Here is a 243,793-nt window from a genome sequence, read left to right as displayed (position 1 = left end):
TACCACACAAAGCTTCCTCGCTGTGAAATAAGAGAGGCAAGCAGCTCCTTATGGAATACTGGAAGATAAATTATGACATAAGTGTTCACTCTGTTATTAGTGTCATATGTTTTCCTGAACATGATAAGATTTCTTTTCTGGATTTCATGGTAAATATTTGACAGTTACAAGTCTTTAGGAGATTCCACTATACTTACTTGTCTTGGCACACCATTATATTTGTGTTTCTATGTATTAGCAAAAATACGATATCTGCCAAACTATAATTGCAAACACCTTGAGTCAAAACAGTGCTTCCACATTAATTAAAATATAAATCAATATACATCAACCAACATACATTTACTGAATATACTCTGTAGAGAAGGTACAGTCCTGAGCATAATAAAGTATAGAAATGAATATAAGACACCATTCCTGTCCTCACAGTTCTCAGAAATTATCATTTTATTACTTTTAGCATTAGATATGTTTACTATAAAGAATTACGTTAATGGAGCCTAGGAGTTCCAATTGCTAGTTAAGAATCACATTAAGAAAAATAGAAATTTGTAGAAATTATTAAATTTAAAAAATCTAAGCCTTATAGTCTTTTCAAAATAGAGATTTAAGTATGCTACCTTCACAGTGAATTTAATGTGATAAGATTTTCATTCAAATGACATTATATCTATTTAATGTTTTAATACAGTTATGCATGAAATCAGATTCCAACTTCTTTAAAAATGTGGGGTTTTTTTTGGATCATTTGATCATTTCCTCTAAACCATGTATTCCGGTCTCTATATTACTGAGAGCGATGTTAGATTCTTGGTCTACTGTTGAAGATACCAAAGACATGCGCCATTTGAATGTGTTCTTGAACTAAGTCCCAAAACAAAGTGAAGCAGTGTTTTTTTGTAGAGCTCAGGTCTAGGTGCTGCCAGGTGGGGTGGTGCCACTCCCGCAGAAGGCCCTGGCCCTTGTGAGGCCCAACAGATGTCATATTCTTTGTTTATATTCAATTCGGCATTGCCCTTCTGGCTGGGGGACACCCACCAAATGGAGAGAACTCTAAAAACAGAAATGCAGAAGAAATAGAAATTAAGAGACATAAGACCACATTTTCAGACCTAAGGTTTATTCCATTGTAATCTTCTCTAAAATGTACACAGTTTAGGTTTTTCAAGTTGGGAAATGTTTGCATCAATGAACTTCACAATGTCCAGCATCAACTTTAGCCTTCCATTCAGGCAGAAGAAAAAGAATACAATTCCTTATTCTAATAACAATCTCTTTAGTTTTACACACCTGAAGGCTATGGGCCTGCCACCCTTCGCTTTATCTGGCTAAAGAGGTTACCACAAATAAGGCTCTTTCTACAATTCTGGCTCAAAAACTGACACTTCATTTAGAATTGCTGGGTGAGATCTCCATACTGCAGGCTATAGGTGTTTAAAGAATGATGCGGAGTTGGTGATATGAAACACTTACAGTGTATTCATGATCATGACTTTCCAGAAAGATATATATATTTTTTGAGATGGAGTCTTGTTCTGTAGCCTCCATAAAGATACTTTGTAGATGCCAAATGTTCTTTTTCTGCTCGAGTTAGAAATAAGATATGAAACTGTGTAGGGTCAAGCGGAGGTCAGTGTATCGTAAATAATACAAAGAGATTTTTGAGGTTTTGGGGATTAAAAAAGAAAAGGAACTTTTTCTGTCAACTATGAGGGCTGAGGGGAGATGAGGAGTGAGGAAAGATGAGGTGGATCTAATTTAGAATCAGTCTATTTATAAGTTTGAATGAAATAGGGCACAAAATGGGCTCTTTAGCAAGGAGATTCTTCAGAGAGTTGATAGAATAAGTCACAGGGGTCCATGAACCCACTGAAATTGCATGCACAACTTTGTGTGTATGAAGAAGTATACGCTTTTCTACAAAGGGGATCCATGTGTTTTGTGAGATTTCCTAAGGCTCTATGAACCCAAAAAGTAAAATGAAAAAAACAACCAACCAACCAACCATACAAAGAAATAAAAACCCACTATGTTAGCAAAAATGTGCTTGCTTTTTCAAGAGAATTAAAGTTGACTCTTCCTTAATGCTCAAAATGGAACAGCCCCCACAGCCAGCATCAGGACACTGCTGCCTGATCACAGATCCTTAAACTTTGTAGTATTTCCTTTTTGTTTGGTTCATAGTGGAAAGGAATTAACATTACATTACTTAAGGCCCTTTGAGGTAAAATGAAACATTGGGCTGTTGCAAAATTAAAATTAGAGATTCTAGCATTTGATTTTTTTTACTATGTTAAGTAAATTCCTTCAAGGGAGTTGGTTTCCAAGTCCACTGATTTCCCTGCACCAGACAATAGACTGTTCAGGACATGCTTTGACAACACATCCCTGCCTTCTCCGAGAAGAGCCTGGTGATTTGAAGGCCGTTTCCTGCACTTTCTGATCACCTGATTTTACAATTTATTGAAACAAGTTCAATAGTTAAATAATGTTAATTGATGTTTCTCATTCAAGAATAAGAATTTTGAAATAAAATGCTCTTTGAGATCATGGGAATTCACTCAGACTTGTACTTTTTATAACGTGAGAGATCATTTCTTTAAAAAATGTTCTCAGTGGTGTCAAAACATAAATAGGACATATACAAAATAGTATAAGAAATTAAATCCAGATAATAGAATTCTTAGGAAGAAAATGCTAGGAAAAATCCTGCCTAAGGAATTAGTCAAAATTACTAATCTCCATGGTTTTCACAAATGCCATCCTTCTCATCTGAAAAGGCATTCTGGTGTCCTCTTGCTGGTGGGAAAATCTTTGTATGTTGAGTTTAATCCTGAGCAAAATTGTGACATTCAACTCAGTGGACCGGGAACTACTATTTGATGTACATAAAGCCTGACCCTGATGTTCATTTTGTCAACAACATAGCAGGTAGCTGACAACCTTTGTGAAAGTTGTTTTGAGTTCCCTTTCATTATAAGATTCCGAGAGCTCTTCGTCACTGATAAGTTACTTGTTCTCAAAATAGAAGTGCAAAAGAAATCAAGTGAAATGCTGAAATGTGCATATTTGTGAGTAATAAAATATTTTCTGTGTCACTTATGCACTTACATAATTCCTATTTAAATGTCACCCAAGAGTTTTATTTATCTCTCCATACATTAGCCTTATCATATCAAGAGTAAATCAAAGCACAAAATGCTATGTGAATAGCTCTGAGATTGCAATGCTTAATTTCTGAGCTTCAGCCCCAGTTTAAATAGCACCCTATACCCAAGGTTTTCACATGATTTCCAAACATTTGGATTTAAATTGAACTTCCTTTTATTTCTTACAACAGAGGTCCTCAAAGTGTGGCACCCAGACAAGCAGCAGCGGCGGCAACATCACCTGGAACTTGTTAGAAATGTAAATTCTGGACTGGGCGCTGTGGCTAACGCCTATAATCCCAGCACTTTGGGAGACCAGCAGATGGCCAACATGGTGAAACGATGTCTCTACTAAAAATACAAAAAGTTAGCCAGGCATGGTGGTGCGCACCTGCAGGCCCAGCTACCAGGGAGGCTGAGGCATGAGAACCACTTGAACCCGGGAGGTGGAGGCTGCAGTGAGCTGAGATTGTGCCACTGCACTCCTTGGAGACTCTGTCTCAAAAACAAATGAACAAAAAACAAAACCAAAAAAAGAAAAAGAAAAGAAAGAAAGACATGCAGTTCTGTAGCCCCTCCCTGGTTCCTATTGGATCAGAAATTCTAGCGATAAATAGCACCTTTATCCAGTCTGTTCTAACAAGCCCTACTAGTGATGCTGATGCTCACACCAATTCAAGAGCCACTGATCTATGAGAATAGACCTACAGAAAACTTAAACGCCTGGAATATTCAATAGTTTGAGGTAGGCATAAAGTCATGACCTTTTCATTTCTGTTCAGTTTTTACTGCTAGGTTAGTTTTTTACCATGCCGTTGGTTTTCAGATGCACCAAGTGCTATGACTTGCATTGAAAACAATAGTTCACCTTTGGATCACAGACATTCTTTTCTGGAAAAATAAGGGCAAAGTGGCTGGGCACAGTGGCTCACACCTGTAATCCCAGTACTTTGGGATCACGAGGTCAGTAGACCGAGACCATCCTGGCTACCACGGTGAAACCCCGTCTCTACTAAAAATACAAAAAAAAAAAAAAAAAACTAAGCTGAGCGTGGTGGCGGGTGCCTGTAGTCCCAGCTACTCAGGAGCCTGAGGCAGGAGAATGGTGTGAACCCTGGAGGCGGAGCTTGCAGTGAGCTGAGATGGCGCTACTGTACTCCAGCCTGGGCAACAGAGCGAGACTCCATCTCAAAAAAAAAAAAAGAAAAAGAAAAAAAAGGGCAAAGTTGGGGCCATGTTTATTTAACTCAGGGAAAAGTGTTCAAATTGGTAAGTGCATTGAAGAGCTCCTAACACTGGAAGTGGTGGAAAGACTGCTATTAAGGCCCAGCCAGGTAGTAATTGGGTACATAGATTAGATTCTGAATTAAGGAGACCGAGTATCTTCTCAGTCTGGTTCAATCCAAGGCACCTGTTAAGATCAGGCCTAAGTGAGGAAATGTCAGCTCCTCTCTAGTAATTAAAATTGGGGGAGGTGGGGGTGGTTATGTCATATTTATAATTAGTCATGATACTCAAAATTCTGAAAACATTTACCTGTTTGGGTAATGGGTCCAGAAGACTACAGTCATATTTATAAAGTATTAAAATAACACACATCTGAACCTCTAACAGAGCAAACCACCTGAAAGAAAAGAATACAATTGTTATTTGATTGAGAAAGATGTATAAATATCTGCCAACAGAGAATATCTAGAAAGTATACATATTTCAAAGTAAATATGCTCTTCTTTACAATATACTCTTTTCCTATTTAAAGGATAGAGTAAGAACTGAACTCTTTACTTTCTTAATATCACCTACTCCATAGGGTAGTGGGATGATTAAATTGCTTTAAAATGTATATAAAGTGCTGAGCCAGTGGGAGCTCTCAATAAATGACAGTCCCAAGTCTCTCTCTTTAGGACTGTGCTTTCCAGTATCATAGCCATTAGCTACAAGTGGCTATTTCAATAATTAAATACATTTAATAAAATTAAATAATTAAATACATTTAATAAATAAATTTAAGATTAAGCGAAATGGAAAATTTCAGTTCCTCGGTTGCACTGGCCATATTTCAAGTGCTCAAAAGTTGTATGTGGTTATGGGCTACTATACTGGACAGTGTATATTTAAGACATTTCCATGATCACAGAAGGCTCTGCTGGACAGTCCTACCTAAGTCTAGACCCTGTTGCCTACTGGAAATTACTGCCTGAATGTTCTACAGGAACATCAAATTCCCTAGGACCTCCAAATCCACTTTTCCTTTTGCATTCCTTGTCTCAAGAGTGCCCAAGCATTTTGATCACACACTCTTGATAATAAAATATTTCAGCATGCCCTACAATATATTGATACTCAATTTATTTTAAATTACGCACATATACTACACTGTTTAGTGTCTATTTTCTAAGACACACACAAATAGAAACTAAAAACCTGAAAAAAGTATAAATAGAATTCTGTTATTTTTCCTTGTGTCCCATTGGGTTGTTTTGAACTCTCTGCAGGATTGGGAAACCCATTTAGGAAACATAGCCCTTAATGATACAATTAGTCCAACGAGACAGAACATTGTCATAAACTCAATCCTCTCCATCACTCTCCATATCCAATTAGGCACCAAGTCCTTTTTTTATTGTTCTCCTAAATAGCTCTTAATTCCCCTCCTTAACCCCTTATCTCTGGTCCCTCCATGACTCCCTCAGTGTAGATCTTCATCATTTATTTCCTGGATTACTGAATCAAGTTAGCTTCCACATTGCTTCCAGTTTCACTTCCCTCTACTCTGTCCTTTATCCTACCACTGGAGTAAACTTTCTAAAACACAGATCTTCAAACACCACAGCAGAAAACAGCCAGCCCTTGAAGATCCGCCCCTTACCTATCTCTGCAGTCTCCTCTCCCCCAGAGCTCCCACTTGATACCACGTGGCTCTAGCCACATTATATTGCCTGACATTCTCTGAATGATGATGCTCTGGGCCACAAGCCTTTCCCTTTCTGAGGCTCAATCTCCTCTGGAAGCATTCCTGATAACTGTCCCCCGGGCTGTCCACTCCACCACATGGTTCCCTGGTCACATCTTAGCCACAGCTGCTACTGCACCACATTGTGATTGCTTGTTAGCTATGGCTCTCCCTGAGGAGGATTTGTATTATGAGGCCTTAGCACAGTGCACAGCACACTATTAGTACTTAATAATGTTAATTGAGTAAACTAATAGTGATGGAAAGTGATGCCTTCCATAGAGCAGATTCAATTTCCTGCCCTTTCCACTGGTCTCTGTATTTCTGTGGCACTTTACATATCCCTTAACTAATGTCTTTAGCCTACAATCCTACTATATCTTATATATTACAGCTAGTAATTTGCATGTCTGTCTTCCTTTATAGACTACAGTCTTCACAAAAAACAGGAACTATGTCTTATCTTTAAATCCTCAATGTTTATTGATTGAATGAGTGAAGGTATACATATTGATGATCTCATATTCATATCAAATAGTTAGATTTTTCCCCACTGCTGTTCTTGAAACATCCTGACTGTATTTTATTTCAAATGAAATCTGGAGCACTCCAGGTGTTGCTATAAGCCATCTGAATATCACATCAATTATTCAGTACTATTTATGATGCAAATGTAAACCTACTTACTTGCAAATGCTAAAGATAATTTATTCTAAAAGAGTATCAGTGTCTATGAAATAGGACATGCCTAATATTTACTGATTTGGATCAAAGTCAGCAATGTTTCTAAGAAAAAACAATTTTGCTAACTTGTATGAAGGTTCAGAGTTTCTCACAACTAAGGTTTTGTCAAACTTTTAACAAATTGGAACTTCCATTCCTGGCCATGATAAAGTGACAAAAGTTGGTGTTATCTTCCTGCCTTAACTCAAAAATGGGGCAAAATCCAGTGTAGGACAAAGATCTCCAGAGGAAGTAAAGAATGAGACGAACCCCTTGATTGCTTCAGTTTCCTGCTTCTGGCAGGTTCCAGGCTACAGCGCAAGGACAGAAATACCCACACAGGTCTGAGAGTATTATTAAGTTCAGCCAAGCTAAGGAGACTAAAATTTGTAGAGAAGAATATCAGAAAAGAAGAAGTTTCACATAGAGAGAGCAAGGGTATTCCAGGGATCTAGACAGCGGTCTACTTGAGTATTTGGCAGAGTTCTGATCTCTGCATGTGTGAGAGGAAACTATTGAGGCTGAAAAAGAACAACGAAAGGAAAATCAAAGCGCAAGATCCTGAATAAGGCCAAGAGCTCACACAAGGCATGGAGGCTGTGTTCACACAAGAAAAAGTCCAACCATCATATAGCACATGGACCATTAGCTAGAGCTCTTAAATGAGTATTGCCTTAGTAGTGGTATTATATTATTTTACATTAAATGATGCTCTGGATTTACCTTACTGAAGCTTAAAAACAAGTTTTGAAAAGTTGTTTTTCTAAGCAACTAACTAGATGTCATAATAAAGTCTAAACTAAAAGAATACGACACAACCCAGTATCCATGGCACTTAACATTTATGTCTTGCCATGTATTCAAAGTTAACAGGCTTAGAAAAAACAAAACAAACCAAAGAGAAGGCCCCCAAACCAAGAGAAAGTCCACTGAAAAAAAATAGGCCCAGAAATGACAGATATTAAAAATAGTTAATATACTCCACAGGTTTATAAAGATAGAAAAAAAACAGCATGATGAGGGGAGAAAGATAAGATATTTAAAAAACAATTGTACTTCTAGCAATGAAAAATTCAATATCTTAAATGAAAACTAAACTGGATGGGATTAACAGACGGTAAATGCTGCCAAAGAAAAGATAATGGAACTTACTTAACATAACAAAGAAAAATATCTAAAATGAAGTACATAGAATAAAAGGAAAAATAAATAGATTAACTTATAAAATAAAGAAGTCTAACATACATGTTATTAGACATATAGATGAGCAAGGGGGGAAAATATTTTGGAAAGTAATAGCTGAAACATTTTCAATTTCTTTTGAAAACTATAATTTACAGATAATGACCCCAAGCAGAAGAAATATAAAGAAAATCATGCCGGCCAGGCACAGTGGTTCACACCTGTAATCCCAGCACTTTGGAAGGCCAAGGCCGGTGGATCACCTGAGGCCAGGAGCTCGAGACCAGCTTGGCCAACATAGCGAAACTTCATCTCTACTAAAAATACAAAAACATTAGCTGGGCATGGTGGTGTGTACCTGTAATCCCAGCTACTCGGGAGGCTGAGGAAAGAGAATCGCTTGAACCCGGAAGGCGGAGGTTGCTGTGAGCCGAGATCGCACCACTACACTCCAGGCTGGGCAACAGAGCAGGACTCTGTCTCAAAAAAAAAAACAAAAAAACAAAAAAACAAACAAAAAAAACCAAGCACAGTGGCTCATGCCTGTAATCCCAGTACTTTGGGAGACCGAGGCGGGTGGATCATGAGGTCAGGAGCTCAAGACCAGCCTGGCGAAGATGGTGAAACACCGTCTCTACTAAAAATACAAAACTTGGCCGGGCGTGGTGGCGGGCGCCTGTAGTCCCAGCTACTCGGGAGGCTGAGGGAGGAGAATGGCGTGAACCCGGGAGGCGGAGCTTGCAGTGAGCTGAGATCCCAGCACTGCACTCCAGCCTGGGTGACAGAGCAAGACTCTGTCTCAAAACAAAAAAAAGAAAAAAGAAAAGAAAGAAAAAAGAAATCATGTTAAGGCAAATCATAAACTGCAATAAATAAATAAACAAACCCAGGGATTAAAAATAAATTTAAGTAGCCAGAAAAGAAAAACACCATAAATAAAGAACAACAAACATTAAAAGTTAACATAGACTTTTTGTTGGAAACTATGCAAGCCAGAGGACTTACAATGTGTTTAAAGAATAGAAAGAAAAATAATAAGCAGACAAGGTATAAAAAAAGGGAGCTAATACTGTTTGCATTCATCTGTTCTCACACTGTGAAAAGAACTATCTAAGACTGGGTAATTTATGAAAAAAAAGAGGTTTAATTGACTCACAGTTCTGGAGGCTTAACAGGAAGTATGACTGGGAAGCCTCAGGAGACTTACCATCATGGCAGAAAGTGAAGGGGAAGCAACACCTTCTTCACATGGTGGTCGGAGAGAGAAAGCGAGCAAAGGCGAAGTGCCACACACTTTTACACCATTATATCTCGTGAGAACTCATTCACTATCATGAACATCAAGGGGGAAGTTCACCCCCATGATTTAATCACCTCCCACCAGGCCCCTCCTCCTCCTAATGTGGAGATTCTAGTTCAACATGAGATTTGGGTGGAGACACAGAGGCAAACTATATCACTGTTCCTTACAATAATGCACTAACTTTACAATGAGAGAGACCAGCCTAAATAATCTGGGGGTAAATATTTAGTTTCCTCTGTAAGGATTTAGATTATAGCATGCATTAGGAAAAAAGATGATTGTCTTTGGGAAATGTGTAAAAGAGAGAAAGAGACTGATGTTGAAATGACAATCAACCATTCAGTAGAAAATTTAAACAAGTAATATTTGGGCAGGTCTTAAGGACATAGTGTGCCTGTGCCCACCATGGACAGTTCTGAGGACCTCAAGTCCCAAGAACAACCATGGACGGTCCTGCTAAAGCCCCTCATATTACTCTATACTCAGACTGAGAAATGACCTATGGAGGGAGGGTGGTGTATCTTGGAGTAAAATCAGCTTCTCAGAGGAGGGATGAGACTAAAAGGAGCTGCTCTGTGACTATTTTGCAAAGAGACAAACACATTGCCATACAAAGGCATATAAGGTTAGGAAAAAGGAACCTTCTGTGAAGTGCTCAGTTTAAGTGCTTTTCTCTGGGACTATAGGAAAAGAAACATTTTATGTACAATTTTAATATTTCCCTACCTATGCTGTAATTTGTTTACCCTAAAAATTCCTTAAGAACTGATACATTCACACTATCTTGTGTCATAGTACAGTGGAAAGTAAAGAGGTGATATAATGGCAGGAAGCATGAGTAGCCTCACTTTCATCCCTCTGCTGGAGATGATCTGAAAAAAGCAGCATCTCATCTTCAGTGTTGTGGGTGGTAGCATGTGGAGGAGCAGGGAGCTCAGCAAAGATTGCAGAACACTAAGGGTCAAGTTTGAATGGATAACTAGGGTGTGAATGTAACACACCTGTCTTTTCTCTCTTCTCCTTTGAAAAAAAGTGATTTCTGTGGGAACAGTAAAGCGACACTTAGATTATATACTAAGAGTTCTAACAATAAAATAAGACCCTCATTCTTTCATTCATTCATTCATTCATTCATTCGATGTTTATTGTGTCTTTATGTGCTTTATATACTTCTAAGCACTGAAGTCACCCTAGGAAACAAAAACAATATTCATGTTCTCATGAAGCTTAAATTCTAGTAGAATACATATTAGAATAATAAATAAGAACAGGAAAGGAAGTTGATGGAGGTGTGGGCTAAAATATTTTAGAGAAAGAAGGCCTCTCTGATGAGATGACATTTTATCAGACCCTAGAATAAAATAAGAGAGTGAGCCATAAAAGGTGCAAAAACCCAGAGTTAGAAGAATGAGTAATGATGAGAAGGCTAATGTTGAAATGGGAAGCTACTAGACCATTTTGAGAAGTATGACAAGCTCTGAAAGGATCCTTCAGTTGCTACACTGAGAATAAAATATAGGGTGAGATGGATGGAAATGATAAGAGTGATAAGAAAGCCACTACAATTTTCCAGACAATAGAAAGTGGTAACTTAGACCAGGATGGTAGAAATAGTTGTGAGCCACAGTTAGAGTCTGGATATATTCTGCAGGATGGACTGATGGTTTACATTATGCATGTGAAGAATATAAAGGAATCAAGGATGACTCCAAAGTTTTTGACTTGAGGAAATGCAAGGATACAGCTGTTATTTACCTCAGAAATGGGGAAGATTGAAGGAAGAGGAGGTTGAGGGAATTCTAATCTGGAGCTCAGTTTTGGACTTCTTAAGTACAGCTCTCTATAGACCAGTACCTTTTAGATATCCAAGGGAGGTGTTGAATGGAAGCTAAGTAATGAGCCCCATGATTAGGAAGGATTCATTCAGGGTCAGAGATAGAAGATTTATAAATATAAGAGTCATCATTATTTAGACAATTATTTAAAGCCATGGGGCAGTATGAGATCACTTAGAGAGTGAGTTAAATAGACTTGATTTAAAAAAAATCTATGGAAGGAGCCCTGGGATAATCCAAAAGTTGGAAGTCAGGAAATTGAGGAAGATGAGTGAAGGAGATGAAGAAGTAGGCCAAAGGGCTGAATAATAAAGGAAGGTGGTGTGTCTGCAACCCCATAAAGAAAGTATTTCATGGAAGGTGTGAGCCAGCCTATCAAATGGAAAGAAGGCAAAAAGCACCAATATGTGAAATTAGACATCAAGCTCCCACTTGCATAAAGTAACCACTTCTTTTCAGTACTTAGCTCCCTTCCTACAAGTAAATTAAATGAGCTCACTTTTTCAAATAACTAAGTTGGCATTTCAAATAACTAAGTAGTGACTTCCTAGCATTCAATGTTTACTTGGCAGCACTAGAAAAATGCTGGCTGATTTTGTATTTGTGAATTATAGAACAGTTTTGTAGGTTCCTTGCTTTATTCAAATAAATCCTATCTTATTATCATTGGTTTAAGCCCTTCTCTAATATTAGCTTGCTATTGACCAATGCAGTGATTTCCAGCTTCTCTGAGTTCAGCATCCTGGGATAAAAGGCCCCTGCCACTCTTCCTCTCAAGTCCCTAGAGGCACTGCAACAAGTGATAAAGACAGTCAACAGTTTGGAGGTGCAGTGTGGGAGCTGTGCAAGTGAAGAAGGTACACTTGGCAGAGAGAAAATCCGTTCCAAGGGACAGACTTAGAAGAAAAATAGTATCTAGGGACCTGCAAGTTGTTGACTCCCTGCAGAAGGTGAGGTGACGAGAGACGAAGGTGGACAGTGCAGCAGGAGCTGGTTCATAGAGGGTTTGAACGTGCCATGTGACAGTGTTGGGACTTTAATGAAAGTGCCCCTCAATAGATTGCACTGATAGAACAATTATACCTAGGTGTGGAAACGGGGTTTCTCGAAGTATTATTTCAACATATCGGAGGTCTTCCATAAATACGTCCTAGATCACTAAAATAATTTGCTAAGCAAATGAGAAATGCAAACAAGATCAACATTCATAAGCTAAGAGCACAATATTAAACATTTTAGAAATATCGTGTATATTTTGACTAGAAATAATTAGAAATAGTGGTTACCAAAGGCTGGGGTTAGGGGAGTTGGGGAGATGTCATTCAAAGGACACATTTCAGTTAGGAGGAGTAAGTTCAATATACCGATTGTATATCATGGTGGCTACAGTTAATGACAATATGAAAGTTGCTAAAACAGTAGTTTTTTTGCTTGTTTGTTTGTTTTGAGTCTCACTCTGTTGCCCAAGCTGTAGTGCAGTGGTGTGATCTTGGCTCACTGCAACCTCCGCCTCCTGGGTTCAAGTGATTCTCCTGCCTCAGCCTCCTGAGTAGCTAGGATTACAGGCGCCCACCACTACACCTAGTTAATTTTTGTATTTTTAGTAGAAATGGGGTTTCGCCATGTTGGCCAGGCTGGTTTCTAACTCCTGACCTCAGGTGATCCACCCACCTTGGCCTCCCAAAGTGCTGGGATTACAGGCATGAGCCACTGTGTTCAGACCAAGAGTAGATTTTAAGTGTTCTCACCTCAAAAAAAAAAGTATGTGACATAATGTCTATCTTAAATAGTTTGACTTAGCCATTTTATAACATGTACATATTCAAAACATCATATTGTACATCATAAATATATACAATTTTTACTTGTCATTTAAAATAAATACATTTTAAAGGTCAGCAAAGACCAGTCATGGTGGCTCATGCCTATAATCCCGGTACTTTGGGAGGCTGAAGCAGGTGGATCACTTGAACTCAGGAGTTTGAGACCAGTCTGGGCAACATGGTGAAACACTGTCTCCATTAAAAAATAAATAAAATAAACAAATAAATAAATACATAAATTTTTAAAAGTTTGAAGCAGAAAAACATGTTAGAAAAAATCTGCAGAGAAAGTAGAATGAGGAACAGAAGGAATAATAAAAAATTTCAAAAAAAGATTAGAAATATTTACCAATGTATTAAAATAATTTTCTACTATAATCTATAAGGCAGAATTTCCTTAATTAATTTTAGTCTATGTGATGTTTTTAAAAATGATAAAACTACATTTCCCTTAAAGATAAATGATCGCTCAGGCTTTTGGCCAATTCATACTGTACATTTTGAATTTGTGTAGCTTAATATTTTTCTTTTCTATTTTTTAGTGTTGTTAGTTTAGTCATTAAATTAATAACTAGCTATTAAGACAGTACTGATATTTATATTACATTAAGATTTTGGTATCTTAAAGGAACAGTTGAATTTTCTTCAAATCCAAATATTTGGATATTCTAATAGAATTACCTCAATTAGCCACTAAAGTTTTTTTCTTTACAGTGAAAAAAAAATACTGTTTTTTAAAGCCTTTACTATGTTACTGAATTTTGTTCAATGTGTAAAATAACAGAAACTGACATATACATACCTAGGACATGGAAAAGTTTTTATGTCAAAGAAAATGGGCCTTGTAAATTCGTATTTTTACAGAAGCTCTTCAGAAGCAAGCTAAGCTATGTTCATGTAGGTAATGTTTTCTTAATACTTCTAATGTCAAAACAGTGAAAATAATGAGGCACATTGTTTATAACAGATTTATCTTTTACACTTACAAGAACAACATTACACATCTACAAATAAAGCTCATTAAACTATAAACATGTTGAAAATTCTTTAAATAATTGGCACTTGCATGTTTTCTGCATTTGTATTTAAATACCTCATTAAGGAATGCTACACAGGCATTGAGAACACCAAGACCTACACAACACAATGCTAGCAATGCACGTGGAGAGACGGAAGAGGTCACAATATTATAACAGATGAAGGTAGAAACAAGGGAAACAAAATTTGGAGTCTGGAGAGAACCCTATAACCTGGCATGATTAACATTGACTTTATATGGAGGTGAAACTTGAGCTAGACCATGATGGCAGAAGAGGCATTAAATAAGTAGATTTGTTGAGTAAGAACATTCCAGAGCCAGCAGAAAACACGGGCAAGGGGAGGAGTGGGTGCTCTGTAGTAAGGAACAGCAAGTAGACGCTCTGGGGAGGACATTCTCAGATGTTTAGAAAGGTAAGGCTGGTGTCAGATTATGGAGGGCCCGGAGTTCTAGGCTAATGAGTTTGGCCAGCAGGTAGTGGCACCAGAATCTTAACGAGAGAGTGACAATCAGAGATTATTATTTAAGGGAAACTTATCTGTATGTAGTGAGTAAGACAGATTGAAATAAGAGATAATACAGTCAGTGAGAAGGGTTAGGCAATGATAATAGTCATCTGATGCTGAGGTGATGGAGACCTAGTTTGTTTTTTACTTTATTTGTTTGTTTATTTATTTATTTAGAGACAGAGTCTCGCTCTGTTGCCCAGGCTGAAGTGCAGTGGTGCGATCTCGGCTCACTGTAATCTCTGCCTCCGGGGTTCAAGCTATTTTCTCCTGCCTCAGCCTCCCAAGTAGCCGGGATTCAGCCTCCCAAGTAGCTGGGATTACAGGCACCTGCCACTACACCCAGGTAACTTTTTCGTATTTTTAGTAGAGACAGGGTTTCACCATGTTGGTCAGGCTGCTCTCAAACACCTAACCTCAAGTGATCCACCCATCTCGGCCTCCCAAAACGCTGGGATTACAGGTGTGAGCCATGGCACCTGGCTGAGAAGACCTAGTTTTAAAGGAGTGGAAAATGTGCACAGAAGGCCAGAAGGAAGGAGGAGTAAAGGATAACTCCAAAAACCCAGGTGTCTAAGACAGCAGTGATAGGAAGAGAGAGAGTACTGAAGGAATGCTAATATTGGGGAAAATTGATGATTTTAATTTTAGATGTCTTGATTTTGAGACTGAATACCTCTGTCACTTTTAAAGAGAACATCTCTCTCTTTTTTCCTCCTAGAAGTCATTGCAGGTAATGCCAGCATATGCTGGAAAGCTGTCACTGTTGCCAGGAGCAAGAGGTCTGAAGTATATTCCTCGTTGCCACCAGCTGCAGCTTATGAAAACGGAATGATCTTGCCCTGGAATTCAGAGAAGGCAGCCTACAGAAGGCATCATTCATTGAAGCACAGCTATCAAGTTAAAGCAGAAGTACTTTTTCGGCAACCTCATTCCCCTGAGAAATCTCTTAGGAAAATAAAATCAATATGGTAGCAGGAGATAAAATAATCTAGCACCTGTGATTCTCAAATTTTAGTGCATCAGAATCACCTGGAGGGATTGTTAAACCAGATTGCTGGGCCCCACTCCCAAAGTTTCTGAGTCACGAGATCTGGGACAGGGCCCAGGAACTTGCATTTATTACAAGTTTCCTGGTAATGTGAATACGGGTGGTCTGGGGACCACATTTTGAGAATACTGATCTAGAGGAACTTGTTAAGGAAAATGAGGAAAAAAAGTATTTTAGAAGATGTAGTTTGCCAAACCTTTTAATTTTAGCACACAACATTAAAATTATAAAGAATATATCCATTATACATGCAACATTATGTCTGGGGTACCAAATTTTTGATTGGGAATGCCGGTGAAAGCATAATCTGGTAGAGTTGGAAGGTAGATGCTTTATATTAAATATAGAAAAAAATAGAATAAAATGGGAAGAGAAGAAAGGGATAAGGGTAAGTTGAATGAGAAGGAAACGAAGAAAACATAAAAAAAAAAAAAGAAGAAAATGGGAAATATATAAAATAAAAAAAGGAGATGAGAAAGTGTAACCACGTCAAACCAATCTGGTGTAGACGTTTATGTAACAATGTTGTGAGTTGCTTTTCAGTTGCCATGGACCCCCAGGTTGAAGGTCATGTAACCAGGGCATGCCCAGATAACTAACTGTGCAACCACAGAGGGAACATAAGTGCTTGGACCAAGGAGCAGGGACTGAATTAAGCAGCATACACCACATTGCAGGATACAGGATCCAATCAGAGCACTGTCATCACCCATGGCAGGATCCAGTCAGATCATGCTTCCCAACGTCACCTCATTGTTAAGATCCAATCAGATCACACATCATTACCCTATGCTTATGAAAACTACCCCAGCCTCCAGCTTGGGGAGATAGATTTGAGCATTTCCTCCTGTCTCCTTGCCAGTTGACTTGAAATAAAGGTTTACTTTTCTCAAAAGCCAGTGCCATGGTATTGGCCTCTGCACATCTGACAGCAAACTCATTGATGCTCAGTCACCAGAGCAGATGGGACAGCAAGAAGGAAGAACTGGAGAACCTCAGCCCTTCTTGATTTGAGATACTGTTTTCCATTTCACTAGGAAGATTATACGTGGCTCTTACTAGGAATGCATGCTCTGGAGCTATTGTTTTCCTGACTGCAGCCAGCATTGTTCTAATGGTGATCCTATGGTTACTTCTCCTAGAAATAAAACTTCCATATAAATGAGCTATGAGCTAATAATTTGGGTATCTCTCTGTAAACATTCTGTATTAGTCCATTTTTATACTGCTGCAAAGGACTGCCCAAGACTGGACAATCTATAAAGGAAAGAGACTCAATTGACTCACAGTTCAGCATGACTGGGGAAACCTCAGGACACTTAAATCATGGTAGAAGGTGAAGGGGAAGGAAGGCACCTTCTTCACCAGGCGGCAGGAAGAAGTGTGAGTGAAGGGGGAATAGTCCTTTATAAAACCATCAGATCTCGTGAGAACTCACTCACTGTCACTAGAACAGCATGGGGGAAACCACTCCTGTGATTCAATTATCTCCACCTGGCCTCTCCCTTGACACATGGGGATTATGGGGATTATAGGGATTACAATTCACAATGAGATTTGGGTGGGGACACAAAGCCTAACTACATTAGCTTCTTATTGAGGAAAAGGGGCAAAGGAATAGTACTGACTTAATTAAGTTTAAGTACTTGCAAAATAGAAATGATCTTATGGTTTATTTTATTTATAGCTTATTCAGGTAAGATTGACAAGAATTATATGTATTTAAAGTGCACAATGAGATGATTATGTGTGTATATATATACACACACACACATATATACATGTACCCATATATACACATACACACACATTGTGAAATGATTACCACAGTCAACCTAATGAACATATCCATCATCTCATGTGTGTTTGGGGGAAGTGGGGGTGAGAAAACTTAAGATCTGTTCTCTTAGAAAATGTCAATTGTACAATACATTATTATTAATTATAGTGACCATGCTGTACACTGGATCTCCAGAACTTATAGTAACTGAAAGCTTGTACTCTCTGCCTGATTATCTCCAATCCCCCCAACCCCTGGTAACCACCATTCTACTCTCTGTTTCAATGAGTTCAACATTTTTAGATTACACATATAAATGATTTTATGTAGGATTTGTCTTTCTGTGTGTGGCTTATTTCACTTAGTATAATGTCTTCCAGGTTGACTCATGTTGTTGCAAATGGCAGGATTTCCTTTTATAAGGCTGAAAAATATTCCATCTCTCTCTCTATATATGTATATGTGTAGAATATATATATTACATATGGAAAACATATATTGTATATATGGAGAATATATATTATATATGGAGAATATATATAATATATGGAGAATATATATATTATATATGGAGAATATATATGGAATATATATATATATCACTTTTTTAATCCATTCATCAATCAGCACTTAGGTTGCTTTAATATTTTGGCTATTGTGTTTAATGCTGCAACGAGCTTAGGAGGGCAAATATTTCTTTGAGATACTGATTTTGTTTCCTTTGGATATATATCCAGAAGTGGAATTGCTGGATCATACGGCAATTTTAAAATGCCTGAATAACTGCCATACTGTTTTCCACAGCAGCCGTTCCATTTTACATTCCCACCAATAATGCACAGATTCCAATTTCTCCACATCCTCACCAACACTTGTTAATTTATTTGTTTACAGTAGTCATTCTAATGGATGTGCCAACTCAAAATTATATACAGATGAATCTCTAAGCAAGAGGTTTTGTTTGGAATATATAAGGAATAGAATTGCAATTCAGGGCACACACACAGACTGTGGCCTCTGTTATGCCCACAGAAAAAAGAAATGGTTAGGGTTTACTAGAGCAAGGGAAAGTTATGCAAATTGTTTTGAGAGAAAGTTCACTGGTGCTGGCAGCACCTTACAAGAGCTAGTGAGCTCTGATAGGTGAGTTTCAGCAGTTGTCAGGTGGGTCCTATCGTCTTCAAATTACGGTTAGGTCCATGCAGATCTGGATTGAGCTTATAAGACTTAAAACAAACAAACAAACAAACAAACAAACAAAAAACAGGTGTATGTAACCTTAGTGTTTTTCTCATGGCTTCTTGACTCATTTTAGTCGGGTATGACATAAATGACTTCATTTTGTATAATCAACTTTCACAGGTGTAAGGTGGTATCTCAATGGAGTTTTGATTTGCATTTCCCTAATGATTAATGATGTTGAGCATCTTTTCATGTGCTTACTGTCCCTTTGTGTATGTTCTCTGGAGAAATGACTATTTAAGTTCTTTGCTTATTTCTGAATTGGGTTATTTTGTTGTTGTTGAATTTTAGAAGTTCTCTATGCATAATGGATACTAATACCCTTATCAGATACGTAATTTGCAAATATTGTATCCCATTCTGTGTGTTGCCTTTTTGTTCTGTTGATACTGTCTTTTGATGCGCAAAATTTTAAAATTTTCATAAAGTCCAATTTTGTCTATTTTCATTTGCTGTTTGTGCCTCTGGTGTCATATCCAAAAATTAATGCCAAATCCAATGTCATAAAGCTTGTGCTCTGTTTTTCCTCCTAAGATTTTTATAGTTTTAAGTCTTTATTTTATTTTGAGTTAATTTTGGTGTATGGTATTAGGTAAGGGTCCAACTTCATTCTTTTGCATGTAGATATTTAGTTTTCCCAGCGCCATCCATTGAAAAGACTGATCTTTCCCCATTGAATGGTCTTAGCATCTTTGTCAAAAATCATTTGACCATATATGCCAGGGTTTACTTTGGGGCTCTCTATTCTATTGTATTGGTCTACATGTCTATCTTTATGTCAGTAGCACACTGTTTTAATTACTGTAGCTTTGTAGTAAGTTTTGAAATCAGAAAATAAGAGTCCTCCATTTTGTTCTTCTTTCAAGATTGTTTTGGCTACTTGGGGCCCTCGAAATTTTATATAAATTTTAGAATAGGCTTTTCTATTTCTGCCAAAAAAATAACATCATTGGGATTACACTGAATCTGTAGACTGCTTTGGGTAGCACTGGCATCTATAATAACATTATTAAGTCTTCCAATGCACAAACATGGGATACATATCTATTCATCTATGTCTTTAATTTCTATCAGCAATGTTATATAGTTTTCAATGTATAAGTCTTTCATCTTCTTGGTTTAGCTAATTCCTAATTATTTTATTCATTTTTATGCTATTATTAATGGGATTGCTTTCATAGCTTCCTTGTCAGATTGTTCAGTTAGTATATAAAAATGCAATGGATTTTTTGTGTGTTCATACTGTACCCTGCTACTTTGTTGAGTACATTTATTAGTTCTAACAGTGTTTTGGGGGCAGTGGATTCTACATATTAGATCATATCATCTGTGAACAGTCATAATTTTACTTTCTCCTTTCTAATTTGGATTCCTTTTATTTCTTTTTTTGCCTAATGGCTCTGGCTACAACTTCCAGTACTATGTCAAATACAAGTAGCAGGAGTGGCATCCTTGTCTTGTTCCTGGTCATAGAGAGAAGTTTCTAATCTGTAACCATTAAGTATGATGTTAGCTGTGGGCTTGTCATATATGGCCTTTATTATGTTGAGGTACTTTCCTTCTATACTCGATTTGTTGACAGTTTTTTATCATGAAAAGACGTTAAGTTTTGTCAAATGTTTTTTCTGCATCCATTGATAAAATCATATAATTTTTGCTTTTCATTTTGTTAATGTGGTATATGACATTCTTCTCTTGCATAAGTTGGACCACCCTTGCATCCAAGGGATAAATACTACTTGATCATGGTGTATGATCCTTTTAATTTGCTGTTGAATACAAGTGTTAGTATTTTTTTTTTTTTTTTTTGGTAGAAGCTTTGCATTTATGTTCATCAAGAATATGGACCTGTAGTTTTCTTTTCTTGTAGTGTCCTTGTCTGACTTTTGTGTCAGGGTAATACTTTGTAAAATGAGTTTGGAAGTGTTCTCTCTTCAATTTTTTCGAAGAGTTGGAAAATAGTTTGTACTAATTCTTTAAATGTTCAGTAAAATTCAGAAGGGAAACAGTTCATGGGCTTTTCTTTGATGGGAGACTTTTAATTTGTGATTCAATCTCCTTACTTGTTGTTGATCTGTTAAGATTTTCTATTTCTTTATAATTCAGTCTTGGTAGGTTTTATGTTTCTGGAAATTAATCTAGTTTTTCTAGGTTATCTAACTTGTTTTATTTAAATGCTCATAGTAATCTCTTATGATCCTATGTGTTATCTGTTGTCCTCTTTCACTTCTGATTTATTTGTCTTCTCTCTCTTTTCATCAGTCTACCAAAAGATATATCATTTTTCAAGGCTTAATTTTTTAACTGAAAAACCTTTTTGTTGACTTTTTAAATTGTTTTTCTAGTCTCTATTTCATTTATTTCTGCTTTGAGCTTTATTTCCATATGTCTGCTAACTTTGTGCTTCATTTGTTCTTCTTTATCTAGTTCCTTGAGGTGTAAATTTAGATTGTTTGAGGTCTTTCTTTATCCCTAATGTAGGTGTTTATCACTATATACTTCCCTCTTAGAACTGTGTTTGACGCATTCTGTAAGTTTTGGTATGTTGTTGTGTTAGTCCATTTGTGTTGCTATGAAGGAATGCTATGAAGAGACTAGGGAATTTATGAAGAAAAGAGGCTTATTTGGCTCATGGTTCTGCAGGCTGTACATGAAGCATAGTGCCAGCATCTGCTTCTGGTGAGGGCCTCAGGAGGCTTATAATCATGGAAGAAGGTGAAGGGGAGCCAGCATGCAACATGGTGAGAGAGAATGCAAGAGAGAAATGGGAGAGGTCCCAAACTCTTTTTACAGATCTTGCAGTAGTTCATTGCCACACAACAGCCCCAAGCTATTCATGGGGGATTTCCTCTCATTATCCAAACACCTCCCAATAGGGTCACCTCCAATACTGAAGATCACATTTCAGCATGAGATTTTGAGGGGACACACATCCGTACCATATCAGATGTGTTTCCATTTTTACTTGTCTCAAAATTTAAACAAAGTGTTATGTCTTTTTTGGCCCATTGTTATTCAGTAGTATGTTAATTTCCATATAGTTGTGAATTTTCCAGTTTTCCTCCTGTTATTGATTTCTAGTTTCATACCATTGTGGTAAGAAAGGGCACTTGATATGCCTTCAACTTCCTTAAATTTTTTTGTGGTCTACTATATGACCTATCTTGGAGAATGTCATATACTAGACATAGGTGCTTGAGAAGAATGTGTATGCTGCTGCTATTGGATGAAATGTTCTGTATATGTCTGTTAGGTCCATTTGGTCTAAAATGTAGTTCAAGTCCAATGTTTCCTTATTGATTTTCTTCCTGGATGATCTCTCTATTGTTGAAAGTGGGGTATTTAAGTCCTCTACTATTATTGCATTGATATTTATTTATCCCTTTAGATCTGTTAATATTTGCTTTGCATATTTAGATGCTGTGATGTTGGGTACACATATATTTACAATTGTTATACGCTCTTGATGAATTTATCCCTTTATCATTATATAATGACCTTCTTTGTCTTATTTTACTGTTTCTGAATTAATGTCTATTTTGTCTAATCAGAGCTAACCCTGCTGTCTTTTGGTTTACATTTACGTGGAGTACCTTTTTCCATCCCCTTCACTTTCAGCCTGTATGTGTCCTCAAGGGAGCATTTTATAGGCAGTATATAGTTGGGTATTGTTTCTGTTTGTTTGCTTTGTTTTGTTTTGTTTTTTTACCAATTCCGTTATTATGTGACTTTTGACTACATAATTTAATCCATTTACATGTAAAGTAATTAATTATAGGTAAGAACTTACTATTGCCATTTTGTAAAAATTTTCTGTTTTGTAGTTCCTTAGTTCCCTTGTTCCTCTCTTGCTATCTTCCTTTCTGATATGGTTAGTTTCTACAGTGGTATGCTTTAATTCATTTCTCTTTATCTCTTGTATATCTACTGTAGCTGTTAGCTTTGTGGTCACTATGAGTCTTACAGAAAGCATGTTTATAGCAATATATTTTAACCTAATAATTAGGTTATTAGGTTAAAAGAAAAAACCAGTACTACACTATACCTCATTCCTATCCAAGGGTGCACTCAATTTAACTTCACTTGCCTACAGAAATTCTACATTTTACTTGTCTCCCACCCCCACATGCATTATATGTTTTTGATGTCACAATTTACTGCTTTTTATATTATGTATCTCTTAACAAAATATTGTAGCTATAGTTATGTTTAATACTTTTGTGTTTAATCTTTTTCTGTAGTTAAAACACATTTATATAACACCATTATTGGATCATAATATTCTGATTTTGACTATATATTTACCATGACCAATGGCCTTTATACTTTCATGAATTTTTATGTTATTAATTTGTGTCCTTTCATTTAAGCTTGAAGAAGTGCCTTTAGCATCTCTTATAAGGCAGGTATAGTAGTGATGAATTCCTTCAGCTTTGTTTGTCTGGAAATATCTTTATCTCACCTTCATTTTGGAAGGATAGCTTTGCCAGATATGGTATTATTGGTTTTCAGAGTGTTTTTTCTTTTAGTAGTTTGAATATATCATCCCATTATTTTCTGGCCTATGAAGTTTCTCCTGAAAAGTACAATATAGTTATATAAAGGTTCTCTTGTATGTGACAAGTCACTTTTCTCTTGCTGCTTTTAAATTTCTTTGTCTTTGACTTTTGGCAATTTGATTATAAGGTGTCATGGTGAAGTTCTCTTTGGGTTGAACATGTTTGGAGACATTTGAGTTTCACAGGTGTAAATGTCCATATCTCTCTCAGGGTTTGGGAAAATTTGAGCCATAACTTCTTTAAATAAGATTTCTTCCCCTTTCTCAATCCTCCTCTGAGACTTCTATGATGCATACATTGGTTTCATGATTAGTGTCCGTTAAGTCCCACAGGTTTACTTTACTCTTTTCAACTTTTTCTCCTTAGTCTGGATAATTTCCAAAGACCTATCTTCAGTCTCAGAGATTTTTTTCTTCTGTTTGGTTGAGTCTGTTGTTGAAGTTCCCTATTGCATTTTTTCAGTTGATTCACTGTATTTTTCAGCCCCAGGATTTATGTTTGCTTTCTTTTTATCTTTCTCTCTTTGCTTCACTTCTAGTTTTATTCATGTATTATTGTTCTGATTGATATTATTGAGTTCTCTTGTATCTTGATGAGTTTCTCTAAAATAATTATTTTGAATTCCTTTTTAGGAAGCTTATAGATCTCTAGTTCTTTAGGGTTTCTTACTGGAAAATTATAGAGGTCTTTTGGTGATGTCATTTTTCCTTTGTGTAGGTGTTTATGACCTTGCACTGATATCTGTGCATTTGAGGGAGCAGTCATCTCTTCAAGATTGATGGACTGGATTTGTGGGCAAATATTTTCATTTGTAGGTGAGTGCTATGCTAAGTGAATAGGATGTGGTGGCATAGTCTGTGCAGTTCCATCAGCTGTAATCAATATTTGGCAGGACTGTGGGGGTCCTCAGTGGCCAAGGTTGTAGATGTATTTGAAGGCAGCAGTAGTGATGAAAGTTTTAGAGGGCCTTAGTGTCAAAGGTTGCTGTGGTCTTCCTGCTATTCTTTTTTCTGGGGCCTCCTAGGACACTGGGGGAAGTCCTAGCCAAAGGGATCCTCTTGGTGCTGGGTCTGTCACAAGGGCATGCTGGTAACCACAGTAGCACCGGTTCTAGGGCACAGGCATTTTTTGTGGCAGTGGTGGTCCCAGTATTCAGGGCACAGGTGCTCAGAGCAACATCAGAGTCAAGAGTCCTGGGCTCAGGAGTGTATGGAACATCTATGGCACCTGGAGAACAGGGCCATAATTCTATAGCAGTGGGTGTCATCAGTGTCTGAGACAGGCATTTGACAGTCTTGACTGATACAACCAAAGTAAATGAAGCTCAGGCCTCTAAGAAAGCACAGGTTATTTAGAAAGCAATTATATGATTAGTAAGTGCTAATACAAGATTTCATGGAGTTCAATAATTCTTGAAAGAAAACTCTTGCTTTTAAGGGAATTATATTACTGAGGATACTTTTGGTTGCAAAGAACAGAAAAGACACTTCATACTTATTTATATATTGAAGGAAATGCATTGCTTTATGTATGTGAAAAACCTGTGGCTCATGCTGGCTTCAGGAATAGATCATTCCAGCAGCTCAGTGATGTTGCCATGGAGTCAGGTTCCTTCTACTGCTCTGTTTTATATTATCAACTTCAGCATAATATTGTCTGCTTTTCTAGTCTCAAAATAGCTGCATCAGTTTCTGGGGTCAAATATGTCTTTATGAAGATCCTGAAGGAATGATTATTTTGGACCCAGAAGTCTCAACAGAAACCCTAGCAGTTAATTTTCCTGCTTAAAACATCTGCCAATACCTAAACCAATCACTATTGTAAAGGAGAGAGGGGGCAAGGACGTTATGTGCTGGTTGTCTTAGGGAAGTGTTCCATCTCTACAGAGCTGGGAGTGGAATCAGTGCTTCAGAATCCCCATGGATATCCAAATGAAAATTAAAACTGTTAGAAAGGGAGGAGAAGGATTAGGTGATGAGGAGATAATAACCTATGGACAATGTTGTAACATAGCACAGTTTAAATTCTAGTCCCCTTTTCTTAGGAATGAAATTTCTTTTGAACATTGGAGATATCTAACTTATTAAAGAGTAGTCATTCAGTTAAGATGAGATGAGAAAGCCCATGGGAGAAAAAAAAAGGATATCCAACCTTAAGTGGCCTTTCTTTCTCTCCATAGATACATATCCTGCCCAGGTATTCTGTGCACAGGACAGGGGCTGGAGATCTACTTTGTAAATAAAGGAAAAGGGTGTCATCCTGAAATTTTTACTCAGAAATAAACATAGTTTGTTTTAGAATCACTTTGGTCTAAGTATCAAAAATCACTGTTAATTTTTTTAGGGAGCCAAGATGGCCAACTAGATACAGCCAGGAAGAAACTCTCCCACTGAAAGAGACCAGATTATCAAGGAGACCAGCATACTCTGAACAGGTCTTTGGAAAGAAGGTATTGAGAGTGGACAGAAAAAGTACACAGACCACAGGCTGAAAGTAGAGAAAGTTGGGAACACTGCAGGGGGTTGCAAAGCACCAGGACTCATTTCTGGGCCCAAGAGCCTTCTAGGGAAAGGGTGAGTGAAATAGGCATGGAGTGGCTCACCTTCACCATGGACTTCTGGGATCCTAGCTATGGGAGATCTCACAACTCCCATGGACATTTGAGCTGCCAGTGATAATTGCCTGGAGAGTTCGCAGAAACAGAATTCCAGCCTGGAAGGAGCCCAGAGGGTTTGACATGGGAATGTCTATAGTGGAGCATGGCCATGGACACTCATCCCACAAAGCTCACCATACTCCTTTAGGTGACTTTAGCCTTTGTTAGCTGCTGGACCTGGAGAAAGTGGGGCTGTCTTGTCCATGGGACAGGGCCAGTCTGGTTTGAGCACACCCCAGTCTGCTGGCCTCTCTCAGGGTCCCTGCCTGGCTGCAAACACATGCAGCCCAGCCTCAGTTGCCCAGCCAAAGTGTTTGTCAGTGGCCACAACAGTTCTTTCACTGGCAGATGCTGCATACCCACTGGAGCACTTTTGCACCTTGCCAGCATGCACCCACCTGCAGCCTTCCCACATTGATGTATACTCACCCATAGCATCTCCCTGTCCCCACCTCACTGGAATACATGCACACAGGGGCCCACCACTGCCCTGCCAGAGCACTTTTGCCAGAAGCTCCAGTCAAGTATTATTGCCAACAGACTGGAAACACCTCAAATGCTCCAGCATAGCCCATGCTTTAACTTCAAGGGGCCCCAGAACAAAGCTGTGGGCCTGCTCCCAGCCCTCCTGGGTTAGAGCACCCAGTCCAGGAGTGCTGAGCTGAGCCTTGGGTCTCTGAAAACATCCAGACTGAAGCCAGTCAACTAAATCCAACTTATACCACAACCAAATCCTCAAGGGCATTGTATTAGTCCATTCTCACAATGCTATAAAGAAATACCTGAGACTGTAATTTATGAAGAAAAAAGGATTAATTGGCTCATGGTTCAGCTGGCTGTACAGGAAACATAGTGGCTTCTACTTCTGGTGGGGTGGGTAGAGGCCGAACTTCAGGAAACTTCCAATCACGATGGAAGGCAGAGGGGGAGCAAGCTTCTTACATGGCAGGAACAGGAGCAAGAAAGAGATGGGGGAAGTGCTACACACTTTTAAATAACCAGATCTCACAAGAACTCAGTCAGTATTATGAGGACAGAGCCAAGAGGGATGCTGCTAAATCATTCATGGAAAACATCTCCATTATCCAATCACCTTCCACCAGGACCCACCTCCAAAACTGAGGATTCCAATTCAATATGAGATTTGGGTGGGGACGTAGATCCAAACCATATCAGGTATCAAAGAATATAAGAAGCATAAAGTCCCATCCAAAAGACTGCCACTTTGAAGATTAAAAGAACATCAGCTCACACAGATGAGAAGAAACCAGTGCAAGAATTCTGGCAACTCTGAAAGCCAGAGCATTTTTTAACCTCCAAACTATCACATTAGCTCTCCAGCAATAGTTCTCAACCAGCCTGAAATAGCTGAAATGACAGATATAGAATTCGGAATCTGGATGGCAAGGAAGCTCATCAAGATATAGGAGAAGGCTGAAACCCAATCCAAGGAAAACACTGAAACGGTCCAAGAGTTGAAAGATGTGACAGCCATTTTAACAAAGAACCAAACTGAGTTTCTAGAAATGAGAAATTCACCACAGGAATTTCAGAATGCAATTGGAAGCATTGATAACAGAGTAAACCAAGTTGAGGAAAGAATCTCAGGGCTTGAAGACAGCTCCTTCAAATCAATGCAGGCAGACAACAATAAAGAAAAAATAATTTATAAAAATGAACAAAATATTTTAGAAATATGAGATTATGTTAAGAGACCAAACCTACAACTTGTTGGCATTCCTGAAAAAGATGGAGAGAGAACAAGCAACTTGGAAAACATATTTCAGGATATTGTCCACAAAAATTTCCTCAACTTCACTAGAGAGGTTGACATGCTCGTAAGATTCTCCAAAGTCAATGCAAAAGAAAATATCTTAGAGGCAGCAACAGAGAAGGGGCAGATCATGTACAAAGGAATTGCCATCAGGCTAACAGTGAAACTTTCAGCAGAAACTTTACATGCCATGAGAGATTGGGGTGTATATTTAGCATCCTTAAAGCAGAGAAATTCCAACCAAGGATTTCATAGCCAAAAAAACTAAGATTCATGAGCAAAGGAGAAATAAAATCCTTTTCAGACAAGCAAATGTAAACAGAATTCATTACCACTAGATCTGCCTTACAAGAGGTCCTTAAGGGACACTAAACATAGAAAGAAAAGATCATTATCTGCCACCACAAAAACACACTTAAGTACATAGCCCACTGACACTATAAAGCAACTACATAATCAAGTCTACTTAAGAACCAGTGAACAACACAGTGACAAGATTGTATCTTCACATACTGATATTAACCTTGAATATAAACAGGCTAAGAACCCCATTTAAAAGGCACAGGGTGGCAAGCTGGATAAAGAAACAAGACCCAACTGTATTCTGTCTTCAAGAGGCCAATTTCACATGCAATGACACCAAAGGCTCAAGGTAAGGGGATAGAGAAAGATCTATCAAGCAAACAGAAAATAAAAAAAGAGTAGGGGTTGTTATTCTTATTTCAAACAAAAGAGACTTGAAACCAACAATGCTCAAAAAGGACAAAGAAGGTTGTTACATAACGATAAAGTGTTAAATTCAACAAGAAGACTTAACTTTCCTAAATATACATGAATCGAACACTGGAGCACCCAGATTCATAAAAAATTCTTAGAGGCTTATATTGAGATTTAGATACCACACAATAATAGTGGGAGACTTTAACAACACACTGACAGTGTCAGAAAAGCCATCAAAGCAGAAAATCTAACAAATATATTCAGAACCTAAATTCAACACTTGGCCAAATGGACTAAACAGACATCTACAGAATACTCCACCCAACAACAGAATAGACGTTATTCTCATATGCACATGGCACATACTCTAAGATTGACCACATGCTGGGTCATAAAAGCAATACTCAACAAATTCAAAAAACCAAAACCATACCAACCACACTCTCGGACCACAGTGCAACAAAAATAGAAATTAATACCAAGAACATCTCTCAAAACCATATAATTAGATAGAAATTAAATACTCTGCTCCTGAATGACTTTAAAGAATGAAATTAATGCAGAAGTAAAAACAAATACTTGGAAATGAATGAAAACAAAGATACAACATACCAGAATCTCTGAGACACAGCTAAAGCAGTGTTAAAAGGAAAGTTTACAGTGCCAAATGCCTACATCAAGAAGTTAGAAAGATCTCAACTTAACAATCTAATATCACCTATGGGAACTAGAAAACCAAGGACAAACCAACCCCAAAGCTAACAGAATAAAATAAATGACCAAAATTGGAGTTGAACCAAAATTGAGATGCAAAAATCGAGACACAAAAATCCATATAAAAGATTTATAAGAAAACCGAAACTTTGTTTTTTTAAAGAATAAGATTCATACACCACCAGCTAGACAGATTAATAAAAAAAAAAAGATAAAAGATCCAAATAAACACAATCAGAAATGACAAAAGGGACATTACAACCAACCCCACAGAAATAATTTAAAAAATCCTCAGAGAGTATTATGAACACATCTATGCACACAAACTTGAAAACCTAGAATAAATGAATGAGTTCCTGGAAACGTGCAGCTTTCCAAGATTTTACTAGGAAGAAATTGAAATCCTGAACAGATCAATAATGAGTTCTGAAATGGAATGAAAACTCATTATTATATTATAATCTAACAACCAAAAAAAGCCCTGGACCAGATGGATTCACAGCTGAATTCTACCAGACACATAAAGAAGAGCTGGTACCAATCTTGAAATAATTGGTACTGAAATTGTTCAAAAAGGTCAAGGAGGAGGGACTCCTCCCTAACTCGTTCTGTGAGGACAGCATCATTCTGACACCAAAATCTGGCAGAGACAATGAAAAGAGAAAACTTCAGGTCAATATTGCTGAATAACATACATGCAACAACTCTCAACAAAATACTAGCAAATTGATTTCAGCCATATACCAAAAAGCTAATCCATCATGCTTTGTATACCAGGAATAAAGTCTACTTTAAAGTAAATAAAGCTTACTTTGTTTACTTTATTCACCTAGGATACAAGATTGGTTCAATACACACAAATCAATCAATGTGATTCATCTCATAAACTAAAAACAAAAAATACATGATCATCTCAATAGATGCAGAAAAGGCCTTCGATAAAATTCCACATTCCTTCATGTTAAAAACCCTCAACAAACTAGGCATAGGAGGAACATACCTCAAAATAATGCGAACCATCTATAATAAACTCATAACTGACATCATGCTGAATGGGCAAAAATTGGAACCCTTCCCCTTGAAAACTGAAAGAAGACAAGAATGCCCAACTCTCATACTCCAATTCAACCTAGTACTAGAAGTCCAAGCCAGAGCAATCAGGCAAGAGAAAGAAATAAAAGGCATCCAAACAGGAAGAGAAGAAATCAAACTCTCTCTCTTCACAAATGATATGATTCTATACCTAGAAAACCCCAGTCTGTCCCAAATCTCCTAAAGCTGATAAATAACTTCAGTAAAGTTTCAGAATACAAAATCAATGTGCAAAAATCAGTGGTATTTCTATACACCAACAACGCCCAAGCTGAGAGCCAAATCAAGAATGCACTCCCATTCACAACAGCCACACACATAAAATACCTAGGAACACAGCTAACCAGGGAGGTAAAATATATTTAAATTCAGAATTTAAAAACACTGAGGAAAGAAATCAGAGATGACACAAACAAACGGGGAAAGCGTTCCATGCTCATGGAAAGGAAGAAGCAATATTGTTAAAATGGTCATACTGCCCAGAGCAATTTAAATATTCAATGCTATTCCTATCAAACTACCAATGTCATTTTTCACAGAATTAGAAAAAAACGATTCTAAAATCCAAATGGAACCAAAAAAAGAGCCCAAATTGCCAGAGTAATCCTAAGCAAAAAGAACAAAGCCAGGCACATCACATTACCTGACTTCAAACCATACTACAAGGCTACAGTAACCCAAACAGCATGATACTGGTACAAAAACAGACATATAGACCAATGGAACAGGTTAGAAAATCCAGGAATAAAGCTGCACACCTAAAAACATCAGATCAAATAAGTAAGCAATAAAAATAAGCAACGGGGAAAGGACTCCCTGTTCAATAAATGGTGCTGGGATAAACCAGCTAGCCATATGTAGAAGGTTGAAACTGGACTCCTTCTTTCACTGCATACAAAAATCAACTCAGGATGAATAAAGACTTAAATGTAAGACCTGAAACTATAATGACTCTAAAAGAAAATCTAGGAAATACCATTCTGGAGATAGGCCTTGGCAAGGATTTCATGATAAAGTCTCCAAAAGCCATTGCAACAAAAACGAAAATAGACAAGTGGGACCTAATTAAACTGAAAAGCTTCTGCACAGTAAGAGAAACTATCAACAGAGTAAAGAGACAATCTACAGAATGGGAGAAAATATTTGGCATATGCATCTGACAAAGGTCTAATATCCAGAATCTATAAGGAACTTAAATCAACAAGCAAAATACAAACAACCCCATTTAACGAATGGGCAAAGAATATGAACAGACATTTCTCAAAAGAAGAAATACACGTGGAAAATAAGCATATAAAAAACTGTGCAACATCACCAATCATTAAAGGAATGCAAATCAAAACCACAATGAGATAACGTCTCACATCAGCCAGAATGGTTATTATCAAAAAGTCAAAAAATGACAGATGCTGGTGAGGTTAAGGAGAAAAGGCAATGCTTATACATTGCTGATGGGAATGTAAGACAGTTCAGCCACTATAAAAAGCAGTTTGGAGATTTCTCAAAGAACTTAGAACTACCATTCGACTCAGCAATCCCATTACACCCAAAGGAATATAAATGATTATACCAAAAATACACATGAACTCATACATTCATTGCAACACTATTCACAATAGCAAAGATATGAAATCAACCTAGATGCCCGTTAACAGTGGACTAGATTTAAAATTATGGGGGCCCGGTGCAGTCGCTTATGCCTGTAATCCCAGCACTTTAGGAAGCCAAGGTGGGAGGATCACTTGAGCTCAGGAGTTCAAGATCAGCCCAGGAAATAGAGTGAGAACTTGTCTCTACTAAATTTGTTTTAAAAATTAGCTGGCCACTATGGCATATGCCTGTAGGGCCAGTGACTCAGGAGGCTGAGGTGAGAGGATGCTTGAGCACAGGAGGTTGAAGCTACAGTGAGCTATGATCATGGCAGTGCACTTCAGCCTGGGCAACAGGGCCTGTCTCAAAAAAAAAAAAAAGGGGGTGGGGGAAGAGAGAGAGAGAGAAAAGAAAAGAAAAAGAAAGTATGGTACATAATAACACCATGAAATACTATGCAGCTATAAAATAGAATGAAATCCTGCCCTTTGCAGCAACATGGATGCAGTTGAAGACCATTATCCTAAATGAATTAATACAGGAACAGAAAACCAAATACAGTATGTTCTCATTTATAAGTGGGAACTAAACGTGGAATATACATGGACACAAAGAGAGCCTCGTTGAGGGTGGAGCATGGGAAGAGGGTGAGGTTCAAAAAACTACGTATTGGGCACTGTGCTTACTACCTGGGTGACAAATCATTTGTACATCAAACTACAGAGACACTCAATCTAGTCATGTAACAAACCTGCACATGCACCCCTTGAACCCAAAATAAAAGTTGAAAAAGAAAAAAAGATCACTCTTGAATTGCTGCTTCTGTTCTTGACATACTTATATCTTAGCTTCATAATGAAGTATCAAAATGAAATGGCCAGGAAAATAATGACAGCAATTTTGCCAATGGTTTCTATGCTCCTTTGAGTGACTTGTTGCTCCTTTGCAAAAAGGTGGGAAGACAGAAGCATGGCTAAAAATCAATAAGGATTCTGATAACCTGGCTCAGAGTCTTAGAATTAGCCACATTCACCTTTCCTACCCTCCTTCCTAACCCTCTTTTATATACTCTCCAGGATCTGTGCACACTCTTGTGAAAACATTAGGAAACAATTATACAAGTAAATACAGTTCCTTTAATTATATTTAACAACTAGAGTTGAGGGAATGCATTTGTTTATGGAACAAATTCCTCAGAATAGATTGGATTTTTAAATTGTCATTAAATCCATGGGGATTTAAATTTGCTCATTCCTTAAAAGCAATCAGCTATTTCTAAGTATAAAAGGCAGAAAGCTACTAATAACACTTCTCAAATACAAGAGTGTGCAGATACTTACTATATAAGGCACAGCTTTTAAAATGGCATTATCTTTAACATAAATATATAGAAAAAAAAAGTGCTCAGAGCATCAAAAGTCCCAAATATATGATTGCCTTGCTATCACTAACATATGGGTACATTATATTCCTATGAGCACTTAATTTGTTTTCTTGCCTTGAAATTTGATACTGCTGAATCTTAGGAAGCTGAGCTTTCTTTTATGTTGTTTACTGACTATTCTCATCTAGTCCAAAAGCCTTTTCTAATCGTCCTTCCTCCAAATTCTTATGGCAGTTGTTACATATCTGAGTCTTCTGGCATTTGTCATGTGCCATCTTAAGCTGTTAAGTAGGGCTTGTTTTTCATATTGCTGTCTCATTTCCCCAACCACATTATAACCAATTCAGAAATGTTATGAGTCTTTGACTCTTCCCAGTTTTTAATAAAGTGACTTGGGTAAGAATATAACATCCTCAAGGAAAGGGGCTCCATCTGATTTTTTTTCCATGATAACTGCTAGAACCCTATCCTGATACATAGCACACACTCAGTAAATAGTTATCGAATAAAAGAATAATTGTATTAATACTAGATGCTTCAGAGATGTTTGGTTAAAAACAGTACTACTAAATTACTATTAGATGGTCCTCTGATTTTAATTAATTTTCCAATAGATGTGTGATTTTTCATTAGGAATTCAAGACAAGTCCATGACTTTGTGGCCTAGGACTCCCCAGAATACATGAAAGACCCAAACACACACAAATAGTAAAAATCACACTTTCTATTCCTGAGGAATCCATGCTTCATTTTCACTTCTCAAGTATTGCAGCCTTCCTCTTATTACACCCTCTTCTTATCCAAGCATGCCTTTATAAGCAGATTAATCTTTCCAAAGATCAGGGCTGTTGTTTTATACCGGAGTTTAAGCCTATCAATTTGCACAATGACATAGCCAACCAGGCAGTCTCTTGCGGGAATCAGAACCAAGGAAAATCAAGCTTGTTGGTTTTGGTGTGTGTTCCAGGGGACAGGTATAGCAAGCATATCCCTAAGATCATCAACTCTCAGAGATGCTCACTCAAAGAAGTTGTCCTCTACACTGAAAGTCCTCCGTCTTATTCCTCCATTTAAATAGTATAGTTTAATGTGACACTGTCCACTATAATGAGACTCTTCACTTTACAAGCTACAATTTCTGAACAAGTCTGGTGGTTCATGCTGCTCTTTCCTGTTTGTTTTTCCAAAACAAAACAAAACAAAAACAAATCACCAGACTTCTCCAGTAGTAGAATTACTAGAAAGATTTTCTTCCATGTGCTACAAGGAAGTGCCTAGCAGTGGGATCCTGCTCCAAACCTACTTTCAGAACCCCCACGAATAGGAACAGGAGCCACAGTTCTTCCATACTGATTTTTAGTTGTTATCCCATGGCAGCACCGAGTACTTATTGAGTTAAATCAGCACAACCTTCTGTGTTTACTTGTGAGAGGGGTTCTTATACCACCTCAGCGGTTTGAACTCCAACAAGTGACAGCTGCAAGGCCGTAAGAGTGTGTGTTCATGACAAACTTTGATCATCAGCCATATTATGGGCAACTTTCTCTGACTCACTGAGTATTTGGTGCATGAGAAAATAAATTGGCTCCTGGAACACAAATCAAGAATGAGTGCAATTTTCTGGGGATTACAACTAAGGATTTGTGCGATTAAATTTCTAGTGCAAAAAAAATCTATCTTGGTATACATTGTACAAATGAAGTCACTTGCTTTCCTGGGCAATTTTCTATTTTATTTCTCTTTAGAAACAAAACATTTCATGAATTCGCTGTTTAAAATAATTAATAAATGAAAAGAAAAAATTAATGACATTTTAAAACAGAAACAGTAGAAAACTAAACTTAATGAGGTTTCTTAAATAGGTCACATGTATTCAACATTTATATTTAACTGGTAGATTTTGGTTAAGTGATATATATTTTGACATACTCGACTTTCAAAGGAAAACTTAAGATCTTGCTCCCAGACTCTCTCTTGTTTCTGATTTCTCTATTTCTACCACCTCTACTAGACACCTGGATTTAAAGCCACAGTCCACCTCAAAGCCTTCTTCTCACCTGACCCACACTTCTAATCATCTTCCAAATCTGGTAGATTCTACTACTCCGTGTCTCACACATAGAATATTAGCATAACCATATAACCTAAGTCACGCTTCACACAAATCCATTCTGCCCAAAACCTTTTAGTTTTTTATTAGTGCCATGTGAGCTGCAAATAAACTCATACATCAGGTATTACGGGGCCTTTTCAACTGGGCCAGTGTACCTTTTCAGTCTTACTTCTCACCACTGCAATCTGGTCCCAGTAACAGTAAAACCATAAGGCCTTAAGCCACACGCCTCTGTGCTTAGTAACCATTTGCTCATTCTGTTGTCTCAAGCTAAAAGATCTTCCGCCACTTTCCCCAGGAAATCTTCTGAGATCATCTTATCCAGACGTATCTTTCTCTTGAAGCTCAGTGTGATGCTTTGGCATCTCTCAACCAGAAATCCTAGCAGTTATTTATTAATTCAATGTCCACTTTGCCCCTACTAAGTTGTTTCTCATGTGGGTTGAGAACATGTCTTACTCATGCCCAAAGCCCCTGTGGTACCCAGAACACTGCCTTGCACAGAGTAAGAGCTCAGCGCACTCTAAAAATATGTAGTTTATGTCTAAAGAAGATACTATTGATTGAGTTGCGGCGTCATGGTTCCCTTTACTATACCAATTACTTTCCAACTCAATGTCTGTTAGCTTCAAAAGCCATCATAGAAGGTAGTAAAAGCCCGTCTTGGAAACAGTAGTCAGTAGGTAATCCTTGATAGTTGGCCCATACTATATACTCCATTGCAAGAGATTTCAGTCGTTGGTTTAAAATACTGCTAGCTCCAGGTCAAGGATGATTATAATAAATTCTTTAGTTGCTATTGGTATATATATACACACACCTATATATAGGTATATATAAATAAAATACAAATAAAGCAAATTAATACCAATATATAGGTGTGTGTGTATGTGTGTATATATATATAGTGATATAAAGACACCTGAAGAAAAGTAGCATCTATTGTTTTTAGAAGAGCTATTCTTAGGATGTTGACACTTGGTATGTGACAAAAACAAGAAATTTGTTATTGGCTTAAGAACTGCTTCTCTAAAGTGAAAATAATACAAGAGGCAGGATGAGTATGATGGGTTTTTGTTGCTAACATTGTTGTGTGTTATATGATGTCCCTAAAGTAACTGACACTCAATTACAATGTTCAACTTTGGAGTTTTATGGTTGGCATCTCAGTATATAGTGGGTGTTCAGCTCTAAACAATGGAACCCTCAACTAAAACTGACTTGAAAAGTAAGGACACTTATTATCTAACATAACAGAAAGTAGACAAGTTCCTCAAAACTGATGAATTCAGCAACAAAATAATATTACCGAGATTTCAGGGATTCAGGCTTCTAATATATTTCTGCTCTGCCATCTACAGACTGCACCATCATATAGCTTATTCCTCTTGAACTTGCTGCTAGTAACATCTGAGGCTGCATGCTTCCTTGTTCATATCCAGTGGGACAGGATGAACGGGGCCTCATCCTGAAGAAGTCTCTCCTTTCACTCTGATTGGCCAGTTTAGCTCAACTCCTACCTCAGGACAAGCAGCTCAGCAAAACGCCAGGTACCCATTTGCTTAGGCTTAGGTTTCTAGAATAATGTCTAAAATGAGGATAGAATTTCCATGATTGGCTAAGACTAATTAATACTATTTTAGGTCAAGCGTAAATTACTACAATCATACTGATACACTAAATACATGAAAAACAGAAGGATGGAATGGATACTGTGGAGCAAGTAATGACTGCAAATATGGGCTCGCATTACTGTTCAAATAGTGAAGATGACTGACTTCAAGAAACTACAATTTTTCAACTATAAAAATTTAATGGATTTTTACATTCATTGAGTGAGATTTTGTCATAAACAGGTACTGACGTTTCCCCTATAGAATCATCCCCAATGAAGAAATGGGATATATTTAATGTAGATTGTAAATTCTATTAAGTCAGGGACCATGTTGGTCTTCCTCAGTGCTCCCTGAAGCTTAGCAGAGGGCCTGGCACAGATGAGATGTTCAAAAGCCTTTTCTTCTTGAACAGATAAAGATAATAATAACTTTCATTAAACAATGGACACTTGCATTAGAACAGGGTATCACACTGTGGAGGAGCACTGAGTGCCAGATTAATTTAACTACATAAGGTATCAAAAGAAAGTTTCACAAACCAACACCATAGACCAAAACCATCTAGTAATCTCCTGCTATGCTCCAAGTCAAAGATGTTCTGTAACCCTAGCAAATATCCATGACAATGTTGTAGTACAAGAAACATAATTCTATCTTTGTTTTTAAAGAAGGTAGTACTCAAATCACTTCCAATTATGTTTGTACGAAAGCTGACAATTTGAACCATAAATGCTGCTTTGATGCGCCATCTGGCAAGTATAAACATCTCTTCTCATGAGATCCTCTATTAGAAGCCACTTTAGATATTCCCACAGAGACACTGCACAGGACCACAGGTCAACCAGACAAATGTGTTCTTCTGGATTTCCCTATAGTTTAAATACACACACACACACACACACACACACACACACACACACACACACAAGTTTTCTCCCTCTGAGCCATCATCTTTCTGCAGACTTTCTGGATAAATGTGGCCCAGCTGTCTCACTGACCTTCCAGGACACTGGAACTTCCCGCTTCCAAATGCCACGAAGCAGTCCAAGAAAGAGTGCTTCTCTAAATTTGCCTTTTTCCAACGTTCCTGTGGGAAGAAAACATTTTTTTTTTCCAAATCAGCCTTATATAAATAAGCTTAACTTTATTTCTCTAGGCTAAAAATGACCTTGTACAGCTAATCCTTGCATATAAAGTTGCAGGGTTGTTGGTAATTTTTTCCACCCTGTTATTAATATTAGACACAATTGTGTTTTTGGAACATGAACTTATAAATAAAAAGGTTTTAAAAAAATTCTGTTAAGTGGTAAATGTAAATGATAAGGTAAATCAACCACAGAATTGACCTAAGAAAAGGAAGAATATTTATAATAAGGTCTCAGGCTCCGTCATAAAATTGCTGTTGGTAATAAATTTAGTAATAAGACACTGACATCCCTGCCTGTTGGAAAAAGCTTGGGATGCAGAATGAATGCATCTAGATGCCATTTTTGACAGTTTTACCTAAAGGCAGAGAACAGACTAAATGACCTCTTAACATTCCGTTCAGTCCTGTAACTTTCCAATTCTAAGAAACAGCAGATCACAGTTTTATTTTGCTTTATTTGTATTTTTTGTACTCCTTGGAAACCAATGACAGAGGCAATTGCCTAAAGAACATGAAATAAGTCTTCTATCAAAAATAGGCTTATTTACTTGAACATGCCCTTCTGGTTTGATGTAAAATTTATTTTAAAGTTAGAGAAGTTTATTACAAAAACTTTTCTAACTGATTTGTAAATGTCGCATTGTCTATATTGCAAATCTGTTCTATACTTTGTAGTCAACTTTGTTCTTAGTTACAAGAGAAATATGGGTGCTTAATTACATAGTCCTAATTTATGAATTTACACTCCTGAAATAAAAAGAAATTAAAATTAAATAATAATATATACTGAAAGAGATAACTTACAGGTTTGAACAATTCAGGCTCAGGAAAATACTTTGGATTTCTATGTAGCCAAAACGGAGACAACATCAACAAGTCACCAGAAGGAATGATGTAATTCTATAACAGAAAAATCAGCTCCAAATCATTTTTTGGAAATATGCTTTAAAGAGAGTTTTGGCCACTAAAATTAATGCTACAATTATATTATGGTGAAGATATACATTTTATAATTGACTGTGAGAAAATTTATTTTTAATATCTATATAATTATATAATATCTAACACTAAATATAAAATCTAATAATATAGTATCTATATAATTCTGATTTCCATATACATATATTTGGTTACACAGAGGGAATTATATAATTCTGATTTACATGTACATATATTCAGTTACATAAAAGGAAATACTAGCTAAATGTCAAAAGTTTTGAAACTAGTATAAGTCCATTCTAATGTAGCTTTTGATGTTTGATATTAGGGTTTGTGGCCAGAGTTCTCAAAGACAGAAACTATGGTGGAGCCTCAGGTTATGGAACAGAAAAATCGGACTGTGAGACAGGGACAATGGCCACGCTAGCACTGAGAAGAGGGGCCAAGGATGTCCTGTTCTTGTGGATACTGATGACAGTGTTAGAGCAGGGCAGTGAACTCTTCTTTTGTCAGTCCAGCATCAGTTATTAGGACAGAAAAAAATGAAAAACAACTGGTTAGGAAGACACAGGAGAAGGCAAGTGTTATATATTTTTTGGTCGGGTTTGTGTTTGGGGTCACAGTGCTTGTGGGAATGAGGATAAACAACGTGTTTCCTCAGGCAGTCTACATTATCCTTCCTGATTTATATGACAACAGGTTTTCATGATCTATAAACTGTACAAAGAACTAAAACCCATTTCACAAAATCTCCCTATCATCACCACGTTCAGGAACCACAGGACAAAGAGATCTCCCAAGTTTTATAATTGCTAGATAGCTACCAACTTTACTAAGGTGAAGAGATTTTATTAGGTAATTCCCACTGCCCATCATCATAAGCCACACCTATTTAACCTTGTATAATTTTGAAATGTCCTCAAGATATTTGCAAAACACTTACTTTAGGTTTACTTCTCCGAGGCATAAACACCTTACAATTAAAAATACGTCTTCTGCTGGGTCTGGTGGCTCATGCCTGTAATCCTAGCACTTTGGGAGGCCTAGGTGGGAGGATCCTTTGAGCTCAGGAGTTTGAGACCAGCCTAGGCAACATAGGAAGGCCTCGTCTCTACAAAAATAACCCTAAAAATATTAGCTGGGAATGATGGTACACCTATAGTCTCAGCTACCTGGGTGGGTGAGACAGGAGGACTGCTTGAGCCCAGGAGGTTGAGGGCACAGCGAGCTATGATTGTGTCACTATACTCCAGCCTGGGAGACAGAGTGAGATGCTGTCTCAAAGAAAAATAAAAATATGTCTTTTACTTGTAGCTGTGAGTGGAATATGGGGTAGGGATGTCATCATTTTTTTAACCCAGGAGAACCCCTGTTGGCTCTAGTGGGAGCTGAGTATTGCTTGAGATTTGGCCATTTCAGAACCAGGAGAGCTGGAAAGACTCAAATCCAAGACTGGAAAGAGAGTGAAGCTTTTGCAGGCACCCTCTTATCATTTTAAAATAGAGAAACTTGTGAGATCCCAATCCTGTCTGTTTGTTTTACTTCTGTTGGAACTGAGGCTAGAGAGGTCATGACTGACTCTGGAATCAACCACAGAGGGCCGTGATGTGTATCTGAGAGCAGGGTTGGGGGCAGCACAGGGACAGACCTTCAGTCAGGACAACCACAGCCCTTCTCCTTCCCACCGCAAAGTCCTCTTCAGTTGCTGTTGACCCGTGCTCATGACTTGGAGGCTGCTGACTGTTGCAGCCTACAAAGCAGGTTAGCAAAGGGAGGAGAACTTCATACAGGTCCTCAGTAGCAGAATTACCACTAGCAACAGGGAGGAGACAAGAAAGAGGTTCCTGTTGCAGCAGCAGCAACTGTCAGACTGATAAATAGCATGAAGGAATGCTGGAGCTGGTTCGATCAAGAAACCCTCTGAGCAAGCAGACATCATCACACCCAGCCTAAACAGTCCCTATCTTTACTTACATGACAGATGAAGCGAAAGATCTAGAGGGAGACAAGACAGTCGCAGAAGGAGAACACAGATCACTAGCAAAGGGAAGCTACAACTTCTGTGTGTGGCAAGAACTGCATCTCTCAGGTAGACGGAATTGAGCCTGGCCACCGCACCTCACCTGGATGGTGTGAGGCCAAAACAAGCTTCATCTGCTAATCTAGAAGTGGGGTTTTCTTTAAAAAAGGAAGAGAAGGTAGGACTCTGTGTTGTAATTCAAGAAAGGTGCTCAGAGCTAAGTGGGTGCCACCAGGAATGTATAATCTTAAAAAGAAAGGAAGAGTCCAGAGGCAACATATCTATAGCAGGAGGTCTGAAGCACACAGCCTTTTCTCCTAGCTTTTAATCAGAGACTTGGCTGGTGTTTGTGCCAAAAAAATAAAATTAAATTAAATAAACAAAATAAGTATTTTTTAAATTAAAGAGTATATTCTTTCGTATGATAAAAACTGACATCTACAAAAAGTTTGGAAAATTCTGAAAAGTAGAAAAACTAAAAAGGAAAATCCAGAGTTCTGACACCTCAAGACAGTAATTAATTAGTTAGACTTCTTTCCAGTATGCTTACTTAGTAGTAATAGGAGATTTTTTGTTGTTGTTAAACATAGTTTTGATCCTCCTGAATAACCAATTTAATCTTTCTTAACTCACTTAACTTCATAACATGTTTTCCCTTTTTATTGTATATTCATGGTGAATATTTCTTCCTCCAATGACTGTTTAATCTTCCATTGGGTAGATTAAACAATAATTAATGTAATCATTGCCTACTTTTTTTTCTATGGTAAATAGTGCCACCATAAGCACTTTCTTCCACACAGCATTTTTTCACACAGATTCTGTTAACACAGATGTTCACATGACACAGGACATGATATTTTAAGGCTATAAATGCATGTTATTCAACTGTTTCCTCAAATTTTGTAGCAATACATATTTCTTTTTTTTTTTTTTTTTTGAGACGGAATCTCTCTCTGCCGCCCAGGCTGGAGTGCAGTGGCCGGATCTCGGCTTACTGCAAGCTCCGCCTCCCGGGATCACGCCATTCTCCTGCCTCAGCATCCCGAGTAGCTGGGACTATAGGCGCCCGCCACCACGCCTGGCTAGTTTTTTGTGTTTTTAGTAGAGATGGAGTTTCACCGTGTTAGCCGGGATGGTCTCGATCTCCTGACCTCGTGATCCGCCCACTTCGGCCTCCCAAAGTGCTGGGATTACAGGCGTGAGCCACCGCGCCCGGCCGGAATACATATTTCTAACTATAATTTATGAGAATGTAAGTTTCAGTACCCTTTTATCTGTAATCTGACATTTTTAATGGTTGTTTTAGGTTTACATTTTTATGTTTTTACATTTACATTTTTATGTTTATGTTGAGATTTTTTCCATTTATTTTATCCTATAAATTCTTATGTTCTGTCCTGATTAACCTATGTGGCACTCACTTACTGACTTTTGTCAGTTCTTTAAATATTAAAATTATTTATAGTTGTGTTGTATATTGATGTTTGCATTATATTCACATTTGAGTTACAATTTTAAAAAATGAGACATTAAATTTTGATATGGTACATTCGAATCTGTTTATCCTCTTTGTGGTTTCATTGATTAATCTTAAAATCAGGCAGCCTTCTTCTTTTTATAAAATAAATACAGTTAATGTTTTAGAAAACCATGCTATTATGTTAGCATGTAAGAGGTTTTTGTTATTTTTAAATGAATCACCAAATTAATATTTTAACAACTTCTCAGTTTAAATTTGAAATATAGCTAATATTGACAGATTTAAAATAGACATAGACAAAAATTCTTTGGGATCTTCAATAATTCTGAAGAGTGTGATGGGATCGTGAAACCAAAAAGTTTGAGAACTTCTACTTTAGAAGTTTAAAAAAAAAACACTTTTAGTCAGTCATCCCAAACCACATATTAACTTCTTCTCTTTACACTGATTTATAAAAAGAGTCACTTATCCTATATTAAATTCTTACGTATAAGGGAGCTAATTTCTTTGTTATCTTTCCAGTTTTTTCTATTGATCTGAACATCTGGTCTGACACCACGATCGTAACATTTTAATTCTTTTAGCTTTATAACAGGTTTTAATACCTGTAAAGGATAATTAATATTTCTCAATTACTCATCTTTTCCAATACGTTTTTAAATTACTCTTTTCTGGATATTCTTGAAGATAAACTTTTCTACCAAACATATAAAACCTTGAAAAGAGAATACAGGTAGAAGTTTCAGAGTTTTAGAAAGGTAGCATAATAAAGAGAAAGAAAGAATGCAGTAAATCCAAGAAAGTAGACAGTGTTTGTCCATTTCAATTCATTCCATTTCCAGGAAAGGGCACACAGGCAAAAATAAACAAAGAGCCTGTTCAAACTACCTTAGGGAAGGGTAGTGGGAGAATACTTCTAGTATGCATAGAAAGGAACTTTGACCAGTTGCCCAATAGAGGAGGAAATATGAGCCTCTGTCATTACTCAACATAGATAAGCCCGTGTGAAATGTGTTTTAAAATACAAATTTCTGCGAACATTATCATTAAACTTCAGTTCAGCAAAAACATTCCGCCTGTTTTCGAAAACATATGAATCTTGAAAGAACCACATTGTATGAATTTATAATAAGGAAATAATTAGTAATTATACAACGATTTAGCTAAAAGAATGTTCATCTTCACACTGTTTATAGAGGTGAAAAATTGGAAGCCACATACATATTCAAGAACAGGGACTGGTTTAAAAATGTATACTATATCCATATATTAGATGACTTTGCTACCAATTCAAAATTGTGTAGATGTGTTTTATTAATACAGAAAACTTTTCAGCTGGGCGTGTTGGCTTATGCCTGTAATCCCAGTACTTTGGGAGGCCACGGTGGGCAGATCACCTGAGGTCAGGAGTTCAAGACTAGCCTGACCAACATGGGGAAATCCTGGCTTTATTAAAAATACAAAAATCAACTGGGCATGATGGCACACTCCTGTAATCTCACTACTTGGGAGGTTGAGGTAGGAGAATTGCTTGAACCTGGGAGGCGGTGGTTGCAGTGAGCCAAGATCATGTCCCTGCACTCCAGCATGGGCAACAGAGTGAGACTCCATCTCAAAAAAAAAAAAAAAAAAAAAGAAAGAACACCTCTCATAATCTGTTATTTAATAAAATAAAAGCAGGTTACAAAACAATTAGCATAGTACAATTCCAGTTGAATTTCTTTAAATGCATACACCACATGAAAAACATCTGAAATTATAATACCAATATGAACACAGCAATTATCTCTGGCTTAAGGGATTTAAGCAATTTTTAATTTATTCATTTAACTTCTTTTTATGGTCCTGTCCCCTTCTGCTACGTTTTCTTGTTATGGTCTCCTTTTTCCCCACGGTACAAATACCATGTTTTACCTATTTAATAAGAAGAAAAAGTTGTGCCAGTTATTATTTCTAAAGATAAAAGTCTCAACTTTGCAGGGAGAACTTTATAGTGATTAGGTTAGGCCTTCTTAGAGGAAAAACTGTGTGTTTATTTATAGAAGAAACAGTAAGTAGAAGAAAAATTTCACCTTTTACAAATACTAAAAAAATGCTGTGAAAAATAATGAAAGAAAGTCCTAGAACATGCCCAGAAGATGGCAGCCTGTGCATGTTTCTGGGGTTGCCCTCCCATTGAGATAGTCATGACCAGCTGCTAAGGCTTGTAAAAAGCCTGGATATATTTAAGCCTCATGTTCTCTAAAAGAAAGCATGGATGTAAAGAGGTAGAGGTAATAGATTATTAATTTTTAAGTAATTTCTTGAATTGTTTTAGATATCTATCCTTTTTTTATTAAAAATAATATATATTGTGAAATTCCAAGTTGTTGGTGCTATAAAATAGTTCAGACTTGTAACAGGATTATATGCAGTGAATCATAAGTGTGTTTATGCCTTGTGGCTAGTAATCTACTACTATAATTCAATGTTAATTATTTAAAATGAATGTATATGTACAAAGACATAAACAATTACCACATTAACATAACCACAAAGTAAAACAATCTAAATTCTGAAGAGTCAAAAATCAATAAATATTTATGCTATCAAGAAAATGGACTATTATGTGACCACTGAAATAAATGTGAAAACTCTCAGATGCATAAAAAGTGAAGAATTAGTGTTAAAAAATTTTAATGACAGATTTACACTGTGCTGAAACTTTGGTTTCTATATTAATGTCATACAAACAGAATATTAGATAGTTGCGGTAGTACATTTAAGAGGTTGTGCGGATGGGGGACTGTGCATGCAAGAGTATACATCTGTGTGCATGTGTTTGAGCACGGGTATCTCTTGTGGCAAAGCTGTCAAAATAAGTAAAATTACTTTTGAAAAACTATAGGAGGTTAATTGCCCCAACAAAAGTTACAACTCCCTTTATAACATAATCCCGACAAAGATAGGAGGTTAAAAGACCGTAGAAGAGCTACTTGTAGGTTGCAGTGAGCTGAGATTGTGCCACTGCACCCATGCCTGGGTGACAGAGTGAGACCCTGTCTCAAAAAAAATTAAAATAAAATAAAAATATATAAAAATATGAACTGTTGAAATCCCACAAAAACTAAATACTCTAATTTACATAAGATCAATTAGATAAATCATGCCTCCTTTGGAAGCAAAAGTTTCAACTTTTACAAAATGTGGATTTTTATCTGTGTTCTATCACAAAATTTCCTTGGTTTGAGTCCAAGCACTCTCAAGCTGCATATAAAAAAGCAAACAATAGCAGAGGACTGACTAAATGTGATCCATCTGGATAATGCAGGCCCTAAGTCAAATCATTTCAAAAAAAATAATTTGTTATGCCATATTAATTCACAAATATTTAACTGATAAGTCTGCCATGTGCACATACCCTTTCATGGTGCACTTGAGAATTTCCTCCTACTTTGTCCATAGAAAATCCTCTCACCTTCATTCAGCTGCTGGCTCCTAATATAAATTGAGATTATCCAATATATTCCTGTTATCTGTTCCCATATCTGTAATCTGTGGCCTGAAATTGTCTTCCAGCTATGCAAAATAACTTTCTTCGCATACTGAATTCCTTAGCTCATTGGTGCTAAGAAATTCTTGTTGGTTGAATCAGTAGACAAGAGACCATTCAATTCACCTGCCTGATTTAAATAGGATTATATTGATTCTGATACAGAATCAGATGGCCAGAATGATTATTAAAGGGTTATTATGTTTTACATAAAGTACTTGCCATAAGATGAATTTCTATATTAATGTAACATTGCTATACAACTCTTATTAATAACCTGTTCTAGGGTCATTCTGTGCTCAATGGAATTCAAGAAATTACATATTATATGCTATAAAAATTCTAATGACATTTTTACAGAAATAAAAAAAACATATGAAACTACAAAAGACCCTTGAACAAAGAATAAACCTGAATCATCATACTAGTTGACTTCAAAATATACTATAAAGCTACAGTAATCAAAACAGCATGGTACTGCCATAAAACCAGGCACATAGATCAACAGAACAGAATAGAGAGCCCCAGAATAAGTACACACATTATAGTCAATTGAATTTCAACAAAGTTTCCAAGGACATACAATGGAAAATGGACAGTCTTTTCAATAAATGATATTGGGAAAACTGGACATCCACATTTATAAGCATGAAATTAGATCTGTATTTCACTCCATATACAAAAATCAACTGGAATAGATTAAAGACTTGAAAGTAAGATCTGAAACTGTAAACTACCAGAAGAAAACATATGGAAAAAGCCCCCATGACACTGATCTGGACAACAATTTTTTGAGAATATGAACCCAAAAGCACAGGTAACCAAAGCAAAAATAGAAAAATAGGATTACATTAAACTAAAAAGCTTGTGTATAGCCAAAGAAACAATCAACAGAATGAAGATACAACCTAATGGGGGAAAATTTTTGCAAGCCATACATCTGAGAAGAGGTTAATATCCAAAATATACAAGAAATTTAAACAACTCAATAGTAAAAAACAAAAACAAAACAAAAACTGATTTTTAAAAATGGGCAAGGAATCTTAATAGACATTTCTCAAAAGAAGGCATACAAATGACCAACAGGTATAAAAACATGCTCAACATTACTAATCATCAAGAAAATATAAATTAAAAACACAAGGATATATCACCTTGCACCTGTAGAATGGCTGTATCAAAAAGATGAAAGATAATTGTGGAAGAGGATGTAGAGAAAAGGGAACACTTGCACACTATTGGTGGGAATGTAAATTAGTACAGCCATATGGTAAACAGTATGAAGGTGCCTCAAAAAAATTAAAAATAGAACTACCATATGATCTAGCAACCCCGCTACTGGGTACATATCCAAAGGAAATGAAATCAGTATGTTGAAGATATATCAGCACTCCCATGTTTATTGCAGCACTATTCACAATAGTCAAGATACGGACTCAACCTAAGTATCCATCAATGAATGAATGTATAAATAAAATGTATACATATATAATAGAATACTATTTAACCTTTAAAAAGAAGGAAATGCTCTTATTTGTGACAACATGAATGAAACTGGAAAACATTTTGTTAAGTGAAACAAGCCAGGAAGAATGACAAACCACAAGTAAGTGTATTTTCACTTATATGTCGAATCTAAAAAAAGTGAGCTCAGAAATAGAGTAGAATGGTAGTTACCAGGGATTGAAGAGTAAAGAAGGGGTGTGGAGGAGGACCTGGGGAGATATGCGTCAAAGGATACAAAACTTCAGTTAGACAGGAGGAGTAAGTTCAAGAGGTCTATTGTATAACATGGTGACTATTCTTAGTAACAACATATTGTTTTCCTGAAAATTGCCAAGAGAATAGATTTTTAGTCTTCTTACACAGAAAACTGATAAGCAAGTGAGGTAATGCATATATTATTTAGTTTGATTTAACCATTCCACAATGTATACATATTTCAAAACCACATGTTGTACAAGACAAATATATAAAATATTTATTTGTCAAGTAAAAATAAATCAAGATATGTCAACCTGAAAAATATATGTGGGCAAAATGTGTACATTTTTTTTGTAGAAGGTTGACTAATTTAAAACCAAACCAAAGCTTACCAAAATTTCAACAGGCTTCACCACTTTTCTAGTAATGACACCAGGAGCTTTTAAACGAATGGTTTCCAAAACACACCATTTAATTAGAAGGAGTTTCTCCAGGTCATCTTCAGACACTTTAATCTTATCTTTGCCTGTAGAAAAAAAATTTTAATGAGAAATAAATAGATAGATTATAGAGGCCAGAAAGTGATTTCATGTAAGCTCATCAACAGAGGTTAGATGTTGCCTCTGACAGCACGTAAAGTGTTCCTATTACTATTACCTATTACAAGTTTAGTTAGTTGCCTATTTTTCTTTATCACTTTCCTCTTGACAAGGTAAAATGAATGGCATAAAAAACTAAGCCAATGTTGATTACTGTAATGTGATGGATTAGTATCCAACTTAGGTTCCCACAGTCTTAAAGCTATCAAGTAGCTAAGATAGTCCCTGTCAGAAAGGTTTTACTCATCTTATTCTTGTCTAAATTCTCATTCCACTTATGTAAAAAGCAATAAAAGACTGACATCAAAAGCAAAGAAAAAGATACGAGAAGGCACCTGGCCTTTTTCTTCTGCCTTTACCCTTTTGAATTGCTTTTTCTTTTTCTTTTCCTGAATCATTCATTTCAAAAAACAATTGGAAAAGGGGCAATGGGGCACAAGTATCTGAGCTGGAAGAATGAAGACGCCCTCTAAACACAGGTGCATCAAACTTTCCTAATGGGATGTGCATACTTTATTTGATCCTTAGACTGAAAGCACCTGAAAAAGGAGAGGGCGGGGTGGATGAGGGGCATCAACCAGCAAATTTTGTACCATCTAAAGTAATGGCAGAAACTTTCAGTCAAATTAGACAGTTTAGTTAACAATATTTCAAGCAAATGTTTGCATTTTGAAAATTACTTGAAATAACTGAGATTTCCATTTGTTTTTGACAGTATTTACTTAAGAAAAGTCAACCATGTTGTCAGTTTAATTAAGTCAACGCATTTCTCTTTTTCACATTTGCTTTCAGACCATCTTGGGAATGAGTGGGTAAGAGTAGAACTAGGGTCTCCAGCCATGTCTCTCTTTATCTCTGGATGAGGCTTGTTCAAAAGCAAGCCCATTCTGCAGGAAAAGGTTTGTTGGGTGCTGCCTGGGAAATCTTTTCTGTCAGTATAGATGGAATTCCTAAGGAGTCAGAAGCAAACACCTTTGGTTAGTGGAGTCTAGGAACCTAGACTCCACCAGGTTCTACTAATGCCCATATGGGTGTCCATGAACTCCATTCAACCTGACAGATTGTTAAGTACTATGTAGGGACCAGGAGCTGAGACAGGCTGTACCAGTATTACAATTAAGGCACAGCTCTTGCTTGCAATACACTTAGTCTACTAGGAGGTAACAGACAAGCACACAGTTGACTGGAATATCATGCAGGCAAAGAAACTATTCTCTGAGGTGTAAAATATTCTAAGGTAGTTAAAAGCAGATAGGGTTCACATCCAACTACATGAAAAAGAAAATATTTTGTGAATATCTTTCTCTAAAACTACAAATACGATTAGTTCCTTGCATAGAGTAGACCCCAGTAAATATATATTAAATTAGCAAATGGTCCAACTTCAACATAAGGAGATGAATGGGTGAATATTTTAGGCAAAGAGGAAGAACAAAAGTAAGACTGCAGACAGCATGAGTATATTTAGAAAATGTCAAAGGGCCCAGTTTGCCCAGAAGGTGAGACATATGTGATGGAACAGTGAGAGATCCACTAAGGCCATACTATAGATGATCCTAAATGCCATTCTGGAAAATCCAGAGACTAGAGAATTTGGAAACTTCCTGTCTTAGGCTGAGGGAGGGTTAACACCTCAACAGTGAAACAGTGACATACAGCACTATTCTCTATTAAATTAAGACCTTCTGCTTATTTGCTCAGATCTGAGCAATCTAATATTAAAAGGAGATAGGTACCCTTATGGGATTTTTGTTGTAATCTTTGCAGGCATTGCATAATAAAACTGTTGCTTTTGCTTTTCCATAACAAAGATTGGAAAATAATAAGTATGCCTCCTGCATCTTCACAACTTAAATGCCACAGTTTTTCCAAATTGTGTTCTATGAAATATTTGCAAGATGTCAAATGTATGAAGGAGGAAAAAGGTTCCATGAGCAACCAAATGTGAAAAATGCTACATGTTATTGGTGATTCGCTGGACACACTAGTATATTACAGGCTTTGAGAAATCCTGTAATAAAACAGTTATTTACACTGATATTCCCAAACTTTTTATAACATGGAATCTGTCTTCTACCAGTATCCATACAAGCAAATCATTAGCTACATAAAAGATAACTAGTTATATAAATTAGGATACAGATTATTTCCAAGGCAATCCTCCAAAAAAGCAAACTCTGTTTTTAATGTGTCTGAGGATTACTAGCATGTGGTATAAACTTTCTTGCATATGGTGTAATCTTTGAGTAGTTATTAAGAACTAAAAACATGATTACCAACTGAAAACTGTCTTGATATACCATGGAAAGATAGGGGCACCATAAATGTTACTTACTTTACCTTTCTCCCAAACTATCCCAACATTTTCTAAACTAATTCAGAAAAATAATTTAGAAAAGCCATGGTCGGAATTCTTTATTTGAAAAGTGGCTGAGATTTCGCATATGTAACAGACATCATGGCTAAATCAAATAGGCACTTGCTTATTTGGCATTCACTGAAGAATAAAGTGCTAAGGAAATACAAGAAATTTACGTTTTGGAGATCTTTACCATCAAAAAGACTATAAAATGAAAAATTAAAGAAAGAATAAGTGCTTTGTCTAGACAATGTTAAAATGAGAAATTCTGAGGTTCTAATTTTTGAATTAGTTTATGAACGACACACAAACTTAGAGTGGTGCCCAATATGTACTAAGTGTTCAGTACAAGGTGATGTTGATTTACTCGTTATTTATTATTACCATTAGTATTAATGTGAACTTAATAATGACTCTTTAGAAACCACACCTTCCTATCTAGTTTTACTCCATAGCTAATAAAGTTATTCTTTTTCCTGAAACCTTTATTGGGAGAAAATTTAGAGATTGGCGTATGGGGTTGCATATGCAACACGAATTGGGTGCCAGGTCTGAGGAATTCCTTCCATCACTTGTTCAATAGATATCTGCAGAGACTGAGACCCTATAGGTAGTTTGCAAGTGCTGAGTATGAAGATGTAGGCCATGTCTCTGGCTCTGAATAGTCTGATAGAGAAGACAGAGAACTAAAAGTGGTTAATGCGATAAGTGCTATCACATTAAAGTGTGCAACTCGTTATGGGAGCACAGTGGTGACAGTGACCGGATAGGGGAAGGAGGTGTCAGAGGGGCTTTTCAGAAGAAAAAAAATCTGAAGAAAAAAATCAGATACACAAAAATAAAGAGCATGTTCAGATAACAGGAATTCAGTATGAAATAGAATCCAGTGTAGCAAAGGACTAGGTCAATCAACTGTAGATGCAGTCAGAACAGGCTGTCGCACTGGTTCTTGGTGGGTTGGTAATGGATCCTCCCTCTCTTCCAAGGGTGTTCCACTGAGGTTCCAGTCTGCTCATACCAGATGAATCCAGAGATGACAGGAGGTACCTTTCCTGCTATCCAACTTTTGAATGTGCCCCAAGACTGCCAGGTGTCAGTTCTGGGCCCTCTTCTCTTCTCTACATTATCCTCCTGGGGAACTCAAACAACCCTTTTCAATAAAAAACCATCAGTGGACTAGTGACACCCACAATAATATTTTTTGCCTTGATCCCTTTTGTGAGCTCCAGATTATTGTTATCCAATTGGTTTCTCATTGGCTTTGTTTGCATGTCTAAAAGGCATCTCAAAACACACACTGGCCTACACAGAACTCTTCACTTGTCCCACTGAAATAAAGCCTTTTCTCCTTTTGTCTTGCCATTGCACAAAATGGCAACAATGTTTGATAGCTGCTCAAGTTCAAACCTAGAAATCATCCATGATAATTCTGTTTGATACTGTGAAATAATAAACATATATTTGGTCTGTGGTTCCTAGCACAGAGCTCCTAAAACCTTTGCAATTTCTTGAATGATAGGGGAGAGAGGAGCATCTTTTGGTATTCATACATAGTAAGCCCCCTCCCTTTTTTTTCAACATGGAGTCTTGCTCTGTTACCCAGGTTGGAGTGCAATGGAGTGATCTTGGCTCACTGCAACCTCTGACTCCCGGGTTCAAGCAATTCAGCCTCCTGAGTAGCTGGGATTACCGACAAGCACCACCACGCCTGGCTAATTTTTTGTATTTTTAGTAGAAATGGGGTGTCGCCATGTTGACCAGGTTGGTCTTGAAATCCTGACCTCAAGTGATCTGCCTGCCTCAGCCTTCAAAAGTGCTGGGATTACAGATGTGAGCCACCCTGCCCAGCCAATAAGCCCCTTCCAATCACACCTGACTATGCTAATGAAGTGACTCTTGGAAGTCGGGGGGCTAGTTGTCAAAGGAACCAACGATGAGATGAGAGGGCTGGAACTGTCAGCCCCATCCCCCAGGCTCTGGGAAGGGGATATGGGCTGGGGATTGAGCTAGTCACCAATGGAGAATAAATGAATCAATCACGCCTTTGTAATGTAGCTTCCATAAAAACCCTAAATAAAGGGGTTCAAAGAGCTTCTGGGTTGGTGAACACATATGCCAGAGGGTAACACACCCAACTTCAGAGAAAGAAGCTCCTATATTTGGGATGCTTCCAAACCTTGCCCTATGTGCTTCTTCATCTGGCTATTCATGTGTACACTTTCTAATATCCTTTGCAAGAAACTGGCAATAGGAAGCAAAGTGTTTCCCTGAGTTTTGTGAGCCCTTACAGACAATTATCAAACCCAAAGAGGTGGTTGTGGAAAACCCCCGATTTGTAGACAAGTTGGACAGAAGCGTGGATGACCTGGGGCCGCACTAATTTCAATTGGCATCTGAAGTTGGGGAGAGTCTTGTGGGACTGAGCCCCTAACCTATGGGTCTGTGGTAACGTCATGCGGTTAGTGTCAGAATTGAATTAAGTTCTAGGACACCCAGTTGATATCTGAAGAGAACTGGAGAATTGTTTGGTGTGGAAAACCCACACATTTGGTGTCAGAAGTGTTGTGTGTAGAGAAACAGTTTTCCTTTGTCCTTCCTTTCCCTTTTACTTCCTTAACCAATCAGCAAAATTTGTTCTAATTTGCAAACTAAATCCTACTTCCATCCACATGATTCCATCTCCATTGCTACCACTCTTGTCCAAGCCGTGAATATTTCTTACCTGGTCCAGGGTGACAGCCTTCATCATGCTTCCTGTTCCCCCCGGCTCCTCTACAACCCCTTTGTAAATAAGACCAAGTCTGTACTGTCTCAGGACCCACGAATGGCTTCAATACCATTTAGAATTAAATCCAACATTCTCACTTTGGCAGATAAAGCCATATCTATCCCTCTAGTCCCATCTCACGCTGAATCCTGGAGGCTATGCGACCTTTGTAAATTATCCAACCTCTCTATGCCTCAATTTGCTTACATATAAAATGGAAATATCGAAAGTATGTGCCCAATAAGGTTGCTGTCAGGATTAAAAACGTTAATATGTGTAAAGCACTTACAACTATAATTGGCATGTGGCAAAATCTCAGGTTACCTGTTGTTGTTGTTGTTATTATTATTATTATTATTATTATTATTTAGAGACAGGGTTTCACCATTTTGGCCAGGCTAGTCTCCAACTCCTGACCGCAGGTGATCCGCCCACCTCGGCCTCCCAAAGTGTTGGGATTACTGGCGTGAGCCACCATGCCCGGCCTCAGGTTACTTACTATTATTATTTCCTCTGCCTTTTCCAACTGTTTGAAAGGCTGGATCCCTTTCACCTTTTAGCTCTCAGCTAAAATTTCTCCTCTGCAGAAAACTCTTTCCTGACCACCCCAACTAACATCTCCCTAATCACTATTATGTCATTTTTTTCCCTTATAGGTCCAATTAATACATAAAATAACCTGGGATCCCCCAAATAGGATGTGATTACATGTATTTCAGAAACGTGTTAGATCTATTCTTCGATGTACATCCAGTATCTAACACAGTGTCCAGCATACAGTAGGTACTCTATATAGTTTTATTGAATAAATGAATGGATGGATGGATGGATAAATGAATGCATGTCTAAAACGGTGGAAGGTGAGGTTAATTAGGAAGCTTTCAATTTGTGTAACAGCAATAGGAGGTATGTAGAGAAGTCAAATTTGAAAGATGTTTCTGAGGGAGAAAGTAAAAATCTTTAAGTAAAAAAGATTTAGTAAAAACCTGATATATACTAGAGCAGTGGTTCTCAAATCTTAAGCATGCGTCAGCATCACGTGGTAGGCTTGTGAAAACACAGATTGCAGGGACCCGAAAGTTTCTGACTCAATAGGTTGGATGTGGGGCCCAAGAATTTGCATTTCTGGAAAATTCCCAGGTGATACTTATGCTCCTGGTCCAGGTACCACACTTTAAGAACCACAGTGCTGGACTGGGCGCGGTAGCTCATGCCTGTAATCCCAGCACTTTGGGAGGCCGAGGCAGGTGGGTCACCTGAAGTCAGGAGTTCAAGACCAGTCTGACCAACACGGAGAAACCCCATCTTTACTAAAAATACAAAATTAGCTGGACGTGGTAGCACATGTGGTGGCACATGCCTGTAATCCCAGCTACTCGGGAGACTGAGGCAGGAGAATCACTTGAACCCAGGAGGTGGAGGTTGTAGTGAGTCGAGATTGCACCACTGCACCCCAGCCTGGGCAACAAGAGCAAAACTCTGTCTCAAAATAAATAAATAAATAAAAGAACCACAGTGCTGAATTTAAAGAGGTAGAAGACATCCTTGGATTTTATTATCAGATAGATATATGAATTTTATTATTAGATTTAATTATTAGATATTATTATTAGATATCATCCTTGGATTTTATTATTAGATAATGTTAAATATTCTTAATAATAATATTATAGATATTATTATTATTAGGCTTAAAGCAGTTATTATTGCCAATTTTTAAGTTATCTTTTCTATTTTATAAAATGTAGGTAAATATATTTAGTGGGTAAAAATTATGATTTAAATCAGAAATCCTGACTGAATATGACACTGAAAGCCACTAGCTCTTATTAGCATAAAAATATAAAATGGGGGAAAAAAGCCTTATTTCTTCTTCTGAACAATAAAACTAAATAATGTGAGGATCAATTATGATTGAATTTTTATTTGTCCAGGATTTCAGAAATGATTCAAAATTATATCATTTTTACAGCTACAAAAGTCCGGAGCTTACATGCAGCCGCATATATTGAACCCTATTCTCCTTCTCCCCGTATGCAGCCATAACAATGGGTATGGGTTGGCAAATTTTGGCCAACAGACCAAATCCAGCTCACTGCTTGATTTTGTAAATAAAGTTTTATTGGAAATGTGAAAGAAAAATAAAATCTCAGGACCACAAATTCACTATGCCAAAGGGAAAAACATTAAGCTGGAACTGCCTTTCCTTTTGTTCCTGAGCAAATAGCTACAGATAAGGCCAGATGGAAGGCCAGAGGTCTCCACAGGTAACTACTCTATGTTTATTTATATCAAGTGACCATTTACTGTGGGCTAGATGAATACACAATTGACTACTCCTGTACCCCCTCTTTCACATATAAAATGTGGATTCAGTGAACACTCATCAAAGACCCAAAAGAATGCAATCGCTTGCCCCTTTTATCTACCCTCCTTCCTTTTTTTTCCCCCTTCCTCTTTCCCCCACTGTCTGTTCTTTCTCTTTTAAATATGGAAGTCCCCAAACTCTCTTTGGAAAAAGCAGGATTCACAAATGTCCCTGTGGTTTTGCATTCCTTTTTCCTGGGCACATCCTTAACCTTGGCAAAATAAACCTCTAAATTTATTGAGACCTGTCTCAGATACTTTTTGGTTTACCCATTTGTTTACACGTCTATGGCTGTTTTTGCACTACAATAGCAGAGTGGTGACAGAGACCTTCTGTTCCATAAAGCCTATATAGTTACTCTCTGTCTTATATAGAAAAAGTTTGTCCCTGCCTAAGGGGCATCAAGGGGACAAAGCTACCGGTTTGCTCCTCATTGTATTTCCTATTGCTTAGAAGTCCAGATTTTATTCCAGTACTTGAATTTTACAAAACTATAAATTCTATGTAGTCTTCACTGTACATATCATTTATATAACCAAGTCAAGTATACAATGTCTAGCATAGTATCTGGATAACCCTGTAAAATATGCTTATTTTACAATATGCTTTCCCTAAGAGGTAGTCTGTATTTTACAAGGAAAATTTCTTTCCCTGAGAAGTAGTCTATATTTTACAAGGAAAATGTCTTCGTTTAGAATACATTATAATCATCTTCGAATTATATTCACATACGCAGAGGGCACATGACAGCAAATAATGGTAAGGAAATCAATTCCCTGATACTCAACTTCCATATTCATTCTTTACTAAAACTGATCTGTTGAAGAAAAGACTGGTTCAGTTCTCTTTTCCCACCTCCCCAATACAATCACCTTTTCCTGACTTTACTATGGAATATCTTGTCTCTCAGCCATCCTGATTTTTACTATAGTGCTTTTTCCCTGAGGCAGAAGCCTCTCTTGGGTGCCAAACAAAAGGGCAATTAGATAACGCATGGAACCTAAGGGAAAAGCCCTTGAGAGCAAAGTAAAACAGGCACAGGAAAGAAATACCAAAAGCAGATATGCCTTCTTTCATCTATTTGTCCACTAGTCCTTGCTTACAAACCATGTTTGTCCACCTGATGATCTCAGAATCAGAATTCAAAAGTGAGATGAGTATCACAGCAACACATGTTAACATGTTTATTTGATCTGAAAGAATGAAGTCAGACCTTTTCTGTTAGAAGATAAATAGGATTGGATGATTAGTTTGGTAATAAGAACTGGCTTTGAGAATTAGGTTATATGGCACTCGTTTTTCATAACTGAGTGAACTATAATAAATCTGCAACTTTTGATGTGTATTTTAAATAGACAAAGAACACGTAGAAAATATACCAGGAATGATATCCTTTGCAATTACTTAAACATAAGATAGCAACTATTAGACATCAATTTAAAAATCTGTGAGGGGATATAAAATTCTTCTAGAATATAGGTAACAAATCTTTTGGCTTCCCTGAGCCACATTGGAAGAGGAAGAATTGCACTGGGTCACACATAAAATACATTAACACTAACAATAGTTGACGAGCTTTAAAAAAAAAAAAAAAATGGTCCATGCATAAGTCTCATAATGTTTTAAGACAGTTTACGAGTTTGTGTTGGGCCGCATTCAAAGCCATCCTGGGTCGCATGTGGCCTGTGGACCTCGGGTTGGACAAGCTTGTTCTAGAATGTCCTGGAGAAAAAGAAAGCAAGGAAACCACTGCCTAGCAGTATATATGAGAAGATGAAGCCCTGTGTTAGAACCCCTGAATGTCTATGGTGAGACAAAGGGAAAGTGAGTGGCTTTGCACAGGAAGTGAAAGGCAACTGGGGCTTCCAGTGTGCAAGGTAAGGAAGACAAAGCTGGGGATGTCCAAGAACAGAGAGGGCCCAGCTTCAATGATAGGTCACTGATAACCTAGTAGAATATCAAGGAAAATTCTTTGGCAGATAGGACTTTAAATTTTAAGTTGTTTCTGACTGCAGTGTAATTTTTACTTTCCTTGTCCCATATTTTTAATATTTTAATAAAATCAGCTAACATTAACTTAACACATTGGGAAATAAAGAGCTGGAGGATGTCCAGTGAGGCAATGCAATGCAGAAAAGTGGCAGACATGCAGAAGGGAAAGAGTTTAGAAATTGTGGCCGGGCGCAGTGGCTCAAGCCTGTAATCCCAGCACTTTGGGAGGCCGAGATGGGCGGATCACGAGGTCAGGAGATCGAGAGACGATCCCGGCTAACACGGTGAAACCCCGTCTCTACTAAAAAATACAAAAAAATAGCCGGGCGAGGTGGCGGGCGCCTGTAGTACCAGCTACCCGGGAGGCTGAGGCAGGAGAATGGCGTAAACCCGGGAGGCGGAGCTTGCAGTGAGCTGAGATCTGGCCACTGCACTCCAGCCTGGGTGACAGAGCATGACTCCGTCTCAAAAAAAAAAAAAAAAAAAAAAAAAAGAGTTTAGAAATTGCAAAATCAGCAAATGCAGGAACTAGGAATCAAGAGAAGGCTAGAAAAAACACAAGCCTCTACCTCTTGCCTCCTCTCCTATTTCTCCCTCCAAAGATAATTAGAAACATGAGATGGGGCCCAAACAATTTACCATTATTTTAAAAACCAAGCTGGTTCCAGCAAGCCAGGGCCCTTCACAAATGGACATTTTAAATAAATTAGCAGTAGCTTACAATTTAAATTCTAAATTTTACTTTTCAAAAATTTGTTTTCTCTCAAAATCTATTTAGAGCATCTACACTGGACAAATCAATCAAACAATTCCTCTACTTTTTTCTATTTTATTTTACTGCATATAGGATGCAGAAAAGAAGTATCTTTCTACTTGACCAAGAGTAGGTGGCAACTAACAGTCAGTTTGTGTTTGAAACTGGATCTGTGAGACTCCAAGAGACTCCACAGTGACCTACATATTGCATACTTCTGGTATTGGAAAAGTTGGGACTCCAGTAATGGTGAAGTTTCTGACCTCCTTCAGAAAAAACATTTTTGGATAAAGTACTCTTATTAAATTAAAAAGGGTAAAAACATTTTATATTACATAGTACAGAAATGGAAGCTTGTTTTGAATTGAAAATATTTAAAATTATGATCTATAAATGTATTACAGATGTAGCCTACACTTGGAAAATAAATATTTTGATGAAATATTTTTGTTTCTCAAATCTCAGTGTCATATGAGAAAAACAAAGTAGCATTCTTGGACCATACAAAGAAAAAGAAAAGGAAATACACTATGTTTTCGAATGATTCTTTAGTGTAAAAGATCTTTTTACTATGACTCTTAGAAACAGCTCTGTACCCATACTGTGCATATTTCAATGCACATCTGTGATTTGTTCTTCCAGCATCGTGATTCTAAAATTAGAAGGCTTCACTTGGAAGAATGCCAAGGTAATCATGAAAAGGGCTACAGTCAGACGGCTGAAGGGACCAGTACAGACAGCAGACCAGTAAAGAAACTATGAGTGATCTGGATTAAAATTGGCACAAACATGGTTAAAGCAAACCTTAGAATGTTGAAAATCAAGTAAAAGAAATGATGATTCTTGCATTCAGAAATAGCAAAAAATGTTTATGAAATATTATATATAGTTTTAGGATTATATACTCATAATGAATGATGTATTATAACACATTCCTATAAGTTATATTTGTTAATAATTATAACAAATTGAAATTCTATTACTTTAGTCATTGATTCACTCAATATAAGTTTGCTCCATATCTGTTATGTGCTAGCCTAAGCACAGGTGCTATAAGAGATAGGAAGGAAATAAAACTAATTTATTGCCCATCTAATGTCACAAATTTTTGGATCACTTCAGTTATTCCTCATAGATATCTGCCAGCTAACTGAGCCTCAGAGAGGTTTAAATGTTCAAGGAGACAAGCTTGAAAGTATCAGAGCAGCCTTCAAACCTATGTCTGTCTATAATGAAAGCCTTCACCCTTGCTACTACGCCACATTGCTTCCTCAAAGAGGAGAAGGAAATGAGAAGCACACAGCCACTGCCTTAAAGGATCCTGGAAACAAGAACACACACACAAAAATACCTGGATATAAATATCTATAAGTTTCATAGAAGAGGATTAAAGTGTCTCTTCTCACTTAAGGCTGAAATTTCAACTAAGCCTGGAAGGATGGGTTGGACTCAGAAAACAAGTTAACTTAAATTCCAAAATTAATCATAAAAATTTCTTGGGCTTAGGAAAAAAAAAGAACATGAGTCAAACACAATCACTACAGGATGTCCTTCTTTGAGAGATGGCTCCTCTGGCTCCTTAATATTTCAAGCCCCTTCTCCCTACACACACACACACACACATGCACACACACACGCATATGCATACATACAGACATAGTAAGTAAATAAATAAATGTTTCTATAGCTCTGAAGTAATATTCATTAAAAATTTAACTAATAACTTTGGGAAAATAATCCATGTTTTGAGAGAAAAGAAGGGGAGTGGTTGGCATTTACTAAGTCATTCAGACCTTTGGAAATATAATTTCAAGGAGACTGAATCAGAAGATGGGATTGCAAAGTGGGGTTGAATACTGAGGAAGCCCCAGTGTTTCTCCGAGAATGAAAATCAGTTGTCTCCTGGCAAAGAGACACATAGAAAGATGAACAAATGCAAATAATAAAATCCTTCGAAGATTTAGAGTGCAACCCCAACACAGTCCACCACCTCTTTCATTACTTTTGAAAGCATGAATTCTCAGTTCTGTTTACTCCTCTGTGTCATGAGTAAGTTCTCCTTCGCAGAGGCTGCCTTTCCATATTCACCGAACAGCTTGTTTAAAATATGTAAAGTTGAAGTGTGTGCAAAAGATCATAGTGCGCATGAAGGAGAATGAACTTGGAATAAACATACATGAGATAATAGATGAAAAACAAACAAACCGATCCAATAACCTTCAGCAATAAGTCCTATCAACATTTGGTCAATAAGTCTGCTCTTCAAATTTTACAATAGTAATTTCTTCAAAAAGTAAAAGCCAAATAATAAAAAATTAGTGTTTATACTGTCATTTCAGAAAATTATGTAATAGTTTTGGAAAATATATAGCATTTCTATGACTTCTACGCAAAAATAATGAAGCAATGACAACAATTCCTGTGAGAAAAATAAGGGCAGAAAACTGTTCAGATTTCTGGCTTATTTTCTCAACCAGAGACCTCCAGATAAGATCCTACCAAATCAATTTTTAGAGAACAGAGACAAAGCTAAAGAGAAAGAATAAATAAAAATGTACAGTAGTCAGTATTCCAGAGTGGGAAAAAAGAGACCCTTACATCCTTCTCTTCATTTCAGGGATTTTTAAAACTTCAATAAAAGTAATGTTCAGCAATTCCATTTTTAAAAATTATATATCTACTTTTTAATAAAATATATATTCACTCTTATTGAGGGGATATCTGAAGTAGATAATACCATTCACAATAGGTTTTATTTATTTAGTTTATTTATTTATTTATTTTGAGACAGAGTCTCACTCTTGTTGCCCAGGCTAGAGTGCAGTGGCACAATCTTGACTCATTGCAACCTCTGTCTCCTGGGTTCAAGTGATTCGCCTGCCTCAGCCTCCCAAGTAGCTGGCATTACAGGCACCTGCTACCACGCCAGGCTAATTTTTGTATTTTTAGTAGAGACAGGGTTTCACTATATTGGCCGGGCTGATCTCGAACTCCTGACCTCAGGAGATCCACCCACCTCGGCCTCACAAAGTCTTGGGATTATAGGCGTGAGCCATCGCGCCCCGCCTACAACAGGCTTTATAACAGTTATTTATAGAGAGTGAGAATGGGCTGGTTATAGATTTGTGGGAATTTTTAGTGAGACGAGTATTTGTCTGATGACTTGTCTCCTAAATGGAGAAAACAATAAACCCTTTTGTACAATTATTCTTTTAATTTTGAAAAGAAATACTGTGAAACTGACCTTTGATTACTGAATAGAAAAACCAGTTTTAGGGCTGGGCGCGGTGGTTCACGCCTGTAATCCCAGCACTTTGGGAGGCCGAGGCGGGCAGATCATGAGGTCAGGAGATCCAGACCATTCTGGCTAACACGGTGAAACCCCATCTCTACTAAAAATACAAAAAAAATTAGCCGGGCGGGATGGTAGCACCTGTTGTCCCAGCTACTCGGGAGGCTGAGGCAGGAGAATGGCGTGAACCTGGGAGGCCGAGCTTGCAGTGAGCTGAGATCGCGCCACTGCACTCCAGCCTGGGCGACAGAGCGAGACTCTGTCTCAAAAACGAAAACAAAAACAAAAATCAATTTTAAACTTTTTATAAAGAACCTGATGCCCTTTTCCCTATCTAATTTCCCTTTATTCCTGAGGGCTAAGAGTGAAAGAAATGCCTAGAATTATTCCAGAACTGAGAAACAGAGCAACAGCCTTAGAAAGAGAAGACATTATCACATAATTCATGAATATACAGGTTCATAGAACTAAGATGGATAAAGCAAGGAACAAATGATGAGGCACTTAGTCAAGCACAATAAATATACAGACTTTCCCTAACGTGGCTGATGGTGCTTCAGGCTGCACCTTCCCCAGGTAGTGGGACTCACCAGATCACACCCCTAGTAGTGATCAGTGGACACAGAGCAGAACATAACCAAATCACTTTAACTGGGGAGAAATTAGGTTTAAGTGGATTTATAGAGCAGATGTGAAAAGAATAAAGAAGTTTCAAAAGTGTTTCGGAAAAGGGAGGGGTTTCTTTGCTTTAAGAAGGGAGGGTGGTTGGGAGGCCGAGACGGGCGGATCACGAGGTCAGGAGATCGAGACCATCCTGGCTAACACGGTGAAACCCCGTCTCTACTAAAAAATACAAAAAACTAGCCGGGCGAGGTGGTGGGCGCCTGTAGTCCCAGCTACTCGGGAGGCTGAGGCAGGAGAATGGCGTGAACCCGGGAGGCGGAGCTTGCAGTGAGCTGAGATCTGGCCACTGCACTCCAGCCTGGGCGGCAGAGCGAGACTCCGTCTCAAAAAAAAAAAAAAAAAAAAAAAGAAGGGAGGGTGGGATGGAGAGGTCACTAAGGAGTGAGGTCTGGGGAATAAAACAGGGGTTTGCTTTGTGTAGGAGAGTTGGGCTTTTAAAATAATTTTGATTTTAGGTTTGAGGGTACATGTGCAGGTTTCTTATATAGGTAAACTCATGTGCAGGGATTTGTTGTATAGATTATTTCATCACCCAGCTTTTAACCCTAGCACCCAGCAGTTATTATTATTATTTTTTAATGCAGCTGACAGTCTTCCAATCCTCCAGTCCTCCCTCCTCCTCTTTTTTCCCCCTCACCGCCTCCTTGCCTTTTTCTCCCTCTTGGAGAGTATACAGATCCTCTTGCACATAGTAAGGGGTGACTCTGGATTTATGTCACCTGAAAATATAGATTAGAAATCTATTGGGTACCTAAAATCAGTAAATGTGATTTTCCTAACATCCAAAAAAAAAAAATGATTAATCTTTTTTGAAAAGAGTAGAATGAGTCCCTGGAGATTAGTTATGTCTTGTTGCCTCATTTATAGAGCTTGCAGAAACCTCTTGAAAATGAAGAAAGGAAAAACAGAAGGAGGTCCACACAGGGAAGCTGTGGAGCTGAGGACACATGTGTAAAATATAAGCTATTCCAGCCTTCTTTAACACACAAGGCTTGTGCTATCATTCCAAGCAACTTGTAAGCTTACCGTGCTGAGAGACCCTTCAAAAATTCAACATAAACATCAATATTCTATATTACCTTCCAAATATTGCTTTAACAGAGAAAAATGATATACTATTTGGGTTTGTTGTTTCTTACAAAACTTTTACCTCTTTTGTAATTGTAGACGTTTATTATTATACATGTTGTGTGAGATAAAATATCTATGGGAAAGATAATAAGTCAAATTATAGAAAATTCAAGGAAGAGAGGATGACAGCAGATGAAAGATCTTGATGGTAGCTGTGAAGTTAAATGTCTTTTTGCTCACTGTAGTCCCCGCAAATTCTTTATAGATTCTCTCCATTGGGTGCAGGTTTCTAGAATATTAATTCTTTCCAAATGTAGATCATTTGGGAACTTTTGTCTCAACAATGTGAAACAATTTTTTAAAAAACTATTTTCCCACAGTTTTCTTTTAGTTTTGAAAGAAAAGATTATAAAGTTGATTTTTATTGGTAAAAGATACACAAGGGTTATGTAGATCAATTGTTTTTCCTGTGCCAATTGTGTACTCTTTTGTTATAGCAGTTTTATAATCAGCTATAATATCTTACTAAAATCTGGCCTTAATTAGGGTGAATCTGGCCTTACTAATTCACATTTCATGTATATGAAGAGATGGGGTCTCACTCTGTTGCCCAGGCTGGAGTGCAGTGGTGCTATCATAAATCACTGCAGCCTCGAACTCCTGGGTTCAAGCGATCCTCCCACCTCAGCATCAAGTAGCTGGGACTGCAGATGCACGCCACCACACCCGGCTAAACTTCTTTTTAAGTTTCATAGAGACAATCTCACCATGTTGCCCAGGCTGGTCTCAAACTCCTGACCTCAAGCCATCCTCCCATCTCAGCCTCCCAAAGTGCTGGGATTACAGGTGTGAGCCACTGCACCTGATCACATTTCTAATAATTGTTGTTTATAATCACAGTTATTTTTCTATATAGTTTTAAATCATTTAGCTAACTACACCCCCCCCCCCACCAAAAATAGAATTCTCATTACAATTATATGTACAGTCATCTGAAAAGTGTTAGTATTTTCAGATTACATCTTCCCATCCAGGAATGTGATGTGCCTTTTTCTTTATGTAGATTGTTTTAAACATATATATTTTTAAAAAATCATATAGTTTCCTCCATATAGGTCCTGCCCCAGTCTGATTTCCTTATGCAAGAGAAATACCAGTTAAATGAATAGGAAGGAGAGATGTAACATGAGAAGGAAGGCTTAAATAGCAGCTTAAAGCATCTGTGGTGAATACAGGCTGGGGAAAGAAGATAAAAAGCCTAGAGATTGTCCATGGACTCTGGGAATATGAGCACTGGGGCCTTAGGGATTGTAGCAGTAGCCTGGCAAACCACATGTCTTTCTACTCTCCTCCTCCAGCCACCAGCTTCTTCCAAGCATCTCAGTCATTTCTGGCCTTCAGCTCTAGTTCTCACTTTTATAAGGATGGATATGGCCTTTGGCATGAAAAGGATTTAGGATAAGATTTTATTATCAAAGACACATATTCCTATTGAAAAATTACAAGCAATAACCTTTTGGAGGTAGATCCTGCTCAGCTGCTTCAGTCTGACATTTATAACAATAGGCAAAGTCTGAAAAAGGCAGTGATAACAATGGATTGAGAAAGATATGAAGGACTGACTGCAACGTTTCTGAGAACAGGTTATTACATCCAATGGAAGATAAGGAGAATTGACAGGCTGACCCTCCCAACTCTTTCTTCCGTCAATATATGCACATATTAAATGTCCCATATCCCACTCCATCATGTCAAAAGAAGTTCAATGCCACTATACCAAGTCAACCACCCAGGACTCTCTTCTGAAAAACAATATTTGGTGTTATTTTAAGAAGTGCTTCTCTCATATTTTAAAAAAGAGATTATCATCTTCTCTAATTACTAGAAGACAAAAATGGAGCATGCCTCATAATCATGATTTTTTTTTCAAGGAAAAAAGGATACAGTCCAATACATGATAAATAAAAGGGAGAGAATATTGCCTAAAGAAGATAACAGTGGGTAGATAATAATATGTAAAATAAATTTTGATCTAGAAATATCCTTATGTATAAAGTTAGTGTACTGAGTCTGAGTCCAAATTTTTGGTTTATGTTCCCTGGAGAGATGTCAGCCTGACTTTAAGAGTTTTTACCTTAGTATTTCCAAAAGAAGAAGAAGAAAAAAAAAACACTATCCAAATGCTTGAAAAATTCACCAACAGAAAGCTCTGAAGAAAGAATTGTGTCTAAATGAAAAAATGTAGAGAATAAATAAAGCAGATCAACAGTGCTGCCCTGGAATATGATAGTGAAAGATTTAAAATGAGAGGCACCAGAGTAGAACCTGTCTCCAAGCTTATAAATATGAACAGGGATATCAAATAATCTACAGATATCAGAGGCATCTCTTTCAGCCACTGAAGCTAAGCAATAAAAAAGGAGAGAGTGACTTCACACAAAAGCTCTTGAGCTAGGGTATTACAAGACCCACTTCGGGTATTAAAGGTAGAAAACAGTGGAAGAAATAAAGCCTCCTGAGAAATCTCTCCTGGGCCAGGTATTAGACATGCAAGTCTCACCCTAGTCATTATGGCTAGGTTACTGGACTGGAAAATCACAAGTTATGAGTTCCAAAATGACATCATCCTGATCTTCAAGACCAAGGGAATAAGAAGATAGCCAAATTATATGTTTGGGGTACAAGGAATAGTTTCAAATGAACTTCCTTGCATTTATAAATACTTTCTTAAGTAATCTATATGTGGTCTTCAAGGTTGACAAATGAGAAGTAGTTTGTAAGAAACTCCTCCATAATCTACTATTCCTGGGTCCATTCTTGGATTTTAAAAACTAGCCTAGCAAAGGTAAATGAGGTTATGTGAGAAATTTCCTGCATGATAAGCTATAGCCTCCAAAATCTCTGTGTTAGGTTCATAGTGTCAGGCTACTAGTGGAAATGGAGATAATTTTTAAAAACAAAATAACCTCCTTCTGTTCATAATTCCACTGGAGTGTCCTTGGCTCTGTTCCTTGATCTCTTTCTTCATTATTTTGGGCAATGCATCGCGCAAGAGGCCAAGAATCTGTCACAGACACAACTTTGGCCATCAGCCATTGGGCCCTGGCAGGTTGGAGTTGGGTAGTGAGAGTGAGCTTAAGTTAACTGAAGGGACTCAGATCTACAATACGCCATGATGGAAGCCTCCAAGAAGGTTGTTATTGGTTGGCAAGATGGTACTGAGACACATCCAAGTGAAGGGAAGCTGCATACAAGTTATAATATGGGTTTCATGACAATGACAATATATAAGATTTCAAGAATACAAATGCTTAAATGCAATAAAGTAAAACTAATCAACTAATTAAAATAAAGCAGACAATACGGAGTTTATCTAGAATATCACTGTGGAATCTGAGTCTCATTTTTCACTTTAGACACTTTCCTCATCAGCGTGTAATGTGTAGCCACCTGAGTCAATGTCACCAGGTAACAGACCCTGGACATCCCACAGTGTTGGTATATCCCTAGTCAGGATTGCTGCTAAATCAAAACACAGTGATACCAAAAACCACTGTTGATTGACTCTGAGTAAGGTTTCTTTTTCATCAACAATCACACAATTAGTGAGTGACAAGATTTAAATTCATGAATCCAACTGCTAACCCTCTAATCCAATGAAAATTCTGTATGTGCCTTTTATGATGCATAAATCATGACTTTTATGTAAGATAGGAATCATTTCTATGCAGGTGCATTTCTATTAATTAATCTGGTCCCTTGTAAATTAACAGAAAATGCTTATTAATTTATCGCTTAGATAAAGGCAAAGTAAAACTGATCAGCAAAAACAAAATAAAATAAAAAGGGTGCATGGGTATGCTATCCTATGTTAAAAAGCATAGGTGGAAAGGTCAAATGCAACTAGTGAAAAAAATTCAGGCACATTTTTATTTGTTTGCTTTTTTTAAAGAAAGAATGAGCCTCTGTTGATGGGCAGATTCTCACGTGGGAGTCCTGAATTAGAAATGAAAATTACTTTATAAAACAGCCTACACAGGAGCTAAACATTAATGCCTTTGATTGCTTTAGGTCAGTTACCCTTAAGTGTGAGTACTTACACTGTCAATTAATCTTTTATGATCTGGTATTACTTTAGTAGTTATTTTGAAAAAAACAAAACACAAAGAAGCAAAAAAAAAAACCACATCTAAATATGTACTCTAAATATTTAAATAAAATTATATTTTAATAAAATAGAAGAGTAAACCATAATGGTAGGCTGATGAAATCCTCCTTAAACAAATTAAAACGTAAGTATTTAAATAAAATTGAATCTGTGACACTATATAGCTTAATGTCAAAGTAAAAAGATAGATAACTTTATTCTTCAGCTCTGTGGATACAACAATATTCACCATATTGAGAATACATAAAACCCTACAGGAGGAAGAAATATCTCAGTGGTGATGGAAGCCATTACATCTTCTCCTCTTTATACATCCTCTCTAAATATGGTAAATAAAGTTATGGCAAAAAACCACAATTACTTTTGCAGCAGCCAAGTAATTTGATTTACCATATTTAGAGAGGACATATAAAGAGGAGAGGTGTCATGGAAGTGTATCCCTAGTCCTTCCTAGTTTCCATCACACAAGAACCTGCTAGGTTCATGGCTTTCACACTTCCCTTTTCACCTGACTTTCTGCTTCCTACAGATGTTTCCAATGCAAAAAGTGCACTGCCCATTGATCACAGCAGAAAATCTGGATAGATGTGTCTTTTCTTCTTCATCTTACCCCTTATACCACCATAGAAGAGTATGCTCATTTTCTCCTTTGGTTCCATTCACTTTTCCTGATAGCTGACTTTGTCACTTCTACTTTATTCTCCATATTGGACATTCTGTAAAATATACACTTTCTATATTTTATCAGCAAGATCTGTTAGAGGGAAGCAGCAGAACCTAAATCCAGCTGATTTAGTAAAATAATGATAATTTATTAAAAGTATATTAAGTAGTTTACATAACTTTTAGGAGGGCTGGACAACCAGGCTTGAAGGGTGCATAGCCAGGAATCTTGCTCTAAATCAGGCCGCAGACCTGGTCTGGCAAGTATGACACTGACACTGATGTCAAGCGCACTGTGGCCACTGGCACAGGATACTGAATGACACTGTGCCCCCAAAAACGTCATCCTGCAAAACCTGCAGTTGCTTCCAGGAAAAATTTTTTAGTCTCCATTTTTTTATTTCGGTAACTCTTGATTCGAAGTCTGGGGTTGGTAGATCTGACTGGCAAAGTCTTATTTTCATGGTAATATCCTAGTTTCAAGGGAAGCAAGGAAAACAAAAATCTAGCATTTTTCTGCACCACTATGGTAGGCAAGTTTCTGTTGAAACACAGAGATCAGATTTTGTGTAGCCAAAAATGGATACGTATCAATATGTGTGTTTGTAAATAATATATACATGAGTATAAAATATACTCTTATTATATCATTATAAACATATTTTTATAAATATAAATACATTTTATAACTATAACTATATATCTTTGTATAAATATCATATATATTTATATATGCATATGTCTGTGTGTATATATACAAATACACTCCTTGCCTATTCTCAGGCTAGTGACCCCTTGCTTAAAGACTCCATAAAAGCAGACTAAGTACAATGATATCTCCCCACCTTTCTCATGATACTTCAAACTTGTCTAAAGCATTGACAGTTTTTTAAAACAGTGCAATCATTAACTAGAACACCTGTGTGCTGGTGTCATATTTTCTGAACGGTAGTCATATTTTCTGAATCAAAACCAAATGCTCATCCTCTTTTTTAATTTAAAAATCCACACATTGATAGTTCAATCAAATTTTGCTTTGAATAATGTGACAAAAGCTTTTTCCTGAATCTCTTCTTCCAACCTAATATTAACCATTTTTTAGAAATATGCTCACATTCTTCTCTGGAATTAAAAAAAAAAAAGGACAAACATCTTCCAACAGAAATGCCATCATGATGGTGATCTCAAAGGGTTTTGTGAGCCCACAGTGAGGTCACATCTGCTGTCTCTGACCCCAGTCAGCTCTTCCTCTAGATATTTGCTTGTCTAACTCTTAACACCTTAAAGTCCTTGCTCAAATCTCACTTTGCCAATTAGGGCTTACACTGATTCTATTTAATACTATAATACCACCTTCCCACCTTCCCCCATCCCTGGCATTCATGATTTTCTCTAGCCTTTCCCTCCCTCTCCGCTCCCTCTTTTCCTCTTCTGTCTTTTTTTCTTTTTCCTTCCTTCCTTCCTTCCTTCCTTCCTTCCTTCCTTCCTTCCTTCCTTCCTTCCTTCCTTCCTTCCTTCCTCTTTATCCTTCCTTCCCTCCCTCCCTCTTTCCCTTCCCTTCCCTTCCCTTCCCTTCCCTTCCCTTCCCTTCCCTTCCCTTCCCTTCCTTTTCCTTCCTTCGTTTCTTTGTCTTGCTCTGTTGCCCAGACTGGAGTGCAGTGGCGCAAACTTAGCTCACTGCAACTTTGAATTCCTGGGCTCAGGTCCATCCTCCCACCTCAGCCTCCTGAGTAGCTAGAACCACAGGTGCATGCCACCATACCCAGCTAAGAATTTTTTTTTAAGAGATGGAGTCTCACTATATTACCCAGGATGGCCTTGAATTCCTGACCTCAAGCAATCCCAAAGCTCTGGGATTATAGGCATGGGCCATCATGCCCAGCCTCTGTTATCTTTTAACATATATTTATCACCTTTTAATATTTTTACTTTTAGAGTTTACTTATGCATTGCATTTATTGTTAATTGCCTGTCTCCTCTACCAGAATGTAAGCACCAAGAAAAAAGTAATATTTACTTTGTTCATATATCCCAAATTCCTAAAGCAGTTCCTGGCATATAATGGGAGCTCAACAAATATTTGCTGAATTAATAAATGAATGGGTGTGATTGGGGTAAAATAAACAAGGAGAAAAAGGCAGAGATGAGGTCGCTGAGTTAGACAGGAATCAGATGACAGTCTCTGAGGCCATTTGAAGGCTTTAGATTTCATTCTGAGTGAGCTATGAGGCCACTGGATGTGTGCACTGAGTATCAGAATCTGACGCATCGAGAGAAAAGAGCCAGTGGAGAAAGAGAAGTTGAACCCACCAAGAGATTGGCGATTGATTAATGGAACAAAACATTAGAGGTAATTAGGCGGGTTGGGATCTACATGTCCAGGTGGCCTTGGTCAGAAGAAGGTATAGGTACACAACAAGTAAAGATGATTGTCTACATAAACCTCTGGTTAAAGTGCCCTGGTTAAGTAGCCCTTCATATCTCTGGGTAATTTTATTGTCTTGGCAGACACATCATATTGTTTTGGAAAACAACTGGGTTATAAATATGGTAGTCATATTTTCTGAATCAAAAATGAGGCGAATGGCTTAGAAAATGTTTTTCTCTAATCTATAAGTTTACTTATGTGTAAAGTTTTATAAATATATTAGAATTAAATCATATTCAGTGTTATAAATGTTAACATATAGCAGAAAGGAAATGCAGAGTGTTTTTAGTGGGTATTCCAAAGTCTTCCTTGGTTAGATTGTGATTCTGCATGCAAAGGTGGGTCAAACCTACCATCATGGCCACGGGTATCAGGCTTAGGGGTATGAATGTTACTCCAGGAACATTTTCTGAGTATACATGTAGCATACATCCAGAGCTATCCTTTAGGAAGATTAATGTGGAAGCAACTTGGAGCAGAATAAAGCTGGAAATTGGATTGAAGCATCATAATTCAGGGATTCCAAGTACAATTTTGAAACAAGGAGATTTGCTGATTTGTATTGTCAACTTTCATGCCAAACAAACTAGACTCAAATCACGCCCCACCATTTGCTAGCTGTATGGTCTTAGGTAAGTTATCTAATTGGGGTTTCACTTTCCTCATGCATAAAATAGGGCAAATAATGATGCTTAGGAGGGATGATTCAAGGATTAAATAAGTCAACAAGGAAAGCACTTAAAATAGGGCCTGCTACTTAATTAGTACTGAGTATTAACTATTACTGTTTCTATTACTCCTATCTTATAGGGCAATATTAGACATACATAGTCTCAGGCTATATTTCTGCTGCATTTTGGCACCGTCAGAAGTGTGGCCAATTCATATGAAAGTAATTTATTTGTGGCTGTAAACATTTAAGAAAACGATCTTATTTCAAGAAACAATACTAATATTTGGAAGTAGAAAAACTCAAAGTTATAAGTTACTAATTTCATGATATGGGAGGATTATAAAATTTCATATAACTGATACAGTTGTATCAGCTTTGGTCATAGCTAAGATTTACAAAGCAATTACGATTTGCCAGGTACTGTGCTATCTATCTAATTTACATTTGCTATATCCTTCTAATAACTTCACGAGATGAGGATTATTATTAACCATCTTCCCAAAGAGGAAAAGTCTTAAAGAACTTGGTAACTTGAGTAAAGATACACCATTAATAAGTGTCTCCACCTGGATTTCAATTCAGGCAGTCTGACTCTAGGGTCCACACTACATTATGAGGTTATGACAGGCAATTGAAATAATGTGTAGTAACTTATCAACCAAAATTTAAAACCAAATGACTAATTTCTAGGAACTATACCCCAAAATTTGATAACAAAGCAAAATTATTCTTTATTAGATCATCAATGATTTGGTAATATATGTTTTACCCAAAACCAAGGGACAAAATAAAACCATAGGCAAAAAAAAAAGAAAAAAGAAAAAAAAATGCTTTACAGAGATCAAAACTCTAGAGAAAAGTTAACATTATTTACCATTCACATGGATTACTGGGGCTGAAATTACTCAGTGTCTCAAAGTACTGATAAGATATTGGCTGGCACTAGGTGTGTTATACATTTTTTAAAATTTTCTGTATATTATGATTTGTGTGGGTGTGTAAATTTTTTATAATATTTCTTAAATGTATAATATCTTTAAAAGAAACAGAAAACCTTCCTGGCTGGGGACAGACTGCTCCTCTCCCTCTTCGGACAAGCTAGTTCTTCCAGTTGGCACAAAATTCAGCCTGGAGCATGCCTCTGACATGCAAATTAACCAATCTAGAACTATACCTCCTCTATCTGGCCCAGATAACCCAAGAAGCAATATTCCTCTGCCTTAGTCATATCAGGTCCAGATACCAGGCCACCAGAGACCACTCTACAGTTTAGAGCCCCTGGGGATTATTCAAATTAGCTAATGCTAACCTGTTGACTTGTCCCTTCTCTGCCTTTCCTGTGGGAAACCCTAATAAAGGATCTAGCTCCTTTTGTGGCCCCCAACTGACTGACCATCATACAATAGGGTTCTGCTAACTCAAAATTAAGTGCAGAAAACTGTCAAAAAGTCCTTATATAAAACATTCATTTCATATAAAATGTCAAATGGGATGGTTGATAAAGCTGCAAATAGAGGCTAGACCAAGACACTTATCTCTTAAAACTAGCCATATATTCTTACATTTGTTCATTAAACTCATTCAGAAAATAGTTGCTGAATAATTTTTAAGTTCTAAGCAACTAGGTACTACAAAGACCAACTATGTTTAGTTTCTGTTGTTGGAGAGATTGCATTCTGGTGGGGTAAATACATAAATACACAAATAAAAAAATATTTTTAAAAGTTAGTCACAAGAACAGAAAACCAAACACCGCATGTTCTCACTCATAGGTGTGAATTGAACAATGAGAACACTCGGACACAGGGTGGGGAACACCAAACACTGGGGCCTGTTGTGGGGTGAGGGGAGTGGGGAGGGATAGCATTAGGAGATATACCCAATGTAAATGATGAGTTAATGGGTGCAGCACACCAACATGGCACATGTATCCCGATGTAACAAACCTGCATGCTGGGCACATGTACCCTAGAACTTAAAGTATAATAATAAAAAAAAAAGTTAATGATTCTCTAACTTGTCGTACTTTTAAGGAAATATAGAGTGAGACAAGTCAGAGAATCACCCAGGGCAGAGTTGGGGAAAGTGACTTTAGGTGGGGTAAGACTAAAATATCTATCTGAAGAGGTGACATCCAAGCTGACTGAAAGATTAGTAAGGGAAAGAGTTCCCGGCACAGGAGTCTTACTGAATTTATCAGCAGGTACATGTCTCCAAAGAAACAATGTAAATATTCCTTTTTCTATCCTAATATCTTCTAGATACTTCCAAACCTGCTTTCAATTTTTATAAAAAGCATGGACCATACTTTACTCATCTTCATAGCTCTGGTACTTCACACAATGCCTTCACATGGTGAACACTCAAAAAATATGTTTGAGGGCCTAGTAAAATAATGGATAAATTAAGGGTTAATCCACATAAGCCTGGGAGGTTTTCTAAAGAAATTTTAAAACTTATAGTTCAGGGTGATGTCAGCAAAAATGGCAGAGCAAGGAACTCCTAAAGTTCCCTCCTTAAAAGCAGTAAGAAATTTGGTAAAAAAATTCTAAGAACCAAGTTTTTTAGAATTCTACAGATTAACCACAGTTTTGCAGCAATTCAAAAATGTCTATTCAAGAAAAAAACAGTTGAATCTTGATAAGAACATCAAACTTAATGTCATTTTAACCTGCCCTATTCTCATCCCCCTCTCTACATCTGCATAGAAGACTTAAAAGCCAGCAGTCTGCATTCACAGTGAAAACCAACACCCCAGCACTCACTAGATAGGGCAGAACAAGGTTGGAACTTCTTCTAAACCTCATTAGTAGAGTATTCCCATTATTCAACAAGTTTGGCAGTTTCCTAGACCTTACTTGCAAGACTGTCTTTATTTGACCTGAGTTGGAGTTCACTCAGTATGAAAAGGCTTTCCTCCAGGGTTGTTGGTTTAAAATCTTTAAAGACAACTGTTTAACTTTGCAACTGTCTGAGTCAGTAGAACACTGTTGGACAAACAATAGGCAAACCAACAGGATGAAAATGCAAGGCTAGGGAATGAGTTGTTCACAGTGGCTTTGCAGAGGTCCAATGCATTCCCAGGAATCTAGAAGGGCATCCATTTGCCCAGGGCTATACTTATGCTCAGGAAAGACATGAGAGGCCACACGCTCTCACGTACACCCATCCTTGAGGCTCTGCACAGGTAGAAAGTGAAAGCTAAGGCAGAGTTGTCAACTGCTTGGCTGAGTGTTGAAGGCATGCCCCAACATGCACACGTAGCCCCTTAGCAAAGAATGGGAGACTTCTAAATTACTGATGTAAAGAAATATCTATCTAGTTGATACCTGATCACTAAACAATGAAGCAGAGACTTCTGTGGCCATATGTGACAAAGAATGCAAACATTACAGAATTAGTTAAGAAAAGTCACTAAACAATCAGACAAATAACAAAAACGATAAACAGCAACAACAACAAACTCTGAGGAAAGGGAAGAATCTAATTTCCAAAGTTGTTACATTCTATTATGTAAAATGTCCAGTTTTCAACAAAGAATTACAAGGCATACAATAAGAAACCTGAAATAAGATATGAAAAAGAAAATACAGTGTTGAATGTGTATCCCTTTCACACAATCATGAAGTCAAAAAATTAAGAGTTGAACCACTATAAGTAGAAGACTGTCTAAACAGATTATTCACAGAGCAAAAAAGGAATCAACAGAAAGGGTCCCTGAAAAAACTCAGTTGCTGGACTTAATAAAGACTTTAAATCAGATATTTTCATGATGTTCAAAGAACTAAAGAAATCATTTCTAAAGAACTAAATAGAGAATATCAATAGAGAAATTGTAAAGATTCGAACAAAATTAAATTAAATACAAAAATCACTAGGAAAAATAAAATCAAGTTAAAATAAACAGAATTAAAAAGTTAGTTCTTTGCAAACAAAATTGACAAATATGTAGCCACAATGACCAAGAAAGTAAAACAGGACCCAAATTAAAATTAGGAATGAAATACTTGGTTTTCTAGTGCTCTTACAGAATAAAACGGATTGTGGGGAATAGTATGAAAAATTTTACACCAACAAATTAGATAATCTGGATGAAATGGACATATTCCTAAAAAGACATAAACTATAAAACTGACTCAAGAAGAAATAGATAATCTAAATAGGCCAGTAACAAGTAGAAAGACTGAATTAATCAAAAAACTTCTCAAAAAGAAAATCTTAGGACCAGATCACTTCATTGGTGAATTCTACCATATGTTTAAAGAAGAAATAACATCAATCTTTCATAAACTCTTCCAAAAATTAGAAGAGGAAGAAATACTTCCAAATTCACTCTCTAAAGCTAGAATTATCTTGATACCAAAACCAGACAAAGTTATTTTAAGAAAATTATAAGTCAATATTCCTTATTAACATAGATTATTCAAAAAATACTTCAAAATTCTTCACAGAAAATACTAGCAAACTGAATCCAGCAACATGTAAAGAAAATTATACATCAAGATAAGCAGGATTTATTCCAGAAATGCATGGATGCTTCAAGACCTGAAAATCAGTTAATGTAAAACATTATAATATAAAACAGTACACTAGGTGAAAGAAGCCAGACACAAAGGACCACATATCGTATGTTTCCATTTATATGAACTGTCCACAAAAGGCAAATGTGTCAGGACAATAAGTAAATTAGTGGTCATCAGAAGCTAGAAATAGGAAATCGAAAGTGACTCCTAATGGGTATGGGGTTTCTTTTGAAGGTGATAAAAATGTTCTGGGACTAGATAGTATTGATGGTTGGCATCTTATAAATATACTAAAAGATACTAACTTTTACACTTTGAAAGGGTGAATTATATATAATTATATATATGTAATTTTATTTATAAGTTGATGCATATTACATGCACACAAACTTATAGCTCAAGATGACAATCTGAGAACACACTTCTACCTTCCTCTGTCCCAATGTCCCATTAAAAAAAAAAATGAAGCCAGATATGCTGGCACACACCTGTGGTCCTAGCTACACAGGAGGCTGTGGCAGGAGGATCACTTGAGCCCAGGAGCTCGAGGCTGTAGTGAGCTATGATCATTCCACTGCACTCCAGGTGACAAAGTGAGACCCTGTCTCTAAAAATTAAATTGAATTAAAAGTGTGCGATTGGAATATAAAAACACAGCTGGAAAACAAGAAAAGAAAGAAGCAGATAACGAAGACTTAGGAAGATAATAAAGACTTAGGCAGATAATACAGACTTAGATAGAAGGTGTACAACATTAGTTAGAGGAAGTAGAATCATGAAAAGCACCACCCAAAATAATTGGGGCTAAGCAAGCATCTTCACAAAGGAGCCCTAAAGAAGTTTTCATTTTAAAGTAAACAAATAGAGAACACAAGAGTAGGCTGAAAGGCAGCTATCAAGGTCGTTCAAGAACCAACTGCCTTTAGAAAAGTGGTATGAGTCTGATCCTTTCCTTTCCCAAGTATTCAATAGTAGTTTTTACCCTGAGATGTGTTTTATTACAAAACTGGGCAAAGTTCCTAGAAGTGAGTATTGAGGCCACAGAGATACAACACTGGAAATTCACAAAAGACATCCCCAAGAAGGAAATGGTGATCTTGCAGTAAACAAGAGCATAGAATGGAAAAACTGCTGTACTGAGTCAGATTCTTGTCCCATGCCTGTGATGATTAATTGTAAGTGTAACTTGACTGGATCAGGGGGTGCCCAGATATTTGGCTAAACATTATTTCTGGGTGTGTCTGTGAGGGTATTACTGGTTGATATTAGGATTTCAATCAGTAGACTGGGTAGGGCAGACTGCCCTCCCATACATGGATAGGTAAATTTACTTAGGGTTCTCCAGAGAAACAAAACTCAACAGATGAGATGATGGTTAATTCTATATGTCAACTTGACTGGCCATGGGGTATACAGATTAACCATTATTCTGGGTGTGCCTGTGAGGGTGTTTCTGGATGACAGATGAGTATTTGAATTCGTGGGCTCAGTAAAGTAGGCTGCCCTGCCTAATGTAAGTGTGCATCATCCAATCCACTGAGCGCCTGCATCAACAGCACAACATGGGACTTCTCAGCCTCCATAGTCAGCTCAACCAATTTTTTATAATAAATGTCTTTTGAGCATTCTCTATCTATGTATCTATTTACATCCTATTGGTTCCATTTCTCTGGAGAATCCTGACTAATACAATGTACTTTAATGTTCTTTCCTTGACAGAATCCTTTGTATGAACACATGGGTATCTTCCTTGATATCAGCCTCCAAAGATCTGTGGACTCCTCTCACAACATTTAATTCCTGAGCTGCTACTAGATCTTATGTATAGATTGATTGAATATCTTCTGTATAAGTATGGCTAACAAAAAAAAAAAGTTTGATGTATTTTATAAATAGTTTTCAAGTCTGCAGTAGTATCTTATAGACTGAAAGCATTGATATAATGTAGCTGTTACACTGGCAGTACTATTCAAAGGAGTATTTTTTATGTCAGAAGAGAACAATGGGTTTTTTAAATAATCAGGAACATAGAAAAAGAAAAAAGGTTTTATCTTTCTCCACTAGAACTGGATTCAAGAGTTCCAGAATCAAGCCTTGTAGAAATTTAGATTAATGTTACACTTCTGTTGTGGCCTTTGGGTCAGTGAGGATCCCCACATTATCCCCATCATCCCCTCTCTACCCTTTTATTTCCTAAATACCACAAATTTGGAGGACCCTAAGTCAGGAAAAGACTCTAGTAAGGAAATGATAAAGGAGACTATGTGACAATCAAGAGTGCATTGCCTTTTTCCATTTGTAGACATGTGGGCATGTGCCTTTCTATTCGCTTTGTAGATGCAAGCTGCATAAAAGCCAGTTGTCTTCTCTTATATTCATGAGTGTCTTTCCAGAATCTAACCTGCTAGCATTGTTGGCATTCAATGATACTAATGCTCACCATTTCTATAAGGTCTAGAATCTGCAGATGCATACTCAAGGCTCAGACAATATTACTTAGATATTCATGCTTGCCAAACCAGTTTGCTTTTTGGTTTAACTCAATAACAAGAAATCCAAAAAAAAAAAAAAAACTTTAAATAAAATATTTTCAGTAATCATGGAAGGGAGAGGGAAAACCACTAACTGGCCTCACACCTTTTGCCCTAATATTATATTGTTTTCTTCCAAGCAAACCCTATCATTTCTTTCTTTTTGTATCAGGATACATAACATGACATATTAAGAAGTTTAAAAAAATCAGCTCCCCAGATAGGTCAAATTATGCTGAATAAACAAGTAGTTGAGTACTCTCTATTCAAGCTTATTTTTGCTTTTTAAAACTGACATCTGAACTAAAGAGTTCAAGGCAACAATCCCTATCTGCAGTTCCTAAATCCTCAAATTTCTAACAACTGTAAGGGGTTTTTTGGTTTTTTGTTTACTTGTTCTTTGTTTGTTGTCTTTTAATAATTCTTTGGTAGCAAGCCTTACCTGACCTCTACACTCCCATTAGGGCTCTTATGTAATATATGGAATATACCCGTATTACTTTTATAAAATCTGAAAAATCCCGAACTTGAAAACTGCGGACATTCATTCAATTGAGGTGAGGAGCCAAGAGATTAGAAGAACAAACAGGTGTATATATATTTAAGTAAGGAAATTAGGCAAATCACAATCTCTATAGCACTGATTTCATCATCTGGAAAATGAAGGCGTTGCACAAAAATGCTTGAAGTAATTAAATTCTAGGATTCTACCTGATCAATTTATATCCTGATATATAACAAATTATGTTGAATTTTGTATTATGTTGAATTTTTATAAAATTATAAGTATTTAGCGTTGCCAATAGTGTGTGACAAACATGCATTATTAGCTGTGTCTTTCTATATAATTTAATTCAGGTTTAGTACCTGCTGTGCCAAACACAGAAGAGATGCCTTCCATAACGGCCTTGTGGATATCAGGATGAGAAAGGACGTATGCAAGTGTCCAAAATGCAACCTTAAAAAGAAAAACATATGTCAAAAATATAAACTTATTTGAAGGTGAACAAAGGCATAGTTAGTATTAGCCATACACATTTTTTTAAAAAAGGATGATGTTTAAATTAACCTTAAGAGCACATTAGTAGAAAGCATATTTTGAAAACAACTAGATATTATGAATAAGAGATATGTAATCTATCTCCAAGAAGCCAGATTTAGATTTAAATTTTTATTCTGTCACTATAATTTCACTATATAATTTAAATAGATCAAACATCTATCTTCACTAAAAAATGAGAAAAGTTGTTATTTTTACTAATGAGTAACATAAAATATTATAAAATTTCAGAAGCAACTAGTTATGACATTTAAGAATATTAATCCAAAATGAAAACATTTCTTAAAATTTAATTTCCTTAGAATACAAGTGAATTAGCAAATTTTATATTCTGCAAGTGAAACATAGTAGTTTTAAATAAGCCCAGAAAAACATAGCAGGAAACCATTCCATAAACTAAAGTATGAGAGTACTCAATGTCAAAAACAGAATCCTTTTTTGGCTCTGAATTAGTAAATAAAAGAAAAAAAAATTTAAGAGTCCTTTCATGCTTGAATGCTCTATAGTATATTTGCACATTTTCTCTCTTGGCCACTCAAACTAATTTCATATCTTTCCTCATTATGGTATTACAAGATAAAATCATACTGTTTTACATCTTAAAAATTAACTTCCTCCTCAGGTAGATAGTTTTGCTTCTATTCTTAGGTTACGTAATAAAGAAATCCTGTATAAAATCATCCAAAGAAGTTTGGGTTTCACTTTCATTTTTTTCTAAATACATTTATTATGAAAGAGATTTCATCTAGGAAAATTGGTCCTGAAATGAATCAGGCAATACTTTGACTAAACTTAGTCTGTCTCTTTTGTGAGGGAACATTATGTACCTTTAAGTAATACCAATACTCCCCTCTGTGGTCAAAAGAGGAAGAGCAATTGTCTGAAAAGAAGTGCTCAAATAAGCCAAATTCAATACTGTTCATTATTTTTCCCTTTGTAACTTCAAATTGATAGTGCAAGGCTAAATATGGTACTGTTTACATAAACAAGGTGAATAGGGGAAACAAGGGTCCTCAATTCAGAGACCCTCTTTCAGGAGTATTATACAGATTAAGAAAGATTTATCCTAGAGATTATCTAGTTCATTTTTACAGATGATAAAACAGATGCTCAGAGAACTATCTTGCCAGATAAAAGTGCTGAATTATTGAATTCAGTTAATAACTACTCCATACTCACTTCATCTTACTTGAAGAGTCAGAGTTCATGTTGGGGATAAAAATAGTGACAATACATAGTGTATTAGTCGGCTTTCACACTGCTTTATAAAGAATTCCCTGAGACTGGGTAATTTGTAAACAAAAGAGGTTTAACTGACTCACAGTTCTGCATGGCTGGGGAGGTCTCAGGAAACTTACAATCATGGCAGAAGGCAAATGGGAAGCAAGGCACATCTTACATGATGGCAGAAGAAGCGGGTGGGGAAAACGGTCAAACACTTTTAAAGAATAAGATATTGTGAGAACTCACTCACTAGCACAAGGACAACATGGGGAAAACTGCCCCCATTATCCAATCACCTCCCACCAGGTCCCTCCGTTTACATGTGGGGATTACAATTCAAGATGAAATGTAGGTGGGTACACAGAGCCAAGCCATATCACTTAGATTTTCAGTCACGCGAAAGAGATGTTCATAGTTGTATGTGCCTAAATATAGTTTTAGAGATTCAATAAAATTGGATACTACTTTTTAAATGACAAACACAAGGAATTTAGCTAAACTACAAATGGCTGTTACTTTTTTTTTTTTTGAGACGTAGTCTGGCTCTTTCGCCCAGGCTGGAGCGCAGTGGTGCGATCTCGGCTCACTGCAAGCTCCCCTTTCCGGGTTCACGCCATTCTCCTGCCTCAGCCTCCCGAGTAGCTGGGACTATAGGTGCCCGCCACCACGCCCAGCTAAGTTTTTGTATTTTTAGTAGAGATGGGGTTTCACCGTGTTATCCAGGATGATCTCCATATCCTGACCTTGTGATCTGCTGCCTCAGCCTCCCAAAGTGCTGGGATTACAGGCGTGAGCCACTTTTTTTTAATGTCTCTTTTTTCCTTAACAGATTTCTGTTTTTATTTTTTTTCTATTTTTAAGAAAGCCAGAGTATTTTTAAAAGATAAAAAAGGCATATAAAAGAAAGTAAAGTGTTAATAAAAGTTTATATGTATTACTACATCAATAAGCAAGAATAAGTGACCTTGAGGTCTTTGTGCACCCACATTTGAGAAAGGGGTTGAAAACTGCTCCCAACAGTACCTATTAGTATTTTGTGAAACAGTTCAAGTCCATGGTCAGAGATGGGCAAGAAGAAAAAGGGCCACTCAGCTCACTGAACTGCAGAAGCAGCCACCACAATGCCATTCCATTGTTTTGAAGAGGTAAGAACAAATGAGAGAAAGGGCAAGGAGGAAAGCTCTGTATCTTTGCTGTGTCAAAGAGAAGATGAATTCAGTGTGTTCTTTGGTACTGATTTATCTATTCAAAAAAAGATTTTGATGGAGTCTTTATGACATGCCAGAGTCTTCTACCAATCATGGTAAACACAAATATGTATGAGATAATTCCTGTCCAAAGTATTTTCACATTTAGTTGGGCATATGAATACATATTGGAGAAAAATGAACAAAATGTACAAGACAGTGAGAGAGCAAACACATGTTACAAAAAATAAATGCTGTGGGAGTTGAGAGTGGGATGGAGTAGCAATTGCTACTGAAAGTATTTAGAAAGAATGTAAAAGATGTAGCAGATAAAAAAGGTAAAACGTCAGCTTTGTGATTGGTTTGGAGAAATCTAAAAAAATCATTTAGTAGTCAGAAATTTCTTGGCACTTAGAAATGGTTTTCCCATAAAAATAATTTCATAAATTATAGTTAATATCTTGGGTCATAATGGAGCCTCCTAGTGACCCAGTGCCTAGCCCAACTGAAGCCTGAGTTCTGAGTCCTATGGACCTTGAGGCAGAGTACAAAGTAGGAGAGAGGAGATATAGATATAATCTGGGCTCCAGAAAAAGACAGGCCCTACCACCTATACCTCTGGCAGGGCTTCTGGTACTCTCAGTAGCAATAAAGGTCACCAAACTAGGCCAGCAGTGGATACTCCCACTCTGGGGCCTTTGAGCCATCAAATATTTGGAAGCCTATGCTCATTATCAATGGGCCATTGAAAGTAATGATTGACTGAAACCAGGGAGATAATTTTTGTTAGGGAAGAAAACTAGCATTTATTGAAGACCTACGCTGAACCAGGTGCTATTAGCCACAATCTATTTCTTACCAAAATAATCTTTATAACAACCCTTTAAGGTAGGTATAGCATTAATCCCATTTTACAGATAAGGGCACTGAGACTTGGGCAGGTTAAACAGTTGGCCTACTGTTACGCAGTGCTGGGAATTGGCTTTGGACCTGACTCTAAAGCCTCTCCAGGGTCTCTGCCTGCTCACCAGGCTGCCTCTTGGAGGTGCCAACAAGAGCCAGTGAGATGGAATCTTCTCTAATCATCAGACACTTTCTTTCTGAAATGAACGATTTAAATCCTTTCAGACCAGTGCCAAGAACAAATTCCAAAGAACTGACTTAGCCTGTGTCAGATCAATGAGGCTTTTTGTGTCTTTCTTCTGGGGGATGTTTCTAATGAGATATTGAAAAATAATTCTTTGATAGGAGTGCCTGTTTTGTTGCTACTTTGGGAATTGTTTTGATGTTTGCTTTTCAATTTTGCTATCAGCTTAATCAGTTTCCAAGAATATTATTTAAGGAAAAACCAGAGAATAATATTATAGGTACATAAAGAAGGGGAAGGGTTTAGACTCCTTTTACTTGACCATATCAGATGAAACGTATATTCCACTGGCTAACATACATTTGAGAAAAGAGGTCAGAATTTCTATCTCCTCTCTTTATGCAGTAAATTTTTCAACAAGTTAAGGGAAACCAGAATATCAGGACTGAGAAAGCCTTTAACAACCTGGGTCTTTATAAAAGTAAGGCTAAATAAATAATACTTAAAACATCTTCCTCATTTCTATCTGTTAGAAGAAAAAGGAAGAAAAATGCCCACACATATCGTTAGGGATAGGTTAAATCCTCCTGTTCAGTAGAAAACAAATATATTTTAAAAGTTACCCTTTAATTTCAGATAATATAAGTAGCATCTTAGGCTAATGTGAGAACTTCCTGGCCCAGGAAAGTGGTGTGCACTGAACGTGACGTGGCAGATAAATCTCATGGCTCTAATCTAATTCAAGACAGATTTTAAAAGAAACAGTTTTTAAGCCGGGCCCGGTAGCTCACACATATAATCCCAGCTGCTCAGGAGGCTGAGGCAGGAGAATTGCTTGAACCCGTGAGGCGGAGGTTGCAGTGAGCCTAGATCACGCCATTGCACTCCAGCCTGGACGACAGAATGAGACACCGTCTCAAAAAAAAAAAAAGAGAAAAGAAAAAAAGAAAAGAAAAAAATAAACAGTTTTTTACGTCTCTGCTCTCTTTAGAAGTATTGAAAGTTCCAATTTCACCAGCACCATTCATGCGGAAACTTGTAGGACCATAATGCTAAGCAATGCAAACAGGAATGGCACACAGAAGGAGAATGGGTACAAATGGAGAGAAAGAGCTAATATTCATTGGTACCAGCTAGGCTTATTAAATCCTCATAACAACTCTGTAGAGAAATGAGAATTACCATTTATTGAGCACCCAAGTTCTAGGACCACAGTAGGGGGTTCACGTACATTATCCCCTTTTTTTACCCTTAGTAGGTAAAATAGTACATTATCCCTTATTAGGAAATGGAGGCACAGAGAATTTAAATTACCACCATGACAGTCTACAGCTATGACTTGGGATGTCTGGATCCAAGCCCGAGTTACCTGAAACTATCCATTTACTTATTCTTTCCAATAAAAGCATGTGGCCAATCCCTGTTCATCTTTTCAATAGCAATACTGAGCACATTGGCAGACATACAAAAAGTGCTCCATAAACAGACTGTTGTCTACAACTGGCCCCAAAGGGCAAGCTTACCCCTCATCCTGTGACACTACCTTTCAGAGGACAGAATTTGCTTGGGATCTGTTTTGTCTCCTTTGTAACCTAATCCGATTTCATCAGGCACTCAGTTTTGGTTTTTATCGCACAACCAAATCCACTGTAGTTTTTTTTCTTTTCCATGAGTGAAGAGTGGAAAAAAGAATGGAAAAAAGAAATGAAGGAAAAAAGACGAAAGGTCAGTAGAGAGCAGTGTAACTCACGCTTTACTAATATACTTACAGGAACGGCATTAGACAGAGAAGCCCAAAGCAGTAAGAGCCCATAATTGGGTGAGTTTTCCTTACTTGTTTCCGTCTCTACAATATCCAGCGTAGCTTGCAATAATGTCTGTAAAGAAATAAACACTGTCAAACCATGGCTATGTGACAGATATTGATGTTAAAAAACAAGAGATCATGCATTTTTCTTTAATATGAAAGATATCATTTCTGCCATTCCCAGGTTTTGCGGTTTGAGGCATGCGAAGGGTTTTATGTCCTTACTGTAGTATAGTAATTAGGAGTAGGGATTCTGGAGCTTGACCACCTCGTTGCATTTGTTCAAATCCTGGTTCAGCTATTTAAGAGCTGGATGACCTTGAACAAGCTACTTTAATCCCTCTGTGCCTCTGTGTCCTCATCCATAAAATGTTCATAATATGGTACCTACCTCATAGGATTGTTGTGAGAATTAAATGAGTTAGTACCTAAAAAGTGCTTAAAACAAAATCTTTCAGAGGGTACAATGCACTTTGGATCTCTACTTTACCAAACTGAATTGGCAAATTGTGTGTTATCATCTCTGCCCTCCACACTGCCCTGGAATCCCTGTCTTATAGGCCTCTGCTCTTAGGAAAATGCAAGCAATAGAGAAACACAGATCTCTGGAGCATTCAGAAAACTCCACCCCCATTCACCATACAGACTCTCAGCCCATACACCATGGGAGAGAGAACTGTCAAGTCAGAATATTATAAATACGACAATACTCTAAAACCATGCAGAGAACTGACATTTGACTTGAACAGTGACAGCCCAGGGCAGGGCCCCATCTAAGGTTACCTACTATGGTTGCTCCTAAGTCACCAAACAAATCCCATTAAAGTATTTTCTTCCTAGGGAGGTTTCCCCAGATTTGTCTTTGCCAGTGATGGCTCCCTATCATGGGGAAGAATTCAGATACTGTAACATTTTCATTAAGTTACTCATATACTTTTAATCTTAAATAACTTATATCTAGGTGATAGAAATAATGGAAGCTAATATTAACTCACTGCTTGCTAAGGGCAAGTATCATTTTAAGTGTATTGCAAGTATTTAACCCATGTAAATCCTCACTATAACTCCAAGATGCAGATACTACTATCTTTTTTTATTTTTAAGAAAAGATGTTTACTTCAGAATAGAACATGGCAATGGGAATATGCATGCAATAGTAAACTATGTGTGTATTCAGAGAGTTAAAGGAGAACAATGATTTTTAAAGGAAAAAATGAGAAGGATTACATAATTGTCGTGCAATCATTATCCTTGTCTACAAAGATCAATAACAATATTGGACAGGCCAGTTGCTAAACAGGTGTTCCTGTAGAAGTATTTTTGTGTAGGCTGTGATGGCCTTTGTGCAGGTTTGTCATTTTTGTAGAGTTTTCTTTTTTTTAAATCACATATTCAAGCATGAGAACCCTTTCTTCATGACCTTCCCTGGCTCTATTTGTCAGTTGTTGTTTTTTTTTTTTTTCCTTAGGTTCAGGGGTACAGTTCAGGTTTATTCTATAGGTAAAATCATGTCACAGGAGTTTGTTATACAGATTATTTCATCACCCAGGTACTAAGCCTAGTATGCAATAGTTGTTTTTATCTGTTCCTCTCCCCCCTCCCAATCTCTACCCTCAAATAAGGTCCAGTGTCTGTGGTTCCCCACAGATACTATTATCTCCATCATTATGCATATGAGGAAATTGAAGCACAGTAAAGTTAGGGAATTTTGCCAGGGACATATAACTTGAAGGTGGTTGAGTTAGGATCCCAACCCTGTGAGTCTAGCCCCGACTCCAAAGCCCACACTCTAAGCCACCAGGCTATATTGGCCCCATTAGAGAACAAATCACAACTCTCACGTATTAGGGATTTGGAGAACTACATTGTACCACAGCATAGTAGCTTTGCTTCAGACACTATGACACAGAAAAGAAAGTTTTCGGTCACTAGCATATACAGTACATGATAAAACAGAGACTGATGCTATTATTTACTAAAGTTTGTAATTTTTCAAGGGATTAACTACTCTAATCCCTAGCTTTCTGGGTTTAACATCCTCAGTTTTCCTGGTATTAAAGTTGTGAAAATAAATAATAGATTACTTGTGAAATGTGTAACACTATGCTTGGCACAAGGTAAGCACCCCAAAAATGTTAGCCAATGTCTTATTACTCTTTTTGTAATAATGGATTAGCAGAATTAATAGTTTAGATATGAATTTCATTTACTGCTTGTCTTTATCACACTTACAATGTAAGTTGTCACAGGACAAAGTTTATACCTCATGAAAATCCTATAGATATATTTCATTATTTTGATATGTTATTCTGTGACACAGTCATAATTTTAAATGAAAAACACTAGTTTAAGATATATCTAAAATAACATGGAAGAAATCACAACATTTTCTGTTAATGATGGAATGAAATGTGTATATATTTTTTAAAAATGAGACTCAACTTCTACCCAGTCTTCTGCTTCACTAGGCCACTGAAATCTATTTATGCAGTTGAAGACAACAAAACCTTTTAAATTTCTTCTTAGCCCACACTTTTTTTTTTTTTTTTTGAGACAGAGTCTCGCTCTGTTGCCCAGGCTGGAGTGCAGTGGCCGGATCTCAGCTCACTGCAAGTTCCGCCTCCCGGGTTTACGCCATTCTCCTGCCTCAGCCTCCCAAGTAGCTGGGACTACAGGCGCCCACCACCACGCCCGGCTAGTTTTTTGTATTTTTTAGTAGAGACGGGGTTTCACCGTGTTAGCCAGGATGGTCTCGATCTCCTGACCTCGTGATCCGCCTGTCTCGGCCTCCCAAAGTGCTGGGATTACAGGCTTGACACGAGCTCGGCCGGGCACGGTGGCTCACGCCTGTAATCCCAGCACTTTGGGAGGCCGAGGCAGGTGGGTCATGAAGTCAGGAGTTTGACACCAGCCTGACCAATATGGTGAAACTTTGTATCTACTAAAAATATAAAAATTAGCCGGGTGTGGTGGCACATGCCTGTAGTTCCAGCTACTCATGAGGCTGAGGCAGGAGAATTGCTTGAACCTGGGAGGTGGAGGTTGCAGTGAGCCGAGATCGCACCACTGCACTCCAGCCTGGGCGACAGAGCAAGACTCCATCACACACACACACACACACACACACACAAAAGCCACACAAAACACACACACACACAAGCTCAGTGTGAACACTGCTAGAGGAAAACAGAGCTGCAATACATCAAAAAATAAAGTTAAACTGTTCATGGATGTTCAAGTTGAATTCTCTCCTAAAGTTTTAAACACTGGATTAGCGTCAGCAGAACTGAAACTTTGTTTTTATTCAAATAATGATATGGTTTGGCTATGAAGTCACTGAAATCTCATCTTGAATTCCCACATGTTGTGGTAGGGATTCAGTGGGAGGTAACCGAATCATGGGAGCAGGTCCTTCTAGTGCTGTTCTCATGACGGTCAGTAAGTCCCACAAGATCTGACCGTTTTGCAAAGGGAAGTTTCCCCACACAAGCGCTCTCTCGTTTTGCCTGCCACCATCCACGTAAGATGTGACTTGCTCCTCCTTGCCTTCCACCATGATTGTGAGGCCTCCCCAGCCATGTGGAACCATTAAACCCCTTTTTTTATTGCCCAGTCTCAGGCATGTCTTTATCACCAGCATGAAAAAGGACTAATATAAAAAGGGAGTTAAGAGTACCTATGATTAAAAATACCTCATTTCTTCAGAGTAAGAAAAACAAATGCTATTCTAGAGGTATTGTTGGTAGGAAATTTTACTTTTTTTTTTTTTTTTTTTTTGAGATGGAGTTTCACTCCGTTGCCCAGGCTAGAGTGCAGTGGCGCAATCTCAGCTCACCATAACCCCTGCCTCCCGGGTTCAAGCGATTCTCCTGCCTCAGCCTCCTGAGTAGCTGGAATTACAGGTGCGCACCACCATGCCAGGGTAATTTTTGTATTTTTAGTAGAGATGAGGTTTCACCATGTTGGCTAGGCTGGTCTTGAACTCCTGACCTCAGGTGATTCAACCGCCTTGGCCTCCCAAAGTGCTGGGATTACAGGCGTGAGTCACAGCACCCAGCCTTGGTAGGGAATTTTAACTGGGAATTTAAAAACTCTGTTTGCTAGGCCCAGAGATTACAGATCTATTTGGGTACATCTTTTATATACACATGCTTTTGCCCCTAAGTCCTGGAAAATAATGCAAAGAACATGTGTGTTTGTTGGGTTGTTTATAAAACAAAAATATTAGCTGAAACACAGTTTGTCAATGAAGGGCCTTCCAGTATGGCTTCCTATTGCCTTTACTCGGGAAGGAGATACCTAAACATTCATATAGTCTTTTTTCCTAAGGCCATCTTCCTTTCTAGTTTTAAGCAAAGCTGTTTGTGATAATACTTGCTGTTTAACTAAAAACAAACAAAAACTTTTGATGCCATCTTTAAATATAAAAATATTTGAAGATATTTTTTAAATGAGGATAACAATGATAAGCTCCTATCCAGTCCTCTGTTCTCAGCACTTTACAAAAACTAAATCATTTAATTCCCACAACTTTATGAGGTAGGTGAGGACACTGAGGCCAAGAGACTAGGTACTGTGCCCAAGGTTACACAACCGGTGACTGGATTTGAGCCTACGCAGTCCAGACCAAATGAAACCCAGTCTCTGTGGGCAGACCCTGGCCTCAGACAGTTTTCAAAAGCTCCCGGAGGTGATTCTAATGAGGAGGCAGAGGTGAGAACCATTCATTAGCAAGCATCTGAACCAAAGGTAAGGCTTGTTAAAGCAGATTGTCTACCTCAGAGGTTTTTGTTTGTTTGTTTGTTTTTCAGACAGGGTCTCGCTCTGTCACCCAGGCTGGAGTACAGGAGCACAATCAGGGCTTGCTGCAGCCTTGACTGCCTGGGCTCAAGTGTGATCCTCCCACCTTAGCCTCCTGAGTAGCTGGTACCACAGGTGTGTGCAACCATGTCTGGCTAATTTTTTTTTATCATTATTTGTAGAGACGAGGTCTTGCTATGTTGCCCAGGCTGGTCTCGAACTCCTGGGCTTAAGCAATTCTCCTGCCTCGGTCCCCCAAAGTGCTGGGATTACAGGCGTGAGCCACCATGCCTGGCCTACTGCAGAGTTTCTGACTGAGTGATCCCCAAATGATGCTGGTGCTGTTGGTTTACGGGCCACATTTGAAGAACCACAGATCTGGAATAACACTTAGGGCGCAGACTCCTAGTGGCTGGATTTTTAAATTATACTATTTTCCCTCCCTGCATCTGAAGAAACAACTAATGGTAGTGGCATCAATAACAAAGTCTACTTTGTAGGGCTTTGTTCTCTTTTCCTAATTTGCCATTACTTTCACCTGTCGCTACTGACACAGCCAACTGTATGATAACACAGAAATCAGTACAGAACATCGGAATTATAATTTTTTTTTGCTCGTTGTCTCTGGTTTTTTCATATGTGGAATAGGATACCTGTTCTACATAGGTTGTTGTGATGATGTAACAATGAAATAACATATCTCAACATGTCCAGTACAGTGGTTGACACAAAAATGGTATCTAATCAATCTCATGTGTTTTAGCAAAATATATTTTAACAACCATAATTTATTACTATCTTTACGTTAGCAAAAAAAAAGGTAAGAAATACTTACCATGGAATTATCTTTTGCAGATTTACATGCTTTTATATCTGGAATGTTTTTCTCAAACAGTTCCAGGAACCATTTTTTGGATTTTGACCAGTTTCTACATGAGAAAAAGACATATATAGAAATTAATTTGAAAGCACTTTAGGAATAACAGGTCACAGCATAAAAAACAGATGTCTGTGGAATTAAAATTATTTCTCCAAATTTATTCTTAATTTTCAGGTATAATTTCATGAAAGGTCTACCTTTGGAATTATTAGTCCACAAAGACAATTGGGGAGGCAGAGCAACTCCATTTTAGTGTCTTTTGTAAATAATACTTCAGAGTCTCATTGCATTGGTGCTGAATAAGAAGGCAGAACCCACAACTTGCTTGGTCTGCCTTTACTGTGGCTGCTGTAAGTTGTAGGAGGATGAAAACCCAATGCACGGAATCAATCTCTGACTTAAGCCGTGAAAAACAGACTTGCTCTAATCTTCTAAATCTTGTCTGAACAGTCACCATGGTAGATGAATGGCCTATGTAGGCTATGGTCTGAATGTCTGCGTCCCTCCCAAATCTTTATATGTTGAAATCCTAACCCCAAGGTGATGTTATTAGGAGGTGGGGGTGTTTGGATGGTAGCTAGGTCATGAGGCTAGAGCCCTCATGCAAAGGAGTAGCACCCCTATGAACGGGGTCTGAGGGAGTCTGTCTGCCCCTTTCACCACGTGAGAATGCAGTGAAAAACTGGGAGTCTGCAACCTGGAAGGAGCCCTCACCAGAATGTGAGGATGCTGGCCCTCTCATCTCAGACCCCCAGCCTCCAGGGCAATGAGAAATAGCCCTCACCAGAATGTGACCATACTGGCACGCTCATCTCAGACCTCCAGCCTCCAGGACGATGAGAAATAAATTTCTGTTGTTTATAAGCCTCCCAGTCTGATACTTTGTTATAGCAACCCAAATGCAGAAAGATATAGAGCCACTGCCAAGACATTTCAAAATCGCACAGTTACTTTGCATGTGCCTCATTTTACAAACACTTGTCTGAACCAACTGTGAGAAATGCATTTAACCACGCCTATGTTTGCCTCAGAGAGAATGAGGAGCACAGTGTCTGATTCTGAGACTGCTCACACTGATGATTTAGCAGGAATCTTAACTGTAGCAACGAGTGCAATAATAATAAGCTGTAGATGGGATAAAAGGCCTCAAAATACATTCTTAGTCCCATCGATCTCTTTCTCTCTTTTGTTTTTGTTCATCACAATAAGAAAAGCATCTCTCTTCCTTGGTCTTCCCTCAATTCACATACAGACACCAAAAACAGGTCATAAGAAACAGCTTCTCTCCCACTTAAACTGGGGTTACATCTACTTAGAACAGAAAAATGAGAGGTGTATCAGTTGCTGAGAGAAGCTTGGTCAATGAATTAATTATAGGAAACAACTGCTACCTTAGAAGACACTCTGGCAACTGGGAACCATACTCAAAATCTTCATCATAAGCTTGAAAATACTGATGGAACTCCTTGATTTTCTTCTTGTTTGTGGGAAACCAACTTTTATTAAAGAGCGTATTCACTGTGACTGGATAAAGGAGATGTCTACAAAGACAGAAACACAGAAAGTTAGACCCAAAGACCAAAGAAGAAAGGCAAAGGATACAAAGCAGGGTGCTATTTCATAGCGATATATGAGGGGCAGATAATAGGTGACAGATTCTCTTGGGAAAAAGTCACTCTTAAGAAGTTTTGATATTTGCTTACTGTGGTCAAGATAATACAGGGGGAACTGAAACTGGTTTGATTTATCTGAAGATATTTAAATGCTTTCTAAGCAAGCATATTAGACTCTGACAAATATGAGATAATAAATACATTGATCTAATACAATTCAACAAGAATTTATTTAGCAGATAATAGTAGCTAAGATATAGTCCATTCCTTTAGACAGCAACCACAACAACGACGACAAAAACAAAAACAAGGAATCAGGGCAATATTAGTCACCAATTTCCTAATTTCTCACAGGATCCCATAAATTCAAACTACTGCCTATTGAAATACAGTACATTAAGATAATAAAGTGATTACTATAGCAAACTTAAGATAAAGAATATAAAATATTGTTAACATGCCTTAAAACACTTAACACTTGTTTATTTAATTTTTATTTACCATCCCTTCATAATCTCATTCACCCAAAGTTTCAAAAATATCCAGGAATATTTTGTTCATTTCAATGTATTTGTTTCATTATAGATACTGGGTACGCTTCAGCATATTTTTTAATTTGGTTGTTTGTTTTTGTGTCCCCCCTCCAGCCCCCACTACTGGACCTCTAACAGAATGTTCACTGTCATTCTGTTTGAGTCTGAACTGCAGAATCTTGCCTTGGGCATTCCAGGATCCTGCTGAGATGGCAACGTGACTCAGGTAACTTCAACTTACCAAATCTCTTTATGCACGTGGGAAATTTTTTTCACGGCTCCCATGCCCAGACTTTAACTTTTCCAGAAAGCTTCAGAATGGGGCTGACTCCGTCTGCTGCTCTTCCCTGTCTCCTGGGATCTCCATTAATAAAGGACCCTGGAGCTCAGTCCTGAGGCCCACACTGACTTTGCCTGAGCCACTTGTTAAGTAACACAAACATCTCCTGGACCTTTTTCACCACTTTGTGATTCCATTCTCTCCCCTATCCTCTCAACGTCCTCTCGTTCTAATAATTGCAAATTGTACTGAAGGTTTTATCAAAATTCTAATGGGGAAGTATGAAAATTATAAGAAGAAAATCCATGTAGTTTATACAAAAATGTATGGAATGACTAAGGAGAAATTACTGCAAATATATTACAATGATTGTATTGGCTTATTTGCTCACCATAAAATAGAAATGCTAAACTGAATTAGAATTTAAAAGATTGGTGACACAGCAAGACTCTGTCTCAAAAAAAAAAAAAAAGAATTTAAAAGATTAAAATAATCTCTTAATAGCCTAGTTAGGTAGATTTCATGAATCAACCTGACAATGTTTGAAGTCCAATGTATAGGTTTCAATTTTTTATTTAAAACAAAAAGCAAGACTAAATCATATTAATGCATCTATTTACCTTACTAAGTTGTTCAGGTCCATTGTCCCATGAGTGCCTAAATTCTCCAGTTGTTCATGTAATTCTTCAGTCAGTTGCCCCGTAAATTGATGGAGATTGACAGTCCCCATTTTCCCTTTCAACATAATATAGAGTTTTTCATGCAGTGCTAAAAAGACATTCTTTGGAATTGATGCTATGAACAAAGAAAACTATTTTCAAAATAAGCAACGACTCCTTGAAACACACAGTCAATATATCTCTACTATTATTTGGTCAGCAGGGACTACAGCCAAAGTCCTCCCAGCACATGAGATCACCTCCCGTAAATAAAAGTAGATAAAGACTCAACATATTCTCTGCCAAGTGTGGTGGCTCAAACCTGTAATCCCAGCACTTTGGGAGGCCGAGGCAGGTGGATCACTTGAGGTCAGGAGTTCCAGCCCAGCCTGACCAAACATGGTGAAACCTTGTCTCTACTAAAAATAGGAAAATTAGCTGGCTGTGGTGGGCACCTGTAATCCGAGTTACTGGGGAGCCTGAGGCAGAAGAATCACTTGAACCCACAAAGTAGAGTTGCAATGAGCTGAGATCACACCACCGCACTCCAGCCTGGGCGACAGAGAGAGACTTTATCTCAAAATAAACAAACAAAAAAGATTCAATGTATTCTGTGAGATGGTGGAACTTTATTCACTTTAAGGGATAATCTATAAATGGATGATTAAGAGAGCTGGTATTTTCAACCCTTCTCCCTCCAAATCTATAGTCCAGATACATTAAAAACACATATTTTACATATCCCAGCATTTCAGAGGCTGTTCTGTCTGCTCAGAATGTTCTCTCCTTCGTTATACCCATATCTACTCCCACTCAATCCCACACACTTATACCTATGAGCTTTAAACTTATGCTGCACATTTCTATTTGTCCTTCAAGTGTCTTCTTGAATATTACTTCCACCAGGAGACCTTTCCTAACACCATGAATAGCTTTCAGCCCACTATTTTCTTTATATTAGTATTCATGCTCCCTCTATAACACACTCTCCTAATTAGAAATCGGGGTTTATTTTTTACTCATTTCTTTATATTTTTCTTTTACCTTGTTTTATTGACTTTGAAGTAACTTTTTCTTTAAAAAAAAAATTTAGATTCAGAGGGTACATGTGCAGGTTTGTTATATGAGTATATTGTTTTATGCTGAGGTTTGGGGCATGATTAATCCTATCACTCAGGTAATGAGCACAGTACTCAATAGTTTTTCAACCTTTGCCACCTGTCCCCCTCCCTCCAGTAGTCCCCTGTGCCCACTGTTGTCATTTTATTAAAGTAACTTTTTCAAAAAATAAGTTTTAATTTTGTATTTCATTGTGCTATTACGTGTAAGTTACATTTTGTGTAAGTTAATGAAAAACAGTTTTTAGATTTCCTGAGCATACATCTTCTCTATGGTTGGGGAATATACGGGAGGAATGGGAAGCTGACTTAAGAATAAATATTAATATATTTCATCTGTTCAACAGAAATATTTAAGCATGAAAGTCCCCAGAGGAGGCCCAGGTGAAAAAAACTCAATCATTTCCATACACCTCTGTTAACTTAGCAAATTTTTTCTAAAGGGATATGTGACTCTACAGATCAAAGGCCTTCAAAATATTTCTATTATTTGATCTGAAATTCCATAGTCCAAGTATCAAGAAGTACCAAATAATCAAAGAATTTCACCAACAAGTTGTGATATCATGCATGCAAGAAGAAAAAAATATATATATAATTCTATTGATTACTGGTAGTTTTTAAAACAAACTTTCTTATCTTAATGGTAAGAAATGCACAAAAGGTTACATGAAAAGGAACCAAAGAAGAAAAAAGGCAGAGAGAAAGAAGTCACAGAGAATAGAAGCAAGCAAAAACATTGTGAAAGCACAAAAAAGAACCAAACACAAAATGAACCAGCTCTGCATTCCAGGGAGGACACGTGGCCCCAGTACACACATTTGCAGCCTAGGAAGAAATGAAGGCAGACAGCCATACTGGAAGCATGCTGACTGTACAATCTGGCAGTCTCTGAAGACAGAGGATTTGTGAAAGGGCAAGTCAAGCTCCCACTTACCATAACAGCCCTACAAAATATGTCAGGAAATGCCACTGTAAAGGATTTACTAAGCCATGGAATTCTAGTTTCAGGGACTGAATAGCATGTAATCAGTCCAAGAGCTGTAGCCTGTAGAACACTGTACACACAGCGGTGGAACAGAATTAGTGACATCTTGGAAGCTGTAACATGATACAGATTCCAAATATTCTCTAAAGAAAACATCAATGAGGTAACCTTATCACTTTCACGTGTCTAATTCAAATCTAAATGTATGAGGCTGCCATTCATTTGTGTTTCAATGGCCAAACTCTTTTACCCGTAACTCTTTCCTCTTCTACCCATACCTCAAGAATAAAATAGTGGACCCTCATCATTCTTGATAGAGGAGTGAGGATGTACTTTTTACCTAAAACTACTCCTGGATTCCAATGTTGGATTTCGAATGGACTATCTAAAAATATTCTTTACCTGTATGATAAACGATATTTTGCACTGCTAGTTCAAAATCTACTTTTTTGGATTTTAGAAACACATTAATTCCTTCTTCTTCAGTAACAAAGGTCATTCGGTTTCCCATAGCAAAGACTGTAAATATGGGTCCATACTGAAATAAAACAAACACAGATTATATTAGTAAGCATTTCTAAGCCATGTTTAAGACCTTTCTCCTCAAGAATCCTAATGTTGAAGTTACAGTCAAGAGACAAATTATTATATTTGGTAATTAGTTATAAATTCTGATTGTTTTAGTCAGATCTGAATTATATAAATTTTAATTTGTTCTGTCCTGATATGTAATGTTCCCTTTGATCATTTTATTGCCTATTTGTAGCTTCCTTTCTAGTAGTATGAAATAAGTAGAAAATAATCATTATAAATAATTAGAAATTATATCAACATTGTGACATTTAAACATTGTTTTCAAGATATTAGTAGACTTATAAGCAACCTATAGCTGAATATTGTTCAACAAGAAAGTTCAAAAGTGCCAGCTGGTTTACGGAAAATCTATGGTTATTCAACAATGTCTTGCAATCGTATACACTTTCCTAATCTGTTCACTTTCCTAGTTTTCAAAATGACTATTTCACCTGTCATGAAATTCACCTGTAATGACTATTTCAACCTACCCAGCCTCTCCACTCTGACATAGTGTCCCTGCCTTGTAACTCACTGGAAAAATGGAGCCATCAAGTAGCAGTTTCAGTTTCTCATTACTAAATCCTGCAAGGTATATACATTTGCACCCATTCTCCATCTGTTCCCTCCTCTTAACATGGATGGAAGTTCCTGCCCTTGTGAAATGTCAACACTTCTCCATTTGGGTTATGGATCCTACACTCTTGCCTTCTCTTTTCTACATTTATGCCTCTCTCTCCTACATCATTAATTTTCCCCTCTTTATCAGATCACTCTTAGCAACCTGTAAACATACTGTGTAGCACAGGGTTTGATATCAGGGGTTTATGACCTTGCTGGGAAAAGAAAATATGTCATTCATCTTCATTGGCATCTAAGTATAATTTATCAGTTTCTTCAATTATGAATGTGGGCAACAAACCACAATCTTTTCCATGACTCTATCATCAAAATAAATCATCATACTTTCATATTCCATTATAGTATTATACATATCTCAAGGCATAATTTCTGCTCATCACTACTTCAGTATTAGTCATTTCTTTACCTCCCAAGAGATGGCACATGATTACTCCTGCAACACACTGTTGGGTAGTACTAGGCAACTTGCAGGCCCAAAAATCTTTAAGCCACCAAAAAAATGAAGTCCCATTTTTGTACATTAGTGATCCAGACAGCTACATTGCTTTCTAACGTTCCTATCTATAATTGTTTGTTAACCAGTACTTAGAAGATGATTTATTTTCACTGTTAAAGTTTTGTTCAAATGAGAATTCTTAGCTTCCCATTAGTAGGTAACTTTTTGTAACATCTATAAGCACCTGGCCACAAGTGTAGACTAACCACATTCAAATACATTGAATCAGCAGTTGAGATAATTGTTGATGTGAGGCATTTAAAGTAACAGCAATATAACTGCAGAGTGAAAGATGGTCATGCACAGTGTTAGAAATTATGTAACAGGGTTTTTGTTGTTGTGTTGTTGTTGTACTTGCTTTCCTTTTGTTCTTTTCTTGTATGCAACATCAGCAGCCTCAGTATTACGAAGTAAAGGCAGGCACACATGGTATGTTGTAGAAGTGGTGCTTGTATATTTTTAAAACTTTTTATTTAGAGATAATTGTAGATTAACATGGGGTTGTGAGAAATGTTACAGAGACAGCCTACGTATCTATTACTCTGTTTTCCCAATATTAACATCTTGCAAAACTATAGTACAGTATCACAACCAAGCTATTGACATTGATAGTCAAGATGCAGAATATTTCCATCACCACAAAGATCTTAAATGATGCCCTTTTATAGCCACCCCCACTGTTTCTCCCACTCCCACCTTCTCCTTAATCCTTGGCAACACTCATCTGTTCTCCACTTCTATAACTTTGAATTTCACTATGTTATATAAATGGAAGTATGTAGTATACAATTTTTGGGGACTGGCTTTTCATTCAGTGTAACTCTCTGAATGTTCATCCAAATTGTGTGTATCAATCATTCACTTCTTTATATTTCTGAGTAGTATTCCACAGTGTGAATGTACGACAGTTTATTTGAACATTATGAAGGCTGGGCTAGACATGCCTATAATCCCACTGCTTTGTGGGTCTGAGGTAGGAGTATCACTTGAGCCCAGGAGTTTTTGAGGTTGCAGCGAGCTATGATTTGCACCACTGCACTCCAGCCAGGGCAACACAGCAAGACTGTTTCTAAAAATAAAAACAATAAAAATGAATAAGGTTGAAAGACAGTGAGATTCTTTTCAGTTTGGCACTATCACAAACATAAACATCCGTATCTGGGTTTTTATGTAAACATTAAGTTTCTCTGTGATAAATTCCTAGAAGTGCAATTGCCAGGTTATATGGTTGGCTGTGTGTTTAGATGTTTAAGAAACTGGGAAAGTGTTTTCTGGAGTGGCTGTGCCATTTTATATTTCCACCATATGTATAAGTAATCCAGTTTCTCTGTATCCTTACCAACATTTGGTGTTGTTGCTATTTTTATCGTTGCCATTCTGATAGATGTGTAGTAGTAGCTCATGATTTTAATTTGCTTATCTCTAATGACTATTGATGTTGAACATCTTTTCATGCGCTTATTTGCCATCTGAATATTCTCTTCATTGATACATCTTGTTTATGTCATCTGCCCATTTTCTAACTGGATTTTGTATTATACTGTTGAGTATTGAGAGTTCTTTATATATTCTAGATATTAGTCCTTTGTTGGATATGTGGTTTGCAAATATTTTATCCCAGTGTGTAGCTTTTCTTTAACTCTTTTTAATGAGCTCTTTTACAGAGCAAATGTTTTTAAATTTTGATGAGGTTCAATTTATCAGTTTTTCCTTTTATGAACTGTCCTTTTGGTGTTAAGTCTAAGAGCTATTTTCTATCCCAAATTAGGAAGATATTCTTCTATATTTCTTTCTACAGGTTTTATATCTTTACGTTTTACATTTATGTCTGTTATCTATTTTGAGTTAATTTTGTATAAGATATAGGACTTTGGTAGAAATTCATTTTGTGTGTGTGTTGGGGGTGGTTCTTTGTTGTTGTTTTGTTTGTTTTGGCTTACAGAGTCAAATTGCTGCATCACCATTTGTTTACAAAAGCCATCTTTATTTCATTGAATTGTTTCTGCACCTTTGCCAAAAACCAGTTGGCATACTTGTGTGGATCTATCTCTAGAGACTCTACTTTGTTCCACTGATCTTTGTGTCTATCCTTCTGCCAGTACTACATCATCTTGATTAATAATAGGCCTTGAAATTGAGTGGAATGATTCCTCTTATTCTATTCTACTTTTTCAAAATTGTTTTATTTATTTTAGTTTCTTTGCCTTTCCATATAAATTTTAGAATAACCTTGTCTATATCTACAGCAAATCTTGCTGGGAATAGTATTTGCATCAAATCTGGATATCAGTTTGGAGGAAACTGACATTTTTAATATGTTGACTTTTCCAATCAGGAACACAGTATGTGTCTCCCTTAAGACCTTTGATTTTTTTCATCAGTGTTTTGTGGATTTTAGCATACAAGTTCTATATGTTTTGTTAGATTTATACCTAAATATTTCTTGAGTTATTATAAATGGTAATGTATTTTTAATTATGGTTTCCACATGTTCATTGTTCGTATGTAACCAAGCAATTGATATTTTTATGTATACCTTATATTTATTCCAGAGGTTTTTGTAGACTCCTTGGGATTTTCTACATAGACAATCATGTCATCTGCAAATTAAGACAGTTTTATTTCTTTTTTCAAATCTATATGTATTTTATTTTATTTTCTTACTTTATTGCACAGGCTAAAATTTCCAGCACTATACTGAATAAGAGTTGTGACAACAGAGATCTTTGTTTTGTTCCCAATCACATGGAAGTATTTAGTCTTTAATCATTTAAGTGTCCTGTTAACTGAAGGAATTTTGTAGATGTCCTTTATAGAGTTAGGAAATTTCCCTCTATTCCTTATCATGAATGGATATCAGGAATGGATATCAAATTTTGTCAAATGCTTTTTCTGTATCAATTATGTACTTTTTCTTCTTTAGCTTGTTAATACAGCAGCTTACATGGATTGACAGACTTCACTTGGTAATTTGTCTTATATATTGGTAAATTTTATTTGCTGATATTTTGTTATTTTTGCATCTATTAGTATATTCATAAGTAATATTTGTCTGTAGTTTTCTTCTGTACTATCTGTGGCTTGATATCAAGGTAATGCCAACTTCATAAAATAGACTGGGAAATGTTTCTATGTCTTCTACTTTCTGGAAGAAATAGTATAGAACTCATAGTTAATTCTTTTTTAAACATTTGGTATAGTTTTCCAATGACACAATCTGGGCCTAGAGAATTCTTTTTGGGAGGTTATCAAATTACAAATTCAATTTTCTTAATAGTGTAGGGCTATTAAAATTATGTATTGTATATTGGATAGTTTTGTTAGAATATGTTTTTCTAGGAATTGATCCATTTTATGTAACTTGTTAAATTTCTCTTTGTAGAGTTATTCATAGTATTTTCTTATCATCCCTTTTGATGTCTGCAGTGATATTCCCTGTTTCATTCAAACACTGGTCATTTGTGTTTTCTCTATCAGTTCTGCAAGAAGTCTGGCAATGTTACTGGTCTTTTCAAAAAACCAGTTCTTTCTTTCATTGATTTTCCTTATTTTATTTTTTTAATTTTCAACTTCATTGATTTCTGTTCTTTACTATTTCCTTCCTTCTGCTTTATTTGGGCTTATTTTACTCTTTTTTAGAAGGAGATGATTCTTGAAAGTTTATCAATTTCAGATTTTTCTTTTCTAATATAAGCACATAGTGACAGAAACTGTGATACATTGTATTTTTATTTTAATTTGGTTCAATCTACCTTTTATTTTTCAAGAGACTGGGTTAAAATATAAAGACTCCAAAAAATTGAAAGGGATAGAAAAATATGTATTATCCAAACAGTATCCAAAACAAAATTGGTGCAGCTTTAATAATACAAGAGAAAGTAGATTTTAACTCAACATAGATGACTACAGGTAAGACTTCAAATATCACTTGGAGTGGCTTAAAGGAGGTACCCTTCCCAAGAGCTGTTCTGCAGACAAACTGCAGAAGTTGTCTAATTTACCTATTTTACTGTAGGGAACTTTATCTTTTTGGAGACTGCTTGACATTTAGATCCTATGCCCACATTTTCAGAATTTCACATTCTACACCTGTTGGTGGGAGGTAGACACCATTTCCCTGATTAGAACCTGAAAAATAATGATGCTTTACTGAGCCAATATTTTTCCAACAATTTACTTAAACTATTTATTGAATATTTTTACAAAATACCAAACTTCAGCCTAGTACACTTTGGGACACTGTGTTTTCAAATAATGCCACCATTGTGTCAACAAATAGATACTTGTAGATAGCTGCAGATAGTCTATACTATTACGTGTTTAAAATAACTTTCTTAGAGTGCCAGAAATTTTATCAATGTCTCATTCTTAAAAAATGGTAAATTTTAATCAACAAAAGACAGATATAACCAGGCAATTTGAAGCATAAACAAAATCCTCTGTCTCAATTATAAAGTACAAAGTATCAGGTTTGCAATATGGGTTTTTCTTTTGTAATAGAATTTCGTAACTAAAGATTGGGTTCTAGCCATCTCAAGGCTCAACTCAGGTAGTAGTATTCACTACCAAGCTGACACGGTTGGTAGCAGAATTTAGTTTTTCACAGGCTATAGGATTGAAGACCTTTGATTTTTACTGGGGCTGGCCAGGACCTCCCTCTATTTCTTGCCTTGTAGTCCTCTCTATAATGACAGCTCTCATCATCAAAGAGTGTAAACTAGGAAGGCAATTGAGTCTGTTATCAAGATGAAAGCCCTAATCACAGAAGTAACATCAGATCACTTGTGCCATATTCTGTTCATTAGAGGTGAGTCACTAGGTTTTGTTGACACTCAAAAGGAGGTGATTACACAAGGGAATCATTGTAGGATCATTGCAGGCTATCTTAGAAATCTGACTACCCCATGTCTGTCGATGAGGAAACTTATTAAATAAATGCAGCCATATCCATGCATCTTCAAAGAAAAGAATTAGGAGTTCTATATGGTACTAATATGTAAAGAGTAAATACCTATTGACAAAGGAATAGTGTGAATAATATGACATATTCTGCTTATAAGGTGGAAAATAATTCTATAATTCTATTTGCTTGTATACAGTTAAAGAAAACATGAATCAACATATAAGAAATGAATTACAGGGTTGCCAAGGTTGGGAGTGAGGAGTGAGAACTGGGTGGAAGGGAAACAGAGGTTGAAGGGACTTTTCCTGTAGTTTTTATATTTACAATTTTTTGAACCATATAAATGCATAATCTATTCAAAGATTAAATACAAATAATACGAAGATTATTTTGTGGTCACCAAAGTTGTCTCTTTTCAGTATTCTAGAGGGGCATGAGAAGCTGAGAGTATTAGCTAATGATGGAATTTTAGAAGTTTTTTCTTGAAGGTTCAATATGCCATAAGTAGTGTCTTATGCGGTTGCCATTTAGATGCAATTTCGCATCAAGTCTACTGAGTACCTGTTGCAGCCACTGCAAAAACTCAGAATGGAACCTCCCACCCAAGATTTGGTTTGGATGTCAAGACAGTGACTACATTTACACACACACACACACACACACCCCGACCCCCCGAGAGGGTATGAAGAGGTTTATTTCATACATAATGACACTTCTCTGGGGAAAGTAGGGCAGTCCTCTCAAGCTGATCTGAAAATGATTTGAGAAAACAGTGAAGAAAGACAGGTCTTAGGGTTTTATTATGGTTAGGGGGTAGGCTGGTGTGAGCCTTCCTGCATGAAGGTTGGGGTTTGTGCGGTTTGAATCTCTCCTGGCACCAAAGGTGGGAGCACCCTGGCTTTTTTTTTTTTTTTTTTCAAATCATACTGCCCAGATTAAGGGTACAAGAAGAGGCAAGGGTGAACCTTAAAAGCTTTTAGTAGTAAAACATCAAATAAAGCAGTCGTATTCTTTTTTTTAAAGAGACAAGGTCTTGCTCTGTTGCCCAGGCTGGAGTGCAGGGGCTCAGTCATAGCTTACTGGAACCTGGAACTCCTGAGCTCAAGCAATCCTCCCGACTCAGCCTCCCGAGTAGCTGGGACTACAGGCGTGTGCCACTGGACCAGGTTAATTTTTTTTATATTTAGTTTTTGTAGAGATGACGTCTTGCTATATCTCCCGGGCTGGTCTTAAATTCCTGGCCTCAAGCAATCCTCCCATCCCTGCCTCCCAAAGTGTTGAGATTACAGGTGTGAGCCACGGAGTCCAGCAATAACTTGTTTTGTTTAGTCAGGATAGCAACAGAGACCTCACAAATATTTAGCCTTCTGACACAAGCTTGTAAAAAAACATTCCTTAAAAATTATCAAAATTATATGCGTAAAGAAGGCTGTGGGAGACAAAGGAGTATTTCTTTAGGAGATATAATTTTTCATCTATCAGACAAGCAAAAATTGCAAAGAATTATGGCATTCAGTGTGGCCCAGGATATGAGAAGTTAGGCAATTCCATACAGTCAATGGAAAATAAAAATTGCATATTCATACACCATTTTCCAAAGGTAACACCTTCATATAAACAATTTCAATGTGCATGTCCTTTGACTCAGCAATTCTACTCCTAGAAATGTATTCTGAGTAAACAATCAGATAAATGCAAAATGTACAACCACACAATCAATACATGCACACACACACCCAAGAATGTTCACTGGAGCATTGGTTGAGAGAAAGAAAAAAGGTTGGCAGCAACCTATAAATCCAACTATTGAGATTTAAGTAAACTAGTGTATCCTCCTATGACAAAATATAGCCATAAAAGGAAGATTCAAAGTATTTCATGATACAGGAAAGTTATTAACATTATATGTTAAAGTCGAAAGGACATAAAAGAGTATTACACTATTATTCCATTGTTGTTCATTAAATAGTTGTAAATACATAGGAAAAAGACCAAAATAATATAAATACACTAAATTTTTACAGTATTTCTGGTGTGATATGCTGGGTTATTTTTATTTTCATCTTAGTTCTCTTTAATTTTCTATACCTTTTTTACTAAATTGGAATCTCAGAGATTTTGAAGGTAAATGATCAGTGGCAAAATAATGCTACTACGTATAAATTAATTCTACAAATTGGGCTAACCAGAAGGAAAACGGGCCACCACAGAAAGTATTATAATTCATAAGAATAATGATAATTAATATGGTACAAATTTATTAGACAATCAAATATCATAAAATCTTTGTGACTGGAAATTGAATAAAAGACTTAAATTGAATTAACTTAAAAGACATTAATAAAGGTCTGTTCCTTAAAGTGCTCAGACATTTAAAAGATACTTTCAAAACAAAAACATCTAGTACAAGGAAGATTACTAGTCTCCTCAGGCCGTAGTGAAAATGGAGCACATCATCATCAAATAACAACGTCAGCTAAAAATACAGAGCCTGTTTATTTTGTATGAACCAACTGTGCAAGCAATTTGTGCAATACTTTGGTGTTAACTCCGATTTGGATACGAATTACTCATTTTCACAAACTTAAATTGGATTACACTTTATCTTTCCCAATTACTGCAAACATTTACTGAACACGTATACATTTGGAACTTCGATGAAGTAAAAACATGAAAAGTTAATCTCTACTTCCAAAAATGTAGATGCACGCTGCAATTGTATGTCATTTCTTTCGCAAAATTTTGCACAGAATACTGCTGTTAATTGTTAGTAGAGGATTTCAGAAATGACTAGATCCTTTAGTTGAGGCAAGCAGGTATGTTCCCCGTGTTCTAGCACTGCACTTAGGAGCCAATGAAAGAAAATTTTAAAAAGAAAGCAGAGTCTCCTCTGGAGACCCCGCCTGCCACGACCACATACCTTGATTCTTGCTTTCTCTATAAATTCTAGAGGGGCTTTCCCAAACTCAAATCCAACTCCAATCCAAGGAATCCAGCCCCTGATGCACGGGGGTCTACGCAAATTCTTCCGCTGAAGGAGTAAGAACAGAGCAAGGCAACCCAGGATTATAATCACTGTTGGGAAAATTAGTTCCATGTTTTTGTCCGGCACCTTCCAGAATCAGAGAAGTGTGAAATAGTCCTGCCGTCCAGGCACTTGCTTCTTTTTTACGGGCTACGGAACCTGCCAGGACTCTCAATCTTTCTGCTGCAACTTTTGCAGCTCTCCTTCGTAACTGTAGCTTCCTTTCTCTGTCCCAATTTTTAGGTGATTTTTGCATTGTCGTTCCCTCCCACTTCCACTTCTCTTTGAATCTCAGCCAGCGCGGAAAAAATGCAGGGAGGGGCAGGGCAGGGCTAGGACTGACGGGCTAGAACTAGTCGCGTTGCTATGGAGACCGGAGGCGGAGCCGCAGCGGGCCCCGCGGCCGGCCAATCAGAGACGTCGCGGAGCCCGGCGGACTACATTGCCCAGTAACCTCCTGGGCTCCGCTGTGTTTTCCTATTCTGGGGTGCAGGGGGCAGCTGAACCACTCCAGCCTGGGACTGCTAGGAAGGTTGCGGGTCCGCCCGGCCGAGCCGAACGAGGGAAATGGTCCTCACCCGGCCACTCGCCGGTTGAAAAGGGGCCGCCCTGGCAGGGAAGCGGCAGCCGCGGCGCGGTGCAGCGGCGAGAAGGGGTGCGTTTTCGCCTTGCCCTGCTGCTGAATGTCCGTCCCGGAGGAGGAGAGGCTTTTGCCGCTGACCCAGAGATGGCCCCGAGCGAGCAAGTTCCTACTGTCCGGCTGCGCGGCCACCGTGGCCGAGCTAGGTACCCGGCTGCCCACGCCTGGGCCTCCCGGGCCAGTGGCACGCGCCGCGCTGGGGGAGGGAGCGCGGGCGGCTTGGCGCCCGGCAGTGCGCATCGGAGAGGTCGCCCCTTCCACGCCCGCCTGGCGGAGGTGGTGGTGGAGGCCAGGCCCGCGGTGGGAGGAGGAGGGATTGAGGTCTCCACGGCCTTTTCCTTCTAATCTCGTCTAATGCTTCCCTTAGGCATGTGCTGTGGTGCTTGAATGTTGTACTTTGAGAAGCCTCGCCAGCTGTCATTCCTCTGTAGGAATCATTTTCCTTTTCATGAGGATGACCTTTTTAAAAACGTAATCTGTTTTCCATCGTTACTGAAATAATCTCTGTGGTTTATAGTCTTACACAGCCACACTGTCATTATCTTGTGGGTCCAAGTTGTGGACCTACCTTGTGGGACTTCCGTTATTAACCTGCCACTCACAGAGCATTGACTTAAGCATCCGCCAGTTACTTGACCTCTCTGAGTGTAATTCATCTATACTGTTTGCCTTGCAGGATTCTGAGAAGTCAATAATATATGATTGCTAAACCCAAGGCAGCACACCAATTAGTTGCGACATTTTTATAATTACTACAATACCAGGGACTGTGGATATATATTTGAAAAGACCCAGTTCTGACCTTCTTACAGGCTGCTGGGGAGACAGAGAAAGAGAATTATAATGTGCTACTTGTTATAATGAAGATATTATTAGGTGTCATAAAAGCATAGAAGAGCAGCCACATCTGCCTAAATGAGTCAGAAAAAACTTTAAGAGGCCATCTAGAGCGGAATGATGATGCCCTTGAATGAGCAAGTAGCGTTTATTCCAAGGATTTTGTGAGTAGTGTACTCATGTGTTTCCTGTGAAGCCTTAACTGTGTATTTTAAGATTACCCTTATATTTTCTTGCCTGTTACAAAAAAATAAAAAGAACAGTTCTGATGCGTTATCATTTGTAAATGTTAGTTGGTCCTATTTTAAGAGTTTATTTTTTAATTCTAGCATAGCCAGCCATGATCGGTTGTTTTGTGCTCTTCCATTTTGCCTTTTAGCCCCTCTATTTTTTAATGTCTCTCCTTTCGAAAATGATGGAGAATTTTTAATTTTCATTGTTTTTACTGAAATAAAATTCATCAGCTTAAAAAGATCGAAAAGCAGATTGCTGAATGATATTTCCAGGTTTTATTTTTAACTGATATGTCCCCCCTGCGACTCAATGGCTTTTATACAGGGCTGTTCCTCGTTAAAAATTCATGGAGAGAGTGGTGTGGGGAGAGTGGATGGAAATCAAAATGTGGGATGGTTTTAAGTACAAATCACTTCAGGAACCTGAAGCATCATTTAGGAAACCAGCAAGAAAATAAAACTTATTCTGAAAGACATAATCTGTGTAATATGGAGAATCCTATTAAGATTTTTCAGGTTTCATATGTCAATAAAACATTGTTTGAAGTCTATGCAAGCTACTTCTGTTCTAGGGAAACTGTCAGCAAGATACTAACTTTTCCAAAAACCAGTGGTAAGATTTAATATTCACTTCCCTTCCCCACATTGTTTTCTCTTGGAAAAGGTATACTGAGGTTTTGTGTCGGGTGGTGGTCATTGAAAAGTCTCATATAATGTGAGTAATGTTCATGAAGTTGTCTGAACGTCATTATTTTAATTATTCAGGACAGTTTCTTTATAAAGTTATGAGCTTTATCTTCCTTATGTAGGCCATGTAGCTTAACTGTATTAAGGTAAAAGGCCTATCTCTAATTTAAAATTTAAAACCAAAAAATTTTTCCAAAATACAGTTAGTACTTGTAAGGAGGCCATGAGTAGGCCTTGCATATAATTTAGTGCTGGAAAAATAATTCCATCTATGCTTTAATTGAAAGAATATTGAGCTTGTGACCCTTGCATATAAAAGACAACATTATAAACTCCATTACATTTTCTGCATCTCAAACATCATGTCAGTGATTCATCTGCATGTGAACATCATCCATGAAATTATAGAATTCAGCTTCCTCTAGCATTTATTGTAGTACATAAGAATATATAGTGCAGTATTCTAATGTAACATTAGATCTCAAATAATCATGGCTGCAGTCAAGAGGATGGTACAGAATATGGATAAATTATTTCCCATTGAAAAGCAAAAATTAATGACTAACAGATATTAAAGTGAAATTTCTGAATAGAAAGAACCCAAGGCTTGTCATTTTTATTTTATTTTATTTTATTTTATTTTATTTTATTTTTGCCAGTGGTACGAGATGCTCTTGCATAGTGATTCTTAAATTTGGAACTGTGTGAGAATCAAGTTTCTAAACTCTCTTCAACCTACTGAATTAGAATCCATGGGCATGGGGCTAGGAAATTTCTAATTTTTAAAATTTCCCTAGCTGATTCTGTTATATTCTAAAATTTGAGAACAACCAGTCTTGGGAAAATATTACTCCTATAATTTTAGATTTTTGTTTGTTTCTCTGAATGTTGTGGGTTTTTCCCTGCATTTGTGTTTTTGTTAGCAACCTTTCCCCTGGATCTCACAAAAACTCGACTCCAAATGCAAGGAGAAGCAGCTCTTGCTCGGTTGGGAGACGGTGCAAGAGAATCTGCCCCCTATAGGGGAATGGTGCGCACAGCCCTAGGGATCATTCAAGAGGAGGGCTTTCTAAAGCTTTGGCAAGGAGTGACACCGGCCATTTACAGACACGTAGGTATTTATCTTGATTCTAGCTGGTAAGTTTGTTATGAGTTATGTGTTTGTCTCCTGTGCTTTTCTGTTTGTCCAAAAACAAGCTAGTTTTTTTCTCCTACTGAATCAATAACTGAACACATACAGCACATAGTCTTTTTTTATTATTTATTTATTTATCTATTTTATTTATTTATTTATTTTTTGAGAGTTGCACTCTATTGCCCAGGCTGTAGTGCAGTGGTGCCATCTCGGCTCACTGCAACCTCCACCTCCCAGGTTCAAGCAATTCTCCTGACTCAGCCTCCCGAGTAGCTGGGACTACAGGTGCACGCCACCACACCCAGCTAATTTTTTTTCTTTTTTCCTTTTTTTTTGTTTTGAGAGAGTCTCTCTCTGTTGCCCAGGCTATAGCACAGTGGTGTGACCTCAGCTCACTGCAACCTCCATCTCCCAGGTTCAAGCAATTCTCCTGCCTCAGCCTCCTGAATAGCTAGGATTACAGGCGCACACCACCACACCTGGCTAATTTTTGTATTTTTAGTAGAGATGGGGTTTCACCACGTTGGTCAGGCTAGTCTTGAACTCTTCATGAAATTTTTGTATTTTTAGTAGAGACAGGGTTTCACCATATTGATCAGGCTGGTCCGAAACTCCTGACCTCAGGTGATCCACCTGCCTTGGCCTCCCAAAGTGCTAGGATTACAGGCATGAGCCAATGTGCCTGGCCAGAACACATATAGTCTCTTAAGAAGAAAAAACTTAACTACCAATTATTATTAAGAAGTTACTGTCCTAAATTTTTAGAAACGCATACTCACGTATTTAGGGATGAACTGTCATGAAGTCTGTAAACCACTTTAAAATATTAATTAAGCAAAAAACAATGAAGCAAGCCAGGTATGGTGGCTTATGCCTATAATCCCAGCAGTTTGGAAAGCCAAGGCAGGATAATTGCTTGAGCCCAGGAGTTCGAGACCAGCCTGAGCAAGATGGCAAGACCCTGTCTCTACAAAGAGTAAGAAAATTAGCCAGGCAAAGTGGCACATGACTGTAGTCCCCACTACTCAGGAGGCTGAAGTGTGAAAACACCTCGAACCCAGGAATTCAAGGGGGCAGTGAGCTTTGATCCTGCCACTGCACTCCAGCCTGGGCAATAACACAAGACCCCATCTCTAAAAAAATTAAATTGGGCCGGGTGCTGTGGCTCACGCCTGTAATCCAGCACTTTGGGAGGCACAGGCGGGTAAGATCACGTGAGGTCAGGAGTTCGAGACTAGCCTGGCCAACATGGTGAAACCCTGTCTCTACTAAAAATACAAAAATTAGCTGGGCATGGTGGTGCATTTCTGTAGTCCCAGCTACTCAGGAGGCTGAGGCAGGAAAATCGCTTGAATCCAGGAGGTGGAGGTTGCAGTGAGCCAAGATCATGCCATTGCACTCCAGCCTGGGTGACAAGAGTGAAACTCTGTCTCAGAAGAATACAAAATAAATTTTAAAAGTTAGACAGTTAAGGAAATATAGCAGAAATGTTAGTGGTTGATAAATCTCAGTAGGTAGAGATAGAGGGAGTTATATATTATTTACTCTTCAGTGTTTGAAAATTTTCTTAATAAAAATTTGTATAGTTTTAAGAAAGAAAAAAATGAATAGCCGATATCATTTTTCTTCACCTAAGAACTTTAAACACATTTACATTTTTCATATTTTTTGAAAATTAACATATTTATTACAGTGCCAAATCTCATGAGTCTCTGTCTCATAATCTAAGACCAGGCTACTCTGAAAGAGAACAGAGTTCACTGCCTAATCCAACACTGGCTGTAGTGTAAATGCAACACAGGTGATTTTTGCCCCGGTTCCAAGGCTACCTAACTAGCTATGTGGGCCTTAGTCACCCTTAAAGGAAGATGGTTGCAACTATGCCAGTGAGAACATTTTTCTGCTCTGCTTTCACAGTGACACTCACAAGAGGAGGACTTGACTTTTTAGCTTGTGTACGGGAGAATCTAAAATTGGCTTCAAAGGAGGTAGGATAGGTTTGGCATTTTTCTCCTCATAATGTTTCCTGAAGCATGAAAGGATCCTTGATCAGAAAAGTGCTCAGTTCTAATTTCTGATATTTGCTGGCTTAATATTTTTAAAGACTCAGTTCTCCAGATGAGTCAGTTAGGGTGTATCATCAAAAACTTTCTAGAATTGTGTGCAGAGACTGTTACTGGTTTTGCAAGTTGTATATTTTTGAGTATCTTAAAATACTTCATCAACTTTCTAAAACATTAAGAAAAGCTCTCTATACAAATACCATGTATTGATTTTAATTATTTTGTTTTCCATCGTTTTAAAAATATTTTCTCCTTTGCATCCCATTATTATTTTGAGTTTCATTTCTTTTCATTTGTAGTTTGTTGTTCATTGTATTGTTTTACAGCTAAGATTCATTTCATATGTTTGATACTTGGCTGAAAAATTACAATAAATTCTCCAATGAAATTATGTATCTTTATGTAATGAAAATACCTGCTGTGCACCAAGGTATGTACTAGGGCACCTGGGGTAAGTAAAAACAAACACACAGAGCCTGCCTAGAGAAGCTCATGGTCTGATGGAAAGATAAGCAAGAAAAGTTAATTTCTAATCAATATGATCAAAAGGTCAGAGAGCACTTTCTGAAAAACATGTTTTTGAGTTGAGTCCTGAAAGACAAGGACATGTTAGTAAAGCAGAGAAGGGAGAATTCATTTTGGAAAGATCAGACAGTATGTGGGAAGGCAAGAGTCTGAAAAGAACATGCCCCATTTGGAGAAGCATCAAGAAACCCACATGTCAGAAGCATCGGCCCCATGAGACAAAGACACAGCTAGAGAGATTGACTAGGCCATGTCGGAATGTCCTCTTATTTTATATAGACATAAGCATATAGATACATGTAGCCAAAGTTACCTTTTTAATGATCTTTTTTACACAGTGTACTCCGGAGGTCGAATGGTCACATATGAACATCTCCGAGAGGTTGTGTTTGGCAAGAGTGAAGATGAGCATTATCCCCTTTGGTAAGTTTTGTTTTGAAAATAACATGCTGTTGCCCCAAATGCCTTAATGTTTATTAGGTTTATGTAAAATTGTACATTTGTACCCAAATTGCCTTAAAATAATTATGGACTTAAAATAATAAATAATTACAATATAAGTCCATGTAATTGAGCATTTTACTGCACATGGTATACAGACATACATGTACATATATATATAAGGTGCATATATAGAGATATTTAATATTTTACTGTTGAAAGAATTCTTATAGAGTACCTTTTTATTTCTCTTTTTATTAAGAACTCTCGGCTTTAGAGTCAGTCAGGGATGGGCTCAAATTCCTGCTCTACTACTGTATAACCTGGACAAACTGCTTCACCTTTTTTATCTTCAGTTTTCACAGCTATAGAAGTAACACTAACCATTAAGTGTTTTTATAGGACTAGGTGAGATGATTAATGTAAGTGTATATTATTTAACAGAAACTGAAAAAATCGGTTACTATAAATAATATACATAGAGTGCCTATAAATAAATAGAAATATAGAAAACACAGGCTGGGCACGGTGGCTCATGCCTGTAATCCCAGCATTTTGGGAGGCCAATGTGGGCAGATCACCTGAGGTCAGGAGTTCGAGACCAGCCTGGCCAACATGGCAAACCCCTGTCTCTACTAAAAATACAAAAAATTAGCTGGGTGTGGTGGTGGGGGCCTGTAATCCCAGCTCCACAGGAGGCAGAGGCAGGAGAATCGCTTGAACCTGGGAGGCGGAGGTCGCTGTGAACTGAGATTGCACTATTGCGCTCCAGCCTGGGCAACAGAGCAAGGCTCTGTCTCAAAAAATAAAAAATAAAAATAAAAAATTTTATGTATATAATTATAATATATAACCTCTCAGCTGGACCACTGCCACAGCCATCTAACTTGTCTCCTCCTTCATCCTCAAATGTGTACCCGGTATCCAGAGTGATTTATTTGAAACACAGATATTAACACGCTATTGGTGTCCTTAAAACTTGTCACTGGCTTCTAATCACCCACAAAATAAAGTGGAAATTTTGGAATGTGACTTAGAAGATCTGCAAAATCTGACCTGTGCCTTCAGAGAACTAAGCAATTCATTGATTCTCTTGCAGAGTGGTGCACTAATGAGCTGAAAGATTCCACTGCCTGCACATACCAAACTGTTCTTCACCTCTGTGTGTGTGTGTGTGTATAGAGAGAGAGAAAGTGTGTGTGTGTGTGTGTGTGTATATGTGTGTATATATATATATAGAGAGAGAGAGAGGGGAAAAAACACAATAAACTAAGGAAAAGATTCCAATAGGCAGTTCACAAAAGAAATATACATGTTCATTAAACATTAAAATGTTCAAACTCACCAATAATCAAGGGGATTAATTAAAACTAACTTTAAGCTGTTAGTGGAAATATAAGTTATAATAGTCTTTCTGGAGCATAAATTACTTGTTAACATTTTTGAATGTGTAATCCTTTAACCCTTTGTGATTATAATCATTTATAAATGCTTCTACATATACATCAAGATAGATACAAAGATATTGACTGTAGCAGTGTTGATGATAGAAATTTTTTTTTAATTTAAACTATTGATTGGAAGCAGTTAAGTAGGTTATGATATATTTATGGCATAACACAGCTATCGAAAGCATGAGGTAGGTTTCATGTGACTAGCATGGAAAGATGCCTATAAAATCTTTCTTAGTGTTAAAAAAATCCAAGTCACAACTATAAAAAAAAGGGCAATATATAGTTTCACCTTTCAGGCCATATTTCTTTATCCTGTTTTTGAAAAATTGTAATGTACTAAGCTATACTAATTGCTTTCCCAAAGTCAGTTATGGAATAGAAGATTAATAGTCCTTGCATTTTGGAATTTCTTCCAGAAGGCAAAGGTTTAAGTAAAAAGTTCAAAGGAAATATTATACCAGAACTTTCAGGGTGGGTAGGTTTAACGTCCTTTTGACCCAATCAGAACAATTTATTCGGTAATTATGGTATGCCAGTCTTATACTTAATACTGAGGCTGTAGTAATGAAAAAGAAATAATCCTGCTGTCATTCAGCTTACAGTAACAGTCGATGAATAAACAATTAGAATTATGTAAAAAATACAGAAAAAGAGTGGTTTTGAGAGATGCAAAGAGAAGAAAATATGATACTGTGCTTATCATTGTGTGGAGAAACAGGCATTTTCATAGGTTGCTGGTGGAAGTGCAAATTGATAAAGGTTTTCTGGAAAGCAATTTGACAGGCTCTAGCAAATGTTATGTAAATGTTCACATTTCTTAAAATTATGCTAGTTAAATAAATTATGGCATATCCATAAAATGAAATACTATCGAACTATTAAAAAGAATGAGGCTGCTCTATATGATCTGATAGGGATAACCTTTAAGATATGCTGTTAAGAAAACAGTGTAGAACACTGTACAACTTGACATTCTATATTAGTGCTTTTACAAAGGAACATTTGTACAGATATGCTTGTGTATGCACAAACTGTCAGTCATAACTTAATGTTTAAGACTGTGGGCTCTACATGCAGGCTGTCTGGATTCACATCTTGGCTGTCCCACTCATTCGTTGTGTGATTTGAGCTGTCATTCAACTGCTCCGTGCTTCAGTTTCCTCATCTGACAGAGAGAATGACAGCACTGTCACGAGGGTTGATATGAGAATTAAATGGTATTTTTAAAATGCTCAGAACAGTGCCTGACATGAGCATTCAGTGAATTTGTTATTATATCTGGCAAGGGGTATAATAAAATAGTAGTAGTGATTGCTTCACTGGAGGGGAGCTGGGCATAGGGGTCAGAAGGAGACTTTTCTTTTATACCCTTTTATAGTTCTTCAAGTTATTTTAAAGTAAAAGGAAATAAAATATTTATTTTCCCCGAGACTACTGCAGTAATCTGGGTTAAAGGTGACTGGAGTCTAGCCTTTGTCTGTTAGGCTGACTACATCTACGCAGTTTTGATTCCCCTGTAGTTGGAGTTAAACTACAATTATCAATTCAGATGTGTATATCTTTGAAACAACTGCTCTTTCCTTTGGATTTCAGGCCATATAAGGCCTGAAATTTTCACTCCTTATACTCCTTTAACCTCCCATCAGTAAATAGTCAAACTGTTTACTCTGTAACTTACTTGGGTATGCCCTTTTCTTTACTTGATCTGAAATCTCTTACCTAGGCCCTGTACTAGCTCAGTATTGGTTCACTGTAAAATTCATGAAATTAATGGAAACTTTAAAAACAATTTCCTTCTACAATTAGGAAATCAGTCATTGGAGGGATGATGGCTGGTGTTATTGGCCAGTTTTTAGCCAATCCAACTGACCTAGTGAAGGTTCAGATGCAAATGGAAGGAAAAAGGAAACTGGAAGGAAAACCATTGCGGTAAGTTCTCCAATTAACCAATACTTCTCTTTTTCCCTTGGCCACCATCTTATTTTTAACATGTACCTGGTAGAATTATCATCCAATATGCAGTAAAGATATTACTTCTGACTTTTTTAATTTGGAAGTTCATTAAGAGGAAAACTAAGCTGGATCTTTTCTTTGCACTAGAAAGTGTACATGTTCTATACCAGACAAATTATATGTGTGTGATATTCTTTGCTGGTTTTTCCAGCCAAGGCTAGACTTGTCCCCTACTGCAGGTTAACATAAACAGTTTGATTATTAAAACTTGCCCTGGTATGAATCTCAATTTTGCCATTGTGGCTTGGTGTTGTGGAAGTACTTAACATTTCTGGTCTCTTGGGTTTTCATCTTTATAAACTCCCTCAAAAGGCTGTCATGATGGTTAACATGCCTGGCTGCTCATTAGTGTGAAAAACCTTGCTTTCGTTCCCTTCACCCTGCAGGAAGAGAGTAGCAGGGTTAACGTTGCATATTGTCCCAACTTTCTTGTTGAATCTAATTCCTTCTTCATCTTGAAGCCCTCTTTTTCCCTAATTTAAAGGAATTTTTAAGTATGGCTTTGGTATATAAAATCCTCCCATTGCATTACACTATATTATTGAAATCCGACTTTCTTTCAAGGGTTCCATGTTCAACAGTTTATTAAAATACTACTTGGTTTCCCCTGGGAGAGGGACAAAATCATGCAGATGGATAGACCTTTCCCAGAAAAAAGGGAAGTACAGGATGACTTGAGCTGAGTACAAAGGGAGCTGCTCCTCCGAACCCTCCAGGTCTGCAGCTGAGCCAGAGGCAAAGGAGGGTTTGGGGCCATCTTCACCACTGACCACTGCTCTCTGCCCCTCTTCGTGTAGCTGACTCAGTGGAAAAGGAGGCTGGGCTACTGCAGCCCAGGGTCCCCTTCAGCCTTCAAAACATGGAGAGAACATGCACAGCACAGGAGAAAAGGGTACCACTGTGACTTAACCAAGTAGTTTATAGAACCCCAGGGCCCAGTTTGTCATCTTATAACAACTTCTAATGACTAAGTAACAGGGAGAAGTCACGCTGCCTTCTTGGATAGGAGGAGAAAACTGGTTATTAGGATCCAGAAATATCTGAGTTTTTAACTGATCCCTCAGTTTTTTCCTCTCTGTTCTTAATGTTGGAAATTTTTGGTTTGAATACACCTAATGTAGTGCATTTTAATAATCAAACTCTTTATATTAACCTGTAATGGGGACAAGTCTATATACTATAGTAAAGAGCATGAACATCGAGATGAGACAGCCTGGGATTCAAAGCCAGTCTTTACCACATCTTAGCTTTGTAATCATAGTCAAATTCCTTGCCCATTTTAAGCCTTGGTTTCTTCAAATGTAAATTAAAATCATATTATCTATCTCATGAGTTTTCAGTATTAAAATGCATGTCATGTATATTAAATACTTGGCACTTAGTGCTCCATAAATTTTAGTTACAGTGATCATCATTCATGATCATAACTTCTCATGTAGCATAACAGCAATAAATATGTGACATTGTCTTTTTGGTGAGATTCAGAGAGTGTGATGCCTGAGTAAAAGCCACACAGGCTAGTAAGTGGTGAAGGTGGCATTTGACTTCAGGTTTTTCTGACTGCATAAAGCTCAAACTTTTTTTTAATGCCAGAGGATTCCGTATTTGGTTTATGCTTCTTCAGCACCGTTCTTCATCTATCTAGAGAGAAATGAGCAAGATAGTCTACTAAATTTTCTTGAAGCTAAAATTCTTCCATTTTAAGAACTCTTATTATGAAATTGTCCTTTTTACTTCTTAGTCTGTCATTTTTTATGAGATTAATTGTTGTTAATGTCATTATTTAATGAACTCTAAAAATTTGCAGGTCCCTTCCATCACCAGTAAAATTAATTCAGAAGTCTGATAACCTTTGGTTTTCTCCTATAATTAATATGTGTAGTGATAATATAAAATATCAAGAAAGGTATTTTTATCTGTTTAATAATCTTGAGAAGATGACACAGTTTATAAAGATTTCCATTAAAAATGTTTAAGTCAAATGTTGGCTTTTTTTCCTAAAGGATTATTATGTTTATCTGTAAATTAGACTTACGTAGATTGCTTCAATTTCTAATAATTCTGGATAAATTATATCTGGATGTTACTTACTCCAGATGATAAGAGCTGTAAGTGAAGCTTATCCAGTTGCATTTCATACACAGGAATATATGGAGTTTTCACATTTTGTTATTATTCTCCTTAGATTTCGTGGTGTACATCATGCATTTGCAAAAATCTTAGCTGAAGGAGGAATACGTGGGCTGTGGGCAGGCTGGGTACCCAATATACAAAGAGCAGCGCTGGTGAATATGGGAGGTAATGGAAACTTTGTTAAATTCTAAAAAGTTCTAATTGCCTTCATAGTTAAAAGCACTTAAATTAGAGAAGTGAAAATTTATGTTTTATTTTTATTTATAATATATTGGTGACCATATATTGTTGACCAGCTGTATAGATTTTCTAGGTCATAATTGAATATTTTCCACAGAGCATATTTGCTTCATTCTACAGTGATGTATGAAAAGGATTTACTAAAATAGGCAAATTGTGACAATAAGGAGACAAGGCCAAACTATTTCTAAGGTCCTCCTCTCTAGTCCAGACTTTCCTTTAAGATTAAAACCGATAGATACAGCTATCTGATCGTTGTTGTATCCAGACTGTCCAAATCTTTCCCCTGGCAATCCTGCTCCCATTCCTAACACCCCAGGCCAGAAACCTGAATGTTCTCTTAACTCATCCCTACCCCTCACTTCTCATATTCACTTACCAATTCTGTCTCCCAAATATTTCTTAAAAGTTTTCCCCTCCAATACCTACTACTTCAGTATCCTTAAAATGACGATTTGTACACCATCAGCCTTGAAAACCTCTCAGCTGGACCACTGCCACAGCTATCTAACTCGTCTCCTCCTCCATCCTCAAATATGTGCCTGGTATCCAGAGTGATTTATTTGAAACACAGATATTAACACGCTATTGGTGTTCTTAAAACTTGTCACTGGAATATAAATAGCATTTTTAGAGTTCCAGTAATATAGTACCTAAACATCAAAGGAAGTCAATCTTTGTGTGAGAAAGAAGCTAGAAACTCTTCTTTCACACCATTCTTTCTACATTCTTCATAATCTCAAAAATATATCACCACTCTTTCAGCTGTACAAGCAGAAACCTAGGCATGATTTTTGGCTCTTCTTTTTCATTTGCTCCATTGCTTATATCCAAGCAGTCACCAAATCCAGTCATTCCATCTTCCAGATATATCCCAGACTCATACTTTTCTCCATCCCTGGAGCCATTCTGTTGTCCAAGTATTATTTATTCCCTCCAACTGGACCACTATAGAGGCCTCACAACTGGTTTTTCCATATCTACCCCATTCCCATTTTGCCCCACTATGCCTTCGAAACTGATTTTACCAAGATTATCTTTGCTGTTACCTTATTTTTTAAAATTTAAAGCTATCTTCATTTTCACCATCCCTATAAATGGTGCCTCTGTCCTTTAAATTGTTCACACTCAAAACCTTGCAGTTGTCTTTGATTTCTTTCTACCATTCTGTATTCAGTCTGCTGGCTGATCCTGTTGATTCTTCAAAATTTATCCAGAACTTGACCAGGGCTCCACGACTCCCTTATTCAAGTCGTCATCGTCGCTTACCGGGATGACTGCTCTGCCTTGTTTTCTTGTAGTCTACTCTTAATAGAACTATTGAGTTCTTAATAGAGTTCTCAGTAGTTCTGTTAAGTTCTAAATAGTAACCTGGGGCAGTCACTCCTCTGCTCAAAAGCCTCCCCTGGCTCCTGACGCTCTTCATCATCTAGACTCTGCTACTCCTTGCATATTCTGCTGCTGCTGGCCCAGTCTTCTGGCTGTTCCTCTACCACCACAAGCTGACCCCTGACTCAGGGTTAGAAAGCATACTGTATTTTTGCCTGGGGCAATTTCTCTTAGCTATCTACAAGTTTGTTTTCTCATGCTTTCTTTTGGTCTCTGTTCAAATGTCCACTTATCAAGAGGTCTTGCCTGATCACCCTATTTAAAATTAATAGAAACTATTCCTCCCTACCCTCTGGTACTCTCTGTCCCTTTCCTTACCTTCTTTGTCTTCAGGGCATTTACTTCAAGAGCAAGTGCATCTGAAACACCATGTAGTTTACTTGATTGTCTCATCCCACAACAGAGAGCAAGGGTGTTTGTTCACTTTGTCCATGGCTGTTTCCCCCAGTGCAATCAAATGTACCTATCCATTCTTGCCTTATTAAAACTTACTTCCCTATACTTTAGTGTGGGTAAACTTTATATAACTCCAGCATTGTGATGTCATTCTCCTATTTAAAAACCCTTCCATAGCTCTTCATTGCCATTAGAGAAAATGTATAAAAGGGCCAGGCGCGGTGGCTCACGCCTATAATCCCAGCACTTTGGGAGGCAGAGGTGAGCAGATCTCTTGAGCTCTGGAGTTTGAAACCAGCCTGGGTAACATAGTAAAACCCCATCTCTACAAAAATATTTAAAAATTAGCCGGATGCACACCTGTAATCCCAGCTCCTTGGGAGGCTGAGGCACAAGAATCGCTTCAGCCCAAGAGGCGGAGGTTGCAGTGAGCCGAGATTGTGCCACTGCACTCAAGCCTGGGTGACAGAGACCCTGTCTTGAAAATGTATAAAAGGCTTAATGTAGAATAATGGTCAGGACCTTTTATTTATAAGTGATAGGATTTCAATTCAGCTTTGGCTAAAAAAAGTAATTTATTGGCTCAAATACTAAAAGGCCCAGGGGTTGAGCTGACTTTAGGCACAGCTAGATTCAGGAGTCCAAATGATACATTTGACTTTCTGTCTCTTCTTCTTTTCCTCTCTCTCTGTAGCTGTGCTTTCCTTGAGAACAAGAAAGATTCCTTGGTATCTTTTATCCTGGTACACATTCCTGCCCCAAGCCTAGCATATTCTTGACACAAGACATTCACTGTTGACTGATGAATATTTAAACTTTTTCCATTGCCAGATTTAACCACTTACGATACAGTGAAACACTACTTGGTATTGAATACACCACTTGAGGACAATATCATGACTCATGGTTTATCAAGGTAAGGATTGTTTTAGTTGGACTCTGGGTTTTTTTTTTTTTTTTTTTTTTTTTTTTTAATAACTTTTTCTTCTATATTTGGCATAAATTCTTTAGACTCATTTGATTGGGATTGTACTGGCATCACCTTTAGAGAAGAGTATATTTATAAAGATGAATTTCTTAAAGTTTGTTGCAGTTAGAATGGGGAAGAGACAGTTGTAGGATGTTTTGGATTAAACTTCTCAAAATATTTGCACCTTGATGGAGCCATCCCAGGAACAGGCTATGATGATGGACTCTCCAACTCAACAGATATGTTTGAGTGCCTTTTATGTTAAAGGCACTGGGCAGGGCTCTGCAGTGGGCATCAAAGGAGTAAACTCAATTCCTACCCAGGGAACTTACCAACAAGGAAAACAAGACAAATATAAAAACACTCTACAGGAAATGCTAAAAGGAAGCAACTAGTTACTACAGGGTTCAGAGGAAGGAAAAAACCACTTGGAAGGATCCACAAAGGAGGTAGAAATAGACAAGGGTTTTGAAAAGCTGTGTCTCTTCACAGAAAGGGACAGGAAGAAGGCCTTTCCAGGAAGGAGCAGTACCTTGATCTCTTTGCAACACAATTTTAAATTATCCATTAGAATGACTTATTTTATAGATGTCTACTGTCCTTGACATTATAGTGATTTCATTTAGCTTCTGATCTTGTTTCCAAATTCTAAAACTTCCTATGCTATTTAGATGACCCTAAAACTAAATATAATAGTGTCAAGTCAAATATTTGGAGGTAGGAGTGTGTGTGTGTGTGTGTGTGTGTGTGTGTGTGTGTGTGTGTGTGTGAATTTAATCACTCCGAGAGTATTACTGACTCGGGGCTTTTGCATGTACTGTTCTATCTTCATGTAACCTTCTTCCTTCAGGTCTTCATACAGATGTGTCCTTTTTGACCACTCAGTTCTGCTGTCACCCCAGGAGCTTTCCCTGACTGCCTGTCACCCATTTGCTCCCTGTCACACTTCCCCATGTTTTTTTTCATAGCTTTTGTCAGCTTCTGAAATTATTTATTTCACTTCTGCCTTTTCCCAAGTGAAATATAAGCTCCTCAAGGGCAGGGTCTTACCTGTCTTGTTCATTGCCTAGAAGAATGCTTGGCACCAGCAGGTACACAATGCCTGTTTGTTAACTGACATTCTTTTTGTTTTTGATTTTTTTTTCTACCTCTTTAATTAATTTAGCATTAATTTTAAGCAAAAAGAGCATTATGAAGCTTATAAGAATACATTTAGTAGTATATTCTTTCTGAATACCACATTCCCTTTCCTAAGCTAGAAACTACTACATATCATCTTTCAATTTCATTTATTTGTATTTATAGTTTATGTTCTGGACTGGTAGCTTCTATTCTGGGAACACCAGCTGATGTCATCAAAAGCAGAATAATGAATCAACCACGAGATAAACAAGGAAGGTAAGTAAAAAGTCTTCAGTATCCATGTTCTTGAATGTCTGTAATACCATTGTTTTTCAAAGATGCATCTTTGCATTTTTTATTGATAGAAATGTGTTCGTGTGTTTTTTGAGAAAATTAAGAGCATTGTTTTTATGCAGTTACCTGCTCTTTGATGAAAAAGTGACAAGCCTTTGGGGAGATAAGCTAATTAACAATCATATTATTTAGACACAAGGTTTTTATTAGGACTTTATTGTTTTTAAAGAATTGTTGAAAGCATATTCTGCTGAGAATTTACACAGCACTTTCTTTAGAAGCTTATGACTTGAGTAGATAACATGGAGAATTTGATTCGATATGAAACAGTATGTTCTCTGTGGAAGAAAAAAGATAGAGTGAATTCTAAGTATAAGACCAAGGGTGGCATGAATCAGAAGAGTTAACCTTGAAAATATCTTTAAGATCAAAAGACGTTATCTCTATCTGTAGAACCACAAATATTTTTCTAAACTAGCAGAAAATATATATATATATTTTTTGAGACGGAGTCTCGCTCTGTCACCCAGGCTGGAGTGTAGTGGTGGAATCTCCCGCTCACTGCAAGCTCCGTCTCCCAGGTTCAAACCATTTTCCTGCCTTGGCCTCCTGAGTAGCTGGGACTACTGGTGCCCGCCACCATGCCCGGCTAATTTTTTTTATTTTTTTTAGTAGAGACGGGGTTTCACCGTGTGAGCCAGGATGACCTCAATCTCCTGATCTCATGATCTGCCCACCTTGGCCTCCCAAAGTGCTGGGATTACAGGCGTGAGCCACTGTGCCCGGCCAATATTTAATTTTTGTAAGATTCCTTAGACAACTTAATTTTATGAAAATATATATATATATATATTTTACACAGAAAAAAATTAACAAAAGGATCTTGTTTCCTTTGTAGGGGACTTCTGTATAAATCATCAACTGACTGCTTGATTCAGGCAGTTCAAGGTGAAGGATTCATGAGTCTATATAAAGGCTTTTTACCATCTTGGCTGAGAATGGTAAAGTTAGGTTTACTTCCTTTGTTTTTTTTTTTTTCTTTGTACTTAAATTACTTTTAATCTATAAGCATTTTCCCTTTTCTCTTCTGGTTTGAAGCATGGCCCTGCCCCCCAAATCAAAGTCCTTTCTTTTTTAAATCTTCTTTTATTTCCTTTCACCTCTCCTTAGAGTTATCTTGCCTTCTGTGGTAGAGTAAGATAAAATAAGTTACCTCCATTAATGAATAAGTTGATAGGCTTGTTATAAAGCCAGTAAATAGATTTTCTGTCATGTAAAATTTTTAGTATTCCATTTAGGTATATTTTAATATAATATTTTGGAACACATATACAGATTTTACACTAGAGATCTCTCCTACAAAAAAATTTACTGTTTCAAAAAAATTTGTTACTTTGATAGCAAATGTTACATTACCCATTAATATTTATTACTACAAAACTCTGCTTCATAAGAAAACATTATGTCATTTTTATTTGGTTTAGATGTTATTTTTCATTGCAGTGAACTAAGATATAGAATTAGACTTGTTTAAGCAATATAGAAAATATAATAAAATGTAGAATTCTAATCTATAATGTAGAATTAGACTTGTTTAAGCAATATAGCAAATATAATAAAAACAAAGTGCTGACTTTTCTATAAGTTAAAACATTTGAAAGAATGGGTGAGTTATAGGTTTAGAAATTCAAGCAATCAAAAATTAACACAATATATTATAATACAATTATATATAATATTACATGTATCTTTTTAATTGAGTACCTACATCATGCAAAGCCCTGTCCTGAGGTCTCAGTTTTGAATAAGAAACTATAAGTGATAAATGTTATGGGAAGAGTGCATAGTGCTATAGAAATATATAGCAAATAAGTACAGCCTAAACTGGCAATTAGGAAAACCTCCCTGGAGAATGGACTTTTGAATTTAGATTTGCAAAATGAGTAGGACTTAGCCAGGTAAAGAGGGCAGGAAAAAAAACATTCTCTATAGAGGGACAGTTGGAGTGGACAGAGAGCAGGGTGAGTTCAAGGAAACCTAGCAGGCCAAGCCACAGAGAGAGACCTCATGGAGAGAGTCAAAGGGTGAGACCAGAGAGAGGCAGACACCACACTGGGAAGGACATATGAGCCAGAAGAGTAATGGGCACCGGTTTGAAGAAACCTGCATTTTTAGAAAATTTGTTCTGCCTGTCATGTGGATTGGGAAAAGACCAGGAGTAATGATATATGAGAGATAATGGTGGCTTGGACAAGAGTATGACAGTGGGAACAAAAGATGGACTACAAACATGTTTAGGAGGTAGAAGGGGAATAGAAACATGACTAATTGGATGGGGATAGGAGAATGGTTGGAGAAGATAAGGAGGAGGATGATGTAATTTCCTAAAACGAGGATCATTTGCAGGGAAGAAGATCTGTAGGTAAAATAAGGTTAGTTTAAGACCTGTGAAATTTTCGATACCCATAGGACATCCAAGCAGAGATGTCTGGATGACAAACTGAATATACTGGTCTGGGTCTTAGGAGAGAATACAAGGATGGAGGTTTAGATTTGAGCATTTTCCACATATAGATAGTAATTGAAATGTTGGTAATAAATGATATCATCAAGGAATAGTAGGTATTTGTGTATTAATATGAAATTAACAGCCAAAGCCCTTGGCAATACCTGATAAAAGTATACTCGAGTTTGAGATATTATTTTGGTGGTTTTGATTATACCTTGAAATTATGTCAAAACTGTGGCTGTTTCTTACTGGAAAGGTAAAGTTTGATTTGGCCTGCATAAACCAGGCACTGTTATAAGCGCTGGTAACACTGAGGAATAACATAGTCTTTGCACTAGAGGAGCTTACAATGAGATGTAGAAGTTAAACATGTAAGTAGTTAAAATTACAGAAATAATAAAAATTACTAAATAAATACTACTGAATCACTTGGTATATGGCCAATATTGTGCTAATCATTTTCATGGCTTAACCCATTGAATTCTCCCAACAATCTGTGCTGTAGGTTACTATCATATCCCTCTTTTATAGAGGAGGAAACAAAAAACATCAAAAGTCTAAATAGCTTGGCCAGGTGAGTGGTTCAGGGCATCAAACCCAGGCGGCCTGACACCCGATAACATAGCCTTATTAAGGAGGTTGTATTCTTGCTCTACCAGTGGTATGAACAGTACTCTGTGGGAACACAGAGAGTGGAGTAGAAATGGCTATGACTATATCTGGAAAGTCACAAGAAGCTTCACAGAGCTGATATTTGATCTGGGCTTTGAGGCATCAATAGGCATTTGTCAAGAGAAATACAAGGGTACAACATGAGCATAGGGATCATGTCATGTGTAGGCCTGTTATGTTTGAGGAACTACAGAAAATTCAGTCTGGTTGAAGAATAGGTCCTCATAGGGGAGATGGTAGGAGATAAGGTTAGAGAAGTACTTAAGGACCAAGTTGGGAAGAACCTTGTGGGCCAAGCCTAGTAGTTTAGATGAACTCTATGGAGCACCTGCTTAAGCCCGGGAGCAATGTGCTAAGGTTTGTTTGACAGCAAGATTACTTTGGAAGCCGTATAGTAGATGCATTGAAAGCTAGGATATAAGAAAAGAAGTTTTAGCAATGATCTAACCAGTTAGATGACTGTAGAAATGGAGAGAAGATAAATTTTAGGGACATTTATGGTTAACTCCATAGGACTTAGTAACTGATTATATGCAGAAGGTGAGGGGCAGAAAAAAGCAAATGGGGCTTCTTGTGTTTCTTTAGGAGGATGAGTGAGACCATTGCAGAAACACAAAATCAGGGTCAGAAGGGATGAGGGGCAGGTAGAATATTTAAGTACAAAGGATGGGACCACTTTGTTTAATCCTTTGTCTTTATACATATGACTCAGGAAGTATAAATAACAAAAAAGAGTACTTAATACGTGCAAAGCTCTACATACATTACTTTTTTAAACTGTATAAGAACCTAGCAAAACAAGCAGTATTATCCTCATTATTTTTCAGATAAGAAAATCATGGCTCAAAATATAAGAAGCTTGCCCAAGTTCATGTAGCTAGTATGTGGCAGAGCTGGGAATTGACCTCAGATCTGTTCCACTCAAAACGTTATGCTCCTTACTAACACAATATACTGATTTGCTCAACATCCTGCAGCTAGCTACAGAAGTTTTAAAATTGAAGAGACATTCCTCGCAGTGGAGGGGTATTTAAAGAAAGGCTAGCTAACCACCAGAGATCACCAGAAAGTCACTGCCTGGTTGATTTGCCACAGTGCATGACCCGGAGCACAGAAACCTAGTTCATGAGCATTTCCAAGTAAATTGGCCTTGAAAATATAGATTTGACTCAGCTGATCTCATTGACACTGATGATCAGGCCACAATAGTTGGCTCGTTCACATCGCACGACACATTTGGCAAGTGATCTAGATGTTCAAGTCCTCTGGTCAATGTGTTTTTTCCTAAATTCAAGCTATATGGGTACTCAAGTAATAATTAGAAGGTTTCTTTCTTAACACAGAATCAGAACAAGAGGAGCTTATTTGTAAACTTAATCAACCCAAGAGAGCTCTTATGTGTTCAGCTCCACAGTAGCAGGCATGAAAAGGGACTCTGCTTCTGGTTTTTCTCCAGCCTTATGGCAAAAGATAGACCAAAAGAAACAATATAGGTTCATATACACTTGTATTATTTGCAATGCTCATAGCTAGATCAGTGAGAAAATCAGCAAGCAAACATAGTGCCCACATGTGCTACTCCTGTACAGAGGCTTGGTAAATTCCATTTATATACCACCCACATTCTTTGGCTATATGATCTCCTACTCTTTAAAAAAAACTCTATTCAAAATCCAGCTAAACTCTATCCTGATCCCTTCTACTGGATAGAGGTACTATGACCTTGCTTTGCTCAGTCCCTGGTTAGTACTTATTTCATTTGCCTATAGTTTTTGTTGCTATAATGTCATTAACATGAAGAAGAAGATTGATTACCACAGCAATTAAGAATGATTGCATAGGGGTTCTTAACTAAGACCTCTACCTTCTTCATCCAACTCCAGTTATATTCGTTTACTTCATTTTTGTTGTCACAAGAATATGGTATCATCATAGCTTTATATTCCTTATTTCATGTATGTCATCATACCTTTAAATAACCAAGATATATTCTCCTAAATCCACTACTTAGTGAATTCTCAGTTTACTAATATAACATGCTCAGTATTTCCAAACAAATATGAGATAAACATTGCTTTACAAACAAAACTAAATACATTTTATTTTCTAATTGCTTAAGCTTATTTATCTACTCTAGAATGATAGAGCTGCTTTCTGTTCAATTTTGATTAGAACTGAATTAGACAGGAATTATTAGATCCAAGGCATTCTCTGTTCCGGTGTTTACCCTGTGATTTCCCTCTGTATCTTTACTGTTTACATCCTCAGCATTTATGTCTTCTTCTAACCCTTATTCTTTTATAATTCCTTTAGATGTAGCTATACCTTCATTCAAGTTAAAGACAATGCTTTCTGAACTGGAAGGGCTTTTCTATATTTAATGTGAATTTTTATGTAAATGTTGTGAGACATCAGGTGTTGGTTTTGTGACCTAAATCGCCAAGGATAATCTTTCACCTTCCTCACTTTCAAGTTCTAAAGTGACTTATTTTTATGCTCCATATACAAACTAGATATAGAAAAGCCTGCCTAGAATTCAGGCATCTTGAGTCCCAGCCCTTTAGCCAGTAATGGTTCAATAAAAAGAACTCTGAGAATGGAAAACAGAAGCCTGTGGTCTAGCTCTATAACATGCCAAAAGGCATTTGACTGCTAAGCCTCAGTGGTCTCATTTGAAAAACAGGGATATTAATATCTTTCCTTTCTATTGTAAGATGTTGTTTAGAGAAATCTGTGATAAATAAGACATAAAAATGCTTTGTAAATTATAAAGTCCTTTACAAAGGTGAAATACCAAAATATTTGTTTTCAGCCTAAGTGGATGGAAAATGACTTTGTCATTCAAATATATGTATGCACATATGTAGAATATTTATAATTGCTTTGAAATATGCACTAACTTCTTTGGTTAATCTTTCAGACCCCTTGGTCAATGGTGTTCTGGCTTACTTATGAAAAAATCAGAGAGATGAGTGGAGTCAGTCCATTTTAAACCCCTAAAGATGCAGCCCTTAAAGATACAGTGTTCAGTATTATTGAAATATGGGCATCTGCAACACATACCCCCTATTATTTCTACCTCTTTAGGAAGACACCTATTCCACAGAGACTGATTTATAGGGGGCAGCACTTTATTTTTTTTCTGGAAACCCAAGTTCTCTTTGACTCCTCTTTTTGTCCAAAAGTGATCTGGTCGGATCTCACAAGGCCATCCAATGAGACCCCGCACAGCATTTTCTAAAGAAGAATCGAAGCCTGACCACTTTCACCTTGGGCAAGAAGGTTTGGCCCTTGAGTTGCTATTCTATGCTGAAGAGCCTGCTTAGAGGAGGAGTACCAGGAGGGAGCCAGCATCTCAGATCTGAAGTAGATGATAGGAATGTGGAAGAACATATACGTAGTGCTTAAGAAATACATTTAACCTGTTATGTCAGTATTTATAATTGAAGTTTGATAATTCACTTTTCTGTCATTGTTAAAGTGTACATATTGTAAATTAAAGGGAGGTGAATGGAAATTAATGAATAAACATTTTGAGTTTCCCTAGTATTGAAGGAAGTTGTACTTCTTGTCAGAAAGATTAAAAAAATCAAGTTGAAATGATGTTTGAATTTCAAGAAAAGAGGCTGCTGTCAGTACCCTCTCATTAGATGTGTTAATTGGTTAGCACTCCACTGCACATGCTAATGACTTCCTCTGACAGCCACACACAGAATCTTGATGAAAAAAGAGCAGAGCATTTGCCTTGTTACATAGTCTGTTACAAGCCAGATATATTGCTAGCTCTCAAGAATTGTAATATATTAAGAACTACAACTTATTTGATTAAAACTCAGCTGTATAGATCCTTTTATAAAGCACCTTTTGTTAACCATCAGCCTTTCATTGGTATTTTAAAAGCAAGGCAGATAGTCATGCGTCCTTTCTTATCTCCCTTACCTGACACTAGGGGCTCTAGAGAGGCAGAGAGAGCACTCACAAATCACACTAAAACTGCCAATGGCCTGACTCTTACTCAGTTTAGCGAAGCTCCTTGCCTAAAAAGTGATAAGTAAAAATCTGTTTATGGTATACAGTTATGTCTCCAATCTTTGAATCAAATCCATGTTCTTATTTTAGAAAGGTAAAAGAGTTCTTCAAATTCAGCTATATACCACCAGCTCTCCCAGCCTCAGACGGTGGGCATTTCTGGATGGTTGGCTGCGGTTATGGATAAAGCCTGTAACTGTTAAAATAGAAAAACATGAAGCTCAGGCCCAAGAAAGGCCTTGGAGCCAGCCAAACAGAATTGGTTCTGATGGACATGGATGATGTTGAACAGAAAAAAGTTTACAAGTGCTTTGTGGTTGCACTAATGTATACTCACTGCCATTTTAAGAGGGGAAAGTACACTTTAAAATATATTTGAATGTCATGTACTGATATGCAGTAGCTTATTGTTTTTCTAGTTGCAGAGAATGTGAAGTTTAATCTCTTAAAATATTTAGATGGTCTACTTTTTCATTGAATTTGTCAATATGTAATTGCATTGTAAAATATTATATATATATATATATATATGCTTAACTTCCCACATGTTCTGCATTGAACCACTTTGGGAAAATTTTGTTTTTTTATGTTTTGTAATTTTTAAAATTAAGTAAAGACTGGATCAAAATAATTACATCCAAACTGGACCATGAACAATTGATTTAGCTTTATTCTTTGGGGGGTTGGGGAGTTGGGATGAAAACACTGCTTATGCACTGACATCATTCCTTGGGATCTGGATCAACATGAATTTCAGGAATTTTTAACCTGAAATGACTCCTTGAGATTATCTGATTCAACCTTCCCATTTCACATGTTAGTAAACTGAGATTCAGAGTAGAGTTGTTCATGCTCATGAGTGACTTAGTAGCAGAGCCAGGATAAAAACACAGTTCCCCTAATTAATATGATTATTATGACTGAGAGTTATTGTTCACTAATTAGGTATCAAGGAAGGCTCTTATATCATGGTCACAAACCAGTAAAGTCTTCTAAAAACAGATTTTTCCTTATGGCATTTTTGTCTCATACATTTTAAATGAATCTGAATTGCCTCTAGCATACATTTTAGAATGGAGTCACCATGCTTTAGCTTGAACATTAAGACCTTCTATAATCTAACCAAATCCAGTATACCCATCACTTATCCAATCACATTCATAATTTTCTGATGAAATCATATCTACTGATTATCTTGGAACACTGCTTATTTTTGCCAACTCGGAATTATCAACTCATTTTCCAAAATAATTCTCAGTAAATAAAAAGGATTTAAAATTTCAGTAATTTTTGTGTCCATACTCACAGGCTTAAGAATTCTAAACTCACTTACTTATTATAATACCACTCTATGTGGTATTTCTCTACATTTTTTCTCCTCTCAAATGATTTTTTTCTTACTGAAAATGCATATACTTATTTTTAATTATGTACAGTTTTTTATTTGTATAAATGAATTAGTATATCTAATTATAGACTAATTTATACAATAAGATATAAATTATATATGAATTAATTTATATATATAATTAAAGTGGTAACATTTATTAAGTTTGCTTTCAATATGGAATAACATGTCTTTTTCAAGTGCTCCAAATCCTATTTGATTGTAAGCCACTAGTGGACAGGTGTACATCTTCCATTTTTATATAAATCTCTGCTCTCTTTAGTAGCATTTATTTGCTATTAAGAAAAAAGTGATTACAGCTACATTGATAAGATAAAATTAATTGATAACAAGAATCAATTAATTTTATCTTTATTGTTTTAAGAATCTGTGACTATCATATGAGTCTGCAATTTCTCTTTTACTTTGCTAATAAAAAAATTCAGGACAATGTAAATATAAAAGAATTTGTTACTCAGTGATCTTCAAATTTTCAAGCACATTTATTTACAGTTGTTATAATTACATATATTTTTTCTATTAATGAAAACAAATTCCTTCAGGACTTTCCTAGAAAAAAATGGTTAATTTTAATACTTGATGGTTAAAACAAGTTCTTTGGAAAGGAAAATAAGTAATTCTTTGCTTTCCAATTAAACTGAGACTCTTTAAAGATGACTACCAAGCAAATATATATTATTATTGAATGCCAGATAATGTGGAAGAAAGACTGAACCCAGAGTATCCTACTTTGGGTTCTAATTCTGACAGAAGAGTATAACTAGGATCAAGTCCCTTCACTTCTGAATTCCCATTTCCTTAAAAGCTGAAGTGAGACGAGCATGGTGGCTCACACCTGTAACCCAGCACTTTGGGAGGCCAAGGCGGGCAGATGCCTGAGCTCAGGAGTTGAAGACCAGCCTAGGCAACAGAGTGAAACCCTCGTCTCTACTAAAATACAAAAAATTAGCTGGGCGTGCAGGCATGCGCCTATAGTCCCAGCTACTCAGGAGGCTGAGACAGGAGAATTGTTTGAACTCGGGAGGCGGAGATTGCAGTGAACTGAGATTGCACCACTGCACTCCAGCCTGGGCAACAGAGGGAGACTGTCTGCGAAAGAAAAAAAAAATGCTGAAGTGATTGACCTCTAGAATCTTAACCTGTATATACTTAAAGGGAGCCATTATATTGATGTAATGTTTAAAAAAATAGAATTTTTAAAATTTCATTAGGATTCTTTTTGCCTGGGTTTATTTTCTCGTATTTCAAGATAGGGGAAAAAATTATTCAGACCTTAAAGTATAATACAGAGTTCTTAATGTGTCTGGACTGTCTCATCCTGAAATCCATTCTTCACAGGGAAGCACCCTCATCTTCCATTGGGCAACTTTGGGCATATTCTCACCTTCAATTTCTCCTATATACACACATAGTAAAAATTAAAACCTTTAATGCTATATCCAAGACCTTCTCAATCTGACTACAGGCCATTTTTCTCACTTTTACCTTTCACTGCTACCTGTACCCTACCTCCTTGGAAATGCATTGCTCTAATTATTTCCCTGGAGATGCTCTATACTTGCTGCTTTTCTATGTAGTTTATTCTGTTCCCTCCATCTACCTTTCTTCCCACCACCACCACCTAGTCATCTTTATTTGTATTGATTAAATTCTACCTCAGTTATCTAAAACGATCACCTACTATTTCCTCTCTGAAGCCTTCAGTATCTTCAGTACCCCCTTTCTCCCATTGCTTCCCCTACTACATAGATGTACGTATCAGCATCCCCTACACAAGATGTATCGCTTGAAAGCAAGGACCATGTAACACATCTTTGTATCCCTTATAAACTTCAAATAGGAGCCACTCTGAAGGTACCCGTTGAATTGAGAGGGTTTTTTGGGGAGTGGGGAGAAAGACATTTATACACATGATTAAATCATTTTGTTCTCTTCTTCAGAATAATTATGTTGGGTCAATAACATTTCTGATTTTATAAAATTTTTTTACCATATTAAATGCTTAATTGTTTTTAAATGATCATGTGTGTTTAAAACATGTCATAATTTTTAAGGATCATCTTCATCAGTTTAATAGCTATTCCATAAAATCTAGAATTTGATAGTTTCAAATAATATATAATTGACTAACAGTTAATAAATATGTGATATGCTTACATTATTCTTCATTTTAAAGCATGTATGGAAATGTACGGAAACAAAGCCTTTATTTGGCCTTCATTGATGCCATACACATGCACATTTTACCCACACTCAAGTGTTTAATTATTTCCGAATTTTGAGGAATACATTATTTTTTTCTCTCCCCATACTTTACCCCCAACAGGCTGCTGTGATTGTCAACAGCAGCAGGAGCCACTTCAAGGTTTGATAAAAGCAGATGAAGATGCTTAAAGATGTCTGTTTGCTGAAAATATCTGGTAACAGACAGGAATATATGTGAGTAAATAAACTGTGTTATTCTGATTTTAAAAGTAAATGTTTTAAAGTGCCTAATTGCTTGTTATCACGGGTTTTGTTTTGTCCTGTTATAGTTCTGAGTTAAGAAGGTAATAACAAGGAAGAAAATACATGCTACAGCATGGATGAACCTTAAAAACATTATGCTGAGTGAAATAAGCCAGGCAAAAGTGAACACATACATAATTTTACTTGAGGTACTAGAATAATGAAATTCATAAAGACAATATAGAATAGTGGGGAGGGCATGAGTAGTTGTTTAATGGGTACAGTTTCAATTTGGGAGATGAAAAAATCGAAATGGATGGTGGTAATGGTTGTACAACAATGTGAATATATTTAATGCCACTGAGCTCTACACTTAAAAATGGTTTGAATAGTAAGTTTTGTTTTATGTATATTGTACCACAATAAACAGAAAATTTAAAAATCCATGTGCGTAGATGCGAAAAAATGTTAGCAAATTAAATCCAGCATCATATAAAGTATAAATACATCATGACTAAGTGAGATTTATCCTGGGAATACAAAATTAGTTCAACATCCTAAAAAAATCAATATAATTCACCCAATTAACAGAACAAACAAAACATGTATCAATAGAATGTGAAAAAGTATTTGATAAAATTCAATAGTATTTGATAAAAATTCTCAACAAAATAGCAAAAAAAAAAAAAAAAAAAAAAAGAAAGAAACTTCCTCATCCTGTTAAAAAGGATCTAAGTAAAACCTATAGCTAACATTGTATTGGTGAAAGACTTTCTCCTTAAATCAGGAACAAGGCAATATCAATTCTCACCATTTTATTCTAATCTGTACTGAAGTTCTTAGCCATTGCAGTAAACCAAGAAAAGGAAATAAAAGACACATTTATTAGAAAAGAAGACATAGAACTGCCTTTATTCACAGATGATATAACTATGTATATAAAAAAGCCTCAAGGATACCAAAAGCTACAAGAATTAATAATGAAGTCCTAGTAAATTCACAAGATATAAGGCCAATATACAAAAATATATTTTGATATACTGGCAATGAAAAACTGGGGACTAAAATATTTAAAAATTAATATTATTTACAATAGCATAAAAACATTAAAAACTTAGATATAAATCTAACAAAAGTATACAAGATTTGTTCACTGAAAAATATAAAACATTACTGAGAGAAATTAAAGATTTTAGTAGAGCAATGAACTGTGTCCATGGATTAAAAGACTCAGTATTGCTCCAAAGTTAATTCTTGTCAAATTGATCTCTACCTACAATGAAATTCTAATAAAACCCCAGCAGGTTTCAATTTTTTTTTTTTTGCAGAAGTTGACAAGTATATTCTAAAATACATATAGAAAATCAGAAACAATTTTGAGGAAAAAGAACAAAGTTAGAGGATTAATATTACTTAATTTTAAGATTAGCTTTCAAGCAGTTTAGAAAATAATCAAAACAAAGGGGTATTGGCACAAAGACAGATGTAGAGATTGATGCAACAGAATAAAGAGTCAAAGAATAAACTCACATACATATGGTCAATTAATTTTTGGCAAAAGCGCCAATAACTTAACTGAATAGTATAGTCTTTGCAACAAATGGCAATATAACAATTGGATATCCATATGGAAAAATAAAATCCTCAATCCTTACCTCACTACAAAAAGTAAAGTTAAAATGAATCATAGACCTAAATACAAGAGCTAAAATTATAAAACTTCTAAACAAAGCACTGAAAGTTTGTTTTTGTGAGTTCTTGTTTTGTTTTGTTTTTTCACCTTGGGTTAGTAAAAGATTTAATGGAACAATAACAACAAAATAAACTACCATTTAGAAAAGAAAAATGTGTGAATAATTTGATTTCATCAAAATTACAAACTCTTTTCTTCAAAAGACACTATTTAAGGGAATAAAACTGTAAACATTTGTCAAAATATCATCAAACTGTATAATATGAAAGTGTTTTACTGTACAAAAATTATGCCTAAATAGATCAAATTTTTTAAAAACCTAATTTAAGATTTTTAATCTTTAAGAATCTTAGGAGAGAACATATTTTTAAGTTTCAATTTCATTCATATTACTAATAACGACAACTTATTACATTTCCTGTGGTGGGTATTTTACCCATATTGGCTCATTTAGTCATCATAGTTAAGTATAGTTCCATTTTTAGAGATGAAGAACCTAACCAAGAAAATTTTATTATCCATGTCACCCTGAGATGATGAACAGGGACTTTCAAAATCTAAAGTCCTTCCTTTCCCACTATGTTTTGTTGCATCTCAAGTATTTATTTAATGCAAACATGTTAACTGTATTTACATTAATTCATGCAGTCCTTGGAACCAAAGTGTAAGGTGCATGTCGTTATATCCATTTTCAGATATGGAAACAGACGGTAAATGATTTGCTTGGGTTACATGGCTCTTACAAATGGAGGCCAATCCTGCTGTAACTCAAAAGACTATGCTCTCTCTACTCTCATTGCCCCCTATAATGATTTGGTCTTGAATTGTCTGTGTGTGTATTCTAATAAAATTGTATTTTGTGGCACTGAAATCTTAATTTTTTAGAATTTTTAAAAACAATTTTAGATTTTCATAAAGTTTCCAAAAAAATGTATAGGGATGTACCATAACTGTTGTACACAATCAAAACCAGGAGCAAACTGACATTGGTACAATCCACAGATTCCAAAGTCACTCATTTACAAGCACACATTTCTCTCTCTCTGTGTGTGTGTGTGTGTGTGTGTGTGTGTGTGTGATTCCATGCAATTTCATCACCTTTGTGTAGCTTTGATAACTATCACTACACACAAGATAAAGAACAGTTCATCAGCCCATGGCTAATGCTATCCCTTTATAGGCACTTTCATCCCTTTTTTCCCCATCCCTAACTCCTGGAAGCCGCTAATCTTTTCTCCATCTCTATAATTTGTTAATCTAAGAATATTATGTAAATAGAACAATGCAGTATGTAACCTTTTACTATTTTTTTCACTCAGTAAAATTCTATGGAGAACCTTCCTAAGTTGTTGCTCACATCAATAATTCATTTTCCTTGTTATTGCTGTGTAGGACCCTTTGGTATTGATATACCACAGTTTGTTGAACCATTTACCCATCAAAAGGCATTTAGGTTGTTTTCAGTTTAGGGTTATTAGGAATATAGTTGCTATTAACATTCATGTACAGGTTTTTGCATGAACATGTTTTCATTATTTGGGATAAATGCCTAAATGCAATTTCTTAGTCATATGGCAAGTACATAGTTTTTAAAATGTGGCTGTACCATTTTACATTCTTACCAGCAACATAAGTGATGCAGTTGATTCACATTCTTGCCAGTACTGGTGTTATCACAATTTTTTAGCTTAGTCATTATCATGGAATGTAATGATATAACATTGTGGGTTTTTTTTTTTGTCTAATAACTAATGACATTGAATATATTTTCATATTCTTCTTTGTCATCTGTACATCCTCCTCTGCGAAATGCTACTTCATATCTTTTGCCAAATTTATTTTTTTTTACTATTGAGTTTTGAGAGTCGTTTATCTATTATAGATACAAGTCCTATGTCAGACATGTGGTTTGCAAATATTTTCTCCCTGTCTATAGCTTGTCTTTTTCATTATCCTAACAGGGTATTTCTTACTTGAATTGTTTTCTAAAAATATCCAGTGAATGTTAATTTTTCTAAGCAACTTTAAACAAGGCCAACTAGTAGTATAGAAACTATAGACTGTAAAGTATACTGCATTTCTACTTAGAGTTCTCTATATACAGAGGTCTAAGGTAGCACAAAATAAATATGATTTCTTTAGCCCAATTTTCCTGCATCTTTTCCATAAAAAATATTGAAGTGGCTCACAATATTAGTATTCAAACACCTGTCATACATATTTCATCCCTGGCCTTATCCTTTCCCCCTTTATCCTTTACATATTTATATTAGGATAAGAATATCCCGTCTCCCAAACTTCACATACCGGGGCCTGTCAACGGGTAGAAGGATAGGGGAGGGATAGCATTAGGAGAAATACCTAATGTAGATGACGGGTTCATGGGTGCAGCAAACCATCATGGCATGTGTATACCTATATAACAAACCTGCATGTTCAGCACATATGTCCCAGAACTTAAAGTATAATAATAATAATAAAAGAATATCCCCTCTCCCTTCCTTTCCGAAACCAAGGGCCTCTCAAGACTAATGGGAGGAAAGTTTATTTATTATAAAACTCAAGATATTTTGCTTAATATAGTAGGGGAGATATATGAGGGGATCTTCATCCTCACAGTGCAATGACCTGATTTTCAAAACTAACCCAAGTCCTTGTCCAACAGCAGAGCAAGACAGAACAAACTAACACTAACTGCTCCAGATACAGAAAAAGTGGGACATTTGAAACATCTGGGTGGATGGGGGTAAGGGATTCGGATCAACGGCCACGTGATACACCCAGACATCCTAGGATTAAGGCCATGAGCCATGAAAGGAGGTTGGAGGACAAATGAAATAGAAAAAGTAAGTCATAGTATCTACAACCCTGTGGTCTACAAAGGAGTTTGGTTATACAACATGAACCTGAAATAGACGATGGATTAAAGTCTCCATTATTCTATGTAATGATAAAACAATTTCAAGTGATCATAAGACCATTTTATAATGAACTCCTTCTTTCCACTGTAAAGGGCATAGTGTTAGATTGCTTACCCTTTTGTTAAAATTTACTGGATGCTAACAGTCCAGCACTGGCTAAGCAGCGAGAACATAAAAATAAATGAGAAGTGTTCCTGCTTTTAAGATGTTCCTACTGTGGTAGATAGAGAGCTACAAAATACAATAGATAATATAGAAGTGTGTTAAAAAAAAAAAAAAAAAAAAAAGGAATAACCAGTTCTGCCAGGGTGAATAGTAGGGTCATGAGGAAAAGACATTTGAGCTAGGTTTTGCTAGATGTTTTTAAATAAAATGTTTTTCTTCCATAATGAATATGAAACAATTAGAAAAAAAATGGGAAAACTGAGTTTGCAAGGATGAGTTCTTCAGGAAAAAGCCAAAGCTTTTAGAGAAATTGGATTCATTCATTCATTCATTCATATTCATTTAGCAAATATTAATTGCCTTCACTCCAAGCTAGATTCCAAGAATCCAACAAACGCTACTTGCCAAACGGAACCTGTTGGCTGGCGGGATGATAAGAGATCAGACAGTTGCCACACAATGTTAAAAGTGCCATGAAAAAGTAAGCATAGGGTGATGTGGAAGCACATGGTGCCTCTAATCTGGACAGATGGAAGATACTGAGATTTACAGTTAGGCAAGGGTCATTTTAAGCACTGCCTTATTGTATTTGTATTTAATAACATTTCGAAACATGGAGTAGAAGGAAAAGTGCAGGCAAACTATAAGAAGCTTCCAGGGATGTGTCTAACTTTGCAAATGAACAAAAATCTAATGTAGACATATCCTGGAAACTTCCCATAATTTACCTGCACTTTTCCATTCCAAATGTAGGTTTGGACATTTAACAAACAGAGGCCTCAAAGGGTTATCCTGTTAAGATTTTAGTAGATACAGCAGGGGCTTGAAGGAATGTTGATTCCATATCTCTTGGCCTCCTTTTATGAATCCAGTTCTGTGCTAGCTCTGTGAGTAAATGAAAATGCCTTCAAAATTGGGATGCCAGAGTTAGCCAGCAAAGCAACAAAGGAACACGTATCAGCTAAGTGTGGGAAGGGAAATATGTACCAGTCGCTATATACTTTCATACGTCATTTTAACCTCATATCAACTCTATCAATTCAGATAATGACACAGGGTTAAAGAATAGAGGCTGAGCACCTGGCTGTCCACAGACACAATGAGCCAGCAGGAGCACCGCGGCAGCGCCCGGGGCCCTCCGAGAGTTCTGGCCTTAACGCCTAGAAATGTGCCATTGTCTCCCGTGTTTCTCGTTCCCGATTCTCGTCGGGAACGCCACTGGCTAGTACCGTGCCTGGCCCCCAGTGCTCAATCCCTGGTAGTTGGGAGGACGAAAAGGAAATCCCTCTCTGTTCCGTCCTCACCGCAGCCCTGAGCCAGGCCCTCACACGGAGGCCTCCAGAGTTAAAGGCGCTCTGAGGAGATGCAAGTTGTGTCCAAAACCTCCCACTTCCGGGTCTCCTGAACGTCCCAAAAAGTTCCTTAGGCCCTTAGGCGTTAGGCCAACCCCAGGCCTCGACTGGCCCCGCCCACTCCCCGCGGCCGGAAGTGGCGGCGCAGAGCGCAGTAAATGCGTGCCCGTAGGCGCGACCTCGGGCGGTTGGTGGGGCTACTGGGTCTTACCAGTCCGCTGCGTGAGTCCCGGAGGGGGGGTTGCCGAGGAAACGCCTCTCCGGCGTCCTTCCCCTCCCCGGGGTCCTTTGAACCTAGTTTGGCTGGGACTCGCCTTCTGGCGGCGCGGAGGATTTCAAGGCCCTGACGCGCGGCCCTGAATTTCCGGAAGTGGGGTCCACACCGCGCAGTCAAGATGTGCTCGACGCCCGGAATGCCGGCGCCAGGGGCCTCGCTGGCCCTGCGGGTATCCTTCGTGGACGTGCATCCCGATGTGATCCCGGTGCAGCTGTGGGGGCTGGTGGGCGAGCGGCGGGGCGAGTACCTGCGGCTGAGCCGGGAAATCCAGGAAGCGGCGGCCACGCGCGGCCAGTGGGCGCTGGGCAGCGCCTCGGCCTCTCCCGGCGAGCTGTGCCTGGTGCAGGTGGGGCTTCTGTGGCACCGCTGCCGCGTGCTCAGCCGGCAGGCACAGGAGAGCCGTGTCTTCCTGCTGGACGAGGGCCGCACCATCACTGCCGGCGCAGGCTCGCTGGCGCCCGGGCGCAGAGAGTTCTTCAACTTGCCCTCGGAAGTGCTGGGCTGCGTGCTGGCAGGCCTGGTGCCGGCAGGCTGCGGCGCGGGCGCGGGCGAGCCGCAGCACTGGCCCGCCGACGCCGTGGACTTCCTTAGCAACCTTCAGGGCAAGGAGGTGCACGGGTGCGTCCTGGACGTGCTGCTGCTCCATCGCCTAGTCCTCCTGGAGGTGCCCGATGTGTTCCAACAGATGCGGGAGCTGGGCCTGGCCCGGCGGGTGCCCGACAGCCTCTTCCGTTCGTTGCTGGAGCGCTATCTCACAGCGGCCACTGCTAGCGTGGGCTCTGGGGTCCCGGTTCTCTCGCGAGTCCCGCTCAAGCAAAAGCAGCCTGGTCTGGATTACTTCTATCCCCAGCTGCAGCTGGGCGTGACGGAGCCCGTGGTCGTAACCCAAGTGTGCCATCCCCACCGCATTCACTGCCAGCTCCGCAGCCTCTCGCAGGAGATCCACCGCCTCTCTGAGAGTATGGCCCAGGTATACCGGGGTTCCACAGGGACAGGGGATGAGAACTGCACCAGCGCCACCTGGGAGGAGAGGGAGGAGAGCCCAGACAAGCCAGGCTCTCCGTGTGCATCCTGTGGCCTGAATGGACATTGGTACAGAGCACTCTTGCTTGAGACTTTTCGGCCCCAGCGCTGTGCCCAGGTGCTTCACGTGGACTATGGAAGGAAGGAGTTAGTGAGTTGCAGTAGCCTTCGGTACCTGTTGCCTGAATATTTTCGAATGCCAGTGGTGACCTACCCTTGCGCTTTGTATGGACTCTGGGATGGTGGGAGAGGCTGGTCTCGGTCACAGGTTGGTGACCTGAAGGCGCTGATACTGGGCAAGGCAGTGAATGCAAAGATTGAATTTTATTGCTCCTTTGAGCATGTATATTATGTCACCCTGTATGGAGAAGATGGGATTAATCTGAACCGTGTGTTTGGAGTACAGTCGTATTGCTTGGCTGACCGAGTCCTTCAGAGCCAGGGAACAGAGGAAGAGGAACCAGAAACATCTCCTCAGTCTCAGTCTCCTGCTGAAGAAGTAGATGAAGAGATTTCACTCCCAGCCTTAAGATCTATCAGGTTAAAGATGAATGCCTTCTACGATGCACAGGTAGAGTTTGTTAAAAATCCTTCTGAGTTTTGGATTAGATTGAGGAAACACAATGTCACCTTCAGTAAGCTGATGAGGAGAATGTGCGGTTTCTATTCCTCTGCCAGTAAGCTGGATGGTGTAGTTTTGAAACCTGAACCTGATGACCTTTGCTGTGTCAAGTGGAAAGAAAATGGTTATTATAGGGCCATAGTCACCAAGTTGGATGACAAGAGTGTGGATGTATTCTTAGTTGACCGAGGCAATTCGGAAAATGTGGACTGGTATGACGTAAGGATGCTGCTTCCTCAGTTTAGGCAGCTGCCAATATTGGCTCTGAAGTGCACCCTAGCTGATATTTGGCCTTTGGGAAAAACTTGGAGCCAGGAGGCAGTTTCCTTTTTTGAAAAGACTGTGCTCCACAAAGAATTAGTCATCCATATTCTTGATAAACAGGATCATCAATATGTTATTGAGATTCTTGATGAATCAAGAACAGGGGAAGAAAACATTAGTAAGGTAATTGCCCAAGCTGGATATGCCAAGTATCAGGAATTTGAAACAAAGGAAAATATCCCGGTAAATGCCCACTCCCCAGGGCATGTTTCAAATCATTTTACTACGGAAAATAACAAAATACCTTTTGCCAAAACTGGAGAAGGAGAGCAGAAAGCCAAGAGAGAGAATAAAACCACATCTGTTTCAAAAGCTTTGAGTGACACAACAGTTGTGACAAATGGTTCAGCTAAACCAGTTGTGCAGGAAAAAGTGAAAAGAGCATCTGTTTATTTTCCTCTTATACAGAATTTCTTGGAAATTAAGCCAGGCTCCTCTTGTAAAGGAGAGCTGGAAGTTGGAAGTACAGTAGAAGTCAGAGTGTCTTATGTTGAAAACCCTGGCTATTTCTGGTGTCAGCTGACCAGGAATATACAAGGACTTAAAACTCTAATGTCTGATATTCAGTACTATTGCAAAAATATAGCTGCTCCTCACCAGGGAAACACCCCTGCTTGTTTGGCTAAGCGAACGGTAAACAGACAATGGTCCAGAGCGCTCATTAGTGGGATACAATCTGTGGAGCATGTCAATGTAATATTTGTAGATTATGGAGACAGAGAAATGGTATCTGTGAAGAATATTTATTCAATTAGTGAAGAATTTCTCAAGGTTAAGGCTCAGGCTTTTAGGTGCAGCCTTTATAATTTAATTCAACCAAATGGTCAAAATCCCTTTGTTTGGGATGTAAAGGCGATACAAGCTTTCAATGAATTTGTAGATAATGCATGGCAAAAAAATCTAGAATTAAAATGTACGGTATTTGCTCTGGCTTCAATTAATAATGAAGAACTGTTTAACATTGTGGATTTGCTAACACCCTTTCAGAGCGCATGCCATTTCTTGGTAGAAAAGAGACTTGCGAGACCAGTAAAACTTCAGAAGCCTTTGGAGTCCTCTGTTCAGCTACATTCCTACTTCTATTCTACGCATGATATGAAAATTGGAAGTGAAGAATTAGTGTATATAACGCATATTGATGACCCTTGGACATTTTATTGCCAGCTGGCAAGAAATGCAAGTATTTTAGAACAGTTGTCATGTAGTATTACACAACTAAGTAAAGTTTTGCTGAATTTAAAAACATCTCCCTTGAACCCTGGAACCTTGTGCCTTGCCAAATATACTGATGGAAACTGGTATAGGGGCATAGTAATAGAAAAAGAGCCAAAGAAAGTCTTCTTTGTTGATTTTGGGAATATTTATGTAGTAACAAGTGATGATCTGCTTCCAATACCTAGTGATGCATATGATGTCTTACTTTTGCCCATGCAAGCTGTCAAATGTTCATTATCTGATATTCCTGATCATATACCAGAAGAAGTGGTGTTGTGGTTTCAGGAGACTATTTTAGATAAGTCACTGAAGGCTTTAGTTGTAGCAAAAGATCCAGATGGAACACTGATTATAGAACTATATGGTGATAATATTCAAGTTAGTGCTAGTATTAATAAGAAGTTGGGGCTACTTAGTTACAAAGATAGAATAAGAAAAAAAGAAAGTGAACTGCTCCCTTCTACAATTGAAAATCTTGCAGAAAAAAATGAGAATATGAAGTTGCCATGTACAGAGTATTTAAGTAAATCAGTAGGGAACAAGTTACATAATAAAGAAATTTCGGAACAGTCATATAAACCTAAGATCAACTCATCATACAAGGAACTCAGACTTTTACAAAGTTTAACAAAAACAAACTTAGTCACTCAATATCAAGACACTGTGGGAAATAAAAATAGTCAAGTGTTTCCATTAACAACAGAAAAGAAAGAAGAAATTTGTGCTGAGACACTCTTGAAAACAGCAAGAGTAGAAGCCACTCTTTCAGAGAGAAAATTAGGAGATTCATGTGACAAAGATTTACCTCTGAAATTTTGTGAGTTCCCACAGAAGACTATAATGCCTGGATTTAAAACAACTGTATATGTTTCTCATATAAATGACCTTTCAGATTTTTATGTTCAACTAATAGAAGATGAATCTGAAATTAGTCGTCTTTCAGAGAGATTAAACAGTGTTAAAACAGTGCCCGAATATTATGCAGGTCCACCTTTGCAAAGAGGAGATGTGATATGTGCTGTTTTCCCAGAAGACAATTTATGGTATCGTGCTGTGGTCAAGGAGCAGCAACCCAATGACCTTCTCTCTGTGCAGTTTATAGATTATGGCAATGTTTCTGTGGTTCATACTAACAAAATAGGTAGGCTTGACCTTGTTAATGCAGTATTGCCAGGATTGTGCATTCATTGCTCCTTGCAGGGATTTGGGGTTCCTGACAATAAAAACTCTAAGAAAATGATGCATTACTTTTCCCAACGGACCAGCGAGACTGCAATAAGATGTGAATTTGTAACATTTCGAGACAGATGGGAAGTTATTCTTGCTGATGAACATGGGATCATAGCAGATGACATGATTAGCAGGTATGCTGTCAGTGAAAAATCTCAAATAGAACTTTCTACCCAAGTAATTAAAGGTGCCGGTTCAAACTCTGCTAACAAATCAGACGTTGACACTTCAGTATTTCTTAACTGGTATAATCCAGAAAAAAAAATGGTAAGAGCTTATGCCACTGTGATAGATGGACCCGAGTACTTTTGGTGTCAGTTTGCTGATACAGAGAAACTTCAGTATTTAGAAGTAGAAGTACAGACTGCTGGAGAACAGGTAGTAGACAGGAGAAATTGTATCACATGTCCTTATATTGGAGATCCTTGTATAGTAAGATACAGAGAAGATGGACATTATTATAGAGCACTTATCACTAATATTTGTGAAGATTATCTTGTATCTGTCAGGCTTGTGGACTTTGGAAACGTTGAAGACTGTGTGGACCCAAAAGCACTCTGGGCCATTCCTTCTGAACTTTTGTCGGTTCCCATGCAAGCCTTTCCATGTTGCCTCTCGGGATTTAACATTTCAGAAGGAGTATGTTCTCAAGAGGGAAATGACTATTTCTATGAAATAGTAACAGAAGATGTGTTGGAAATAACAATATTAGAAATCAGAAGGGATGTTTGTGATATCCCTTTAGCAATTGTCGACTTGAAAAGCAAAGGTAAAAGTATTAATGAGAAAATGGAGAAATATTCTAAGATTGGTATTACTAAAAGTGCTCTTCCCTATGAAAATACGGACTCGGAGATAAAGCAGGCTCTTGGGTCCTGCAATCTTGATGTAGGACTTAAGAAATTAAGTAATAAAGCTGTCCAAAATAAAATATATATGGAACGGGCAGATGAGCTTGCTGAAAGAACTGAAAAAGATGTAAACAATATCGGAACCAAACCAAGTAACTTCCGTGACCCTAAAACTGATAACATTTGTGAAGGTTTTGAAAACCCCTGCAAAGATAAAATTGATACTGAGGAACTGGAAGGTGAAGTAGAGTGTCATCTGGTTGACAAAGCAGAGTTTGATGATAAATACCTAATTACAGGATTTAACACATTACTACCACATGGTGATGAAACAAAGGAGATACTAGAACTGAATTCACTTGAGGTGCCACTTTCTCCTGATGATGAATCAAAAGAATTCTTAGAGCTGGAATCTATTGAGTTACAGAATTCTCTGGTGGTGGATGAAGAAAAAGAGGAACTAAGCCTGGTGCCACCAAGTATGCCACTCTCCCAAGAGTGTGTCACAAAAGGTGCCCTGGAGCTATTTACAGGGCAGATTCCTCTCACCTGTGAAGCTGAGAAACAACCAGAACTAGAGCTACCTACAGCCCAGCTGCCTTTAGATGACAAGATGGATCCTTTGTCTTTAGGAGTTAGTCAGAAAGCACAAGAGTGCATGTGTACTGAGGACGTGAGAAAGTCAAGTTGTGTAGAATCTTTTGATGACCAGCACAGGATGTCATTGCATCTACATGGAGCAGATTGTGATCCTAAAACACAGATTGAAATGAATATATATGAAGAAGAATTTATAGAGTATAAAAACAGGGATGACATTTCAGCATTGATGCCTTTGTTCCCTGAGGAAGAAAGCAGTGATGGAAGCAAGCACAATAATGGTTTACCAGATCATGTCTCAGGTATGTGAATTTTTTTTCCCATTTACTTTTGTAATTTTGTTTGTTTGTTTATTTGTTTGAGGTGAGGTCTTGCTCTGTCATCTAGGCTGAAGTGCAGTGGTGTGATCTTGGCTCACAGCAGCCTCTGCCTCCCGGACTCAAGTGGTCTTCCCACCCCAGCCCAGCCTCCCGAGTAGCTGGGACTACAGGCGTGTGCCACCACGCCCAGCTAATTTTTGTATTTTTTGTAGAGACAGTTTCGTCGTGTTATCCAGGCTGGTCTCAAACTCCTGGTCTCAAGCAATCCTCCTGCCTCAGCCTCCCAAAGTGTCCTTTTACTTTTAAGTTTAACATAGTGACTTTCCAAAGTTGTTTGTTTTAAAGAAAAGAGAATAATTGTTACATGGATTGCTAAAAAATAATTTTTTGTAAGAAAGATTAAAAACCTGGGAAGTGAATCAGATTGGATTTTATGAAGGGCATTTTAAACTTGGGGAAAATATATTGTGAAATCAGTGCAAAATTTTATATGCTGGAAGAAATGCTGAAATATTAGTTTTGTGTTTAAAAATTGAATGCTTAAAATCTATGAGTCTCCAAAAGGTAATCACATTTAAAATGTAATCACATTTATAATCAAGAGGGCAAGTGTTGGTAAGTTTTATAAAACATGGTATTCCCTTGCCAAGTACTATGGTAGGCATAACTTTACAGTAAGGATTATTTTAACAGGGTCTTTTAGACTTAACTGTATCATGCATTGATCTTGCAATTCATTAGAAACCCGCAAACAAAAAAAAATAGATTTAGGTAGCCTATATTAAAAAATTTGTCATGAGTAAATCTTGGAGAACATTTATTATATTAACATTTTTATAAATTATTTTTACTGCTGTTTTCTTTGCTACTTAAAAAAAATTTAAATGGGTAACTTTTAGCTTTTTATAATCAATGCTATACTTTTTAAATGTCAATTTTTGTATTATGAAATTTGAACCATTGTAAAAATAAGGAAAATAATGAAATAGTGAGAATGAAAATCAACAAAAAGTGATCAATGTTAACACCATGATGTATTTTCTTTTTGTTGTCTTTTACCATCTTTGTGTATGTCTACTGCATAGTTTTAAAAACAATTTAGATCATACTATCATACAGTATTGAATCCTGCATTTTAGTCCCTTAAAAATGCTTTCAAAATATTTTAATTGCATGGTATGCCATCCTGTGGGTACACATAAGTTATTTAAGTATTTCCCTTGTATTAGATATTTATTCCTCATTGTCACATTTAATAATAGTAAGTATTAACTCTGTGATAAGAATGTCTGCTCATTTGTAACACGCTGCTTTGTTATAGAAATGGCTGTTGTAAGTATAAAAGACACTTGTCTTAATAGTACCATATTTTATTAGCGATTTTCAGTGTTAGAAATCAGATTCACATCCTTATGATGGTGATTTTTTTGTTTGGTTTGTTGGTTTAGAAAAGCAGCAAGAGATTATATGGGGGAGGGGCGCTAGAAGAATTTTAAACAAAATTGAGGGAGACGGTCATATCAATGTACTAATTACATGATATTGATGATATAGAAATAATGCACATTAGGAAAATGCTTTGCTTGTGTATGTTACATTAAGGAATTAAGAGATATGCATTGAGTCTTAATTCAATTTGGCAGCTCAACCACAGAACACCTACACTCTGAAAGCCTTTACTGTTGGATCTAAATGTGTTGTGTGGTCAAGTCTAAGAAACACATGGTCTAAATGTGAGATTTTAGAAACAGCTGAAGAAGGAACAAGGGTAAGTGACGTTTAAGTTCTTTATCTCCAAATGTATTTGCAGACTATTAAGGAAATTTTACCAGACTCTGTTAGACTAGAGAATGCAATTGAACAAATGTTTACCTGCTTGTTCCCCCTGATAATTTGATGTAATGCACAAATATTTTAAATCTCCATATATAAGAATCGTAGCAAGAAATCATCCTAGGCTGTATCATCTATCTCTCTTACTCTTTCTAAATTCTGTTAGTCATCTAGTTCCACACTTTACACATCTTACCTCTTAGTTGGAATTTTTTATATCTAGTGCCACTACCTTAGTTGAGTCATTTCACAGCTACATTCCTCTAATAACCTTCTATTTTGTTTGCTGCTTCTAGTCTTCTTTAAATTGATGGTCCACGGTGTCAGGGTGAAGTTTGTAAAAGGCAAATTTGTTTACATCATTATTGTGTGAAACTTATTAGGGACTTCCAGTTGATTGTGTTTCTCCCGTGATTTGAAAACCACCTGTTTGAGAATTACCTGGTGTATTTTTTAAATTGTATTATAGATTCCTAGGCCTTGGCCTGGCCTGCTAATTCAGAATTTCTGGGGTTAGGATTCCAGAATGTGCATTAATATTCCATTAAAATTGGAGAGCCCCTGACCTGGAACATAAAAGTCAAGCTCATTAACATGGCATAGGATATACAATCTGCTTGCTGTTTCGATATATTTAATAATTCAGTTCTATTTTACCTATATTCCATCCTGTTACCGAACTGGTTAATTCCAATTTACTTACCCATTGCCTCTACCAGGGAGCCATTCACTGACGTTGTTTTCTAAATTTATCCTTGTCCTCAACCTTCCCCCCGTCCCAAAAAGGCCTTATTTCTGTATTACATTCCTATACCCCTTACTGCTGAAGTCTGTACTTCTATGGTGTATTGTAATTATCTGCTTAGAGGTCTTTCCTCTGCTAGATTTTGAACTATTTGATGTTGAAATTTTATCCATCTTTGATCACCAGTCATAGATACTCTGTATATGTTTGGGAAACTGAAGTAGCATGGAGTTTGAAACATAAGGTTGAAGTTCAATAAATTCATTTTCATTGTTTTTTAAAGTATTTCATTTTAGGGCCAGGTGCAGTGGCTCATGCCTGTAATCCCAGCATTTTGGGAGGCCAAAGCAGGTAGATTGCTTGAGCCAAGGATTTTGAGACCAGAGTGGGCAGCATAGTGAAACCCTGTCTCTACCCAAAATACAAAAAATTAGCTGGGCATGGTGGTGTGCGCCTGTAGTCCCAGTTATTTGGGAGGCTGAGGTGGGCAGATTGCCTTGAGCCCAGGAGGTCGAGGCAACAGTGAGCTGTGATCCTGCCACTGCCCTCCAGCCTGGGCAATAGAGCAAGACCCTATCTCAAAATAATAATAATAGTATATTATTTTTAAAATAATTGCTCTGGTACATAAATCAGTTATTTTTTTGAATTGGACACTTAAAAAAAAATTGTTTTCTCCTGTAGGTTTTGAACCTTTCAAATGGTATGGAGGAGATAGTGAACCCTGAGAATGTCTGGAATGGCATACCCAAATCGGATAAGCGTCCACCTGAGGTATGGAATTGTATGAGTAGTAATTAGTGAGAGCATTGTTCTTCATTTTGAAAGGTGATTTAACAAACTATTTCCAAAGCCCTTGCGTTTGGAAAAATGGGAGAAAAATCCTGTGACAATAGTTAAAAGCAGCAATAACAAAATGGATGATTTTGGTCCTTATGCCAAGTATTCTCTGAGAAAACTGTTATTAATGTTTTACTCCTTGATTAGAAAATGTTTTGGTGTTCATGACTCTTATAAAATATATATTAGATGCAGAAGACCTGGGAAATATGGCAATATTAAAAACGAGAAAGTAACAATCACCTGTAATATACCCATCCAGAGACAAGTAGGTTGACCAGTTTGGTTTTCTTTTATAATTTTTCTGTTTATATGTAATGTAAGTATTGCATCTACATAGTTTAGACACAATTGATTTCATCCTATGTGTAGTTTTATATTTTGATTTTCTTCATTTAAGACGATATGGTGGGCAATTTGCCATGACATTATGATGTGTCTGGGCATTTGAATTTATCCTGTTTGGGGTTGGTTGAACTTCTTGAACTTCTCACTTCATAATCTTTGTCTGATAGTTTTAATATCTGGTCCTCTTGGGGTTTGTAGCTGTTGATTTTCTTTTCTCTAGAGAAATGGTCAGCTTTTCTTGGTCCTTTGTATGTTGAGTAATTTTGGATTATATCCTGAACATTTTGCATATTATGTTTTAAGACTTTGGGTCCTGTTAAAATCTGGAGAATGTTGAAGTTTTTGTTATAGCAGATGATCAGCTGGTTTCAATTCATACCACATGTTCTGTTTCTCCTTCTATAGTTGGTGATTCTCCTGTCGGTTTAGTTTTCAAAGCCTTTGCTGTTCAGATCCTCCCGGTACATAAGCCACCCAGGGTAGTCATGGACTTTGGTCAGTGGTTTATATAGTAGTTAGGTGTCAGAGACTTTGCTGTGCTTATTTGGCTCTGTTCTGCATGTGCATAGCTCAGGGGCAATCCTGAGACTTACAGTTCACGTGTAGCATTAGGAGTTAAACATTTTCAACTCTTTTCCTCTCTGAGATGTTCTCCACATTTTCTGGCTCCCAGGATCCTCTTTTATCCAGCCTCCAATGGCCCCTTTTTCTCATCCCCTAGCCAGACAGTATTTTTCTCTCAACCTCTGTTCCACCACACAGTTCTGTTTGATTGCGCATAAGAAGCAGATAAAGAGATAACAAAAACAATCTCCTATTACTACTCTTCAGACAACAGAAAGCTCTTTTCCTGGTTCCACTGGCTAGAGAGATGGGTCATCTCTTACATTTGTAGGTGCCTATGTTGCCATAGCTGTCACCAGGTAGTAACTGGGGCTAGCCACCCTCAGGGCAGGGCCAGAAGAAAAACAGAAAAAAAACATAACACCACAATACAGCAAAGAGATTTCCTACCTATTTCTTACTCTCTAGCATTCAGGGTTCCTTTATCCCTTGTCCCCTGACTATAAATAAGAAATTTCTCTCAGAATTTTACTGTCTGCCCTAGCTGGGCAGTTTTGATTTGGCCCACCCTCAGATCAAAATCAGGAGACAAAGAAGTAAAAAAAAGAAAAGGCCTGTGAAACTCACTCTTGTTGTGAGTCATTATTCACGTTTTTACTTTAATTCTTAATCTACCTATTCCTGTTCACTTTTGAATCTTTGAGTAGTTGCTTTTTATATTCTGTCTAGAATTTTTCATTGTAATCAGTGATAGAGAGGTTATAGTCAGCTTATTCCATCTTGGCTGCACTCAGAAAGCCATAAACAATATTTAATAGCTGAATAATGCTGCATGACACTAGTGAACCAAAATGTAGTAAATATTTTCTGTAGTGTTGGATATTTAGGTCATTTGAAATTTTTACTATTAAAAATCATTGAACATCTCTCTTTACATTATGTTAATTACTTTTTTGCTTAGGTCAGAAATAACAGCCTACTACACTTTTTGCGTCAGTATTTACTAAAACTTTTTACATTCAGGTTGTCTCCATCCATTAATTATGAAGAATCCAGAGCCAAATGCATACATATGTACATACAAGATTCAGTTGGATAAAGTTCTCTATGCCTGCCACATAGAAAAGAACTATTTAGGACTATTAAAAGTAAACATAAAATCATGTATCTAGATAAGTAAATAGATAACTACCTCTGGCTTTGACTAAGCCAGTTAGCAGACATATAGAAATTACTTATGAGTAAGGCTCTAAAATTTTTTGATTTAGTTACTAATGAGATTTAAATATCCTTCCCTCAAATTTGAGGAAGCTCTTAAATCTGGATACCTGTGTACAAATGAGCTAACTTTCCTTACAAAGTGAATATTGTATTATGCATGACGTTTTTTATGATACATCAAGTCACTATGATCTAGGAATCTAATTACATTTTTAAAAAATGGTTTCTCATCTGAGTTATTTTATTTTACCATAAGAGTATCTTGTTAATTAGTTTCTGTATCACATAATGCATGCACATGTTGCTGTTGGTTGTTAAAAGGAATATAGGAGAAATATTTCCCTTTTCATTGTCTTTAATAAAGCATCTGTGGCTCTACATGGATACCGTGTTTGAATAACAGCCCCTTGAACAATGATGTGCCTCCCCCCTTCACCAATTACCAGAGTTGTTGGGGGTTTGGGAGCTAAACATTGGAAAAGGGTACTTTACGCCCCATGTAGAGTGCTCCAGGGGTATGTTCTAGAGAAATGAGTATTTGAAGAATAGAAAATGTACTTCACGTGATCCTCATTATAAAATCAGATTGTCATAATTTTGATAAAAATACATTTTGTTGTTTACATCTTTTCTGGCTTATCTGTGGTTCTATTTCTGATTTGAATTATTTTGTGCTCATGATAAAGAATCAATAGCAATTCAAAGATTCCTTTTGTTAGGCTGTATCCGAAAGAGTAGGGAAAGATCTTTACTTCATGTCATCAGGTGATACCACAATTAAAGGTAACTTGTGTTTTTAAAACAAAATACTTTTATCACCCAGAATTACAATCTCTTAAAAATACTGTTATGCTGAATCCCTCAAACAAAAATGGTTTATCAATTTCTCTGGACATAGGTAGCAGGGAAGAAAAACCACTTTAGGTAAAAAAAGTTTGAATATACTTATGGGAATAAATAACCAAAATGAGGATTTCTTGAAATATAGGAAATTTGTTAATTGATCTTGAAAGTTAAATTATGAATGTGATCAATTCACATTTTAAAGAATTTTATCTGTTAATTAACTCATATGTTCAAATGATCTTTGTTAAATAATCTCTTGGAATTTTTGAATCTTTATATAAGATTCAAATTATTGGTTGGTTCTTGGTATTGCACATTCTTGTTCATAAATAATGCAATGTTCTTAGAAATGAGGCACGTTGAGAATAAAATCAGCTCATGATAGCTTTAATATCATGTGAAAAATATATATTAATCAAAAAGGACAAAGAACTAATTGATTATCAGCCTTGTTCACACCATTGTAGCAAAATATAAAATATGCCAATTTCATAATTTTTAAGAGAAACTTGATTTGATGGTACAGTGTGAGAACCAAAATATTAATAATAAAATAAAACATTATTTCTATGGAAATAATGCCCTGTAGTAACTAGAATACTCATCTGTCCCCCCTCCCTTTTAGAGAACATTACATTTGTCACGGTAACACCCATGGAAATAAATTTTTTTGTTTGTATGTTTCTTTCTGTTTGAAGTTTTTCTCTTTTTGTTTCAGAAAAGGGGTTTGGAGGTGATGGAGATTTAATTGTGGATCTATAGCTGTGGCCAATCAGTCAGAAGCTGCCCTCGAACAAGTGGCATCTTACCCAGACCGACAGAATATTTGAGAAAATTGAAAACATGTAACCACAGGAAGTTGTTATTTTCAAAAACTTTTATATAGGTGGAAAACAAAATAGGTCTCAGGTTGACAGTGGAGTGTATTTATAGTGACACTGTTGTATATACGGATCTGGGATCTTTCCTCTTTATTGTCTTATGTTTCTAATTAGTTGGAAGGATTTATTTTGCTAAACAGTTCACTAACACATTACATTTCAAAAAACTATTTTGGTACCTTTCAAATACAGTGTTTACATTAAAATAGAAAAATAAAGCCTCATGACAAGTACATTATTTGATTCTACTTAGGATAGCTTTTTAGCAGGATCTCCTTCAGAATTTTTGTCTTGATTTTGAATCTTTGCCTGTTTGTCTAAACATTTGACTAACATTCTGTTTGAATTTGGAAGTATTCTAATACAAGATTTGAATAAAGTTTATCCTTAAATAAAGTTTATCCTTAATATGATGGTCTCAGTTTATTAAAAAGGAAATAGAACTCTTAAATATACTTGGTTCCATCTCTCCTCTATAATGGAGGATTGGGGAAAGCAGAGTAATATTAAATGTTAGTTCTTATGTATTAGTCACTTAGCTTGTACTTTAAATGCATTTTTTCACTTTAATCATCAACTTTGAAGTGCATATCAATATTATCCATATTTTATAGGTGAGAAAATTGAAGCTTCATAGAGAGGTTAAATTACTTGCCTAAGGTCAGATAGCTAATGAGTCTCAGAGGCTTGATCAAGCCCAGACCTACCTAACTTTAAAGCCCATGACTTTTTAAACATGATTTTGCAAAGTATAGATCTTAGCTTTTGGAAACAGATCTTAGCTGTATGCTGCTTAACAGATATGTGACATAGGCAAATTATGTAATATTTTGAGATTTGATCTTCTTCATCTGTAAAGTGGTGATGATAAAACCTTTCTTGCAGTGTTTTTTAAGATTAGAAATAATTTATATAAAGTCCCTGAAAAGGTGTAGGCATTTGGTAATTGTTTCTTTTCCCTGAAAAATACTCAGTGTGTACTATGTTAGGTTATTTCTTTTTAACCTTAACTTATTAGATATTTTCAATAGTTATTTTCTCCTTTCAGCATCAGCATGCACCACCAACAAAAGAGATTGTAAGAAAAAAAAAAGTGTTGAATGGCACATCCATACAGTTGGAATGTTTATTTCTAAAATAAATGGGGAAAAAAGGTTTGCTAAATGAGACTGGGGTAAAGGTGTATCTCTGTGAAGCATTATCAGACTCTGAAGCCTAATGGAAATAGAATTATGAACCTTAAAAACCAGGTATAATTTCAGTAAGTAGAAGGGAGAGAGGTTTGCATTAAAAGTAATTGAGGTAGATGGGTATATTACTCCTGGAATAATGAATAAACAAGTTTGGCTTACTCGTATAGACAATATAATGTGAATTGTCAGGAGCAAAGCTCAGAGAAGATGTGTTAGGGTCAGATTATAGGAAGCCTTCAGTTTCAAGCTGAGTTTAACTCCCTATTTTAAAACATTGAATGGCTACAGAGGTAAAATTTCTCAGAATTAGTGACTTTGCACCTGACGCTACTAAGATAGGACTAGGGTACCAAATGAGTGGTAAAAACTTTTATATCCCTTGGGAAATAAAATCATTTTCCATGATTCCCATATTTATAAGTGTATAAATTCTTAAGCTATATTTTTACCTCCATTTAATTGTGTTACTCTGTTTTACTACTACATATAGAATTGAAAACATAAAATTAATTGGAATATGAAGAAGCTAAATGTAATTCTGAATGTTTTATTATCCTTCACAGCCTTTGTGTGAGTACTAATGTATTTTAACTGGAATCCCTGCTATATGCTGTAATACCTATGGAACCTTTCTTTAGTAAGTAGAATGCCTTAAAGAATTAAAGAAAATGCCAAAAATTACCAATTTTCTCTAATCCACTGCCTTTGCCTCATCTCTAATATTCTTAACCCTTCTCCACTCCTCATTTAATCATCATTTGAATTTGTGTAGTACCACCAATCCTGTGCTAAAACAATGGGCTTTTGCTTGTTCTAATTTTTCTTACCATGACCAAAAGTCAAAGAAAAGTGCTGCCAAATTCTACCTAGAATATCGTGTTGCTAAAATTAAACTCTACCACCCATAGTAGATAATAAAAAGCAAGAAATTCTGTTTTTACTGTATGTTTAGAGGGTCTTGTATCATTGCAACAGGTTTTCACTGGCATTTTGCCTGTTTTAATCTACTTGTCTGTCAAAGTAATGTAAAAGCATGTTTTAACTTCGACACTAAAAAGGAAACATCTTTGTAAAATTAAAATTTAGGCTGATATGAACGTTGTATGCTGTATTCTTTCTTTACATCTAAAGGGAAAAAATTCTTAGTCTAAGCTTCAATCACGATTACAGTATAGCCTATATTTTAAAATATGAGTCCTTGGGAAAATACATTAAAAATCTCTCTCTCTCTTTCTCTCTCTCTCTCTCTCTCTCTCTCTCTCTCTCACACACACACACACACACACACACACACACACACACACAAAATTTTAGGCAGTTTTGAAGCAAGACTTCTAAAACTGTTTTAATCCTAATTCTAATTCTCTGTTCCTGAAGAGCTCTGTAACATGATGTGTTGATTGGTTGTATTAATGTTGGTCCCCGGGATAAGATTCTCATCATCTCCTTCAATCAAGCAGTCCCACTGATCAAAATCTTTATGAAGTCCTGTAAAATATAAAGTGTTAATGAACATATTAAACTTTTGAGAGCATTAAAGAGTTTGGTGCCCCTAGGTGGCAATACAGATTTACAAATTACCCAAGTTGCATTAGGATGGTAGAGACAATGCTCTGTTTCAGCTGCCCCATGGCTGCTTTAGCAGCTGAATGCAAACGGGATAGGAGTGAGGCAACCTGCTGTCAGTATCCTCAACATGGAAGTCCACTCTAGGCTTCATACAAAGACTATTAGCTTTAACAGTTGGGTTTGCTTTCTATAATATATATGATGTAAAGCAGCAAAATTGACTCTCAAATTTCTGTTTTCAAATTGATTTACTGCTTTGTTCCATTGTAAACCAACTGGAAATAGTTTAAATGGTACTAAAGCTGTATTAAGATAGACAGGTTTGTCCTGAGATTCATCTGGTTTATTTCATGAAAAAATATTGGTTTCTTACCTAAATGCTTTTGTAAGAATGCTAATGAAGCTTTGTTGCTAAGATCAATCGCTACATCTGAATCTATATCTCCCTTTAATTTGAGCATGCGTCCAATTATTTTGCCAGTTGCAAAAGTGAAGTCAGCAAAATTCTGATGGACTGAACCCCTAAAAGAAAACAAGACATTTAAAAGTCACATTGTTTGATAAAATTATTAATTTTTTAGTTAGGGTGTAAGAAAGATACGGGTCTTGTTGGTCTGTTTAATGAAAACCAAGGAAGAAATAAAACTTGTAATTTGATCTACTTAGATGTATTTCAAGGGTCACAGGCTGTTTGTTTAGGGATCCCAGAGTATATTCATCTTCCCTCTAGAAAAACAAAGAATCTTGGTCTTGCTTGGTATCTTGATTTTAGAAGAAATGACTCTTGCTTTTTAGTGAATTGGAATACTTCCAATTTGTGTGTTGAGGGTCCCTGAACTCACAGCCAGAGCCTGCCACCTGCCCTCACCACTGAACATGGTATGTATTTGATGCTAGTCACTTTAAATTTAAATCACTTTAGATTTAAGCCTTAGAGGAAATAGATTTCAAACAACACCTTTCCCAGTTTTAAACTGTAAGCACTTTATAAATATCATTTGCACTGCTCTCTACATTCATCAATAGCCTAATGTCAAATAGAATGGCCTTTTTTTAGTCCTTATTTTCTACCACCACTGGGACATTTGACACTTGATGGCTTTCTTGCACTTTTTTTCTTTTCACTTCCTTAACGTTGCACCTTCCCTTCTGACAATAACCACTCTATGTTCTTCACTGGCTCTTCACCCATTTCCCATTGGCTGAAAGTAGGCATTCCTTACGATTCTATTGCCAGACCAATTCTTTTCTCACTTTGCAATCTCTTCTACTTCAAATGTTTCATCTATGTTATCATGTAAGTTATATAATCATCCAGTTTGTGGCCAGACATCTATAAACAGATTCCCCCGTTCTCAAGCTAAGAAATTGTGAAGTTAAAAGACATCTTCCCAGCCCCACCCAAAGCTACTCTGCCTCTTGACTCTGCTGGTTCTTATAAGCAAACCATCATTCTCTTAGTTTTCTAAGCTCAAAATAGGGCCACTTAACTCCCTCTCACTCTTCCCCACATTGTAGTAGGAAACTCGAATGTCAGAAACATAAAGAAGATAAATGGCAGGATTACAAGAGAATTGCGAGCAGAAGCTTGGATGCTCTGACTGTGGAGAACTGGCTGGAGGAGGAGAAATGGAAGGAGCAGTATTAATGACAGGAGAAGCAGTAAAGAGGAGGGTCATAGTAGCCAAGGGAGCAGGAAGAGGGGTGGTCAGCAATGTTGAACAGATGCAGAAAGCAAGGTTGAGATTCTGAAGAGGCTGCTGGTGTGGCATGCAGCAGGCCTTTAGTGTCTTTGTTTTGGCATGCCGGTGGGGGCCCAGGAAGCTAGACCATAAGACTTAAAGAGTGAGTAGAAGTAAGCACATGCAATAACTAATATTTGTTATTCTTTGACGGTTTCTAGCAGAGAAGGGAAGAAAGAAAAGGTGAGAGCCTAGCAAGGAAGTAGGGTTGAGGGAGGGTTAGGTGCTTTGTATTATTTCCGTTTTAGAATTAGAGAGACTTGCACATACACATAAGCTAAATGAAGTCCTTGCCTGAAATACCTAAACCCTTCCTTACTATCTAAACTCTCTTGATCGAAACAAAATCCAATTTTAGTATCATCTATGAATCCTTTTCCGTTGGAAGAGACCCCTCTATTCTCTGAGCCCATAGTGGTTATTGCCTATACTCTGTATGTTTCCTTCTTGCCTCTTCTCTTCTCCTAAATAAACCAGATTTCAGATAGGAAAGGGCTGAGTTCAGGTCCATATTTGCTTTGTAATATCTCATTGAGAGTTCAAAACCTTATCAGGAGTTCTTTTTCACCTCCAGGATACAAGAATTGCCAACACTTGATGGTACCCCATTATAGCTTTGGGGAATTTATAAACTCATATTCTTTCTCAACAGGTAAGTATATTGCAGGTCTCGATAGATAATCTGACTTTTTCTTTAAAGAGTTCCTAGCCCAGCTTAATGATGAAATACTTCCCCCTAGCTCTACCCCCAAAAATCTGTAGGCATGTTCTGATGTTTAGATTAAAGTAGTATATAGTATTATGCTAATTTTAAAAATTACCAGTGATATAGTTTGGATCTGTGTCCCCACCAAATCATATGTCAAACTAGAATCCCCAGTGTCAGAGGTAGGGACTGGTGGGAGGTGATTGGATCATGGGAGCAGTTTCTCATGGTTTCATACCATCCCCCTTGGTGCTGTCATTGTGACAGTGAGTTCTTGTGAGACCTGGTTATTTAAAAGTGTGTAGTACCGTCACCCATCCCTCTCCTCCTCCTGCTCTGGCTATGTGAAGTGTTCATGCCCCCGTTGCCTTCTGACATAATCGTAAGTTTCCCGAGGCCTCCCCAGAAGCCAAGCAGATGCCAGCATCATGCTTCCTGCACAGGCTGCGGAACTGTGAGCCAATTAAATCTCTTTTCTTTATAAATTACCCAGTCTCAGGTATTTCTATATAGTAATGCAAGAACAGACGAATATAACCAGTATATATGCTATATACATTAACATTCCCATTTTAAAAAGAGTAAGACTAAATGTTCTTAGAAACTGAGATTATCTAATTCTCTCCTTATTGAAAGCCTAAACAACCAATTCAGCAATTCTGTAATGGTTACCCAATGATATCTATTGTTATTTATCCAAGCTTCAAGTTTGTTTCAGATAATGAAATAAGCCACTAATACTTACCTGATTGTAATCATCTTTCTTTCTTTATCAGGTGAGTAGCATTTTTTCATTTTTATGATATTAGCGGGATATTGGAAATATTCAGAGTTGATAAAAAAGAGGGGCTGAGGGATTCTGGAATACACTTCATCACCCAGTGGAAGCATCCATGCATCAAGGGCAATACCACATCTGTAGATATTTGTTGACAATGATGAAATTAAACTGGTTACATACTAGGCAACATTGAGAACATCCTAATAATGCTAGGATTGGTGGACATGCACCATACCAGTTTATTATGGGTTATCTCATTGGAATAAAGAGGTATTATGCTTCAATGTGGGAAAGAGATATGATTAGTTTTGTAAAGTATCAGACCTGGAATTATGTATAATCATTTTCTTTATATGCCTTTTAGGAATTGCAACCATTTGAGTGATATATCCTTAACAATTTTTATTCAAAATAAATTTTTAAATACATAATAATTTCTTCAACACTGTGGAGTATCTGAAAAAGTATAATAAATGCACCTTTGTTTTCAGAGCTTTTATGCACCTTGTAGTGTATTTATTATAGCTTTTTCAGAGTAGCAACTGGCCCATTACTTTACATTTAGAGGCGCTTCAGCTGAAAAACTGTCAGAGGGTTGAAGAAAAACACATGGAGCATATCATTTGAAAATGGAACTAACTTCCTTTTAAAAAATAAGTTTATCCTACGTTTCCTGCCTTTTGCTAAAAGGATGAAAGAAGAGAATTATCTTACACTGAAATGAACTTCTAAGAAATTTGAGGTGAAGTTTTACAAATGATCCTGCCCACTGTCTGTACAGTTGGCCCTATGTGATCTCATCAGTCTGGAATGAAGTAGTTTAAGAAAGAAAATGTTCCTGCAAGCTAGAAAACTGGGGTCTGGTCCCCACTCCTATACAAATAATCGTAATTTTAGATCCAGCTCCATCTTAAAGGTGGAAGGGGGAAAAGCCTAATTAAAAAATGTCCTGCCCACTGGAGAAGTCTGGCAATACTGTAAGATGACAATATTATTATCACAACCATTATGTCCCAAAAAATTATATAAAGATAAATTTTTAAGTGAAAAGTGTTAAGCCCTTGGGTAGACAAGAATAATGAGGGAAAACATGGGAGTAAGGGGAGATTTTAATAGCAGGAGAAGTAGATGTTTTAGCCTAGGAAAATGTATACAGAGTACTTGATGGGGGCAAAAGAATAGCCTTATAAACTCCAAGAGATCCCTTCTTCACTAAGAATTTGAATAAAAAATTATATCTTACATGAGTTATCACTCCCCCTCTTCCAGTAATTTACTATTCTCTTGCTTTACTATCTTATTTTCTTACCTGAATCTCTGATCTTCACTAAGAGTCTGAATAACCGTTGCTCCACCAAAAGAATGTCCAATTACTGCTATTTTTTCCCTATCAATAGAGTCCTATGTGAAAAAGCATGATATAAATTTATAATTATCTCGTCATGTTAGAAGAAATGATTTTGTCAATTATATAATTGTTCATCTCATGGGGATGGTTAAATACCTTGATTTCTTATAAAATAGAATATACATATACACACATACATTTATACATACCATACACACATATACATATATACATACACATATAAAACACATTTACACACACACATATATATATATAATATATGTAAAGGTTTGAAAGTAAACTTAATGGTCTTTGTAGTCACCCACACTGGAAATTTCAACATCAGTTCTGACTTCTGCCTCTCCTCACCCCATGTTTATTTGTTTTTTTCTTTCCATGAGTATTTATTGAGTACCTACTCTGTGCCAGGCACTGCAGTCTCATTTCAGTGAGCTTGCAGTCCATCAGGGAAGAAAGTTACACAGAGGCATGATGCAATACTGTATAGTGGTACAAAGGAGCACACAAGACAGACAGCGAGCCCGGTCCAGAAGTGGGCATTGGGGTCCAAGAAAACTTCTGAGAGGAGGTGATGCTTAACTGGAGTTTTGAAATTAAGTAGGAGTTAGGCAAGGGGAAGAGTGTGTCAGGCCAAGGGGACAACATGTACAAAGGCAAGGATACAGAGGAGAGTGGCTGCTTGAGGGACAACAAATTTCTTCATTGTATCTGGAGAACAGACCGTCATCTTCTTCTCTAGTTCCCCCTAATCCCTGCACTCTCTATGCCACACACACTTTTGAGTCTTTGCTCATTGCTGCCCACTCTGTCTGATATTTTTCCGCCCACTCCCAAACTTGTGTCAAGTTTTCAAGGTCAAGCTTAAAAACTAGCAGGAGCTGTCCATGAAATAATAACACTTCCACGGGAGTTAAGTTGAACCATATGATATTGCTGTTTTTGTAGATCAAAACTGACTAACTTTTGGCAATTTCATATCTAGTCCAAGACAATGCATTCTTAATTGCTGCAATACTTTACCTGTACTGCTTTGTGTGTGTATGTGTGTGTGTGTGTGTGTGTGTTGCAGAGGGAGGTGGTTGCAGCCCTTTATGATGTTGCACCTTGCAATACAGCAGAAAATGAGATGACAAAAAACAATAAAGAACTGTAGGACAAGAGAAAAATTACTTCTTTTTTTAGCTTACCTTTAGTTGTTCCATATCAAACTTTAAATCTAATGCATTCTTCACTGGCTTTCCATGATCAATGTCAAGAATCAGATTGAGAGCTTGGGAACATTCTTTTGCTCTTTGTCGTACCTAATATAATTATTAGAAGGAAATGACAAAGCAAAAAGTTAAAACACTTATTTTAAAGTTTGTGTAGAAGCTGTATGTGGGAAAAATCGTTGGTCAGTTATAAACTGGGAATGTGATTAGTGATTATTACATGCTACCATAATGACACAGGCCCTAGCTTTGCACATAGGTATAGCTTGGTCCAAATCCTGGCTCTGTTGCTTACCTACTATGTGACTTGAGATGACCTACTTAACCTCTCTGAGTTTCCATTGATTGTACAATAATGCCTACCTAAAGGAAATGTGGGTGGGCTCAAATGTAATAATATATGTAAAACACCCACTATAAAGAGGAAGCCAATATGCTTCACTTAATTGCCCTAATAGCTCTGTCAGACAGACAATGTTTTTATTCATTATTTTATAACAAAATTAAGTGGTGGAGCCAGGATTCAAACATAGAAAGTTGGGTTCTAAGGCCCATACTCTTAATTCTATTGTATACTGCCTCTCTGAAAAGTAGTCCTTTTTTATTGCCTGTGAGGAAGAATCTATGAATTTATTTTCTAGCACTTTTTAGATTCTAAAATTAGAAGTTTTAATTCAGGGGACTTCTGAATAGTCACCGTCATCTCCCACATTTTTGTATTTGCCTTTGTTTTCACTATGAAAGAGATATTCCATTAAAGGAATTTTACTACTCCGGGAATCTATTGACAGGTCTTTTGAGAATGGGAAATAGGAGAGCTAGAAGCATAACTTGCCATATCTAAAATTAAATTAACAAATGTCATCCTTTTGTACATGCTTTTAGGTCACCATCCACCTCTCCTTTCATTGCAATGTACCTGCTTATTTCGTATATGTATCTCCTCCTCTTCTTTCAGGGTTCTAAGGTAGAGCCAAGACTTTTTCCCTATTTCTGCAGCAGATTGGTTCTTGAAATAGTAAGTTGCAGATGCAGATCTATCTCTATAATACAAGTAAAATTATTATTTATGCATGCTCCTTCCCTTCCTCATCTGGTCCATGTTTCTCAGTTCCATCCTTGACTCAACTTCCTCTGATCTTTTGACGTCCCTCTCTTCTTCCACTCTATACTTTCTCTTAAATTAAAGAAGACCCTAAAGGAGTTCCAGGAAAAAAAACCTTATTGTCTATTGTCAAGTTGCAGGTTTTTAAACTTTTGGGTTTAAATAAACTTTTATGAAAATTAGAAACAAAATTATGAGCATTCTATCTTCCTAATTCTGGGAGGCAATGTTAGCCATGTTGAAACTCACTCTCAGGAATCCAATCCCGGCCCTGCCACTTACTAGTTGTGTGACTTTGGGCAAATTACCCTTTATCACCTCTATATTCCCCTTCCTTAAAACAACAACAACAATAATAACCATCTCATAGGATTGTTATGAAGACTGAATGAGATGGTGTATAAAAAACATTTTGCATAGAACACGGCAGGCAAGAAACCCTCTAGAAATGTTGGGTGTTTTTAAGTCTTTTAAGTCGACAGACTCAATCTCCTTTTTTGCTCATCATGTTATCATACTTGAAAGTTCCATCAACATTTTAAATAAACTTTTATGAAAATTAGAAACATAATTATGAGCATTGACATTCCCTGTAGTTGGCCAAAGAGCCCAATTACATCAGGTAACATACCTGTGTTCTACAGCAGCAACTATAAACCCATGAGATGCCAGGTCAATGCCAATAGCAGAATAAATTGTCCTTCAAAACAAAAAGAAGCATTACAACTACCAGTCATGATTACAAGGCTGAGTCCACTAACAAAACTGGGAACATGGAGGCCGTTACATCCCATAGTAGTGCCCTGGGGTGGAGTGGAGAGCTACGGTTCTTAAAGGAGGGTGATTTTTTTCCTTAGGGGATATTTGATAATGTCTGGAGGTATTTTCATTATCATGAATGTGGGTGAGGGTACTACTGATGTCTAGTGGGTAAAGGGATGCTGTCAAACATCCTACAATGCACAGGGCAACCCTTCACAACAAGAAATTATCTGGTCCAAAATGTCAAGACTACTGAAGTTGAGAAAACCCAGTGCAGTGATTATAAATATTGCCTTTGAGAGTTTTGGGTTTTTAATCTTCGCTCCGCCCCTTCCCAGCTATATGATTTTAGGTAATTACTGCATGTTTGTCCTCACCTGTAAAATGGGCCTAAGAGTAAAGTGTTTGTTTTACGGTAGCTGCAAGGTTTTGCTAAGATAATGTATACAGGAAAGCACTACAGTATGGTAGTTATGAGAATGAGAACTGCAGTCTGACCACTGTCTTTGAACCCTGGTTCTACCACTTGTCAGCTGTGTACCTTTAATAAGTCACAATATTTTCTCTGCCTCGGTTCTTTATCTATAAAATGGTGATGCTATAATAGTATGGTACCTCATCAGTGAGGATCAATTGAATTAATACATTTTCAGTACTTATAATCATATTAGAAACAGGTAAATACTTAATACATGTTAGCTATTATTAAATGATTGGACTGGGTGAAATACTTGAAAAATCATGTGCTAAGCACTGCATTTATGCCCTCTTCCACAGCTTCATTTGCACAACCTTTTCCCCATACCATGCATCCAATAGGAAATGTCCGCAGAGAATAAAAAGGAGGTAGCTAGAAACTATGTCTTTATTGCTGAAGATACAGGACCTTTTCAAGAGGGGGAAATGATATGGCACAGGGATTAGCAAACTTCTTCTGCTGAAGGCCAGAGAGTAAATATTTCCAGCTTTGTGGGCCATACAGTCTTTGTCACCACTACTGAACTCTGCTGTTGTAGGACAAAAGTAGCCATAGACAGTGTACAAAAATGAATGGGTGTGGCTGTGTTCCAATAAAACTTTATAGAAACAGGCAGTGGGCTGGATTTGGCCCTTGGGTTCTAATTTGCCAATCACTAGTGTAGGAGAAATCAAATAGCTAGCTGAACTACATTTAAAGTGCTGAAGAGAATTCTTTATTGCAGGTGCTACCCAACTTGTGCCCAGCTAAAAGCCATCTCTCTTATTTTCTGAGTGTTTTACAATCCCCTGAGGTAGAAGAGGGGCAACAGGTGATAAAGTGGTGGAAGAAAGTGAAGAGGGTGGTTGTTGTCAGGAAAATGTGCCACTCAGCTATCATGCTACAGACTTCATAGCTTACTAAAGACCCTATCCAGCTCCTGCCCCTCTGGATCCATCACCATGGTCAAGTGGAATCTAAGCATCCAGTGAGCTGCTCCCAGAGACTTGGCACAGCATGGGTACTAACATTAACCCATTCCTATGAGATACAGGACTCTTGATAAGCAAATTTGGCCAAGCACTCCTTCCATTGGCCTGGCTCAATATTTCTTAGAACCATGCTGCAGTCTGAAGCTCTTCTTATCTGATCCTTCTCCCTTCCCCATCACCTTTTCAGATGTCCAACCTGTGTCATGGTCCAAGGTTTCTCCCCATCTCTTCCTGCTCCTTCTCTCGCCTTCACAGATACTTCTCTTAACAAATGTCTTTCAGAGCTAATCTGAAATTGGTTTTTCAAAAGTCCTAAACTTTACAGAGGATAATTTTAAGGGTGTAAATATTACAGTATAGAAGGACAACTATAAAAAATGCAACACCCTTTCTTCTCTGCTGTGAGGCTAATCTCAATGAGCTGGTAGTAGGGAAAAAAACTACTTGACCAGACAGGGCTAGGACTGATCAACAGACCCACAGCCAATTATTGAGGAACCCTAACTCCTCCAGACAAGGGCCTGCATGACATTCCCAAATCTGCTATTTCTTTTCTGAATAAAAAAAATTGTCATTTATTCCTGGAAGCTAAAAGTGTTCAACCTCTCAAAGATTACCTGAATGCTCCAAGACCATGAGAAAAAACAACAAGTGGGTATTTTTCACCAGGCCTCAGAGGGGAATTCCAGTTTGCAGGAGTTGTCACTGAACCTACACAACAATGGGAGATTATAGTTAGTGTTTTCTCTGAGTGTTGCTAGTGAATTTAATTCATATCTCATTAGCATAAAATGCAGACCCATCTGATTTATATCTACTTTTTTATGGATGAATAATCGTAGATTCATTAAAAAGACTGCTACTAGATACCCACCAACCAAAGACCCGAACTGTAAGGTTTTTTTTTGTTTTTTTTTGTTTTTTGAGACAGAGTTTTGCTCTTGTTGCCCAGGCTGGAGTGCAGTGGCACAATCTCAGCTCACTGCAACCTCCGCCTCCTGGGTTCAAGTCATTCTCCTGCCTCAGCCTCCGGATTAGCTGAGATTACAGGCATGCGCCACCACACCCAGCTAATTTTGTATTTTTAGTAGAGACGGAGTTTCTCCATGTTGGTCAGGCTGGTCGCGAACTCCGGACCTCAGGTGATCTGCCCACCTTAGCCTCCCAAAGTGCTGGGATTACAGGCACAAGCCACCGCATCCGGCGTAAGTTCTTTCCTCAGACCACAGGATTATTAACGATGAGTTGTCACTGACAGCTCTGGACTTAAGGTGAGAGATTTTCACAGGTGTATTCATAAAGGCTGCTACTTATTGCCATTCCCAGGTTTTGGAAAAATTTCAAAGGTAATGTTCTGAAACCAAACTACCCATAAAACCTCACACATATTACACTGAGAGCTAGAATCTAAGAAACAGAGATGCTGTTCATTATGATTTGGTCATAATCATGCAGCAAAAGGTAGAGAAACCACTGACTTCATACTGAGTCATGGATGCAGCTCTGCCACTTCCTAGCTATGGATCTTGGGCAAGTTCCTCAAACTTTCTGTGCTTCAGATTCCTCTTGGGTAAACTTGAGAAAATGATACCTCTTTCACAGGGGTTTTGTGAGAATTTTATTTAATTAGGTAATATATGTAAAGCACCTACCCATCACATAGTAAGGGGCTCAAAAACGGATATACTGTCTTCTTGCACTTCTCAATTTTTATTATCACCATTATTATCAGCAATCATTTGTGTTTCATTTTCTCGTCTATAAAATGCAGATGTGGTCACAAAGACTGAATGTGATGATTGCTATGGAAGCGATTTATAAGTTATTTTGCAATATAAATATGCAGAGTTATGGTATTTTCATGTCTGTTGTAAGTGGTTTTTAAGACAATTAGAAGCCGATGTTTAAGATGAATCCCAAAAGTTGTAGATAGTTTTGTGGGAGAAATGTGAAGACACAGTTAACATCAGCTCAACAGTCGTGTCTAGTCAAACAGGTAAGGAAGGAAAAGTCTACATTAATGTAATGTAGACAGTAAGTGAAGAATGCACATCAGATGGTCTTAGTAATGGGGGTAGGTGATGCAAATGAGAGTAGAGTCTCTTCATTTATGACAAGTAAGGCATTAGCTTTGACTCCTTTGTTTTGGATCTAGAGAGTCTGGTGGCTTCTACTTTCTTTCCCTTTTTGTCTAACTTAGCACAGAACATGCAGGATAGTGGCCACACCAAAGAACCTGCTATTCTCACCACGGTATTGCCTTCTCCTTGGTATGTCAGATGAACACTAAAGAGCAGCCATAGAAAGATGTCAGAGTCAGTCTGATACTCTCGGCCACTCCCATCCAACTCTGAATGGACAAAATGAGAGCCCTTGATTCTGTCATAGTTGCCTGGGCTTTAAAAAAATAATTTCCTTATCATTTTCGGAGCTGTTGGGAGTGGAGAAAAATCTACTCTGGTCTTAACTGCTTGAAATTATTGTTGTTTTCAAGGTTTTCTTATATGCAAACCTACAGAGGACCAACAGAAATCTTACCAAAGAGTAAACTCAAAATGTTGCCCATAAGCCAGTGTTTTCCAAGATACTTGCTAAGACCCCAAAAATACTCCTTATTTGGGATCCAAAGGGTGTCAAGGCGATCATCATCTTGGGATGGATAATATAAACGCAAGAAGGTGCCCTGTTAAGAAAGAAATTAATGCACTTTTAGAGAAGTTGTATCTCAAACACATTCGAGCAGCTATTTTGCATGTTTAATTAGTGGGGACCCAAATACCTCTGTGTTCACAAAGAGGTCTAGAGAACTTTTTAGGCTGCTGTGGTGATTGAAGACAGTCATGAAAGAGAAACAGAGAAACAATGTTCTCTCTCAGTGAAAGGAAAATATAAGCAGCCTGGCTTCAGGTATTTTATGAAGTGAAAAATAGGGTTTATAGGGAAATTAATCAGACAATAGCAGTGAATTGGGGAATGGCTAAACTAGTAAAAAGCCTTCATATGAAACAATACAAATTGCAAAATGAGTCATTCTCAGGTGAGGGCAAGGTCACATTTGAACACCTTCCAGTGGTACATAGTGACAGACAATATTAGAGTATCAGGATAAGTTGTATAAATTAAGCATTACCTTTTTAGTGTGATCAAACATTAAGTCTGTACAACCAACGGAATAAGGCCCATTTCCCTTAGGGATTTTAGCTTCGCCAAAGCTTGCAGCAGCCATCAGTACTTGTATTTTGTTGACCCACGCTGAAAAACAGGTATATATTATCTCATTTGTCATCCAATACACATCAGATTTTATTATGCAAAGGAATTCCAATGGAATCAAATTACTTCCCATAGTTTCTGGCCTTCTTCCTTTCTCAACCTAACAAGTAAAATATGCAATTATTGAGGGTCTGCTCTGTTCGAAACACTGTGTAGGGGTTTTGGAGTGTAAAGAGATGAAAGTAGACATAGCCCTTCTCCCAAGCTACCTTGGACTGTTACCTCCTAATGTTTGCAGCCTTGCCCTCTCATTCTACTTCTATCCAGAGTATATTAAAGATGACTTCACAATCTGTTTTTCCTAAACATGAACTTTATCTCACATTTCAGATTTGTGCCTACAACTTCTCCTTAAGCATCTCTACCTGATGTCCTTCCCATAAGAATGTCAAAGCCATTTAGTTTCCAAAATGAAAATAAATGACCATCTTTCAACTCCCCCTTCTCATCTTCCAGCCACACAGCCTACAACTCAAGAACTCCTCATCTCCTGCACTACAAGTCAGAAGCCTGGGAATCATCCTACTCTCCTACCTCTTTCCCACCAACCCCCTACATTCAACCAAGCTTCTATTTTTTTTTTTTTTTTTTTTGAGATGGAGTCTTGCCCTGTTGCCAGGCTGGAGTGCAGTGGTGCAATCTGGGATCACCGCAACCTCCGATTCCCTGGTTCAAGCGATTCTCCTGCCTCAGCCTCTTGAGTAGCTGGGATTACAGGCATAGGCATGCACCACCATGCCCAGCTAATTTTTGTATTTTTAGTAGAGATGGGGTTTCACCATCTTGGCCAGAATGGTCTTGATCTCCTGACCTCGTGATCCACCTGCCTCAGCCTCCCAAAGTGCTAGGATTACAGATGTGAGCCACTGCACCCAGCCCCAAGCCTCTATTGCTAACATTAGCTTTTAGCTTAGAACGATCTCCACAATATATCGCTGACCCTCTAGTTCAACTGTCTCATTTATGCCCTCACTGTCTCTTGATCAGACTGTTGCTCTCTCTCCTAACTGTTCTACCCACTTTGGATCTTGACCCCTTCAAACACATCCTTTACACAGCTCCTGGAGGGATTTAAAGCACAAATCACACCAGACAATTCTTAAAATCCTTCAGTGGCTTCCTATCAGCAAGTGTTCTTTCCTTGAAGGGGGAATGTATTGTAATCTTTTTGGAAGGCAGTTTGTATGAGGAATTTAAGCCTCCACATGCTTTCCTAAGCAAATACACGGCTACTTGCAAAAATGTGGCCTATCCTTCCAGTGCTCTGGCGTTGAAACATACTGAGGTTCACAGGTGCACAAGTTAAATCCCAAGTTTCTGGGCACTGCAAACCCTCCACTGGAGGCCCATTGCCTCATACTCTTCTTCTGCTTCTTCCCGTTAAGTTATCCCCCTTCCCTGTGCTACAGTACCCCTGAGTGACACACCGGGCTGATTTGATGCCTCTGCTCCTTTGTAAATGCTACTGCCTATGCTTAAATCCCTTTGGCAAACTCCTATTCAAACTTCAATACCTTGGTCAGATATCCTGTCTTCTCTGAAGCCTTCTCTGATTCCCTAGACAGAATTAATCATTCCAACCTAGTATTATATAGATTCTATGTGCCTGTGTGTTTACACACATGTAATCATTCTTCCTATCACATATTAAAATGATGTGTCTACATTCTACACTAGGCTATTTCTCCAGAGTCATATCCATGTCTTTGCATCCTCTGATGTTAACACAGTGTCTGGCACATAGTCAGTGCTCAACAAATACTTGTGAAAATGAGCTTAGTTAACTTGAATGGCCACTGGTCTTTCTTGTTTTCCTTTAAACCCTTTATCATATGTAGTATTTTACTTACCTGCTCCTACAACTCCTTTTCTCTTTCTGGTGCAATCCTTCCACACACCTGCAGCTTCATCTGTTCTCCTTTCCAAATCCCAATCAAATCCATATTTAATTCCAAGATGTTGAATCCATATATCAGTATATTCAGACTCTCACTTTTCTTGACATACTCAGCTTGCCCACCCATTCCTTCCATTGGATGGTGAGAGTTGATTACTCTCTGCTAGCCAGCTATCAAGAGCTATGTTAGGTAAGGCATCTGCATCAATACCATGGAACACTGCCCAGAAAGGTTTTGAGTCATGGGAAGAAACCAATTTACAGCCTCCACACTGGTGACTCATGTGTGAAACACCTGCCCATCATGAAGCCTTTCAATACATAAGGCTCGGCTACTCAAAGTTGATCCATGGAGCAGCATCATTGGCACCACATGGAGCTTGGAATCGCAGGCTCCTGGACTTCACCACAGTTCTACTGAATTAGAAAAGGAGTGCCCATTAAAGTTTAAGGGACACTGGGCTGAAGTTCCAGACCACCTGGCCTGACACACTGCTCAGCAATCCATGGTCAAATGGTAGGAGGTAGTTTCAAGAAAGACAAGGGGAGAGGGGGTTGAGATGAACAAACCCTGGGAATTGGAGGGACATGGTTCTATTTCAGATTTCAGGTGTACCTCTTACAAGCTATAATCCTCTGGCCTAGGCAATTTGCTCCCCTTTCTGATCTACATTCGTAAAATGACATAAAAGCACTTGACCAGCCCACAGGACAGTTGTAAAGATGAGGTGAGAATGTAGGTCAAGTTCTTAGTACAAAACATGACACATAATGAGCAGACAACTAATGCTGTTTACTCCTTCCCCAGAGTTCATTTACTCTTGCTAGCTAAATCTGTGCTGAGTCCTTAGGGAAGTTTTAGCAGGTCTAACCTCCCCCGAGGTAGATTCAAACCCCAGAAACTTTTTTTTTTTTAAACTTTACCTGTAAGGTGAACTTTCAGGGTCTATTTAGAATTACAAAAGGCTCTTCTTCTTCCATTAAAAGAGTATCTATTGAGCCATGCTTCTGGTGTAACAGGGAGATGTGAAGTCCCAAGGAGGAGGACCTTAGGGCAGGGACACCTGCCTTTTCTTCTGTGGTGAGCAGCCTGGTGCTACTGCGCCCCCACCCCTAGGCAGACATGGTGTGCCTGTGCAGGGCTTGGGGCAGGGAGACCTCTGACTCACACAACTCGCTAAGGAGCCCCAGAGTCACAGCTGCTGTTGGAGACACTAACCTTTAGAATTGGAGGCTCAGTTCTGGAGGCATGGGAGGGTTTCACCCAACACAAGCCTCCATTTGTGAGATCTCAATTCCCAAGGACCAGCGAACCTTTTCCAATAAGTTAGGAGTGCCCTGGTTGTCCAACACCTGTTCTCCCTGAGAAGGTTCCTCACTCAGCATTCAGGAGCATTCATGTCAAGGTGAGGCTATAAGTCTACCTGTTTCAGGACACCTGACCCCTGAGAAGGCCTCAGGAATCGTCAGGCTGACCCAGGTTTTGGTATAGGTCTATGGGGTCCTGTGCACCAGTGCCAGGGTGCTGGGGGTGGCAGTGGAACAGGCTCCATAGCCTGCAGCTGACCTGGTTATGGGCCTGGATTTCCCATTCTCTAACCATCTGTCAGGAGTCATCATTAAGGAATTGGAAGGAGGAAACTCATCAGATCAAATGACCACTCACACGGTTTTGTGGTTTAGAATTTATAAATGTCTCTTCTTAGTTTTCTTCAACTTTATTTTAATAGGAGGATTGGAACCTATGGCATGCTATTAATTTTATTACATATTTTTGGTGGTGTTCATTTGTCAAATATTCCTGATGTTCAGTCTTGGGTTTGGAGATGAACTGTAAACATGCTAGGAAAATTACCCTCTTATATGGCTTTAGGTCCTCCATTAGCAAAGAGGATATCTCTAGCCCATTCTTAGAAACCTTTTTACCTGCATAGCCATATTTTCTGTGTATTCATTTAGTAAGAAATTATAAAGAATCACCTATTATTTTAATTTTATTTAATAAACTATTTCTAATACTTTAAACCAATATGTATGCATTCATTTTGTTTGTTTGTTTTGGGACAGAATCTCACTCTGTAGCCCAGGCTGGAGTGCAGTGGTGAAATCTCGGCTCACTGCAACCTCCTCCTCCTGGGTTCAAGCAATTCTCCTGCTTCACCCTCCCAAGTAACTAGGACTACAGGTGTGCACCACCACACCCAGCTAATTTTATGTTTTTGTTTTGTTTTGTTTTGTTTTTTAATATAGATGGTGTTTCGCCATGTTGGCCAGGCTGGTTTTGAACTCCTGACCTCAAGTGATCCATCCACCTTGGCCTCCCAAAGTGCTGGGATTATAGGCGTGAGCCACCATGCCTGGCCTGCATTCATCTGGGCACTGCATGGGGCTCAATGCTGGGACTATAAAGATAAATAAAGCAATGTCCCTGTCCTCAAGTTTCTGTCAGTCCAGTGACAGCTTTCCAATGATTTTTAAAGATAAAGGGAATTAAAATTTGTTTAAATTTTTATCCTGTACCAATAAAAAGTGAATGATATAAATGTTTCCTGGATGATTATTTTCCCACCATATAAGATATTACCTGTTCTCAATCCACAGAAAAGGTAATAGGAAAAATGAACTTAATGTCATCTAGGATGCAGGACCCTTGAATTTGGCTATAAATTTATTATCTTAGTCACTAGTGTATCCTTGATGATTTAACTTCCTGATGTGTTGTAGGATGAATGGACCTGCGGATATTATTCTATTTCCTATGCAAATGTAGATATAAGATATAGGACCTCTCCTAATGCATTCATTTTCCTGGTTATGTAGTAGGGCAGAATTTAAGGTACTGAGTTATGAAAGCTCTTTTGCAAATTCTGTAGTAAGGAGTCACCCATCAAGCTTGAACAACTAGATCCAGAGTGACCCACAACTACCCAGGTGCACAGCTCTGTAGGTATAGTCACTATGACACCATTCAGAAGCCACCTACACTGCTTTCCATAGGAGACTGGGAAGAGAAGTTTATGCATCACAACCCTCTGGGATGAGCAGGAATTTGCAAAGCTCCAGAAACAATCTCTTTGCAATTAAGGTCCCTCTTAATGACATTAAATGTAGCTGTCTAAAGATGGCTGTCCTGTTTTGACCCCTCCTCTTCCTAGGTTTGTCTAAGCTTTCCTCCGCTTTCTTTCCCCTCTTATCACAAGGTAAGAAAGAATCAGTGATCACATCCATTCTCATCTGGAACTCCCCAGCACCTCCCTTGTCCCTACTTCTCTCCATTATTAGGTAGGAAAGATTGTTTCCTTTTGGATCCCAAGACCTGAAACTGTTATCTCACATGACTTTCCACTATTAACCAGGACTAGGCCTGTTGAACAAGACACCTGCTTCTTCTCCGCCTCATGGAAGCACGTTTTGAGACTGCCTTGGAGTGGACTCCAGAGCCGTTTCATTACTATGCTTGTGTGGGCATATGTTAGGGCAGTTGGAGAGAAAAGGGGTGGCATTAAGGAGGTTCTCCTTGGTGATTGCAAGCTGAGCTTCCAGTGTATCTTAAAATATCCCATCCTGGTTCTGTCCTGCAGTCCTGACACTGAAGAACACAGGCGCTTCTTCAATTTCCATTGAAATAAGGAAAAAGTGAGAACCTCTCCCCGACTCCAGCAGAATGCAGGATCTCCATAAGCATTTAAATAGGACTTTTTTAGATGTGCAGATGTGCAACTTCTTGGGGCCCACTTGAAGTATGGCAACAGATCAGTTGCTCAAGACCTTGAACAAATATACCTCTTACCTGATGATTTCATATGGGCAACAGGATTTAGGTATTGCCAGTCAAAAGGATGAACCATAGCAAGGCAGCCGCAGAGGCAGAAGAGCACACACAATTTGGGTGGCACCATCTTGGGAGCTGAGCAGCAGTTTCAGCTTAGTCTTCTTTAAAGCAGATGATTAAAAGAAAAAAAAAACATGCAATGAAGAGGCCTTAAATAGGCTGACAAATCAAGAGAGGCTGAGGTACTAGTAACACTTGGAAAAAATAAAACGTGTATTTTCTGGGCTGGGTTTTAGATTGGCACTAGAATAGTAAAATCCTTGGTAATGTAGGATTACCATTACCTACATTACCAAGGATTACATTGGATTGTAGAGCACAGAAATAATACTTTCAGACAGTTAGATTAAGTTTTTGGTCACTAGTTTTCTAACTTTATAACAGTATAGTCAGCAATAAAAATAGCCAACAAAATATAACAAAGATAACAACCATCTATCATCTTCATAATAACATCCATAGGTATGTCTAGCACATAGTAAACAGTTGATAAATTTTGGCTATTGCCATCATTTAATTATACAGTGATTATATTTCTGCTGCGGTGGTTGTTTTGGGTGTTAATATGATGTTATATTCTTGGTAATTTCTATAATCCTACTATGATACAAGTTTCCAAAAAGCAGATGTCAGGTCTTATTTGTTGTCCCAGTGCCTAATAGAGGGCCTGGCAAGAAGTAGTATTGCATAGATGCTTGTTGAATCAGCAAATGAAACAACAGAATATGAGATGCGTGGTAATAATAAATTATATTACAATTAGGCTGTATGCTAACATCTTATTAGCAAAAACTATCTTGCATTTGTGCACCCATTTTCCCCTCTAAAATTTGGCCCTTCAACTTTTGTGGGGGATAGAAAAGGTCCAAGCCACCACCATCTCTCATCTAAAATTTGCCATCACCTCTAACAGGTCTCCTTGCTTTTGCCCTTGACCCTATAATCTATCCCCAACACAGCAGCCAGAGTGATTGTGTCACCCTTCTGCACAAAACCCCCAAATGGTGTCATATGTTACAGGGCAGAAGCCATTCACCCAAAATAGCATATAAGGCTCTATATAGCCTTTACTGAACACACTCCCAATCCTTCCACTATCCCCTCTTGGACACTTGCTGCAATCACACTTGCTTCCTTGCCATTCACCAAACATGCCAAGTACTCCACACCCACCCCCCATCCCCACCTTGAGGGCTTTGAATATCTTCCTTTTTGTGGGAATCCTCTTTGCTCTGACACCCAAATGACTGGTCCTCTCACTTCCGGGTTTTTGTTCCAGCGATACTTTCTCAGTGACACTTTCCTGGATCAATCGATTTAAAATTGCAATCTAACCTCCTTCTTCACACCAATACATTCCCTATTTCCCTCCCTACTTAATTTTTCTCCAATATTTATCACCAACAAACACGCTTTGTATGTTATTTGTTAGCTGTGTATCACCTTCCACTAAAAACTTAGTTCCGTGAGTGGCAGGATTTTTTATGATTTTTTCCCCCTGCTGTATTCCCAAGACCTAGAATAGTACCTGGTATACAGAGGCACTCAATAAATGCCTGCTGAGTGAATAAATCTAGCACATCTGGTTAGTAATACAAACTGCGCCAAGTTTAATGATCCGGTGTCCCACGGACACTAATGAAGCACTCGTTAGTATAGCTATTTTGTGGGCAGATATAATATAGATGTGTGGCACAGACAATGAGTGCCCCTGAACATCTATGTGCGTCCCTACATTTCTTAACTGCCCCTGTGGTTGGGCTGGGCCCGTGGGACTCATTCCTGAGAAACAGAAATTTGAACAGAAGTGGGTCTGAAACAGAGTCACTGTATCTCCTTCATGCCTTACTTTCCCTGACACAGCAAACTTAGAAATCACGTGCTGACATAGTGCAGTCTTGAAGTGAAAGGAGCCTGGATGCCTAGTCACTAAACACAGAAGAGCCCCTGCCAATTCAAATGATCTTTCACAAATAGGAAATAAACCTTTGCTGTGTTAAGGCACTGAAATTTCCAGGTGAAGCTGTTACTGCCTCACTGCAGCACAGCATGGCCTATCCTGAATGTCAGATCTGCAGTCATTCAATCAAAGGGTATTTCTTAAGCAAATACTATATGCCCTCTGCTATGGCAACAATTGTGGTAAGTACCAGAGAATGTGACACAATCCCTACTCTCAGAGAGTTTACAATTGTGTTTCAGAGACAAAACTAGCATATATTAATAATATAATACAGGAAGAAAGCAAATTACAGGGGCATTTTATAATTCTTAAATGATATGGTGCAAGTTCCGAGAGAGCAACAGAAATTTAGACAGAAAGATTTCAAAGAGATGGGGCTTTCGTGCAAGGGCAGCTCCTATTGTACAGGCTAGAAACACCCATACGGGCCACTGGGAAATGTGTTGCTGAAGCTCTAAACATTTTTTTTTTTTTTTTTTTTTTGACGGAGTCTCACTCTGTCACCAGGCTGGAGTTCAGTGGTGTGATCTCGGCTCACTGCAACTTCCACCTCCTGGGTTCAAGCAATTCTCCTGCCTCAGCCTCCAGAGTAGCTGGGACTACAGGCGCCCACCACTATGCCCGGCTAATTTTTGTATTTTTAGTAGAGACGGGGTTTCACCATGTTGGCCAGGATGGGCTCGATCTCCTGACCACATGATCTGCTCTCCTCGGCCTCCCAAAGTGCTGTGATTACAGGCGTGAGCCGCCACGCCCGGTCAAAACTTCTTAAACTACTTGCAGAGGGACTGTATTTCCTTATTCAACATCTTTCTTTTGATCAGAAAAAAAAGTATATATAGTGTAACTCTATAAGATTATTTATAATTTTGGTTGATTTTATTTTATCTTATTTCAGTATTATATTTAATTTTATTATAAAGTTAATAGATGATTTCAAAACTCCAAACATAACAGGAAAAGGTAAATTGAGTTGTCTCTTCACAAATAATGACTTGCTAACAGATTTTTTTCCAGACGCATTTCTAGGCTTGAATACATGCACACTGCAGGGGTCAAGGGGGCCACGGGTGGCATTGCCCTTGGACCTCTGAAGGTTCACTGAAAACTCAACTTGTAAAAGGCAGATTATTTATCTAATATGTATTCACAAGGAGCCTTCAGAATGAAAACCCAAAGATACAGGGGAAACTGTCTATTTTTATGCATAGGTTCAACAAAGTATGAACAGCTGTGTGGAAATATGACTGGACAATAAGGGTAAGCTCTAATGCTAATAGACTCACAGGGGAAACCCAGCAAGGCCTGTCCGTTCAGATTATCCTTGGTCTCTCTGTGCAGCCTTCCATCCTCCAGGGTAAGAGGACCCTTCCTGGAATGAGGGTCTCATAACCTACAATCAGGTTAGAGTCCTGCCTTGGGCAGGTGAAAGGAAGGCAGGAAAAGGTCAGAGAGAAAGATTCTGCTTTCTGAGATCTGCTCCTGAGGCCCAAAACACTCCAATATTATAACAAAAGACTCTAGCAAGGGCTGCGGGAGTTATGAGCCAGGAACCATATTAACATGTAATAATCACAGAGAGACTTCTGAATATGAACACACAGGAATAATTCACAAAAAGTCTTTTCACTTTTAAAGTTCTCTTTACACAGGTAAGTGCCTTTTTCTCAACCATGGGATATCAGTTAGCTAGAAATGTTTTTATATTTAAGAACTAGGACCCTGAAAAGCCTAATGATAACTTTAGACATTCTTTTAGAACTAGAGAATCCAAAGGGACTACACTAAAACCCTTGGTACAGCAGTCTTCATCATCACATTGCATGAAAATCTATTACCATAACCACAATCACTGGTCAATACAAAAATACAAAATTTTTTTCCTTTTTTTTTTTTTTTTTTTTTTGGAGATGGAGTCTCACTCTGTCAGCTAGGCTGGAATGCAATAGCACCACCTCAGCTCACTGCAACTTCCGCCTTCCAGGTTCAAGGGATTCTCCTGCCTCAGCCTTCTGAGTAGTTGGGATTACGGACACCTGCCACCATGCCTGGCTAATTTTTGTATTTTTAGTAGAGACGGGGTTTCTCTATGTTGGCCAGGCGGCTCATGAACTCCTGACCTCAGGTGATCCACTCACCTCTACCTCTCAAAGTGCTGGGATTACAGGCGTGAGCCACCGCATCCGGTCAAAATTTTCTTTGAGAAACATGTAACTGGTCAAACAGATCAATAACTAGTAGGCCAGAAATCTAGGAACACAGGACTTACGTTTTAAGACTGCAAAGTTTACCAAAACAAGTCAGCAATGCCAGTGGACTTGTAAGTGGAAACACTGATTTCAGGAAGGCAATTTGGCAAGACTTAAATTGTCCACACCCTTAACTGACCTTTTAATTAAATCCCTGGGATTAGCACAAAAATATCTTATACACAGGAAAATAAAACTCTGAAACCTTGATGACCTGCAATGTTTATTCCAACTCTGTAAGAGCTAACACATACACATATATATACTTACAATGAAAACCCTACAAATATCAGACGATATAATCAATGGGATTTTTATTCAGTTATTGACATGATAGTCACAAAATTAACTATTTACAATGCAATTTTAATTGAAAAAATATATATAAAATTACCATTTAAAACTTCATAGTAAAACATATATAAAAAGGGGTTATGAACTTATGGGTGTTTTCCCCATTTTTTAGTATAAAATGTTTGTTTACTAATAAATAATTTTTAAAGGACATTTAAAAAGCATTTGTATGATCATGAAGAGTGTTTATGTTTAATATCAAGTAAAACGCCATGTAGAGAATTAAGAAAATTATCCATGATCCCAGATACATGAAAAAGAAGAAGAGGGAGGAGGAGGAGGAGGAAGAGAAAGAAGAATAAGAAGAGGAGGGGGATGAGGAGGAAGAAAAACAAATACAAAAAATAACAAATGTTTGCCAAGTTTATCTTCTTTGGAGAGTCTTGTATAGTTAGAAACTAAAGGTAATTTTTTCAAGCTTTTCCTACTTTTCTCTTGTCCAACATTCTAAATCAATGGGAATGTTCACTTTAAAAATCAATAATTTTCTTCAAATAGTAAGGCCTGAAAATAATTATCTTCAATTTGGCACCTTGACCACTAGATAAAATATCATCCTGGCAATCAAGAAGACTTTCAATGAGCACTCAGATAATACATTCCATTTAAATGGATTCCACCTTTCTGCTCTCTCCCGTAGACTTCATTTCTCCCACTGAAACCACAGTTCCCTACCTGTTCTTCAGATCTCAGTTGCAGTCTCCATACACAACCATAACTGCCACAAATCCTTATTTCCCCTATTTGTCACTGTTAAATTCTCATCAGGCATCATTTCCCTTTTCAAAACAAAAGACAAACCAAAACAACAGGTAAAATGTCCAATCTCAAGTCTGGAATCTCCGTGAAGAGCTGACAAATAAACCATCCAAGTAAAACCCAGTCCTGGCAAGAGATTAGGGCAGGCAGGCCTTAACTCTTGTGTTATTGGTAAAGAGTCAGAAAAGAAAATGCTCATTTGTTAAGTATCAGTACTCTCCAAATTCTTCCTGATTGACCTTTGGAATGGGGACATGTGACAGGCTGAACAATGCACTCCCACCCAAATGTCCATATTCTAAACCCCAGAACATGCGAATATGTTACATTCCATAGCAAAAAAGAATTAAGATGCAGATGGAATTAATGTTAATCAGTTGACCTTAAAATAGGGAGATTATCATGGATTATCTGGCCCAATGTAATCACAAGAGTCCTTAAAAGTATAAGAGGATGGCAGAAGAAGAGGTCCAAATGATGTGATGTGAGAACTTAACCTACCATGGCAGGCTTTGAAAATGAAGGAAGCCAGCATGAGCTATGACATGTGGATGGCCTCTAGAATCTTGGAAAGGTAAGGAGACCTCTAGAGCCTCAAGAAAGCAACACAGCCTTGCTGACCTCTGAAGTTTCACTCAACCTTTTATTTTAGTCTATTAAGGCCATGTCAGACTTCTGACTTTCAGAACCATGAGATAATAAATTGTGTTGCTTTAAGTGATTAATTTGCGGAAAATTTTTATAGCAGCAATAGAAAACAAATATGGAGCATATAAAGTAACCGAATGAGACAAAGAGCAAATAATAGCCCAATTCAGTTTCAACTAAAGTCAAAGAAAGTGGCTTAAATACCTCAAAACGGACCCATTATTAGACCAAATGATTGCTGAAGAAGATAAAATCTTCTTTGGATATTTTACAATAGGATGAAGGCTGGAGAATGCAGCTAGAACATTACAACAGTGTCTCTCATCTAAAGCAGTTTTGCCCCCCAAGAAGACACTTATTAATGTCTGGAGATATTTTTGGTTGCCACAACCAGGAGGGGGCTGCTACTGGCATCTAGTGAGTAGCAGTTAGGGATGCCGTTAAGCATCCTGCAGTGCACAGGACAGCCCTACAACATAGAGGAATCTCAAAATTTCAATAATGCTGAGGTTGAGAAACCCTGATCTAAGAAAATGCTGGGGCAACTCTATTCTTGTTTAATAAGGAAGAAATATTTCATTCTAGGGAGGCAGATGCATGAGAAATAAAAGGAAGAACATTTTGATAATTAAGTAATTTGTGATGTCTACCTCACAGTGTGGAGTTCCCTGTCATGAGAACTCAGACACTGCTAAATAACTCCCTGCCAGGGATGCTGAAAAAGGGATGAGTGTGGTTGAACTCTCAGGTCCCATCTTTATCTAAGATATATGATTCTCTTTAAAAGTATCTGCAAAAAATGTCCTACTCAATACTTGCTAATTTGAAACCAAGAAAGAGAAAAGATAGTATCTACTCTATTATTTTCTCTCCACCATATTGGCTAATGGAATCAAAACTTAACCTGGACGTTATCTCAAATGTGTAGCACTCAAGTGACTTCTGCAGAAGTGTCAAAAGCCTCTTATTTTGGGGAGAGTAGCCACAACTCTTGCATAATCATTTCACAACCTACAAAAAGAAGTAGGGTCAAAAGAGCAAAATAAGAAACAGTTCCCTATTGTGGAAGTAGTTTAATAACACAGCCATTTATAAGTACAAGTACTGTACTGAAAACCTGCAAGTAACCATATACTTAGTTGATTCTACTCACAATTTTGGAAATGGGAACTAATCTGCATCCCATGTGCAAATGTCCAAATGTTTGGTGTTCTATATGGCTTAATGGTCATAAAAGGTAAAAGGTGTCTAAGATCACTGTGCAGCTTGCTGTTATACTGAAAGTTCCTGATCTTACTCTCAGACTCAGTCCCCCAACCTGCCTGCCTAGATAGGCCAACCTGGCACTATGACCTCAGCTATTATATTCTCTATAGTCTTACAACGAGTTTAAAGCTTCAGAAGAATGATTTTTCTAGAGTAACTGTGGCTTCTCCTTAAAGGATCAGAGCTCCTTGCATCATGAAAAATGAAAGTCACAATCAACCCCTGCCCTTAAAAAGTGAAACACAGTGAAAGAATAATAAACATATATATACACAAATACATACACCCCATGTATGCAATATTACTCACAATAGTAAGAGTAACTGGATCTCTTGAGTGTTGTATGCATAAATGGCTACATGATGGTCAGGTTAAGGCCATGGGTATACTTCTTGAGAAAACTTACCTGTGTCAGAATAATAAAGTGGTTTAGAAATCTAGCTCCAGTTTCTGGCTGCCAAGGTTTGAATCTTGAATCTGCTACTTACTAGTTTGGTAGCCGCAGTTAAGTTCTTACCTACTTTCTGCTTTTCTCTCCTCATCTGTCAAAGGGGAACCCTGATAGTGAGGTTGCTATGGGGATGTGAGCCCTTGGAGGAATGCTATTATTATTATCTGAAGTCTACCAATTGCTCCTCAGCCCCCGGAGTCTGTTGTGCAGGTGCAAGCCACAGTGACTGCAGTGTGGAGGAGCCTGAGGCACACCGGAAACAGGATGTACAAGCAACAGGCACAGATCCTCTCCTGCTAAAGGAACTCAGTGTCCATGTTCTCCAGGAAGATGCAGTATTAAACTGACATATATGCCCCAATACAGAGGAAAATACTAAAAGAAGCTGGAAAAATGATAATGAAGGCCATAGAGGGAAGGCAGTTCTGAGAAGAGCTGTTAGCTCCCTAAAACATCCAAATGCATCAGTGCCCATCCCATAGGCAAGATTAGAAATGAAGTGCTTTCCCTCAAACTTTACCCACCCACTTATCTGACGTCATATGTACACACCAAAATGAATAAAATGTGGTAGAAAAATAAGATCGTGTTTGTATGGCAGTTATTAATAATGATGACTTACTCTGTGACAGGTACCCTTCTAAGCATTTCACATAAATGAAGTCATTTAGTCCTCAGAGTTCTTCAACATACAGATGAGAAAATGAAGACAAAGAGGTTGAATAACATGCCCAAGTTCACAAGGATAGGAAGTAGCTAAACCAGGATCTGAACCTAGACTTTGACTATAAAGTAGGGATTCTTAAGCTCAGCATTATTGACACTTAGGGCTGATAAGTCTCGGTTGTGGGGCTGTCCTGTGCCTTGCAGGGTGTTTAGCAGCATCCCTGGCCTCTACCCACTAGATACCAATAGCACATCCCAGTTGTGGCAACTAAATATTACGTCTCCAGACATTGCCAAATGTCCCCTGGAGTGGGGGCAGAAATCATCCTCAGCTGAAAACAATTGCTCTCAAGCTGTACATCGAACAGTTCTCCTGTAAACTGTCAGGAACAATCTAACTGGAAAATAAGCCCTGAAAGTAAATTTAAAAACACAATAGATTGGCCAAGAAAAATCTAAAGACATCTTCAGTTGCATGACAAAAGTATAACATCATAGAGAAAGGGAGGCCACCCTCCCACTGCATTCTGCACCAGTTAGACCACATCTTATTGAATTGGTGGGGCTTTAAGGATTTTAAGAAATAAAGGTTCAGGCCAAGGGACAATAACCCAAAAATAACCAGAATGATGAGGGAACAAGGCAGCAAGTCACATGAGGAGCTGTTGAAGGAATGAGGAATATTTACTTTTAATGGGGAAAACCAAGATGGCATGTGACAGCCACAGTCCTGTGCAAGGGTCCTAAACATGTTCTATGTGGGCACAGACTGTACAGCTCCATCAACAGGAGCTTTTCAACAATTAGCATTATCTTCTTTATCAGAGGAGCAGTTAAAGTACAGGTCTGGGGACTACCAGCAGGGGTACTGGAATATAGATTCCTGCATTAGATGAGGGTGAAAGTGCAACAGACAGGCCGCACTTGATTGCCCTAAACCTGAAGTTAAAAATCAAAAGTCTACAAGGGCCAGACAGGTAATTTAAATGAATCAAACAGGTCCATGCAATAGCATAAGGACTGGCGTGGACTGTGGCAAGCTGGATCATCCAAAGAAGGCAACTACCACTCTATTCCAGTTAATTGCTTCCATGTAGGAATGGCAGCTCCATGTCACTAGATGATCTGATTGTTTCCAAGAAAAGCTGGAAAATTACATTTGTATGTAATTTCCACTGATTTTTAAAGGAGCAACTAATTCAACATTTCAAAACATGAGTGAAACAAATAGATTTCTGGCTTCAAGGAGAGATGTAACTTCTCCCTTTAAGATACCCAAACACCCCCACTCCCGAGTCCTAAGAGAAATATGGTGGTAGATATGGCAAGAGATAAATCATACAGCTCCCAGAATTACTATCACATTTTGTCTGCAATTCGAATCACCAGACTAGCCACTTCGAGCTGAAATTCAGACACACTGACCAATAAATAATTAAGGGGATCTGGCAAGTTAACATGACCTAGGGACTATTAAGTCATGAACTGACATTTCCACTGCCCACAATATAAACGAGGAAGGGCTTGGTTTCCTTTAAGCAGGCATATCTCCTTCTAGTGACTTGCACATCAAAGTGAGTCAGGAAAGAGAAACAGAGTTGCCTCATTGTGGCAGTTGGTTGTCCTGTCTCTGTGAAAAACATCGCTATCCTAGTTGATAAACAACTTTAAAACTTCCTGACTCTCTAAAACTTAGTTATCAACGAGAGAAAATTCAAGAGCTTCTTCTGAGGAATGCTTCACTAAGGGAAACAACCCTACTCAACTCTGGTCCAAGCCTTCTCCAGAAATTCTGCTGCCATACAGATATTTTCAGTTATCTACAAATCTTTGCACTCACAGATATCTGCATGGCCATAGCCAGGACAAAGGCAAATCGGTCCAAAATATTTTTTTCCCATTCCCAGCTTTAATTATTCCATTTTTGAATTTTCATCTGAGCATATTCAACTTTTGAAATTAAGCCAGCTATTATTTTAGCAATAATTTCCCTACATTCTGGGATGACTTGTTTTTATTGATAACTCTCAGTTAAGAGTTTCCAATTCTCTGAACAGAGAAAAATACTTTTATGTATAATAAATTAGGTTTATTGAAAAGAATATAATAAGACATCGAAATTTATTAAAACAAATTTTAAAATAAAGCACAGGGAATTCAAAGTAATACAATATTAGCAAATAATAATGGTAATAATGTGTTACACTACACTTCAGGGCATATTCATTTGTTTATTAGCTTTTACAAGTGGACCAGGTATAGCAATGTCATTCCCATTTTGTAGATGGGAAATTTGAGACAGAGAAACATTAACTTCCCACTGTAAGTATAAAAAATAGCCTATGCCCATCTACTGTTACCACCCTCCATCAGTAAACTTGCCGCTGTCCTCCTGTCCCCTCTCCTTCCCCTATAATCCACTCTCCACACAGCACCCAGAGTCATCTCTTTATAATGTAAATCAATTATGTCACACCCCTGCTTCAAACTCTCTTTTGGCTTCTCTTTGTACTTAGAGTAAAATCCAAATGTTTCCCTTGGCCTATGAGGCTCTTCCTGATCTGGCTCCGGCCCCTAAAGCTCACTCCTCCAACTCTCCTTCTCCCTCACCTAACTCCAGCCACAATGGCCTTTCAACAGTGCCTCCAACACATCACACCTGTTCCCAGGACCAGCACGTTTAGTGCTTGTGGTTCCCTCTACAGGAATGTCTGCCCATCTTCCTGAGGTTTCATCTCAAGGCCTTCTTGCAGAGGTCTCTCCTCACAATCCAATCCAAGAAACTGGGCACCTCCCATATGTCCAACACACACATACTCGCACACACACACACACACACACACACACACACACACACCCCACTATTCTGCAGCACTCTGCTTGCTTTTCTTCTCACTATATAAATTCATGTTGTTCATCCCTCAATTCTAGAATGTGAGCACCATGAGAGCACAGAGCATATGTATCTTACCAACTGCTCTGTACTCAGCACATGGCACTTAGGATCTGATCAAAAAATATTTTTTTTGAAATGAAGGAATGAATACAATTTCTACTAGGAATCAACTAGCCCACTTAATTCAATGAGCATCTACTCTTACAATAGACTGTTTACTTCTCCTCAACTGCCAAGTTTCTTTAACAACAAAAACCCTACATATTTGTATGTATTAGCGTGTTTCTATAAGTGTTATGAGTCACGCCCATAAAATTGAGCAAAATGACACTGAGGGCACATAATGTGTCTAACAGGTGACTAGCGTCATAAAGAAAGGCAGTAAGAACCCAGAATCATATTCTGGAACAATATGATTTTAGAATTAAATGTTCCCCTTCAATTTCTCTTCACTCAGTGCTTTCTCTTCAATGCTTTTATTTTATGGAAATTTCTCAACGTCTTGAGACATCAGTCAGGCTTATTATCATGGATCTTGAAAAAAAAATTAGGCTTAAGAGGAATCAGAGTGTAAATAATCCAATAACCGCCTTCCTTTCCAGAAAAGAGCCATCTTCTTGGGTATCAGGAAAAGGAAGATAAAGGGGACTCCTAAACTGACCTTCCCAGGTGCTCCCACTCTAGCTGCTCAGGTACCTAGTTAGTACTTTTCTTAATGTTCTGTGCTGACAGAGCTTCAAAGAGGGTGGAAAATCGTATTCATGTGTAAAGGTGAGGGTGAGGGAATGTGTTTAGGCCCATGTATGTTCCTGGCGACAAAAGTGCAAAGGGCACAGAGATGCAATGCAGAGGAAATGAGGACCCAGCTGTGCCAGGCTCTGTTTGAGGGAAAAGTCCTGCAGTGCTAAGCAGGCCCTTCCACACCTCAGAAGGGATTTCTCAACTGTAAAATGAGTGGCCAAACCAGATTCACAACACTCCTAACGCTGCGACTCCTTCAGTCTCGCTGGCTGTACAGGTAGTGACAGACTATGGTGCCAGCCTGGGGTATGAAGGGCGCAGTTCAATGAAGAAAGATATTGAGACATCACCACATGGCCAGCAGCAGCTTCTGCTGCACAAATATCTGGGGAGGGGAAAGCCCTTTCAGTGCCCAAGTGCAAGGAGCTGAAGCAGGCCTGCTGGAAAATGCCAAGGTGGTGGGCTGTCTCAGGGCTTTCTGCAGGGCCAGCAGAATTCCTCTGTGAGGGAATCCGCCTGGGTGATGGAAGCTCACCAGTGCCTCATGACCAGAAGGCCATCTGCTTCTTCTTGATCAGGCCAGTGCTTAATGCTCAGATCTCTGAATTCAATGTAAGCTCAAGGTTTGGTGCTGAGCCTCTTGGGATTGCCAACACCTCAGGGGATACATTTTCCAGCTGCTACCCATATACCAGTCTCCCAGCTCAGCATTCTCATTTGGATCAAAGGAAATTGTGCAAGCCTGATTTGTTAACACATCCCTCCCAAATCTGAATCCGTGTGCCTTTTAAAGGTGGCAAGCTGCCATTTAGGAGCCATAGGCATCTCTCCTCCTCCCTCATCACCCCTGCAGCAATCCCAAGAACCACAGGCATGAATAAAAGCCCGAACTTTTCGTTTTCGGTGACAGAAATTTCTCTTACAAGCTCCAAGAGATGAGGAGGAAGACAGTGTTCCCTGTTTTCTGATTTTGCTTAATGTTTTGAAAATGAGCCTCTCCCTTGACTTGGTGAAACAGCTGTGATCTTACCTGGCCAGCAGAAGGATGCTCCAGGCAGAACAAAGCGTGCTTTGTTTTGTTCCTACAGCAGTCACTCATAACTGGGCTCCAAAAGACGCAATACTCTTCAAAAGGAGAATGAGAGAGAGAGCGGGGGGCAGGGGGGGCGGCGGGGAGAGAGAGAGAGGAGGCAGAGTAAGAGGTGTGTAGTGGGGTGTGTGTGTGTGTGTGTGTGTGTGTGTGTGTGTGAGAGAGAGAGAGAGAGAGAGAGAGAGAGAGAGAGAGAGAGTGTCCCTGTATGAGAGCTACAGATAAGAAAACTCCGGAGTGCGCGTGGTGGCTCAAGCCTGTAATCCCAACACTTTGAGAGGCAGAGGCGGGCGAATCACGAGGTCAGGAGATCGAGACCATCCTGGCTAACACGGCTAAACCCCGTCTCCACTAAAAATACAAAAAAATTAGCCGAGCGTGATAGGGCGCGCCAGTAGTCCCAGCTACTCCGGAGGCTGAGGCAGTAGAATCGCTTGAACCCAGGAGACAGAGATTGCAGTGAGCCGAGATCGCGCCTCTGCACTCCAGCCTGGTGACAAAGTGAGACTCCACCAAAAAAAGAAAAGAAAAGAAAACTCCGTGTGTTCCCTGTTCCCCTGACCTGATTCTCCCCACTCGCTCTGAGCTCTTAGAGTTGCTTCCTTTCCTTTTGGGAAAAGGTTTGGAAGAACTGGTGTCGAATCCGGGCACCCTCCCCCGCTCCCCGCGGGGATCCTAGCGCCGTTTCCGAGGGCTGCAGGGACTGTGAGCCCAGGACCGGCCAGCAGAGCGGGTGCGGCTCAGCTAGCCCACCCCAGCCGGTCGCCGCTCCGGGATCCTGGCCTCCAGCGCGGCTACTGTGCCCTTCCTCCCACTCCCGCCTCGCCCCCGGGACCCCTCCTCACCCAGGCGCGGCGCGGAGCCGCTCGCGGGAACCGGGGTCCCTGGGCGCGTTCCACCGCGCACCAACACGACCCAAGCGCTCCAAACCCGACTGCTTCTCGCCGCCAGCACTGCGAGCCTCTGACCGGCGGCGGTCCCCGTGGCTGCGGGCCGAGCAGCTCTGGCAGGCGGCGGGCGGGTGGGCTGCGCGCCGGCTGTGTCCCGAGTCCGCTCCGCGCGGCCTTTTGTCCCCGACCCTCTTCTCCCCGGGCGATGCTGGAGGAGGTACCGGGGAGGAGCGTGTGTGGCCCCGGCCTCCCACTAGCAGCTGCGGCTCCCGACGCGAGCATGCTCCAGCGCACCCAGCACCCTCCCCAGGTCCAGGGCCCGCACCTGGACCCGCAGTTAACAGCCCGCTGCGGGCAGAGTGCAGCAATGCCTGGGTGGTGCCGTGCTCGCCAACTCCGGGCCGCAGAACTGATGCGAATCAGATTTACTCCCTGCTGAATTCGCCCCACAATCAGGCTGGTTTTGCTTTTTTCCCCATGTTCTCTGAATACACTGAATTACTCCGAGCATCTATAATTGGCAATGCCCTGCGCATTTTCCGCACTCCGGTGCATTGTACACTGAACACCAATTCGGAAGCTGTGTGGACCGTGCTCCAGATTGGAAGGCCTGCCACTGTGCTGGTGTGATTTCTCCCTGGAAATGACAATGAAGGGCAATCAGAAATAGCACTTATGGTCTGAGGACAAATGGAGCTAGAAGGAGCCGTTTTATAGCTCAGTTTAACAGTTATTTGGGGTTTAACTGAAACGCCTTCCTTCATTTTCCAATGCTTTCTCTTCAATCCACTTTCTAATAAATTAAAAAACACACTCATTTAAAACTTCAGTTAGAAACTTAGGTAAAGTAGTTGGAAATTTATGTGGGGTGTTATTAAAATTTTATATTTTTAAATAGTGTTTTGGTTTTGGGTGAGTTGTCAGAACTGGAGATGAAATTTGGTTTATTTTGATTTTGAGTACTCTGCAGTAAGACGGCCTGAATTTTAGCTTGTTTCTCCCACTTACCAGTGGCGTGACCTTGGGGAAGTTCATCATCTCTGCTTCTCAGTCCCCTCATCCGTAAAATCAAGAAAATAAAAATCAGTCAGTCAGAGGCAGTTTGTGAGCATAAAATGCGAATACATGTGAAATGCTTTGGACAGAGCTTGGCCTATGGGAAACATTCATTCAATATGTGTTATCTAGCGTTGATGCTTAATGAAGCAGTGACTCATTTAAACCTAACAATAGATTTTTTTTTTTTAATTTAAATGAAACTCTATCCACCTAATGACATTGTCTTGTACTTCCTGGACTAACCCCCTGTAAAACAAATGGCCCACAAACATCAATCTAAAAGGATACATTATGCCCTACCAAAGAGATCTCTAATATCTTCCTTTGACCTTAAGACAAAGATGAAGACAAAATTGAAGTTGAAGACCTAACCCCACACTAAAAAGGTGGTAAGCTTTGAGAACAGCTCCTAAAAACAAGTATACAACATTTTATTCATTTCTCTCATTGCCAGCAAATGTCATCTCCCATTGTCATTAGGTCATATTCTATGAGCAGCCCCACATCGGTTGGCATTTGACAGTTTAGTGCCCTGAGAAGATGCCCGGTGAAGAGTGCCCAGATTTAGCAAATAAAAAGGCAGAACACTGGGTGAAATTTGAATTTCAGATAGACAATAAATAGTATTTTAGTATAAATATGCCCCATGCAATATTTGGTACATATACTAAAAAGTTATTTGTTGTTTATCTGAAATTCAGATAACTGGGCTTCCTGTATTATATCTGGCAACCCAGTAAGTAAAATTAATAAAGAATATTCCTCACATTCCAAGAGGATAAGTCAACACAGACATACAGATTATAAAGTGAGTCTGATATAGGTTGTTTTAGTTTTTTGTAAGTTGGTTCTTTGTTATTATATTTCCTACATTTAATTCCTCCTCTCATTTCCCATCAACATAACAGTACCTATTTCCTCTTTAATATGAGTGAAACCGACGACTCGGCTCTTCCCTTCAATCAAGATATTAAATTGTAATAATGTGCTCAATTTTTTTTTTTTTTTTTTTTTTTTTTTTCTGGAGACATGGTCTCACTCTGTCACCCAGGCTGAAGTGCAGTGGCGTGATCACAGCTCACTGCCACCTTTACCTCCCAGGCTCAAGCAATCCTCCTACCTCAGCTTCCCAAGTAACTAGGATCACAGACACATATCACCACACCTGGCTAAAATTTTATTTTTATTTTTTGTAGAGACAGTGTCTCACTATGTTGCCCAGGCTGGTCTTGAACTCCTAGGCTCAAGCAATCTTCCGGCCTCAGCCTCTCAAAGTGCCGGGATTACAGGTGTGAGCCACTGTGCCTTGCCATGCGCTCAGTGTTTTTATTTAATTTGAATAGTGTTTATTGAGGTGAGGGCCCAGCTGTATGTCAGTTACCATTTCAAGGATGAATAAGACAGTCCTTCCCTGGAGGATAAGGAAATAACAACATAAAGTGCTACCCTATTAGGCAAATGGAGTACTGTGGGAGTTCAGCAAGGTGAGTTATTTAATTATCCTGAGAAAGATGTGGGAGCCAAGGACACCTCACTGTGTGGGACCCAAAGAAAAGTGGCTCCAACTCAGATAAGCAGGAGAGGTCCCAGAATGGCAGCAGTGTTGAGGCTAGGAAGAAACCCATCCTGACTGCAGTAGGAAGACTGGAGGGAAAAATAGGGTTCAATACAATCGAAAGCATGACTAGGAACTTGGAAGCCCTTAAGGTTGTTAGAGGGTGACAGAATGCAAAGAAAAAAAAAAATTATGGTTAAATTATTTCCATCTAAAATATAAAGTTAAAATTATAACTAGGATCTTCAAGGGAGAAAATGTCCAGGAAAGGCCTGATGCAAGTGTGATGTACCTAAAATGGATTGATTTTGAGCTACTAGTGGTGTCTCAAACAGGAGATCCCATTTAAATCTGAAATCTGAATGTTGTCCAAATGACCCAGAGCAGGAAGCATAATCAAGCCCTCCACAAGATTACAGGCAACAATATTCACATAGTCACAGAAATGCTGCCTATTGGTTTTCTGCTTTTAGATTCACCTTATAAACAAGTCGAAGAAGAACTATAACTATAAAAGAAAATGTAAGTATGACTAATTTTTTTAATGCACAGGGTAAACATCAATAGGTAGAAAGGGGTAGGAGCAGGAGCAGGGTGTAGAGAAGGGTGGGGTACTAAGGTTCTCATTTTGGGAACTGACAGTCAGAAGATACTCTCTGTGGTTAACAGGACAAAATGGTCTGGGTGTACAGAGGATAGAGCAGTGCAGGGCTGAGTATAGAGAGGTATCTCTGTTAGGAGGTTAGGGAGGAGGTAAGACCAGTGTGTATTTGAGTTAAATCTTCATTTCTGTTAGGAAAAGTTAGGTAGATAGGGCCTAAGATGATATACCCAGAAATAATAAGATAACATGTTATTTTGGAAACGTGGAGATCACCACCAGAAATCTAAAAGCAGAAACCATTAAGAGTTTGGAGAATGGCAATGAGATTGAGATTGAGGTTGATGCTGGGGTTGGGGTGGGCTGAGGTGGGGACTCTTGCTTTTCTTTTTTAGTACTTCAGTGCTACTTATTTGAACTATGCTCATGATTGTACAGAATACATATTTAAAACTTTTCAAGATTAGAACTTTGTGAAAAGACTTCACCATGGCAGTAGCTTTCAAGCATGAGTAGGAGTTCTTCTGGAAGAAGAGCTCTTCTGGAAGTTCTTCCAGAAGAACTCCTACTCATTCTACAGAATATGGAACTTCATGAGCAAAGGCTCAGGGGCCTAAAAGTGAAAAATACATCTTGGGAATGTCAAGTTCTCCATCATGTCAAGAGCATTAGGGATATGGATAGGACAAACCAGAAGATAAGAATGAAAGGAGGGCTGGGGTTACTAAAAAAGTCCTCTGGGTAATGTAATAGAATTTGGACAGCGAGCACTTTGAGGACAGAAACCACATCATTGTTATTCTCGCATCCAGTACAAAGTCTAGCATATGGCAGTAGTAGTACATCACAACATGCATCAATTATGTCATAAGAAAATGACATAATTGATGGTAATTTGAAAACATGTTTTCCAGTTAAGATGTAATATTGATATTGCTAGAAATCTAAACAAAACAGAAAAAAATACGAAGTGCAGGTTGCCCTATAACCCCAACTTCATTTGGTAATTATTTAACAATTTGGTACATACCTTCTAGATGCTTTTTTAGATGTGAGTGTGATTATTAAGAGAGCAGAGTCAGACAAAGCCTGGAATCCAGCTCTACCTGTACTCCTTCTAAGGTCTTGGGCAAGTCATGTAGCCTTCTAACCCCTCAGTTTCCTAATCTGTAAAATGGAAATAATAACAGCAATTACATCACTGGGTTGCAGTGAGGATGATAAGGAATTATGCATGTAGAGTGCTTGGAACAATGTTTGACAAGCAGAGTGAGCACTTGATAGATGTTAGCTATTAGTATGTATATAGATATATATGCATATAGAGATACGTAAATTGTTAGAAATAAAGCTCGGAGTCTCAAAGAAAAATGAGCAAATAAAGGATTTTTCAGCAAAGCAAATTTACTTCTGTGCAGAAGGATACTTCTTGTAGGGCTGGTTGCCACGAGAGCACACAGAACAAAGGAGAGTAGAAGCTTTTATTCCTGAGGCGACTCCTGCCCCTGTGTCCTTTCCCCATTGGTTGGGGTCAGATGGCACAATCTAAACTGGACTCGATTGGCTAAATATTTAAACTTTCTTAGATAAGGTGGGCTTATGATGGGAGAGACGGGAGAGGAGAAAGGGGTCATCTACAGAGGACTAGAGTGCCAGTCCATTCCCAAATAAGGAAAGAAATGTGAGCTGGGGCTGTGGCATGCCTGGGCATGTAGTAAAATCAGAAAGAAGAAAGAGGGGTGGTAATTTGGAATTAGAGAATAAGAAGCTGAGCAGGCTGTTTGAAGAGAAATCTTGCCATATCTCACATAAATATACATATGAGAAAGACAATTCATACATATATGAATATGTATGTGAATAACTAGGAAGACCTGGAAGATACTGGTGGTTTGTGTGGGTTGGAAGAACCTACCACAAGACAGAGTGACAGAAGTGGGAAGGTAGCATATCATGGTCTGAGAATAGAATTTGAGATCCAAGAGTTCAATGATAGTAACTATGCCTCTAAGTTTTTGAAGTAGAAAAAACTAATCTTTTATTTGATATTTTAGCCAATTCAAAAACGAATTATCCAATGCCAGACTAAGCCTTCATTCCTCATTGGCAATGCCTTGATATCTTTTGTGGATGTGGTTCACTTAGGGACTTGAGAACTGTGAATGTCACAATGGGTTTTTTTGTATGCATTCAGTAACTGGGTTCTACCACCCGGACTGCCAAATTGGTCTTCAGGGCATTTTTCCTTACCCCAGTCATTGATAACACCCTTACTCACCTTAATCAAGATGTAGCAGGCATTGTGCTAAATCCGAACTCCCAGGTTTCTCTCAGTTGACACTGTGATTCAGTCACCCACATCCTTTATCTAGTTGTGCAGTTCCTACTGTTTTCGTGCTAATCAAGGCCCTCAAAAGGTCTAACCCTGACAATTACAAAATGTTTCTTTTGTTTACACAAATTATACATGCTCATTATTTTAAAAAGTTCTTATTACTAATTAAATGTATATCCATTTAGGCTTTTTCCACATAAACAAATACATATACTGAAATTATTGGCTATTTTGATAAGACTCTATTTTCATTCAGCCATATAATACTAGCATTTTACTAAGCCAACAGATCCACATCTACAGCATCGGTTTGAAAGGCTAAATATTTATTTTCTTGTTAGTGAAAATTTGGGTTATTCATAATTTTTAATTTTTGAAAAGGTACTTCAGTGACTATCATTGCAGTTAAATTTTTATGCATGTTTTTAATTATTTGTTTGTGAGAAATACCTAGAAATGAATTTTCTGAGTCACAGTTTATGCATATTTTTGTCTTCTAACTCGTTCTTCCACCTCCATGGGTATCCTTTACCCCAGAATACATTTTACATTGTTATGGCAAAATTACATCTCCAAAAATAAAGGATGGACTTTAATTCAGTCTACTTCCCCATTCAGTAACTGCCAACATTTCCCACTGGACACAGGTACAGATAAAATCTAGACATCCTGACATGGCATTTGTGTCCTCCCAGGATCTGGCCTCAAGCTCTTTTTCATTTAGGCCTCCCATATTCAGTTCACTTTATGCTCAACGATTCTGGATGTCATGTCGTGGCATCCCTTTGGCTTGTTGAATTCCTACTTTATTGGTCCAGGTCCTGGCAGGAAGCACACAGCATGCTCAAACTGGATTATTGGATGAATGTTTAACAAAGTGAATGTGGACAAAGGTGAAAGGAGAGTTTAGGAAACCTAACAAGGCATAGTGCAGTGACTCTGGGCAAACAACACTGAAGAGCCCTTATCATGCATGGACCTGCAGGAGCAAGAGGAGAAAACAGTAGCTGTGACCTAGCAAGAACAACTCTATAGAGAAGGCCACCAGGCAGGAGCTGTGACCGTCACAGCAAATCCTTGGCATTCAGGCAGGAGGGAGGCCAAGGGACTAAATATTCCAAACCCATTCTCCATCCACCCTCCAATCTCATGATGGAAATTGCCCAGGCCCGACTGGAAGCCAGTGGCGCCAGAGCCCACGGATGCCAGGTGGGAACAATGAAGAGTGGATCTGATGAGACAAATGGAAGATGTCCAGCATACCCGCTTATTCCTATATACCAGTCTTCAAGTGCTTTAGTGCCCCTGTTACAGCATTTAACATAGCCTCAATTACATTTTGTTGTGCAATATCTTACCTCCTCAACTAGATTAATAACTTCTTAAAGACAGAAGTGATCTTTTTCACATGTGTGATCAGGTACTCAGGAAATAATTTGTTGTGAATTTATCCCCCAAAGAAACTCCTTCAAGGAACTTGATATGGGGACAATAGGTATACCAGAGAGGCTAAAAAGGATGACTTGTCTGGACAAGGGCTCCTAGGTGGAAGGCATATGAGATACCAAGGCAATGATATGGAGCCCTTTTGTAAACCCATGCAAGAGTCAGGGTCTACAGAGTGAGGGAGCTACGTAGGCCCACCTTCAGTTTGTGCAGCATACAGGAGAGACTGAGAGGAGAGCCATAGCTGTGTCTTTGAAGCTAGTATCTGCTTCAAATAACACTTTAGAGGAAACATGGTCCACTTGGAAATCCTAACTCCCCAGAACAAGATGTTACAAGCTTCATGATGGATTGACACACACTTCCAGTTTGGACTGATTAGCAGCAATGCTGGAATCCTACATCCAGCACAGGCTTTTTCTCCAGTCTCTTCCCATGGGTGGTCCAAGATGTCAACTCAGGTCCTACTCCTTGACTAGGAGGCCCTGTGAAAGCTCCAGTAAAATGGATATATACAGAAGGGAATGAATAATCCAGAAGCCCAGAAGGAACCCAACTCTTTCCCTCCTAGTCCCAGAGGCAGGGAACTCGAGAACTTGCCTGAGGTCTGAGCTTTGGTAGTAGCGCCATCAGGCACCAAGTTTCATCAGCTCTCATCCTCATAACACTCAACAAGAAGTAGAGAGACCTGCTTTGAGTATGTGTAAGCCCTCTAAGCCTCAGTTTCTTTCTTTTCTTTTTTTTCAAGAGAGAAGTAGAGAAAGAAAAGAATGGCTACTCCATAGGCAGAGCCGCTGAGCCTGTTTCTTTGCCTGCAAGTTATCTGTATTTCAGGCTTGGTGTTAGGACTGATGAAATAATATCCATAAAATACTTAGAACAATACCTCATGCACAAAGGCATCTAACAGATATTCCATTTCCTTCCTGCCACTCCCATTGTCCAAGTCACCATTCCGTCCCTTTACTGTATTGCCTCTTTCATACATATTGAAGTTGAAACTGGGTTATTTCCCGGGGAGAGAAGTCTTAACTTCAATAACTTTCAAATGTTAAGTTTGACTTCCACCTCAGGAGGCAATGTGTAGCATAGTAGATAAGAACATGGATATTGCAACCAAACTACCAGAACTGTCCCACAGCTAACTTTGTAAACTTAAGGAAGTTACTTGATTACTATGTGCCTTTGTTTTTGCTTCTGTAAAGCAGGCATAATAGGTGTACCTGCCCCACAGAAATAAACTTGTTAATGTGTTTTCAAGTACTTAGAACAAAGCCTATATGGGTTTGTTATTATTATCATCCTCTTTAGAATTGGAGGGAGGTAGGAGAGAATCAAATCTCAGTGTTCCGAGCAAGAGTCAGCAGCTCATGGGTGGCGGAGCTGCCTAGACCACACCCATTCAACCCTGAACCCTGAGCCCTGAACTGAACCCGTAATGTGCAGTTGCTGTGCATAGATTATGTATGTTGAACTTAGCTGGGGTCCGGGAGGTGGTAAGAGATGAATTAAAACACAGCAGCAGTGTTACTTTAAATAAATAATTTAATGTCAATGGCTCTCAATATTCTCACCTATAAAATGAGTTTTGGATATATTATTTCCAGAGTTTCTTCCTGATCTAAAAATGACTTTGATTCTATGGAAAAAAAGGTCTCCTGCAAATCACCTCATCCAGAAAATTTAGTCCCAGTGCTTTAGCCAATGTGACCAAAGATCAATGGCTGACCCATAGATATTGCCCCAGGTGACCTCTGTGACCTATCGCAGGATAAGTGAGAGACTCTTGACTGTAGACTTTTGACCTTCATTCAGTCACAAAGGCACACTAAGAGCACAGAGAAACACGTATCATACAAACTGAGTATCACGTTAGCAGACCCTATTACTTGTAGTTAGCAAATAATTAATATTTTCATAAGATGAAGATTTATTTTGGCCTTATTTTTATAGAACTCTGTGTATTATGTCAAAGTTTTATTTTTTTTATTCAAAACATACTATAGTATTTTGCACCTTTTTTCATCACTTCATCTTCTTCTTCTCCTTCTTCTTTTTAGTATAGTGGAAGTAGATCACTCTGGACTTGTGGAAAATCCTGGGGAAATCCTGGGGGCCTCTGCCTTTGGTTGCCTTACTCTCTGGCCAGCTTATGACTTGCCAAGAAATTAGATGTCAGACACCTGTTATTAGGGGAAGGAAACCTGTGAGAGGGTGTAAAGAGAAGGTGAGGCCACAGATGCATGCAACTTTTTACCATCTGTCCCTTATTACAAGCTATTTGAGGGCAGGACTTCTGCTTCTGTACCCTTGCGTCAACACATACTAGTTACTCATCAAGTATTTGTCCAATGAAATCAAGCTGAACCTGTTGCGGGAAGTCAGAGACCCCAAATGGAGGGACCAGCTGAAGCTATGGCAGAAGAACATAAATTGTGAAGATTTCATGGACATTTATTAGTTTCCTAAATTAATACTTTTATAATTTCTTATGCCTGTCTTTACTGCAATCTATGAACATAAATTGTGAAGATTTCATGGACACTTATCACTTCCCTAATCAATACTCTTGTGATTTCCTATGCCTGTCTTTACTTTAATCTCTTAATCCCATCATCTTCGTAAACTGAGGAGGATGTATGTCGCCTCAGGACCTTGTGATGATTGTGTTAACTGCACAAATTGTTTGTAGAGCATGTGTGTTTGAATAATATGAAATCTGGGCACCTTGAAAAAAGAACAGGATAACAGCATTGCTCAGGAAACAAGGGAGATAATCTTAAACTCTGACTGCCAGTGAGCCAGACAGAACAGAGCCATATTTCTCTTCTTTCAAAAGCAAATAGGAGAAATATCACTGAATTATTTTTCTCAGCAAGGAACATCCCTAAGAAAGAGAATGCACCCCTGAGAGTAGGCCTATGAACGGCCCCCTTGGAGGCAGCCGTCTTTTATGGTCAAAGCTGAAGGGATGAAATAAGCCCCGGTCTCCTGTAGTGCTCCCAGGCTTATTAGGATGAGGAAATTCCCACCTAATAAATTTTGGTCAGACAGGTTGTCTGCTCTCAAACCCTGCCTCTTGATAAGATGTTATCAATGACAATGCATGCCTGAAACTTCACTAGCAATTTTAATTTCGCCCCATCCTGTGGTCCTGTGATCTCACCCTGTCTCCATTTGCTTTGTGGTATTTTATTACTTTGTGAAGCATGTGATCTCTGTGACCCATACCCTATTCGTACACTCCCTCCCCTTTTGAAAATCACTAATAAAAACTTGCTGGTTTTATGGCTTGGGGAGCATCACAGAACCTGCCAACATGTGATGCCTTCCCGGGACACCCAGCTTTAAAATTTCTCTCTTTTGTACTCTTTCCCTTTCTTTCTCAGACCAGTCGATGCTTAGGGAAATAGAAAAGAACCCACGTTAACTATCAGGGGTGGGTTCCCCTGATATCTGATGCGGCAACGTGGTTTTTTCTTTTTTCCTAGGTGCATGTGGGAACCTGATTCCCTTTGGTAGGTGTGGAGAAACGTCATTGGTATGGTCCACAGATATGCGTGTTCAACTCCCTGATAACTGGTAAGTAGTCTGTGTATGGTCTGGGTTAACTGTGGGTCATATGGAGTATAAAAATTATACTTACCTCTTCTATATTAAACTCCGGTTAAAACAGAAAAGGGTTTGAGTGCCCATGGAAAATATGGTCACTGTATTCAGGACAGTGGTAAAATTCTGTCCTTGGTTTCCTGAAAAAGGAACCTTAGATGTAGACCTGTTAAAACAGGGAAGGGTCCGAGTAACCATGGAAAATATGGTCACTCTATTCAGGGCAGTGGAAAAATACTGTCCTCGGTTTCCTGAAAAAGGAACCATATATGTAAAAGTATGGGATCTTGTTGCAGCATTCCAGGAACTGGTCTTGACAGGGAATTATGTTTCCAACACTGTTTGGGATGATTGGGCCTTTGTGCATGCCATCCTAATACCTCCTCAACTTTCCTCTCCCACAGGGCCTTCATTATCAGATCAGCCTCTCCCTTCAGCTATTCCTCCCCTACCTAAAGATACCGAAAATTCAATGTCTAACTCTAGTGACTTTGGCTTAATGTTACCCCCTGATGATCCTACTTTTTTTCATGAAGAGCCGGTACTTGAAGCTCCCGAGGCCAGGACTCACACAGCCTGGGACCATATGGACCATAGATATGCTAATTCTTCCCTCTTCAAACCTTTGCAGCATTTGCCTCTGGGTGTTACCTAATGGCTCCAGGACCAAACTACAATTTACCTGTAATTCTATAGGCCCTTCCTGTCCACTTCAGCCCCTCACCCTCCTGTCGTTTCGGTTCCTCAACTGGTCACTTTGCCATCCACTCAGCCTGCTTCTCTGTACCCTTCTTCACACATAAATGCCTGTGATCACCAGTATACTTCTGCTTCTTCTACTTCTTCAATTCCCCTTTCTCACACTCTCATTCCAGTCTGCGTTGATATGCGCTGCTCAAATTTACTTTTTAAAAATAATTTAAGGATGCTTGTACTCGGTATTGCCCTACTTCTTCTTATGCTAAAATGGTATTACAAACTTTTTGTACTGAGGTCATTTTGCTCCCTTTAGACTGGGACCTTTTGGCAAAAAGCTGTTCTATCTCAGCTTGGTGGGCAGAGGAGGCCTGTCTGCAGGCTCAACTAAATCGAACTAATGGCATTCTAGTTACTCAGGCTCAGCTCACAGGTTCTGATAGTTTCTCTAATACTTATGCCCAATTAGGTTTTGATACTCTTATCACAAAACAAGTAACAAAGGTGTGTATGAGAGCTTGGGATAAATTATGTGCCCCGGGCCAAGCTCCTGTTTCTTTTACTACTGTTAAACAAGCTCAATTGCTTTTACTACCTAATATCATTTTAAACAAAGGAGACAAGACATGTGGCCCTGGGATGGTGGCCCTGGGATGGGCTCTGGCGGTGAAAAGGCCACTTCTTGGATTAATGTAATTTCTAAACAATGGCCCACCTACACCGTACACATTCAAGGAAAAAAGCTTTGATGGCCTAGTAGATACTGAGGCTAAAATTAATATTCCATGTAACTTTTATAGTGCTCCCAGTCAGCATATGATGGAAAACATGGGGTTTGTTCCTGGTCTCGGTCTCGGTCCAAAACATGAAGGGATTACTAAACCCGTCCCAGTTATTATAAAAGAAAACAGGACTGTTTTAGTGGCGGCTGCTGCCACGCTTCCTGATCCTATCCCTTTACAATGAAAATCTGACACACCCATTTGGATTCAGCAGTGGCCACTTTCTAAAATAAATAAATAAATAAATAAATAAATAAATAAATAAATAAATAAATAAAATAAAACTGTAGGCTTTAACTCAACTGCTTACTGAACAGTTACAACTTGGAAATGTGGAACCCTCTCTTTCCCCCTGGAATTCTCCAGTGTTTCTAGCAAAAAAGAAATCAGGCAAGTGGCAGATGGTAACCGATTTAAGGGCCACTAACACTGTAATTAAACCTAAGGAAGCCGTCCAACCTGGCATGCCTGCCCCTACTTTAATACCTAAAAATTGGCCCCTCATAGTTATTGATCTTAAAGATTGTCTTTTTTTCATATTGCTTTACATAAATTGGATTGTGAAAAATTTGCTTTTACTGTTGTATTAACTCCCATTTTGACTCCAGGAAAAGTGTAATGTTGGTTCGAGCTCGAGAAGGAATCTGGATTCCAGTAACTTTGCCCAGACCTTGGAAATCCTCCCACTCAATACATTTAATTAATGAAGTGTTACAGTGAATTCTAAAAAGATCTAAGAGATTTGTTTTTACTTTAATTGCTGTGATCATGGGCCTAATTACAGTCACTGCGCTGGCCACCACTGCTGGAATGGCATTACATCAATCTATTCAAACGGCTCATTTTGTTAATGATCAGCAAACCAATTCCACCCAAATGTAGAATTCTCAACAAGGCATTGATCAAAAATTGGCTAATCAAATTAATGATTTAAGACAGTCTGTTATAATGTCTCAAACATTGCATGCAAAAGCAGTGTGACTGGAATACCTCTGATTTCTGTATCACCCTGTATTCCTAAAACAAGACTGATCATTCATGGGAAATGGTCAAAGGACACCTTCTGGGTAGGGAAGACAATTTATCATTGGACATAACTAAATTAAAGAAACAAATTTTTGAAGCCTCTCAAGCTCACTTATCCATTGTGCCTAGAGCTGAGGTGTTAGATCAGGTGGCAGAAAATATTTATGGATTAAACCTCTTGACTTGGATTAAGTCTACTGGGGACTCCACTGTAGTACATTTTGGAATTATGTTTCTCTGTTTAATCAGCTTGTTTTTAGTGTGCTGGACCAGTCAAAGAATCTGGCTTCAAAATCGAGAGAATGAACAAACCTTCATAGCCATGGCACATTTATATAAAAAGAAAGGGAGAGATGTTGCAGGAAGTCAGGGACCCCAAATGGAGGGACCGGCTGAAGCCATGGCAGAAGAACATAAATTGTGAAGATTTCATGGACATTTATTAGTTCCCCAAATTAATACTTTTATAATTTCTTACACCTGTCTTTACTGCAATCTCTGAACATAAATTGTGAAGATTTCATGGACACTTATCACTTCCCCAATCAATACCCTTGTGATTTCCTATGCCTGTCTTTACTTTAATCTCTTAATCCCATCATCTTCGTAAACTGAGGAGGATGTATGTCGCCTCAGGACCATGTGATGATTGCATTAACTGCACAAATTGTTTGTAGAGCATGTGTGTTTGAACAATATGAAATCTGGGCACCTTGAAAAAAGAACAGGATAACAGCATTGCTCAGGAAACAAGGGAGATAACCTTAAACTCTGACTGCCAGTGAGCCAGACAGAACAGAGCCATATTTCTCTTCTTTCAAAAGCAAATAGGAGAACTATCACTGAATTCCTTTTTCCAGCAAGGAACATCCCTGAGAAAGAGAATGCACCCCTGAGGGTAGGCTTATGAACGGCCCCCTTGGAGGTGGCCGTCTTTTACGGTCAAAGCTGAAGGGATGAAATAAGCCCCGGTCTCCTGTAGTGCTCCCAGGCTTATTAGGATGAGGAAATTCCCACCTAATAAATTTTGGTCAGACAGGTTGTCTGCTCTCAAACCCTGCCTCCTGATAAGATGTTATCAATGACAATGCGTGCCCAAAACTTCATTAGCAATTTTAATTTCACCCCATCCTGTGGTCCTGTGATCTCGCCCTGCCTCCATTTGCTTTGTGATACTTTATTACTTTGTGAAGCATGTGATCTCTGTGACCCACACCCTATTTGTACACTCCCTCCCCTTTTGAAAATCACTAATAAAAACTTTCTGGTTTTATGGCTCAGGGAGCATCATGGAACTTGTCAACATGTGATGTCCCCCCTGGACACCCAGCTTTAAAATTTCTCTCTTTTGTACTCTTTCCCTTCATTTCTCAGACCAGTCGATGCTTAGGGAAATAGAGAAGAACCCATGTTAACTATCAGGGGTGAGTTCCCCTGATATGAACCGGGACTGTTACAAATCTTAGAAAGGGTGATGAGATACTGAGCTCTTTGAGGGTGGGGAAGGGGTCTCATATGCATCTTTCTGGTTGTGATAGACACACATTAAATCTACTCCCTTTTAAATGGTTGACAGCTACTGCTTCTAACCACACTGTTCTCTTGGCTTCCATAAGACTCAATTCTCCTGGTTTTCCTCCTACCTCTCAGTGGTGCTTCTTAATACCCTTTGCTAATTATTCTTTGCTGCCAGATCTAAGGGCTTGAGAGCTTGGGTCTCATCTCTGCACTTGCTATCCTTAGATTATCTTATATACTCTTACATCTTTAAATGACACCTATATGCTGATAACTCCAGTATATGTATCTTTAGCCCAAAGTCACAGAACTCTAGATTCCTACTTGATATTTGGGTGTCTTGTAGGTATCTCAAACTTAACACATTGAAACAGAACACTTCATTTATACTGTCCTTCCCTTACCCAAACTTGGCCCTACCCCAGTCACCACCTACCACCAATGTCACCACCTTCCACCAGGTTCATCAAGCCAGAAACCCAAGGGTCATCCTTGATGCCCTCTTTCCCCCCAGTACTGATGCCTAATCCATTGGCAACTCCTGTCAATGTTCCCTCCTAAAAAACTTTTAATTTCACTCACTTCTTTCATGTCTATGGCCACAGTTCACCAAGTCACCATCCTTTCTTGTTTAGACTTCCACAGTAGCCTCCTTAGCAGTCTTCCTGCTTTCCATCTTGTCTCCCTTTGCTCCATTCTCCACATAATAGTCAAAGTAGTCTTTTAAGAAAATGAAAGTTGCACATTCTTCTTCACTGTTTAAGTGTTTCTAATGTCTATTCTTTGTAGTTGGAATAAAATCCAAACTCCTTACCGTGTCCTAGTAGACCGGGAATGATCTCATCTTCTACTTGCCCCACACTCCATAAACCAGCTGCATCATCCTCTTCTTCATTCTTCATCTAAGCCAAGCTCCTCTCCTCCCACCACCGAGGTCACCTTCCCTAGCTCTTCAGATGCCTGATTTCTTCTCCCGTGCCAGGTCTTCCTTCAGACGCTCAAATGTCATCCCCAAAGGTTGCCCACACTCCTTTCCTGGTGTTGTCTGCTATTGTAGGTTGTTTGTTCATGGTACTTGTACAGGTTGTGAGTCTACTTGTGTACATTTATTTGTTTTCTTGTTTATTCTTATCTAGACCATAAGCTCAAGGAAGACAGGAACAATGGGTGTCTTGATCTTCACAGGGCCCAGTACAGTGGGGCTTGACAGATATAAGGCATTTGCTAAATATATATGGGAAGGAAGGCAGGGAGAGAAATGGATGGAGAATGAGGGACGTGGGAAAGAGAGTAAGAGAGAGAGAGTGAGAGAGAGGAACTCCCTTCAGAGAGAGGGAAAAAGAGAAGGAAGGAGAGAAGGAAAAGGCAGGGAAAATGTAGAAAGGAAGGAAGAAGAAATAAGGTCTTTTTGACCAGCATCATCATCAATATGGTAGATTTTCACTTAGAGCAAGTGGTAAAAACAGGAAGTAAAAAGAAAGCACCTAGGAATTTTTCATTGACCTTCCTCCTCCTCCTCCTCCTCCTCTTCTTCTTCTTCTTCTTCTTTTTCTTCTTCTTCTTCTTCCTCTTCCTCTTCTTCTTCCTCTTCCTCTTCTTCTTCCTCTTCTTCTTCTTTGTAAAAGCATCTACCCTGTGCCAAGTGTTTTCTAAATTATTTTAACTAATCATATTTAATAGCACTATGCAAAAAAAGATGTTAAAATTTCATGTTATTTTTGAGGAAAAAAAAAATCTCTCTAAAGTTAAGGAACTTGCCCAAGACCTGACAACTGGTTCTGAATGTGAGGAGCCCAAACTGTCCCCACTCCCCCACAGGTCTCACATCTCCTATGGATACACGGTCACTATGCAGCCTACCTCCATCACAGTGTTATATGGGCAGAAAATCATTCACAGCTTTTTTTATTTTTATTTTTATTTTTGCATTAAATACTATTTGAAAGATCCTGTTAAGGGCCAGCACATTTGGACTAAAAAAGATAGCTGGAACTGCTGAAGAGTTAGGATGTGAAACAGACTGGGGATCCTACCCCATCAAACACCTAGGGAAGCTGAAGTTGACTGGCTGGCTTTCATGCAGAAGGAGGAGTCAGTTTCCATGGCATGGGCACAACACTCCGGATAGTTAGGACTGCCTGCCAGCACAGAGCTCCTTGGATTTCACACAAGACAGTAAGTGCCTTTATGTTACCCTCTCTTATTTACTATAGTTATTAAAAATCACTGACATTTATTAGAACTGATATTTATTGACTACTTTGCACTTGATTTCCTATCTTTCTGGTAGAGACACATCCACCAGAAAGATAGGAAATCAAGTGCATTTAATCAAATTCACAAGGATTGGTTGCTAAAGGAACCAATTGATAAATTTCAGTAGTCAATGCTAAGCTAGTGAATTGCATATATTTTCTGCAAACAAATTGTGTTTGTTTTTGTTCTGTAGAAAGCTTCTAATTAATAGGTATTTTTTAAAGCAGCTTTATTAAGATACAATTCACATACCATAAAATTCGATTCATTTAAAATGTACAATTCAGTGGTTTTTGGCCTTTTGGTGTTGTGAAAGCATCTAATCTAAGAACATTTCATCACCCCAAAAAGAAATCCTGTACTTATCAGCAGTCACTCCCCACCCCAACCTCCATCCTAGCCCTAGGCTGCCCATAGTATACATTCTAGCTATCTAGATTTGCTTATTCTGAGCATTCCACATACATGGAAGTATGCAATATGTGGTCTTCTGTAACTGGCTTCTTTCACTTAGCATGTTTCAGGGTTCATCCATAAAGTATGTATCAGTACTTTATTCCTTTTTATTGCCAAATAATAATCCTTTATATGGATGCTCCACATTTTGTGTATTCATCTATTGATGAACCTTCGGGATATTTCCACTTTTGCCTATTATAAATAATGCTTCTATGAACATTCATGTACGAATGTTTATATGGATATCTATTTTTCTTCTCTTGGGTATATAGCCCATTGGAATAGTCAGACTTTCCCATTTCAAAACTTACTACAAACCTACAGTAATCAGGACTGTGTAGTACTAGCATGAAGATAGATATTTAGAGCAATGGAGTAGAATTGAGAGTCTAGAAAAAAACCCTTACATTTATGTTCAATTGTTTTGCAGCAAGTGTCATGTATAAAAATTAACTCAAAATGGATCACAGACCTAATAGTAAGACTTAAAACTATAAAACTCTTAGGGGAAAACACAGGAATAAATCTCTGTGAGGGAAAGGAGCAACTTCATTCTTTTACCTATAGATATCCAGTTGTCTCAGCAGCATTTATTGAAAAGACTGTTATTTTGTCACTGAATTGTCCTGGTATACTTGTTGGAATCAGGAAGTGTGAGTCCTCTAACTTTGTTCTCTTTCAAGATTGTTTCAGTTCTTCTGGATCACTTGCATTTCCATACAATTTTTTAGAATCAGATTTTCCATTTCTCTGGAAATAAATTTTGCTGCCCAATGCTTCCACTTGAATTGCAACTCATCCATGGGAAGTTATGGAATCTTGGCATGAACTCAAATGTGGGACAAATGAGGTTGGTTGAAATGTAAACCTGTTTGAAGGCTTCTATGAAAGGCAAGCGAAAAGACTTCTAGACACTGATTTAAAAAACGGTTTTGTTTTAGTGGCACCCTCAGATTAGAAACACTCTAGTGTTTTTGTTTACAATTTTATCATTGATCAAACACTCCAGTATAAGGGATTTTATTAAAATGAATTTTAAAAGTAAAATGCAGTCTGTGCCATCTTCTCTCTTACCTAACATAGTATGTACAGAGCATCTATTTCACAAAACATGCCCAATCCTTGTCCTGCACACCCCAAAATTCTGATTCCTTTTGGACTGAGGCCCAGGCATCTGTATTTTTAAAAATCCACTGCTGATTCTCATGTAGCCCCTCAGTTGAGAACAGCTACCACATCCTTACTCCCTCCTCAGCTCTCCAATCTTGCTTCCTGCCAGTCTATACCTTACTTTTTAGCCACAGAGATATTGCTACTCAGAGTGTGGTAAGTGAGCTAGTAGCACTGTGAGAACTTGTTACACATGCTGAATCTCAGGCCAGGTTCCAGACCTACTAAATCAGAATCTGCATTTTAATAAGATCTCTAATGATTTGTGTACATCAGAGGTTGCCACACTATGGTCTACAGACCAAATCTTACTCACCCCGTTTTTGTAGGCCCGTGGTCACCATTTAAGGTGCTGAATCTCCATGGGATGGCACAGTGAGACTCCCAGAGCAAGCCCAGGCAATGCCCTCTGCCCCTGCTGCCCCGTCAGCAGCCCACCGCTGTGCCTGGCCACTGCCCGGGCCCTGCTGGTCACCACTTACACAATGGGGACTCTCCTGGTGGCAACTGCTGGGACTGAGCAGTGGAATCTCAGTATGGGAGTTGGTGGCTCCATGAACCACCTTGTCTCCTGCCAACTAACTGGAGATGACCCCTCTAGGAGGAGAGAAAGCTCACTGGGATCTGAGCATCACTAGGGCAGAGTGAAACTGACCATCTCACCGACCAGGCCCTTCCCCCTCAGGCCTGTCCTCTTTCCACTAAGAATATCTCCAGCTGAGGAGATACCCTCCAGGGTACAAAGAAGGTAGAAAGATCCACCCCAGGAAAGTAGGGCAGGGTGGAGCAGGAGTTTTCTCTTTCATATGTATAATAGACTCTTGGCATATATATTTTTCTCTTTTTTTCCCCTCTTTTTTTTCCTCTTGGCCTAATAATATTTACTATCTGGTTGTTTACAGAAAAAGTTTATTGACTCTTGGTTTACACATTAGGAACCACTTGCCCTTTGCAGTGTGTGACTCCGGCCACAGACATGGCTGTCCTTCAGCAGGGGATCCTCCACCTCCATCAGTTGCCAATATGTCTCTGACCCATCCCTTCAGGACCCAGCTTAGGCCACTTTTAGAGAAAGCTCCTTTTACTTCCCAGCCTTTGTGAATGGCTCTTTCTCTCTGTCCCCCAGGCATTTACGGCATTGTATTTTAATTTCTTTTATTTTCTTTCTCTCCCTCCAGGGCTGTTCACACATTTCAATGCACTCACCTGGAGGGCTTACCACAACAAAGATGGCCAGCCCCCGCCCAGAGTTTCAGATTCAGTAGGTCTGGGGCTGAGCACAATATTTTGTGTTTCTAACAAGTTCGCAGGCGCTGCTGCTGCTGGTCACAGTTAGTGAGGTTGACACCAGCTCCTTCTTGTGATCCCAACTTAAATCTTGAGATCAGAGACATTCCCAACGGCCCCGTCTCACATGGTACTCTCTCTACTCTTGTTTTCTATCTCAGCTCCTTGTTTACACCAGCAGCTCTCAACCTGTTTGTTCTCAGAGCTTCTTTACACTCTTAAAAATTATTGAGAGCCCCAGAGAGCTTTTGTTTATGTGGGTTATAGCTGTCAATTTATTCTATTGGAAATTAAAACTGAGAAAACTTTTAAATATTGATTAGTTCATTTAAAAGACTGTAATAAACTTATTACACTATAATATAAATGACATTTTATGAAAATAAATGTATTTTCCAAAACAAAAGAAATGTGACTAGTCACATAGCTTTACGCTCCCCTGCCCAATCTCTTTAATATCTGACTTAAGAGAAGACAGCTGGATTCTTGTATCTGCTTCTGCATTCAGTTTGTTGTTTTGGTTAAGGTATATAAAGACAATGTGGTTATACACACACACACACGTATATACAATATATATATCATACATATATACATATATATGTATGATATATATACATATACACATGTATATATAATATATAATTATATATTATATACACATACATATATACACATGTATATTATATATACCTATATGTGTGTACATATAATATACACATGTATATATTATATATATAAAGTTGGAAAAGGGAGAAATATTTTCAGATAATTATGGATATTGTTTGATACTACAACAAAATTGTATAAGTTGTAGTGTCTTAAAGGTTAGTTGCAATGTGCAATCTGAAATGGTATCAATGCACTTTCTACACTGTTATATTAAAATCCATTGGTCTACCAAATGGATCTCTTTATCCATGCATGATTTCATAACATCCTTTCTTTGTCATGGAAAATATTTGTCTTTAGGGTGATAAATATTTTCTAAACGTTCACACATTTCATTGTACGGTATTCTAAAAACACATTTATTAAGTCATGTAATCAAAGATAAAGATTTAATAAAAATAATTCTTATCGTTTCATTTAGGATGTTCCTATGTAACTGGCTTTTTAAAATTTACTCTGAGTGTGTGGTGAATGGCATGCTTCCAGGTCCAGTTTGGTGTCATTGCCTTGCTTCATGCTAAGGCACCAGCAGTTTTCTACACTATTGCTTTTGAGCCATCCGAACAATTGTCAACACAGTGAAACAAGGCCAGTAACATTTTAATATAATGAAAAGAGCTTTGACTTCACTGATCCCCTGAAAGAGCCTCAGGGATTTCTGAGGGTCTACAGACTATAGTTTGAGAACTGCTGGTTTATGGCATAACATTGATAACAATTTTTAGGTATTTATTTGTGTGATTGCGTGTCCATCTCAACTGGTGTAACAATGTTAATACTGTTTAATTTTCATGGAGTACCTGCTCTGTATCCAATATAAATTTTTTTGCAAATTGACATTTATCCTTACAACAACCCTGGCAGATTATATCCATTCTACAGATAAGAAAGATAAGGCACAGAATTACACAACTAACATAAAGGAACACGACTAGAACTCTGAAGTAGGAGTAGGAAATAGCACTAGAGGATGTTTTGAGGCCAGGTAGCCGTGTATCAGCCCGTGAGTTTAGACATAATTCTGTGTGCAGTGGGAGCCACCGATAGTTTTAGGGTAGGGGACAGGCAGGCACTAACCACAGGACCTAAGGTCTAAGTACACACTCATGCCACACACATGAGGCAAACGTAGAGGCAAATGCATGTGGCGGGAAAGGAAATAAATGATACGGAAGTCTGTGGGATTACTGGCTAAGAATAAAGGGTTACATAGAATTTTCTAAGTGGCATGTCTCTCCCACAGTTTTTTTCTGTCATGGAATTGGCCAAAATGTCAGACATGACAAAGCTTCACCAAGCTGTTGCTGCAGGAGACTACAGCTTAGTGAAGAAGATTTTAAAGAAAGGTCTCTGTGACCCAAACTACAAAGATGTAGACTGGAATGACCGGACCCCACTTCACTGGGCTGCAATCAAAGGTGAGTGGGCGATGCTTAGGTAGATCTGCCCCTTTGAGTCCACCATTCATGAGGCTATCAATCAATAGGCTATGTGGGGGAGTGGAACAAACGTTTCTTTAGAGCCAGATGGAAACTTCATTTCATTTTTTTTTCTTTTTTTTGAGACAGAGTCTCGCTCTGTCATCCAGGCTGGAGTGCAGTGGCACAGTCTCAGCTCACTACAACCTCCATCTCCTGGGTTCAAGCGATTCTCCTGCCTCAGCCTCCTGAGTAGCTGGGATTACAGATGCGCGCCACCATGACGAGTGAATTTTTGTATTTTTAATGGAGAAGGTGTTTCTCCATGTTGGCCAGGCTGGTCTTCAACTCCTGACCTCCAGTGATCCTCCTGCCTCAGTCTCCCAAAGTGCTGGGATTACAGGCGTGAGCCACCACGCCCAGCCCCAGATGGAACATTTTAATCCTGACATCACCACTTACTAGTTGTAGTACCTTAAGCTAGTTATTTAATGTCTCTGGGCCTGTTTATTCACCTAAATAATATGTGCAGGAATGCCACCTTGGAGCCCTGTGATGGGAATTCAGTAAAATAACGAGTGTACAGTGCCTATCGTATAGTCTGCTCTCAATTAATATTAGCCCTTTTCTCTCTCAACCTTTAACAGGAATAGAACATCACGAAGAAGGATAGGGAGTTTGTTTCATTCATCATTGAATCCCTCACGCCTTACATAGCTCAGTTACAGAATTGGAGGAAGATAGTGGCAAAAACTCTGGCAATGGGCTTCTCAAAGGCTTTGGCAATAGAAAGCCATTAAAGAATGTTAAGTAAGAAAGTGTTATGGTCAACTTTGCTTTTTAAACATTTATTGTGATTCCTGCATGGAGAATGGGTTGACAAGAAGCAAGACTGGCTGCAGAGAAATTAGTTGGGATATTTTTGCAAAAATCTAAGTGCAAAGTAATGGTAGCTATACCAAAGCACCTTTTAGTGAACATTTGCTATGTGCTGGGTACTGTACTGTGAACTTCATGTCTGTGATTTCATCTGCACTCTACAAGAATTCAATGATATAAGGGGTAATATCATTAATTTGCAAATTAGGAAACTGGCCTCAGATATTTGTTTCTTATCTGAGGTGCCACTTGTTAGCAAGTGGGATTGGCAGGATATGAAATCACATCTATCAACTAGAAAGCCTGTGCTTTAACTTGTGCTAGCTATCATGTAAATAGGACTTAAAATATTTGGTTTTGACTCAGTGTTGAGACTGTCAAAAACAGAGTAGGCCTTACCAATAGGCAGGTATAGTGTGGCTTGGGAGAGAAAGCAAGATTCCTGGGGCCTGTGGCAATGCACAGGGTAGGGGAGTGTCCTGGAAGGAGGACAGGGAAGGCTTGCAGGGCTCAGGCCCTGGGTGAGAACTAGGTTCGTGGGGTAAAGTAGGGCACTGAGTTCCTGGTGAGAAGAGGGAAAAGGGAGGAGGGGATGATGATTGGAAACTGGAGGCTCCTCAAAGGCAAAGGTTCCCTTTCCATTGTGTTACCTAGACTGGCCCTGGCCTCAGGCCACTCGGGACATCTTTATCCTAACCTCATCCTGTTTCTTCTTGGTATATCTAAGGGCAAATGGAGGTGTTACGGCTCCTGATAGAATACGGAGCCAGGCCCTGCCTGGTTACTAGTGTGGGCTGGACCCCAGCTCATTTTGCAGCAGAATCAGGCCATCTGAATGTACTCAGAACTCTCCATGCATTGCACGCTGCCATCGATGCCCCTGACTTCTTTGGAGACACACCAAAGAGGATTGCACAGATCTATGGGCAGAAAGCCTGTGTGGCATTTCTGGAAAAGTAAGTTTATTTTTTTTCCATCTATAGAAGGAGCAGAGGAACAGGAGTCTGTGATCAAGATCTTGTCTGATTCTGTGGTCTCAGGTCAATGAAAATGAAATGAGGAAATCCAGCCAGCGAATGATTATTTTATTGATTTTTTTAGTTGAGTTATTTTTATTAATGTTTCACTTGAAAGACTAGTTTGGGGGTCAAAATTATATTAACATGTTGTTTTAGATTATGCAGAAATTATCTCAGGTAAGAAAATTGGGATACCAAGTTTGAAGATGGGACATGGTGCAAGAATCATGACCTTCAGCTTTCTGAAAGGCATTCAAACTGGCTGTGTGACCTTGTGCAAGTCACGGCAGCTTCCTGACCCTCAGTTGTCTCATATTTAAAGTGAGGCAGGTGAATTAGACTTCAATTTTTCAGTACCCTCCTATCTTTTAAAACTTCTATGTTCATCTGTGAATGCCCTACTTATAGGCACACCAAAGAACTTATCTATCTAGCACCTGTTTATTTTTTTCGCTCAGCCAAGCATTCAAACATAATTAAGCACCAATAATTTACATAACAGTTATAGCTCTGAGAGGGATTGAACAAAATTTGGAAACTTAGAATTTGATTGTTTCGACAAGCAATTCATACCAAAGAAAGTACAGTATCAGAGTGAGGGCATCATTGCTTGGAAACCAAATGATATAGACTATAGACAGCAATGCCATCTACAGGGGCAGTTCATGATGGGGTGCCCTCTGAAGAACCTGAAAATGCAGTTATCTTCAGAGAGTTGAACAAGTGAAAATTTTGCCTGTGGTGAGGTTAGTTATCCATAGAAGTAACCCAAGAGACATTCTCTTAAAGGTAATGTCTTACATTAAAAATATCCAATATCACAATTGAGATGATTTGGGGAGTAAAGAGGCAGAAACTTGAGTCCCGACTCACGGATTCACTTTTCCCCAACTTCAACTGTCATCTCCTACATTCAATGATCTCCATCCTCTGTGGACCTCAGCATCAGCAGACATTGTTCTCTGAACTTTTTAAAATCCTAACATACCACAATGTGACCATAGCTCTCTTCACTTTATCAGTTCCTGCATTATCACCAGGTCTTGAATTCATCAAGATATCTTGTCATTCAACTTCTCCTTTTTCTCCTAATCTATCACTTTCCTGAAGGTCTCACTAAATTTCCTCTACCATATGAGCACCATAATACATTTCATTGTTCCACTCTCTTCCCGCTATTCCTGCTATTAATTCTCAACCCAGCATATAACCCGGAATTCCCAACCTTAGATGAATCTCTGTCTTCTCCACGTTTATGCTTGTTCAGCTAGAGAAAATCCCACATGTCAATATATGGGTATCACCAGCAGTTTGAATATTTCCACTTTTATCTGAGCCCTCAGAGCAGCTTGGCTATCTCTTCCTGTCCTACTCCCTCATTGGCAATTCTAAAGCAACATCACACCTCAGCCTGGCTTTCAGAGGTATGCCTTCTACTTTAGAAAAAATATTGAGCCATGAGTTACAAATTTTTCAAGGCTCACACCTGCAGATTTTATGTATATTTACATCAGCTCCTTCTTGCCGTCCTGTCCCTCCTTTGTAAAGTGTCATCTCTCCATATAGACTCTTGATCCAATCCGTCATGTCTTCTAGAAGGCCATTCATTATTCGTGTATTCTTTGTTACATCTTTACTCTTTCTCTTGTATTTTTAGTGTTTTTTCCTTTCCCTTGACTTCTTTCTGGACTGTGAACGTGTTCAAATAGGTATTCTCAAACAAACAAAAAGTTAGAGGCCCTTCTGAATTCCTCTGTGTCTTTCTTCTTCCCTACACTTCTAAGCAACTTGAAAGCTAATCTACTTTTTTTTTTAATCCAAAAGGAAAAACACTTATCCTCTCAGAGTGTCTAACATGTTTTATAGTAATAATTTGTGTAAAAAAATAGAATCTTTGAATAGTTTCTGTATTTTTATTGTGATGAAAAACTCATAACATAAAAGGTACCATATTAACTGTTTCTAAAGTATACAGTTCATCAGTGTTATGTACATTTACATTGCTGTGAAACAGATCTCCAGAACTTTTTCATCTTGTAAAACTGAAACTCCATACCCATAAACAACTACCCTCTCTTTCTTCTCCCCAGTGGAATAGAATTTTGACTCTATATAAATCAAGAAACACCTGAATTCTTTAGTAGTTCGTGTTTGCAATATCTAAGATCATGATAAACGTTAGGTCCTAAAATCTTGGGGAGAGACAAATGTCCTTCCTCTGACTTGTTATCAATCAAACTGAGTAGGTTTTAAATGTCTGTTAATTGGAAGGGTTTGTTATTTCACTTTCAGCCAGAGGAAAGAGGTGCATTTTAAATATCAAAATTAGATCAGCTTTGAGTTTGTACTAAATTGGGAACGTAATAGATTTTCATAAATTATGTGTGCCTTTTTGGAAATGTCAACTGTCTTTATGTCTGCTTGTAAAAGTTTCAAAATATGTTTTTCTCTTAAAAAGGCAACATTGTTTCATTTGCTTGAATATTATGATAGGAATGCTTACTGATATTACTTGATAGTCATATGTAGCCTTGGAACTTTAACATATATATGTATATATATCTCAGTATTAATCATGATAGTTGTACTTCTTTGAAACATTACATTTGAGGAAACTAATCTACATAATTGTCTCCACTTCTTCATCCCTCACCCACGCTTCAGACTTCTTCCCCGATCCTCATACTGAATCAGCTGTCACTCAAGTCATTAGGGATCTCCTCACGGTAAATCAATTGCCTCTTCTCAATTCACATCTTACCTCCACTTAATTCGGTATTTAATATTCCTGAAACCCTTCTCCCTTGTTTTATCTGATGCTATTCTCTTTTAGTTTTTCTTCTACTTCTCCTAGAATTCCTTATGACTTTTAAAATGTGCTTTTTCTAAGAATAAATCTCATGATATATTCTTGCATGCCTTTTAAATGCTGACATTCCTCAGGGTCCTGCCCTTGACTGTCCTCTACTGACTCTCTCTAAGTAATCCCAGCCCCTCCCTAGTGACCAGGGATCAACATGAAATATGACCCCAGCATAACTGAAATGCAGGAGGGGTGCTTGCCTCCAAAGAGTGGGGAGTGCTGTTACCAAGAAAAGTAGACAGTGTTGAGCCGGCAAAAACAGCAAAGTCACATCAGTCACATCACGTGTGAGTCATTTCTACTTATCATCAGCTCCCACTAAGAACTTCCCTTCTGACAGTTAGAGGGTTTAGGGAGAAGAATCCTGAATTAAGGGGGGATTAACCTGGATCTTGAAAGCTAGCAGGCTAGTGGAGGAGGGGAAAACTGTTGATTTGGAGTGAAGGCACCAAGTTGGAAATGTGCATAGGTTGTGTGTATATGTGAGAAGGCAAGGGATAGTGGAGGGACAGTGCAGGGACAGTGCAGGGATGAGTGGCCTGGCTAAGCAGAGCATTCACACTAGAGAGGAATGGAGGATAAGGTCAGGTGAGGGGGAGGGTGACCACAGTGAGCAGGGCAAGCAGAAGAATGTGAGCTCATCAGGGGAGTCACAGGCTGAAATAGATGCATTAGCAATTTACTAGTGTAGTAGAGGAGTTGGCAGTGGTACTGTGAGGGATTGAAGAATGCTAGACTTCAGGCAAGGGGATCACTTAAGGAATGTCTTATTGATTCACATTAAACCACTCATTTAGCAAATATTTTTGAGTTCTACTATGTGTGTGTCATTGAGTTAGACACTAAAAATGACCTAAAATAAACCAGATACAGTGCTGGACATCAAGAAGTTTAACTGTTTGGGAGAGGAAATAACTTGTTTACATAAATAACACTAATACAAGACAGAGAGTAACTAGGCAGAGGAAGGACATGGTGTGATCTGAAGACTGAAAGGTCACTTTCAGCTTAGGGTGAAAGACTAGCGAGTTTGCTGTCCTTTGAATGAATTGTGCTTTTAATAATGGTTTGCACTTAAGATGCTATTTGCCTTCCCTATACCATTATCTACCCTCTTAAATTCCGTTTGTCCTCATATTGGTTCAAATTTTCTCTCTGTAAAGTGACTTTTCCAAGTGCCTTTAAGCAAGTCACATACTCACCTTTGGCCTCATACAAAACTATATATGTGTATATTTCCCATTGTCTATGTGTGTATAATGCTCTATTTATCTAATTGTCTATTTATCCATCCATATATCCATTTAAAATTATATATTTTTTACATAATCCATTCGTACATATAATACATATGTGATTGTGAGTGATTCTCATTTTCTTCCTTATATGTTTCTGTACTTTTAAATTTTATACAAGGAACACACATCACTTTTACGGTTATGAAAAATAAAACTAAAAATAAACAAATGAAAACAGTCTCCCAATAATCTGCAAGCTGCTCTATAAATGTGAGCATTTCAAGAATCAGTAGCATTTTCTTCAAGCTGAGTGACTATCTTTGAGTCTGTTAACATCTCACTGGGGTCACACAATTTTTCTCCACGTCCAAGTCGTTTCTTTAGTGTCTGAGACCTTCCCTAAGTGTATGCTTGGAAATGCTCAAACTTGGCCTCCTTCCTTCTCAACTGAATTGCTGTGTGCAGAACCTGTGAATAGAGGCCGATTCCCAGGCTGGGACAGGCCCTCCTGCTCCAAGTTCAGAAGCCCCTTTCTTCTTTCCTAGGGCAGAGCCCGAGTGCCAAGACCACCGCCGTGCTGCCCAGCAGAAGGGGCTGCCTCTGGATGAGCGCGATGAAGACTGGGATGCCAAGAAAAGGGAGCTGGAGCTGTCTCTTCCTTCCCTAAATCAAAACACGAATAAAAAGAATAAGAAAAGTCGAGGCCCTACCAGGCCCAGCAATACCAAGGGGAGGAGAGTATGAGAACTTAACCTTACGTTTTCTGGCAGGGAACTTTTCCTGCCAGAATTGAGGCTGTTAGGCGTGGTGGCCTTTCCATGACTTTACTTACAGACCCGTACTCATCTGGCTTCTGCCAAAAGCCCATGGACCTGTCATTAGGTGCTCTCTACATGGGCTGTTGTTTCCTGGCTAGCACCTACTGTGTACAATAATTGCCAGGAGAGGACAAAACCTGCTTGCATTTTGTCATCAGTGTCATCAGTTTGCACGGTCAGCATCTTTTGTCCCCTGCCCCCCAACAATGATAGAATTTCAGGGGACAAGGAAACTCTGGCATGAATTAACTTCATCCCTGATAACGAACAAGAGATAATGTAAAATAATGAACATGTGATTATAGGCCTACTTTTTCAACTGTAAATTTTGGAAAATTAAATTCAGATGAGATAATTCCAATAAAAAATTGCATCCAAATTGAGATGCAAAATACATATTAGATTTCAAACACTTAGTACAAAAATATAAAATGTCTCGTTAGTAATACTTAACATTGATTACACATTAAAATGATAATATTTTGGATATTGCGTTGAATAAAATATATCACCAAAATGAATTTTACCTTTCTCTTTTTACTTTTTAAAACATGTGGTTACTAGAATGTTTAAAATTACCCATGTGTTTTTTATTTTATTTCTATCAGACAGCATTGCTATAGAACCCAAACAGCATGTTAAGCCTCTCCTAGGAAACTAGTCTGGTGTATTTTACTTTCCCTGGCTGCTCTGCATTTTAGATATACTAATTTCTCTGCCTAAATAAATTTATTTAGCTATCAAGTACCTTTATTACACATTCCTTAATTAATGTTTGTGTTAATACAGGCCATGCTTAGTTTGAATTTTCTGGAATGAAAAAAAAAATGCTTGAAAATCTCATAGAAAAGCAGTATAGCTATAGAGGATATCTTTCCTCGTGTTGGTCTACCTTTGAGCATCAATCCCTTTCTCTATGCTCTGCAATACAGAGTAGTGCCTGCTTTGGACCAGTACAAACATTGGAAGACAACTGACTCGAGCTGGACTAATAAGATTCTTCTCCTGGGTACTTGGAAAGAAATCCTCATGAGAGGCTGGACCAGTAGCAGATGACTTCAGAAGTATGGAGTGGTTAATTCTACACTAGGACTGAGGAAGGGTACAGAGATGCTCTACAAAAAGGACAAGAAGACAGAGGAAAAGACAAAGAGATAGAGATAGGTCAGTAGATAAATGAATAGATAGATTCGATAGATAGATAGATGATAGATAGATAGATAGATAGATAGATAGATAGATAGATAGATAGATAGATAGAGATGAATAGTTAGATAATTTGCTATTCCTAGTTCTGGTTCCTTACTCAGGAATCTGTGAAATACTATTTTATCATAAAAGTTTTCCTTTGCTTACAGTATATTGAATTGATTATTTTCCTTGCAAGCAGACTTTTCTAATAAGTACAATATTTTAATCATGGACTTATGAGTAAAGCTGACTTAGGTTTGTATCCTCCTCTATGGAAATGTAAAAGAATTCCCATTTCCTGGGATTGCTGTGAAAATGAGATGGACAATGTGTGTAAGATGCTGACATTGGTACACTGTAACTGGTTTATGTCATGGCTGTTTTATTACTACAGAAGTGAACTCAGTTTCCCCCTGGGAATCCCAAGGGGATCCAGGAATAATGCCTTTTATCGGTCAAATGAGGCTCTCTATTGTCCAGTCCATAAATATCCCATCTAATTTTGTGGCATGGATAATAGCCTGTCCTCCATCAGCTGTACAAAACTGTGATAAGCAAAGTGTCCTTGGGGGTCTCTTACTGTGTCCACAACCCTGTGGCTCCCAGTGCCTTCATTGTGCCCTCACTTCATACTTATTCTCATTGAGATATAAAGAGACTTATGTCTTCTCCCACAAGTTTTTAGGTAGTCAATGAGAACAGCAGGAAGAGAATGCTAAAATAGCTTCTCTGTATGGCTAATTTGATGCAACATAGACTCTGTACTAAGTGCTTTACATGTATTATATCTAATCTGCATGACATAGCTGCAAGGCAAGTATCATTATCCCCAACTGACATCCCAAACTGAAGTTCTGAGAGGTTGAATGACTTGCCCTAGGCCACCTGACCAGTGGTTGTGCAGGCTGTAAAGCCTGGCTGGATTTGGTCGATGGGCTAACCTTTCAGGCTCTAAGACCTTTGGCAGGTTGTTTAACTTCTCAAGTTTCCTCTTCTGTAAACAGGGATAATACCAGCACCTATGTCATAGGGTTGTGGTAAGGATCAAATGAGATAATACATGTCAACTACTTAGTACAATGTCCTCAACAAGGTGTGGGTCACCAAATGTCAGTTGCTGTGGTAGTTATTATTTTTCACAGCCTTCTGTGTCCCAGATATGTAACAATGAAGAATGGCTTGCTACAAAGCATTTCCCTCAGTCCAGAGGCAGAGATTTGGGGTGACATCATTCTCTGAAGCCCATCAAAACCCTGAATGAAGTTGTCCACTATATTCTCGCTCCTGAGGTTGAGCTCTCCACCGAGCCAGCCTTAGGGCTGAGGTTTGTCCCTTGCAAAGTATCTGAGCCGAAACAGATGGACTTCCAACATCCTGCCTTCATTCTGTCATGCTGACTGTCCATTTCACTGGGGTCTATTTGAGGATCTGCAGCAGTTGGAGGGAGGGGTATTTGTGGTCCTTGCCTATCCTCTCCCACCCTCACAGGCAAGGAGAAATGAGCTGTTTATATCATGCAGGAAGTAGAGGCGGTATCATGTCATACAAAGGGCAGTGGAAGAGGAGAGATGATTCTGGACTTGACTGCACCTGGCACTGGCTATGTGACTGTGGACAGTGATTCCGGGATGGGATTCCTTACTTATAAAACAAAAGGGTAGAACCAGATCTCCAAGATCACATCTATTGCTGATATCATACCAGAGTCTGGAACCTTTGATCTAGACTAAGGAACCAAGATAAAGCAGGATGTTGCCCCTAATGAATTTACACCAGGCATCCAATCTAAATTTACATATTTAAATTAAGATGTTCACATTCACTAGAATCATTAAATTTGGACCCATACAAAACCTGAACTCATTAAGGAAATGACAAGCAATTCTTCTTTCACTAGGGAAGATCTAAAGTAAGCACAGTCCTACCTCCCTTCTTTTGTTTTACCAGTTGTCAAATATTTATAGAGCCATACTTTATGTCTAGCACTATGCTAGATTCTGAGAATCAAACGATAAATAAGGCCTGAGTAGATTGTGTGCTCCTGAGGGCACTTTATTCAACTTTGGATATCTATTACCTAGATCAGTAATTATAAACGCTTGCTAAGAGAAAATTCAGAGAGCTGCAATCAAAATATTAGAAGATGCCTTTATCTTAGCTTTATAAATGAGAAATCAAAGCTGTTAAGGGTTAAATTGTTTCCCCCCCTAAATTTATATGTTGAGGTCCTACTTTTCAGTTCCTCAGAAAGTGGCTTTATTTGAAAATAAGGTCATTGCGGATGTAATTAAGTGGAGTGGAGTTGAGTGGGCCTCTAACCCAGTATGATTGCTATCCTTATAGAAGGAGACACACAGTGAGGAAAGAGGATATGAAGAGACACAGGGAATAAATGGCCATCTGCACACCAAGGAGAGAGTTCTGCAGCAGATTCTTCCCTCACAGCCCTCAGAAGGAACCAGCCCTGCCAACATCTTGATTTTTGAAGCTCTAACTGCCAGAACTACGATGAAACAATGAATTTCTGGTTTATGCTACCCAGTGCGTGATACCCAGTGTGTGATACTCTGTTATGGTAACCCTAGCAAACTCATTCAGAAGCTACTGACTCTTGGCTCTGAGCTACTTCCATTATATTACCAAGAGGGTGGGTAGTACTATGTATGTCCAGGGCTCTTCTGCATAGCATTTATATGTTTACTTTGGCCAACGACAGAATTATACGGAAATATTTTCTTGTCCATGGGAAGATTTTTATATCTTATTTTTAAAAACCAACCTTTACTGTGAATTCTAAGAACTGCAACACAGAATAGTGCATTCAGGGTGTGTCTCCATGAAATAAAAGCAACTAGTTAGAAACATTAAAAATGCAGGCAACAATGTTATTGTTTAGTATTTATATTATAGGCCAGGCGGGGTGGCTCACACCTGTAATCCCAGCACTTTGGGAGGCCGCGTGGGTGGATCACGAGGTCAGGAGATCGAGACCATCCAGGCTAACACGGTGACACCCCGTCTCCACTAAAAATACAAAAAATTAGCCAGGCGTCGTGGCAGGCACCTGTAGTCCCAGCTGCTCGGGAGGCTGAGGCAGGAGAATGGTGTGAACCCGGGAGGCGGAGCTTGCCGTGAGCCGAGATCGCGCCACTGCACTCCAGCCTGGGCGACAGAGCGAGACTCTGTCTCAAAAAAAAAAAAAAGAAAAAGAAAAAAAAAAGAAAAAAAAAGTATTTATATTATCAAAAAGATTGGTGGGATCTATTTTGCTTAACAATATCCTTTATTTGTCATTCCTTGAAAGAGAATCACAAATACCTTGATTTCAGCCAAAAACATTGTTAAAGTTTTTTCTTATCAATTTTCAGACCTTAATCCTTTAACTTCAGAATTAACAACTTTTTATTTTCTGTTTCTGTCTTATATACTCCCTTGGCAGGCAATGTTACTTTAAAAGTTCCTGAAGAGAAACATTATAAGTAAAACAAAAAAAAGCATTTAGCAAAAACCAACTTAACCAGATCACGAATTTCACAGTTATTCTGTAATACTTAAAATGACTGATTCAGTTCATCTTCTTATAATACTGCAACATTGATTTGCGAGACAATGATATCTTGACTCCTGCTTTCCACCCTCCACATTATTAAGTGAAGAGGAGAAAAATTTAGAAGATAAAGTGACTACAATGTGGATTTTAAAATCTCTCAAGAATGAGACCCTTAAAACAACCTTGATCGGCCGGGCGTGGTGGCTCACGCCTGTAATCCCAGCACTTTCCAGGTGGAGGCGGGTGGAGCACGAGGTCCGGAGTTCAAGACCAGCCTGACCAATATGGTGAAACCCTGTCTCTACTGAAAGTACAAAAATTAGCTAGGTGTGGTGGTGCATGCCTATTGTCCTAGCTACTTGGGAGGCTGAGGCAGAAGAATCGCTTGAACCTGGGACGGGGAGGTTGCAGTGAGTAGAAACTGTGCCACTGCACTCCAGCCTGGGCGACAGAGGGAGACTCCGTCTTAAAACAACAACAACAACAACAACAACAAAACTCACCTTGATCAAGAACAATACTGAAATATGAGGGTACAATTTTCAGAGAAAAGACAGATTTCTTTTAAAAAAAAGTTAATAATAAAATTTATGAATAATTATATAAAATTTTTTCTGATCCCAATTCTCCAATCTAATTTCACTTCCTAATACTCTGCTTTGTACACCCCTGGTGCCTGCCAAGCTGGGCTGCTTGCTGCCTAGTGATACCTACCCTGTGTGCTGTCCCAAATGTGTTACCATGTCTACTCAATAAGTCTTTGAGGTAGTTGTTATTTTAAGTGAGGACATAGGGGTTCATAAGGTTAGGTAATCTGCCCAAGTCACACAGCCAGCAAGGGACAGAGCTGGAACTTGGACTTAAGCACTCAAGCTCCACAACCTGGCCTCATGCCCATGTACTACCCTGCCTGTCGGCTCTGAGCCCTGGCTCCTGTCATCTCTGCTAGACACCCTCCGTCTTCCCTCCTTCTTCTCCAAATCCTATTCCTTCTTCAGGGTCTGCCTCCACCAGAAAGCCACTCAGAGTACAACGCCCACTCTATCTAGTCCTGCTTTGGGTTCTAAATAAACTTCTAATGAGATAGTTTCCTTTTCTTGATTGATTCATAGATATCACTTTCCTCTGAGTTTGGGTCTTCTTTAAGCTCTCTAAAAAGCAAGGGCTCTGCATATACTTCTTTTGTTTCTCCCAGTGGGCCTAGGTAGTCACATGTCATGCTCAATATACATTTCTTGACTGAAATTGAGTCACTGAGTGTTTTCTAGATGAGGGTGAGGAATAATTTTTTTCCCTAAAACTGAAACAAAACAAAACAAAACAAATAAAAACCTCATTGAACCTAAGCTGGAGTATTTAAGTTAAGGATGGTTTTCTCAGCAACCTGGAGAAACTTGACCTTTTTGTCTTCCAAGCCTGGCCTTTCGAAAGTGGCTCAAGTTGAATTTTAACTCAAGTTACTGAAGTGGTTGCAGTGACAAATAATAGAAGCTTCTTTTTACTGAGCATCAACCATGTGCATGCCAGGTATTTTGTATCAATCTCTTCAAAACGTCATACTTAAGTAAGATAAGTGTTTTACAGATAGAGAAATGCAAGTTTAATAAAGTCATTTGCTTGAAATCAATCAATAGTTTATTTTTATTTTTTATTTTTTTGAGACGGAGTCTCCCTCTATTGTCCAGGCTGGAGTGCAGTGGCATAATCTTGGCTCACTGCAACCTCTGCCTCCCAGGTTCAAGATATTCTCCTGCCTCAGCCTCCTGAGTAGCTCAGACTACAGGTGCACACCACCCCACCCAGCTAATTTTTGTATTTTTAGTAGAGATAGGGTTTCACCATGTTGGCCAGGCTGCTCTCAAACTCCTGACCTCAAGATCTGCCCCCCATCAGCCTCCCAAAGTGTTGGGATTACAAGTGTGAGCCACCATACCCAGCCAATCAATAAATTATTAATGAAAGATTGCAAACTGTAGCTGCTGCGCTTGATTTTTTTTTTAGCTCATTATTTTATATTCTCCAATGCTGCCTTTTTTGGATTTAGCTGAATTCCCTTAGTTCTCAACCTGCATCTGGAATGTTTCTGGGAAAACTACTTAACAGTTCTGATCTCAATTTTCTTTTTTATAAATATGGTTTTCACAGTTGACATGATGTCTACCTAGAAAATCCCCAAAACATCTGGAAAAATAACTGCTAGAACTATCTGGGCCACTGCGTTGCAAATACACCAATGATGACCTTAAAAGAATAATAGTTCAAAATGACCAACATAAATCAATAGTTCTTAGTAGGGAAGACAGACCTTAATAAGTCAAACATCTAATTTTTTGCTTAGGTCTAGAATTATATCAATCCAGTGAGATAACCCTCGTTCTTTTATGGTAATCTGACTAGGGTGACTACAAATTTGATAAAATTTTTGATTAATAAAAATGGAGAAATCTATAGATATTAAAAAGTGAGAAAAATAATACTATGAAAAACTTGATGCCTATAATTTGACAACTTATAGGAAATGGGAAAATACATTGAAAGACATAATTTGTCAAAGTTTACTCATAAAGAAATTATCTATTTTTAAAAATTGAATTTTTAGTTAAAAATAATCCAAGAAGGAAAACTTCAGGCCCAAATAGCTTTACTGGAAAATTCTACTAACCATTTAAGGAAAATACAATACCAATTTTATATCAACCCTTCCAGAAAATAGAAGAGGAGGGAACACTTCTAACACTTGTAATTAAGCCAGTATCACCCTGATAACAAAACCAGACACAAACATCACAAGAAAACTACAGGCCAATATTTCTCATGAACACAGGTGCAAAAATATTTAACAAAATGCAACAAGTCAAATCCATCAATATATGAAAAGATAATACACCATGGCTAGGTAGTATTTTTTTACCCCACGAATGCTAGACTGGTTGAACATTCAGTAATAACTCTACGTAATTCTCTGTTTAGTCTATCAACAGACTAAAGAAAAGAAACCACATAATTTTTCTCATCTCAGTAGACATGAGAAAAGCATTTGAGAAAATTTAGTAAAATAAAATAAAAACACTCAGAAAACTAGAAAAACCTACTTGATCTCATCTATCAGGAGAAGTATAGCTACTGTAATGAGTGGTAAAAGACTGAACATTTTCTCCCTAATACTGGGAATAGGACAAGGATGTCCTTTTCTCCATTCCTATTCCACATTATACTGGAGGTTCTAGCTTGTGCAAAAGACAAGAAAAAAAAAAAGCTGACTAAAAAGAGACTAAAATAATATCTATTCATGGATGACACAACTGTCTATTTAGAAAATTCCGAATAATCATAAAACAGAGCCACTAGAACTAGTAAGTGAAACTAGCAAGGTTGCAGGACACAAGTTCAATATATTTAAGGTCACTCCTCATTTCTATATATTAGCAAATGCACTGCTGGTAATTGAAAAATGCATAAAATGCCATTTATAATAGTACCCAAACTACATGAAATACTTCGGGATAAATTTAAACATGAGCAAGATTTGTATGCTGAAAATTATAAAACTGATGAAAAATCGAAGATCTAAGTAAGTGGAGAGATACAAATGCTCCTTGACTAGAAGACTCAATATTGTTAAAATGGCAGTTCTTCCCAAACTGCTGTATAAATTCAATACAATTCCAATCCAAATGCCATCACGATTTTTTGTTAGAAATTGTCAAGCTGATTCTAAAACTTATAAGGAAAAGCAAAAGAGCCAGAATAGTCAAAACAATTTAGAAAAAGAACGTCATTGAAGGATGCACACTACCTGATTTCGAGGCTTATAATAATAATCAAGATAGTGTAATGTTGGCAAAAATACAGATACCTATATTTATGAAACAGAATAGAAAGTCAAGAAATAGATCCCCATGAAAATAGTCAATAGATTTTTTGTCATAAAAGTGTCAAGGACATTCAATAAAGAAAAGTTTTTCAACAAATGATGTAGGAATCATTTGTTTGAATGGTTTAAGTTGGATATCCACATATGCAAAAATGACCCTTAATTCATATCTTACATCAAATATAAAAATTAACACAAGATGGACCACAGACTTGAAAATAAAACACATAACTTTGAAAATTCTAGAAAAAACAAAGGAGAGATTATTTGTGGCTTTGAGTTAGGCAAAGACATCTTAGATACGATACCAAAACCATGATTTAGCATTTAAAAAATGAGAATTAAGAACTTCTATTCAAAAGACACTATTAAGGACATGAAAATACAAGATACAAACCTGGAGAAAATCTTTGAAAAGCATCTGATGAAAGACTTGTATCTAGAATATATTTTTTAAAAGCTCAAACCTCAATAATAATCAAACAACCCAATTTATAAAATGGGCAAAAGATTTAAATAGATAATCCACCAAGGAAAATACACAGATGGTAAATAAGCACATGAAAAGATGGCTGCCCTCATTAGCCATAAGAGAAATGCAAATTAAAATGACAATGAGATACACACCTATTAGAATAGAATAACAAAAAACAAACAAAAAGCTGACAATGCCAAGTGCTGGGAATGCAGAGCAACGGGATCTCACATACTTTGCTAGCGAAAATGAAAAACGGTGCAGCCACTTTGGAAAACAGCTTGGGAGTTTTAAAATAAAGTTAAATATACACTTACCATATGACCAAACAATCTCACTTTTAGATATGTACTCAAGTGAAAGAAAAACTTACATAAAACCTGCCTATGAATGTGTATAGAAGCTTTATTCATAATTGCCAAAAACTAGAAGCAATCCAAATATTCCTCAACTAATGAATGAGTAAAAATACTTGGTATCCCAATACAATGAAATATTACTTAATAATGAAAAGAAATGAACTACTAATACACACAGTATGTATGAATCGCAAATGCATTATGCTCAATGGAAGAGGGCCAGATTCAAAATATATACATACAGTATGAAGCATTTGTATAACTTTCTGGAAAATATACAACCAGGACAGAAAACAAATCAGTGGTTTCTAGGTATTGGGAATAGGAGGAAGAGTTTACTCCAAAGGAACACAGGTAATTTTTTTAGGGTGAAGTCACTGCTCTCTATCTTGATAATTGTGGTGATTACATGACTGGGTTACATGACTGTATGGTACACTAAAAATATAAGTTTTAGTATGTGCAAAGTACATGTTAAACATTTTTTAATATGGGGAAAAATGATTATTTAATTCATGTAGTAAGACAAAGCCCCTGTCAAAACACCAGGTCCATGAGAGTTGAGGATGGAAAAGGGAATGTATTCCATAAATTCTTCGTGAATGAATTATTGGAAATATTGGGCTAGCTCAGTGGATTCCCTATTGGCTTTGTATCGGAATAACCTCTGGAATTTATAAAAAATACAAATTTATGGATTTTCCCCTCAGAGATTCTATTTCAATAAGTCATGTCCCAGGAATTTCTATTTTTTCAATATTCACTAAATTAATGTGATGTCCATCCAGGGTTAGAACCCTTGAGCTGTATAATTGTTAAAATCCTTTCTAAACTAATCATTCTTATGACTGCATAGAATTTAGGATGGATGTAAACGTCTTTGGAGGAAAAATATTTATTTTTACCAGCCCTATGTGACATTTAACATTTCCTTCAACTATGAATGGTGGGAAAGAAAACTCGTGTGTATTAGTAGTTCCTGTGGCTTTGTTGCTCACAGATCTCTCAAATATTTTCATGTTATATTAATATTATATTTTGAATTATGAAATATTTTCATAATATCTCAGATATCTTAAAATATTTACACTCATTAACCAGAAATTATAGTAACTATTAGAATTATCTCTAAATTTAGTTATGTAATATATTAATAATGACATAAATATTATGTCATAATTATTTTAATATTTTAATAATTGCATTATGATAAAATCAATATTCTTTGTAATCTCTTATATTACATTTTATATAAAAATGCTTTTTCTAGAAAGGGGTTTATAGACTTCACCAGGCAGCCAGAATGGCTCATGGGACAAAAGAGTTAAACGCTTTCATGGTAAGTTTCCCTGATTTAAAGTGTTAGGGCTCCCATTGTCATTGCCCATTTTTGTATTGGAAATGTGTTTTCTTTTTGCCAGTTTGTACACTACCTTTGTCCACTAAGAATATTAACCCATTTTTTCCAATCTGTGATTTATTCTTTAACAAAATAGTGGGCCTGGCATGGTGTCTCACTCCTGTAATCACAGCACTTTGGGAGGCCGAGGTGGGTGGATTACCTGAGATCAGGAGTTTGAGACCAGCCTGACCAACATGGTGAAACCCTGTCTCTACTAGAAATAATTTTAAAAAAAACTAGCCAGGTGTGGTGGCACATACCTGTGATCTCAGCTACTTGGGAGGCAGAGGCAGGAGAATCACTTGAAACTGGGAGGCAGAGGTTGTGGTGAGCTGAGATCGTGCCATTGCACTCCATCCTGGGGGACAGAGCGAGACTCTGTCTCGAAATAAATAAATAGATAAAAAGTAATAAAAAGTGGGGAAAAATCCTAAAAAATAAAGTATTATGGCTCCTGTAACTGCAGACACACCAATATTTAAATGAAAGCAGAGGGGAAAAGATACTTTAAAATAAAGGTGTGATGGGATTCTGGATCACCTAAGGCATTTCTGGTTACCAACATCCCTTTACTCAATCAAGCTGGCAAGGAAATGTATTTAGGTCAGCTGCAGTGGCTCATGCCTATAATCCCAGCACTTTGGGGCCTGGGCAAAAAAGAGCAAAATTCAGTCTCAAAAAAAAAAAAAAAAAAAAAATTCCATGGAAATGTATTTACTTGTGCAAGCCCAGCTGATGGGTTGAGGACGATAAGGCTTGGGTCTTGAAAGGCACATTGAGAAATATGAGCATTCCTACACCACTCAAGTGCCTATACCTACACTCATTCACCCTGATGGAACTTCCTCTTCTCCCACCATTTCAAGAACATGGCACGCAAAATGAAAGGAAGAAAGACAAAAGCAGCAGCTAAGGTTGGCAACGGAGTTGAAAGGCACTGGTTTGTGAAAGCAAACAGATATGATGGAATACACATAAATACACACATATACGCACACACACAAAACCAGACGCTAAAGTTAACCTCTATGGAGGGTGACCACATAATTTACTCATTCTCTTTTAGGACACTATACATGAAGTTCTGCTTATAGCAGAGTGAATAAAACCTGAGTTGTTTTTATTTTGTTTCATTTTGCCTCAAAGATATTAATGTCCTAGGGAGGAAAAAAGAACCCTCAGTGGAAGTATAAGATGACTGGCTAACGAAGGCATAATGCCTGTGTTTTTGAAAAGTGCTGTGTCAGAGGGCAACAGAACATGGTGGTAAGAGCAGGGGCTTTTGCCTGAGGCAGGTGGGTTCCAGCACTTCCCAGCTCAGTGGCCTTGAGCAAGTTGCTGACCTTTGTGAGCCTCAGTTTCTTCCTCCATAAGGCCCGTTTGCGCTGGCTTCATTGACGCTTGTGAAGGTTAAGCAATATGTGGCCAGGGAGAAAGAACTGAGAAAGCTTAATGAGAGACCCCTTTCTTAGAACTCATCAAGACTGAAGCTTCCTCCAAAAATAAGACTGATGGAGGGATAGTGGGATGGCAGGTGACTAGCTATGTGCGAAAGCAAGCAGTAAGAGCTAGTAGAAGGTAGGTATTAGGATGGTACTATAAAATGCTTTTAATTTTTCTGTGTATTTGAAAGTTTTCTAAATGTAATGTTAGGGGGAAAATCTAGAGGCTTTTCTGTAGTAGCCAGTCGCCTTTGGAAATGTCTACGGTGCCCACAAGCCCAAGAAATGAGAAACAATTCCCTCACATTCCGCTGTGTAGTCAGAGTTCAGGATCTGTTTTAGGGTAGTCACTTCAAGCAATTCTTTCTAAGTAGTTTGAACTGGAGGAGTTTGGTTAGTCTGCCATATCTTCAGTTTCCTCATTTGTAATTGGTGATAGCTATGCCTGCCTCTTAGGATTACACACGATGTACCTGGCACTCATGATTATAGTTATTACTCTTCTCGTTATCGGAGTCAAGAGGATCTTAAAGTTCATCTAACCAAAACTCCTCATTTTACAGATGGGCAGTCAGATGTTCAGAGAAGAAAAGTGATTTCCCCAAGCTCACATAGCGGATTTGTCGTAGAATTAGTATTTGAATTCAGGTTTTCTATGTTCTAGTCCAGTCATCTGTCCACCGTTCCACACTCCTTCCAGAGGATTGTTCCCCCCATCTTATAAAATCACATATACCAACTATAGGGCAATCAGGCAGGCATCACCAATAATTCGTATGCAAAAGAGGGAATTTCACTAAGACACAGCTCAGGAGTTCTCTTCCCTGCTGGCTTTGTCACTCTGTTCTCAACATTTGGGTAGTCCTAGATTCCATCAGACCAAAGGACTTTGGGGCAGCAGCCGTGAGCTCTCCAGGGATCTTGGACTTGAGGGGCACTATCATTTTTCTCTTTGGGTACTCTGGCATGGTTTGTGGGAACATTATAAGTACAGCAGCAGGTTCTTAGCAAACCATTTCTTGCCACATGTCATTTGACAAAACCAAGGCAAAAAGAAGCTCCCCTCCAGGGTGTAACTGGAGTCCCAAGGCCAGCCTGTGGCCACACATGTTCCTCTTATTGGGCTGGGGAACTCTAAATTCTTGCCACATTTGCAGAAGAGAAATCAGAGACCTTCCACCCGCTAGGAACCATGTGACTGTTTAGCAACTTTGCAGCCGGGGTTCAGAAATTAGAGAGAACAGCTTTTGCTCTCCTATCCCTTGCCTGGTCACACTCAGACACTTCTCTGGCCTTATCTAACACCCGTGCACATTGTGCTAGTCTCCAAGTAAACTCAGCTACAAAGATTTTTTTTTTAATGTTCAGTACAGGAATTCCCTCCGCCATGTGACTCTGAGCCTCCTTATCAGGTTCCATGAAACTTGATGACGGCAGCTCCTGAAGAATCTAAGGGAGTAAAATACTTTCCACTGAGAAGTCAAAGTTGTGTGTGAAACAGTGAAACTTGAGGTCTGGACCTTATTGCTATTACAAAAATGCTAAGCTATGTAAGATTTTGGGATGGCTTTCCTGCCATTACAGCAGTTGCTGGAACTAGTTGACAAGGAGCCAGCAAAGCCTAGATGAGTTCCTTTTTAAAACAGTTCTCTTGAAGAATAATTTACATGTCATAAAATGCTCTTATTTTAAGTGTATAATTCAATGATGTTTAGTGGACATATGGTTGTGCAACCACCACCACAAACTAATTTTAGAAGATTTTCAACACCCTACAGAGATCTCTCCTGCCTATTGGCAATCACTCCCAGCTCCCACTCACATGCCCTGGCAGTTGCTAATTGTTTTGTCTCTATAGATTTGCCATTTCTGGACATTTCATGCAAATGAACAGATGAGTTCTTAAGAGTAGGTGTCTCAATGACTCATCTATTCAAACATATAGCAAATATACATTAGGCACACTTCATGTGCCAGGCACTGTTGTAGGTGCTAGGGGCTCACCCTAAAGTGGACAAGATGGGCTAGATCCCATCCAGCTGGGAAGGCAAGAAGTTAACTCACCAAAAACAGTAAAGGGGGATGGAATGTGAAGGAGAGGCCCAAAGATCTCAGGAACGCTTACCTGGAGCTCATAATGTAGTGTGAAGAAGTCAGGGGAGGTCTCCTGGAGGAGGTGGTATCTGAACAGAAAACTAAAAGGAAGGCTGGGGTTAAGCAGGAGAAGAGGAGGAGACAGCACACACTAGGCCAACGAGCTGCTTTAGGAAGGCCCAGACTGAAGAGAATTTGTGCCAAGTTTGAGAGACCAAAGCAAGTTTGGCAAGGCTGGAGTATAGTGTGTGTGAGGGAGTTGGGACAGGGAGGGGAAGCGATGGCCCTAGCGACCCTAGAAAGCAGATGAAGCCCGGTCACAGATGCCCAGGGCATAGCAATTTGATGGTACCTTGAGGGCAACGAGAAGCCTCTGGAGGGCTTTAGATAAAGTTGGTTGTGACATAGTGGTATTGCAAACATATTGGAACAGGGCAAAAATGCAGGCAGGGAGACCAACTAGAAAATTTCTGGAGCAACCTAGGTAAGAGATGCCACAGGGAGGCAGCACAGTAGGTAAAGGCTTGGATTCCCAAGTCAGCCTGATCAAAGAGGTGTTGAACCTTGGATACACTGCCTAACTTCTCTAAACTTCTCATCTGTGATTGGGGAGCATAATAACACCCTCCTCACAGGATTGTCAATGTGAGAATGAAGTGACAAGGCTTCTACAGCGTCGTACACAGTGCCTGGCATCAGGTGCTCAACAATGTGAGCTATTGGGCAGCGGGGATCCACCATAGCCTCTCCATCTCACACTCTGCTCAAGAAAGACTCACTGCACAGCAGCAATGTGTTAAACACTGTGAGTGAAGATGAAGATATAATTCCTGCCATGTTCATTGAGCAAGGTAAATTCTTAGCGTTTGTGTACCATGGACTCCTTTGGTTGCCTGGTGAAGCTTCTACACCACTTATCAGAATCATATATTAAAAGCATAAAGTAAAATACATAAAAGCTTCTTATTGATTTTCATGTGTAACCAAAGTAGGAAACCACTATTCAAGGTGTCTAGCGTTGTAAGGGAAAGCCTTTTAAGTATTCTTAACTGGCATTTCAAGTAGAATAAGCTTTTCCAGTAGAATTCATTCCACAATTATTTCCTGAGCACCTACTATGTGCTAGGTGCTTAGCTATAGCAGAAAATAAGACAAAGTTTCTGCCTTCATGAACTTACATGAGGGATCAGGCAATAAACAAATAAATGAGAAAATATATTGTGTGCCAGATGAGGGTAAGCACTGTGGGAAAAATAAATCATGTTGTATTAGGGTTCTCCAGAGAAACAGAATCAATAGGATCTATTATTCATTAAGTGGTTTTGTCTCATATGATTATGGAGGGGCAGCAAGTCCAAGGCCCACAAAGCTGATGTCCCAGTTTGAGCCTGTAGGCTGGCAGACTGCTGCAAAATCAGGAAGGGACAATGTTCCAGTTGGAAGGCCATTAGGCAGAAGAAGACTCTGTTATTCTGGGGAGGGTCAGCCTTTTGTTCTATTCAGACCTTCAGATGATTTTCCACCCATATTAGGGAGGACAGTCTGCTTTACTCAGTCTACATATGTAAATATTCATCTCATCCCAAAACACCTGCACAGAAACATTTGACTAAATATCTGGGCACACCTATGGCTCAGTCAAGTTGACACATAAAATTAACAATCATATGAGTTAATGAGAAAGGTGGTAATTGGGGGTGCTATTTTAAAAGGGTTTTCAGAGAAGGCATCTCTAGGAAGAGGCCATAAGAGCAGTAATCTAAATGAAGTAAAAGCCAGAAGCTGTGAAAGAGGATCATTCCCAGGAAAGGGCATAGCAAGTACGAAACCCTATATCTGACACAAGTTTAGGATATCCAAACTACAATAAGAAACTGCTAAGGGTGGATCACAGAGGACTGGAGAGTGCCTCAGGGAATGAGATAAAGTTGGAGAGGTGGACTGCAGCAGCAGGTTCATGCAGACCTTGTAGGCCAAGAGAATAAATAATTAGGCTTTTTTTCTTCTTTTTTATTTTTTTATTATGCTTTAAGTTCTAGGGTACATGTGCACAACGTGCAGGTTTGTCACATATGTTTACATGTGCCATGTTGGTATGCTGCACCCATTAACTCGTCATGTACATTAGGTATATCTCCTAATGCTATTCCTCCCCCCTCCCCCCACCCCCCAACAGGCCCCGGTGTGTGATGTTCCCCTTCCTGTGTCCAAGTGATCTCATTGTTCAATTCCCACCTATGAGTGAGAACACGTGGTGTTTGGTTTTCTGTTTTTGTGATAGTTTGCTGAGAATGATGGTTTCCAGCTGCATCCATGTCCCTACAAAGGACATGAACTCATCCTTTTTTATGGCTGCATAGTATTCCATGTATATATGTGCCACATTTTCTTAATCCAGTCGGATTAAGAAATTTCTTAATTTTGTGTTAAGGGTCATTGAAAACTACTGGAGAGTCTTAACCAGGTCTCTCTGGCTACTGTGCTGAGAGTAGGCTATGCTGAAAATAGGCCAGGGTGGAAGCAGGAAGACTGCAAACCGAAGCTATTGCCATAACCAGGCTAGAGGGGATGGTGGCTTGAGCTGCAGTGAAGGTGGTGGGAAGCGCCCAGATTATGGACATACCGTGAAGGCCTGGCAGAGGACTCAGTTACAGGGTGAGTAGGATGTGCAGTAAATGTGCAGAATGTGCCCCCATGAACCCGTTTCACAGACGCTGATCTGGCTTAATGATAATTCAACTTCCACACAGGGAAAATTTGCTACAGGCAGCCCCTGACAACTGACTATTTTTCTCATGAGCTATGGATTCAGCAACTTCTGAAAATCTGCTCTTACTTTATTCATCACTGTAGGTTTCTGGGTTTTTTTTTTTTTTTTTTCGTTTTTGCCAGGGAAGCTATCTCTGTACGTGTTGCCTTTCACTGTATCTTGGTAGATCAGTTTCACTTTGTGAGCAATTTCTGGCTACTTAAATCTCACAGACTTGTTTATTTTCTCTTACATTTCCAAAGAACTGACATGTTATTGGGATATAACTCACATATGGCAAATGTACACAGCGTAAGTGAACCATTTAACGTGTATCCTCATAAAATCTACATCCTAGGCGGGATGAGAACATTCTACATTCCAGGATACCCCTTTCTAGTCAATCCTTACCAGTCCTGTCCCGCTCCCTCCTCTGCTCCCTCTTCCTCCCGCCTGAACTTCTGTTCTGATTTCTGTCAACATGGATTAGTTTAGTGTATTCTTCAATTTTGTATAAAGAAATCATTAGTATCCATTATCCGTGTCTTGCTTCTTTCTCTCAACATAATGTTTTTGAGATTTATGTGTTATTGATTGTGCCGGTGGCTTATTCCCCGGATGAATATACCGTAATTTGTTTAATTCACCACTTGATGGATGTTTGGGTTGCTTCCAGTTTGAGGTAATTACAATTAATACTTTTAGTATGTGTCTTTTAGTATGTGTCTTTTTATTTACAAATACTTCCATTTATCTCTGGTAACACCTAGGAATGAAATTGCTTGGTCACCAGGTAGATATATGTTAACCTTTGTAAGAGTTCTTTTTTAAAAAAATTTAATTGCCATGTATGGAAAGCCACAGAAGTATTTTAGCCAGGTACATTCACTGAAGGACTTACCACATGATCAAGTCTTAAAACAGAAATAATGTGTGATGACACAGATAAAAATAATGATGATGAGGAGGAGAGGAGGATATTGATGATAGTGATGGTAGAGGTACTGTTTTTTGTGTAATAGTATTTACCATGTGCAGCTTTATGTTTTATTTTATTAAATCATTATAACACTGAGAGGTATTATTATCCTCATTTTAAAGTTGAAGAGCTGCTCAAACGAATCAGCAAGAAAAAAACAAATAATCCCATTAAAAAGTGGGCTAAAGACATGAATAGACAATTCTCAAAAGAAGATACACAAATGGCCAATAGACACGAAAAAATGCTCAACATGCTAATTGTCAGGGTAATGCAAATCAAAACCACAATGTGATACCACCTTACTTCTGAAAGAATGACCATACTTAAAAAATCAAAAAATAATAGATGTTGGCATGGATGTGGTGAAAAAGGGAACACTTCTCTACTACTGGTGGGAATGTAAACTAGTACAACCACTGTGAAAAACACTGTAGAGATTCCTTAAAGAACTAAAGGTAGATCTACCATTTACACTGCTACGTATCTACCCAGAGGAAAAGAAGTCATATAAGAAAAGACAGTTGCATACACATGTTTATAGCAGCACAATTCACAATTACAAAAATATGGAACAAGTTCAAATGCCCATCAACCAATGAGTGGATAAAGAACCTGTGAGATATATCTATATATCTATATATATCTCTCTCTATATATATGTCTATATCCCATACTCAGCCATAAAAAGGAACAAAATAATGGCACTCACAGCAACTTGGATGGAGTTGGAGACCATTATTCAAAGTGTAGTAACTAAGGAATGGAAAACTAAACATCGAATGTTCTCATTCGTAAGTGGGAGCTAAGTTATGAGGACACAAAGGCATAAGAACCATATAATGGGCCAGGCATGGTGGCTCATGCCTGTAATCCCAGCACTTTGGGAGGCAGAGGCGGGCAAATCATGAGGTCAGATCAAGACCATCCTGGCCAACATGGTGAAATCCTGTCTCTACTAAAAATACAAAAATCAACTGGGAGTGGTGGCGACGCCTGTAGTCCCAGCTACTCGGGAGGCTAAGGCAGGAGAATGGCGTGAACCCGGGAGGCAGAGGTTGCAGTGAGCCGAGATGGCGCCACTGCACTCCAGCCTGGTGACAGAGCAAAACTTCGTCTCAAAAACAAAAAACAAAACAAAACAAAAAGAATGATATAATGGACTCTAGGGTGAGGGATAAAACACTACACATTGGGTTCAGTGCACACTGCTTGAGTGATGGGTGCACTGAAATCTCAGAAATCACTGCTGGAGAACTTACCCATACAACAAAATACCACCTGTTCCCCAAAAACTATTAAAATAATAAAAACAATAATAGTACATAAAAATAAAATAGATTAGAACCGAAAAAAAAAAAGTTGAACAGATGGAAGCTCAGAAACATTATTTAACTTTCTCAAAGTCACTTAAAACCATACTGAAAGAGAAACGTATACTCTTTCTACTAACTTTATAACCTCATACATAGATGTCATCTCTCACATCTTTTGATGCCCTGGCTAGTCTCCTGGGTGGCTGCTTTGCCTTTGGTGTGATGTTTTGAGTCCTTCTAGTGTCCAGTGAGCCTGGAAGCTGCTGTCTTGTGTTAGCTGTCCTGACCTAATGTCTGCCTGCCTGCAGGGTCCCTTTGACTATCAGTTTATTCCTCCTTCCCCATCCCCCACCAATCTCCCAACTTCATTCACTTCCCTTCCTTTATTCTCATCAACTTTGCCCCACTCCTTTCACCATCACCATCATCTCCACCATCAAACTCCATTATAATTTGCCTAAAGTTTATAAATGTGGACCCTTGAATGAAATTTTCTCAATGGATAGCGGAATCTTTCCTCGAAACTGCTTATTTGCTCTCCAGAGTGCTTTGTTGTTTTTGTGAAGAATTCTACCCAAAATTATTTTTTATCGAAAATGTCTGACTCAATGGCTTTATTTTGATAAAGCCACCATGTAGTATAAAACGTTTGATGCTGTTGAGTGCAGACATGCTATTTACGTGGTTACCTTTCATCTATTTGATGGGAATTTCAAATACAGACATTTCAGCATGAAAAACTGGATCTTTCATAATTTTGTTTTACCTTTTCCTGCTATACATATCTAATGATAGTTAAGATAATTAAGACACAACCTGAGTCCTGGTTTTTAGCAATAGACTCTTGCCTAAAAACAATAGCCTATATTTAGATAATGTTTCAAATCATTTTCATATACTTTAAATCAACCTCCATAAAACCCTCTGAGGTAGACCATTCAGATGTAATTAGGAAGCATGGCTATTAAGCAGGAAGTTAAGAAATTGAAGGTTCTCTAGAAAGTCTAATAGAACCCCAAGTCTATCTTCATACAAAATTTCATGTCTTTCATCGTTTCAATGTCACTGAAAAATCACCAATTCACCCCATTTGTAGGGATCCTCTTTTAAAGACTTAAATTTGTACTAACAATTATCTTTTGAAATATTTAAACAAGTGATATGTACTATTTAAATAGGTTACAAGTTTAAACTGCTGTTTAAATCGCTCTTGGGGATTTCCCTAAAATTTGAGGCCTAAGGCTATAATATCCAATTTGCCAGAAAGTGGGCGCCCTCTTGTGGAACACTTAATACCAAAGAAAAGCAGATGTTATCAATAAAGGATTAAACTGTCTAAGCACAGCAGCATTCATTCACCAACGTATGCACTGAACCCTTAGAAATGAATTATAAAAGCAAATAAAATCTTAGTAGATAAGTTTACTCAACACAACAGAGAGCCTTAGAATTTGAGAACTACATCACCAAGGTGTCACATCATTTGACAGATAAGGTAACCAAATTTCAAAGAAATTAAGTGACTTATCCTCAAATTATAAAATATCAACAATCTGAGATCCTGCTAAGAATTTAAAACCTTTCATAAGAATAGCATTAACATGCTGAGTGTGCATAAAAGATCATGAAGAGATATGCCTCAAGAGAAATATAAACATGTAGTATGGCAAATATTTCAATAATACCTTTTAAAATACTTTTCAAATTAATTTTCAATTTTAATTTAATAAATCTTAATTAAATTAATTTTAATTTGTTTTTATTAACATTTATTAAATAAAATTTAACTTATTTTTATTAAAATGTATTCAATAAATTTTCATTTAATAAATTTAATTTTTAAAATTAATACTTTTAATAATACACCTTATGGTTCTTTATCCCATAGACGTTCTTGAAGTTTCTCACCCTACATAAGAGTGAATTGGGTGGAGGGGGCTAATGATGAGGTTGATGCCCTGATGGAAGTGGGTGATGATGCTGACCTTGACCTGCAATGAGGTGGGGTAGCAGGAAGACCGTAAAGCAGATGGTTTAGAGAGTTTTGATGAGGGTGAATTCACAGAACCTTTTGAAACTGGTTGCTGTGAAAGGAAGAGGCAAGAATGGCTCCAAAATTTCTGATTTGGAGCAACGAAGTTGATGGCAATTCAGGTAGGAAATATGAGAGCAAGAACAGGCTTGAATGAGTACATTGTGGCCAAAAAAGTTACTAGCTGTGTTGTCTACATTTTCTTTAGGAGGACTGGGCCACATAATCTGAAACCTCGCATGTATGGGAAATGGGGGATATGTGAGAATGTGCCTGCAAGAATATTTAACTGAGAGCAACGAAATTCGAGAAAGTTTTTGCCTGGTTGGCTTGCACGTGTTGATAAGACTCGGAAAAACAAAAACAGAAACAAACAAACAAAAATCAAGGGTATAATGGAGGCTTTATTCTTCTCTGTCATTTTTTTTTGTCAGTAAACCTTCATAATACCCCAGTTTTAAGATGTAATTATTATAGAATTAAGTAGCTCTAAATTATATAATAATTGCATTTAGTTTTAATTATGATTACTTTTTTATTTTAGGCTTCTTGCTTGACATTTTTTTGCAACATAATTGCGTTGATGGGCAACTGGGTAGGCCTTGTTGGTCTCGTTATATACTGTCTAGATTATTAGACAAAGGTAATGTTCTGAAAACTTCAGATGGGCTGTACATTTGGGGAGGGAACTATATGTCAGATTCCTTGGTTTAAAATATTATTCTTTTTGGGAGGTTTCAGAATTTCAGAGAAAAGTTCCAGAAAGAGAGAGAAAACCTTGGAACATTGGGCATAGATTCTTTAATGGTGGAATTTCAGGAATGGAGGCAGATAATGATGAACATGTTTTAGGACCTAGAACAGTTGACTAGAGTGTCTCAAATCACACCTGAAAGGTAGTCACCAACTTTTTTCTTTCTTGTAGAGTCAAGAAGATAAAGCAGATAGAACATGGGCTGTGGCTCAGACATAGGTGAGTTCAAAAGCTGTCAGATCCTTACTGTGTGACCTGCTGTATATTGTTAGCCTTCCTCACTTGAAGTTTTCTCATCTATAATGTAGATGATGGTAATATCCATGTTGTATTAGACTTCTCAGACTGCCATAACAACTTATCACAGGCTGAGTGGCTTAAACAATATAAATTGTATTTTCTTACAGGTTTAGAAATTGAGACCTCCAAAATCAGGGTGTTGGCAAATTTGGTTTTTAGTGAGGGCATTTTTTTTTTTTTTTTTTTTTGACGAAGTCTTGCTCTGTTGCCCAGGCTGGAGTGCAGTGGCCTGATCTCGGCTCATTGCAATCTCCGCCTCCCGGGTTCAAGTCATTATCCTGCCTCAGCCTTCTGAGTAGCTGGGACTACAGTCACGTGTCACTACGCCCAGCTAATTTTTATATTTTTAGTAGAGATGGGGTTTCACCATGTGGGCCAGGATGGCCTCGATCTTCTGACCTTGTGATCCACCTGCCTTGGCCTCCCAAAGTGCTGGGATTACAGGCATGAGCCACCGCACCTGTCTGGTTATTTCTTATTTTAAGGACATATTCTGTCTGATCACGGACTCACCTTTTTGACTTCACTTAACTTTGATTACTTCCTTAGAGGCTCCATCTCCAAATATAGCCACACTAGGGTTAGGACTCCAAAACATGAATTTTGGGAGGATGGGTGGACATAAACATTCAGTCCCTAGAAAATGTCAAAGAGCCTCAGTGAAGATTAAGTAATATAATGGTGTTACATACCTGACTCTTTTCTGGTTAGAAGTTGACTTCCTTTACCCCTTAAGAGACCTGTCATGTCTATTGTATTTATAACTATCATCCCATTTGAAGGGTCTACTAGAGGAAACTTATACTTTGCCATTCTTGCTAAATGTGTTATTACCTGTAACACAGCATCTATCAAAGAATGGAAGAGTGCAAATTGCTTTCTCCACATTATTTGTCCTAATATTCCTCATTTTTGTGTTGCCTTTTGTAAGCCACCAAATCATATTATGATTACTTTGTTTCCCTCTTGAGGAGTTAATTCCTGAATTCTTAGGATCTTTGGCTGAAGGAGCTCAAATTACCTTCGCCTTTCTTTAAGGTGCTTTCAGAGAGTGGGAGAATTATGTAATTATACATATACATATATTTTTTTTTTCTCTAAAAAAACACCAACTAAATGTATTTGACTCAGCAATTCCCCTTCTGGGAATTTGTTCTAAGACAATAACTTAAGATTGCAAATGCAAGGATATTTCCTGTAGCACTGCCTGTGACAATCAAAATCAACTGGAAATAACCTCTACATTCGCAGCACAGGCTTGCTTAGTTCAATTCAACATATCCATTTAATGAAATTACAGGTCACTACTGAAAAGCATGCTGTTAAAGAATATCTATCGACATGGAGAAATATTTACAAGCCTGGCTATAAATCCAATGTCACTACTATTTTTACAAAGAAAAATAGGCATGGAGGAATAATCTAGGACACATGCCGAGATGCTGACAGTGGTTACTTTGAGATTAAAGTTAGCATTTTCCTAGTGTTTTTCTCTTCCAATTTTCTTGTATTAACTATGAATTGTAAATATAAACTAACTTAATAAGCATTACTTTTTAAAAAGCTGAGACATCTGGCAACCCACGATATTTTTGATGGGGCTCTGCCTTGGTCAGCATCTGCTGGGGGAGAATTGAGCAGTGATAAATGCTCCTGAGAAGGGTAATTTAGGAAAAATGGGTGACACTCCAACTCAGTGACTCTTTGAAAGCCCTAATGGTCAAAATGTAAGTGGATAAATTTTATATTATTATAAAATATGTCTATATAAATAATAAAAACTGGAAGGAATCAAAGCATAAGTCAACAGTGGCATTCATAGTGATTTTTCTTTTCTTCTTTTTATATTTCTAAATTAAAGAAAGATTAATTTCATAATGGACATGTTTTAATGTCATAGCATTTTTTTGCCACTGACTCAGTAAATGAAGAGACTGCACTTTCAGGAAAAATTAAATTTAAAGGCCTTGAGAACAAGGAAAGTTCAACATTCTTCTTAGTTTCCCTCTTAGCATCCAGTATGGGCCCAAGTGCATGTTGTTGACCTGATCAAATACTGACTGGATATGTCAAGATGGATTTATCTGTGCTACTCATGTTTCTTTACAGCGTGAACAGTTTTGAAATAAGTAGCATACTGAGCTCTAAAATAAATAAAATAAAATAAAATAAAAATTGGTGGGAGAAGAATTGCTTGCAGAATGGAGAACACATTTTTGCTTCTTCAGGAAAACAGCCAGCAGCAAGGAGATAAATCCTTGGATGAGAATCAAGCAGGTTTCTAACCACAAAGCTAACCATCAGTTGCCCATTTTGTTCTATGAGCAGACTCTGCTCAGATCACCCTCAGCATGGGTTTCTGATCCAGTCACACAGGGGACATGGACTTGTTGATTATTTAGGGATGTGTGGTTGTTGGCAAAAAGCTTCCAAAGATCTTGTTGCCATCTGCTCAGCCGCTTGATGGGCCAAATCCAGAGCCAAGGGTTGGATCTTCCCTAAAACATGCTGACCTGGAACCACAAAGCCCTGGCTCAGCCTCCAAGGCTGCCCTTCTTACAAGGAGATCAAAACCAAAATGTTTTGAAATCCATCAAAATAAATAGACTCTAGACCTCTGAGAATCATAAAAGCATAGTCCTCAGTGAGGGAACAACAACGATGAAATTACAAATTTACATAGCATCTAATACATTGCAAAGCCTTTTACTTGCAAATCTGAAATTCTCTTGACCTAGTAATAAGAGAGGCAGACAAGGTCTCCTTAGCCCATGTTAAGAAAAGAAGAAACAAAAACACAAATTCAGTGTTTTGCCCAATGTTACCTGGTGTGTCAGTGAAAGAGGTGGGATATCGCTCCCAGGGTCCCTAATTTTTTGTAAAGTCAACTTTAATAAGGTGTAACTTACATACAAGAAAACTTATACAATTTTAAATGTACAATTCCATGAGTTGTGACAGACTTTTACAAAGTGTAACCACCAACACAGTCGAGATATAGAACATTTCCATCACCCCCAAAATTTCCTCTTGTCTTTGTAGTCAAATCTCCTTCCATTCCCAACCTCTGGCCTCTGGCAACGGCTGATCTGGATTCTATTATTATAGCTTCACCTTTTCTTGTATTTTATGTTGGTGAAATCATGCACCATATGGTCTTGTGTCTGGTCTCTTAGTATAACACTTTCTGAAATGTATCCATGCTCTTAGCTGTATTTGTAGTTCAATTATTTGTATTGCTGAGTAGTAGTCCATGGTGACAGTATTCTGCTGTGTATTTTATTCTAGTAGAATTTTATGGGAATCTATGAATATATCATAACTTGTTCATCTGTTTACCTGTTGATCCACCTTTACTTTGGGATCTACTAAAATGCTGGTGGGCACTTGCCTCCCCCATCTTTATCTAAGCTCTGTGAGGGCAGTGACAGTGTCTGCTTGGGCCATGACTGTTTCCTCAGTGCCTAATACAATGTTTGGCACAGAGTAAAAACGTTATGAATGAATGCATGAAGGAATGAACACATGCATCAATACATTGGTTTAGCTAATCAACTGAGAATGGAGACTGACCTATGAAAAGAAACACCTTATTAGCTAATCTCCCTATTTTGACCTTTTTCAGGTTCTGAGCACTAGACTAAGCTCAGTCTTTCATAAATTGAGAGAAACAATTCTTGTGTGATTGTTATGAGAATTAAATGAGATAACCTACGTAAGACACTTTACACAGTGCCTGCCATGTAATAAGCACCTAGTAACTCCTCTGCATATTATAATAATTGCTATTATCTTAATAAGAAATGCCATTCAAGCTATGGAACTTAGAAGGGGGTTGGCAAACTCCTGTTCCCAGAAATTCAATGGAAAAACTAAAGTGTAGCTATTAATAGCTTGCTTTCTTTCCTGGTATGTAAAGAAATGTAACACATACTCACAGGTCATTGGTGACTGACACTCTTGCTTGCATGTTTGGGCAAAGCTGTCCTTATTAGTATAATATGTGATATTGTTTTAGAAAGTGGCTGCCATTGCAGTCTTCCCACTCCCATCATTGGCAATTAAAAGGTAAACTTATATTTTAAAATTTGCTTCAGAATATGAGTATAATCTCACCTGCTACCAATTCAGGAGGCCTCCTTTGCCAGTCTATCAACTTTGACCAATTACTCTGAGAATTTCCAAAAATGCCCCCAACAGGCCTCCTAATCACCTTCCCCTTGTTACTTCAAGTGAGATTGCTCCGTGGCAGATAATGCAATTGGCCCTAAACACAGCTGTTGTCCACTTGCTTAAAAGAATCAGCTGTACCAAAAACAATTTTGTCATTTTCAAAGGGAAATGGGATTACAGATACTATTTATTTTCTTAAATGGCTAAACCTCCTGTTGTCTGGATCAAGTTTCATGTGTAACTTATTATCATCTTGCTTCCATTAAAAGACCTCAAAACTGAATGACTTTTCTAGGACAAACAAAAAAATCCCCAAACCAAGCCCTACCCATTCTTTCTCCAATACCACCCCTTTCTGAAGAATTTCATCTGTCCGTGCCTGCCTCATACCCAGCCTGCAGCCATGGCACTCTATGACTAACATTGTCTCCCTCCTTAAAACACTTTAGGATCCAAGAATCCTCAGATACCCTGGAAGGGCTTTATAACTAACAATCAAGTGTCCCTTTTGCAACTTAAGCCTATTTCCTCGTACCCTTATTTCGGAAGCAGTAGAGAAACTTCTTCATAGGCATCACATTTCCTTTCAGAGAAAAGCCCAGCTCAGGTGTGTCTTCCCTTCACTCTTCCCACGTGTTAAGTATTCTCTC

General features: G+C 38.2%; 5 protein-coding genes across 25 annotated transcripts; 3 read left to right on the top strand and 2 right to left on the bottom strand.

Annotated features, from left to right (window-relative positions):
• Positions 1-423: 423 nt before the first annotated feature.
• CYP39A1 (cytochrome P450 family 39 subfamily A member 1) lies at positions 424-105,605 on the bottom strand. Of its 4 annotated transcripts, none has more exons than XM_005552813.5 (12): positions 105,272-105,605; positions 96,140-96,275; positions 93,593-93,783; positions 91,938-92,087; positions 90,502-90,595; positions 84,829-84,936; positions 79,369-79,459; positions 48,022-48,155; positions 38,756-38,851; positions 37,803-37,891; positions 4,686-4,773; positions 424-1,053 (listed from the first exon to the last, which is right to left on the bottom strand). In XM_005552813.5, the coding sequence occupies exons 3-12, from the start codon at positions 93,715-93,717 to the stop codon at positions 982-984; spliced, it is 1,047 nt and encodes a 348-aa protein (XP_005552870.2). In that variant the 5' UTR covers positions 93,718-93,783; positions 96,140-96,275; positions 105,272-105,605; the 3' UTR covers positions 424-981. The 4 variants fall into 4 exon arrangements, with proteins under 4 accessions (XP_005552870.2, XP_045246165.1, XP_005552869.2 ...); XM_045390230.3 differs by having other exon boundaries at positions 93,593-93,767; XM_005552812.5 differs by having other exon boundaries at positions 93,593-93,707.
• A 240-nt stretch (positions 105,606-105,845) lies between these two features.
• On the top strand, positions 105,846-147,375 carry SLC25A27 (solute carrier family 25 member 27). 16 transcript variants are annotated; one of them, XM_074037842.1, is made up of 10 exons: positions 105,846-106,162; positions 108,697-108,888; positions 111,835-111,919; positions 115,198-115,320; positions 117,590-117,702; positions 120,394-120,478; positions 121,838-121,930; positions 122,847-122,949; positions 132,893-133,005; positions 147,251-147,375. In XM_074037842.1, the coding sequence occupies exons 1-9, from the start codon at positions 106,060-106,062 to the stop codon at positions 132,935-132,937; spliced, it is 942 nt and encodes a 313-aa protein (XP_073893943.1). In that variant the 5' UTR covers positions 105,846-106,059; the 3' UTR covers positions 132,938-133,005; positions 147,251-147,375. The 16 variants fall into 16 exon arrangements, with proteins under 16 accessions (XP_073893943.1, XP_065400012.1, XP_073893951.1 ...); XM_065543940.1 differs by lacking the exon at positions 147,251-147,375 and adding an exon at positions 135,403-135,578; XM_074037850.1 differs by lacking the exons at positions 132,893-133,005; positions 147,251-147,375 and adding exons at positions 111,298-111,401; positions 128,315-129,800 and having other exon boundaries at positions 105,846-106,031; positions 108,697-108,884.
• Positions 139,278-155,169, top strand: TDRD6 (tudor domain containing 6). The gene is made up of 4 exons (XM_065543938.2): positions 139,278-145,589; positions 147,251-147,375; positions 148,870-148,959; positions 152,723-155,169. The coding sequence occupies exons 1-4, from the start codon at positions 139,541-139,543 to the stop codon at positions 152,750-152,752; spliced, it is 6,294 nt and encodes a 2,097-aa protein (XP_065400010.1). The 5' UTR covers positions 139,278-139,540; the 3' UTR covers positions 152,753-155,169.
• Positions 155,170-155,396: 227 nt separating this feature from the next.
• PLA2G7 (phospholipase A2 group VII) lies at positions 155,397-187,969 on the bottom strand. 3 transcript variants are annotated; one of them, XM_065543939.2, is made up of 12 exons: positions 186,798-187,969; positions 173,733-173,875; positions 167,903-168,024; positions 167,311-167,455; positions 165,390-165,483; positions 163,193-163,261; positions 162,376-162,499; positions 161,433-161,546; positions 160,186-160,277; positions 158,841-159,011; positions 156,021-156,169; positions 155,397-155,566 (listed from the first exon to the last, which is right to left on the bottom strand). In XM_065543939.2, exons 2-12 carry the CDS (start codon positions 173,839-173,841, stop codon positions 155,436-155,438), a joined length of 1,320 nt encoding a protein of 439 aa, XP_065400011.1. In that variant the 5' UTR covers positions 173,842-173,875; positions 186,798-187,969; the 3' UTR covers positions 155,397-155,435. The 3 variants fall into 3 exon arrangements, with proteins under 3 accessions (XP_065400011.1, XP_005552858.3, XP_005552860.3); XM_005552801.4 differs by having other exon boundaries at positions 187,703-187,969; XM_005552803.4 differs by having other exon boundaries at positions 173,733-173,872; positions 187,703-187,969.
• Positions 187,970-209,461: 21,492 nt separating this feature from the next.
• Positions 209,462-216,971, top strand: ANKRD66 (ankyrin repeat domain 66). The gene is made up of 3 exons (XM_065543937.2): positions 209,462-209,636; positions 211,243-211,471; positions 216,181-216,971. Exons 1-3 carry the CDS (start codon positions 209,474-209,476, stop codon positions 216,377-216,379), a joined length of 591 nt encoding a protein of 196 aa, XP_065400009.2. The 5' UTR covers positions 209,462-209,473; the 3' UTR covers positions 216,380-216,971.
• Positions 216,972-243,793: the final 26,822 nt, after the last annotated feature.

The sequence above is a fragment of the Macaca fascicularis genome, chromosome 4, assembly GCF_037993035.2.
Source record: "Macaca fascicularis isolate 582-1 chromosome 4, T2T-MFA8v1.1".
Classification (NCBI taxonomy): Eukaryota; Metazoa; Chordata; class Mammalia; order Primates; family Cercopithecidae; genus Macaca; species Macaca fascicularis.
The sequence above is the reverse complement of the archived record's forward strand: the minus strand, read 5'-3'. Positions and strand labels throughout refer to the sequence as shown.

Bases quoted from the DNA above. Each gene is read 5' to 3' on its own strand.
- CYP39A1 (XM_045390230.3), bottom strand. From the start codon at position 105,448: ATGGAACTAATTTTCCCAACAGTGATTATAATCCTGGGTTGCCTTGCT. The intron at 84,937-90,501 runs GTAAGTATTTCT...ATTTCTTTACAG, and splicing joins CTGCAAAAGATAATTCCATG to ACATTATTGCAAGCTACGCT. The intron at 79,460-84,828 runs GTAAGTATATTA...TTTCTTTTTAAG, and splicing joins CTCTGTCTAATGCCGTTCCT to GTTGCATTTTGGACACTTGC.
- SLC25A27 (XM_005552804.4), top strand. From the start codon at position 106,060: ATGTCCGTCCCGGAGGAGGAGAGGCTTTTGCCGCTGACCCAGAGATGG. The intron at 106,163-108,696 runs GTACCCGGCTGC...TGTTTTTGTTAG, and splicing joins GGCCACCGTGGCCGAGCTAG to CAACCTTTCCCCTGGATCTC. The intron at 121,931-122,846 runs GTAAGTAAAAAG...TTTCCTTTGTAG, and splicing joins CCACGAGATAAACAAGGAAG to GGGACTTCTGTATAAATCAT.
- TDRD6 (XM_065543938.2), top strand. From the start codon at position 139,541: ATGTGCTCGACGCCCGGAATGCCGGCGCCAGGGGCCTCGCTGGCCCTG. The intron at 145,590-147,250 runs GTATGTGAATTT...TCAATTTGGCAG, and splicing joins TTTACCAGATCATGTCTCAG to CTCAACCACAGAACACCTAC. The intron at 147,376-148,869 runs GTAAGTGACGTT...TTTCTCCTGTAG, and splicing joins CAGCTGAAGAAGGAACAAGG to GTTTTGAACCTTTCAAATGG.
- PLA2G7 (XM_065543939.2), bottom strand. From the start codon at position 173,841: ATGGTGCCACCCAAATTGTGTGTGCTCTTCTGCCTCTGCGGCTGCCTT. The intron at 167,456-167,902 runs GTAATGCTTAAT...CTTTCTTAACAG, and splicing joins TGTTTGATCACACTAAAAAG to GGCACCTTCTTGCGTTTATA. The intron at 165,484-167,310 runs GTAAGATTTCTG...ATTGTTGTGTAG, and splicing joins CATTTTGAGTTTACTCTTTG to GTTCAGTGACAACTCCTGCA.
- ANKRD66 (XM_065543937.2), top strand. From the start codon at position 209,474: ATGGAATTGGCCAAAATGTCAGACATGACAAAGCTTCACCAAGCTGTT. The intron at 209,637-211,242 runs GTGAGTGGGCGA...GGTATATCTAAG, and splicing joins TCACTGGGCTGCAATCAAAG to GGCAAATGGAGGTGTTACGG. The intron at 211,472-216,180 runs GTAAGTTTATTT...CTTCTTTCCTAG, and splicing joins TGTGTGGCATTTCTGGAAAA to GGCAGAGCCCGAGTGCCAAG.